The 288358-nt window shown below is 40.0% G+C and overlaps 4 protein-coding genes and 1 non-coding gene across 8 annotated transcripts; 2 read left to right on the plus strand and 3 right to left on the minus strand.

The window, feature by feature from the left end:
* Positions 1-7985: 7985 nt before the first annotated feature.
* On the minus strand, positions 7986-177057 carry Mob3b (MOB kinase activator 3B). Of its 2 annotated transcripts, none has more exons than XM_048360163.1 (4): positions 176823-177057; positions 116879-117493; positions 37294-37496; positions 7986-8746 (listed from the first exon to the last, which is right to left on the minus strand). In XM_048360163.1, the coding sequence occupies exons 2-4, from the start codon at positions 117294-117296 to the stop codon at positions 8717-8719; spliced, it is 651 nt and encodes a 216-aa protein (XP_048216120.1). In that variant the 5' UTR covers positions 117297-117493; positions 176823-177057; the 3' UTR covers positions 7986-8716. The 2 variants fall into 2 exon arrangements, with proteins under 2 accessions (XP_048216120.1, XP_048216194.1); XM_048360237.1 differs by having other exon boundaries at positions 176801-177057.
* Positions 25273-25405, minus strand: LOC125341446. Its single transcript, XR_007208982.1, has one exon. It is a non-coding gene; the product is annotated as a small nucleolar RNA SNORA66 (small nucleolar RNA).
* Positions 170041-173403, plus strand: Ifnk (interferon kappa). The gene is made up of 2 exons (XM_048360346.1): positions 170041-171625; positions 172740-173403. The coding sequence occupies exon 1, from the start codon at positions 171022-171024 to the stop codon at positions 171622-171624; it is 603 nt and encodes a 200-aa protein (XP_048216303.1). The 5' UTR covers positions 170041-171021; the 3' UTR covers position 171625; positions 172740-173403.
* An 18461-nt stretch (positions 177058-195518) lies between the features above and the next one.
* Positions 195519-196075, plus strand: LOC125362013 (S-phase kinase-associated protein 1-like). The gene has a single exon (XM_048360701.1). It carries the CDS (start codon positions 195557-195559, stop codon positions 196046-196048), a length of 492 nt encoding a protein of 163 aa, XP_048216658.1. The 5' UTR covers positions 195519-195556; the 3' UTR covers positions 196049-196075.
* Positions 196076-197039: 964 nt separating this feature from the next.
* On the minus strand, positions 197040-220362 carry C9orf72 (C9orf72-SMCR8 complex subunit). 3 transcript variants are annotated; one of them, XM_048360598.1, is made up of 11 exons: positions 220296-220362; positions 212883-213370; positions 211343-211402; positions 208129-208224; positions 207331-207395; positions 204595-204667; positions 203101-203217; positions 201272-201507; positions 200274-200331; positions 199056-199165; positions 197040-198933 (listed from the first exon to the last, which is right to left on the minus strand). In XM_048360598.1, the coding sequence occupies exons 2-11, from the start codon at positions 213324-213326 to the stop codon at positions 198747-198749; spliced, it is 1446 nt and encodes a 481-aa protein (XP_048216555.1). In that variant the 5' UTR covers positions 213327-213370; positions 220296-220362; the 3' UTR covers positions 197040-198746. The 3 variants fall into 3 exon arrangements, with proteins under 3 accessions (XP_048216555.1, XP_048216402.1, XP_048216475.1); XM_048360445.1 differs by lacking the exon at positions 220296-220362 and adding an exon at positions 220143-220288; XM_048360518.1 differs by lacking the exon at positions 220296-220362 and having other exon boundaries at positions 212883-214916.
* Positions 220363-288358: the final 67996 nt, after the last annotated feature.

Consider the following 288358-nt stretch of genomic DNA (forward strand, 5'->3'; position numbering starts at 1 on the left):
TGTTTAGACCCTTGGGATTACCCTTATGTGAAAGCCAGGAGTTGGGAGATAATGCAAGTGAAGAGCAGGAGAGAATACTGAATCAATCACGTCTCATGCTGCTGCAAACTCAAACACAGATTTGGTTGATGTAGCCCAGCCATGCTGACACTTGTCAGAAGACAGATGTGGCCAGGGGAAGGGAAACATCTGATGGAATCATTGGTGATACTGGTGGTAAATAGGAGATGGATCCAGCTAGGGAAAACAGCTTTACTACTTTTTGCCACAAATCTGCACAATGTATGGACTACAGCGAGCAGATCAGTGATTGACAAATGAGTGAATACATTTCACTTAGAACAGTAATAACGTAAGTGGCAAAGGCCAATTTAGCATTTTATAATACAAATCAAATTTTCTTTGTTTCATTCCTGTTTGCTTTCCTTCTTCCTACTTCTTTCTCCTTTCCCTCCTTCTTCTTCCTCTCTGTCTCCTCTTTCTCCTCTGCTCCATCTCTCAACTAAGTCTTCTTACAAGAGAGCTACTTATGTGTCAGTTCTGGAGTTTGAATTCAGCTTAGATGCTTGAGCCACAGCTCCACTTCATGCTTGTGTGTGTGTGTGTGTGTGTGTGTGTGTGTGTGTGTGTGTGTTTAATTGGAGATAAAAGTCTCATGGACTTTATTGCCTGTGATGGCTTCAAACCCCAATCATTTGATTTCAGCCTCTTGAATAGGGAGGATAACAGATGTAAGCCACTAGCACCTGGCCTTGACAAACTATTTTTTTTATTGTACAATATGATGAGTGCTCTTCATAAGTAATTGAATTGGTATAGTGCAGATGTGGTAGAATTTTTAGAAAAGAGTAAACAAAAACTAAATTTGCTTAAAATTGATTCTAACTTTCCTGTATCATTATCAGTACTCTTTCTAAAGTGTATGAGCAGACACTATGGGTTGAATTAGGCCTATACAAGTCATATTCTAAACTTCTAGGGCTAGGGTCTAAAAATGTGGTCATGTTTGAAGATGGAGTATTTATAGTTAAAATTAGTTAAAAGTAGAATGAGTCCTCCCTCACAGCCTTCAGAAAGAATCAATCCTGAAATACTTGAGCTAGGCTTCCATCCTCTTAAACTGTAAGGTATTAAATTTTGTTGCTAAGATAAACAGTTTGGCTACTTTGGTATAGTAGCCCTGGCAAATATTAAATATTAAAGAGAAACCTTTTGGGTTGTAGGGGAGATATTATAAAAACTGAAATTGAATGTGTTCTCTGTGAAAGGTATAATTTGGGGTTATATTTAGCCCTTCTGTGTTGGGAGCCAACAGTGAAGTTCATCCTGACTTCTGGCTATACTCTCAAGGGCGTGCAAGGTCATGGCTTAGGGAGCCAACAACAAAGTTCATCCTAACCTCTGGCTATGTTGTTATCTCAAGGACATGCAAGGACATGGTTTACTTGAAGGACAGTACTAATCCTGAGATGTTTTATTATGTCCACAAGAGTCTGTTTTATGTAAACCAACTGTATCTTGTTTTACTGCCTGTTGTTATTTACCAATTTCAGGGCCTTCCTGTTTTCTTAAACCTTAGTTAATCCTATGCTATTCCCTGGTTCCTAAACTGCATATAAGCTGGAAGTTAAGAATAAAACATGACTGCAGTCTTGAGTTACAATCTTAAGCTGCAGACCTCCTGAACCCCATCTTTTGTCTCTTGTCTTTTTTCTCTTGTCTTGCATTTTTCCTTTTCTTTAATCCTCGCCCCACTCATTCAGGATTCCCTTTTCGCTGCCGGCTGGCTCCGGCACTTCTGTTGTAGATAATCCATTATTTAATGTAGAGTTTACTACTCAGCATAGTAGAAACCTTTCTGTTATACGCACACATACATATATACATAACATATATATCAATATATCACTTCATTTCACATTTCATTTTCTGAGAGGTAGAACATATCATCAGTACCCTATTAAGTAGGTCAATACATAATAAGTAATAAAGTTCAAGTCAACATAACCAAATAAACTAAAACAATCAGCCATATCATTGTGATATGGTCAGGAAACTGAACTTTTCTTTAACAATGCTAGTGAATTGAAAGCTACCATATAATACAGGATTATTCATTTTCAAAGAACAAAAATCTTTGAGTAAAACACAAGAAACTCTTTGGAATGGAATGTAAGGGTTTCTCTCTCTTTGTGGACTGTCATAAATTCAGAGTGCTCTCTGGAGTCTCAAAAGATTTTTTTCTTTCCTTACTTTGAATATTGAGCCCTAGCTTATGACTAGAATATTGAAAAGTGGTACCAATATTTCTCCCATCCTATATATCTACTGTAATACTGAGGGGATCATGGGAGACGCTTCTGAATGGATTAAAGCCTACCATTCATCCACAATCAAACATATTCCAAGATGGCCCTCAATGACCCTCCCCTACTATAGGAAATTTGAGCAGAGAAAGGGGAGTGGTGAGTTCTGTTGAGCAAATGGACTCAGGAGAGGTCTCATAAGGTGACATCTGAGAAGACATGAAAGGAAGAAATTATACATATGGTATCTGAGGCCAGCAAGGAAGCTGGAAGGGCGAGAAAGGTAGGGGAAAGGGGTGAGGAGCTACTGCCCAGGCTTTTAGTCCAAGTGAAAGAAAAAAGAACATGGCGTAGTCTTGAGGGAAATTTCTCATCCACAGGCATGGTTGAGCAAGCCAGTTCCTTATTTTCCATCCAATGTGGCATTCTCCCACTAGACTTTATCCTGACAAAATCCTAAGCACCTTTAGCAATGTTTTGTCTTCATACAGTCAAGGTGCACCAAGTACATCTGTGATTTTATCTTCTGTTTGAGACAGACCAAAGTGTAGTAGTTAACCTTCTACTAGATACAAATCAGAATCTATAAATTTTGTAAAGGCTTCTGCCTCTCATGATTATCAGCCAGCTAGCAGGGTTTTTTTTTTTCCCTCTTCTCTATGTGTCAAACACATCCATCATTGAGACACAGGCACAATCAAAAGGGACAACTATCCCATTATAGCCCATTAAACAGGTTTAGATGGATAACTATTTTCCTGTATGCTCCATATGTTTCAGCAAATTGTTAGTGTTATCCTTTGCTGATTTGATAATATGTGAGGAGATGGATCTTTTCAATGGTATCATTTCCTCTGGGACATATACTCATCTAGCGTGCAGTGATACAGTTATGAATAAAATCAAATTTCAATCAGTTTGAATTTAACTTCCTCACTTAGTTTTTATTTGTTTATTTGTGTTGTATTTGTTGCCAGTCCTGGGGTGTGGACTCAGGGCCTGAGCACTGTCCCTGGCTTCTTTTTGCTCAAGGCTAGCACTCTACCTCTTGCTGAGCCACAGTGCCACTTCTGGCTTTTCTCTATGTATGTGGTGCTGAAGAATCGAACCCAGGGTTTCATGTATACAAGGCAAGCACTTTACCATTAGGCCATATTCCACTTAGTTTTTAATCTATTAAATATTAGGAAGTTTCGCTTGATTTTTGTCATCATGAAAAAGCAATTAGATGATGATTGTTACGTTGAAACTGAAGGGTTTTTGTGTTTTAAAGATAAAATTACAGTATTCTGTTAAAATCTACTTCACACTGAAAAAGAAGCAAAACCAGATTAAAATGGTAACTTTACCACTGCTTGTTTATGACATTTATTTACCATTTTGGTCCGTGTCATGAGTATGTTTACTTGGAAATGAAATTGAGTAGTCAGAATTTAGAATAATTAAAAGTGGAGAGCTTTACTAATCATCTTAATCTCTGTAAAGGAACAGGGTTATCCATTTTTCTTGTTGGGTAGAGGGGATCATGGTATCTGGTTTGAAGTTATTGATGTCTGAGTCTGCTTTCCATGTAGCACCATAATAAAAGGCTGGTTGCTAGAAAAATAATTAAGCATAGGGGCTGGGAATATGGCCTAGTGGCAAGATTGCTTGCCTTGTATACATGAAGCCCTGGGTTCGATTCCCCAGCACCACATATATAAAAAATGGCCAGAAGTGGTGCTGTGGCTCAAGTAGCAGAGTGCTAACATTGAGCAAAAAGAAGCCAGGGACAGTGCTCAGGCCCTGAGTTCAGTGCTCATGCCCTGAGTCCAAGGGCCAGGACTTCAAAAAAAAAAAAAAAGTATAGAAGAGATACACGATGTCTGTATGATAAATGGGAAATTTAGTATAATGGCAACTTGAAATAATTTCAAGAATTATAGGAGAGGCAAGACATGTAAATGAGTGACAATTCCAGTGGAAGTAGGCAAATGGTTCGTGAGAACTAGCTAGCCTCAGAGCTGGGAGGCAGTATAAAGTGGTGGGGACAGTGGTCAGATGAAGGGATTATGTACTGTCTCAGTGGTTCAAGCCACTGTCAGATAATTCCTGTTCTGTAAGAACAAAAGACTAGTATTGCCAAATGTGAATTTATAAGAAAAGCCAAAATTCCCCATTTTAATATGTCAAAATTATAAATTAGTATTATGAATTATTATCACTTTGTCTCCTGTACTGTGTCTTGAATTCAGGACCTTAGACTCTCACTTGGTTATCTTGCTTACAGCTGGCACTCTGCCATTAGGGCCATACCTCTGGCCTGACATTTTTGCTGGCATTTTATAATTAGATATAGACTCTCGTGGATTTTACTGTCTGAGCTTTGAACTGCCAACCTCCAGGTCTCAGCCTCCTGAGAAGCTAGGATTACAGGTGTAAGTCACAGTGCCTAGTCTCAAACTTCAAGGTTTAAAAATGACAAAATATTTTTAAAATGAACACTGTGCAAGTCCAACAAAACATGCCTGCAGGCCAAATTCAGCCTATAGTGTCACACTTCAGCATACATAGTAGATTATAAACACCTTTATTTCTATGGCATGCCAGAAGCCTCATTCCTCATTGCTTTCCAGCTAGAAATTGTTACCTCATTTTTTTTTTTACCAAATAAAATAGCTTTTGTCACAGTATTATTGCTATTGGCAACAGTGGCTTTTATTGGAATCATTTATAAGTATTATATAACAATTCTAAGTGTGCTATTAAAGTAGCCATACACAGAATGAATACACACACATATATGTATATATAATTTTCTGGTTTTTTTGGTCTTTTTCTCAAATAAGTTAGCTGATTTTATTCTCCTAAACAAATATGTAGGAATAAGCTTATAATACCATCTTGCAGTTCAGAAATCTGAATCGTGGAACAATTAAATTACCCAAAGTCGTACAAATAAGATAGCATCAAACCAGAGATTAAAGTTTATTTATTCTAATAGATAAGGTTTTCTATGATCTAGTTTTGTTGTCATTATATACTACTTTATCATCAAATTAACAATAAGCTGTACTATAACAAAAAAGTGTGTATAACATTCATCTGCTGTGAAGCCAGACTTTGTACTTGATACCTTTATGCAAAATTCTCTAATAGGATAAAGGAATTACTGCCCAAATAAAAATATGTATGTCATTTCAAATATTCATTTGAAATTTATAAAATTAATTTATAAAGAACTGCCAATTTTCCTAGGAGCACTGTAAGCCAAAGAATTTATTTGATAAAGAAATAAACCAAACATTAAAAAAAGACAAGACTATATGGTTATCTTTTATTTTTGACAAAGGAATTCCTAAGCTAACATAGAACAGATTTCATAAATATCCTTTAGTTTTACTCTTCCTTTTCTAAATGGTTATTAGTCTTTTTTTCTAAACAAAATAAACCTTCATTTAATCACAAGTGAACTAAAAATATAGTTATCATTTTACTCAGATGAATGGCAAAATGATATAGGAAATCTCTGAAATCAGAACACTAGTAAAACAGCTTGATTGATTAGAAACAAGACTTTTCCTTCTATATAATACAAATACATATCAGTGAAAATTAATATCTGTCCAGGGGAAAATAGTCTGGCATAAACCTTTTTTGTGTGCATATATATGGCATAAAACAGCCATTATTTCCAAAGCACAATTTGGCTAATTCTAGGAGATAATCACCTTTCTTGAAAGTTCACAAGGATCAGAGCAAGAAGGACAACAGCATTATTGGGGACACTTTTGTGTCCATTTCTTGAAGATGTACCGTATTTTTCTTACAGTAAGATACCCATAGGTGATAGAAAGGGGACCAAGTTTAAGGCCATAGAAAGAGATTGGCTTCCAACACAGGCAGAATGACAGACTAATATAAATTATAACAATGGGGTGGGGAGGGTGGAAAGGGGCAATAGGAGAGAGAAAACAGAGAGAAAGAGAGAGAAAGAGAAGGAGAGACACACAGAGACAGAGACAGACAGACAGAGAGAGAGAGAGAGAGAGAGAGAGAGAGAGAGAGAGAGAGAGAGACTGACTCTATTCAAGTCCCTTAATGACTCCCAGCTAAAAGGATAACTTACATGTATATAAATCAATAAAACTCCAATCAAATAAGCTAATGGGATAGTAAAGACAGGATGAAAGCAAAAGCAGGAAGGCAAGCCTGAATGGTTAGAGTTTTGTATGGGCAACTGAAAAGGAAAATTTCATACATACAACAGTGAGAAAACAATGTTAAAAATCAGTGACAAATATCTTCCAATCCCAGCTTTCCACCTGACTAATCAACATCATGGAAATGTGGGAACATATTCCGCTTTCTCATGAAATGGCCCTGTGGTTCCCATGGTAACTAGCTACAGAGATGCTCTCTGGGCAAAGAAAGGGTACTGCCACTCTCTCCCACCATTGTGTTGTTCTCCGATGAGCCATGTGTGTTGCACAGGTTGGGAACTGGGGCTTCTTGTTCCTCTGGATCTTTAATGGCAGCCAGAGATTTTTCTTGTTAATGTGATGCTGGGAAAAATCTTTTGCCTATTTCAGTCTCAAAATAGTCAAGGCAGAAACAAAACAAAACACATTTATTGTACACCAGATCCTGGCAAGATGGAGAGGTAGCAGTGTTTGGGTTCCACAAGATGGCTTCTAGGATGCAGGAAATGGGAGTCAGTCTGTGGTCGGTAACACAGAAGGCCACCAGGCCCACCATCAGTCCTTTCTTAGTTTGGACAAGGATTTCATGCTTTCTAAGCTTTTGTGGCATTCACAAATGGCTTTCACACATTCCATATAATCAAACAAAATCTGAGTTGTTTAGCTTAACTTTTAATTGTTATTCCATGAAAATGCACTAATACATTCTTATCTATTTCCCTCCACCAATGGATTCTTTATTAAATTCAAATATTCCAGGGAGTACTTTTACCCGCTAGTCACAGGCTGTCAGGACAACAGTATTGGAAATGAATCAGAAAAGGCAACATTTCATCAACTACAACCCAGTGAGGTTTGCGAAGGCAGGAAGTAGCACAGAATGTGTTATTCTGTCTACTGGAAGAGAAAACTTGGTAATGGAGAGAAGGGAATGAGCACCAGCTTCACTGTTACCTTGGAAACTGTGGCAGAAATGAATACTGTGTTGTAATACAACACAGCAGGGGAGGAAAGGAGGAAGGAGTAGGCCACATCAGCTGGTTTCAGAAGCTTATGGGATCAACCTGGGCTGGCTGGCTAATCTCCATGCACCAAATTACCAAGTGTCCTTTTGTTTTGTCATCAAAATGCTACAGTTATGTAGAGGCAGCCACGACTTTACTATCATAAAGAACGAACACTGCCCTCATCTGGCTCAGGGATTCTACTGGTAATTCTTGGTCACTTGTCTTTATATTTTTTTCTGGGATATAGGGAAGAATGAGTCAAGAATGAAAGTGGTGGGCTGGGGATATAGCCTAGTGGCAAGAGTGCCTGCCTGGGATACACGAGGCCCTAGGTTCGATTCCCCAGCACCACATATACAGAAAAACGGCCAGAAGCGGCGCTGTGGCTCAAGTGGCGGAGTGCTAGCCTTGAGCGGGAAGAAGCCAGGGACAGTGCTCAGGCCCTGAGTCCAAGGCCCACGACTGGCCAAAAAAAAAAAAAAAAAAAGAATGAAAGTGGTTTTGGAACAATATACATTCTTCTCAGGGCAAACTAAAAAGCTGCTCTCTTTTTGGCAGGTGACCAGTCTCTTCCCAAATGGTGCGAATGTGAGGACCTATTTGCGGCAGAGATGGTTTAGCTGCAGAGTGGTCCCTGGTGAAACTGCTTATGTGGGAACTGGTGGGGATCTTTCCAGTTGGGGTTTGGGGCTTCCACAGATCCAGGCCCTGCACAATGTGAAGAAAGAAAAACAAAGTGGACCCCTCAGCCCTGAAGAAGGTTTGGTGTAGAAAAACCTGCTGTGTGTTCAGAGTTCCAAAATTCACTTGGGATTTAGAAAACAAAGGGCAGAAAAGCCAGCTAACAAGTCATGAGCAGAAAGATACAAAGGAATGTCTCAGTCACAAAACCTGAATTCTGATAAAGCTTAGGTGGCAGGTCGCAGGCAGAACGGTCACGTGAGCAGAGGTGCAGAGGCCCTGCCCGGCTGAGGCTTTAGCAGGAGGGTCTGCAGCTGGCTCTTCTCCACATAGTCTGCCTGGCCCCCAGGTCTTGGCTAGCAGCACTCAGAGGGTTAAGAGCACATGGGGTGGGGGAGAAAGGTCTTCCAGGAATGTCCCTGTGTCTTCAGCTCATCTGCTCCCAGAAGTAGGCACGCCATTTCAGCCAGAGCCACCTCATGTCCCCTGAGGTCTCCTGGAGGAAACAGCTTCCTTTTCTTCCCAGGAATGACATGGAACATTAGTGACACATCCTGCTTGTCATCTCTTTCTGGAAAGCAAGGAGAGAAGGACAGTTAGGGGAAAATGCTGAGCAAAGGAGTGGCCTGATAAACAGTTGTTCTGCAAATATTCTCAGAAGTGTGTGTGTGTGTGTGTGTGTGTGTGTGTGTGTGTATCAGAGTCTGAGTGATGCCCCTTAGCTTTTTCTACTCAAGGCTAGTGCTCTGCCTTTTGAGCCACAGCTCCACTTCTGACTTTTTGGTGGTTAATTGGAAATAAAGTCTCACTTTTTCCCCCCACATAATTTCTTGTTGGGGCTGGCTTCTAACTGTGATCCTCAGATCTCATCCTACTGAGTATCTAGGATTACGGCATGAGCCATGTGTGCCTGGCTTCTGAATGTTCTTGTGCTTTGGTTTACTGTTGATGATTGAAATGGCAAAAATAAGGTGGGAGCACACAAGGTTGTTCATGAGAGAGGGAAGGAATATGTTCGTGAGAAATGTTTCAACATGAAGAAAAAAATTGTTCCTAGGATGTTCCTTAAATTTACTATGCGTGTGTGGGGGGCGGGGTGTGTGTGTGTGTGTGTGTGTGTGTGTGTGTGTGTGTGTGTGTGTAGAGACATGGTTGACATGCTGATCAGAAAACCTACAGGCTCCAAAGTTGTGCTCTAGCACTTCGTCACTAGGTGGCACCAATGAGCCATTTAAATAAACAACTAGTTCTTAAAGCTGCTTTTGGAATCAGACTTTCAGCAGGTATCCAACAGGGTAGATTCCTTCATTGTAGAGTCAGTGGCCTCAAATACTGGCATCTAGAGTGCTTTTTAATTTTTTTTCACATCTGGTTGACCATAGCTCTCTTTAGGAGGACTTTGCTAGAGTTATTTACTGAATGTTTTATGTATAGAGTAAAGCAAGCTCCTGTGTAAGTTCAAAAGGTGCTTTAAAAAGGGTTCCACTGAAATGATGAGCATTTCCTGAGATGTGTTCATAGATTACACTTGGCTTGTATATGACTAGGTATTTTCAGATTTTAAATTAGCATATATTCCTTGTACAGAAGTCATGAGCTTGTGAGATTTCCATACAGGATTAATACATAGTTTGATCATACACTCCTGCCCCATTTTAAAAACAAAAGCATTTGGGCTGGGGATATAGCCTAGTGGCAAGAGTGCCTGCCTCGGATACACGAGGCCCTAGGTTCGATTCCCCAGCACCACATATACAGAAAACGGCCAGAAGCGGCGCTGTGGCTCAAGTGGCAGAGTGCTAGCCTTGAGCAAAAAGAAGCCAGGGACAGTGCTCAGGCCCTGAGTCCAAGGCCCAGGACTGGCCAAAAAAAAACAAAAAAAAAAACAACGACAAAAAAAAAACAAAAGCACTTGGATTTTTAATAATGTGTTCCCAAGGATTTGGGAAGCAGAGATTTGGTTGTGTCAGTTTATATCTATCCTTAGCTTCTGGTTCTCTGCAGCCAGCAGCAAACTCCATTCTCAGAGCCTAGCAAATGGCTGGAAGTGGCTGGGTGCCAGTCTCTCTGCTCATGTGTTCAGTGGCTACTAGTCAGCCTAGCCAGGCAGGCTGGCATCTAGAAGTTTCTCCCAGACTTTCTCCTACCTGGTAAGTGCTTTGAGCTCCTCCATACATGAAAATCTTCACATCATTCAAGATTCAAACTTTCCTAGGAGGAGATATTACTTCCTTTCCATCACTTCTACTGCTGTTGGAATTTAGTTCCTTTTTTTTTTTGGCCAGTCCTGGGCCTTGGACTCAGGGCCTGAGCACTGTCCCTGGCTTCTTCCCGCTCAAGGCTAGCACTCTGCCACTTGAGCCACAGCGCCGCTTCTGGCCGTTTTCTGTATATGTGGTGCTGGGGAATCGAACCTAGGGCCTCATGTATCTGAGGCAGGCAATTTAGTTCCTTTTGACTCAGCCTGGGAAGGCCCTTAAAACCATTGCACATTTTTTTTTTTTTTTTTTTTTTTGCTAGTCCTGGGCCTTGGACTCAGGGCCTGAGCACTGTCCCTGGCTTCTTTTTGCTCAAGGCTAGCACGCTGCCACTTGAGCCACAGCACCACTTCTGGCCATTTTCTATATATGTGGTGCTGGGGAATTGAACCCAGGCCTTCATGTATTCAAGGTAAGCACTCTTGCCACTAGGCCATATCCCTAGCCCAAGAGATTTTTTTGTTTTTTTGTTTGTTTTTTGTTTTTTTGCCAGTCCTGGGGCTTGAACTCAGGGCCTGGGCATTGTCCCTGGCTTCTTTTTGCTCAAGGCTAGCACTCTGCCACTTGAGCCACAGCGCTACTTCTGGCTGTTTTCTATATATGTTGTGGTGCTGGGGAATTGAACCCAGTGCTTCATGTATACAAGGCAAGCACTCTTGCCACTAGGCCATATTCCCAGCCCCCTTGTTGCATATTATTAGGTATGAGGAAGGTTACTGTTTTCAAGTCATAAGAAGCTTGTGGTATATGTACCGTTTGAAGTAGTTACCTTGTGGGGAAAGATACAAACAAAATATAGGCCCAACATTGGTTTATCTCTGGGCAAGTGAAATTAGGTATGCTTTCTATTTGGGATGTTTTTTCCTTTGTAGTAATCTCTGAATGCTTAGATATCTTGGATTGTTTTTAAATATCATATGATCATTTTTCCAGATCAGAAAACAAGCTATAATATTTCAAAACAAAAACAAAAATGGAAGTAGCAAGACTCTAGGATCAAAATCATATTTATTTTTAGAAGTAAAGTTAAGGTGACTTTTGCTAGTTTCTTGTTTTTAAATTTACTTACTTCATTTATTTATTTTTCCCAGTACTAGGATTTGAGCTAAGGATTGTGTGGATACTTGATTTCCTTGTTTGGAGGTTACTTTACCATTTGAGCAATACCTCCAGCCTACCTTTTGTGTTAGTTAATTTTGGAAGTAGAGTCACAGACTTCTGCTCAACCAAGCTTCAAATAATAATTCTCTGCCTTTTGAATAGCTAAGGAGTATTGGCATGAGTCACTAGTACCTGGCTATTTTGGGGGGGCGGGAGAGGTCTTGCTATGCAGCCTGGGCTGGCCTCAAGCTTGTGGTCCTTCCTATCTCAGCCTCCTGAGTCCTGGAGTCACAAGTATCTGACCATCACATCTGGGAACTTTTGGCTTATTTCCATGTAGATGGTGAAGTGGAGATCAGCTTGTCCTGTACATCAGCTATTCAATTTCTGTCTGATCTAAACAGTTTTCCAATAGATGACATTATCCATTTGTTAACCATTGCAAGAAGCCTTGTGATATCCACTCACCAAACCTTGAATTCTGAGTCAGGTCTTATTCTTATTCTTTGGATTATCCATTTTATAATGGGAAGTTAGTAGTAGGTAGGAAATAAATGGTTCAGAGAAGTGCAATCGTTATTCTATGTCTTACAAGTAACAACCTCACCTTGCCAAGACTACAAAAAAAATAGCTCAAAATCTTGGTGTATGATATGACACCATCACACTTTTTAGTGACTTATTTTTACATGGAATATATAGAGAAAAATGTTGCTATTTAGTGTCAGTCATTCTAGCTTAAGATCCTGCACTGAAGATTTGAAAGAGGCAAATGGTATCAGGACTTCTCAGCCATGGGTGACAAGTCCCCTTTCACAGCACAATGCTCCATAGCTGAAGCTCCTTTTAGAGCTCTTTTTATAGTTTTCACATTAAATCCCAATGATGGCATATGAAGCCTGAGCCTGAGCTTGGTTCTACATTTCCACTACCTCAACCCTCTTCATCCTCCACACTTAACATTTGCTTTCACTGCTGCCTCTCTTCCCAAAATACCTTTCTCCCAGCTCCAACCCCTCAGCACCCTTGAATCAGTGATCATCTCCACTGGGACACTCCCTCCCTCAGTTTGCCTTCCTGCCTGTAGCATCTTTTAAACTGTTTTGTGATCGCTTCTTAGTTTCCTGGTTCCAGCACAAGACTGCTCTTGAAAACATGATCCATGTCTTATTTTTGTTTGGATCTTTGTGCATGAGGCCTGGAACACACTCAGACCTTAAAAATATGTATGAGACTAAAACCAATGAAGAACAATGATTAGCGATACAGGGTGAATAAGAAGACATACACACTGGGGACCTGTTAGGCTTAATTTTGTGCAATTCCTCACAACCCTCTGGGGGAAGTAGGCATTCTTTTTCTAATTTATAGAGGAGGAATCAGAGCCTCAGAGAACTAAAGTCAGTGGCCCAAGTTCATATAGCTAAGAAATATGTATTTGAACCCCTATGTGGTTGACTCAAAAACAAGTAAACAGTCTGGTGCTGGTGGCTCATGCCTGTTAGTAATCTTAGACACTTGAAGCTAAGAATGGTTGTAAACCAACCCTGGGTTGAAAAGTTCACTAGACTGCTGGATACAGTGGTACTTACCTGTCATTCCCAAAACAGGAAGATCACAGTCCACGTGCACACCTGTGCCTGGACAGGAAGTAGACTCTATCTCAAAAGTAGTCCGTGAATAAAAGGGCTAGAGGCATTTGACTACAAAACACCAAATTAACTATCCTGTCTTTATCTAGTTTGAAGGATTCAGAATTAATTCTCTGGGACACTATGCTGCCCTGTAATGATTGTAATGTATGGCTGTCGTCAACACTACTCTGTCTCTCTCATACCTTCAGATTTCCTTATAGCATTGGCTAGAAAGGGGATGCTAAAGGCCCACAAGAAGCCTAAAATTGGTCCCCACAGCATCATCTCCTCTCAGATGAAGTCCCAGAAACGTCACACGACCTTTGAGGATTTCAGGATCTGTCTTTTGTCCATAATAGCCTGGCTGGCAGCTGGCTTTGGTGTGTTTCTGTGTCTCTGCACATGTGTTTCTTCCATGTAGAATGAGCCTACCACTCTGGTTCATCCTTCCCTGCTGGCCCTTGGTGGCTTTGCAGCCTACAAGCCACCTAGATAGACTGTAGAAACAGAGGCTCCAAGAAAGGAAGCAGGACTCCAGTGTGGGGAAGGAGAAGGAGGTCCCAGCAGCAGATAGCTCTCCCTCAGAGAAGCAGCTCATGTCAGGGAGCCCCTGGACAAACTGGCTGCTGGCCAGGGGGACATCCCCATGAAAACAAAGAACGAGTGGGAGGGAACTGTTAAACACAAACAAGCAGAAGACAAAACATCAAAAATAAGTCTGTAGCCAGATCCTGGTGGGAGAGCTGGAACTGTTGGAGATGCAACCAGCAGGGGGGTTGGGCAGGCTGTGGCAGGACCACAGCTGTTGGGAGGAGAATGGCTCTTACTTCCTGAAGTTTCTCCTCTCACTTTCTAGAATCTAGTAGCTGAGTGTGCCAGAGGAAGTGACATGGGCTTTTCCCAAACGCCTTCTAGCAGCTAGGCCCTTGCTACCTCAGTTCCAGTGGGCAGGCAGGTAGCCCCACAGGCAAAGCCTTCTGGGGCAGCCCTCAGTTCATCCCACTGTGCAGAGAGAGGCATGTCCTCGCCTGCTCACAACGCTCTTCTGGACCACAGTGAGCTAGCTCCCAAGATCCTGTGATGGAGGGCTGCAGGTCTGGAGCTCTGGGACCTGCCACGTAACACCTGCTCCACCTGGCTCTTCCTTCTAGCCCACAGGATCTTGGAAGCAAGAAGCACCCCACGACTCTGGAGTGTCACATGGGCTGGCTTCATGCCTGGATGCTTCTGTTTGAGGAGGGTCAAAAGGACTAGTGAGTAACAGTGAGTAAACATTTGTATTTTATTTTTTACAATACTGAGGCTTGAACTTGGGTCCTAATGCTTGCTAGGTAGGTACTCTTACTGCTGAGTCATACTTCCAACCCCTTTTATCAGTTTTTTTGGGGGTTTTTTTGGTACAAATATTTTTGTAATGTAGTTGTATTCTCTTAACAAGAACTGTGAGATAAAAGAAATAACTCCATAGAAGATGGGCACTAGTCACCCTAAGTTATTTTTGGAACAGACTACATATGTACATATACATACATATGTATGAATTCGTTGATAAACAGATGAATGAATGAATGAAGAGTAGTTCCAAGACATCAAGAGACAGTGTGCAAGATGGAGAGGTGATAAAAGAATTATAATGGAGCCACAAAAGGGGCCTTGTGTTCCCCTTAGGGTGGTCTAGTGTTAGGCACACCTGGAAGTCAACTAGCTGGCCCCGCCTGCTTCTCAGTCTTGGGGCCACGTGTGGCTAAGATGGCGGCACCTAACAACAATGCACAGCTGTTACAAGTGTCTTTGGTTATAACCCGGAGGCAGTTCTGTGGGCTGTGATGCCCCGGCTCTTCCGCCCTTGATGGACAACTCATGCCTCCCCTTCCTGCCGATCTTAGACCTGATTGGCTCCTGTGACTTATATTAGTGGCACGTACTTCCCTAATAAATGAGATCTTGCACTGACTTGTCTCCCAGGCCGTCTGATTGTTCTCTGGTGAGGGAGGGCTGGGTATAGGCAGTCTGCCGACCCTTTCCTTGCTTGGCTCGTCCGGTTGGGGCGTGCCTTCCCAGTCTCTCCCGTGGGTCGGGGGAGACGAGGGGCTAAAGACCCCAACAGTCTAGCATTCCTATCACCCCTTACCCATCATGTGCTGTGTTGTATGCTCATGATTCTATCAGTCCCTAGAAGAGTTATGTTTGGCCTATGGTTCTTGCCTTATAGCTACAGAGAAGAAATGAAGGGTTAGCACCTTGGCCATAGTCATGTACATGGTTATCAGGGCAGCCAAGGTGGAAACTAACTAGCCTGATATGTAAGGCTAAATATGTCACCACTGTGATCAGTATGTGCTTTCTGTTGAGTCTCTAAGTTAGTGGCCATAGAACACCTGTGCTGGCCATGGGAGCAGGGAGGTAGGAGCAGCAGTGGGGGCTGAGCTGTTGGAGGTCCACAGCCAGGGTTATGTGACCCCTTGCTGGCATCCTACTCTGAATCTGTCAAGTAATATACACAGAGCAGCCAGACTCCAGAATATTAAATAGAGATTCTTTCAATTCTAAGTATAGATGAACACCAATCAGCACATGGACGTCAAACATGTCATCTCTGTTGTCTTTTTAAAAAATGTGGGTGGAAAATGAGCCAAAGAAAGTAAAAACAGAAACTCAGCCTTGGGCTGACCTCCCTAACTGGAAAGAAAAATATTTATTTGGTTAATTCTGTACCTAAACAGTAGCCCACATGACTGAGAGAGAGCAAGGTGTAGGTGCACATGCCCACATTCATGAAGGCTCCCAAGTCCATGTGTACATTTGTGCGGATAAACACTCCTTCTTCCCACACACCAAGAATAGTTATTCAGAGTGATACCAGAATCAAATGGCTTTTCTTTTGCCAACCCCTAAATCATTCCATGCAAACACACTCAGCCTCTTGGCTTATGCTGCATCATGGGAAGGCATGCTGCACATGGAACCAAGGGAGAGAGTAGATATGCATATCTAGCAGGTAGCCTCACAACACACCATAGGAACAAGACATGGAATGTAATGCTTCGTTGTTACTGTTTTCTCGCAATCCCACTCAAGACCTGCAGCATCCACTCTGCACTCCATCTCTTTCAGCATCCTGACCCTGCTTTGCAGATCTAGCCATGCTGTCTCCTCACCAGGACACTACAGAGGATTTCAGGTGAGGTCTGCTCAGAGAGATGTGACATACAGCCCAACACAAGGCCCAACATAGCTTGCACGTTTCAGGCTACCTCTGTAACTTGCAGCTGCTGCTCTTTCCCCTCCCCATACTGCTTGCCTAGCTCCTCCAAAGCTCCCTGGAGGTCTGCCTAGCTGACTCTCATGGGTCTAACTCCCTCCCCTCTACATTGTATATCACTCAGCACAGCTGGAGTGGTTCCTGGCAGCTTCTTATGCTCCTTGTTTTGGGATGAATGACCACATTCACACACTCCCTTTGATGTCTGAGACAGATTTCAATATGGCCAAGTGCCCACCTGGGGGGTTGTCTAGTTCCCTAAAGGTTGGATGTGGAAGGGCTGTGTAAGGGGCACTTACCCTGTTCTGTGCTGGCTTTGTGGTCAGCAGTGGGAAGGAATGGCACTGGCTCTGCTCTGCCAGGCCCCATGGTTTAGCTGAGTCTTAGAGCCGCTGAATGGGGTCAAATCACTGAAGAGTTTACTAAAGAAACACCTGTAAACACATGTTTATTGTAGCACTATTCACAAGAGCCAAGCTATGGAATCAGCCTTGATGAACACACAGATAAAAAAAAATGTGGTATATGTACACAATGGTGTTTTACTCAGCCATTAAGGAGACTAAAATTATGTCATTTGCTAGAAAATGAATGGAACTGGAGATCATGATGTTAAGTGAAAAAAGCCAGTCTCACAAACACTTATGAATGCATAAGATAATGCTAAGTGAAATGAACTCCATGTTATGGAAATGACTGTTATATCACTGTTGTAATTACTTTCAACATGCCATGTTAAAACTGTAGCTTCTATTGTTGATGATCCTCTTGTATTCCTGTGGTTGTACCCGCACTATCACTGTATCTTATCTGAGTACATTGGAAACTGTATATACTGGTATTAGAACTAGGAAAGTGAAAGGGAATATCAAAATCGAGAGACAAAGGATAAAAAGACAAACGACTAAAAAAGCAATACTTGCAAAACTGTTTGGTGTAAACCAACTGAACAACTCATGGGGGAGAGGGAAGAGGGGAAGGTGGAGGGGGGAATGAGGGAGGAGGTAACAAATAGTACAAGAAATGCACCCAAGGCCTAACGTATGAAACTGTAACCTCTCTGTGCATCACGTTGACAATAAATAAGAAAAAATAAAATAAAAACCAGAAAAAAACACACAAGTATGGCATGCTCTGTCCCTTGTGGAAGCCAGGGTAAGACAAAACAAAACAAAATGAACCAAGCTCATAATAGTAAAAGGGGAAGGGTACTAGACAGATGAGAGGGGGGAGGAAGGGCTGAATAAGAAAGAAATAGGAGGTAAATACAGTCATAGTAATAATATATATGAATGTCATGGTGAAACCCTTTTATGTAATTTGAATTATAGTAATAAAAGAATCTTAAGAAAATTTCCAGACTACCATTCTACCATTTAAGCTGAAAGAAAGAGGCACAGAGAGAGACAGAGAGATGGAGACAAAGAGAAACATTGAAGAAACTACTATGTCATTTCGAGAGTTTTCTGAACTTTCAGGGCATGGGTCCCAGAAGGCCGAATTTATCTCCCCTAGGAAAATGAAGAATTCCATAGAAGCCATTCGGCCCTTGCTAAATAAGACCTCTATTGTGTATCTGATGAAAACATATGGGGGATTTTCTTCCTCAGTGAGCTTGTCATGTAGGAAGTTTGTAGTTTCTTAACAGGCTTAATTTTGGGTGGGAACTAAGTGCTACTTTCATCAAATAAATAGGCTAGAAAAAACCTGAGTGATTTCATTTGAATAAAGATTGATCTCCAGACGCTTCTGGGACTTGCAGTGGGATTGTGTCCAGATAAGCCAGTCATAAACTGAAAATGCACTTAATGCCTAATCTACACAGGGTACTATGGAGTATCTCATTTTCCCTCCACTGTGATTACAGGGCTGTCTGCAAACTGAGGTTTGTGGCATTACTAGAGTAATTCAGGAGGCTGAGATCTAAGGATTTCGGCTCAAAGTCAGCCTGGGTAGGAAAGTCCCATGAGACTCATATCTCCAATTAACCACCAAAAAGCCAGAAGTAAGGCTGTGGCTCAAGTGTTGGAATGCTAGTCTTGTGCACAAAAGCTCAGTGACAGCACATAGGACCTATGTTCAAGCCCGAAGAACACCACTAAAACACAATAACTAAAACAACAACAAAAAAATAACCCTTTTCAAGATGAAGAGGGTTAGAGATAGATTATGGTGACAGATGCTTCACAATATGAGTATAATTAATGCCACTGAGTGGTACACTTCAACAAGTTCAGGCATTATTTTTGAAAGAAAAAAATTGCATAGTTATCAATTCTGATTAAAAAAAGACAACTTAAAAATCTTTGAAAACAGAGAAAAGTTTTATATATAATTCCACTAGCAAAAATAAATCTTCAGAGAATAAGTTTTCAAAGATTCAAAGCTTTATCAGGGTCAGAAAAAAGGGGGGTAATGATGCAAATTTATATGTATGTCTATGAGACTATATACTTATGCATGTGTATGTTTTTTCCATGAAAACATCTCTGTCACTTTAACTGTCACTGCAAATACCTGACAGAAATGATGTAGGGGAGGAATTATTCATTTTGCTCACAACTCAGCACCTGGCACTGGAGCAGAATATCATGGAGGTGGGAGCCTTTGGCACAGGGGGCTTCTCCCTCATGGTGAACAGGAAGGAGTGAGAAAAAGGGGCTAAGGCAAGACAAACCCCCCCAGGGCATGTCTCACTGACCTATTTCCTTCAGCTAGGTCGCACTTCCTAAAGTTTCTAGACCCTTCTAAAATAGCACCACCAGCTGAGAATCAAACATAGGACCCTGTGGATGACATTTCATATCCAAACTATCGCAACCAACACCCTGTCCAATGATTTCAGTTTCCTCTGTTATTTACTGATGGTCTTGGAATTTAAAAAGCCTACAAGAATTCTCCCATTTAGAATAATCTCTATTAATGCACAGTGCCCAGCGTGCTTACACCTGCAACAGTAACCAAACTAGATTAACTCTGAGAACATTCATATAACTCTAATGCATCATACCAGGGACCCCCCCCCCCAAAGGAGGAAAACAAAATCACCGCTGACCCAGCACACATTTCGTAAATGCACATGCACATTTCATAAATGCACAATGCATGCTGCTGGAACTGGCAGTTCAGAGAGGCTTTCAAGGAAAGACAAAACCACCACAGAAGCCTTAAGTTGTTTGGATATGGACAGGAGTGCCAACCTTAATGAACGTCTTCCTTTTCAATCACTGTTGTAAAACTAAAGCTACATGTGGACGTGGCCAAACATTTTACTCTACCCATGTCTGTGTGCCAGTTTTCCAGAGATTAATTAGATAAAATCCCTCAGCATGTGCTGTGAGTCTTTTGGGACTTTCCAAGGGTCCCTCAAACTCTTGAAGGCTCTTAGCCGATAGATGATAGACCCTAACAATAGCTGCTTATGGCCTGCGTTTGGCAGTGATAGGGTCAACACTCTAAACGCCAACTTGTGATGGCACTGGGCTTATGAAAGGCAGCAGATGACAGAGGACTAGCCATGCTCTGTGTCCCTTGGAGCCAACTGTAGACCAGCAGGGGTGATCCTGGACAAAACAGCATGGTGTGAAGGGGACACCAGCTCAATCAAATGGTCACTTCCCTGTCAGCTTCATCTAGGCCTTGTACTGAATCATTCCCTACAATACATACAGAGACATCTCATCTTCTTGGAAGTCCTGGATTTTCAGGATAAAGGAAAGCATGTATGGTTGGGTTGTAATGGGCATTTCATTAAGCCTGAATTCAAATGGACATTCTTAAGTGACTATGCACTTCTCCAGGAGTATGACGCTTGAGTTTTAAAAATAAAATAGTTGCTGCTAGATGCTGGTATCTCATGACACTCTTAGCTACTCAGGAGGGTGAGACCTGAGGACTGTGGTTCGAAGCCAGCCCAGGCAAGAAAGACCATGAGACTCTTATCTCCAAGTAAGTACCAAAAAAGCTGGAAGTGGAGATGTGGCTCTAGTGGTAGAGTTGCTAGCCTTGAGCAACAAACAAACAAACAAAAAAGGCTCAGGGACAGAGCCAGGCCCTGAGTTCAAGACCCAGAACTGGCATACCAAAAAATACTTCATACATAAGACTTCAGTAGTGTTACAGAGGCTCTGTCCTCATGGGTAAGATTTAGTGCCCTCTCTAAAGATGTTTCTGAGATTTGTTTCTGCCCATCTGCCACACAAGATGCAGGTCAAAATAACCCTCTTGGCATAAATCTAGCTCTCACTTGAAGCCAAACCTGTTGGGGCCTAGGTCTTGGATTTGTAAGCCCACAGAATGATGAATAGCAAAGATGTCTTTCTTTAGAAATGGCCAGGTATAAGATATTTGTCATAGTAGTTTGAACAGGCTGAGACAGGCTGCATTTGATTTTAAGAGTCAAAGTGTGTGAGTTTAACTCCTGGCTCCATAAAGCTGTGTGACACAGTACAAAGCACTTTACGCCCCCTTGCTGGATTTTCTTCCTCTCTAAAATGGACATAAAACAGATTTTTTTTTTCTGAGAGGATTGTATATAGATTAAGTGAGGTAATACATAAACACATTTCCTACAGTACTCTGCTCATAGCTTTTCACAACATTTTCCATTATTCTGCCCTTAGGCTGAATATTGTCTATGGAAAAACAAAGTTTTTTTTTAATTTTTATTTTACAGGCTCCCGCTCTTGTATGCTAACTTATGTTTTCAATAAAACATAGACATCTGTATCATAAATCAGTTTTTAAAAATAATTATATTGCTAGCAATAAAATATGAGGAAAGATAATGACAATCTATGTCATTGTAGGTTTTTCAGTGTGCCAGAAAGAGAGGGACTAGAAATCATCCCTAATCCAGTAGATTTAAAATTTAGCAGCAGAAACACTTTCTTCTACCATAACTCCATGCACTGGCTGTGTCCTCTCATTTTACAAGTAGAGGAATTAAGACCACTCATATGTCTGCGCAGAGAAGAGGACTCATTGAGAAGCAAGCCTGGTCTCCCAGCACCCAGCATATGTCTGAGCACAGGGCTGCAGGTCTGTGGGATGGTGGGGTCTAGCAAGGCCAGGTGCCAGGCCCAGTGGATGAAGTCTGGGAGGGATGAGCTTTTCGGGTAAGATGATGGTTGATCCAGCAGAGGGTGTTCTAGATAGGGTGCTGGGAGTAGGGCTGATTCCAGTGAAAAGGGTTGGGTGGAGGGAAATAAGTCTGAACCTTGAAATAAAAGAAGTAGAGCTAAATAACACCTTGAAAACAAACACACAAAAAGTGAAGGGGCCATCTTCAGGCTCTGGTATCTTGCTGAGCTCTACTATTAAAATTGGGAATGGCTAGCATCAATTTCAAAGTACGATGGCTAGATTGCATGCATCAGAATTACCTGGGAGCTTATTAAAAATGCAGGCTCAACACACACCTGTGGCTGGTGCATATAATCCTAGCTACTCAGGAGCCTGAGATCTGAGGATGGCAGATCAGCCCTAGTGAAAAAGTCTGTGAGATTTTTTTTGCCAGTACTGGGGCTTGAACTCTAGGCTAGCGCTCTACCACTTCAGCCACCGTGCCACTTCCAGTTTTCTGGTGGATAATTGGAGATAAGAGTCTCAGGGACTTTCCTGCCCAGGCTGCCTTTGAACCGTGATCCTCAGATCTCAGCCTCCTGAGTAGCTAGGATTAGATGTGTGAGCCACTGGTACCCGGCTAAAGACTATTATTATCCATTCATTTATCCACTTATTTATTTTGTTGATCATGGGGCTTGAACTCTGGTCGCTGTCCCTGAGTTCTTCAGCTCAAGTCTAGTGCTCTACCACTTTGAGCCACAGTGCCACTTCCTGCAGCACTTCTTATCTCCAATTAATAACTGAAAGCCTTAAAGTAGAGCTGTAGTTCAAGTGGTAGAGCACTAGCCTAGAGCAAACATATCTCAGGGGCAGTGTCCTGGTTCTGAGTTAAAGCCCCAGGACAGGCACTAAAAATAATTAATTAATTTGTTAATTATAATTAAAAATTTAAAATGCAGGTTCTTTTTTTTTTTTTTTTTTTTTTTTTTTTTTGGCCAGTCCTGGGCCTTGGACTCAGGGCCTGAGCACTGTCCCTGGCTTCCTTTTGCTCAAGGCTAGCACTCCGCCACTTGAGCCACAGCGCCGCTTCTGGCCGTTTTCTGTATATGTGGTGCTGGGGAACCAAACCTAGGGCCTCGTGTATCCGAGGCAGGCACTCTTGCCACTAGGCTATATCCCCAGCCCAAAATGCAGGTTCTTGAACCCAATATCACACCCATGAAATCAGAATGTGTCACAGTAAAGTCTATATACTATTTCCTCAACCTCCTAAGATGCTCTGGTGGAAGAAAAGCACCATTCTCAACCTCACTGGGTCTTATCCCCGATGCCCATGAGAGCCATCTGGAGAGCTTGAGTTTGCCTGGGCTGTACCCTGAGAGATTCTGACTTAACCAGTCTGGAGTAGGGTCTGAGAAGGGCTATGCTGTCGGAAATCTCCCTGGGTGGTTGCAGCAGAATAGTTCACAGCTACTAATAGCTGCTTGTCAGGGGGAGGGAGGATTCCAGCTATAAACACCGGGTTGGCACACCTGAAACTGCTGGGCTGCGTGAGGACTTCAGACACAGGCCTGGGAGGACCGGCTCTCATTCGGGGCATCCAATAGAGCTGCACAGAGCACTGAGAGATGATCAGTGTATACACACGCTGAAGAGCCCCATGCTGGCCTTTCTACCCAGTGTCTAGGAGCCTGCCCTTTATGGCTGCTGTTGTTGTCTGGAAAGTAGATGTGTGTGTAATATTTTGACTCTCAGTGACATAGAAAACCTTCCTGTCAGTGGCTGTCTTGTGTCTTGCTTTGTGCCATGAACTGTTTCTGTTATTATAACTAACAATGTAGGTATGTATTCTAATTGGCCCTTTGAGATAAGTCGCCACCCACGAGACAAGAAAGCCACAAGTTTTCAGCAAACACCTGTCACAATATTTGTTTTTATGAGCACCGAAATTGTTTTAAAATATGTTAGATGCACTTACCAAGCATGCTTTTACAATACATTTATTGAGGTATATTTTGTCATCAGTAAAATGTGTCAAATTAAATGTACAGTTTGCTGAGCTCTGTGTGTGTGTGTGTGTGTGTGTGTGTGTGTGTGTGTGTGTGTGTGTGTGTGGTCCTGGGGGGCTTGAACTCAGGGCTTGTGCTCTGTCCTTGAACTTTTTCTCTCAAGGCTGCCAGTCACTCAGGTCTCCACTTCTGGCTTTTTACGACCCATTACTTTTTCTCAGCTATTTTTACCTGTCTATCCATAAGCACAGATCTCCAGTGAATGAGCTGATTCACAGTCACTTATGTCAAAGGAAAGTATGAAAGGGATGCAGAACCCTACCAAAAGAAGTTTCTGGATAAGAAAACAGGTTACTGTTAACTGAAAGGGAAGTGAGAAATATAGGCCATTGGTGGCACTGGCTTCTTTCCATGAACTGGCAGAGGAGGAGACCACACTGAAACCTGGAGAATTCTCCCTGAGGTGGGGAATGTCTGGAACAATGAGCACTCTGAGGAAGAAGCAGTCTTGGGTTTCAGATATAAGAAACTGACTTACTAAAAGTGTAAAAGCTGTGATACTCATGGTAGTTTATATGTCCCCCAATTCTTTATCATTTCTCCCTTTAAGAGATAGAGTTTCAGTGTGAGATGGTCTCATTAGGTCAATTGTGATACATAGGGAGAGGATGGGAAATTATACTTTATTATTTCTAGTACTGGTCCATAAAAGATATGGCTGCTTCCATCTTGGCCACTATCTGGGACCAGGGGCCTCTGGAAGCAGTTAGAAGAGATAACATACAGCAGTCCCCAAGGAAGGGACAGTTCTGCCACAACTTGCAAATCAAACAGGACACAGGAGGACATGGAGGCCGAAGGACTTGTGTGTATAGAATTGATTGATCCATTTGAAGATCTGAGAAGTTTCTTTTGAATAGTCCACATACCCAGTTCTGCTGGCTCTTCATCTTAATCTACCAGATCTCCATCCAGATCTGTCTGGATTTACTTATTTATCCAGATTTCTCTTCTTGCATCTACTTCACTTATTTGTTGTTCATTTTTCAGTCACATTTAGATTGCCAATGCAATAGGAATCTACTAACATTAATATCTATTCATCAGCTAATATCAATCAGCACTAGGGCTGGTACCATGTAACAAGGTACTAGCTTTACTAGTGGAATGGGCTGTATGTGTGAGATTACTTCATAACACGGGGCCTAAGATAGCAAACACGACCACAGGAGACCCTAGATTTAAGGAACACCTGTCACTTTAGCCTCATGCTTTTATTATGGAGGGCCAGATGGATGATGAGAACATAGGATATTCTATTTCAATTAGGTAAAACCTTCCTTTATTCAAATCCCAAGTTAATACTCATTGACTTTTTTATTTTTTTTTTTTAAGAGCCAAAGAATCTTAGTCTTATCTGGCTGGGAAATGTCGACTAGTCTAGATGACATTCAACAGATCCAATTTGGCAGGGTGATATATGGGCATCAAGCCACATGAACTATTTCCATTTTCATAGAGATGCTCATAAAGATGAAATAAACCCTGCCATGACTGTTGTCTGTGGCAGTTTCTAACACCACAGAAGAGTTGTTTGTTTGTTTGTTTTTACATACAATAATGATCTGGTGCTCCAGAGATGAACAGAATTCCTGTTATTCTGAGCACTTCCCTGACATAAAGGTTCTGATGTAAGCATAGGAATTTTAATTTTTACTTTAAAAATTATCTTATTTATTTTTACTTTTTTTTTTTTTTTTTGCTTACTCTGTTCAAGGATGGGAGGAGCCACTTCAGTAGCTTCTGAAGCAAATACATTCGCATCACCACAATTACTCTAGCAAACCTGGTTCCCTTAGCTCCTGCTATATTGTGCAGAGCTAGTGATTGAGTTTACACTGGGATTTTATTTTATTTTATTTTTGGCCAGTTCTGGGGCTTGGACTCAGGGCCCGAGCACTGTCCCTGGCTTCTTTTTGCTCAAGGCTAGCACTCTGCCACCTGAGCCACAGCGCCACTTCTGGCCATTTTCTGTATATGTGGTGCTGGGGAATTGAACCCAGGGCCTCATTTATACGAGGCAAGCACTCTTGCCACTAGGCCATATCCCCAGCCCCTGGGATTTTATTTTTATCTATTCTTTATCTGTAACATAGGAAAGATATAGCTTAGCAGCCATATAAGGACCTTAGAGAACTATCTGGAAATTACTCCTTGAGGCAGCATGGGCACAATTGGCAACACATTTGGCAGCCACTGGTGGAAGGGGGTGGTGGTGGTAACAGTGCACTGTAGTAAGACTAAATGGTGTCTAATAGAAGTTTCCTGGGGCTGGGAATATGGCCTAGTGGCAAGAGTGCTTGCCTCATATACATGAAGCCCTAGGTTTGATTCCCCAGCACCACATATGTAGAAAATGGCCAGAAGTGGCGCTGTGGCTCAAGTGGCAGAGTGCTAGCCTTGAGCAAAAAGAAGCCAGGGACAGTGCTCAGGCCCTGAGTCCAAGGCCCAGGACTGGCAAAAAAAAAAAAAAAAAGAAGTTTCCTCATGAAGGAAGCTTTCAGTAGTTCTGGGAACCAGTGAAATAGCCACTAGTCACATGTGGCATTTAGATACTTGAAAAGTAGCTAGCAAGACTTAAAAATATGTATATGTATATATATATATATATTTAATTATTCATTGTCAAAATAATGTACAGAGGGGTTACAGTTACAAACACAAGGCAGTGAGTACATTTCTTATCAAACTTTTTACCTCCTCTTTCATTTTTCTCCCACCTTCCCCCCTCCCCAATTCCCTTCCCACCTCCCTTAAGATGTACAGTTGGTTTACCTGGATATAAAACAAAGTCTATTTTCTTTAAAGGTTGGTATCAGTGGCTCACATTTACAATCCTAGCTATTTGGGCTGAGGTCCAGAGGACTGCTGTTTGAGGCCAGCCCCAGCAGAAAAGTCTGAAACATCATCTCTAAATTAACTAGCAAAGCTGGGTGCCTGGGGCTCATGCCTGTAATCCTGGCTGCTCAGGAGGCTGAGATCTGAGGATCACAGTTTAAAGCCAGTTCAGGCAAGAAAGTCTGTGATACTCTTATCTCCAGCTAACCACCAAAAAGCCGAAAGTAGAGCTGTGCCTAGAGTGGTGGAATGCTAGCCCTGAGCAAAAAGATCAAAGACGGTACCCTGTTCAAGCCCAGGACTAGAAAACACACACACACACACACACACACACACACACACACACACACACACACACAGAGAGAGAGAGAGAGAGAGAGAGAGAGAGAGAGAGAGAGAGAGAGAGTAACATAACCAGCAAAATGCTAGATTGGAGGTGTGGCTCAAATGTTAGAGTACCAGGCTGGCAAGTAAGCAAGCCAGGAAAACAAACTGAGAAAGCATGAGGTCCAGAGTTAAAGCCTCAATCTCAGCCAAAAAAGGTAGAAGAAGAGAGATACAGAGAAAACAAATTCTGCTGTTTATTTTTAAGTTTAATTTTAATTAATTTAAGTCACAAGTAGCTAGTGGCTACTGTATTAAGCAGTATATTGAAGAGTATCATTCTTTAAAATCGTGAGTTTCACTCCTGTAATCCTAGCTACTCAGGCTGTTGAGATCTGAGGATCACACTTCTAAGCCAGTCTGGACAGAGAAGTCCATGAGACTCTTATCTCCAATAAACTACTGAGGAAAATTCAGAAGTGGCGCTGTGGCTCAACTGGTAGAGCTCTAGCCTTGTGCACAAAGAGGCTCAGGGACAGCACCCATGCCCTGACTTCAAGCCCCAAGATGGGAACAAATAAAGATAAAATTGTGAGTTTTTTAAAGAATGGCTATGCTAGGAGGCAGAAATGGGGAGTATTATAGTTCAAGGCCAGCTCAGGTAAAGTTAGTGAAATTCTCACTTCAACCAACAGACTGGGCATGGTGATACATGTATAATCCAAGCTTTGTGGGAGACATAGGTATGGGGGGTTGTGGTCTACAGCCCATACTGGAAAAAAATGCAAAACTCTTACCAAGAAATGACTAAAACAAGAAAGTGCTAAGAGCATGATTCAAGTGATAGAGCACTTGCTTAGCAAGCATGAAGGCCTGAGTTCAACCCCAGTACTGTCAAGAAAGAAAGGAGAAAGCAAGCATGCAAACACACAAGAAAGAGAGCAGGGCTGGGAATATAGCCTCATTGCAAGAGTGCTTGCCTCATATACATGAAGCCATGGGTTCAGTTCCCCAGCACCACATATATAGAAAACAGCCAGAAGTGGTGCTATGGCTCAAGTGGTAGAGTGCTAACCTTGAGCAAAAGGAAGCCAGGGACAGTGCTCAGACCCTGAGTCCAAGCCCTAGGACTGGCAAGAAAACAAAAAAAAGAAAGAGTAACAGAAGGCAGGCAGGAAGGAGGGAGGGAAGGAAGGAAGGAAGGAAGGAAGGAAGGAAGGAAGGAAGGAAGGAAGGAAGGAAGGAAGGAAGGAAGGAAGGAAGAACTTAAAAATCCAAAGAAGGTATTTGTAAAAAGAGAAGCATTATGTGTAATTGTATCAAGAATGTGATGGATGTTGTGGTACATACCTATAATCAGAGCACTAAAGAACTGAGGCAGAGACCCGAATAAACATAGACTCTATGTTTTCCCTCATTGGTAATAATTAATATACATCTAGGATAGTCCTAGCAGAAGATCACAATAGTTCAACACATAAGATGATGCTACATGAAATGAACTCCAAATTATGGAAAATAAGTGGTTTATTGTTGTTATTTTCAACGTACCAAGTAAGATTATTTGCTTTTGTCTTTCTTCCCCAGGGTTTTATCCTAGATGTCACTGTTATTGATTTTCATACCCTTGGTATTGTATATATGTTTATTGTAACTAGGGAAGGGAAGGGGACATCAAAACGGAGAGACAAAGGGTAAAAGATGAACCAATGCAACAGTAATACTTACAAAACTATATGCTGTAAACCAACTGTACAACTTATGGACAGGGGAGTGAGGAGCATGGGGAGGGGGGAAGGTGGGAGAAAAATGAGGGAGGGGGTAACAAGTTGGATAAGAAATGTCCTCACTGCCTTATGTATGAAACTGTAACCCCTCTGTACATCACTTTAGCAATAAATTAATTAATTAAAAAAAATTTTAGGGTCTGGGGATATAGCCTAGTGGCAAGAGTGCCTGCCTCGGATACACGAGGCCCTAGGTTCGATTCCCCAGTACCACATATACAGAAAACGGCCAGAAGCGGCGCTGTGGCTCAAGTGGCAGAGTGCTAGCCTTGAGCGGGAAGAAGCCAGGGACAGTGCTTAGGCCCTGAGTCCAAGGCCCAGGACTGGCCAAAAAAAAAAAAAAAAAAAAAAAAAATTTAAAGAGCTGAGGCAGGAGGATTGTGAGTTTAAGGTCAGCTTGGGCAACACAGAAAGACCCTGTTGTAGAACACAACAATGAAACAAGAACAAAAGAGAACCACTATTCACACTTCTGCTTTATTTTGAAGAGTATAGTGATTATCCAAGATTGCTTTGAATCCTGCTTTTATTACAAAGTGTTATATGCTCATAAGCTTCCAGCAGGCATCATTTTTAGGACCTAAAATAAATGATACCACATCTCATGCCTAACTCAAAAACAAAACAAAGCAATGAAATCCCTCCTTTCCACCGAAATAAGAGTTTAAAAACCAAACAAAATAACCAACCAAGCAAAACCTCCAAAAGTCAGAAGCCAATGGCATGCTATCTCACCCACCGGAAGCACAGGACCCTGGTCACTGCAGAGGTAACCAAACTGGACTGGCAAAAACATATGGCTGACTTTGCACGATACAATTTGTTGGAAATAATCACACCTTTCTCTGCTGTTTTTCAAATTGACACTTTAGGATATGTCTGCCAAAGTTCCTGAGATGCCCTATGATGACTCTCCCACTCATTTCAAGGTGTTTGGGTTTCCAGCTGATGATAGAGACAGAACAATAGGTCCACACACATGCGCACATACACCCCCCCCACATACACACTTCATTTGAATTGACAAAGTAAGTCCTTTGAATGAAAACTCCAACTACTTTCTGTGCCAGGTGATGCTGTCTGCTGCATTGGTAAGCTTTAGTCCATGAACACTTCTCCAACTACAGAGGAAAGGCCATCTTGGACACAAGGTGATGATGACATCAAAGATCAGGCTAGTAGCCAGGTGCTAGTGGTGTAAGCTTGCAATCCAAGATACGCTGGAGGCTGAGAGCTGAGGACTATGGTTCAAAGCCATCCAAGACAGGAAAGTCTGTGAGACTCTTATCTTCAATTACCACCAAAAAGCCAGAAGTAGAGCTGTGTCTAAAATGGTAGTGCATTAGCCTTGAGCATAAAAGTCTCAGGGACAGTGTCCATGCCCTGAGTTCATGGCCTAGTACAGGCACAAAAAAAAAAAATAAAGATTATGCTGGTCACTTAAGTTTGACCTCCTTCAGAGGTGGGCAAAGTGAGGCCCAGAGATATGGGAAGCCTCATCCAGGGTCAGATAAATAGTGGTACTGGCCACAGTAGTGGAAATACTATTGTCAAGGCCAAACTGCCAATCTGGCAGGCTGGAATTCTTTGTTTTTCCAATGATTGTGTCCAAATACTGGCCATTTGGCTAAAAGTCAAGAAACTCGCCTGACAAGCAGCAGCCTGGAGGCTTTTGTACAGATGATATGTCTAAAGAAAAGATCCTTTCAAAGGCATCACAATGGCTCTTCACTGACAGCTATTTCAAGACACAGCCTGGCTCATTTCAGAGGCTCTGCTTCCTTATGCAGGCTTTCCTAATCTCACCATGCCAGGCCAGCCTTGGCAACTGCACTCACCCTGCTTCTCGGAGGGAAGGGCAGTCCTGGCTGGGCCACCTCTTAGGGGAACACAGGTTAGCACAGCACATGCTAAGGCCTAGATGGGCTGTGCTGGGCCTTTATAACACAAGGTTTTCTATAAATCTTTGGTTCTCAAACGGTCTTCAAATTGTTTAACATAAAGTTCTCATTTTCAAAAGCTTACATATGTATGTGTATGTACATAGTTATTTATTTTATGTGGGGCTTGAACAAAGGACATGGGTACTGCCCTTTAATTTTTTTCACTCTAGGATGGCACTCAACCATTTGAGCCATAGCTCTACTTCTAGAGGTTAATTGGAGATAGGAGTTTCACAGATCCTGCTCAGGCTGGTTTTGAACCTTGATCTTCAGATCTCAGCTTCCTGAATAGCTAGCATTAGAGGTGTGAGCCACCAGCGAATGACCTGTCAATAACTTTATAAATGGCAACCATTGGCCAGGTGGCAAGTACACATTAGGTGTGAAGTGTGTGCTTGGTAATTAAAGAGATGGAGAGGAATCGCACTCCACCCCTGTTTTGCAGTAATAGTAACAAGTGTGAGGAGATGAAGTATGTTCGGTAAGGATCTTAACAGAATACATGGAACTATAGAATTCACATAATGCAGAGATGTGGGAAGACTGAAAGTCAGGATGAATAGGACGGGGCTTCCTCTCTGTGAAGCCTGCCCCAAGTGGAGTTTTACTTCCTCCCATCTCTCCGCTGGCTTTCTCTCTTCCTCTTCCCATGCAGCAACTGTGAGGATGTAGTTAGTTATAAGGCAAAAGCAAGAGAAAAAAAAAACACAAAACAAAACCTCAAGATCTTCAGACATGTCACAAACATAAGTAATAATACCCAAAGTGTTTGCCATGAATCAAGGTCTCCTTAAGAAGTTAACAAGTGGTATCCAAAGGAAAAAATAAAGGTTTGTAGCCCAAGGCAGGTGAACAGACTATACAAACTTTCCTTAGTGCCCTTCCTCTGCAGGCCTTTCCACTGTGGGTCCTCAAGGGTGGAGAGGACAGAGCATTTTGTAAACTGACTTGAAGAGGAAAGAAAGTTTCCTTCCACTAAACATGACTTGGGATGAGTGATTGAGGAATGCTCCTGGAAAACATGGATCCTGTGGTTCTTTGTTTTACTTTCCCCTTCACTGAGGTAATTCTGATACTGGAGGAGAAACAATGGTAAGCTCAAAATAGCCATTCTCAAGCCAGGTGCTGAGGTGCTGATGGCTCACACTTGTAATCCTAGCTACGCAGGAGGCTGAGACTGGAGAATCAAGTTTTGAAGCCAGCCCAGGCAGGAAAGTTTTGTGAGACTCCTTCTCCCAACCCAAATTATATTTTTATTATCTTTAAGTAGCTGTACCAAGAAGTTACCATTCAACAAATGAGTTTGTAAGTACAATGCATCTTCATGTATATCACCCCTTTCATCATTCTTCCCCATCCCTCCCAATCAACTAACAAAAAGCTGGAAGTGGAGGTGTGACTCAAGTAGTAGAATGATCGCCTTGAGTGAACAGGCCAAGGAAGAGCACAGGGCCCTAAGTTCAATGGCCCACATGCACACACAGACACAGACCCCCCTCCCCCACACACTAAGGGCAACTGTTATCTAGGGATTTTCTCCACAAAGTATGGTTTGGAGACCAGCAGCATTGGTATCATCTGGGAACAAAATAAATACTCTGGGATCTCATCCCATCAGATACTCATCTCAATACTTCTGATCCAAGTACCCAGGATAAAGCTCAAGTATGGACATTTGAAAATACTATCTCCAGAAGATTCTGATGAAGGTTGTGTGCAGACCTACTTTCAGGTCTGGCCCAAGCACCTGCTGGCAGACGGTAGAATACTCCTGTGATAGCTTTTGGTCTGACAGCAGCATCGCTATCAGGTGGGCAATGGCATATCATAACCTTTGCCATTAGAAATTAGGAAATGTGAGCTCTAGAGAGAACCTGGGAAGGCTGTGAACCAAGGTCACTTAGAGGTCAGCAGGTGCATAGGATGATCTATATACTCTATTCTAGTGTTTCCACCTTTCCAATTTCTCTCCTCTTCTGCCCCAACCAACTCTTCATCATTCCCAGCTACTGTATTGCTGACAGCTCTCTCTGAGCTTGCTTTTGTTTTTAGGGAAAGGCCAACAAAACGTGGCTGGCTACTTGTGCTTACTAATGATAATTCTGATCAACTCAATTATGTCAGCTGACTCCCAGGCATCCAAGGGCCAACAGCAGCCTGCTTATTCAATCAGAGTCTGGCCTATTTTCCAATTACCAGCATCATTCAGGCTTGTTTTCCCCAACTGTGAACTTTCTTGATTTCAGGTCATCGTCAGCTGCACATTTATATGAGAAATGAATGTCTCTGTGTCTGTCAGTGAACCAGCCTCCCCCTTCCTGCTGGAAAGCAAGGGAAATGGCATGTGTCTCTCTGGGTTCCCAGGTCACTGGCTGCAGAAGCTAAGTAGCAGGTCCCAGTGGGATCCACATAGCAAGCTCTGGGGAAGAACAGATAGAGGCCTTCACTGGGCTAACCAGGGTGACCCATTCCCAACTTCTGACAGGATAACCAACATCTCATTTTGCCCAAGATCAAGGGTTTTCCCAGGACATGTGTCTTCCAGTGCTAAAACTGGGAAGGGCAGTCACCCTATGGCTGACACACAGGTCACAAAGGTACTGGACATTTCTTAGGTGATCTGTCTGGAATCTAGATCTAAGAATGAGAGTCGTGGCACACCTTTCTCCCAGGTCTAAGGATTACAATGTATTCCTTCACTGCTTTGCCTTTTATTTTGCTTTCAATCTGAATTACAAATCAGGATGAGGCAGCATTCCCAATGAGCAAATGGATAAACAGGTCTGTAGGTATGTTCTGAGATAAAGGTGCCCCCAAGGAAAGAATGGCCGCCATGTAACTTCCAAGTGGAGTGCCATCTTCAAGGCATTCTTCCTAAATGCAGACCAAGTATTTCTTATGTAGTAGGCATACGTCCCATTTACTCTTACAACATCCATTTCAAGAGTGATATAAATGCAATTAACTATATTTGCTCCAGGTAAATCTAGGGAATTTTGAACATGAAGAAAAGGCCATTAGAGCTAGGGAGGGGAGAAGTAGAGTAATTGTACGTACTATATGCTTTACTTTTACCATGTAACATAACAGCTAACATTCCTTAAGCACTTTTCATGTGACTATCTCATTTAAGTTTTTGCAATTCTTTATGATAGATGATAGTTGTATCAATGAGGGAAATGAAGCCTTGAAAAGCCAAGGTTCTTGCTCAAAATTGCACATTAGTAAGGAGTTCATGGAACTCAAAGATTCTGAGTTTGTCTCCTGGGCTGTGTGTTGCTGAATCTCTTACCCTTGTGGATACTCAAATCATCCCATGTGCCAGAGGCTCCATTAACACCAGACAACAGCAAGTGAGAAGTGGCTGTTCAAAGAGGAAGGAAGGAGGAAAGTAGAAGGCTGGGAGTTCTTCACTGAAGAATCCTAAGGAGTAACTCCAGGAATTTCCCAAAGGTTGTGTGAGACTTCTGGGAACCAAGATGTTCTAAAAGAAGCTGACTAGACACATGCTGCCCTATTGGCCCCTAACTGCATCAGATTCTAAACAACACAAAGGCAAATGCCTGACTTCTTCATCATCCTCCAAGACTGTAGATGGGTGACATCCATTGCTGTCTATTTTCTAGACAGCACTGTAAGTTTTATAAGAACATGTTTTTCTTGTGGAAAATGTAGAATATCTGTTGACATGGTGGCGCATACCTTTATTCATACCTAGTTGTGAGGCAGAGATAAAAGGCTCACAGTTCAGGACTAACCAAGGCAAATGTTAGCAAGACACTATCGCAAAACCAAATTAGATAGGGTGCTGTACATCCATAAACCCAGTTGCTTGGGAAGCCAGAGTTAGGAGAATCTTGGACTGAGATAGTCTTAGGCAAAACACCCAAGATTCTACCTGAAAAACAAACTTCAGCCAAAAGGACTGAGAGTGTAGCTCAAGTGGCAGAAAACTTGCCAAACAAGTATATGACCCTGAGGTTCAAACATAAACCCCCAATAAATGCACAAGCAAACAAAACATCAATGAATACCAAAATTAAAAATAAAATGACAAATTTGTACAGAGTACTTGATAATATAATCATATAAAATGCACTGAATTAATAGGCTATATCTGATTGTAATAGGTATATCATAGCACTAGTGTTTCCAAGTCAAGCACTGTAGCATTATCACTGAAATTTCAGCAATAAATCACAAGTTCACCACTGTTAATGAATACAAGATCTCCTGAGTACCCAGTGCCTGATATCATGTCATTGTAATTCTCAGAAACATCCTCATTATCTATTCTTGTGCTTTATCGGTTTGGGCTTGTATAAAAGAAACATATAATTTTAGGTAATTAGATGTTTAAAAACTTACTAAAATTAATTTCCCTGTGCCTATAATTAATAATGACTAAATATAGGAAGAACACTGTTACAAGCAAGATTTAAAGAAATATAAGCTTCTGGGAGGAAAAAAGAATGGATACCTTTTACTCACTGCCATTGTTAATAAATCCCTGGTTAATCTAATCGTAGCTTTTCTTCAGCCCTCCCTCAAAAAGCTCTTATCTAGAATACTAGCTTGTTCAAGGCCTGTGTGTAACACTGAAACTTCAAGTCAGCTCCTGGCACTACCAGGTGCTAGAATACTAGGAACTCTTCTTCAGTTATGGAAAAGAACTGGGCATTTTTTGATGGTAAAGAAAGCCTTTCTCTACTTGTCAGTTACACTAAGCTTTATCCTACAATGGCCTTTATGCTTCTGTGCATAAGGGAGAGAATGGCATTCAACACTATGGGATGCTTTTGTTTGCTAGCTCAGAAGGGAGGAGTGCCTGGGAGAGTCTTGCTCTCCTGGACAGGCTGTTGGAGAAGGAATTTTCCTTCCTCCTGAGCAGGCTCACAGAAGTGACCTGAGCTCAGATCCATCAGAAGCAGATCATGCAGATGAGATGGGGCTTCCTCATATCTCGCATTTGCATGGCCATTTCCCATTTCTGCTGTCTCCAATCTTCTTGAGTTGTTTGTCCAACCTTTTCTTCTCCTGGTGGTTACTTACTCTCAACAGATTTTGTAAACAACAAGATAGCAGAACCACCACCAAAGTGTTTTGGTTTCCTTCCATGAGTTGTTCAAATAAGTTTCATGATAACTCAGTGCCTGCTCCCAAGAGCTTTCTAGAAAATTGTTGAGAAAGAAAATGGTGATGAACCAGCACTTTAGCCAATGATATGAGACACTTCAGCTATACGTCAAAAGTCTTGCTTTGTTCTAGAACAAATGAGTGATACAAAAAAAAAGATGGGGGAGAACGATGGAAGGGGTGACATGGATCAAGATGCAGTGCTCTTATATTTAATTGAAATCCCTCAATACAACTAAAGATAATATAAAATTTTTAAATGTTAAAAAAGACAAAAAATGTTTTGCCATGAATTTCCATAGATTGTGAATTAAGAAATTTAAAGGAAGGTAACATAATTTACTAGCATCTTCTTTGCCTAATATACGTCCTATACTGTATTGAATGCATATTGTTTTTGTAGTTTGATTCTTTACCAACAAGAGTTTTGTTAAGCCTGAAGGGTCTACCCCTCTCAGAGAGAGCCAGTACTTAGTACTTTAGGTTCTTCTGCCAATCACCCTCTGGCTAGGTGCCAGACAACTAGGAACAATTCAGCCCTTATTCCCCAGAAACTGCTATTCTTATCTAAATTAGCCAACCTTAAGCCCATTTACCCTGCCTCATCCACTCCTTCACAAGGAGACTCTGATAAAGTCTCTGGTCCATGTTTTCTCTGCCACTGGTGGTGTGGTATGAATGTGGCATAGCCCTTTCTTATGGTGTACCTGGGTATATCTAGCTATCATTTCAATGGCAGACATCTGACCTGTTAGCCTAAACAGAATTTACAATTTCAAACACATGGAAAACAAAAAGGGATACCAGGTAGCAAAAATCAATCACCCCCTAGCATTCTGGCCATTGTTGAAATGGACAAATGAAATTTAGTGTTTCTGGAATAAAAGCACCATATTCATACAAAACAATGTATTCTGTAGTATTCAAGGGACCCTAGAAATAGATGCCATGAAAGCATCTAGATCTTTGACTTATAAAGCATATACTGAAGTAGTTCATGAGCAAATAAGCGTAGAGTCTGGTCACTTACATGATAATACTAGAGCTTTATCGCAAATCTTCTGGCTTCTAGTTAGATGCTAAATATTCATTTACCTACTGAGGAACTGTTTCTGATCATTGATTAATAATATGAGAGGTAGGGGCTGGGGATATGGCCTAGTGGCAAGAGTGCTTGCCTTGTATACATGAGGCCCTGGGTTCGATTCCCCAGCACCACATATACAGAAAACGGCCAGAAGTGGCGCTGTGGCTCAAGTGGCAGAGTGCTAGCCTTGAGCAAGAAGAAGCCAGGGACAATGCTCAGGCCCTGAGTCCAAGGCCCAGGACTGGCCAATAATAATAATAATAATAATAATAATAATAATAATAATATGAGAGGTAACAGAGATCAAAGATATACATTTAGGAAATTCAATAAATAAAAGTGAATGAACAAATAACTCCAGAGCTGGAAATCAAAATTACTTCCTCCTGCCTAAACCAAAATATTCCCACTACCCATGAAACTTTTTGATAGCCATGGACATTTTGGCTTCGCTTGGCCCTCTGCTGACTGCTAAACCTTATTCACTTCTGTAATCTTTCAGCTAATAGCCATCAGCAGGCATCTTCCATTGGTCTGATGGTGGTGGACCATGATAAATGCCAAGCTCCTGGAGTGACTTTCGTACCTTTACCAAGGGCGGGTGGTACTTACCAAGGGCTCCAGCTCCTTGCGATCTATGAGGTTCATCTCTGTGACAAAGTAATAGAAGTGTTTGTAGCAGGTGTTCACATGAGCCTCTGCACCCATCACAATGACCCGGTCGAAGTGGTGGATATAGACATGGACAAAGACCCGGAAAAGGCGGCACAGGATCTTCTTGCAGATTTGAAGGAAGTTCTTTGGGAATGGAATGCCTAGAGAAGCACAGAGAAAGACATGAAATCATGATGGAAAAAGCTAAGTTTCCTTATGCTCTAAAATAAGAACAGTGGCAAAAGCAGGATATTGCTACGGGGGTGGGGGGGTGGTCTGGCATCCTGGCCACAGGAGTAAGAGAGAGTGGTCAGGTCTTGCAAATTGGAAAGTGCCTTCCCCCCTCCCGGTCCAAGGGGGAAGCTGCTACACTGCAGCCAACAGTGGCCACTGGAGGTCAGAGGGCAGGGGTTGTTCACGCTTCCGATTGTTCATGGTAATTCAGAAATCTGGAGTGCTGTGTAAACCAGTTGCATTTTTTAAGGTAAACAATTAAAAATAATGTTAAATGTTAGTTTTTAAAATAGCAAGGAGTCTTTCACTCCCATTTCTTATATGGGGAACAAGAAATGTACTTAAGATCACAATCTAGTTATTTACAAATTCTGATTCAAAACAATTCCTAAGGTACAATGTTTCCAGGGTAGGAAAATCCAACAATCTGTGACGGCCTTCATGTCTTCAGGATTGTGTGTCCATGACACAGAAAGGTGTGTGGTTGGAGTAGTTACACAGATTTCCTGTCTGACTCCTATACCCAGTTGGCCCAAACAACAAACAGCAGAATCATAAACCTTCTGTCTCCTTCGTCTGTGCTAGTGAAATGTGTGTTATTGATACTATCCTTGAGAGGTAACCTGTTGCAATTCCTAAGTTAAACTTGACATTATTTGAATTCCAACTCTGCTTCTCCCCGAGCTCTATGGCCAGGGACCAGCTATTTTAACCTCCGTTTTCTCTTCTGTGAAGGGAGACCAAAGGAAGGCCAGGATGGGAGGGTGTCCATGAGTGAGGGCCTCCTACAGTGCCCAGAACATAGCAGAAGCTCTCTGCAAGGGAAGATCAGAAGCATCTAGCTGTTGTAAAGACAGCTCCTTTGTCAAGAAAAGACAGGTGCAAAAGCATCTCCTTTTGCTCAGGTCAGGGCTGCCCTGGGTGGCTAGGAAAACAAGAGTTTTGCTGTCCTTGGATCCACAGGGACCTGGAACAGCTGCCTCTTGGGCAGGTTCAGAGATGGGGCAGGGCTGGCAGGGGGCTGTGACAGGATCTGCCTCCCCAGGGACCTCACACTGACACTAGCTTTTCTTAAAAACACAAAGTGGTAGCATAGCAAATGGACCCAAGGGGAGTCTCAGCCTTAGTCTGACAATTGACACTGTCCAGGCAACAGATGCTGGGAGTGAGGAGAGAGAGTAAGGTAAAGCCCAGGAAGAGGGGGAAAGTGACCACATGAGGGGCCCATGGGCGTTCTGAGAAGAAGCAGGGCCAAGGAAGCATCTCTGTGGGAGAAGCCCGGTAATTAGTCAGAAGGTTGAATGTGTTTGCCAATAAATGACAAGGAGGCTTGCCAACAGGCAGCAGGGCTGGGATATGTTGATCAAAGTCCAAAATATGGGTACAATTGGATGTGACTTGCCTTTATCCTTGGGTGAAAGACACCACTCAATTGTGCAACACAGTATGGCACTGGGATTTTATTCTTCAGCAGCATGGAAATATAAGCAAATGAAAGTGAGAAGGAAGGGTGGGAGGAAATGGCACATCAGAAGTCCCACTAAGATGCAATAAAAGGTTGGGTGCCGGTGGCTCATGCCTGTAATCTCAGCTTCTTGGGAGGCTGGGATCTGAGGACAGTAGATTGAAGACAGCCGACTTCAAGACTCTTCTCTCCAATTAACCACCCAAAAGCCAGAAGTGGAGCTGAGATGCAAGTGGTAGAGTGCCTTGTGCAAAAAAGCTAAGGGATAGTGCCTAGGCTCTGAGTTCAAGCCTCAGTGCCAGTGAATACTTACATGCACATGTGCATGCCTGTGGGCACACACACACACACACACACACACACACACACACACACACAGAGAGAGAGAGAGAGAGAACAATATGATAGCTAATATACCCTGCTGCCTAGATGGAGAAATGTGCTTTTCCTCCTCAGGCTTTAAGATCATACACAGGCCTGGAACTAATGGTAAAAGCTAATATTTACTGAGGAGGGACCATGTCAAACACTCTTATGTGGGTTGCTGCCTGAATTCTCGGAATGGCCTTTCAATTATTGTTTCCATTTTTTCAGATGCGTAAACAGACTTTGGAAAATGAAGTAGCCATCCGTGGCCCCTCAAGCTGTAGGCTAGAGGAGGAATTTGGTTCCAGTTAGCCTAACTAGTCTGGCTCCAAAGCCAGAAAGGAACACTCAATAGCTTGAAATCCCACAATGCAGCTCTAAGGCTCTGCACATCCTCTAGCTCTAAGGCCTTCTGTTCTGTAGGGCCTGAACTCTCTCTGGTGTGCTCACATTTCTGCTGGCTCTGGTCTGCTGGAAGTCCAGCAGCTGCTGGACATGGGAAGTTCCTCTTGTGCCATTCCATCTGCATGTCCATACACATGTTGCAGATGAAACAACGTCTAGGACATATGGGGGATGAGCAACACAATTGCTGGTACCTCTAGATGATCCCTAATCTGGCCCCAGCCCTGATTCTGCTTAGCTCTGAACCTCTTGTCTCAGTCTTCCATTCCTTTCTTGGTCTCTGCCTTGTCTGTGACCCTATGGTAGTTTGCCTCTTGCCTCTTCCCTTTGGATTATTGTTTTAGAATGGTTGACACAAGTTAGCTTTACAGTCTAGAAATCCAAGTTTAATATCCCAGTCCTTCTCTTTACTAGCAGTATAGATAAGTTACAGTAGCACTATTTTATTCTAAAGTGAATATGCATATTTACTTTGTTGTGTCCTTACAGTAATATCTGTACTGCGCCTGACCCTTCATAGGAATTTTGGAACTAAGCTCTATTTTTATTATTTTCCACCTGAACTCTTTGGATAAGCAGGGCTCCAGGCTCAGAATCTCTTGGTTCTGTCTGCAAAGTTGATTTGATTTCCACCATTCCCTCCCTTGTAATTCATTCTTCAAAAGTAAAAGCTGCAAATGACTCAAGTCCAGACATGCTCAGTGTGCCCCACCATTCTCACCCCAGGCCAACTCCGAAAGATAAGAAGCTGGGTATGCCAGTTAGCCAGGAACCCTGAGAGCTTCTCAGGCAAGCCGAAAATAGAATCCCAGGTCACTCAGGATAGGTTTGAGAATAGGAAAGCTGTAGACCTTTGGACAAGTCTTTAGATTATTAATGGCTCTGGTGCCAATTCTGTAGTCTGTATACTATTTTACCCTTTCCTCCCTTTCTATGGATACTAAGATTTGTCTGTGCATTTTAAATAAGCCAGCTTCGCACAATTCACAATAGCCAAAATATGGAAATAACCCAGATGTCCCACTACAGATGAATGGATCCAAAAAATGTGGTACCTTTTACACAGCGATTAGAAATGATCAAATAATGGCATTCACAGGAAAATGGTCAGATCGTGAACAAATAATGTTGAGGGAGACAAGCCTAGAACACAGAGAACAAAGGCACATGGTCTTCCTGATATGTGAATGTTGTGTGTGGGGTGGGGTGGGAGCAGATATCATGTCTGTAAAATAACAGATTTCTTCTCAAATGGTATTTCTACATGTTTTGGTCAGCAACTTTACATCATGTCTCTAAAACCAAACAATTACTAAATAAAATGCCTAGGATAGACCTATCAGAGGATCACAATAGCTCAACAGCTATGTACATATGATTATATAAGATGAGGTAGGGCTGGGATATGGCCTAGTGGCAAGAGTGCTTGCCCTGTATACATGAAGCCCTGGGTTCGATTCCCCAGCACCACATATACAGAAAACTGCCAGAAGTGGTGCTGTGGCAGAGTGGTAGCCTTGAGCAAAAAGAAGCCAGGGACAGTGCTCAGGCCCTGAGTCCAAGGCCCAGGACTGGCAAAAAAAAAAAAAAAAAAAAAAAAAAAAGATGAGGCTAAGCAAAATGAACCCCAAAAGATGGAAACAGGAGTATTTTATTGTTGTCGTTATTTTTAATGTACTACGTGAATTTCCTATGGCGTATCCCCTGTGGTCACTGTATATGATTTTGTTACACTGGGTATTGTATATATGTTTATCTGAACTAGGAAAGGGAAAGGAAAATGAGGGAAGGTATAACAAATATGCTGAGAACTATACTCACTACCTTATTATGTAACTGTACCCCCTCTGTACATCACTTTGACAACAAATTTTTTTAAAGGAATACAAAAATAAATAAATAAATAAGCCAGATTCAGAAGGTGGGAGATAAAATGGAGGGGTTGGTACCTCCAGGTATAGAGAACATGTACAACCTTCCATTTGAAGGATTCTTGATTTCTCATCCTGTGTAAATGACCTCATGGTTACAAGACAGAGTTAAGTCTAGACCCACTGACCCATTCCCTTTAGTGAATAAAAAGTAATTCATCTATAGCTTTTTTTCCTGGCTGGTACCAGGGGCATGAAATCAGGGCCTGGGTGCTGTCTCTAAACTTTTTGATAAGGCTGTTGCTCTACCACTTGAGCCCTACCTCCACTTTCAGCATTTTGGTGGACAGCTGGAGGTAAGTGTCTCACAGACTTTCCTGCCTGACTCGGATTTCATTCTCCTGAGTAGCTAGGTTTAGCCTTTCTCATCTTGATGGTGCTGCAGAGATGTTTCCAACCTCTATAAAATAGCCAAAGAAGCCAGGCATCCGTTGTTCATTCCTGTAATCCTAGTGACTCAGGAAGCTAGATCTGAAGATTGTAGTTTGAAGCTAGCTGGGACAGAAAAGTCCATGAGACTTTTATCTTCAATAAACTACATAAAAACCAAGTAAAGCTGTGTTCAAATGGTAGGATACTAGTCTTGAGTGAAAGAAGTTCAGGGACAGTGCCCAGGCCCTGATTTCAAGCTCCAGGACAGGCACAAAAAACAAACAAACAAACACACAAAGAAAAGGGAAACAAGAATGGTGGTGGATATAGATACATATATATATATATGTGTGTGTGTATATATACCACATATATATGTGTGTGTACACACACACACACACACACACACACACACACACACACACGCACACAGTGTCATTTACTCCCAGTGATGCCCTGAGCATGATATCATTATTTCAGTTTTAGGTAAACAAGGCTGGGTGGAATTGAAGCATTTGCTCCAGGCCACATAGCTAACAGGAGGCGGTAGGGATTTAGCTGTGAAGCTCAGGTTCATCTCCATCCTGTTAAGACAGGCTGCATTATGGAGGAACACATGACTTGAGACCAGCATGGCATGGCCTCATCATATGTTTGAAAGATAGTCTAGCAGTAAGAAGAATGAACAACTAGTTAGGTTATCTCAAAGAGATGCCCAGCTAGTGACAACAGTAGCCTGTTCATGGCTCGGTCTTGGTACAGGGAGGTCTATGTGGCCCACAGAATAGCATTCACACCAGAAGCTGAGCCAAACCCCACTCTTTGGCCCTAATGCCTTTCTTGAATATACAAGATGCTCTAGCCCTTTTCTGTCATGACTTTCCAATATATATTTTAACAATCATTAATCTAGATACTTGGCTGAAAAGAGAGGGTCATGCAAAAATGCTGCTTTCATGAAACTTTGTGATACAGCCAAGTATAAAAAGATCTGAGAACACCTGCGGGGAGGGGGGGATGTATTGGGGGGGGGGAATGTCTAGTTCACATTAGATTTCCCTTTCCCTATAGTACCTACAGAGTCTAAAACAGACTATTCACATTTCTAGATTTACTACTCAACAACAATGTAGCTATATACAAATGTCTTAGTCAGTCTAAACCTCAGCTTCCTCATCCAAAAACACACAGGGATATATCAATACTTGTAGCTTAAGATGTGGTTGGAGGATTAAATACATATGCACATATTAAGGGTTTGCATAATGTCTTGCAGAAAGTAATTACTGTACTGTGAACTGTGCTTTTTATTTATCCTATTGACCAAATGTGCTTTGTAATATCTTTTGGTATTCAATCCCTCTCGCATGCTTATTTTCAGGACAGGGGTGGCATGAATATATCACTTCTGAACTTGCAAGAACTTAAAAGTGATCAGGCTGCCTATTGCTGTAAATTCTGAAAAAAGGGATTGTTTTATGCTTTCATTCTATCTTTAAAAGTAGTTGATATAATCAAGGTGAGGAAGAAGTAATCAATCAAATCAGAATCAGAAAAGAGCAGAGATCTTATTTAGTTAAGTTATAAATCCATCATCTTCTACTTGGGGAAGGTTTAAAAAAAAAAGCCCACAGCAGTCATGATAGCTTTTTGCCAGACTCTTGAGAGAGTGCTGGCATGGAAGTCTGCATAGTACTTTTGGGAGAAAGGAGGAGAGCTCTGTAAATGAACATTTTGAACCCATCCATAGGGCAAAAAGAAAAACTGAAATTCCTTGAAAAAAAAAAACCATTAAAATATTCCCTACATTTCAATCTAGTTCTTTTCAAGTGGTGATAGTTAATTTTCAGTCTGTGTGAATTAGAAAGTTAATGCCAGACAATATTAACCAGCAGTCTTAAGCAAAATAGATTTCTGTCTTAAGGGCTTGTAGTTAAAGTTTGACTAGTCTTATAATAACACAGACAAACCTGTTATAATAATTCCAGGTAGTTAGGTAGGAACTGATGACAGAAAAACAATCTTTGACCCGAAGAGCTCTCAGAGATTAACAATCAATAATTGAATTTCAAAGCATGTCTACTCTCTATCATCCTACCCTATGCCTTATTACACCCTGTAACTGCAATTCAAGATGGGGAGATTTCAGTCCTCTAAGAAGTAGACCTGAAATGACAAAATATGTTCAGAGAAGTGTTCCACAAAAGGTGATGGACACATAACCCTGATCTGGATGCTCTAGGTCACATTGAATGGCCTTACCTGGGAAAGTGGGTCAGGACTGAAATAGAGTTAGACCTAGAACAAGACCGGGCTGAACTCAGATTCCAGAAGAGGAAGCAGCCAACATGCTTGGACACATGTCAGAATCCAAACCAATCACTCATTGAAGGTACCAGCAGGAATTTGCTCAACAATTAGACTAAAGTATGACTAGAGTTTGCTGAGTAATCAGGTCCAAGAGGAACCAGTCCAAGGAACTGAGGGGAGGAGGGAGGAGAAGGTGAATCTGAAGGCCCAGAGCCTCTGGAAGGCCTGGATGAAAAATCCCCACAGCGATGGCTGCTGCTGGGGGAAGTCTTGGTCCTCAGTCAGGCACCAGCATCTGACACAGCCCTGCTGAGTTTATGAATGTGTCTAACCACAACTTTCTGATCTCCAGGCCACATTCAGTGTGAGAGCTAAATGGAGCATAGAATATAATAACTTCTCTGGGGCTTCATGTGGATTTGCCTTTCATCTCTGTCTCAGTAAATCTCAAACAAAATTAAATAAAAATTCCAGTAATTTCTGAGCTTTCATCCATTTTTCTTTTTTCCTCAATTCCTCTTCTTCCCTCCCTCCCACTAAACCTACTATTTCCCCATCGGATATTTCCTTTTGGGACACCCCTGAAAGAAAAACAAGTTTTCTGCACAATTTGTGTTGTTCCTTTCATCCCCTTATGGAGGTCCCCAAAGGGAAAGATTGCCTCAAGAAGGCAGAAATGCTTTGATGACAAAGGACCCAAAGTTGGACAAAACCCAGGGAAAGGGGTTGTTGGTCATTTCTGTTTGAATTATTGCCTCTCTCTTCTTCTGAAGAGAAAGGCTGGCACTTGGAAATGAGCCTGACCTGTGATCAGGGCTGGAATTAACCTGGGTACTGGAGATATAGAGCACAAGAGCTTATCTCCATGGACTCCAGAGAACATCACCAAACACCCAAAGTTCTGCAAGCAGCAGGGAGATAGTCCAACTCTCACAGTCTTTCCTCATTCTTAGACCCCAGTTCTCTAGCATCCGCTCCAGCCTCTTTCTTAAGCACAGATAACATACGCTATCTGCGAGGTGATTGGTAGGAATCCCTGTTTCATGACTATGGCCCCTCTGGAGTGTGCCTTCCACAAAGACTGTTTTTGTGGTGCCCAGCCTGGAGTGTGGAGTTGGGGTGGGTATGAAATAAACACTGCTGATTGATGGGATGAGAGCAGAGATTCTCCATCATCTGCCTACTCTGCAATTGGAGATTGACTGGGGACTTACAGAGCTAATTTGTGAGGGAAGAGATCTGAATTTGAGTCTTCCTGATTCCAAAGCCTGGGTTCATTCCACTGTGCCAGGCAGCTTTTGCCCAGTACTCCTGGCCCCTTTTATCTCAGTCCAACCCAACTGGCAGAATTGGGGAAACAAAACTTGTCAAAAGATGAACGTGGGAATGAGTAGGGAAGTCTGATTTTATTGCCCAAACCATGCACCAGGGCTAAGGACTGGAAAAGTGCTTGGCACCAGCATAGGTCATAAATGAATTCAGATTCCAGTGGTGGTACTTCTCTGCTACTTGCCTTCAAACAACTTCTAAGAGGCTGAGTCTTTTTATTCAAGGACATACTAATAATAATGAATGACAAGGAATAGTCTCATGAACATTTAGCTGTTCATAGGACTGTGAAGTGCTGGCAGGCTCATGGGAGGTATCTAGTGAATGGTGGGGGATATTACTATTTGTAAAGATGGCTCTTCCTCATCAAAGCCATGAAGCTGGACAGGCACAAGAAATACGACAGGTGAAGTTACCATATCTCTAAAGGACAAACTCTTTCCCGGAAAGTAGATTTGGTAGATGATATGCGGGAACAGCATGAAAGCTGTCTAAGGATCTTGACCTGACACAAGATGAAACCTAACATCCTAGCCAATCCTTTAGGGACCCCTGAAAGCATGTCATCTACATTTCTCCTTGAAACTGTTATCCCTATCTGAGGACATTTGCCCTGTCCTTTTTGTCTGGGAGCCTTAGGAATGTCCATGTGAAAATCCCTCTACAAGTCATAAAAATCACTCATTCTCAATAGCTCATGAATAAAAACAACATCCCACACACGTGGGAAAAGAAAACAGACCTCCTCCGCTGGCAGCATGGCTGAGAACATACCATTTCCAGAATGCTTGCAAAACAAAACTCAACTGGATCTCAAGGAGGAGGAGGGGAGAAATGAACACACGTTTCTTTAAAATACACATCCCCTCTCTTAGTTTACTCCCTCGCTTCTTCACATACATCCATATTCCTCTGCCTCTTGCAAAGATACCATTGTATCTGTATTTATCTAAAGAAGCCTCCTGCTCTTGCTGATGCAAACTCAGGCTGAGTCCTTTCAGCAGATGTTTTGCGTTATCTCAACGTGTTCCGCAAGAAAGTGTCTGTTCATCCTGCCAAAGAAAACAATCCTGAGCAGCGGGACTTTGTTCCTCTGCCTAAAAGCAAAAGTCCCCAAACAAGCTGACAGCTGCAACTGGTTAGGAATAAACTGGCTACCACTCTATTCTCCACCTCCCACCATCTGCCCTTCCCCAGCCCCCTCGTGTTACCCTCCAGTCTATCATCGTGGTTGGACTAAATGAAAGGAAAAAAGACTAACATATGATGATTATATCTTCGAAACAGATTGTTAATTCTTTCAGACGTGCCATTTTCCAGACTTAGGATGTGCTGTTTCAGCCACCCAAAGAAGCAACTGTAAATACAGTGTGCCTGTTTGTCACACTTCCCTCCACTCCCCCTAGCTATTTCCCAGCTACTACAGACTGGTACTCAACTGCACCTATAGAATAAACCTTCACCCTCTAGTCTTATGGCATGGATGAGGAGGTGGATGAAGACTAAGAAAGCCCCAAGAAAACCAGAGAAGAATATTCACTTTCAGGTGATAATGAAAGCCATGCAACAACCTCCCAGTTTGATCCAGGTCACTATGGTGACACACACCTGTCAAATCTCAGCACTTAGGAATCAGAGGCAGGAAGATGGTGAGTTTGAGAATAGCCTGGGCTGCAGAGTAAAACCCTATCTCAATAAAATAACAGACAAGTCAATTATCTCAATGAACAAACCTCCTGAGTTCAATCAAACCTTCTTGAGTTTGCTGAAAAGCAACTAGGCCAAATGAGATCGAGTAAAGTGAGAACGAGGTGTTAATGAACTTAAAATGAGGCTGAATAACCAGTCATCTGATCATGAGTCCCAATTCAAATTTGAAAATGACCCACAGTCCTTGTCATGGATGTGATATTGTGAATATCCTCATAAGTAAAGTGATTCTTCATTCACCAGAAGGATCTTTCTCCCATTAAGTGGAGGACAATTACTATCAAGTCTTATCTGCATGGTTTCTAATCTGTCAACTTCTCTCAGGCCCCACTGCCTCTTCCCTAGCTCAAGCCACCACTTCTTACCTGGTCTCTGTAGCTCCCCCCCTTAAATGAGCTCGTTTCTTCTACTAGTGCATTTCTCTCATCTCCACCAGGTGGGCGGGGGAATCTTCCTGATGCAAATCTAACCAGGAAATTGGTCTTTCTGCAGAAAGTTCATTTGAGGTGAGGGCAAAGATATTTTAACACACATTGATTTCCCCAGCATCATAGCTGGATCCTTTCCATTTGAATGTAATGCTTCAGCCATTTGGAGCTTGATTGAGTATCAGAGTATTGACATATTACTGACAGCTGGAAACCTCTTCCTCAGTGTCCCCGCCCCCCACCCTTTCTTTCTGGCCAACTCCCATCTGTTTTGCAAACCTCAACTAAGTTATCACGTCCTACAGAATATCCTCCTTGCCCCTACTTCTTACCTCAGTCTAGTTATAGGGCTAGCCATATCATAACACCTGTTTCTCTCAGAATACGTAACATGTCATTTCACAGTATTCTTCCTTCTTGTTTCCCAGTAGACTAAATATTTTGTAACATCAGAAAATGCATCTGTTCGTGGTTATAGCCTTAGAATAATAGATACCAGACTATGATGGTTGTCCCTAAGGACTTGTCAGGTGAATGCAATGGATCCAAATGGTTATAATCTTCCTCAAATTCATGTGTTGAAACTGGAACCCTCAAGATGATGGGCTTTAGGGGGTGGGATCTCTGGGAGCTGATTAGGACATGAAAGTGGAAATCTCATGAAGGGTATAAGTGCTGTTATAAAAGAGGATGTTTTTCCTTTCCTCCATGTGATGCTACGGAAACTGCCATCCACCAGCCGAGCCAGGCAACAGGCTCTCACCAGACACCAAATCTGTCAGACTTATCTTGGACTTCCCAGCCTTCTGATCTATGGGAATAAACACTTGTTATTTAGAAGCTACTCAGTTGAGGTGTTTTTGTCAGAGCAGTCCCAGTGAATGAAGACAGAAGAAAAAAAAAAAAGAATGGACCACATTAGCCCATGGGGGTGATGTGGAGCACTGCCTTGCTTGGTCTCCCTTCCTTTTTCCAACTCCCAGTAGTAACCCTGGGCTCACAGTCTGAGAACCAGTGCCCCAATGAAAGATCCCATGTTGAACTTTGCTGTGTTGAAGGCAATGAAGCTGCAGTGGAAATCATTTCTCTCAATACCTCAGAGGGAAATACATCTTTCTATCTGGCTTTTCCACACTGAAGAAGCCATCTTCGCCCTCAAATTGCGCTGCATATTTATATTCAAGGGCCTAATTTCATCTAAATAGAAAGGTATCTACCTATTTTTTCAGTTTCTGAAGTTTTCAGTAAACGAATAATCCTGAGATTATGGAGGATAGGGGTCAAGGGGAAGAGACAGGAAAAATAATTGATATTATCTATTCATTTATTTTGAAATGCTGAGGATTGCACCCAGGGCCTCATGCATGCCGACCTAATATTCAATCACAGAAGAAACTCCTGCTCTTAATCTTCTCTAGAAAGGGGGTTGGGGCTACAGAAAGAATAATGATGGAAACCCAAGTTGAGGGATGCTTTGCAGAACCAGAAGGGAATAGAGACCAGGAAAAAGTGAATCTGAGGCAGGAACTATTAGAGCAATCACTCTAGAGAGAGGATGGGTTTTAAAGAGAAAAGGTTGCCAAAGGAGTTCAAGGCAGACTCAACATGCCAATATTCACTCATGTACAGGGTAAGAGGCAGACTGAGTGCATGGAGAAGACTATTTGCACTGGAGATGAAAGGGTTAAGGCAGGTACTCAGCAAGTAATGGCAAAGGATTTTACTTGAAAGTCAGCTCCAATGAAAGGCAAATTGGTAGGATAGGATGAAAGGAGAGATGCTGCTCTCAAGTCTGATCATTGGGTGAGAAATGGCCCAAATTCACTGATGGGGTTGTGTAATTCAAGCAAATGATTTACGTGAATATGTTTTGAAGCAGGGCTCACTTTCCAAAGCCTTCAGGGACTGCAAAGGATCATAAATGAATAAAGCAGGCTAGAAGTACTATGAAAGGGAGTGGGGTGGACTTTGACAACCTTTAAGAGTATTACACAAGACAGAAAGAGAGCTTCTCAGCTTTAGATTACTGTTAGGAGGAAAATGGAGCTAGGATCATCCAATCTTTCAAGAGACCCAGAAATTTAGATTCATAGGTAAAATCTTTTCATCCATGAGTGTTGCTTAGTCCAAAAAGTATTTTTAAAAGTTTCAAACATCCAGTGTTTTCATATATCTAACTCTTTCTGGAAGTTGACTACAAACTAATTGCTTAGTATAAAAACTTAAATAAATTTTTTTTGAAAAAAGAGCTGGTTATCTATCTACTTGCAATTCCAGACCTTGAAGGATAGGAAGGAGTATAAGGCTCAAGACTAGTTCAAGACCAGTCCAGGTTACAAAACAAGACCCTGTTTTGTTTTGTTTTTAAAGAAAGAAATTTAAAAAGAAAAATACTGTGTTAGCAATGAACGCAAGTAGCATCTAGATCTTTGTATCCAATATCATTTTTCAATAAGAAGAAACAGGGTTCCTGGTAAAATGGCTGATTTTATGGCTAGGGTTGGAAATATAAAAGATGACCTGGAATACCTTACAGTGCCAGAAAGGAAGGAAGGAAGGAAGGAAGGAAGGAAGGAAGGAAGGAAGGAAGGAAGGAAGGAAGGAAGGAAGGAAGGAGTGAGTTCCATGCTGATGCCTCTGCCTGTTTAAATCTCAGTCCAGTTACCTAGGTAACTGGCACAGCTGGAGGCACATTCCTCCCCCACCTCCGAGGTCACACCCTAAATCCATCTGGACACACCCTAATCCACCTGGACACACCTCCGATCCCCCTACCCAAGATAAGGCATCACCCAAGAGTGATTATAGATCCTGCCTCACATGCCTTGGATTTAGCAGCAGGCTAGCAGTAAGCAAAAAATAAAAGTTCATTCTTCTTTTTTTTTAAATTTAAAAATGATGATTTATTACTTGTATCTTCTTGTTTTGTGTATAGAGGAGGAAGTGGTCTAAGGTTATGGTCTAAGGTCTTGGTTTAAGACCTAGGCTCTCCTTGAACTCTCAAGCTGGCCTTCATTCAGATCCTTCTTATCTCAGCCTCTAGTACAGTAGGTTCAAAAACATGTAGTATTACAGGAGAGTGAGAACAAAAGAGGAGAGAGGAATGGAGAAAAAAGAAGGGAAATATTGGGTTCTTCTGATGGCATTAACATAATTATGTATTTAACTTATACTGCAGAGGTGATTTTGCTAGATGTTGTCAAATTGCTCTTTAAGTTTATACACTTACTTCATTATTATGACTGCTGTCAAAGTACCTGTTTTCAAACAAAAAGTTCTCTCTTCTGCCTCGAATACTGCGTCGAATTCTCCATCATCAGTTGTCTACTTGAAAATCTCTCACAGGAAGGAAGGGAGGGAGGGACGGAGGGAGGGAGGGAGGGAAGTGCTCAATAAAAATATAATGGTGACCATGCCAAAGGGACACAAGCCAACAGGAAAGACAGTGACAACGGCCAATGTTGGGACAATCTGAGTAACCAAATAGTTGGAATAGTGCTGGATTACAACCCATGGTATGAAATTCCTGTAAGTCCATATTGACATAAACAAATTGTTGAATGATAAATCAGGAGCTGACACATGGCTTCTGTAGCATCTTTCCCCTCAGGCAGAGGAGCCCAAGAATGTGGACTCCAACTGGAGTCCTTGGACTTGTTTCAACAGAGTCTAGTACAGAAATAAGGAATGACTTTGCACTCCAGAAACCTGCAGACCCAACTTTGAAACAGTGATCTTGAGTAACATCAGTAGGCTCGCAGCATGTACCTCTGACACCATGGGGTGAAAAATCATTTTAATACTGTGGTCTTTGTCCCCCAACCCCATCAGTACCATCTAACTATGAAAATAAAAAGCCAGACAAACTCACATGGAGAGAATTCTATACTTCAAAATTCTCAGGTTCATCAGAAACAAGGAAAGTCAGAAAACAGCCCAGCACAGAGGGCCTAAGGAATAAGGAAACACAACTACCTGGAACTGGTGTCTTGATAGAAACTATGTAGAAAGAGAAAGCGGCAGTAGGAAACCCAGAAAAATCAGAATACAGTATGGAGTTTAGTAATAACAATTTTCTTCTGTGATGTTATTAGTTGTGACAAAGGTATTCCCTAGTGGGGAATATATTAGAACTCTCTGTACTGTTTTTGTGAGTTTTCCCTAAGTCTAAAATATTCTATCTAAAGACTTTTTTAAATTTACAATATATTCCTATGTAGGTGGAAAATATTTGACAGTTCCAGTGGGTATGAGTTTGTACTCTCTGGAGTTCGCATTGGCAGTCTGATGTGTACAGCTAAAAAATCTCTGATCATGACCTGCTACATGATTTGACAAACCACTTTTTAAAAATAATACAGAATTTCAAGATGGTGGCAGCAGAGCATTAAAGCAAGCATGTGACCCTTCTGAATATAGGTCTGCATGAGGGTACAGGCAGCACAGCTGGGGAGGTAGCCCTGTTTCTGAACTATGAATACAATGGAATTGTCCACTCTGGATTCATTTTTACCAGCTAAAACCCCCATCATACACTCTACCTGTGCATGAGTTAATGTCCATTACAAATATGTACCTATTTGAAGGTTTTCCAGATACTGGTGATTTGGCAGCAAGCAAGATTCAACTGGGCAATAAATCAGAAGTTCATCTCTCACTAAGGTGAACTCCAGTGTTGAAAGCTGACCTAGGCCATGGTCCAGATATAGACACCCTCAAGGCTCATCCCTCACCATCTCTCCCTCTAACCTTCTTCCATCTTAGCTACAGAATGACATCCTACAAGAGAATTTTGAAGAAAGTAGCTTTTTAACAAAGACAATTAAATATGTAAAAGTTTTATGAGACTGTTTTATAACATTTGTATTTAAAAGTTTCAGTTACATTTTCTTCTAAGCATTTAATGGTAACCAATTTTAACATATACAAATACCGGTGACTCAGGGTGAGTTGTTTTCCCCATTCTGGGGATGAGAAAAATATGAAGCAACTGCTGGGAACAGTGGCTCACATCTGTAATCCTAGCTACTCAAGAAGCCGAGGTCTGAGGATCACAATTTGAAGGTAGCTCAGTAGAAAAGTCTGTGAGACTCTTATCTCCAATTAACCAACCGTAGCATCAATTTTCCAAATAAACCTCTACTTCTCAAACACCAAGGCAGTTCATTTAAAACAATTAAAAAATTAATTTCCTCATCAAGAAAGTACCTTTTGGGCTGGGGATATAGCCTAGTGGCAAGAGTGCCTGCCTCGGATACACGAGGCCCTAGGTTCGATTCCCCAGCACCACATATACAGAAAACGGCCAGAAGTGGCGCTGTGGCTCAAGTGGCAGAGTGCTAGCCTTGAGCGGGAAGAAGCCAGGGACAGTGCTCAGGCCCTGAGTCCAAGGCCCAGGACTGGCCAAAAAAAAAAAAAAAAAAAAAAAAAAAAAAAAAAAAAGAAAGTACCTTTTAAGAGATTTTAAAACTTATAATTGAAATTAATTACTGTTTGGCCCTGTGGCCAAAACATGTGGCCATTTTATGGTCTTTATGGACCAAGACTTTTGAGAAGAGTTTGACAGCTCAGGAAATTTGTCTTTTGGAATTTGGTGGTGGATTTGGTTGGGAAAGTGTGGGAGAGGAAGAAGGAACCTAAAGCACTTTTCCCTGGAGGGCTTGAGGTTCAAAAGCAGGGGTGAGATCTAGACAGCTGCAGGACATAGCCAGCCAACAGAGGTATCGTCTTTGGAGGACATGCATTCATAATGCTGCCAACATTAAAAAAAAAAAAAAAACAAGATCCATAATACAAAGGTCAAAAATTCTGGCTTCTACTAGGCACTGATGACTCACACCTGGAGGCTGAGATCTGAGGATCTTGGTTCAAAGCCAGCCTAGGCAGGAAAGCCCACAAGCTCCTTATCTCCAATAATTTACCATAAAAACAGAAGTAGAGTTGTGGCTCAAGTGGATAAGTGCTAGCCTTGAGCATAAAAGCTAAGGGTCGGGCTGGGAATATGGCCTAGTGGCAAGAGTGCTTGCCTCGTATATATATATGAAGCCCCAGGTTCGATTCCTCAGCACCACATATATAGAAAATGGCCAGAAGTGGCGCTGTGGCTCAAGAGGTAGAGTGCTAGCCTTGAGCAAAAAGAAGCCAGGGACAGTGCTCAGGCCCTGAGTCTAAGGCCCAGGACTGGCAAAAAAAAAAAAAGCGAAAAAAAAAAAAAAAAAAAAAAAAAGCTAAGGGTCTATGCCCTACCACAAATTCAAGCACTAGTACCAGAAAAAAAAAAAAAATTCTAGCTTACCTCAGAAGACCATTCCATAGGACAACACCTCTACAATGTCTGTTTCCAATACATGTGGATGATATTGTGCCCACCTGGGTGGTCCAATCGACTTCATGGCATTTATTCTGCCAGCCTAGACTTTATTCTTGCCATACCAGTGCTTTGTGTATGGAACACAAGTGCTTTATCACTAAGTTACAGATCCATCCCTAGTTCATCTTAGACTCATTAAAGAAAATTATGCCTATGGTTGCAAACTGACAGCAGAAAGTGGTGGGCATCTCAAGTATCTGTCTTGGGACTTGAAATGTTCTGCCTTCCAGGGAAAAGGGGCTCCATCACCATAGGGCCAGGCCAGGATGAGGCTTACTGGCCTGCTACCTGCTCCTTTTAGGCTGAGCCAGGAGTATCTGCTGTTGTGGAATCTCCAGTCAAAATACTTGTTTTGTAAGGGTGAGTGGCATCTATTGACTGTACTGGGAAACTATCACCCAGGTAATACTGTCTCTGAATGCTTCATACTTTCATATTCCTTCCTCCGCTGAGCACCCCTGAGCATCAAGGTTCCCGCTCACATGCTACATCTGATATAATGCACTTGCTTGTTTTCTGAAAGTAACCCCAAGGAGCATGGACAGACTTTGGGGTATAATGGGCTGGGTGTTTTGCAGATGGGCTGGGTTTTCTGCTTTTGTCTTTCCTTTATCATTTATCGGCCATTCTCACTTGACTCTCACCATGTCTGTTCACATTTGTGCAGTGCACATGAAAATGAGAAATCATCTTTGATATGGTGCATTTGATCTATGTTACATTAACTAATCACAGTGATACTTTAGTGATGTCCCACCCATGCACTGTTGGCCGACCTGTACTCACTGTAAGAAAGAACACCCTGAGAAGCCCCATGAAGTCCCATGAAGCCCTGTGGCTGGCCCCCACCAAGGGAACTACCTTGCAGAGCCAAAGCTCTCTGAGCCAGTACCATCTCCCTAGGTTCCTATAAAAGTTCTTACATTTCCTGGGCCCCAAAACATAATGCTATCCTTTGGGACCACAATTAGTAATTTTAAAATGCTTTCTAGTTGGCTGAAAAAAATCTCAAGCTTGTAAATCTATTGTATTTCAGGCAGGTATTGCAGAACATATACATATAAAAAAGTAGGTGGACTACTGAAATTCTAAACATAGAAGATTTAAAAGATTTTTTTTAAAAGGATGCCAAGTATAAATTCCATTCTCATCTATAATCCCATCAGTAAATAGCTACTTGTAGTATTTTGGTGTGTTACCTGTTTAATCTCTTTGAAGTGTGCATGTACAGTTAAAAAATAAGATTAGAATCACACTGCAGATTAATGTTTTATTGCCCTTTCTTCACTGAACATCCATTCTGTCATGAGACTTAGATATTTTTTGAACAATGAATTCTCATAAGCTCTCACAGTTTCAACTATTACCAAGACAAGAGAATATTTGGATGATACTTCTTGGACATATCCTTGGCAGTTAGTCTCCAATATTTTCCTTGATTAGATTGATAGGAGTGGGTTAAATCTGATAGTTTATGTTAAGAGATCATATACTTATACTCCTGGCTACTCAGGAGGCTGAGATCTGAGTATCACTGCTCAAAGCCAGCCTGGGCAGAAAACTGTGTGAGACTCTTGTCTCTTATTAGCCACTAAATAGCTGGAAGTGGAGGTATGACTCAATTGGCAAAGCATTAGCCTTGGGCAAAAGATCTCAGGGACAGAGCCCAAGCCTTGAGTTCAAGCCCCAGGACTGGCATTAAAAAAGAATGAGAATGGCAATATCCCACATTAGGACAGTTGGGCCTGAAATTCCCCTAGGAATTCATGTGAAGGTTGAGAAACACTAGCCTAGAATAATCATTTTTTTCTGAACTACAAAAGGGGTTACAATGTAACATGCCCATCTAAGTGTCCAGTACTTCCTGTTTAGAGTCATCCATTCCATCATTCTCCCCCATTCCCTTTGTTTGTTCTCTCCAGACTCATTTCACATTTCCTACTTCTTTGGCCACATATATGCATCAAGTATTACTGCTATAGTTACCCCTGTGTTTTTCATTCATTCACCTCCCTCCCACTATCCCCAACCCCATACAATCTTGTTTCAGCTTCTGGTTTTCTTTTTGTTAAACTGTCTCAGAACTATGATTTTTAAAAGGTGGTTCCTGGGCAAGCAGTGCTGGCCATAACTGAGGACTTGTCAGGACTGAGCCAAACACCTGGGCATTGGGGCTCAGCAACATACATTTTACAATGTCCTGCAGCAATCCTGATCCATGCTAAAGTTTAAAAATCATAGGGCTAGAAAGTTCCATTGTGCATATTCCTGGCTTAAGATTCCCTGCTTAATGAAACAAGAGGCTGATCGGTGATTCACTGAATCTATTTACTGTAGACTTGAGTTCAAGCCCCTTGTCTGCTACTTACAATCTGTGTGACTGAGCTTCTCTGAGACTCAGTTTCATCATGTAGGATATGAAGAGACATGGCATCTCATCTACCTCATTGTATTGTAAGAGTTAAATAGAAAATAAATTAATTGAAGGTTATTTCCGTCAGAGACAGAGCTTGATAAATATTTGCTATGACCACTGCCCATTAGGGGATCAGTGCCCATTACAGAATCATCAGAAGATCAGGTAGAAAGTCTCAGAGGTGGGGAAAGCCATCTGATCTGGCAGTCTGAGCATCCAAAACAGATGTTTGTTTCCTGACTCCTTTCTAGGCCTGTGCTTGTTTAGATTACACCTGCCCTAGACATGAACAGATGAGTCTCCCTCCCAGACCAGACAGTGAGTCATTCCATTAGGAGCTGTCTTCAAACTGTGGAAGTGCTTATAATACACGGCTATCGAATCAGGCATGGTCCACTGGACCTGGCTGGGGAGGGACTAAGGAAGAGCGAGGGGGACAAGCAACTGCCACTTAGACCAGCATTCTCAAATAGGACCCATGGGAAACAACTCAAAAACCTGTTAAAACACAGACAAGTGGGCATCACCACCACAGTTAAAGCTAGCCCAGGATGGGGTCTAAGGGTTTGCACTGCTAACCAATGCCAGGTGATGTTCACAGGACTGACCACACTTACGATGCTAAATTGAAAACACTGGCAGCATTTGTGAAACTGGAAGGCAACTGAGCTGTGGCTTACAGAAGTTCAAGAAGTGAAGACTTTCACATTTTCACCATAAGATTCAGATTCTCTTTTACCTGCTACTTAGTTTGTCCCATAATGAGACTGGTCAAATTACCAGACATGTGGATAGCAGTGCTTTCATCTGCACTACAGGTGGAGTGGAAGCAATGGGCAGATGCTCTACTGCTCTGCTGTCCCAGGTTGTGGGGAGAAACCAATCATTCTCACTCCAATCACCAGGCACTTCCCTCCCAAGAAGGGGACATACATCATTCACTTAGTATGTTAAGAGTTATTTAGTACTAAGGCCATTAGGTGGGTAAGACTTGTTATTCCATTTACAGATGTACAAGCTGATACTCTGAAAGGTGGAGCTACTTTTCTTAAGAATGTGCCAAGAAATAAAACATCTTCAGGTAAGAAATCAGACTTCAAAACTTTTGCACTTCTCTTTCAGACCAATACAATGGGTACAAGAGACCTTGCTTCAAAACTGAAAAGATCTGGCATTTCTGGTATGAAGACACCCTAGATCTGAACTAAGGATGGACTCTGAACCTATGCATAGGCCAAAGGAGACAAGTCTCTCTTTCCTGCTCACCTATCCTCCAACAAGCTCAGGCCTCAGCATCAGCACAAAGTGACCCTGAGGAAGAGTTCACACACACACACACACACACACACACACACACACACACACACACATCTAGTGTAGGAGAGATTAGAAGATTGCATGGTAGAGTTCAGATATCCAAAAGAGAGTTATTTAGAAGATAAAAGGGAGAAGAAAACACCAAGGCACCTGCCCAGAGTCACAGGTATAATAGAGGCTGAAGTGGACTTTAAGGCCATTTTGACTTCAAAACTTCTTTTTCTCCATTACTTTACTTTCTTATGGACAGAGGTAGGCCCATCTGTGCACACACACACGCACACACGCGCACACACACACACACACACACAGTTTTTAATTTGAACTTTTCAATATAGTCCAGAATGTACCAGGTTTGTTGGAATGGTATTCAGACAAGAGAAAATGAGGTTATACATTACAACTTCCCAGTTGAACTGCTTATAGGATAGATTCCTAGACCTTTCCTTTTGACTCATGGGATCTTGAATGCACCTCAGAATAATTAATTTTTTTTTTTTTTGGCCAGTCCTGGGCCTTGGACTCAGGGCCTGAGCACTGTCCCTGGCTTGTTCCCGCTCAAGGCTAGCACTCTGCCACTTGAGCCACAGTGCCGCTTCTGGCCGTTTTCTGTATATGTGGTACTGGGGAATCGAACCTAGGTCCTCGTGTATCCGAGGCAGGCACTCTTGCCACTAGGCTATATCCCCAGCCCTCAGAATAATTAATTTTTAAAGCGCCTTCACAGGTAGGTGCAGTGGCTCAATCCTGTAATTCTAGCTCCTTGGAAGGTAAAGACTGGAGATCAAGATTCAAGGCCACCCTTGGCATCACAACCAGTGGCTGAGTAAGGTGATATGTGTCTGTTATCTCAAGAGAAGCTCAATGGTTGGACACACAGGCACACCCCTGTCATCTCAGTGACTAAGGAAAACATTTAGTAAGAGAAAATTAGGAGGAACGTGATCTAGGCAGACTCAGGTATAACTCAAGACCCTATCCTGAATATAACAAATGCAAAAGGGGCTCACAGAATGAATCAAGTGGTAGAGTGCCTACCTACTAAGCACTAGGTCCTGAGTTCAAACTCCAACTAGCCTACAAAACTCCAAAATGCTAGGACTCTATAGTGCTCACATTTGTGATAAATAAAGTAATAGTTCCTCCTAGTTACTGAGTTTTGACTCTAGGCTAGTACCATCAAGTAACTCACTAAGCCATATATGAGTGTCTGCCCCAGCCAGGCAGGGGCAGACTACTATAGCCTAAATTTCACGAGAGGAAATGACAGAGGAAGGTCAAGTTTCCTGCCGAAGGTCATACCACAAGGTATTGGAGGAGCTAGGCTGTGAATGCAAGCCACCTGGCTACAGATCTTTTCTTCTAACCATAGGAGGAAAGAGCACCAAATAAGAACGGATCCAAAGTCATTAGGCTATGACACATTCTGAACACAAGCCAGCAGCAGTTAGGAAGCTCAACATTACCCAGGGCAGGAAGCAGCAATAGAAACACTGTTAAACCTTGAAATGACTCTAAGAACGGAAAGAGCTGCAAGCTCTCAAGGCAGAAAGTCTAGACATTTCTTTGGTCTAAATGTATATGTGTACTTCTATGTTAATCCAAGCTTTCCAGGATAGTCCCAAGTGCACCCAGGTGATTCCTACTGCCATTCCTTCTTTTAAAACAAAACGTGCTCTTTAAAAATAGTTTTACTGTATCTTGGGATATTCAAACAAAATGTCATTAAATGTATTGACACAGTGGGTAAAATATTAACTGCAGCGAAACTCCCCATGAGCTAATTCACCTGATTGCACTTAGGCTTTTCTGGGAAAAACTAGGTCAGGTTCTACACCTTCAAGTTGGGTCCAAATCATTACCCGCTCCAGGCATCACCAGGAAGGACACATTATTGCAAATAGGAATGTTCTAGGAGGACCAAGGACATAAAAAGAAGTATGGTTTGTATATTGTGAGGGCTAGAGCCAATGGGAACTTCTTAAGTACTCCATTTAACTACCTTGTCCTTGAATTTGATTTTGGGCAAAATGGTAGAAGAAGTTGGGGTGGACCATCTTCTGGTCCCTGCACAAGTGCATGTGTTTATGCTCTTTCTTCCCCCCCTCACTCCTTCGCTCCTTCCTTATGATTGGTAATAATAACACACAAAAAAAACCTAAGTTAAAGATGTCCCTCCCCTCCCCACAGAGCCTAAAGAAGTTCAGTTTAAAGTGAATGGGATGAGGCAGGGCCAATATTACCAATATAGCTTGGTCCGTGGCCAGCTGCCTCAGCCTCTGGCCCCACTGCTGGGAGTTCAGATCATAGGCTGTTAAGAGAGACCCATCACAAGGTGCAGAAAGAGCAAAGACAACAAAAAGAAAGAGACAGGCATCTTGCTTAGTAATTAGTAACAAGTCAATGTCACTTAATTTATACCACCTAGTTCTGGCACCAGGAAGGAAGCAGGAAAGCAAGGGAATGAGGAGGAAGGGAAGGGAAATTCTTAAGAGAATATTCGCCTAAAGGTGTGTTCTAGCTGAGTCTCCTCCATAGGGTTTAACATACTACCCTGAATTCTTTTTTTCCCCCCTGAATTCTTATACTCATGTTACACTTTTAAAGATAAAAGAGGACACAAATAAACAGTCATGTCAACCTAACAAAAATACACGGAGCTGGGTGCAATCCTACCTACTCAGAAGGTTGAGATGTGGGGATCAAGGCTCCAAGCCAGCCTGGGCAGGAAAATCTGTGAGATTCTAGTCTCCATCATCACAAAGCCAGAAGTAGAGAGGGAGGGAGGGAGGGAGGGAGGGAGGGAGGGAGGGAGGGAGGGAGGGAGGGAGGGAGGGAGGGAGGGAGGGAAGGAGGGAGAGAGAGAGACAGAATGGCAGTAAAATACAGAGAAGGAAGGATCCACCAGTGGTCTTCAAACTGGATTCTGCAGGATTATTGCAGGTACTAAAGGAATCTAAATGGGGAATGGGAGTGGTGAGGGGTCCTCTTCCTGCCCACCTGTCCTCTCACTCTCCTCCCCTTATGCAGCTCTATCTTAACCTGTCTCTGTGTTACCTTGCAGGAAGAGCTGCCAGGACTCTTAATTTATTGATGTCTGTAAAGCCTTTGGGAATTTTTTGGAGGTACTTTCTGCAAGACTGGCCCAGGAACAGGACTCTAATTAAGCATGCATTGGCAGCTGCCAATATCGATTGTCCAAACGGGTTCTGGCACAGGGAACACAGAGTTAATTGCTGGCTGAATGAGGCCTTTGGAATGAGCACAGGCCATGGCCAGGCCTGGCCCTTCCTCAAGCACCTACTTGCTCCCTTTGACAGTTTGTGGTGGCAGCTGCTGGGAGAAGCTCAGAGCACCTCATGTAAACATCTAGAAGAAGGCTGCCTCAGGGCTTCAAGCAGGGGCATGAAGAAAGTTCTGAACGTTTTCCCTTCTGACTTGTCTAGGGAGGTTTACAACTGGATGAGTGCTAGACATGTGGCTGCTCAGGCACCTGCAGGAAGAATATGGGCAACCCACTCTGCGGATGCCCTTCCTTGGGCTGTACTGCTCCCAGGAAAGAGGCAGCATGGAGAATATGCTATGTGCTCAATGATTCCAAGGTGGAGGAGTGGAAGTGCTAAGTTGCTTGGCTAATAATTGTAAGGTCCTGACTTTAAGTCTGAGTAACACCAATAATTGTAAGGCCCTGACTTTAAGTCCGAGTAACACCGTTTTTTAAAAGAAGACCTTAGCGGAAGAGTACAGAGGAACAGTGCCTATATGCCTCTGGTCCTATAAAATAATATTTATTGAAATAAACTCCAGGAAATATAAACAAGAGGGTTTTTTGTGTTTTTTTTCTTCTTTTTGTCTCCTTCATTTTTTCTGTCTTTGAGAGGAAAGGGAGGCACAGAAATGGAGGATAAAGGCTGAACAAATACAGCAGTGGTCCTCTAGACACTATGTTAAAAATGAACTATACAACCAGTGGATGGGGATAGGAAGGAAAGGGGAAGGGAAGGGGTGATACTGTCCAAAAAGGAATGTACTCATTACCTGACTTATATAACTCGAATCCCTCTTATATTACCTTTATATTAACAGTTTAACAACAACAAAAAAAAACAAAATTTTTTTTTTTAAAGAGGCCAAGGTTTGAGCCCTTATCCTAGTACCACTCCATATCACCTGTGACTTTGGACACAGATGACTTCTCTCTTGAAGCCTGTATATTTTCATTTTGTACATCAGCAGTCAGTGACTGTTCCTATCTCCTTTAGTTCAGAGGTTAAAGGATTCACATAGTGAATGGCAGGTACATTTTAGCTATTTTTAGTATTCTTCAGAATATCTTTGGCCCAGCTGAGAAGGACAATTCAACAACCTCAAAGGAAATATCCAATAGCAGCAATAACCCAGCTGATGGGATTGGTCTGGAAGTAACGCTTGTCAAACTGAAAAACTAAAGCAAGTTGAAAGGACTGCTGTGTGGATGGCAATTTTCTTTCTTCTCCGGAACAGCGTGGCGAATTTACTCTATTCCAGATGCTACATGCATAAATCCCAGAAATTTCTATCCTTAGAGAAAGTCACCAGATGGAAGCTCTTTTCAAAGGAATTTCAAAATCTATACACGGGGCACAAAAAGGTCATGTGCGACCCTGTACCAGTTGTCATCACATTCTTGATGGCCCCTTAAGGCTCAGTCAGCCTGAGCTCCATGGAAATGTTACTAGCCTCAGGAACTGCACTGCAGAACACATTTTGGGTGAAAGCATCTTAAGCTCACAACTCTTGTGTTGTGTCTCCCATCTAAGCACTCTCCTCCTCTGTCATCTTACTCCCAGAGAAGGGTCAGCAAGAAGTGTGAACACTGAACTCTACCAAACCAAAGGAACTCAGCACACCTGTCATTTCACAGCTGTCCGCAGCCACCCCGCAATGCAAATGTTTGTGTTGGCTTTTGTAAACAGTCTGGAAATAGCAGCCAAAGTGGTAGAGTTGCCTCTGAGTACAAAAAAAAAAAGTTACAACCCTGTGAAGGTGAAGCACTGTGACTCAAATAAAACATTGAGCCTAAATATGACTTGCTAACAAAAGCTGAAGTTGGATGCCTCCTTTAAGCAGTATGAAAGAGGAGAGATGAATTAGTAAATGAATGGCTATTTGCTTAAAATATTTATTATAGCTAGGAGTCACCATTTCTAAGAAAATCTATGAGAATTTGCTCTTGAAGTCTCTGTAATTTGAAAGTATGATTAAGGATTTAAGGTGATGAATCTTAGCAGGTAGACTAGTTTACCCCCATATGTTCCATATTCTCTCCTAGAAGATGCTGGGTATATGGTACAATGGAAATTGGTACAATGGGAAATATGGTACAATTAAGAGTCTAGATCTAGCCACAACTCTGATCTTTAAAGTATCTGTGTGATCTTAGGTAAGTCATGCCATCCCATCTTCCTCTTCTACAAACTGGGGATAAAAAATAATACTACCAAAGTCACTGTATTGTTGTGAGGATTCAGTCAACTAATATTTTTGAAATATTTAGATCTTATGGCATGGCACCTTCTGATATAAATGTCAGCAACTACAATGACTATTGCTGTCATCATGGCCCTTGTCAGATTCTCCTCATACAGTCTTCTCTCTAGGGTGCCCAAAGTCTGTGTCATCAACATAGATGGGAACTTTGTGAGATTAGGTGTCCTTACCAGACCATTGCAGAACCTTGTTAACCAGTGATCAGATTTGACATTTCAACACAATTGAAAGTAACCTTGAAAGACAGAGTGACTTTTCTGAAAGGCTGGGATAGAAGACAAGTACATTAAGTGGAGAATTGTGTCATGAATCAAGGGTGCACACCCCAAAGGGTTATTATGCTGAAGGGACATGCTTTTCAAGTGTGGGTGATTTTGTCCATCCAAAGAACATTTGTAAAATTTGGACACATTTTCTGATGGCATAATTGGGAAAGTTGGTGGTGGTAGGGCTCCTGGAAGGTTGAGGCCAGGATGCTTCTAAACAATGCACAAGATGACCCTCCCTCGCTTCCTGACAAAGAACTATCTACTCAAATCTCAACAGTGCCAAAATTTAGAAGCTTTGGGTGGAAAAACATCCTAGGTATACCAGGACTTTCTGCTTTAGTAGAAAATACTAACTCCCAGCTACCCAAGAGTGTATTCCCAAAGTTTCCTGAATGATTGCAAAGAATATGTGCATGGGATGTTATTCCTGGAGTACAGAAGTGATTTATTACAGAGCACTCCTGGGATCTGCAAATGGAAGATCTGGCTGAGAACCCAAATACCCACATACTTTTCATGATAGCACTGACCAGGGGACTACTGTCCTTCGTATTTTTTATTACATTCATGCATACATGCCACGCTCTGAGCCTTCAGAGATGGTTCCTCAACATGACCTGTATAAAACATGACTGATTTATTCTTTTCCTCTCCTTAACATACGCTTGGATCAGTCTTCCCATCTCAGAAAATGCTTTGATCATTTTTCCTGCTCCTCAAGCCAGAAAACTTGTCCCTTCTTTCCATCTACAAGGCAGATCCTAAAGCTGCCACTCACTAAGTTCATTTAGAATGCTTTCACTCTACTGCCTGCATCCTTTCTCTCTAAGGCCTGACCATTGGGAATAACTTCCTAAATCACCTCCTCACTTTTATTCTTGACAATGTCTAATTAATTCTTCATACAATGATCTGAATCATAATTTTAAAATTTATAGTTAAAGATTAGCATGCTTGGGCTGGGAATGTGGCTTAGTGGTAGACTGCTTGCCTAGCATGCATGAAGCCCTGGGTTCGATTCCTCAATATCACATACACAAAAAAAGCCATAAGTGGCGCTATGGCTCAAGTGGTAGAATGATAGCCTTGAGCAAAAGAAGCTTAGTGACATTGCTCATGCCCTGAGTTCAAGCCCCAGGACTGGCAAAAAAAAAAAAAAAAAAAAAAAAAAAAAAAAAGCACTTTTGACATCCTTTGATGGCTTCAAACCCCTGAGGGGGGGGAAAAAAGCCCTAAGTTAGGATGTGCATCACAAGGTCCTGGAACCAGCAGTGTCACCTGGAGCTTGTTAGAAATGCAAATCCAACTCAGACTGGCTGGGATAGAGAAGCTATGGGTAGGGCCACAATCTGTTTTAACAAGCCCCCCTGGGTGCTTCTGATACAAGCTAGAGTCAAAGAACCACTCCTTTATGTCCTCTGGCTTCTGCTTACCCATTCCTGTCCCACTCTTATTCTAGTCTTCTAATACTCTCCAGCAAAATGAGCTTCTTTCAAATTCCAAGAACATACCATGAAGTTGGTGGCCTATGCATCCTTGCACAGTCTGCTACTGCTTCTGAAACACATTTCCCATTTCTCTTCTCAACAACCCTGGACATGCCCCCTCTGACCACTTTTTCCACAGCCTTCACTTCTTCACCTTTGGTTCCCTGCAGCTAGAATAGGATCATTTTCTTCACATACTTACTATTGCTGTTCATATGCTATTGTTACCATCTAGCTTGGTATTCTCCTTTTCCTTCACTAGTCCATAGTCCATAGGAGTTAGTGGGTTATGTCTGTTTTGTTCATTTAATATGTGTGTGTGCATGTATGCAACACACAATGGATAGCAAAGTGCTTTGTACAGATGAAAGGATCAATAAATTAGAGATTAACACCCTTAAGGCAATCCAGCTGAGAACAGACAGAAAAAATGTCTAACATAGTGCTTTGACTCCCAACCATAAAGGAGACAGACATCACTAAGTGATCTCCACAGTCTTTCCTCCTGAAGCCTGGATATGGCTGGCCTTAAAATTGTTCATGATCCTCTACTCCAATAAAGAAAATAACAGTTAAAACTAATGGCTAAAGTTAGGAATATGTCAGATACTGCTAACCTTTACCATCTGTAGTTCCTTTACAGGCTACTGACAGAAAGGAAATCTGAGGCCAGGATAGTCTGATTATGGAACCTGAGCTAATACTTATCCCTGGATCCCTTCCTTATGGTGAGAAGACAATAGGGCATTGAGCCAACAGTGAGAGACAGAGAATGGAATACTTCATTCAGTTTAAGGTATAGGAAGGTGTTATAGTCTGAACTTTTATGTTCCCCCCCAGTCCCTATATTGAAATCTTAACCCCCAAGATGATGGGATTAGCAGGTGGAGGCTTTAAGAGGTGAACAGGTCATGAGGGTGGTGTGCTCATGAATGAAATTAGTGGCCCTTAGAAGAGATCTCAGAGAGCTCCCTCCCATTTCCAACTTGTAAGAATACAGGGTAGAATCTGGAAGAAGGGATTATGACAGAACCCAACCATAATGGCACCCTGATCTTGGCCCTCCAGTTTCCAGTCTGTGAGAAGCCAAGTTGTGTTATTTATAAACCAACTTATAAATTTATAAATTGATCTCTGGAATTTGTTGTAGCAGCCCAGATGGATTGTCAGGGAAAATCTTAGAGTTCTGATGTTTTAGTCAGGTAGTAAAGTAGGGAACTAAAGTATAAACCCTTTATTAGAATTTACTTTTCCTTAAAAAAGAAAAAAGTAGATTCTCCTTAGGAAGAAGCAAGCTTTGGTGAAATATACTAAGTTCATAGGATGACATTTATCCAAACAGATTTTATTCAGAAGTGATTCAGCTGTTGGTCTCTCACCTAAGCAAGTTTTTCTGTGATTTTTTAAAAAAAAATATTGGCTGTATATCTAATCTCAGTAAAGAACCTTCATATAAATAGATGGTGGGATGTGATGGGTAGGGCTGAAATAGTGTCTTGTCGGAAAGGTGGAGCTTTCAAGTTATATTCTGGACAAATTGCTAAAGGCTCCTAGGACAAGAATCCTTCCATATAATGAGTTATATTATTACCAATACATTGCTTATGGGAAAAACCTGATGGCAGGAAACTATTGAAAACCAAAGAAATAAGTTACTGAAGTGCTTTTGTGAATGTGTTTATACTAAATATCCTCTGTGGGATTAAAGAACAGAAATAATCTTCAATTGGGTTGCAATTAAGAGAAACTGCATGAAAGTGGAATTTATAACACAGCCCCCATCTGCATGGTAACCAATTGATGCCACATTCCTTTTCTCCCGGGCTCTGGATTTGGCCTATAGCTATCCTATGCTTAGTCAAGCATAAAAGTCATTTCAAATGTAGAGAATTTTTTTTTTAGATTAATTCTACTGAAATGGATTTGGGGGAGGAAGTGCTTAAAGCAAACCAGATGGTCTGTTCTACTATTTGAACCTGAAATGGATGCTGAAATCTCATGTTGTTCACAAAATTGGAGCTTGACTCCATGTCATGCCTCTCTAGGTCTCCACAGAAAGAGGAGATATCACCTCCTAGCAGATGTAATGCCTTTTTATGTGTGAGCTTGGGGAAGTCTTGTCCCCTTACAAGGAACATCAGAATCTCCATCCCTCAGAAGCTTGCTAAACATTAAAAATATGGGTCCCACCCAGTTAATCAGAGGATGACACTGCAAAGTCTGAGATTTGAATGTTTCTTTGAGAGTTCTTGTTTGGAATAATTTGCCGGGGGGGGGGGGGTGTGGAAACTGAACAAAAGAACAAGGAAATATCACATATGGAAGCAGGTCATTCTTAAATATTAAAAATTAATGAGAAATACAGGCTATTAACACAGGCTAGGACCGTGGGCTACTGGCAACCAGAGCTCAGGCAGGGGCACTGAAAACGTTTGCAGATAGAGAGGGTACTAGATTTCTGTTTCAAAATAGGGCCAAATTTTAAATTTTGAGCAAAGAGATCAACAAGTAAAAGTTGATTACTTTTACTCTATTAAAAATCCAATTTAAAAGACTTTCCAACACTGTCATCTCATTTTTTAAAAAGGCATTAAAAACCAAAAAGGAAAAGACTGGAAATATTAAATATCAGAATAAAGGACACACTTATGTGTGGTATATATGTAAGAATTATGATTGGTCCTGTTTTCCCCATTCTCATTTCATCACAGGAAATAGATTATTACCGGTATTTGGAAAGCTCTTGGATGGTGCAAGGGCCAGAGTTTTGTAAAGACAAAAGTTGGGTCTCAGCTCTGACCCTTGCTAGATGACTGAGGACCTTCTATGGATGGTTCTACTAGCACATAAAAGGGAGTCAAAACATTTCCTCCTTCTCTGCTTTCTCTCATAGGGATTTACTAAGAACATTGTTGAGTTTGAGATAGGAAGATGACAGAGAGAGAGAGAGAGAGAGAGAGAGCATTGATAGTTAAAAAAAAGAATGAAAACAAAAAAGGAAAAAAAGGCCGCTTATCTGGTTGTCTCCAACTTTTCTTATTTTGGAGTGTCTCACTAGATATCTTTCATACTAGAGTGTTTTTAAAGGTCTAAAATAGCAATTCTTTGTCTAGTTTTTTATTTTATTTTTTTAAACTTTTTTTTTTTTTCTGGCCAGTCCTGGTGCTTGGACTCAGGGCCTGAGCACTGTCCCTGGCTTCTTTTTGCTCAAGGCTAGCACTCTGCCACTTGAGCCACAGCGCCCCTTCTGGGCATTTTCTGTATATGTGGTGCCGGGGAATCGAACCTGGGGCTTCATGTATGAGAGGCAAGCTCTCTTGCCACTAGGCCATATCCCCAACCCGGGTCTCATTTTATTTTTGTCACAGTGCATGGGGTTGAAGTAAGTACTTGTTTCATGTGTTTAAATTTCTGTGTAGGTCCCTTTTGCTTTTCCTGCTCTGCCTCTTTATGTGTAGGTTACTTCTTCAAAGTAAATATAAGGCACATAATCACTTGTATAGGATGAAGAGCTGTGTGCATGAGGCTGGGAAGGGTGAGGAGAGGATTTCAGATGCACAATTCTAAGGAAACCTTTCATACCCTGTTTTATGGGGAAAACATCCCATTGTTAATTGTGTACCAAAGAGTTTTACAAAGTAGTAGACCTGGGTGGAAAAGAGGCACACAAAGTAAGTGTTACCATCCCCCAACTGAGGAGCTCATTATGGCCATATAAGGAATTGGGGTAAACACTTTTATAACTAATCATTTTTCTTTAGTGCTTATGTATCAAGTATGGTTCTAAGCACTTTACATTCATCACCACATCTTATCCCTCCTTTAACTTCAGTAGCATCATCTCTAGTATCCATGTGGGGAGATGCATTCTCAAGCTGTCACTTGCTCAAGACCACTCAGCCTGTCAGCCACACAAGGAGAACTGGAATCAAGGTCTGTAGAAATTCAGAGTCCATCTATGGTCTCCCTTGTAGGGAATAATTAGCACAGGTTTAGGCAAGTCACAGCAGAGGATCACAGGAGCCCAATAGCTATACCCTTACGAACACATAAGATAATACTAAGTGAAATGAACTTTATGTTATGGAAACAATTGTTGTTACTACTTTCAACGTGCCATATGTAATTGTAGCCTCTATTATTGACGATTTTCTTGTATCACCTTCCTGTGGTTGTACCTACACTTTCTCTGTATCTTATCTGAGTATATTGGAAACCGGGTATACTGGTATTAGAACTAGGAAATTGGAAGGGAATACCAAAATCGAGAGACACAGGGTAAAAAAAGACAAACAACTACAAAAGCAATATTTGCAAAAACTGTTTAGTGTAAATGAACTGAACAACTCATGGGGGGGGAGGGAAAAGGGGAGGGGAGAGGGGGGAATGAGGGACGAGGTAACAAACAGTACAAGAAATGTATCCAATACCTAATGTATGAAACTGTAACCTCTCTGTAATTCAGTTTGATAATTATATATATATAAATAAATAAAGTATTATGCAATTAGAAAAAAAGAGAACATATAGCATATACAATAGTCAGGTGCGCTGGAGTCCAAACCACAGTTTCCTGTGGCTATGTGACTTTAGACAATTAATTTAGCTTTATGTCCCAAGTTTCTCACCTGTAAAATGGGCATATTCTGTACAATGTTAATATCCTGTTAAAGTATTTATAGACTATAATTGTAAGCATCAAATGCTTATTAAATGTTCTGTATTACTGTGGAAAAAAAAAGAAATCCAGAGTCCAAATTCTATGCCACTTTGCTAAACCACCTTTCCAGAATAAAAATCTTTCTTAAAATTCTTACACTCTCAGTGATGGTTGGTTTCTTCCTCTTAAAATAAAGCAGGTGATGTGGGTACAGGTAGCTCCTGCTTGTAAACTTAGCTACTCAAAAGGCTGATATCTGAGAATCCAGGTTCAAAGCATGCCTGGACACACAAATCCAAGAGATTCTCATCTCCAAGAACCAGAAGAAGCTTGGAACTGGAATGGTAGAGTGATTTTTAAAAAACAACAATGCAAAATCCAACCAAAAAAGAGTGCAAAGCCTAGAGTTTGAGCCCTAGTATTAGTACACATGTATGTGCATACATACACACATACACACACATAGACACACACAATTCTGACACATATTTCACTTCTGTGAAGACAGGAAGCAAAAGATTTATGGAGAAACTTGCTCCTTTGTCCCTTTAGCAATGTCTATAGTTTGATTTCAGTTTTTTAGGTTCTTTCAGAATAAGTTGCTCAGTGGTATTTCATGAAGGAATGAAATCCTTCCCTCAAAAAGGCCTCACACATGTGATGTTGTTGAACTGGACAGTGAGAAGTAGCCAAGTATCCTGTCATCAAGCCTTCTTCAAGATAATTCTGGAGAGTGGTAATTCTAGAAGTGGTTCTCATCTGTCATGGTAAGCAGCTTTACTAAGACTCACTTTATTAGCTACCACCAAGAGCTAATAAAACATGTCAGGAAGTCTCTGTGGCTGTGAAAACATTTCCAAAGGTCACTGCCAACACTCAGTACTTCAATGACTTTTTAAAGAAAAAGAAAACAGAAGCAGAAGCCTAGAGTTCCAAAACACAGAACTTTTAAAAGAAAGGATCCCAAATGGGTCAGTGAAACTGACAGATCCACCCTACCACCAACCATTGAACAAATTGTGTCCAGAAGGATCTCAAAGAAAAGATCCAAAAGCCACAGCAGTGAAGATGGTGACAAAGAAGGAAAACAGGACATTTGCTATGATCTCACAGGAAGATGCAGGCATCTCATGATACGGGAGGATTGGTTCCAGGATCCTGCTAGGTACTCAAATCTACTGATGCTCAAATCTCTTATATAAAATGGCACAATATTTGCATGTAAGTTAAAGTCATCCTCCTGAATACTTTAAGTTGCTAATAATATCGAATGTCATGTAAATCATATGTAAGTAGTTTTATGCCATGTTGTTGAAGAAATACCAACATGGTCAGCACATGATCTATTCATGATCACAAAAGATACATCCATTAATAGGCCTAATACAACTTTAATCCATGGTTGCATGAATATGTGGAAATAGAAGGTTGATACTCTATTTCTCTCAGTTATTTTGGATTGGCCTGTGAAGCATTTAACTGTCATAAACTACTTAAACTTTAGCACCTACAAAGTTCTCAGGACCTGGGTGCTGTCCCTGAACTCTTTTGCTCTACCACTTTGAGCCACAGTGCCACTTCTGGGTTTTTGGTAGTTAATTAGAGATAAGAGGCTCACAGACTTTCTTGCCCCAGCTGGCTTCAAACCAGGACCCTCAGATCTGAGCTTCCTGAGTAGCTAGGATTATAGGCGTGAACCACTAGATCCTGGCTATAATCTCTTTTGATAAATTCAGTCAAGATTTTACTAGCATAATGGGTCTATGAAATTCAGTTACCCTCAATGAAGCTTGGTTATTTTTTTTTTTTTTAGCAAAATGTTATTGTTAGCATCCTAAGTGTCCCCAAATTTGGCTCTCAAAAGTTGATCAAGGTGGGCTGGGGATATGGCCTAGTGGCAAGAGTGCTTGCCCTGTATACATGAGGCCCTGGGTTCAATTCCCCAGCACCACATATATAGAAAATGGCCAGAAGTGGCGCTGTGACTCAAGTGGCAGAGTGCTAGCCTTGAGCAAAAAGAAGCCAGGGACAGTGCTCAGGCCCTGAGTTCATGTCCCAGGACTGGCCAAAAAAAAAAAGTTGATCAAGGTAATATGAGAGAAGTAGGTATTATAGACTTCACCTCATCTTACAGTAAGGGGAAAAGGGGAGAAGGGGAACTTTTAATGAATTGTAAGAGGAAAAAGTGACAGATAAAGGACAGATGAGAATAGCCTTCTCATACTTGACAAGGTGCTATTATCATCTTATTAAGCAACTTAGAAAAAGTGATATGCTGAGATGAATCCAAACACACTTTCTCTGTGAAGTAGAAATGGATAGTAATATCTACAAAATAGTCTCATAATAAAAATATTGCTCATAATAAAGGAATGGAGGAAGAAGGGAGTGAAATGTTCAGAAGAAAAATGTCTGGGAGTATTTCTTCTACTAAAAGATCTTCTATAATGGAATCACTCCAAGTCCAGAGACAGGCTGAAATGAGTCAGTATGCCAATGAATCTTATAGAAGTAGCAAAAATAATAAAGGCAACAGTGTTATATTAATTGGTTTTTTTTAATTCAAGATTTTTTTCTTCCATCCAACCACAGAAGAGTTAAGAGTTGATACATACATTATAAATCAATACTCAAATAAATGCAAACCAATATGGTCTCTACTGTGTAAAGAAATACAGTAGGAAGCAATGAAACAATAATGCCTTGGTGTTTTGAAAGGGTTCACTAATTTTGAGTGCTTACCTCCTCCTCCCTTTTCTCTGGAGAATGCATATCTATGGAAATTGACTGCATTGTTTTTCCTTACTAAAATACCCTTCTTCTGCAGTTGATGGAGCCTTCAGAAGAATCTCATGCTCCCTCTAAGAATTACTCTCCTGATTAGATCCTTTATAACTCATAATTCACATAGTTGTTTTTGTGCAAATAAGTGTTCCCCAAATACTTGAGAGTTCGAGTTCATGGGATAACTTTGCTCTTTTAGACCAAGTGAATCCTTTTCCACACCAAGTTCCCTTTAGACTAAGATTTCTTTTATTTATTTATTTTTATTTTTTTGCCAGTCCTGGGGCTTGGACTCCAGGGCCTGAGCACTGTCCCTGGCTTCTTTTTGCTCAAGGCTAGCACTCCGTCATTTTAGCCACAGCGCCACTTCTGGCCATTTTCTGTATATGCGGTGCTGGGGAATTGAACCCAGGGTGTCAAGTATACAAGGCAATCACTCTTGCTATATCCCCAGCCCCTAGACTAGGATTTCTTAATCTCACATAATCCCCCTCTAGACAGGGTATTTGTGTGAGAGGCTGTCCGGTACATTGTGGGTATTAGTGGAATCTATTCACTAGATACCAGGCTCTCCCAAAGGCAAAAAGTTGTCTTTATGCATTGCCAAATATCCCTTAGGGGGCAAAATCACTCCCAGTTAAGGACTTTTCATTAGGCCAGTTGCCTAATTGTTTATTAACCTTTTCTCTCTTTTGATAGATAACACAAAGATAAATTTTATGGCATGCCTCTCCCTATCCCCAAAGATTACCCTCTTTGTTAGCTGAGTAAAAAGGAAAGCTATTTAACCTTTAATCACAACAGAATCCATGGAGGAGCTTGGATGTTATCTTCACTTCCTTATTGAGAAACAGAAACCCACGTCACCCAGTGAACTAGAACGGTGCTTCCCACTCAATAGAAAACCTATCAGTTCCTCTACTTTGCCTTCTTCCAGGGAGGATTTCACTGCTCAGAGGAAGAACAAACCAACAGCAACCATCTCCAGAGTAATGTGAAGCAAGTTATCTCTTCGTTCCTATTCATAAAAAGGAAGACAGTACATCTTGCCTCAAAGGTGTTGCTCAGAACTGAAGAACATAGCAAGCAAAGAACATTCAGTAAGACTCCAGTACAGAAAAGTGGTACACAATGAATGTTAGCTGTGAAACTGGAGCATAGGGTGACCACATGATCTAATCAGGAAGTCAGGTCAAGAGGAAAAATAAGCCATGCATACCCATCCACCACATATTGGAAAAATGGGGCAACTCAGCTCATCAGAGGAAGGAAACACCTTGGGTCATGTGAATACTGATGGTGTGATAACTACTGAGGTTTTTCTACAGAATGACATGTAATTGAATATTATGATGTGTTTTCAAAGTCATGGGTGACAACTAAAAGAAGACACCTGGCTTGTGTAAATTACTCAAAAAAGTGTGTGATATTTCTTTCACTTTCACCTCACCACCTTTATCTTTGCCTTTTGTTAAAGTGGAACCATATCAACTTGTCGATGGTTAACTTTTTAAAATTGGGAAACATGGCAATTTTTTAGGGGGTTAATTTAAGTTTGGGGGTGAGAAATAGATGCATTTTAGTATTTGAAATATCAAGCCCTTCATTGGGGGTCAAACAGTTTCTCCTTAATTATGAGAGGAAAATTCTGAGGAAACAAAGGCCACATGAAATGTTATTATAATGTATAAAAATTATATTCTTCCCCATCTTTCTTTCATAAACTCAGGATGCAAATTTATAGAGCTTCTGAAAGACCCTTCAGCCAAAGAGTCAGGTGGTTGACCTCAATTGCCAGCGAGGCTCTGAGTTAATCATCAGAGGAAGGTATACATTATCTGTTAATAGGCTATTAAATAGAAGAGATGGCATATATACTTCATCCTGGACAGGAGAAGCAGCACACAAGAGCATTTGGAAATGCATATCAGGCCATTATGGATTTGAGGCTAGCCCCCAGCTGACTCCTGCTTGGCTTCCCTGGTAAGGAGTGGGAAATACTGGAGAGATGGGTTTAGAGCTCCAGGGACTTGGCTGGGAAATGAGTTACTGAACAGCTATTTTGAAGTATTGCATTCACCAACTGTGGCCTGGGGACCAACCATTCCATTAAGATAAATCTGGTCCACTATCTTGTATGCCTTTCTGAATGCTTCCACTAATCAGAAAGAGTGATTTAAAAACAATCTGTAGCCAGGAGCCAGTGGCTGATGTCCGTAATCCTAGCTACTCACGAGGCTCAGATCTGGGGATCCTAGTTCTAAGCCAACCCCAGGCAGGAAAGGCTATGACATTCTTACGGCTATGAGATTCTTATCTCCAATAAACCACCAGAAAACCGGGAGTGGTGATGTGGCTCAAGTGGTAGGGCACTAGCTTTGAGCTGAGGAGCTCAGGGACTGTACCTAGGCCCTGATTTCAAGCCCCACAACTGACAAAAAAAAAATCTGTTGAGTCAATCCCAAACCCCAGACATCTTCATACGGTTGTCAATGACCTCTACTATCTTCCTAAGTCAGGAGGGTTTTAAATCCAGTATGTTGCAAAATAAAATCACATCCTCCTTTATAGGGTCCACATTTGAAGCTGACTCATTTGTTTAACCTGCCTGCACATGTTAGATTATGAATATCCCAAGAACAGGTGTGAAGTGTGACATTACTCACATTTTGTCTATCTATACTTACCATGGAGACTAGCTTGGCAAAGGGACAGATAGTGGGCAAAAGGGATAGTCAGACACCTGAGTCTAGTGGTTCTTTTCATGCCACATGAAGGGGCAGTTTTTCTTTTCTGTTTTCTATTCCTTATTGTTACAATACATATTGCCTATGTGAGAACTTGTGGCAAGAAAGAGAAATCTACGCTAGCTATTTAATTCAGTGTGGGACTTTGGATGAAGCATGGAACCTATGGAACCTACAACAGGAAATGATAACATGATGACCCATCAGAGTGGGACAAGGCACTGAAGGGTGGGTGCTGGGATTCTGTGTTCCCCTCAGATCATGTAGTCTCACATCTTTGCCTCAATCCAACTGCAGCCCTTCTCTTCCCCTTTGTATTACATGAGACTCAAGTCTCTCCTCATGTGACGTTAGATAAGCTCCAAATAGCAAGTTTACCCTGGTCTCCATGACTTTTCAACTCAGCAGCTCACCTCTGGCTAATGATTGTCCTTTGGGATCAGTACTAAGGTCTTGAGAGAAGGCTCTCATCAATCCTGTTGAGTGATGGAGAAATCACTTGGTACAAACCAATCGGCTACTTGACTTGTCTCATGTTCTAACCATCCCTTATGTTAAGGATAGAGGTGGTGGCTGATTTCTCAACTAAGCAATGACAGATAAGATGACTCAATGGGGTCACAGATAGCACAGACACCTCCAATGATATATCAACCCCTACCCTTGAAACTTGACCTATACATTTGTTTTTAATATCACCCATCATCTCTGGCAGCTCTCTCAACCTTTCACTCTGCTAGTATCTGAGGACCAGACAGAGTACATCTAGATCTAAAAGGTAAATCATCTTCATACAATACAGAAAACAATTTAAAACAGCCAAAGAACTTCAAAACAAGGAAAAGAAAACACATAGGCATGCCAAAAGTCAGAAACAAATGGTGAATGAAACAATCTTCATGCTCTGGGCTATTTTGGTACATAAGTAAACACAACAATTCCTGGGAGCTAAATTTCACTGCACCTAATACTTCATACAGTAGACGGACATTAGGTTCTAGCCTGGGCTATGGGGTTAGAAATGTTATGGGGTTCGAGGGAGGGGATTTCCCCGTCCCTCCAAGAGTCCACCACTCAGAGACAGTCTCAAGCAAGAAGATGGGTTTGTTGGGGAAGCATAAAGCAAACTGACCGGCCAGGGATGCAACACAGACTTGAGAGCTGTACTGCGACAGTGAAAAGCCAGCTGACTGGCCAGGGACACAGCGCAGACTCAGGTGCTGACACTGTGACCCCAAGCAGTCCTCAAATTGGGGTTTATAAAGGTAAAAGTGTAGCACAGATGTAGGGGCTTGACGCAGAGGGTAGAGCATGCAATAAGTTCACAGATGTAGGAGGTGATGCAGGGGGTAGAGCAAATAACAAACAAGTTAAGCAAGCCATTCACAGAAGCAGAATTTTGGGGCCAGGTTGACCTAATCTACTGCCTCCAACATTTCCTACCAAGTTTCCCTAATCAAGATGGAGTCAGCTCTGCTCCCTACAATAGTCTGCTCTTCTCCAAGACTCTGGCCCATGATATACAGTTATGATAGTTCTGTTACAGAATGGAGCACAGAGTCTGGAGCCTCACAGTCTGAGTTTTGTCACTTGGTATTCTCCACAAAAGGAAACTCACCACACATTTCTGGGCTAATTTCTTCAGTTAGCTATCACATAGAAACAATGAAATCAACCCTACAGGGTCATTGTAAATGTTACTTGTGATGCATACAAAGTATCTATTTCTGTGCCTGACATCTGGGGAACTGTCAATCAATAGAAAATATTTAATCTATATTACATCAACCTTTTGATAACTAATGTGTTTTTCCTGTTGGAAGACTTATCACCTTTATTATAACTGTGTACCTGTGTGTTTTACCACCATAATATGCACTCTATGAGAGTGCACGCTGTCTTGCTTCTTACACAATGCCTAGCACAGAGCTGGCATGTAATAGGTATTCTGTTGGTATTTATTGAATGAATGTAATTAAGTATTAAGGATGACAGATGATGATGCTAAAGACACCTCTTCTGAGGACAATGACTGAATTATAATTCTTTTAAAATTTTTATTGTTATTATAAAGGTGATATACAGAGGTGCTACAGTTACACAAGTCAGATAAAGAGTAAGTACACTTCTTGTTGGACAATGTTATGCCTTCCCTTTCTCTCCCCACCCACAAGTTGTATAGTTCATTTTCAGCATAGTATCTAGTGAGTACCATTGCTGCATTTGTTCACCCTTTGTCCCTCCATTTCTGTGCCTCCCCCTACACTCCCAAAGACATATAACAAATAGAACAAAAAGAAAAGAAAAGAAAAACAGCAAAAATGAAAAAAAATCTCTCGTTTTTATATTCTGGAGTTCATTTTGATAGATATTATTTTGTATGATCAGAGGCACTTAGGCATTGTGCCTTTCTGAACTATAACTCTTTACCTTGACATATATTAAGGCACAATAACTATATTAAAGGAATGAGGAAGCAAAGGAATGAATATATTTCAAATGCATGTATTAATAATTCAAACAGACCATCAAGTCAACAAAAACTAGCTTTTGGTCACTGTCATGAAAAACAGAGGGCATGCCATTTTCATGTTTTCTGAAGGCTGTCTGGTATTATGTAAATACTATTAGTGCTCACTTAGCCCTATGGCCTGGAAAGTAAATGAGAGAGGCAGAGTGGCCAACCAGGAAAACAGGGTTGTTGTAGGCAGATCCAGAGACCAGCTGGTTTTAGTTTGCCTAGGGATAGCTAATAACTATAACTGTGTGTGTGTGTGTGTGTGTGTGTGTGTGTGTGTGTGTGTGTGTGTGATGACAGACAGACAGACAGATATACGGATCCACAATATCTGGCCCTGGTGGCTCTTAGGCCCTAGGCTTCTGGAAGTCCAGAAAATAAGAATTGTAATGCCAGATGTCAGTGGCTCATACCTATATTCTTAGTTACTTAGGAGGATGAGATCCAGAGATCAAGGTTTAAAGCCAGCCGGAGTAGGAAAATCCATGAGATTTTTATTTCCAGTTAACCAGGAAAAAGCTGAAAATGTAGATGTCAGTCATGTGGAAGAGTACAAGCCTTGAACCAGAAAAATCTAAGGGATAGGACCCAGGTCCTGAGTCCAAACCCCAATATTAGCACCCAAAAAAATTTACAGTGATCAAGGAAACTTAACTCACTGTATGCATTTTAACATTTCCAGTGATGGCCAGTTTCTGTCTCTGCATTTTAGAATGAAGTCAAATTTAGAGAAGGGGAATGTTCTCTGTTTTTGACAACACACAAACAATGTGTGAGAAGTAAAACACACATTTAGAAGAAAATCAGTCATTACATAATTTAAGCCCCAAGAATGACAAATATACACATCTAAGGGGAAGAGAAAAGGAAAGAATGGTTGTGGTCTACAAAGACAAACATGCTGAAGTTACATCCAAGTATTCCCAACATTGCTTAATGGTTGGCTCCATTCCTTGTGATCTCTGATAGGTCAACAATGATGGATTGAAGTACCCTGTATTTTACTGTCTGAGTTTAGAAAAAGCTCAGAGGAGAACACCAGAGAGCCATTCCTAGATGAAGCCCAGGTTGCTGCCACTTCTCATGGTTCTGGGGCTAGTTCTTTTCAACTCCAGATACTATTTACAGAACTCTTACCACAGGACTGTAATTATGGGTTTTGCTTGGTTATGAAAAGAGTCTGAGTCCACGATCAAAGGACGAGGAAATAACTCACTCAGAGGTGTGGAGTGACTCTTTCATACCCAGTGTTCTCTGGAGGCCTGGTGGTCTGTAGGAATTCCTCACTCTGAGGCATGTTGATCTTGAGGCCCAGACTCTGCCTTCCTCTGCCACTCCTTGAAGAAGTCAGGAGAGCAGGGGACATGGAGGATAAAAAAAAAAAAAAAAAAGTCCTAGACCATCAATGCCAGCTCTTCCACCCAGCATATTTCCTTTTGCCCTAGGAGAAGATAGCTTCTCTCATCTCTCCTCAGAACAGGAAACCAGAAGTGGCCAGATTCCATGAGGGAGGCTGTTATGGCCTTGGGAATGTGGGAGGGGCTTTGAGGCCTGTCTCTGTTAAGACAATGAGTTCTTCAGACCGTCTGTTGATCCTTCCTCTCAATTCTTCAGCCCCTCCCCCATTTTGAAGACCGATCTTTGAAACTTGAATGCTATCTTCTTTGACACTGGCACCTGGGACCCAACCCTTGTTGTGCCTTGTTCTCACCACTACATTCACCATGTAGTCACAGGCCTTTCCTTATCTAAAAGCTGTTTTTGGCCACAGGAACTCCAGGGCATCCTGCTGACCCTAACCAAGGACCCTAACATAGACTGAGAAAAAAACAAAACAAAACAAAACAAAAGCCCTGTGCAAAGAGTAGGATTTCCTGGCTGGGGATATGGCCTAGTGGCAAGAGAGCTTGCCTCGTATACATGAGGCCCTGGGTTCAATTCCCAAGCACCACATATACAGAAAACGGCCAGAAGTGGCGCTGTGGTTCAAGTGGCAGAGTGCTAGCCTTGAGCAAAAGGAAGCCAGGGACAGTGCTCAGGCCATGAGTCCAAGGCCCAGGACTAGCCAAAAAAAAAAAAAAAAAAAGAGTAGGATTTCCTAGCTTTCTACCCCATGAATGCTCAATAAATTAATACAACATAGGTGACTCCGTGCTGAAATAATTCATGCAGCACTCCTCAAGTGTCCTACCAGGCTTGGTCAAGTTATTGGAGCAGAAACTGAGGGTGAATGTATTAGTTATCCTCCTGCTCCTCAAAGAAATCTGCTTGACATACTCCAGCATTCAGTCCATGGACATACAGCAGATTGAACTAAGATTTGGTCCCAGACCTGAGTTCCTAAGAATCTACATTTCTACACCTAGATGGAAAATGCATTGTCTATCAACACCCGAGCAAAGGGGAAATCCACAGCTTTGCCTTCTTTTAGTCTACTTCCTTTTGGACCTGGGATATTTGCATTTCACTAACATTTGGTTGCAGGAAGCCAATTTTCCCACTGCATTGTTACGAATCTTGGAATACTATGGTAGCTGTATTAACAAGACCCATCATCAATCACTCGTCATGAATCCACAGTTTAGAAGGAAGTCCTATCTTAAGATGGAGAATGTTCTTTCTGGTTTTGACAACACATAAGGAAAGAACAATGCGTGAAAAGTAGAACACTACATTATTTAAACGCCCAGAATGGTAAATACACACATATATGGAAAAAGGAAAAAAAGAATGGCTGAGGTCTATAAAGACAAGCACACAGAAGTTCCATTCAATTATTTCCAACATTGCTTAATGTGTCCCATTCTTTGTGATCTCTGATGGATTAAGGACCTGCTGGCTGGGCCACTGAGAGACTGACTGAGAGTAGACCTGTTGGTTCTTCTCCTGCACCACCCCTAGCACCATTGCCTGGAACTACACTAGATCTGGGAAGCACTGGGCTTAAGGGATTTTGCAGCATTTCCCCTTCCTTTCTGCTACAAAATTCTCTGCTTAGCATGAAAACTACCTGGAGCCCTGAACACCACAGCAAGTATGCTACTTGTTTCTAGGAAGTCACCACTCTGCTGCAGACCAAGGCTCAGTAGCAACCTATAGAAGCCCGTGCTCTTAACCATAGCAAGTATTCCCACTGCCACTTACAAGTGCTCACACTGTGCCAGGCAGCATGCAAGGAATTCTCAGCATTGCCTATGTGATCTCACCCAACCCTAGCAGAAGGCACTCCTTTTTTCCCCATAAAACAGTGGAGAAAACTGAGGTTAGGGGTAAGTTTAGTCAGGTCTTATGGTTAGTAAGTGATGGAGTTCATCCATTCAACAGATGATAGTAACCTATTACTATGGTCAGTCTCTGTTCTAGGGTTTGGGGATATGTTAGTACAGCATAAAACTCTTTATGAGTTTTACTGACTTCCTCCAGAGGTCTAGACCCAAAGCTGCTTTATCTCAGAGGTGCAGTGCCACACCATCAATGGCATGGCACTGTTTAATTTCGAGATGATCATGACCACCCAGAAAGATTTGCTTTAAAATGTTTGACCATAACCACAATAAGATACTAGTTTGCTTCTATTAGGATGGCTTCAATCAAACAAAATGAAACAATGACAAGTACTGTGGGAAATCGGACCCCTCAGCATTGTTAGTATGAATATACAATGATGCAGCTGGTGTGGGAAACAGTTTGACAGTTGCTCAAGAAATCAAACACAGAATTATTATATGCTGCAGCAACTCCACTTCTAGATAGAACGCTCCCTCCCCCACAATACAAGCAGGGATTTGTACACCAATGGTTACAGCACATTATTCACAATAGCTAAAAGGTGGCAATAACCCATAGTTAAACAAAGTGTGGCACATACATACAATAAAATATAATTCAGTTTTTAAAAAGAAGGAAATTCTGATGCTTGATACAACACTGCAAGAACCTTAAAAACATTACAGCAAATGAAATAAACCAGAATCCCCCCCCAAAGGCAGATATTGTATGATTCTGTTTATATAAGTTATCAAGAACATGTAAGTTCATGAAATCAGAAAGCAGAATTGAGGTTACCAGGTATCAGGGGAAAGAGAAATAATGGATTATAGTGTAATGATAACAACTTCTAGTTTAGGGAGATAAGAATATTTATTATTTATTATATGAATAGTAAATTATAAACCATACATAAAACAATTATATCTACATATTTATAGTTAAATAAAATTATAAAAATAAATAAATTTTACAGACCTTTCTGCCTTAGACACTTAGCAAGGTGTAGATGTCAGCTTTCACTAGGCCTCAATTCATCCTGTATCCAATAGGATCCTTTATGCTTGAATGCAGTTAGAAGCACCAAGTGTAGTGAATACAGCTTGCCAAAGATGATGACATGGCACTATTGAAATGAACTCTACTCTCCCAGGTTAAATGAAGTTTTTGATGTGCTTATAAGATAACAGAACCTGGCTAGAAAATTACTTAGAAAATAGGACCTTTAAAAAAAAACAACGGAGTTTCTGGAAAGTCTTTTCAAAGCTCAGTTGCTTCCATGATGAATGTATGCTTTCTGTCTTTCTGAACATAAGCTGTCAACTCAAGGGTATAACTACAACTGTTCATTAGACTTGGTACAGGAGAGGTGGATGTCTCCTTAGTTTGCAGGCTGGGACTTTATCTTAAGTAGTAGTCACACAGATCACTGTCTTCCTTTAAAAAACAGAGTTGTTACGTTTCCTTTTCTGATTATGAAATTGATACTCATGATAAAAAATCTGGAAAATGTGGAAATAGAAAAAGGAAACAGAAATTTCCTCATAATCACATCAGCCAGCATTACTTCATGTTGTATACAGTCTTCATGTTTTGTATAGTGACTGTTAAAAATTGTATCACAGAGATGAGGGACTCAGTATTATGAACAAGAAGGCAGAGCTTGGTAGAAACATGATTTTGCTGTGAGTCTGTAAGGAAATAATCCTTTTGTTCCTATGTGCCTGTAACTATTATTACATGGATATTATGCTTATAATAGGGCTTGTTATGCTTATTATCTAAGGCATGTATTAGGGAGAGGGCCCTAAAACTAGCAGGAGTTTCCCTAACTGGTAAGTTCTTTCCTAATGGTTCTTCTTTTAAGGAAAAACCACACTATCCTCTTAGATTGAAACCTCTAGGAGAAGGAAGTCCTGGGGTTGAGGGAAGGGTACTACAGTAGGCTCTAGTTCTCTCTTGGTCCCATAGATGACTCAAATTTTCTAAGAAGAACATGTCATGGTGAATAAATGCCTTCCAGGTTTTTCCAGGAAAGTACTTGCATATTTGTACCAACACCTTGAGATTGTAGAATGGAGATCAGAAGCCAGAGTGGGGCTTTGGATGGGCAACAGAGCCTGAAGGAGCAGGACAGCTGACATTACAGCACATATGGCACCTAATTTTGGGCTTTTGAACCATCCGTGTGCATTTCTTAGTTGGCATCCCTTAGGATTTGGCGGAGCCTTTTGAAAATTTGGAGTACCAGGTGTACTAAATGAACCAACAGACGGGATCTTGCTTACATTCAAATGGCAAAGAAACAAATATATCAAAATTAAAAAGGGAAAAAGATGAACAGGAAAACACAAAGCTACCTAACCAAATATTAGCATCTCTATCCTATGTCTCCTGCTGCCTCCCTATGCTTTCGCTGGAGCAGGGTCCCTTAGTGCAGTCAGAAATAGAAAAAAGAGGTCATGGACATTCTCTTGACTTTGCTCATCCCTCTGAGCAATAGCTCAATGGTAAATCCTAGCACAATAGAGAAATGGGGGAGGGGGAGCAAAGGAAAAGAAAGAACTCTTGGGAATGTTATTGTCTTGGGTTGGACCCATACTCATTACTGGATAAGGGGTGTGTGTGTGTGTGTGTGTGTGTGTGTGTGTGTGTGTGTGATATAAATTGCTATTATCTATAATGCCTATGTGCCTCTTCATGTCTATATAAAGTAAAATATTTTTGTTTAGTTTTTGATGATTTGTCTTATTTACCTTATGTATGTTGTATTCACATGTATATCTTTGGGAGGGTGGGGGGAAGGGTATACACTGGAGGGAAAAGGATGAAAAGCACAGCAGTGGAGGTTACTGGTCACTGATGAAAGTGAACCACAGAATTCATAGGTAGAGACAGGAGGGAGGGACTGGGAGAGAATGAGGGAACAGATGACACTCTAGGAAAGGAAATGTACTCATGACCAGATTCATGTAATTGTAATCTCTCTTTACATCACCTCTATAAAAACAATAAATCCTAGCACAATAGAGAAATGGGGGAGGGGGAGCAAAGGAAAAGAAAGAACTCTTGGGAATGTTATTGTCTTGGGTTGGACCCATACTCATTACTGGATAAGGGGTGTGTGTGTGTGTGTGTGTGTGTGTGTGTGTGTGTGTGTGTGTGTGTGTGTGTGTGTCCTGAGGTTTGAACTCAGGGCCTGTGCATTGTCCCTGAGCTTTTGTGCTCAAGGCTAGTACTCTTATCACCTGAGCCACAGGTCTACTTCTGGCCTTTGGCTGTTTTTTAATTGGAGGTAAGAATCTCATAGACTTTCCTGCCCTGTCTGGCTTCAAACCATAGTCCTCAGATCTTAGCCTGCTTCTTCAAGTGTGAGCGACCTGCATCAGGCTAGATATGCATTAAAAGCTTACTCTTAGTAATATGAAAAGAATGAAATGGAAAGGGGCAAGAGTATATTTGGGAATCTCAAAATAAAAAAATGCTGTGGTGTTCCTTCTGAGAGAGGATTACAGCCCTAGCAATGAAGAGAAATGAAGAAATCCAGCACACACTTGGAAGTACAAGTAATAGAGTTTGAAGATGGATAGGAAGCAGGGCAGGGGAGAGGAGTGTCAAGAACTTTTCTAAATTTCTGGTCTGAGCAACTGAACAGATCTCATCAGAAGTATAGCTCAAAAGCGCCTTCAGAAGTAGCTTTGGCATAAGGCAGAGGAAGGCCTCTAATAAATCCAAGCCTTAGCAAGTTCCTCAGGCTATTTTGAAATAGTCTTCCAAGCAGCTTTCGTTTCTTTGAGGTGTTTCAATGGACAGAAGGCAAGTGCTAGAATCTGAGATGTATTTTAAAAACTGACATATGTGTTGGCTGCAGTTAAGCTTTCATTTAGCTTGAGAGCAACAAAATATCTCATAACATCTCCACACTATGGCTAGCTCTATCAATCTGGGCTTCTTTCTGATGGAGCAATCCATGTGATTTCCCTCACGGCTGCTTCCCAAGGGAAGGTCTTGCTTTTTAAAGCAAAGAATGTTTGGCTACCCTTGTCAGCAGATGGCAACTTCTACAAGTATAATGAAATGGCTTCAGAGGACCCAGGAGTACAATGTGAATAACCATGATCTCTGACAACAAGCAGAGAAAACTACACATCCATCAACCAGTGTTCAGAGCAGCAACATCGATCCAAGCACAAGGCCTCAGAAGATGCTAGCAGCTGTGAAGCCAGCATAGGGTCTGGAAGAGAGACCCATTCTTCTCAACACAAGATTATTACAGATGGTTGCTGCTGCTCAGAGCCTGTTCAGAAATGCTTGGCATCCATTCAATAGGGCTGCTCAATAAGAGGACCCTGAGGAATCCCCACATGAGGCAAGACCCACTGCATGTCTCAACAAAGCAAATAGGAGGATTAGGTTTTAAAGGGTCAGAGCCTTGAATGAAAAGCAGTTTCTCTCAGCTCCTGTTACTAAAGTTATACTGTACATAGATCCAGTGATAAAGAACTGGTTCTAGACAGTATAGTTTTCAACACTGCTGCCTTCGAACTTAAATCAAAAGTAAAATTAGTACGAGGTAAGGTGATCATGAGATTTGTTTTCTCACCAATAAATCAAAATGTATCTGGACTTGCAAGCAGCTGTTTGAAGGAATTGCCATTCAGATCTCCAAAATTCTTATCCAAAATAAGGACAAATCCTGTGAGAGAGTTTGGCCCAATTCTTCTCTAACTATGGTGTTAAGATTGTTTGGAATAAAGGAAACTTTAGAAAATGGTTTTATAAGTGCACAATTTAAAAAGACAGAAATGCCACTATTACTCTCAAACACAGGTTAACCATACAATTTTAGCATGCTTCCAGAGAAATTGTTAGAAGTTATGATTTAATCAATGTCCATTGTTTTCTGCTTTCAAAGTGGCTCCACAGTCATATTAATATTAGGAGATGTTGGGTGAACAGGATATAGGATTCTTTACACTATTCTTTATTCTTTACTGTTTTTATAAGTCTAAAGTTATTTTAAGTTCTACATAAAGAGAATTGTTCTGTAGTCCCTGAGTTTTTTCACCTATGGTTTTTCTTTCAGAAAGTATTATTTCCCATGGTTGAAAGAAATTAATCTGGTCAGTTTGGGATAGAGATCATTAAAAAAAAAAAAAAAGAAGTCCTTAAATTTTTTTTTAAAATCAGTGCAGTTTTACAGTAATTGCTCACAACATGCTACCAGGACACCACCGGCTAACTGTGTGAGAAAGATGTTCATCTTTCATTTCTAAACAGAAGAAGTCCTGGCTGAATCAAATGGATTTGGCTTTAGACCTAAAAACAACTGTATATTTGGGGAATAAGAAAAACACATGTGCAAGTGTCTACTTAACTGAAGAGCTGTCTTGTCGAGAAAACAATTTCACATCTAAACAACAAGATGTGTAGATTCTATCACTCATATAGGGGTTTTTTGTTTTTGTTTTTGTGGGCTGTGGGGCTTGAACCCAGGGCCTGGACACTGTCCTTGGGCTTTTCTGTTCAAGGCTAGGCTTCACCATTTTGATCCACAGCTCCATTTCCAATTTTGTGTTGATTAATTGGAGATATGAATCTCATGGACTTTCCTGCCTGAGATGGCTTTGAACCAGGATCCTCAGATCTCAGCTTCCTGAGTAGCTAGGATTACAGGTGTGAGCCACTAGCACCCAGCTTCATACAGATTTTCATATGGAGTTCTTCAGCTAATTCATACAGACAAAGGATTCTATTTGTTTATCACATATTATCACTCAAGGATTATCTGTAGGTACGTTTAAAAGGGGAAACATTTAAATTTTGTTGCAATATGAACCTTCAAATGGAACAACAAAGTTCTTTTCTAGTGATCTGATTAAAGTTGCTTTTCTCAGCTTCTGCCCTAGCTCTAGAAATCAATAAGCCCTCTTCCCTAGGATGTTATAAAAAACAAAACAAAACAAAACAAAAAACCCTCTAGGTTTCTCAGAGTCCCTAGGGAAGAAGGAAGATGCCAGTATTTTGGATTCTGACAGCAAAGAAAGCCAGGCACTCTGCCTATGTGATCTTACAGAATCCTATACCAACTCACTGAATGCAGGAAATGGAAAGGCGGACAATAGAGCTAACTAACCCAGAGCTTAACAATAATTATTGTATCTGTACCATGAGACCTCTACCACACAGAAGGGTGACCGTGCATTTCCCCCGCCCATCTCCCTTGGGAAGAGAAGTCACATTCAACTTCAGTGGGTCACTGAGGCACACAATCATTGAACAGCTTAAGTGAGAACAGCAAAATTAGGGGACTCTCTTTGCTCACCCAGTCAGTACTCCCCTCACAGCACACTGCTGTCTACTGTAAAACAAGATGCATTCTAAAACACTGAGGGACGATTTCATGTTCTACTCAAAAATCCACCACTGGCTTTCCATACAATATCAAAATAAAATCCAAAAACCTTTCCTGTGGCCTTTTATGACCTAACTCCCTCCAATGTTGTTTCCCTACTCCAGCACACAGGCTTCCTTGCTGTTCCTTGAACATCCCAAACACAGTGCGGCATTTACTCTTCCCTCTACATGCATGTGCTTTCCCAGGGGCCTTCTGGCTCCTCTCCCTTAAGGCATTCACGGGTGGCTCTGACATCATCTTCTTAGAGCTCCAATTTTGTTCTCACTGTATAAAACAACATGTATCGCTCTCTGCTTACTTCTCTTCATCACACGTATCCCCACATGATATTTATGTTTAATTATAGCCTGTCTCACTCCCAGGCCCCAACTCAGATATAAGTGCAATGAGAATGTATGTCACTATGTATTTTCTGTTGTGTTCCCAGAAACTTTCAAAACAATGCCCCATTTGTAAGGAAATGGAAGGACTTAGAAAAAAATCATACTAAGTGAAGCCAGACCCAAAGAAACATAGACTCTATGGTTTCCCTCATCAGGAACAATTAGTACACGTCTAGGATAATCTTAGCAGAGGATCACAGTAGCTCAATAGCTACATGTGAACACACAAAATGATGCTAATCAAAATGAACTCCAAATTATGGAAACAAGTGGTTGGTCATTGTTGTTATTTTCAACATACCATATGAAATTATACCTTTCTCCTTTGTCTTTCTTCTCTGTGGTTTTACCCCTGATATCACTGCAACTGATTTTGGTACCCTGGATATTGTATATACATGTATTGGAACCAGGGAAGGGAAGCAGAATATCAAAATGGAGAGACAAAGGATAAAAAGACAAACCAATGCAACAGCAATACTTACAAAACTATATGCTGAGTCATAGCAGCATCACAAGGCCTAATAGCTATACTCTTATGAACACATAAGATGATGCTAAGTGAAATGAACTCCGTGTTATGGAAACAATTGTTATATCACAGTTGTAACTACTTTCAACGTCCTATGTGTATCTGTAGCTTCTATTATTGATGATGTTCTTGTATCACCTTCCTGTGGTTGTACCTACACTATCTCTGTAATGTTATCTGAGTATATTATTGGAAACCGTGTATACTGGTATTTCAAGTAGGAAATTGAAAGGGAATACCAAATTTGAGAGACACAGGGTAAAAAAAGACAAACAACTACAAAAGCAATACTTGCAAAACTGTTTGGTGTAAGTGAACTGAACACCTGGGGGGGGGAGGGAAAAGGGGAGGAGGGAGGGGGTATGAGGGACAAGGTAACAAACAGTACAAGAAATGTATCCATTGCTTAACGTATGAAACTGTAACCTCTCTGTACATCTGTTTGATAATAAAAATTTGAAAAAAACCCAAAAAACTATATGCTGTAAACCAAATGCACAACTCACTGGAGGGAGTGGAGAGGAGGGAGGGGGGAAATGAGAGAGAGGGTAACAAGTTGGATAAGAAATGTACTCATTGCCTTACATATAAAACTGTAACCCCTCTGTATATTACTTAGACAATACAGAAATAAATAATTTTTTTTAAAAAGGTACCTGGAATTTAGTAGAGGCACCATCAATATCTACTGAATTGATGAATAACTTCATGAATAAGTGAATGAATCCTGTCTCTCTTCTGAGCAATACATTACAAATGACAAATGGTGCAGATCAAATATTCAATTCAGCTTGCAAATCTAAGGTTTATTCTGCTTTTTCTAAACAGTGACTGGCAGAGCAGTCTATACTTCAGCTAGCTTCCCCAAATTTTCTGAGCTGATTCATTTAGTCTTTCTCTATATTAAAATTGGGGAGAGGACACCTTCACAATGGACACCTTTGGTAAATACAAACTGTGACAGTCACCTACCACAGTGGCATTTTTCTAGTTGTGCTGATGTTATCTGACCTAGGTTAGAAGGAAGCACATTGTAGAAGGCAAAATTATTAATAGAATGTAAGCAAGGCGTCATGTTGAGTCAAGATAGCTGAAGATAGATTTTATCTTTCTGTTTTCATACTTTTGCAACGTGTAGTTTTGGCTCTTGCCATTAATTTCAGGGGAGTGCTGCACGTCTTAAGCTTTTTGTAGGACAATTCTTGTGAGATCAGATCTTGTGATGAATATTAACAGCTTATCTGGAAGAGATAATCCTAGGCCTGTTGAAACATGTATACTGCTAATTCTACTCTGCCTATAAATACTAGCCACAGAAGCAATTTATCAAGAAATAGTATATTGAGCTCTTAAAAATTATTAAATGCCCATGTAAAACACTTAGAAAATGAATCTTGAAAATCAGTTTCCTTTGTCCTGAATCAGACAGAAAAGAGATGTCTGTGGTGGCTTGATAAGGTCAGGAAAAAGTGTCAATTGTTATCTGAAAAGAAGTTAGAAAAATCCCAATAATAATAAATACAGAATTTGAAAACACTACAGAGCTGAGGTTTCTCTTGTAAATCATATGGAGAACAAGAGAGAACACTCCATAGGAGTGCTGCTCCAACGTGCTGCTCCATCTAACAAATTAATTATGAGTCAGGCCCTGGCCCTGCCTGACTTGGGTCACTCTTCTTTACACACTTCACTTTCTTCATTTATAAGTTAAGGATAAATCCTGTCCTGTTGACTTCACATCATATGATAATCAAGGGTAACAAATAAACTGCTAGGCATTCTAAGTCTTCTGGCTATTATTATAAATAACTCATAATCTCATCTGTTCGGTAAACACCTTTGACCCTCGCACTTATAAGGGCAACAATTCCTTTTCTTTTTAACTATGTAAGATTTCAGTTACTTCTTTTCCCAAGCAGCTACTGGTATGGCTGCTATTCTATTTTTTTTTTTTTTTTTTTTTTGGCCAGTGCTGGGCCTTGGACTCAGGGCCTGAGCACTGTCCCTGGCTTCTTCACGCTCAAGGCTAGCACTCTGCCACCTAAGCCACAGCGCCCCTTCTGGCCGTTTTCCATATATGTGGTGCTGGGGAATCGAACAGAGAGCTTCATGTGTAGGAGGCAAGCACTCTTGCCACTAGGCCATATTCCCAGCCCCTATGGCTGCTATTCTAAAACACCTTCCCCTTCACTTCTGCCTTGGTCTTTGGAAAATGCATGAAGTATTTAATATGCAGTCTTTAAAAAGAAGGAACAATAAAGTTGGACTTATGATGGTCTGACTTCTGCTAATCTATTTACAAAGCATAATCTTGGGTTGTAACTCTCATCATATGTCTAATAACCCTTTTAATACATCTTCACCATAATACTAGATATATGGGAATTATTTACCCTTTCAAACACCCAGTACCCTCACATTGAACACATAAAATACAAAAAAAAAAAAAAAGGAAGAAAAGAAAGAAATTAGTTGCTAAATGACTGGCTAAGATTGAGTCAAGCTCTACAGTCATCAGAGGAATCAAATATTTATCTAGAACTTAATTTAAGTCAAATGCTTCCTAAGTACTTCTATGTATATTAACTCACTTAACTCACTTAAGCCCTCACAATTATAGGAAGAAGATCCTAGGATGCTTTTGCTACAAGTGAAGAAATGACACAAAGAGGTTCTCAAAGTATTATAATTAGCATGTAGTAAAGCTAGGATGTGGTGCTAGGCAGGCTAGCTCCAGACTCTGTATTTGTAAGCACTGCACTGATGTGTTGTAAATGTCTGTGTACACTGGCTATATGTGTTCTTGTCTCATATCCTCAGCCCCTTGAAGTTGTCAGCCATATTAAGTCAGCTTCCTGGCATCCCCTAAGCTTAGATAAGAGGCTATTTTGTGAGAAACAATGGGCAAAGCACATTTAAAGATGTTTCTGAGATTTCTTAAAGATACTGAAGATAAGGTATTGAATAGAAAAATAATTCAACTGATTTCAGGGTTCATCCAGGACCCTGGATGACAGGTTCAGACTAAAGTGAGTTCTTAAGATCTTCTGGCCAGGGGAATGCCAAACTGAAGGAGGCACAGGCAAAGTCCTGAGTGGGTAGGTGTCAGTCCAAATCAATGGCTTCTTGCTGTTCTCCCCAGTTTACTTAATTTCTTATATGTTCTTATGTGAAGGAAATCTCAGAAGTCTAAGAAAAGATCAGCTCTGAGTGATATCTGCTGATGCCAATTCCAACAAAGGAACCACCACAGACATTTATGGCTGAATGCTTAGTCAACACACTACTCAGCCCCAGGGAAGCTCAGGAGAGGTTCTGAAGACCAACATAAAGAACTCTACCAAAAGTAAAGTCTAATGGGGAGCTTAATAGAAAAATACAATATTGCCACAAAGCACATTCCAAATTGGGAAGCTAACCTGTGAAACAGCATGTACATACTAAGTTCCTATCACTTACTATTAGTCTACCCACCAAGGTTAACTGATACATAGATAATAGTCACCACATTCATGTTCATACCATAAGAACATGCTAGGGTTTAGATCCATGTATGAAAGGCTTAGTCTTGGTGTTATTAGAAGATGGTGGAAATGTTAGCATGAGGGGCCAAGTAGGAGGTCTTTGGGTTATTGGAGGTGTGCCTCTGAGGAGGATTGTAGATCCTGGCCCCGTCTCTGTCTTCTTTGGCTTATGATGTCAGCAGTTTTGTTCTGTCATGAGTTCCTACCATGTAGTACTACCTTACCACAGGTCCAAAAGTAATAGGGCAAATTATTAGAGTGTAAAAATCTCTGCCACTGTGCCCCCATGTCAATGAGCTCAGATTTTTTTTTTTTTACAATAACACAAAAATTAAACTGAAAGTCTCAGGAGCAGGTTTTCGAAAGCCCTGTCTGCTCTCAGCCCCTTCCAAATGCAGCTGCGTTTCTGCTCTGAGATTTTGGAATATAAGCTTGCAACTTCTGAAATAAAAATGCCCTCACTCTTCTCAACTTCTTTGTTTGCTTAAACAAATTCAAGTTATTTATTATAGAAAAATCAGCCATCACAGTCAGTGAAAACAGATTTATTTCTAGAATTCAGCATTTTTAAGAATTTAGAATGCTATATGGTACTTATACTACCTAGTACCTAATACCCAGGAAGGCTCTGGGACAGCCCCGGGGGAGCAAGAGCATTTACAATCTTTGCAGAGAAACCTAAAAATGTCATGTTAAATTATAAAAAGATTATAATTAGCCTTATGTCAGGTAAATACACTTGTGCTTTTCAGACATTTTCTTGACTTCAGCATAGCTGAGAGTTGATTGTAGACCTGAATTCATAACCCAAATTCCAATAAACCCAGAAAGGGTTAGAGTAGCATAGAAGACTGGGTTTAGTGGGTTCATCAGAGAGCCTGTAACCCGTATGCCTCACTTCGTTTATCTTTTCCTCACACCCCTTCCCCAGAGGCTTTCCAAATGTAATTCATTTCAAGCTATACAGTTTATCATCTGTTCACAGAGAATCCAAAGGACCGGACTGGAAAAGTCATGGGTAGAGGAGTAATAAAGGCAGAGTGACTGGAAAAGGACTTATCCAATAGACATTAGATAGCATGCCCTAATTCACCCAGGTAGAGATGGGGAATGATCTGTTTCTCCAGTGGGAAAGGGTGGAGATGGGAAACCAAGATAGCAAAGCACTCATTGGGCTGAGCCTTCAAATACAGAGTCTCACTTGATCTTTTCAGTAAATCTTCGGTGCTACACTATCCTTGTTTCACCTACAAAGACATGGAAGCTCAAGCAAGGGGAAGCTGCCAGTAAATGGTAAGACTGGGATCTCAGCCAGAACTGTGTGTATGAGCCCACACTTGTCATCTGTTAAATTTGGTATAAAGTCACCAACCTTTGTTTATTTTTGTTTTTTTGCCAGTCCTGGGCCTTGGACTCAGGGCCTGAGCACTGTCCCTGGCTTCTTTTTGCTCAAGGCTACTAGCACTCTGCCACTTGAGCCACAGAGCCACTTCTGGCCATTTTCTCTATATGTGGTGCTGGGGAATCGAACCCAGGGCTTCATGTATATGAGGCAAGCGCTCTTGCCACTAGGCCATATTCCCAGCCAAGTCACCAACCTTGAATGTGATGCAAACTCAGTTTTCTAGGTTACAAGCACCACTTAGGAAAAAAAGGTCATATATCCCATTGTTTTGTTTTCATCTGTGGCTGGCAGAACCAAAGGCAAGTGTGTGTTTTAGGGGTCAAGGAGTGTTATCAGGGAGGAAAAGTTTTTGAAGCCTGAGATACCACATATACCTGCAGAGCTTGTGCGAATGGAGGTCCAGGCAGGTGATCAAACTGCTATGAAGCAAATCTTGTCTGAACTCACCTACTATCCCTGGGGAAGATCTATGAAGAGACCCTCAATGGCATTTTCTGTCACAGACAGGGTGTTTACACAGCAGATGCTGTTTCTTCAAAGGGTAGTCCAGGTTTGCCCAGTCTCTGAGTTCAGAACAAGACATGACAGTCTACTACTTCTTGGCTCAGAATCCACAGGAGAAAATGAAAGCCTCCAAGTTTCCCAAGACTCCGCTTGCCTGGATTGTACGTTTTCTGCAGCCTCCTGCTGCTTAGACCTGCAGCACTGGCTTTAATCAGATTAATCTCCCTTCCTCCAAGTATGCTTTAGGAGTTTTCATATTTGGTTATAAGCTGGGAGGGGCAGGAGAGAGGAGAAGGGGGGTAGTAGGGAATGGGATGGGCAAGACACTTGATTTTTCTTGCAGAATTGCTTGTGTAGGCAAGATGGAATTCGCGTGCACACGCTGGATTGCCCTAGGTGCCAGCTTTTGGCAGGGGACACCCAAGTTTGCTATGAGAAAAGACAATGTGGTCTTCTAAGACAGAACCTAGCATTTCAGGGCAGGAAGGGAAGAACCCTTCTCTCTCTCAAGCTTCATATGCCCCTCTATGCACTACTGCATTAGAGTTTAGAGCTCCCTGATATGATCCTACAGAGGCTCTAGTTCCATGTTTTCCTCTCACCCTGTCCAGCGCTAAGCCTCTTTGGTACAACCCACTGAGTTAATATTCAACAAAAGGAAAGATTTTAATACCTGACCTGACACCACAGTACAAGCAACCCCAAGGAGGATCTGATTACCTCCAAGGGAAAGGAAATGCCAGACACAAACCACCTCACTCACTAGATAATTCCCTGTGCCTAATGCCAAAAAGACATTCTTTCAGAGTGACCAATTTGAAAGGAGGTCTGCACAGACAAGAAAAATCTATTCATAGTCAGGTTAGTCTAGCCATCCCTTAATGTCAGTCCAGGTGGTCATGTCTTTTGGATAAGCAGATGTATCAAAGCCACGACTAAAATATCAAATTTTCTAATAAATCTGAACGATGAATTTAATGGATTGTTTTGAATCTTCTTCCCCTAACCCCTACGCTCCAATGAATAAATGGAATGTGTAGCACAATAGAGAATCTGTTCCTATTTTTTGCCTTGTCTTTTATATGGGTAGGAAATAACGTCTTTAGAATTCCAGTGTACCTATTTCCCAGCATGCTCCCAGGAACTTCACAAAGATTGCCCTAGCCACTCTTGCTTCTTTGGTTCACTCTTGGTTCTCTGCACCCTAGGTCAGGCTCTCCAGCAGACTTGTCAGCTAAGCACACGTGGCCCCATGTTGCATATTAAGTTGGTCTTTGTATCTATTGGTTAGACCTGAGATGAGTCCAAAATTTCTGGCTCTATCAAGTGGTACCCAGATGTTTTCATCCCCAGGTTGGTCCAATTTAGCATCTTGTGGATTTATGCTTAAACAGCACTTCTAACAGCAGCCACTGCTATCTGGACGTTTGGTCTGTGATTGTCATCATGGGCTATCCACGCATTCCTTCAGTATTGACACTGTTGACACCGAGTGGCTGCCCTGCAGCAGGCATTTCCAACAGGGACACAGTGGTGAAGAACACAATGTCTTTGTCATCAAGGAGCTCATAATTTAGTAGGTCAGGTTTTTTCCCACTTTAGTGTGATGTACATCATTGTGTTAAAATGCAGATTCCTTTCCAGTAATAGAAGTTGAGGTGGGGCCTGAGACTGCATGCTTTTAAGTTTTTCAGGAGATCCCAATGTAAAAATCATGTGTATAGTAGAAGGTAGGAAGAAAATGATGGACAGGTAGAAGGCAGAGAGTGATTTCTTAGGCATCCCTAACTTAGCCAGTGTTAATGCAGCTGAGAACCAAAGGATGAGCAAGAAAATATGATTTAGTCTGTTTGGATAAATGTGGAATGAACAAGGCATTCAATAAACACAGGAAAAATGTTGAGTTTCCATTCACTAAGTACCAAAATCTGAACAGAAGGAAATATTTCCAGATAACTTCTTGCTATGACTTATTGCCGGGGAAGACAGCTCATTAGAGCTGGTAGCTGCGGGGCACATCTAAAATTCTGGGAGCCTGGGCTCCCAGCTCTGCCAAGTGTTACCCTGCCCTCTGATTAGTTCAAATGTAGGGGACCATGTAGGTGGGGACAGTAGAAGTCAGTGCAGATAAACAACTGGGTGGGCTGCCTTGTAGTCTAACACTCAATCAAGTCCTGGGAGCTTTGCCAAACTCTAACAAATCATAAGGTCTGAGTAATGTCTGAGGTTGGATCTCCTACCACCTAGAAGAATGGGTAGAGTACTCTGGTATAAGTGAAAACAAGGAAAATAAACATGACATTCTGTTCACAATGAAGCTTTTGTGCTCGATTTATACACACTTCAGTAATTCCAGAGAGTTAAACCTGTAAGTGACATTCATAGTCTTAAAGAGACAATAATTTTTGTTCTGTCCTATGGACATCATGGCATACAGGGAAAGGCCCAGAATAAAAACTCAGGGCAAACCAGGTTTGGTGGAAGGCACCTGTAATCTCAGCAATCAGGAGTTTGACTCAGAAAGATGACAATTTGAGACCAGTCTGGGCTATATAGTGACACACACACACACACACACACACACACACACACACACACACACACACCCCAAGGAAGAAACAGGAGGTTGAGGCCAGCCTCAGGGTGGGGTGGGGTGAGATCCTATCTCAAAAACAAGTAGTCCAGACTTGGTGGTGCATGCTTATGGTCGCAGATACTGGGCTAGTGGAGCTAGGAGAACCTTTGTTCCAGGCCAGCCTAGACAAAGATAGCAAGAGACACTTCCTGGATGAAAAGAAAAAAACAAACAAACTGAAAGCCAAAGGACTGGGAACATACCTTGGAAAGTTCAATTAGAGAGGAAAAGTCAACAAGCCAGCCACTGCAGAACCCCACAGAGAAACTCCCATGTAGAAATGTGTGATCTTTGGAAATACCTCTATGGAGGGGGACCAAGAATGAATAATCATGTCTCACAGTAGACGTGAGCTGAAATCTGACCTCTGAAGTCATAGGAACTGATAAGAAGAGTAACAAAACTATCCTAAAAAACATTCTAATCATACTCAGAGCAATTAGGAATTAAAAAAAGATAAAAACATAAAACCTAAAAAATACAAAACATAAAGCCTCCTAAAACCATTCAACAAAGGTAATATTCTTGAAGACTACAATGCACTTCTTTGCTGAGGCTGGGCAGTTAGAAACTGGGGGAAAAAAGTCCATCAGCTGTGGCTGTTGCATGGATGGAAAGCTGAAGCCAAAGCCCATTGAATGGTGCTAGTAAGAAAATAATCCAGTTTCAAGGTTAGCATCAAGGTCATGAAACTGTTTTCCTATATTGACTTTTGAAGGTACCACTCAAAGCGCAAACATGTTTGCCAGGTAAAAGTACAGATGACATTTCTAGTGAGCACTGTGAAACCAGGTGTCAGGGAGGAATAAGGAGATGGTTGAAGGTTGGAGACTGAAGACAGTGCTCAGATGCAAAACCAAAAATGCTCTCTGGAGCTCCTGGTTCCAATAATGGAGGGTGCCAACTGTCTAATCACCCCCTGACCAATCTCTCTGGATTTAAGGAAAAAAGCAGGTACTTCCTTGAGCAGATGAGGGGAATGACACATTCATGTCTTCTGCCAGGCTCAGGTAACCCCTCTGTCCCCCTACCCTAGGAAACCATGGTGTCAAATGCTATGGAGCTATGGTTCTAAAACTGTGTCCCCCTAAGCTGCTCACTAGAGAGAGGCTGCTACTAAGGGAGGAGTAGAGTAGATTAGTAGAAGTCAGATTCCCATCCAATCTTTTTTTTTTTTTAATTAAAAAAACTCCACAATTTTCTTTTGTGAAAATGGAGTCCAATCTGGCAGTGAGGCTTTGGGACTGGAGTGGTTTTACTTAACTGAGGTTCAATGTCTTGTTTTGTGTTGTTTTTATTTGAGAATTGCCTATCATCCTAGCTATTTAGGAGGCTGAAATCTGAAGACAGGTTAGAAGCCAGTTGGGGTAGGAAAGTCCATGAGACTCATCTCCAATTAATGAGTAAAGAGCTAGAAGTGGAGCTGTGGTTCAGGTGTTAAAGTGCCAACTTTAAATGAAAAAGGCAAATAAGAGCATGAGGCCTTGAGTTCAAGTCCTAGTACTAACATGAGAAAAAAAATCTTCAAAATTACTAAAACTGTATGTCTGCATCATTGCATATTCTTTTTTATAAGTAAAAGCTACAGAAGCGTTGATGCTAAGGAAAAGGTAACTTATGTCTAGGTGGAATTCAAAGGAGATGGAAAATTCCTAACATAAGTCATTGTGAAACACAAGAGCTCCTTGGGCCACTTGCTTGTCAGGGATTTAGTGAGGTGGTTGTTAAGTCTTTTCTGTGAACAGTAGGCACAATTCTTGTTTCTCACTGCCCACCATAAAGTCAACCTTCTGAACTTCCCTCTCAGACCATTAAGCACAGGGGTTTCTGTTGCACAGATTGTTAAATGGTCACCCTGCCTGCAGGTACAAAAGAATTTCCCAGTCAAAGATTAGGTTTCACTTGAGACTCTTAAACCCCAAGAATTTGGCCACTGGTAATTTAGCCATTCATAAACAGGTTCCTCCACTTGTGACTTGTGACTAGGATTTTGTACAAGATTGGAAAGACTGCCTTCTGTGGGGGAAAAAAAAATATATCTTTTCTGAAAAAAAATTTTAAGTGCTTTTCCACCCCTGAAAGGTCATTCTCTATATTCTCCAAGGAGATCTTAAGTTACCCTACAATTTAAAAAGACACAAACAACCCTCACATATTGTATTCAAAGAATCAAAAGTTAAACCATGTTTTCCCCCTTACATAACTACAGATGTACCAGGCAGTTTTATTTAGTTGTAAGATAACACTTTAAATTTCCTTCCAAACATAGCTATGGCTTAATGGCAGAATTTGAAAAGAGAACCAAGAAAGAAAATGGATACAGGAAAGGAGACAGACAAATCTCCCTGGATATTCCTTTCTCAGTTTTTATAAGTCTGAGAGGAAAAGTGAGTGAGAGTCTAACACTATCAAGAGGACAGTCTTAGGTACCTTCTAGAAAGACAAGGCCTCGGTGGGAAGGGCACCTTGACCTTGAGTGGCAAGTGGAGCTATCACCAAGAGAATAGCAGTACCCACCAATAAATCTTTCTTGAACACCAAAGTACAATACATATGGCCTATAGTCACAATAAGCTTGTATCTCCCTCCCCCTCCCCCTACCTCCTTCCAGGTTCTTTCTGGTTCTCCTCTCTAGTCTGCTTTTAAAGTTGTAGGGTCTGGTGATTGAGGAGGTGTGAAGCTGGGAATGTCCTGATTCTGAAATACGAAACTATGGAGGCAGCCCCAGAGGAAAAAGAGAAAGAGCATTCCTTTCCAAATGACACCAAACAGACTTAACTAAATTTATTTGTTCAGAAAAGGTCAGTAAAGTCGTGCTTTTCCCATTAAAAACTGTATACAACAGATCAACACAAGGGATAAACACAACCCCATGGAACAAGGAATTCACGGCATGCTAGAAATTCCCCCAAACTCTCGAGCACATCAGGCTGATGTATCACAATAGAACAGATGACCTGACTTTGTGGGTATCATGGTATGTGGTGAAGTTCATGTCAAATATGTGTGTGTTTGTGTGTGTGTGTGTGTGTGTGTGTGTGTGTGTGTGAAATGAGGCTGGAACTCAAGGTCTAGAGCTCTCACTTGGCTTTTCTGCTCAGTATTGGCACTCTACCACTTGAGTCATGCCTCACTTGAGCCATGCCTCACTCCTGGCTCTTCACTCCTTATTTGGAGATGAGAATCTCTCCACTTTGTCTATGTTGGCTAGCTTCAAATATGGATCCTTGTATCTCAGCCTCCTGAGTAGCTAGGATTACAGACATGAGCCATTGGCACCTGCCAGCCAAAATGCACCTATAAGGCTGGGGAAAAAAACGAAGATTAGCATGGAATAAAAATGATAGTTCAACATCCACTACTCAGTATGCCTCAGCAAAGTAAAACTACTACTTCCAGAAAGATTAAGCAGGAACTGCCATAACAATGAGAAAAAATAATTAAAGGGAAGAAAGCAACCTATTATTAACATGGCCAAAGGAAAGCTTAGGGGATCCAAGATTTTACTTCCAATTTATTTCCTTAAAATCAACTTTGATCACCCAAACAGCTAAGAGTTTTCTTCCTTTACAATTCTGTAATACTGTTTTCTTTACTTTCCTCCCTCCCTTTCCCCACTTGTACTAGGCTTTATGTTTGCTAGGAAAGTACTCTATCACTTGAGCCACATTCCTAAGCCATTCCTGGCTTTTTTTGCAGTAGTGGGATTTGATCTCATGGTTCTGGGATTGCTAGGCAGTCCTTTTTACTTTTCAGATAGCATCTCATGCTTTTGCCTAGGCCACTCTTCAGGCCTCTATCCTCCTACCTCTGCCTCTGGAACAGCTGGATCCAAAGGTGTGTGCCACCATGTTTGGCTGTCTTTTTTTTTTCTTTACTTTTTTTTTTGTCAGTCGTGGGGCTTGAACTCTGGGCTTGAACTCTTGAGCTCTTCAGCTCAAGGCCAGTTCTCTACCACTGAAGCCACCGCACCACTTCCCGTTTTCTGGTGGTTAATTAGAGATAAGAGTCTCATGGACTTTCCTGCCCCAGCTGACCTTGAATTGAGTATCCTGAGTATCTGAATAGCCTGAATATCTAGGATTACAGGCATGAACCACCAGCGACCATCTCCTTTTACTTTTTTTAATGACCAGAATTTCTTTCTTGTATAGTAAAGGCAGTAATAAAGTCATAACAGGCATATTATAATTATACACTGAACTAATTTCCAAATTTAAAAGTTTTATGTAGTATTATCATATTGGTATAACTATTTGTATTAGTCTTTTTTCCAGTCTAAGGTAGAAAGCTCAAAATTAGGGAGAACACTCTTTGCTATTTTTTCCATGCTCAGTAAACCTTCCCTGTGCTTAAAACATGTAGCCAGCAATGAGCCTCTTGAGTTGAAATGAATCTCAACTAAGGTTTCGTGATACTTAAACCATGTCCTATCATCAAAACAGGTTCTGTTATTGACCATCCTGGCCCATAATGCAATGTTTGCATTTGAAAGTCTAAGCTTTTCCCACTGAAAAAGAGTTGGGAAAAATGCAGGCGTTTCAATCTCTAAATAGAAGTAGGATTCAAATCTCAATTTTGTATTAGCTGGTAACCAACCCTGGGGGAAGTTTTTTGCTCTCTTGATTTTGTAACCTTGTATGTAGGGAAAGAAAGAAAAAGGGGGGAAAAGCAGGATTCCAAGGATAAGGAAAGGTAAGAGGAGAATGGAAGCTGTTTTCCCTCCTTCCTTTGCGGACAACATAAAAACATTCACTAATTATACAGATTTCTTGATTTATATGTGAGAAAATTGATGATGCTGGAGAACAGTCACAATTGCTTTTCTCTTCTCTTAGGATTGCCTTTTCTTTAAGAAGAAAATCAACATTTCCTTTTAGATTTTTTTTTTAAATAGTGTTTTTTGTTTGTTTTCCTTTTGTGGAGATGTGGGTTGAACATAAGGCCTCGCACATGATCGGCCAGCCTTCTACTACTTGAACTGTGTGTGCCCCAGCTCCTTTGTTTGTATGTGATTTCATCATTTGCTTTTAGTATTTCTAAGTAGTTGTACAAAGGGGTTTCAATTCAATTCAACATGCCAGTTGATGAAAGAGGTTTTTTTTTTTTTAATATATCTAATTGTATGTTCTAATTTTCAACTGGATAACCCCAAGGTTTTCAGTCAGAAATTTATAGTACCTATCTCCTCTCTTCTCTGCCTCCAAATCCACTTGCCACTTTTGTTCATGGCCATGCTATGGAACACCTGAAACAATATAGTTTTCAACTGAAAGGCGGCCATGAATTAAACCACAAAGTGGCTTAAGCCACATCAGTGGGTATGGGAGTTCAAATTCATCATAGAAATCAGAGACAAAAAGTCTCTGAGATAAACCCATCTCATGCCTTCTACCTTAAAAAGAGTGGTATTGCTCTTCATCTCTATTCTCCACCCCTCCCCCCACCACGGTCAGTCTTGGGGCTTGAACTCAGGGCCCTGGGGGTGCTGTCCCTGAGTGTTTGCACTCAAGGCTGGCACTCTACCACGATGAGCCACAATGCTACTTCCAGTTTTCTGGTGGTGAGTTGCAGACAAGAATCTCACAGACTTAACTGTCCAGGCTGACTTTGAACCTCAATCCTCAGATCTCAGCCTTCTGAGTAGTTAAAATTACACACAGCTTCCATTTCTATTCTTTTTGGTTGGTTGTGAGGCTTGAACTCTGGGACTGGGCGCTGTCCCCAAGCTCTTCAGCTCAAGGCTAGTGCTCTATCACTTGAACCACAGTGCCACTTCCCCGTTTCTATTCTTCATAAAGCCAAGAATGCAAAATGAGCCTGCAACACACCACTTCTGCCTTTCCAGTTAATTAAGTCTAAAACTTAAGTCTAAAATTAAGTCTAAATTTCCTGGAAGTGGAACAACTGAAGGCGGTCACACTGTGAATTGTCGAGGCCTTTAGAATTCCTGTGATTTATAGATGAAAATTAAACATTTCTTTTTTTTTTAAATTAAATTTTACTGACAAGGTGATGTACAGAGAGGGTACAGTTACATAATAAGGTGGTAAGTACATTTCTTGTCATATTTGTTACACCCTCCCTCATGTTTCTTTCCCTTCTCTAGTTCAGGTAAGCATATATACAATATCCAGTGTACCAAAATCATATACAGGAACCATGTGGGTATGCCACAGGAAATGCACCTAGTACATTAAATGTAACAACAACAATAAAGTCCTCCTGTGTCCTTCTCTTGGAATTCGAAAATGAAGCATTTCTATACATGTTGGAGGCACATAAGATTCTTAATTTATGATTTCAGAATCGTGGACTATCGTGGCGAATCTGTTAAGTTAGCCAAGGCTAGTCTTTACGCAGCTTACAGAGGTCAAGCAGTCTTTTCCCTGTGAGTAAAGAAGTTCCTGGCTAATCCAAGGCTCTTTGGGTTGAAGAAAAGTTTAAACATTTGAAGCACCAGCAGCTAACATGAGAAATGCAACCCAGTGTGAAGAGGAAATGGCAGGAGAACTGAAAAGTCAAGGCTCAATGTATTAATTCATAGTCTCTGAAGAGATGATACAAAGGAGCTTCATGCCTTTTGCTCCTTCCTGTGACAGGTTGACAGTAGAAATGATAATAAGAGAAAATGTTTGGACTCTGTTAGGCAGTTACCAGGATACCTTTGAGAGACCAAATGCTGCCTTTTAGGTTTGCTTTTTTTGTCCCCCCCCTCCCCCACCCCAGACTGTTTGTTGTGCCTTTGGTAGGTTGACTGATCATGTGCCTTTCTTTCCTGTCCTTGTCATGTCTTAACCTGAAGGTGGGCAACATTGGACACTTTGCAATATGTGCTTCCCAATGCACATGTGCCATTGTTGTTTCCCGGCTTTCTCCCTGCTCTTTAACTCCTCAAATTTCCTTAAAAATCATTTCCCCTTTCATACTCCAGCATGAATGCACTGTCCCTCACAGCTCTATGCCTTTTCTCCTTCTTTGAATTCCCTCAGTGAGTTCAGCTACACTCACAACTTTGCATTTACATGAGTCATCCAAGACCTCTTATCTGAGCCTCAGACCCATTTCTAGTTGACTGCCTCAGAGGTCCCTCAAGCTCAATTTATCCACCTGCAAAAACTCTTCCTTCAGGATTCTCAGCCTCAGGAAACGGCTCTACTCAGTTGTTCAAGCTGGAAACTTAAGAGTTGTCCATCACTCCTGTGCTCAGCTTACCCATCAACCCTTGTATAACAAATGTGTCCTCCTAAATCTTTCTCATCTGCCTGATTTCTTTGCATTTGAGCTTAACCCCCCTCTCTGGACAACTGCAATGGAGTCCAAGCCAGTATTGCGGCTGAGAACTCGCCACCAACACAAAACTGGACTGTAGGAGACCAAAATACAACCCTCCTGTACATATGCCTCTTCAGCATACTGCTTATTTCAAGCTGGTTATTCTAAGACACCTCAGGCACAGGAGGAACTCTCTAAAGTCACTTTTTGTGAGAGAAATTTCCACCCATTAAGAGCACCCTCTTTGCAGGAGGAATGAGAAGATGATGAAACAGACAAGGCAAGGATGAAATCTTCATGATTCTGCTTTCCCTGCCATCTCCTCTTAGTCAAAGCTTCCCACATCCCTTCTGTCTTTGCTTCCACAAATAATAATATTTAAACTTGAAGTTAAACTTTTTCAGACTTACTGGAGATATTTTTCATTTCTCTAGGGTATCTCCCAAGTATGGCATGCATTATATAATAATAGATGTTATAAACTTTGGTGTGGTTTACTTTGGTTACTCTACTCTTTTTTTCATAGAGAATTCCTATTAAAAACTACATAAGGTATTTTCCCCTTATTGGTCTCTGCATCTCTCCTTGTCCATTCCTAGTGTGGCTATCTCAATCTGCTCAGCATTCAAGTCTTAACCACAGCACCAGTCAGAGGCTTCCTGTCACTATAGAATAAAGTTTGGGCTGGGAATATGGCTTAGTGGTAGAGTGCTTGCCTGGTATGCATGAAGCCCTGGGTTCGATTCCTCAGCACCACATAAACAGAAAAGACCAGAAGTGGCACTGTGGCTCAAAAGGTAGAGTGCCAGCCTTGAGCAAAAAAGAAGCTAGGGACAGTGCTCAGGCCCTGAGTCCAAGCCCCAGGACTGGCAAAAAAAAAAAAAAAGCAAACAAACAAAAAGGTTCAAATGTCTTCCTGGGAACCCAAAGCTTTCTTGCATAATCTCCAAGGCCTTGCTGCCTCTGTGATCTCCTCATATGTTATTTCTATCCTGCTTACTACATAGCATTCACAGTTGTCATTTGTTAATTTTTTAGGGCATTATATATATATATGTATATATATATATATATATATATATGAAAAGTAAGTTTAGGAAGAGTTAATTTGTTCCACAAAAAAAGTAGGTCTCAAACTAAACTCTACCTTGTCTCAGAATTAAATACAGATTTCTGAGACACCTCCATTAGTGTTCTTGTTTTTGTTTTTGTTTTGTTTTGTTTTGTTTTTTTGCCAGTCCTGGGCCTTGGACTCAGGGCCTGAGCACTGTCCCTGGCTTCTTTTTTGCTCAGGGCTAGCACTCTGCCACTTCAGCCACAGTGCCACTTCTGGCCATTTTCTATATATGTGGTGCTGAGGAATAGAGCCCAGGGCTTCATGTACATGAGGCAAGCACTCTACCACTAGGCCATATTCCCAGCCCTCCATTAGTGTTCTGATTCAGAAAATCTAAGGAGCATCTAAAAATTATTCTATGGATTCTCTACTACCTCTTTCTACTACTCCTTCAGATGTGACTTGTAAATGGAGCTTGTGTACTAGGAGGGAAAGAGGCAAATCCTTTCAAGATAATCATGAAGGCATTTTCACAAGTGCATTTCCACTTTAAATAGAGACATACAGAAAAAATTTTCACCTTGAAGAGGATTGCTTTATTCTTACTTAATACTTACCGTTCCCAGAAAGCAGGAAATTATTGATACAACTTTCATCCTATTTATTTTAGATTTTGTGTTTTTAAACAAAGGGGTTGTTATAATTTTATCGAAAAGGTACAAACTGAAGTGTGTAGCTTCATAGTTAACAAGTCTGGAGTCTAAGTCTAAATCAACCATTACTTGTGAATGTGACTTTGAGAGAGGAATCTTCTGAATAATAATAAATAATAATTAACCAGAAATGCTCTGAGGATTAAAGAAATATATAATCAAAGACCTACTAACTAGTTTGCACAGAGTATACAATATCTTAGTTAATATAATTATCACTGGAAAACAATCCATAAATTCATTTGGAACAGCAAAAGACCTAGAATAGCCAAAGCAATTCTAGGCAAAAAAAAAAAAAAAAAAAACAGTGTAGGAGGTATCATAATACCTTCAAGCTCTACTATAGGGCCATCATAACAAAAACAGCCTGGTATGGTATAAAAACAGACGGGAAGACCAATGGATCAGAATTGAAGATCCAGAAATAAAACCGCACTCTTACAGTCAGCTGATATTCGACAAAGGAGCTAAAGACATACAATGGAATAAACAGAGCCTCTTCAACTATGGGTGCTAGGAGAACTGGGCAGCCATATGCAGAAAACTCAAAGTAGAACCAAGCCTATCACCATGCACCAAGATCAACTCAAAATGGATCAAGGACCTCAATATCAGACCTGAATTCTTGAAACTACTGAAGGACAGAGTAGGAAAGACGCTAGAACTTATAGGCACAGGAAGGAACTTCCTGAATATAGTCCCTGGGGCACAACAAATAGAGGAGAGACTCGACAAATGGGACCACTACAAATTAAAAAGTTTCTACACAGCTAAGGACATAGCCACCAAAATAGATAGACAGCCAACCATATGGGAAAGGGTCTTTACCAGCACAGAACAGACAAAGGCCTAATATCTGTCATCTACAGAGAACTCAAAAAACTAAGCCCCTCCAAGCCCAGTAAACCAATTAGGAAATGGGCAAAGGAGCTAAAGAGAGACTTCACAAGAGAAGAGATAAAAATGGCAAAGAAACATATGAGGAAATGTTCAACATCCCTGGTAGTAAAGGAAATGCAAATAAAAACAACCCTGAGATATCACCTCACCCCAGTTAGAATGGCCTATACTCTGAACTCAGGCAACAACAAATGCTGGAGGGGGTGCGGGGAAAGAGGAACCCTTCTCCATTGTTGGTGGGAGTGCAAATTAGTACAACCACTTTGGAGAACAGTATGGAGGTTTCTCAAAAAGCTCAATATAGACCTACCCTATGACCCAGCCATACCACCCCTAGGCATCTATCCTGAACAGCAAACCCCAAGATATCAAAAAGACATTTGCACTTCCATGTTTATCGCTGCACAATTCACAGTAGCCAAAATATGGAATCAACCCAGATGCCCCTCCACAGATGAATGGATCCAAAAAATATGGTACCTATACACAATGGAATACTACATAGCGATTAGGAATGGTGAAATATTGTTATTCTCAGGGAAATGGTCAGAACTTGAACAAATAATGTTGAGCGAGACAAGCCTAGAACACAGAAAACAAAGGGGCATGATCTCCCTGATATATGACTGTTAAGATGGGGTGACGGAGAGACAGTAGAGACCAGGTCTGTGAAACCAAAAACTGCTTGTCAAATGGTATTTCCCCCAGGATTGGGTCAGCGACCCAACACTATGTAACTAAAACCAAACAACTACTCAACATATAAAGGTCAAAAATTGACCTCTCAGTGGAATACAATAGCTCAAAACCTATGTATGTACGTTCATATAAGACTACTGTCTAGGGGCTGGGGATATGGCCTAGTGACAAGAGTGCTTGCCTCGTATACATGAGGCCCTAGGTTTGATTCCCCAGCACCACATATACAGAAAATGGCCAGAAGTGGCGCTGTGGCTCAAGTGGCAGAGTGCTAGCCTTGAGCAAGAAGAAGCCAGGGACAGTGCTCAGGCCCTGAGTCCAAGCCCCAGGACTGGCCCAAAAAAAAAAAAAAAAAAAAAAAGACTACTGTCTACATATTGTCTAATGTCGACATTACATTTAAAGCCCTAGGCGAATTTTCTTTGGCATAGGCCACATGGCTGCTGTATATGTTCTTGGTACATTGTGTATTGTATATATGTCTACCTGACCTAGGGAAGGGAAAGAAAAACAGGGTGTATGATATCACAAGAAATGTACACACTGCCCTACTATGTAACTGTACCCTTTTGCACAACACCTTGTCAAAAAATTTTTGTTTAATTAATAAATAAATTACTATATATATAATTATCACTGTATTTTAAATTTTGAGATTGTTGTCTTATGTTAAAAAATATTCTACTACTTTCAGCTGGCATTCAAGTTTTGATTAACTGACACCCTAATGAATGTCGAACAGTTGACTTTTCTGAGGTAACTGTAACTATAACCTAACCATAAGTTTCCTGGGAAACAAAAGTAAAAAAATATTTTAGGCAAAATTCTCACTTATAACATAAATCAGTGGTGTTCCCTTTTTATATCACTATGAGAAGGGAATTAAGGTAAGATTTATTCAGCACTTACCTCTCTTACAGGAACATGCTAAGGGCTAATAATAATGCATTATGTAATTTAATTCTCACAATCTTGCAAAGAGCATATTCTTATTATTGTTACTACCACACTATTCAGATGAGGGACAGGCTCGGAGAGGTTCAGGGCTTGCCGAGGTTTCACAGCACATAAGGAAAGGTGATTTCTAACTAGAACTGAAGACAAGGCCTTCTTAACCTTTACACAATCTCTGGACAGCAGAAATAAAGCCAATAGCTATCCTATGTGCTTTGACAGGTACAATTTCATAGGGACCCAGTGCCTTTCATTGTCATATGTGCTCACATTTCTCTTTAGAGTGGGCTTTTTCTTCTCTACTTTGGGATCACCAAATATGAATGGCATACCTGAAGGCCAGCCACTACAGGTGGCTATTTCATATTACAACAGTCCCTCTGCTCCTGCAGCTATGATAGGATTCCTTGCCTGAGCCAGGCAATCAAGGCGGTGATGAAAGAAGCCATACACAAGAAATTCTTAGTGATCCCTGGATACTTTAATCCCTTTACACTATCACATGGTGCTGTCACATGAGGAATCAAGGTTCCATCACTTTAGCTGGACACAGAAGCCAGGTAGAAGCGGCTGTTGGCAATAGACTGCCAGAGGAAATGACACAGAAAATAAGCAAGATATTAAAACATCAAGTATGGGCTGGAACTTCTCCCATAGATCACCACTGCTTTCCACTGCTGCTCACTGGGATGGATGGTGAGCAACAGCACCATCTTTCACCTCATGAACTAAAGAATCTAGTTTGGCTCCCTAGGAGTATAGACTTTATAATTCCCAGAAGTGTGAAAAAAGGACAAGTTAGTCACATCACTAAGAGAAGTATGTACATAATAGAAGGATTCTTGCCAAGCTTTCTTTGCATATCAAACTCAAACTCTATCCAAGAAATGAAACCATGGAGCCAAGTGATTAAAGAAAAAAAAGCAACTAAGTAGTAGGGAACAGCATCAGTTCTTTAATATGAAGATGTGGCATTGTCTGTCAATGTACATCAGATGTCTATTTCATGCTGTCATTCGTAGGCAGGGTACAGCCTCAGGTTACAGCAGCAACAGTAGGGCCACACATGCTGTGGACACAGCATTTGCAATTTCATCTGAAGTTGCAAGGTGGCTATCTCTCAAGGCCAAGCACAGCCATTTCATACCACAAATGTTTACCTTTTTTGTTTTGTTTTGTTTTGTTTTGCCAGTCCTGGGCCTTGGACTCAGGGCCTGAGTGCTGTCCCTGTCTTCTTTTTGCTCAAGGCTAGCACTCCACCACTTGAGTCACAGCTCAACGGCTATTTTCTGTATATATGGTGCTGGGGAATTGAACCGAAGGCTTCATATATACAAGGCAAGCACTCTTGCCACTAGGCCATATTCCCAGCCCACAAATGTTTACCTTTTTGTCCACTGGTTCCAACTGCATGGGCAAATGCTTGACATAATTACAGATTTTTATTCTAGATTCTTCCATTTCTCATTTCAATTCACCTGTGGAGTTTATTCTTATCACAGTGAGACGGTGTGGTATGGAAGGAACTAGCATTTCAAGCATATCTGTTCTAGGTCCCAACACAGTGGCAGATGTTTCATACATATGTTATTTAATACTCTCAACAATCCGAAAGAGTAGGTACTATCATATGCATTTCACAGACAAGAAAACAGACACAGAGAGACTGACATTTGCCACTAAATGTTGATCAGAGGATTCAAACTCAAGTCTTACAGAGACTAACACATTGCTTCAACCACCCTACCCCATACTGGCTCATCTTTCCAGCAAGTCCATTTCACAAGACTTCCTTTACATGAAGGAAAAGGAGGATAGAACTATCTATTAGAATTCAAAAATAGCATGAGGTTTTAGCACAAGGTTAAAACACCAGAAAGACCCTGCCTGCAAGGGTATTTCAAGGTAACACATCCCTAGATCTACAAAGGTGTTTTTGGAAAGCAAAAAACTTGCTCATGTGAAGGTCTAAGTCAGGCTAATAATTTGCCTTTCTATCAAACTGACACTAACATGTAATCTGCGCACTGTTTAAAGAGGAAGCAGAAATAGTTCTCTAGGGTCAAGGCCTTGCTGATATGTCCTTTTAGACTTGAGGTTGAACTTGCCTCTTCATCTACCATCAGTCCCCACAATGCAGTCTTTGTTGATGTCTTGGTTACACCAGCCAACTACTAATGGGGTAAAAATAGCAGATACGTACCCATTCAATTATGGCCTTTATTTTAAGGTCTTTGCCCTCCACTGACTATCACATATCTCATTCCCCTTCCCAGCTGGCATTGAGAGGTAATAGCTTGTCACCTGAGATACAAGCCTATTAAAATTACATTGCACAGGTAATGGAGAACTCAGTGCAGGTCAGGACAGCAGGTAATTTGCTTTTAACTTCCAGGGCAGCCTCCAAGTCCTCTGTGGTCCCTGTATCCATGCCTTTCCTCTCTCCTGAGCATACTGGAGTCCCTTTTCAGACTGATCTCTTGGGATTTGTTGAGCAGAAGTGGTTATAGAATATTCTTCTTCTAAACTCAGCCATCAAGTCACTGTAGCATTGATTCATTATGGAGGGGTGGAGACTTGTAACCCTCCACGACAATCAGTTCTCTAGTGGTAGGTGGCACTTGCAGGGGAGTGGACTCTGATGTTGCTGTGTCCTCTCAACAGACAACTAAACAAACTCAAGAAGTACCGATAGAGAAGAGAAAGAAAAACAGGGCATAAGATATCACAAGAAATGTACACACTGCCCTACTATGTAACTGTACCCTTTTTGCACAACACCTTGTCAAAAAAAATTGTGTTCAATTAATAAATAAATTAAATTAAAAAAAAAAGAAATACCGAAATCTACAGGTGGCAAGTGTCGAAAAAAAAACCAGACAATTGAGATCCCCACTATTAAGGACTCTATATTTTGCATCAGATGCAGGACTGTGGCTATTTTCAAATCCTTCTCCATAAGTGGTAGTTCTTCCTAGGGCCTCTCTTAGACATGATTTAATGACTGATGTAACTGATAAAATTGCAAATCAAGGATAATGCTGAGTCTGGGTAAAAACCTCCTGCAGGTTGAAACTGTTGAGAGAATGGGCGTTAGGGCTGGACTACCTTGGGATGCAGCCCAACCATGTTCTATGCTCTATTTCTGTGATACTAAGCAAGTTAATATTTTTTTTGTCTTGGTTTTCCTATCCGTGAAATGGAATTCATGAAATCTGCCTTCTTTAGATGTTTGACAGGGTAGTTGACAGAGTGCACATAAAGTGTTAAATGGTAGGTGTTCATATCACCCTCCTAACTCCGGAAACCAAACAGCTCACCAGGCTCCAGAGGCAAATGCCTTAGAAACACTGGTCAATACACAAGGCAACTTAGAGAAAAGGAATACCATTGCCAGAAGGGAATAGTTTTCTACTCAAGGACAGTAACTCTGTCTGCTTTTCTCTCTCCATAACTAAGATAGGATCTGGTCCCAAGCAAGAATGAACCACTTACTGAATGGATGAATGAATGAATGAGTGGCAGTCACAGGAAGCTGTGGGACAGTGAAGGGTTTTCATGAAAAGAAATCATCTACATAACCCTAGATTGTAGCCTGGAGTAGCCACAATATCTAGACATCTTTCCCAGGCATTTTGGTGATTATTTTTTCCAAAAGAAGACAAAAGCTGGAGCTACAGGTATGGGTGAAATGGTAGAGCACCTGCCTTGCAAACTTAAGGCCTTGAATTCAAACCAATTTTGTAATACTGAAGAAATGTAAACAAATAAAAACCCCACAAAGTAACAGAAATAAAGGAAAACCCTCACACAGAACCAAAAGGAGCAAAAGCCAAAAATATATATATAGACATATATGTTTTAACCTAGAAAAATGTCCAATTTATGAAATATTCTCATCCAAAACATCCTCCTAAAACCATTCATAGATGACCTTTCAGTCACATGAAGGAATATGTGAAGTAATTATCATGGTATGAAAGATCGTTTAAAAGAGTACAGTTTTTTTGGCCAACCAAGTTCAGAGTCTTATCTCCTAAATTATATATTAGCTATACAACCCTGAGAAAGCGTCTGAGCTTATTTAAATGACAGCTGCCTTACTGGCATAATGAAATAGTAACATTTTTACTTCACTGAGCTGTTGTAAAAATAAAGAATAACAGTGGCAGGCACTGTGCATGGCATTTAACAGGCTCCAAAGATGTTAGGTTGCTTCTTTCCTTCCTTTATCCCATCTTTCCTACCCTGAGTCCCAGTTATTCTAAAACCTCACAAATAGGTGAGACCATGTGATTGTGTTTTGCATGGTCTTATTCTTCTTCTCCAAAGATTTTCAAAACATGACTCACAGGAGTTCTAAGTTTTCTCCTCTTTTTCTTTCCCCTGAGTATCAGCTCTACAATATTAAATCCTATTATACAACAGAAAGTAGGGGTGTTGGGAGCTAGAACATTAAAATTATTGTAATTAGAAAGGCAATAGAATTCTTTTTTTTAATCTAAATTTTTCTGTTTTTCTGTCTTTCCTGTTCTCTCTAAAGGTGGTTAAAGAGGTAGAACCAAGTAGGGCAACAGTGGCTCACCCCTGTAGTCCTAGCTACTCAAGAGGCTGAGATCTGAGGATTATGGTTCAAAGCCAGTACAGGTAGGAAACTCTGATACTCTTCTCTCCAATTAATCAGCAAAGTAGCAGAAATGGATGTATGGTTCAAGTTATAGAGTGCCAGCCTTGAGTGCTGTCCCAGCTAAGAGACAGAACCCAGGCCTTGAGTTCAAGCCCCAGCACTGGCACATACCACAAAAACTAGAACAACAACAAAAAACCAGAAGCAGCTCTGTGACTCAAGTTGTAGAGTGGTAGTCTTGAGCAAAAAAGCTAAGGGACATTACTCAGGCCCTGAGTTTAAGCTCCAGTACACACACACACACACACACACACACAAAGAGGAGCTGGTCCTTGGCTTCCACAGGGACATCTGTTGAGCTTCTAATAAAGCAAGCTGGGTGGGTCAGAGAGAGTGGAGAGGGTTATAGTTTACCAGGGTGCCACATCTGTTTGGTATTCTCCCATCTGAGAAAGCTCGACTTCTAGAATAGCAGTCTCCTGTTAAACTTCAATCTAGCAACAGATGAAAGACTTCCCTTTCCTCGGTGTTCCTATGGTAGAGATCAACAGCTGTTTATATCCTTGAATACCTAACTGAGGGTGAAGCCTTCACATCTGTCACTGGTTCTATCTCCTCGGATTGGGGGGGAGGAGGGGGGAGGTGAAGTTTAGGAACACAGAAATATGCCCAGGTTTCAAAGCTGTAATACTAAGCAGATCTCACCATTGCTCATCCTCCTAGGATCTGCTGGCTGCTTAGAATTCTTTTATTTTATCCCATCAGACATCTATGATAATGACTAGTGACAGCACAAAGATCAAAAGGAAGGAAAAGTAGGCTGGAATCAGCAGGAGGAAGTAGAGAAAATGCAGAGAGAAAGTGATTCCCCAAATAGGTCTTCCAAAGTCAGCATCAGGACAATCTAAGAAAAGACTACAGAGGTGAGCAGGTGAAGAGCTTCCTACAGGGAGGGTAGACGAGGATGATTTTTACTGTCCCCTAACATTTCACTTTGAGAAAAAGTTAGATGGCGTGAAGCCTGTGGAAAAGTCCATCCATCCATCCAAAAACTTATAAGACAACTAGACTGGACTTAACATTGGCATTTTAAGTGACATTCTGCACCTCTAAGGAGGGTGAAAGCTTTCACAGAAACTTCACTATAGAAGTGGGTGATTATAGATTGAGAGAACAGGGATAAAACCAAGGTGAGAAGCTGATGGTGAGGAAATGAAATGTATTTTGGGTGGTTACAGTATGTGAGTGATGGGTATTTATTTTTAAAAGCTCATAATGAGCTCAAACAACTTAGTCATAAAATAAACTCAATTAATAATGGGCAAAGGATTCAAACTGCATTTCTCAAAAGAAGACATGCAAATGACCAACAGTATAAGAACAGACAAGGAAAATGAAGTACTTATATCCACCATGGCCTAGACACAAAGTAGTACATACTGAATGGATAATCAGATAAAGAAAATGTGGCGAAGAAATATAATAAAATACTATTCAGCCTTTAAAAAGAAGGAAATAGTGTCATTTGCAACAGTGTGCATGAAGCTGGGACACGTTGCACTGAGATAAACCATGCATAGAACAAAAATTCTATATGATCTCATGTGGGATCTTAAAAAAATGAAATTTATAAAAGTAGAGTAGAATAGGAATTACCAGGCGCTGATGAGATGTTGGCCAAAAAGAGTTCCAAAGGTCAGCTAGGTAAAAGAGATAAAATCTAGAAATTACACAACATTGTGAGTATAGTTTCATTTTGCTTTGAAAGTGCAGATCTTAAGTCTCATCTCAGAATTCTAATTCAATTGTTAAAGGGATTTTCCTATTGAACAAAGGCTTAAGTAATTCTCCCTCTCTCCCTCTCTCTTTCTCAATTTCTCTCTCACACACACATACACAAACACACACAATTCTACATAGCATAACATTTCCCAAAAGCTACTAATGGTATTTCATTTTAAAGAGAAAAAGAAAAGGTACCAGAGTCAAGTTAGGAAGCACCCCATAGTAAAATATTCTCTTCTTAGAAATTCATAAAATGCAATCGGCATATTAAAAGTCCTGTGGTAAAGAAATCAACTTCACTCAGCATTTTCCAAGCTTATTTTTCCACAGAGGGAGGAGAATCCCTGAAAAGTCTCTCAGGATGTTAGTGTCCTACCAAGTACAGATTGGGCAGAACTGAAACAAATTCTAGCTTGTTCCCGAAACATGTCAAATAACTAAGGAAATGTCTAGTAAAAGAAAATAAAGCCATTTTCTCTGGAAGACAAGGAGGCATCCACTAATTTCCTCTGAGCAAAGTCTAAAGCTACCTATATGCCCTGTTTTCTAAGCAGAAAGTCCACAAAGTGCCTCACTCCTCAGTAACACAGAGTCTGGTCAGTCAGCTCTCTGTGAAATCACAGCTGCCAGAGTGCTGGAGCCCAGAGTTCAAAGCAGCCAGGGGCAGACACAGAGGAAAGACAGAGGGAATGTTTTCTTGCTCGCATTTATTTATCTTTATTGCTATCATATGTTCTGTGCAGGGCATTGGCAGTTGCTTGTAAGGCTTCTGGAAAAAGAAAAAAAAATTCTTCCAGCACCAAAATAGCTTTTGACAGCTAATGAAAGTGTAAAACAAAGACAAGGGTGGAAAGAATTCCCACTCTCTTGGAGGCACTTAACATATGCCCAGGAGAGTTTCTGAGACCAGCTCTCTTCCTTTGGGAGCCCTACCTCACACCACATTTCCTTCCTGTTAACAAGGGATGGGAAAGGGAAGGAGCAGAGCAAACGGGACATGCCAAGATAACACAAAGTTTTGTGTGCTAAATATTTCAAGATGTACTACACTGCACCTATCAATTTATATTCTTTTTTTGCTGTTATAAACTTAATTACTTCCATATGCCCCTTCTCAACTTACCATATGCCACCTGAGGACACACCCCTCTCCTCACCTAGAGGTGATTTCAACAGTTGTTTCACATACTCCCAGCTATGCATCCTAGAGCTTTCAAAGAATGATTTTCTATAGCAGTGTTTACTCAGTCATTCCATAAATGTTTCTAAGTACACACACAAAAAATCCAGGGCACTTTGCTAGGCACTGGGGATTCAACTGTGGAAGTAGGGGATTGCTTGTTCCTATCTGGCTTTGGGCATAAAGCAATGAATGCTAAACCGTGTCAGTGCATTGGAAAGCCAATGATTGGCAGCATAAAAAAGTGTAAGAGGTAGAAAAGGTCTGGTCCCTCCCCTTGTGGTTTGTGGCCTACAGCACAAAGCAAACCAAAGTATTTGCATTTCAAATGTTCCAGTAGGTTCAGCAGCTCTGCAAGCGTCAGAGTTAACCATGGAGCCTGGAATTAATAATGAGAGAGAAAGAGAGAGAGAGAGAGAGAGAGAGAGAGAGAGAGAGAGAGAGAGAGAGAGAATTTTCCAGGCCTTTCTTTTATTATACCAGAGTTTGAACCCCTATTTGTTTGTTCCCCATAACAATCCATGGATTTCCACACTTGAATTTCTTAAGTCTGAAAGAGAAATGCTACCAGTAAGTACATAACAATCAATACAACCTCAACTTACCAATTAACAAGTAAATAAGTGTGTATGTGTATACACACATATATGTATATATTTATATTTATATATAAGTTCCAAATCTTCCTAGTGATCCTGAAGAGATCTCTCTCCCTCTCCCCAGGCAGATAGATAGATACATAGATAGATACATAGATAGATAGATAGATGATACAGATCTATCTCCAGGATAACTGTGAGGATTCGGATCTTAGTCCTAAGAAAGCCAACAAGAGCTTGTCCCATTTCAATGTGAAGAAAGAAATTGCAGGTACATGACTGGCAGAACTTAGGGAAATGCTGACATAGATGTTTTACAGCATTTAAAGGGATTCTAGCCATTCGGGATCACCTCCAACAAACTTTCTGCACTTGGTTGTTGGGGGGGAGGGAAGGGAAGGGAATGAAGGGTATAGGTATGACTGAAAACAAAACTTACCCACACAGGTGGGGAAAATGTCCTCATTATTGATCTGGACCTCAATCCAATCCATAAGAAGATTCATGTACTGGGGGGCTGGCAGTGCAGTCGGCTTCTTATACTTGAGGTCATCCTGCCACCGATACTCATACTTGGGGCCCCCGGACATCACAGGGCAGGTCTGCTCCGTGCAGAACTCGCAGATGGTGCCGTAGATGAGGTTGATCCGATTGAAGAAGTCCACCACATGCACTGCCACCCAGTCGTTCTGGTCCTCCCCACTGGGCAACTGCACAGCCGCCTTCAAGTCCACCCCTGAGTTGAGGGATGCTTGAGCCCTTTTGTGCAGCTCAAACCTCTGTGTGCCAGGCTCGAATTTTCTCTTGGGCCGGAAGGTCTTGTCCTTGTTGAACACCTGTTTCAGGGCTATAGACATGGTCTCCTCCTTTTCTCCCTTCCTTTTGCAGGAAGCAAAAAGGCACTTGGAACTTTTCAATGAGAGATCACAGCTCAATAGAGTTTTCCACTGCCAGCCCTCGGGCCCCAGTCTTTCAGCCTGCAGCTTTTAACGTCTTTTAAACTGCCCCTTCCATCTTCCTCCTGAAAGATCTCCAAGGGAACCTCATGTTCCTCCTAAAGGCAGAAAAGAAAGGGGAACTGATGAATGCTTACTTTGCATTTAAGAAATGAAAGAGGTGTAGGCTAGATTCCCACCTTGCAATCCAGACTGTGCCATTCCTTTCCAGGTGAAAGCATATGAAGTTTAAATCATTGTCCTATGAACCTGCACAGTTGTGTGAGCCATGCAAATGCCTAAAGAAAAAAAGCCATCACGCTTGCTTTCTTTACAGCCACTATCAAATCTCTGCTGGCTTTGCTCTGGGTTTATAAGCTCTATGGGCCTTGCAAAATGCTAATGAAGAATGTTGGCCAATGATCCAATCCTATGCCACATATGGCTAGTGTTCCCCTTGAGTGGGTAAATGTAGCACACAGGGCCACTGTTCCGGTAGTCCCAGAGATGATGAAAGTAGGGGTGGCTGATGCAGAAGGGTGACTTAATGAGAATCAGAAACAGCTTTTGTTGGATGTGATCCGACAAACAGTTCTGTATGGACTGATCCTTTACTTTGTGCAGTAAAGTTGAGAAAGTTGGTTCATAGTGGGAGGAGAGGGGAGAAGGAGGGGAGAGGAAGGGAAGAGAGAGGAGAGAAAGGAAGGGAAAGGAGAGAAAGGAAGGGAAAGTAGGGAAGGGAAGGCACAGGAACAGAGGTGAGGAGAGGAAGGAAAGGGGTAGTGGTAGTGTCAGCAACAACTGTTGATATCCAGTGAAACATGATGAGAGCCCAAGTGGAAATAAGGGAAGGAAATCAAGAGAAAAAGAGACAGTAAAAGAAAAAAGCTTTTTGAAATTCTTCTTGAAGCTAAGCTATGCTAGCTACCTTTAGGATCCATTCATTTTTTTCCTGAATTATTCAAGTAATACTATTTTACTTCAGATAACTTGAATCAGTGAGTTCTATTCCTTTTCCAAGGATGTCTGTGATAGAATTTATTACATCTATAATATGCCACCCTTGATATCCTTAATATCACTCCCTAGGTAACATTTTGAAACAGAATTGTCCAATAGGGCTTTCTGTGACACTTCAAATGTTCTGAACATTTCTTGTGTAATATGTTACTCACTAGCCACATATATCTACTAAGTACTCAAGTGTGGTCAGTCTGATTAAAGAACTAGATTTTACATTCTATTACATTTTAGGTCATTTGGGCTTAACTAGCCAAGCATTCCTAGTGGCTACTATTGGACAGTGCCGCCTTGAAGGTTTAAATATTCTCTAATATATTCTTTGAACTTGACAGAAGTGTGATGAAGTTTGTAGACTTAAATGTATCCAATGCCTAACGTATGAAACTGTAACCTCTCTGTACATCAGTTTGATAATAAAAATTTGAAGAAAAAAATAAAATAAAATAGGTACAGTAGACTTACAGCAAGTATGACTTTTCCTAGATCTCTACGAATACAATGACTTGCCTAGTAAAATATGACAGCTATCGGGGGCACAGTTGTTGAAATCCAGTTTGTTGACTTCAAACAAATGCTTTCACTCTGTGGTCTTATATTCTAAAAAGTGATGCCTCCAAACTGTCTTTCCTGCTGGTTCATAAAGGCTTGTCCCCCACCTCCCACTCCCCCCTCAGGTAGACTGGGGTTAAAATTCTGATCCTTGTGCTTGCTAGGCAGGAACTTTACCACTGCAGCCACATCGCCAACGTTTTTGGCTTTAGCAATTTTTTCAGATAACGTCTCACATTTTTTGGCAGGGCTGGCATCAAACATGGATCCTCCATCTTTACTTCCCAAGTAGCTAGAATTACAGATATGTACTACTGTACATGTCGCATGAATATCCTTTTACCCAGAGCTTCATCTTTCTTGTCTTTATACACTTACCTTCCAAATTGTTTTGGTGACAATTCAAATGTTCTATATAGAGAGTGACTGTGTCCTATGACCTTGACACAGGAGATAACTGACCCACTGAGGTCAAACTCTAACCAAGTGAGCCAACAGCTATGGCCCAATTCAGACCAACCATTACAAGGTATGTTTAAAAGTACTTGGGCTGGGTGCCAGTGGCTCAGGCCTATAATCCTAGCTCTTCAAGAAGCTAAGATCTGAGGATCGCTGTTTGAAGCCAGCTTAGGCAGTAAAGTCCAAGAGACTCTTATCGCCCCTTAACCATCAAAAACCAGATGTGCCACTGTGGCTCAAAGTGGTAGAGCTCTAGCCTTGAGCAAAAGAACTCAGAGACAGTGTCCAGGCCTTGAGTTCAAAGCCCTATGGCTGACAGAAAAAAAAAGTACTTGGATCACTTTTTCTCTGTTTTATTCCCACCTAGGAGTTCAACCATTTTGTACTCAAATATGGCTTGATAGTACATTCAGTCTTGAGGCAATAAAAAATTCTTAAGGCAAAAAAAAAAAAATCCTGAGATGGCTTGTTTTCTTTCTAGATTCTTCTCTGTGCTCAGAACTGTTGGTCATGCTGCTGAGTGCCTCTTTCCATCTCCCTATAATTCTGCCTAGTCTGTTCCTCCTCTTAGCTCTACCCTCTTTCTAACAGGCTTTCACTGAAATGCTAACTTGGGGAGGTGGTTCTTTCTTTTCTTTCTTCCATGGCATGATCTTGTGACCCCATGGGACCCCAGTCCCCAGGAAAAAGTCTTGGTGAAAAGCATTCTCTGCCTGAGGCCCTCTGTGCAGTCACACTCCTGGGCACTATGGTGCACCACATGCAAGGATATCAACACACAGTCCTGCAAAGCTTAAAGGAACACAGGGAGACAGACAACTGTTCCAAAGAATACCTTCCCAAACATGTAGCCTGCATGGAAAAAGGCTTAAGAAAACTGAAGGCCCTGAAAAAGCATTTCCAAAATAAAAATTCAAGCTAGAGGTTGAGGAGATAGAGAAGGCATGACAAGGATTTCCTTTTAATAGACAATAGTCCCTCTAGGTCTCCAGTGCTTAACTACTATAGTAAAGCATTAAAACTCAGCAGCAGCTACCATATCTTCAGCAAAGAAAACATGCTCTTCTGTTATTCTACTAATGAGAGGCCTCCTCAATACCTATATTCAGAGCAGTGTCCTTTCACCACTTGCCTGACCTTTGGTGCCATTCATTCTGCTGCTTCACCATGGCTTGGAGTGTCCACATGCATGGAGACCATATCTTTGCCAGGTTCTTGTGGCTGTTATCAACCAGTCTGTCTTACTTCAGAGGAGTCAATTCACCTCAGAGGGTGAATAAGACAGAATAAGCCAAGCAACCCCTCCATCCTGCAGTGATTGATGCAAATATTTAAATACATGTTAAAGCTTGACTTGAACCTGGTCTCTTGAGCTAGATAGGCATTTGCTCAAAACCTTAACCAGCCTTAAGATCACTTTCTCACGCTGTCTAACAGGCTTCCCCAAGGGAAAGGGCATCTTTCTCAACCAAGTCTTGGAATTTGCAGCTCTTAGCCATCATTTATGAAAGTTTTCTATGCACTAGATCCAGTTATGGTCATGTTATATACAAAGAAATTGAGATGCAGTGGGATGAAATAATTTTTCAGAAACCACAAAGTTAGAACATAGTAGGGCTAAATTTTGAGCTCATATCTCCCTGCCACTGAAATGTATGTGATGTTTACTCACTCAGACTGCTTTAACATCCCACAATCATCTTTATATTTTCAATGCTCTTTCACACAAATATTTTAAGCTCTTCCCAACAAGGCTCTAATGAAAGCTAGAACAGGGGATATTATCAGCTCCATGTCAATCTTATCAGCTTCATTTTACAGATGAGTTAACAAGCTCTGATCTCTTAGCACTTAACTCAAACTGTAAGAATTTTGATATGGTTACACACCATGCCATCTCTTCTGGCGCAACTCAAAGTTCTCTTGAGAAGGAGATCATTGGATGGTGGGTCCTCATACTTAAAGTCAGGGTGACCAGGATGGATAAGAACAGATTCATCATTCTACCAAAAGAATGAACAAAGAGGCACACTTCTCTCTTGCTGAACATCAGGTGGTAAAGGGTCCTAGGATCACTTTAAATTAGGAAAAGGTAGCAGGAAATCCACCTGGCTTTACTGGCCAAGCCCTTTGATTATAAAGTATTCTATGAGCTAACTCAGTGGTTAGAGTCATGCTTATTTAACATTTACTAACATGCAGTTCTTGTTAAAATACAGGTTCTAGGGTAGCAGCCAAAAATCTGAATTCTCTCTCGCTCTCTCCCTCTCCCTCTCCCTTTCCTTCTTCCCTTATTCCCGTGTGTGTGTGTGTGTGTGTGTGTGTGAGAACTTGGGTGCTTTTAGGTAGCTTTGTTGCTGAAGTCTAGTACTCTACCACTTGAGCCACACATCTCGAGTTCTAGCTTTTTGCTCATTATTTGGAGGTAAAAGCGTCTTGGATTTGTCTGCTCAGGCTGGCTTTGAACCTCAATCCTCACATCTCGGCCCCAGGAGTAGTTAGGATTATAGGTGAGCCATTGATGCCTGGCAAAAGTCTGTATTTCTAACAAACTTCAGGTGATGCTGAATGTACTTGTACATAGACAACACTTTAAGTATAAAGAATAGATCTAACTAAAAGAGTGTGTTAGACATATAGATTCTGTGGCTTTGCCCCATACCTAGCAGATCCAGATCTGCACTTTCCCAAAGTAGGAAAAGTGTTTGCCATGAGAAGTTCTGGGCTGGAAAGATGCCTGGCTGGCTGAGTAAAGGAATGAATAAAATAAACTTCCACTTGTTATTTTGTCAACAGTTTGCTTCATAAACAGAGTCTTCAGTCCCTGGGGAAAAGAATGAGGACAGACTCATTGAGAGATGGACACTGCCCAGGTCTTTTGATCTGGATAGCCCAGCACCTACGAGACCCCAGACAGAGAGCAGGTGCTGCCATCCACTACAGCTAAATGCATAGAAATCTCTTGGGATGAATTAAATGTGGCATATGCAGTGACACAGGGGTTATTCTCTGTCCTTATCCAGCATCCAGAAAGAGAACAAGTAGGACTTTCGCCCCCCTGGTAGAAACTCTAAGCAAATTTAATGTGATGAATAGTACCCATTATTACAGTGTTGGTTTTCAGTTAGTATCTGAAGCTAATTGCTCATTTAATTTAAAAAAAATCTAATAAAGGCCTTTTATTTAGTAGATACAAGGTTAGGCACGGAGGACACAGTGATAATTAAAATTTGGCTCCTATCTATGAAAAGTTCCCAATTTGATGTCCAGTTTTGTAGTTAGTTTGAAGTTTTGTTTTTTAAGCTGTGATTCAGTGCACCAATTTGGATCCTGATGTGATGATGCCTTCAGCATGTCACTTTTCTTAGGAATGAAAAGGACAATCAGAGTGAGGTTTTTGAAAAGAAAAAAAAAGCAGAACTCCAAATAAATGGAAGAAAATTGACAGGATCCATGTGTTCTCCATATTTGCTGCTTCATAGATCGATTTTTAGCAAAAACATAAATGCACTATAAAAAATATGCAGAGAGAATTCAGCTGGGCCACAAGAAAATGTTGATGGGGTAACTAAGCAACGCTGGCAAGGCGAATTCTTATTTTTCTCTTCCTATTGATGTCTTCTGCCTCATTAGTTGCAAGCTCTTGAGTCTTTGCCAGGGAAAAGAAAGAAAAGAAACAACTCTCCCACTTACTCTGGAGAAATCCACTTCCTCTAGTCGTGATTACCTTTAAGGAGTCTTGGTGGGGCAGAAAAATGAGAAGGATGGAAAGTAGAGAGACCAAAGTTGATAATGGGGTGAGTAGAAGTTTAAAAACCCATGTGTGGCTAGAAGGACTTCTCCTGTAGGGCAATTCACCACAGGAAGGCCATAAAAGAAATGCCCTGGAACCCCCCCCCCCCCCATGAAAGAGCATGATGCTATCTTCATTACTGGAGCTCACAGCAGCTAGGGTGATAAGCATAAAGTCATCCCCACTGAATGTGTGCTTCAGTAATGAATAAATGGCAGTGAATGAATGCTTTGTATCAAACTGTCATCACAAATGTGAACCAAACTGGAAGATTAACTCTCATCTTTAGTTAGATTTGGGGATTCTATCCCAGCCTATAATCTCACTGCCAACTTTTGGAATCTAGGCTGTAGAATGCACTACAGCTACATGTCGGCCTCCCAAAAAGACAAGGCGTCTGTCCATTTCTCTTTCAAATGGACAGCTCCTTTCCTCCGTGCCAAGTTCTGAATTCTCATAACTGGAAAGCACAAGTCTGATTTGTGTGTGTGTGTGTGTGTGTGTGTGTGTGTGTGTGTGTGTGTACGCGTGATGCACATGCAAATTCTGGGGCTTAAACCTAGGGCTTGGGTGCTGTCCCTGAGCTTTTTAACTCATGGCTAGCATTCTACCATTTGAACCAAACTCCACCTCTGGTTTTTTTGATGGTGAATTAGAGACATAAGAGTGTCATGGACTTTCCTGCCTGGGCTGGCTTTGAACCTTGATTCTCAGATCTCAGCTAGGATTGCAGGGGTGTTCCATTGGCATTGGCCAAGGCTTCTTTCTTGTCATCCCGTTGTATTTCTCTCTTTATGGTTGGAATTTTCCTTCTATACTCCAAACATTGAATCAAAGTAGATTAGGTGTATATATTAGAAGTGTGTGCTACCTATGCTAATGAGTATAATGCACACCATCAGACCTCCGCAGACTCCTCCACAGGACATGCCTAAAGTTGCCCTGATTACCAGCCTTTATGCATGGTTTCACTTGTCTACCACCCCTAAATTGAAGACATTTTTACCTAGCAGTAGATGTGCTATTTTTTTCTCCAACTAATATACTTCTTCATCTTGGAGCTGTCATATCATTTGTTAAACTAGTTGGGAGAAGCATTGCTGTCTCCTTTGATTCTTTGAAGACATGCAGGACTTCAGCGTTTCCAATTGCCTAAGTTATTTCTGAACACAGATGAGGCCAGCAGGGACAGGGGTTGCTCCACAGAAGTTTGTCCTGTGGCCCTCACTCCCTAACCCAACACAACACCAAATAGCTCTTCTATGGCCATTTGCCTTGCATACTCAGTCTTTTATCTGCTTATTTATGTAGCCATCTGTAGACTTTCTAGGATTAAAGGCGTGAGTCAATATTCCTAAAATGAAAACATTTTAAGCAACATTGTGTGCTGCAGAAGCAACAGCAACCGTGGGTCAGTGCAGGGTTTTTTTATTTTGTCTGTTTGTTTTGTTTTGGCAAAGATTCATAATGATTCACCACATTTCTCAGGCTCAATAAAAGTTACCATTCAGGGGTCTGGGGATATGGCCTAGTGGCAAGAGTGCTTGCCTCTTATACATGAAGCCCTGGGTTCGATTCCTCAGCACCACATATATAGAAAATGGCCAGAAGTGGCACTGTGGCTCAAGTGACAGAGTACTAACCTTGAGCAAAAAGAAGCCAGGGACAGTCAGTGCTCAAGCCCTGAGTTCAAGCCCCACGACTGGCAAAAAAAAAAAAAAGTTACCATTCAGAAAAGGCCACTTAGTGGTAAGAAAGAATAAAAAGAGTGGAAGATAAGGCGGGGAGGATTTATTTGCTGTAGTTTAATTAGTTTAATACACCACCAACTCTCAATCGGCAGAAGAAAGACAGTCCTTTCAAAACATGTTTTCTTAAATAAAGTGAATAATAACACGCTTAAATAAAGGAATGCCAGTGTGGCCTAGCATGGGATTCCAGCAATGAGGAAGTTGAATAGGTTTGGTTCAACCTTGCAGAGCGTTGATCCTACCTTATCCCAGTTTTAAAAATGTGTACGGAAGGTAAAATTATTATAAAAACTCAATTGGCTATTGATTCTTTAAAAAAGATGTTGTACTGATCTGATTGATTTTTTAAGGTAAACAACTCCTCTAAGTCAGTATGAACTTGCTATATTATTTCCAGTTCTTTTAATACCTAGAAAACATTCACTTTTATAGTTTAAAGAAAAAGGCATATTTTTCTAACATAATACCTATGTCAGATGAGGTAGGAGGAGGGCAGAATGGGAAGGGAACTACAGTTAAAGCTAATGTAACTGCTGATACACAAATTCAAGGCAAGTCAAAACTGGAAGCATTATTACATTTTGAATTACTGGAGTATAGCTGCTGGCGTGATATCATGCCGGGCAAGATGAAAGTCATTGTCAATGACCATTTCTGTCTTTTGCTTTGACACAGGGTATGCCAACCATTTCTGGGAAAAGTCTGATTTTTTTAAAAGGAAAATTGTTTGAATTTAAGGAAGTTGGTCTCAATAATTGTCAACAGCCTTAGCCATTCAATGTGACTCTGAGACTTGGAGTCTGGAAATTTTTTACCCCAGCTCTGGAGAACTGATGTTTGACATCTGGAACCACTGCAAGAGATCTTTGAAGGGGGAATGGAGAAGCCAAAAACAGCTGGAAGACTGGAAATTGGAAAGTTCAGTTCTAATTTTCAAAGAGCACCATTTCAAGCTTGGGGGACAGACAATGTTTAAAACTGACAGTAATCACAGACAAAATTTAGAGGCAATCAGTCCAGTGGCTAAGAGCACTGCTTCTTTGGGACTGTTGCAAGAATGCAAGAAGGTACATGCAGAACATTTAGTGCATAGTTAATACTGCCAAAGTGGTTGTTTCCACCAGGATATGTATCATTGAATCACAGTAATGGTTAGGACCCCAAAAGCACTGAATAAATAGGTTGTCGTTATCTTGTCTTTATTATTTGAATCACAGCATGATGCAACTTTTTTTTAGTAGAAAGTCAGATTTGTGAGAAATTAAGCAGATACTCAGAATCTGTCCTAGGATGCTTAACATTCTATCCAACTTATTCAACAACGAATGACCGATGTCTATTGAGGACTTAATTTTTAATTCTCACAGCCCTATGCATAGGCATTTTTATCTTCACTTTACACTTGAGACAAGTGATCCACAGATGAAAACTCTGTTTCAGGTCATATAACCTGTAAGGAGCCAGGCTAGTTCCCAAGTTCTTATACTCCCTCTTTAGGCAGTTGTGAGGTTCAAAACTATTAAGAAGTTCTTGAGCACATCGAGGTGATGAGGTAGCACTCAGAATATGTTTTTCTTGAACCCTTGTGATCTTGGGTCATAAGAACTGAATACAAATCCTGACAATTCATTTAATTTGGACAAAACAATATAAGCCTCAGTTTTGTCTTTTTCAAACACAACAATGCTTATCTCTCAAGGTTATTCAGAAAACTAAATGATATGTTACCTGTGAAAGCACTTTGTACATGGCGAAAAGAATATGGTTCACATGATGACTGGTGTACAGAGAACTGCAAAATGATTTGAGTAATAGAAGATGATTCAATGCATGGACATTGTGTGTTTATGAGTAAAAGACAGGGAGGGGACAGGGTAGCAATGGCAGCCTGTACAGGAAAAAAGGGAAGAAATCAACTGCTTCCTTCTTGCTTAATTTGGATAGAGTTTTATGTCTCAGGAAAAAGCAAGATATTAATCTTGGTGATCTGATAATGAGTCAATATTCCCCAACATTTATAACTCACTTAATACTATTATTTGAGGAAGTTCTAGTAATTTTTGCTGTAATAAAATCTAGTGCATATGGCTGAGGCAGAGCTGACCATATCCTGGCTTTGGATATAATGGGACAAATTATATTCCTCAAATTCTACCAATAATCTCTCAAATATTTTTTTGAAGAAAGCATCAACCTTGGAAATGATTAGACAAAGAAGTTATAGAGCCCAGCTGCAATTTCTACCCTCATAACAGGAATAACTCTCTATAGGGATAACTGCATAGTTTCTCCTGTTATCAAAACACAAAGATGCTGGTAAATGATGATGGCTTCATCCCTAGAAATGCATCTCCCTGGAAGCTTTTCAAACTGTCTAGAGAAAACCAGGTAGGAAGCAGAGAAACATGAGATAAAACTGAGACAAATAATTGATGATAGTATCTGCTCTACCTTCTCGAGCATGTCCATGACAAATAAAACAAAAAAAGTTGAAATAAAATTCAATCAAGGGGCTGGGAATATGGCCTAGTGGCAAGAGTGTTTGCCTCCTACACATGAAGCTCTCGGTTCGATTCCCCAGCACCACATATATGGAAAACGGCCAGAAGGGGCGCTGTGGCTCAGGTGGCAGAGTGCTAGCCTTGAGTGGGAAGAAGCCAGGGATGGTGCTCAGGCCCTGAGTCCAAGGCCCAGGACTGGCAAAAAAAAAAAAAAAAAAAAAAAAAAAAATTCAATCAAAAATGTAAATGTAAGCCCTATGCCTACCTCCATGATTGAAAAAGGTCCAGCTGGTATATCCACAAAGATGTAGTCTTGAGGCTACACTCTGCCATTCATTAACTACCTTCTGAGGAAAAATGGTCAGACAAGGTGCTAATGCCAACATTAATGTAATTGGGGGGATAAGAGAAGGAATATAAGTATAGACAGGTAAATACCAAGTGTTAAATTTATCAGTCATATAGCTTCATGACCAACAAAGATCCCAACTACCCTCAAATCTGTTACTGATTTGTTCCCCACATGACCTGAGGCTCCTAAGCCTCAAAATACATAAACTCTTGTACTATGTTAGAGTGAAACACCCTCTCCCATTCCTCCCGCTCCTGATTTTAATGGGGAAAATTTTTCCTTTAGCTCACCCCTAGCCTTTCTCCATTCATCAAATGTAACTCTGGGGAAGAAGAGAAATTAATTCATTGAAATGATAAACTTGAGAAGTATAAAATGGACATGTTTAGCAGGCTCCACTTTACCTTTATGTCTCCTGAGGAGTACCTGCTCAAAGTGTGCCATTCCCTGATGCTCCACTTTCCTACTACTAAGAATAAAGATGGCCTGTACTGCTTTCTCCAGACTAAACGAGAAAAGGTGAGTCATTTGGAGTTTAGAGTCAACAAGCCTGTCAGCTAACACCTAAGTCTGTCTCCCAATTTGTTTGGTTTGCCAGTCCTGAGGCTTGGACTCAGGGCCTGGGCATTATCCCTGGCTTCTTTTTGCTCAAGGCTAGCATCTACCACTTGAGCTACAGTGCCACTTCTGGCTTTTTCTATATATGTGATACTGAGGACTTGAACCCAGGGCTTCATGTATACGATGCTAGCACTTTACCACTAGGCCATATTCCCAGCCCCCAATTTGACTTTTATAAGAAATGAAGTTGAAATCTTGGCCTTGGTGTCTCACACCTGTAATCCTAGCTACTCAAGAGACTGAGATATGAGGATCACAGTTCAAAGACAGCCTAGGGAGGAAAGTCTGTGAGACTCTTATCTCCAATTAATCACCAGAAAACCAGAAGTGGTACTGTGGCTCAAGTGGTAGAGTGCTAGCCTTGAGCTGAAGAGCCGAGGGACAGTGCCCAGGCAGAGTTCAAGTCCCATGACCAACAACAAAAAATGAAGCTAATAACTGGTTTCTGTTTTGTTTTGTATTGTTTTAAGACAATGTCTTGCTGTGTGTTCCTGCCTGACTTCAAAGTCAAAATCTTTTTGTCTCTGCCTCCCAAATGGCGTGATTACAGGCGTACACTACCAGTGTTATCTGTTGTTTATTATTTCAGTCAACTTCTTCCAAGCTATGTAGAGACAAGTGGTGGTATTTGACTTATGAGCAGCTGTCTTAAAGACCCAATATGAAGTTATACAGACTAGTCTGCCCAAGCAATTTACTGTGACATCAATCCAGTGAATACTCTGCTAAAAACATAACTGATTTATCTATGGAATGTCTTCAGCCATTCAGTCGAAAGGTACGTTGTTTGTTTTGCTGGTCCTGGGGCTTGAACTCAGGGCCTAGGCACTGTCCCTGAGCCTCTTTGTGCTCAAGGCTAGCACTCTTCTATTTGAGCCACAGTGTCAGTACTGGCTTTTTTGAGTAGTTTATTGGAGAGAAGAGTCTCATGAGGACTCTTCTGCCTGGGCTGGCTTTGAACCACAATCCTCAGATCTCTGCCTCTCCAGTAGCTATGATTATAGGTGTGAACCACTAGCACCCAGCTAGAAGGTTTATTTTGTTTTGTTTTGTTTTCAGATGAGAGAACTAGTCACAGGGCACACTGGCCCCTGAGAGTAAGATGATTAAGAACATCTATATCATCTGTGAATGACCACTGGGCCTGGCAATCCCATGCTAATGAGTGGAGCTACCATCCAAGACGATGCCAGAAGTATTCTCCACAGAGAATCTAAAAACTTTCCAATCATCCAGCTAAGGCTTCTTCATTGCCCAACTTTGAGTTCTTTCAGGAAATGTAAGAAGGAGGCAGCAGAGAAAGAAGAAGAAGGAAGAGATGACTGATCATCTCAGTCCTATGCCTTCTGCACTCTGCATACACCTCCATAGTATACCTTACCCCATGATATCACAGAGTCTGTGCTTTCTTGTCAGTGTGGGTGGGCTGGGACCACCTTCTAGACTTTATGATAGCACGATGACCTACTGCAGGACCTCTTACAACCTCTCACAAACAGGAAGAAGCTAAGTTGGGCATAAACTGATACTAACAGATAAGTTGTTTTCTACTGTGAGGCAAATACTTTGTTCCAGTAATCACGATGAGACAAAATCTACAAAGGAAACCTTTGCAGAAAACAGATACATCACACAAATATCAAGCGACTACTGGACATGCTGTTTCTCAGGCTAGTATAAACAGCTCACATATTTTCATCTTGCAGCATTTGGTGAAAAGTCAGCTTCTTTGGAAGTGTGCTTACTCTTAAAAGGATGTTTAAAAATATCTCAGCATTAGCTTTTTGGATAGACCTTTGTGTGGTACTGCAAATACCTCTACCTGTGTCCTTGGTTTAAAAATACGCTTAATATTTATACCTCCCAAGGACAAAAACTGACAGGGAAGAGAAGACACTAACTGCCTTGAAGAATCTTTTTTCTAGTATATGCGGAAAATGAAATATTCTCATGTTCTTTAGTGCAAAGTTGTTTCTATAACTCCATTGGTCTGTCTCTGCTGCATGCACCCCAGCTCCTTTTGTCCTCTCATAGTTTGTACCTCTAGACATATCAAGATCATTTTCCTCAGGCTCTGATCCTATCACTAGGGGCAGGGAGGAGGAAAATGGGGTCCACTAGCAAAACCCTTGCTAAGATTTTACGGCAGGAAGAACATCCCCAAGTCATTTAATTCAATTCAACTTCTGCACTTGCAGAAAGCAAACCCAAAACAACCAATACTCAGAATACCATTGAAGTCAATTTCTAAAGGCCCACAACTAGGACAAGTCTAGGGTGACTTGAATCTCTAAAGGCCCAGAATTAGGACAGGCCTAAGGCTGGAAACAAATCCCTAACCTCCATGCCAGGGTTCTTCCAGGATCAAGCTTGATACTTAACTATCCTTTAAACCTGAACCAACTTTGGTTCTTTCTAGGTAGGTGGGAGATAGGTAGATGTTTAATAACCCTGATAATTTGTATGTGGGGTGTGTGTGTGTGTGTGTGTGTGTGTGTGTGTGTGTGTGCGCGCGCGCGCGCCTATAGTGGGGCTAGAACCCAAGGTCTCACAATCTCCCTTTTTTGCTCAAGGTTGCCACTCTATTACTTGAACCACATCTCCACTTTTGGCTTTTTGCTAACTAATTAGCAGGAAGAATCTCTCAGAATTTTCCATCTGGACTGGCTTTGGACTACAATCCTCAGCTCTCAGTCTCCTGAGTACCTAGGATTACAGACACACAATCCTGGTGGATTTTAAGTCTTATTAAATCAACATAACTTTATCTGCCTTCCAAATACGTCTTATGCAGGACACCGATTACACAAAAGCAGATAAAAATTTTCTTCTGTAATTATAGGGGAGAGAGTCAACCATTTCTTCTCCCTCAGGCCCTGGGTACCCTGCCAGTTTAACTTTATGATTCAGACAACTCATCCAACCCCTAGTGTCTCTTGTGATGAGTGTATATGTTTCAGCTCCTGTTTTTTTCTTCTGCCTGCTGCCAGCTCTGCTTCCCAAGTTCCTAAGGCCTGGACAGTCACTGCCTCCTGCAAGTGATCTCTTCTGACCACATTGTCAGTTAGTAGCACTTGTCTTTTCTTTCTTCCAGAGCTTAGAATCAGGTGCCCCTTCCTTTGTATTACAGTAGTTCAAGCCATTTGCTCTTTTCATGCCTTAGCTCCAATGTCTGGCCCATGCATAATTAGGGCCTACATGCCCGCCTGTCAAAAGTCCCTGCAGGCTCAAACACAAGCTGTCACTTGAGTGGAGGTTCACCCAGCTTTCTCTTTTTCTCTGGATGCTTTCCCAATCTGGCTTTGTTTCTGCTCCATCTTTTCTGTGCTCATTTTGAACCCTTGTACTTCTGCAGATATTTATAGGTTTGATTCTGCTCTTCAGTTCTACATTCTTCCCCCAGCACTGCTTCCCATTTTTTCCTCTTTTCCTCTTGACCTCTGAGGACTTTGGCAGAAGGCATTGGATGCCGAATTAAACAAAATGAGCAAAATAAAACATACAATATCAACTCACTAGGAACCATCTGTCTACTGGCTGTTAAGTTCCCCCATGGGTTTCCTGGGACTTTCAGAAATGAAAGCGATGCCAGCATGGCCTTGGGCTGTAAACTTACTGTAGGCTCTTAGGGCCTAGCCTTTGCATGTGCTGACTGGTATATGCTAATGTTTCAGACATCTCTGAGCCAAGGAACCTGGTCTACTGTACCTAGGCATATCTAGGGTTCCCTAGGCCCAAACTCAAGAAGAATGGGTAGGATAGAAATACAGAAATACAGAAATTGGGGAAATAAACTTTCAGAGTAAGGACAAATCCTTGGCAATCAAGCATGATGGCTCACATCTGTCATTCCAGCTACGTGGGAGGTAACCATCAGGAGAGTCACAGTTTTAGGGCAGCCTGGACAAAAAATCAGTGAGATTCCCAAGCTCAACCAAGAAGCCAGGCATGATGGTACATGCCTGTCATCCCTGTTGTATAGAAGGTAGAGGTAGAAGGACCATGGGGAAAACCACAAGATTATCTACCTGAAAAAAAAAAAAAACACTTATTAAAAAAGGGCTGAGAAGTGTGGCTCAAAGGATAGAGGCCATGGGTCAACCTCAAGCAGCACCAATAAATAAATAAACAAGAAAAAGGGGGTAAGGGAGAAAGAGAAGAAGAGAGAGATGAAGAAAATGAGGGATGAAGGCAAGGAAGACAGATAGAAAAGAGGAAGGGAAGGAAGAGGGATTAGGAAGGAAGGAGAAAAGGAAAGAAGAGAAAGAGAGGGAGAAGGAGAAAAGAGGAATGGAGGAGAAAGAGGAGGAGGAAAAGAAAAAGAAAACCATCCATAGGGAATAAAGCCTAACTTGAGCCACATGTGGCTAGAGTGTGTCCTTCCACTGGCTGGTATGCAAGCTAAGCCACTCATAGAAAGACTGGTTCAACTAGCTGCCCCCTCTGCTCTGACTCTATAGGTCTCTGAACTTCACAGACTAGATGTCACATGGAAGTAAGTCTGACATTGGATAACCTCTGACTCCTGGGTCTCCCATTTTCACATCTGCCAAGTTCTTGACCTTATGACTTCACAATGCTAACCATTACTTTCCTCTTCTGTGAAACAGAGAAAATAAAATTATTTCTTATAGTGTTGTGAGAGTTCAGTGACATTAAGCAAATCAAGCATTTGCCACAGCACCAAATCCAAGGGAAGTATGGAACGATCAGCACTAGGTTTGACTCTCATCTTTTTTTTTTTTTTTTTGCGCCAGTCCTGGGCCTTGGACTCAGGGCCTGAGCACTGTCCCTGGCTTCTTCCTGCTCAAGGCTAGCACTCCGCCACTTGAGCCACAGCGCCGCTTCTGGCCGTTTTCCGTATATGTGGTGCTGGGGAATCGAACCTAGGGCCTCGTGTATCCGAGGCAGGCACTCTTTTTTTTTTTTTTTGGCCAGTCCTGGGCCTTGGACTCAGGGCCTGAGCACTGTCCCTGGCTTCTTCCCGCTCAAGGCTAGCACTCCGCCACTTGAGCCACAGCGCCGCTTCTGGCCGTTTTCCAAATATGTGGTGCTGGGGAATCGAACCTAGGGCCTCGTGTATCCGAGGCAGGCACTCTTGCCACTAGGCCATATCCCCAGCCCCGACTCTCATCTTAACATAATCCTTTCTTGAACTTTCTGGAATATGTGCATGTGCTTCCTTCAGGACAGAGAATTCCCTCAAGGCAGATTCCATGGATTTCTTTTTTCCCTTTCTCATAAAACACGCTCAAGGGATTATTACCTACAGTACTGGAGTGGAGATCAACAAGAGAGTAAGCGGAAAGGTGACCGGTGAGTCTGGTATACAGCAGAAGCTCAATAACCCACAGTGATTGTAAAGAGTGAGAACCACTTGACCCATCCAGGGGAGGAGGGGGACAGCTGAGCTTTCCCCTGACCACCTCTCATCCTGGCTCCTCCCTGCAGCCACCTAGCAGAAACAAGGGCCAGGGGAGTCACTGGGCAGAAGCAGGGGCCAGGGGCCACCTAAATAGAGACCACAAGAAAAGTGGTTACAAGGCTTGTGTCATTGGACCTTTCCACCTATTATGTCTGTGATTCAAGCTGTCCTAAACGCAGTGCCAGAGAAATGCATGCTGAGTCCAGGGTTGCTTTTTAACCCCAAACATCTTAATCCTGGTTTTCTTATGTAATGGACATGTGGACTTGCCAAAAAAAAAAAAAAAAAGTTAAAAATAGAAGGAACCAAACTCAGTGAGAAAAATTCGAGAGTTTCTAAAACCAACCTGCATGGAAACAGTTTGCTTGCAAAAGCATCCTGGGTAAGAATTCCTCCACTCAGTGTGGGGAGTTTTGTTTTCTGGTTTTACTCTTTGGGTGGCTTTATTTCCTTTCCCCATACTACTTTCTAATGATAAGCGAGGATGTCACCATTCTTCTCAAAAACAGTAAGAGCTACAGGAGTGGAGTAAGGAAGGAGAGAGTCCTCAAAAATTACCAAAGGCTTCAAGAATTTCTGCCAGGGGGATCGGCTGCTCAAGCAAAGCCATGGAAAAGAAGGCTGAGCCAAGGCTCTGTGGTGAGGATTTGCTTTCTATTCCATCCAAGCCGAAACCAGGAAGCCACGTCTACTGGCCTGGTGTTACTTTCTACAATTATCATGATGTCGTGAGGAACTTGCCACTATCAATGTACCTCTATTTGTTCTAAACACAGTTTCTATTTCCCAGAAAATAACACCTGCCAGGAAGAGACCAATATAGGTGTTTGTAAGAGTGCCTACTCTACTGTTCTCTTTAAACTGCACTTTATTCTTGAAAATAAGAATTAAGAAAAAAACTGTTTAGTTTTCAATTACTGCCAGATTTACTGAAATTACTTTTGGAAAAAATAAAGGTGTCATAGGATCTTACAAAAACTTTGACAACCATAAACACTTCTCCCACCAGCTTTAGTCAATAGTCTTAATAATAAAGCCTTGACACAAGTAAAACATGAAAAGTACAGATTCCCACAGATTCAAGTAAAGCTGTCAAATTCATAAAAAGAAGCGTCTACAAACTACTTTAGCATAACTCAAGCGAACATCTTTATATAACAGAGCAAGATGCAAACCATTTGCAAACATTTACATTTTAAATCACAGATAGCCATTCCCAGAAAGAGAGGTTTTAAGTGATTATACCATGAACTGGTTCTAATTTTCCTTAGCCCTGAGTAGCTTCTAGAAAAAAGGAAAAACTGGCAGACGAGGGCAGCATGGCCAAGAAGCCCTGATTTATGTCAACTCAGAAAAGCCACTACACTTGTATCCTCATTTCTGCAAGAAAATGCAATCCACCCAATTGAGCTTGCTGTCCTGAATAAAGTACATGTTTTTCTCATCTGGCAGAGTCATTTTGTGAAATGTGATCACAACCTGCCCAGGCGTCTGTGGGGGAGAGGGGAGGAGAGGGAGGGGGGGGTCACACTGGGACATGGAGGAGCCTTGTACCCTAGGCACCTGGCTTGAAGAAGGGCACAGATACGATGGAGGCATACTCCCAGCTTTCCAAGTGTCCCATAAGAATAAGCTTCCCAAATGGGGATCACCAGCAGAAATGAAGCTGCTACCTGGAGGGCTAGGTCCCTAAACTCATGCACATCTAAAAGGCCACATGACACTTGTGGGATATCTGTCAATGAAAGGACTTCATAGTGAAAAGTAGAGGACAAATGTGAGGGACATCCAACTCTTTCTCCTCATCCCAACTACAAACAGGGAGTGCCAGTGATGGAATGTATCAAGGCCTTCCCCCAACCTCTTCAGAGGGTATGCATTCTCTGGCTTCACACCTACCTACCTTGCTCATAGGTGGAAGGGCATTCCTTTGGGAGGCTGCCAAGATAGTCTAAGCTAATAGCAACTATATGGACTGAATGACAATGTCTGCCCAAATCAATCAATTAAAATGCTAACCTGCACTGTGGTGGTATTTGGAGATGGGGCCTTTGAGATGTGATTAGGTCAATAAGCACTACCTATATAAACAGGATAAGCTCTCTTATAAAAGAACCCTCAGCAAGCTCTCTTGTTCTCGAGGGTCCACCCTAGAACCCAGCTATGCTAGCACCCTGATCTTGGATTTCCATCCTCCTGAAATATAAGAAATATATTTCTATTGATCCTAAGGCACCCCATTTGTGGTAGTTTGTCAAAGCACGTTGTACTAGTATGACATATAGACACTTAAAACTTCTTTTCAATTTTAGAATATTCTAGATTTAGGTTGTGCTTAATTTTATAAAGCTATTTCAAACCGAGTGAGGAGACAAAGAATTTCATGAAAGAATTTACATTTCCTAGTCAGACACCAGTGGCTCATGCCTGTAATTGTAGCTGCTCAGAAGGCTGAGATCTGAGGATCATAGTTCAAAGCCATCCTGGGCAGGAAAGTGCCTATGGGATTCTTTTCTCCAATTAACTATCATAAAACCAGAAAGTGGTGCTGTGGCTAAAAGTGGTAGAGCACTACCCTTGACATAAAAGCTTAGACACAGCACCCAGGACCTGAGTTCAAATCCTATGACAAAAAAAGAAAAGAAAAGAAAAATTACATTTCCTCCAACTCTAGCTTGCTAAATAAGTGGGTCCTTTAGCTAGGTGTGGTGGTAGATGACTATAATCCCAGCAACTCTGATACAGAGACAGAAGGATTATGAGGTCAAGGTCAGCTTCAGCAAAGATAGGGAGAATCTATCTCAAAATACAAAACAGAAGGGTGAGAGGTATGGCAAAGTAGACGGGAGCTTGCTGAGCAGGTGTGAAGCCCTGAGTTCCATAATTAATACTAGAAGGGACAAATAATTTTTGACTAATGAGGAAATAAATATGCTTCATTATTTCATATCTACTAGAAGTTTCTACTCTCTGCGAATGTAGAAGACACGATTCACATGGCATTCCTCTACACATCATAGGCCCAAGCTGACCTCCCATTCTTAATATGAATTTTCCATCCTTTGCATCAAGCCTGGCTGAATAAATCTTACCCAAGCCAGCAAACAAGTGCAGACATTCATGTTCTTTAATGGCACAACCCAGGTGACCATAATCATATCTGTTTCCACGATAACAATTATGGCATATGCCTATTGGTTAGCATCTTCATTATCATAAGACACACAGCTATTTCCGGTGGGGGAGTTTTAGAGGAGTAAGAAAAAGGAAGCCAGGAAGTGAAGAGATATATTGGGTAGCTCTAAAAATATATGAGGTCTCTATGTCTATAGCGGTATGAAAAGAAGTCTACAAAAATAAAAAAGGTCAGTTACAAACAATTTGCAATACGTGTGTGTGTGTGTGTGTGCGCGTGCACGTGCCAGTACTGGGGCTTGAACTCAAGGCCTGGATGTTGTCTCTGCTTTTTCACTCAAGACTGGTGTTCTACCTCTTGAACCACAGCTCCACTTTTGGATTTTTTTTTGTTAAGTGGAGATAAGAGTCTCACAGACTTTCTTGCCCAGGCTGGTTTTGAACCATGATCCTTAGTTCCTAAGTAGTTAGGATTACAGGCATGAACAACTCACCAGTACCTGGCTCATGCAACTCCTAAACATGTAGATAGTTACATTTCCATTCCCATAAACTCTAGACAAGCGTTTCATCCCTCCCTATCTCAGAAAATAACTTATCTATTGCTCTATCATTTCATGGACTCTTCTTTACAATGAGCACCCAGTCCTTCTGTACATTAAACAGTTGGCCTTTAAACAGCCACCTAACCCCACACTTCTCACAAATTCTACAGCAACTACTCTCATGCAAGCTACTGTTCTCCCTCTTTACCCCTTTTTAACCAGTCCTCTGCTTCCAGCTCTGCTCCCTTACAATCTACTTCTAGATAGTAGCTAGAATGATACTTTAAAAATAGAGATGAAATCACATCACTGCCATCTCCAAACTCTATTTTTACAGTTATTACATTGGTTGCCAAAGCCATTTGTAGTCGAGATTGCTGGATACCTCATCTCTCATTCCTATAGAATGACTCCCTCACTTACCTATTTCATCTACCCAGCCTCCTTCATGTTTTATAGCACACAAAATCTACTACAGCTTGAGAACCATGTTAATTTTATTGGGATGCTATAACAAAGTACCCAAAAGCTGATGGCTTTAAAAATGTTGCACAGGCTGGGAATTTGGCCTAGTTGTAGAGTGCTTGCCTCATATCCATGAAGCTAGAAGTGGCACTGTGGTTCAAGTGGTAGATTGCTAGCCTTGAGCAAAAAGAAGCGAGGAACAGTGCTCAGGCCCTGAGTTCAAGCCCCAGAACTGGCAAAAAAAAAAAAGTTTCACTTAGGATCAGGTATGGTGGCACACTCTTATAATCCTAAGGACTTGGAAGGCAGAGATCAGGAAGATCACAGTTCAATGCAATGCAACACAGTCCAACAAGTATTACATCTCAACAAAGAAGCTTAGCATAAGGTAACAAGTTGGATAAGAAATGTACTCACTGTCTTACATATGAAACTATAAGCCCTCTGTACATCACTTTGACAATAATAATAATACAAAAAAGAAGCTTAGCATGATGGTATACACTTATAATCCCAGCTGTATGGGAAGTGTCAGTAGGAGTCTTGTGATCTGAGGCTGCTTTGAGACAAAAACAAGCATAAGACCTGATCTGGAAAATAACTAGGGCATAAAAAGGAAAGGAGAATGGTTCAGATGGTAGAGTGCTTTTCTAGAAACACAAAGCCCTGAGTTTAAACAAATGCAAACAAAACTAAAAGTCAACTGCAAAAGGAACTATAGAAAAATATTCAAATATATTAACTGCAAAATATATTGTTGAATGATCAGTAAGTCATTGAAGAAATATAGGAGAATTATAAAAATTCAAGAATTAGATGGAAATAAAAACACAATACCAGAACCTTTGAGGCACAGTAAAGGCAGTGCTAAGAACAAGATTTATAACTACATTGTCTACTTTAAAAAAAAAAATCAGACATTAGAAAAAAATGCAAAAGAACCCTTAACAAAGCACTCAAAAGGCTTAGAACAAGCCAAGAAAGAATAACCCAATCCAACCAAAACGCAGTAAATGGAAAAAAAAAAAAAAGATCATAGCAGAAATAAATAACATGGACACACACACAACCAATGAAACAAAGAATTGGAGAAAAGTCCTATATCAGATAAATACTTTCGGCAAAGTAGTGGGATGAAAAAATCAACATACAAAAAATCAGCTTTTCTATATGTCCATAAGAAATAAGAAACTATCCCATCCACAGTAGTCTCCCAAATTTACGATACCTAGGAATAAATGTAATCAAAGATACTGAACACCTCTCTCATGAAAACTATCAAACACTAAAGAAAGAAACTGAAGACAGTAAAAGATAGGAAGATTTCCGATGTTCATAGATTGATAAAAGTAATGTTATGAAAATGGTAATGCCACTGAAAGCAATTTATAGACTCAATGAAATCCCCATCAAAATCCTAATGACATTCTCCATTAAACAGAATAAACAATCAATCCTAAAATGTATATGAAAGCACAAAAGACCAATGCAAACACAATCTTGGAGATAGAGAGCAACAATGAAAATATTACAATAATTGATTTCAAATTATACTAAAGACCTACACTATTTAAAAACAACATGAGACACAGAAACAAACAGACCAATGAAATAAAAGACCCCCAAATAAATAAACAAAGCTACAGCTATCTGATTCTTGACTAAAGCCTCTTCAGCGGTACTAGAAAAGTTATTCTACAGGAAGAAAATTGTAACTAGATCTCTATCACTCACCCTATAAAAAATAAATCAATTAAAAACAGACAATGCAAGATCTGAAACTTTAAAACTACTATAGGTAAACATAGGGACTTCTAAAGCTAGGGATTAAAAGCAAGAATGGATCAATGAACTTGCACCAAACTGAAAAGGCTCTGTACAACAATTAGAACAATTATCAGAGTGAAGATTCAGCCCACAGGCTAGGAGAAAATCTTTGCCAGGTATTTATCTGACAAGTTAAACATCAAGAGAACTAATAACTCAGTCAATAAATCAGCAAATAAACTGCACAGATAATTCTCAAAAGAAGACGTACAAATGGACAATAAATACGTTAAAAAACATTCATCATCTTCTATCACCATGAAAGTGCAAATCAAGAAAGTGAGAGTCCACCTCAGTTCCGTGAAAATTACTATAATCAATAAAATGAAAACAATGAATCCTGGTAAGGATGTAGAGGAAAAAGAATCCTTATGCATTGTTGGTTGGAAACCAAACAAAATTAGAGGATCCTAACAATCTTAAATAGGATAAGTATATGATCCAGTTGTATCATACCTGGGTATGTGCCTAAAGGAATTAAAGTCAGAATACGATGGAGATATCCATATACCTGTGTTGATTACAGCAATATTCACAACAACTCACTATCACGTAGAGTCAGCCTAGGTGCCCGTGAATGGGAGAATGGATTCTAATATGTGACATTCTTTTATTAAGCCAAAAAAGAATGAAATTACCATATATCAAGAGAATGGATAGAACTGGAGATCATCCTGTTACGCAAAATAAGTAATATTCAGAAAGACATGACGTATTTTTCCTCCCTTATATGTGGAATCTTGATTTTAAAAATGAAAACAGGAGAGGGGCTTAGAATATGGCCTAGTGGTAAAGTGCTCGCCTCATATACATGAAGCCCTGAGTTCAATTCCTCAGCACACATATATAGAAAAAGCTGGAGGTGGCACTGTGGCTCAAGTGGTAGAGTGTTAGACTTGAGCAAAAAGAAGCCAGGGACAGTACCTTGAGTTCAAGCCTCAGGACTGGCAAAAAAGAAAACAAAACAAAAAAATGAAAATAGGAGAGAGAAGAGCAAAAGGAACAGCAGAAATGGAGACAAGAAAACAATATAAATATATAATAATAATCCAGGTAGATAATTATTGTTAGTAATATTATAAACACTCATATTGTTTAAAACTGTTTCTGAAAGAGGATTTAAATTATTGACAAGTTAAAATATTTAGAGGAATTTCAAAATAGCAGCAATAAAATAGAACTAAAAATATTCTGAGTTCTTTGTATTACTTGATAGAAGAATAGCAATTTAATGTGGATATTATAACTCAATGGAAATAATGACAGGGCGGGAGAGAGAAATAGAATCTATAACTTCCCAAGGAGTAGAGGGAAAGAAAAGGGAAAAAAATACTCCAAGATGGCATATATAGAAAAATGAAACCAGGATGAATATGACATCAACACATCCTCATTAAAACAAATTCTAAAAAATGTCCTTCAAGCAAAAGAAAATTGACAACAGATGAAGACATATGAGAAGCATTATAAAGAGTATGTACAAGAATATAGAAAGAGAGCCAGGCTCCAGCAGCTCACATCTATAATTCTAACTACTCAGGAGGCTGAGATGTGAGGATCACGGTTCAAAGACAGCCTGGGCAGGAAAGTACATGAGACTCTGTTCCAATTAACTACCAGAAAACTGGAAGTGGAATTGTGGCTCAAATGGTAAGCCTTGAGCAAAAGCAGCTCAGGGACAGTGCCCAGGCCCTGAGTTCAAGCCTCAGGACCTGCACCAAAAAAAAAAAAAAAAAAAAAAAAAAAGGGCAACCAACCCAAACAATCCATAAAGAGACAAAGAATAGAATAGAATTGTGGAACACACTGAAACTGAAAGCATAAAAGACTCCAGCAGATGTGAATTAGCATACACCAATATTTACAGTAAATATAAATCAACTCAAAGCTCCAGGTAAAAATGTTTTCAAACTGAAGTGCTTCAGACAGCAGAGCAGGTCACCTACAAGAGTCAGCAGTCAGGTACAGGGAAGCAATTGCTCAAAGGAAATGGGAACCCATGTCTACAGGTGGGACAGAGAGCAGGGAGGGTGTGGGTGGGAACACAAGTCTGAAAATGCAGCTGCCTTATGGGAATACAAGATCACTGTCCTTCATATATATCAACGGTCAGATGGAGCTAGAAATTCAGAGTGTTAGGGGAAGTCTGATTTTTAGATATCGGTCATATTTTTTAAAGAAAAAATGGGCGATAAAATGAAACATGAATAAAAATGGTAAATCAAATGAGGACACACAAAATAAAGAACAATCCTTGCAAACCCTTGAAACATGTATGGAAGTGACAGCTTCTACTGAAACACCACTGCATTCCCACCGTGTAATTTCCACCCTTGTTCAACCTTATCATTTTGTGGAAAAGACCTAACATTAAAGCCCAGGAAAAACATTGAATAACCCAAACACAAAACACATGGAGCTACAGTGGTCACTCTAAATGGTGCTTACACCAAGTCTCCTCTGGGATTTATGGGATTTCTGAATCTGTCTAGCTGTTCAGAAAAAAATCATGATGTTAAAATAATGTTCCATGCTTGAAAGAATTTGAGAGAAAGGGAAAGGTCAACAAATCAATGACATTCTTTATTGTTGTTGTTATTATTATTATTATCTTTAGTTATTCAAAAGGTTTCAATTCAACATGAATGGCATTCATCTCAGGTTATGTTATAAATCTGTTATTCAAGTCAATTCCTGGAATATGAGTTCTCCATGGTCTGTAAGATAAGGCCTGATGTGTTCAGCATGGCTTCTAAGGCTGTTAGGACCTGGCCCAGGGGCATCTCAGCCCTAGTTGTCCAAGCTCAGTCTCCTACCAGCATTCCTTGTCCCAAATCCTTCCCCTTAGACTTCAAACCAAACCCACTCCCAAGTGAAGAATTCTCTAGAACTGAGGTTCCTGAGGAAATACTCTTATATGGGAATGTACTACATGGTTTTAAGTCTAGTTATGCTCTGCAACAAGCATAATGAAACAAAGTCCTACTCTAATTCTAGAAAAAAAATGGCAAATAAATGATTGGCCTTATGGGGCTGCTCCTGACAAGAGCTACAGTCAGAGTAAGGACGAATCTCTTTCTCTTGGAGGTCTTGCTCCCAGGTCAGGCTTCCTGCTGGCCTGCCTTAAATACTGGACAATATAGCTATAGTGTCTCACGTTTTATCTTTCCTCAGGGTATACATAAAGATTTGATGGTTTGTCTCCAGAGTATAATGAGGAAATCAAAAATGTACAAATATCTAAGTGAATATCTACAAATATCCAATACTTCCTTCATTGTCGTTATCATACAAAAATATTTTTATTATATGTACAAACTTGGTGGGTGAAGTGTTTTTCCTTTTATTAACTCTGGAGTTATAACTCCTAACAAATCTGAGCCAATCAAAATTGAATGTGTTACTTACAGTTAAATGATTTCAAAAACCCAATTATTAACATGTTTTTTATTGTTTGCAGCAAAAATTACATTTACCATGGTGTGTGAGTGCACGTTGACATGATTGGTATGTGTGTGGCAGAAGAAAATGGAGCTCCGGTCTCAGAAAGTCTCCAAGATCTGGCGCCCTGTACTGTTAGAAGGTCCAGTGGCTGCTGGAAGACTGTGAAGTAATGCAGGGGAAATGAAAGAGGGCTGGTCTCTGTGGAAGGGGTCCTTCAGGTACTACTCCACATCCCTCATGAATCGTTAATGAAACCACAAGCCCACTGGTTTCTGAAAGGACTTGTGGGTCCAGGCTGGATTTCTAGTAGAATTGAGGACCCACAACACTAGGAGCAGTGAACGAAAAACAGAAGGCCAGAGCAAGGAGAAGGAGTTTAGGAGTTCACTAAATGGAGCTTCAGGTTCAACTCAAGCTCTAGCTGAGTCTTTGAAATGCCCAAGGGAAGAAATGATGTCTGAATTTCATAACACAAGGGTCACCAAGATGGCATCAGAGCCAAGGATAGATTGAAAACACAGTAACCAGGAGGCTTTCATAATGGCTCCCAATCAGAAGTTCACATTGGGAAGAAAACATTCAAGGGTAGAAAAATTCTTGCTATAGAAAATTGAACAAGTTCTTGTCTACCATATCCTTCTAGTTGGTTGGTAAGCCACAGGAACTAAGCATTTCTCCCTGTTCAAAACTCATGAGTGGGAAGTAGTAGTAAGACCACATAAAAGTGTAATATTTTAAGTTTACTTTTAAATTAAAGCAGAAAGACCTTGAAATATGTTTGCTGTCAGTCTTCCTGGAGTCACCCTAATCTATTCATCATATTGAAGGGCCACCATGAAGCTCCCCTAGGTAGTGGACACACATGATAATTCCCTTCTGTTGATCCAGACTACGTTCCTGGTGCATCTCAGATCAGCTTACCTTTCATGCTCTGCACCTGCCCTGTGGGCTTGATGCCAGCGCAAATCCACAACTATGCCCCACAAAACCATTCCTTTCTCTTTGTCTTTCATAAACATACATATGTACATATCATATAAATACTATATGTATGATTGTATATATATGGAGTACAGCTTCTTAATATATCTTTATATTATAAGTAAAGCTCTCTTTTCTCTATGAGGGAGAAAGAGTAGGCAGGTTTTTAGCAAGTTTGAGTTATGTTGGTATTTACTGGTTGTAAGTCTGTGAGCCAAGCATTATCTTTTCTAGGCATCAAACAATTAAATGTATCAAGACTCTGTGTGTGTGTGTGTGTGTGTGTGTGTGTGTGTGTGTACATGTGTGCCAGTACTAGGGCTTACACTCAGGGCCTGGGCACTCTCCTTGAATGTTGTTGCTCAAGGCTAGCACTCTAACACTTAAGCCACAGCTCCACTTGCAGCTTTTTGGTGGTTAATTGTAAATAAGAGTCTCATGAACTTTCATGCCTGGGCTTCAAACCACAATCCTCAGATCTTACCCTCCTAAGTAGCTAAGATTACAGGTGTAAGCCACCCATGCTCAGCTGAGTTAAGACTTTTTAAAGGGAAACCTGGAACAAGAAAACCTTATAGAGCTAAAAAACAGAAAATAAAACTGATTATTACAGACCTTAACTCAAATTTGATACTACATTCACAGAAACATGTAAGCAACCAATAGAAATAACACATGAACAAAAGCAGAACTGAAGCAAGCATAATTGAAGCTAGTTGAATGACATCCAAGTGTCAGAGTTTTGTGTTTGATTAAAACTTTTGCCTCACACTCAGCATTCTGACTGCCACCTAACTTTTCAGCTTTATATTAATTCTGGTCTTCTAGAAGGAGAAAGCACTAAGGGTGCTGTGAGTGAGGTAAGTTTCACATTAACCCACTGCACAGAAATTAGGACATGGGTTTGTGTCAACTGGAAGGAGACTCAAGGCAGCGTAAGAGTTCTTGGTGCTGGAAGGTCATTCTCCACGTTCCAAGTATCCTGACAGGCTATCTTTCCTGGGATATTTGCAGAACAAACAGCCTTGGAATCTAAAGGTAGTATTTCTGCAGATCAGAGAGCACATTTATTCCCTAATCAGCATAGTAAAGGGAGAAATGTGTTTACATTCCAGGGTAATAGAGATAATGCCACTGACTCTAAAGGGGAGGAGGGGCAGGTCCCCTTATGAAATTAGGATTTTCCTAAGTGCAGTGTTGTTCAGCTATGAAGCAGAGCCCCATATGTGCAGAACCCACTTGAGCCCATTTGACCCCCATGGAACTTGAGTAGCTATGAAGGGTTAATGTGTTATATGGGAAATAAGATTGCAAGATACAGAGAAGCCGCATTTGAGAGGTTGAATCAGGAATCTTTATTAGAAAGCTAGTGACTGTGGGTGGACATATGTCCCCCAAAAGCTTGCAGCCTCCAATACACTCAACACTGGTAGGAAACTGAGCCATGAGGGTAGCAGAGTAAAGAGAGAGCAGAAAAACAACCTCAATTAACCAGATCAACTCTAGTAAAGATTTGAAGAGGGGTGCCATGGTGACCTGAGGAAAGTCAGGAGACACAGGCATGGCAAAAATGATGGCTGAGGTGGTGGGGCCTAAATAGGGTCATGGCCAGGAACAGAGTCACAGGGAGCTGCAGAGTTCAGTCTCAGGAATTTATGGTACATGTTTGGCAGGTCCAGAAACCTATTGCCCAAGTCTCCGCCCCTGTCTCTAGGAATTAAGGTGTGCCTACCACCTGGGATGGGGTGGGGCTTCACCTCTAAGAGTTTTTGGAAAGTCCCTATTATCTACCTAAGTGCCAAGATGGCTCCAGTTAGACCCAGTATCCATATTTCAGATATAATCATGATGCTCATAAACTGAATCACTGCATTTGGGCTCACTGTTCTCTTATAAACAATCTAGTAGCTTCCCACTCTTACCTAATATGTAAGATTGCTTGATCACCCTCAGAAGCAAGACTGTAGATCTTCCCTTTAGTGTCTGCCATTAAAATAACTTGATTATTGTCAACAGATTCTTCAAATGCATAACCCTGGTGAGCTATCTCTGTCTACTGATGCTACCAAAATACCATGGTGTCTGCCTCTCCCATAATTTGGGCTTAGCTTATGCCCTCTGAGACAAGGTCTAACTGGTACCATCTTGGCAACATGGTGGATGATAGGGAATTGGGTCTATTTGGCACCATCTTGGCTTCTTGGTAGAGGAAGGTGAAGTCCTGCCTCCAGGTGATGGGTGTACCTGAATTCATAGAAGCAGGGGTGGGGACTTGGACAATAGGTCACTGGACCTGCCAGACTTATACCATGAACTCCAGAGACACTTTGATGTCTCGAGCTCCCTGTGATCCTGCCCCCAACCATGACCCTACTTAGACCCTGAGCAACTCAGCCACCATTTTGTGTCCTGCCTCCCATCTCCTGACTCTGCACAGGACACCATGGCATCCCTCTTCAACTCTCCATTAGGGTTGATATGGTTTGTTGAGATTGTTTTTCTGTTCTCTCTTTACTACCCTCATGGCTCAGTTTCCTACCAGTGTTAAGTGTATTTGAGGCTGCAAGATTTTGGGAGAAATGTGTCCACTCACAGTCACCATCTTTCTAATAAAGACCTCTCAAAACATAGCTTCTCTGTATCTTGTGACGTCATTCCCATAAAACATCTTATAGTTGTTTTTCAAAACTGATAATCCTCTAAGTCAGACTTTGGAGAGAAATGCACCGACTTGTCTTCAGTGAACACCTTCCAGCAGGTCAGTGCATAGGTCTGCCAGCAAGGAGAATGGCTCCCTCAAGTCAGGTGACCAGGATGATTATGTATCTGCTGTCTCAGTTCCTGAAGCTGGAAAGTCTGCACCCCAGTTTCCTCTTACACTGTGCCCATGGGAGGCAGAAGAAGATGAACACTCAACAAAATAGAGGATTTTCCTGCACTTAACTGTAATCATGTGGCAGCTGGTATGGTAGTAGCAAGGATGGAGTCCTTCAGACCACATCATATAAATAAATGCAGCAATCAGCCTGGCAGATGTCATGAAACACTACTGTAAGCATTTTTTTTTTTACAGAGGTCCAAACTGATGTCACATCTCTGATGTGTCCAAACACCCATGAAGGAGCTCTGACTTCATCACACAGAGCATCCTTGCCTGTCCTGCATCATGGTAAACACACAGAAGGACCAGGCTGTGTCCCCCTCCATGGAGAGGAGTGGTATAGGGGTGAAACCATTTTCCAAGGCAAGGCCTCAGAACTGTTCCTACTGTTCTGGAAGCACTGACAACTAGCACAGCCAAAGAAGCGGAGGTGTGATGTTACAAATGATGACACCTGGTGGGAATTTTAGATAATTATGCTTCCCACTAGGGTACTGGAAATTTTGGAGGTTGCCTGGAGATTTTCTTTCTGGCCATTTTTAGGCTCATGCTGGTATGCATCCTTTTGCCTTAGCACAGCCTTTTGTCAACTTCATCCCTTTCCTTTCACTTTTTTTTAGCCCTTCCTCCTCTTTCACTTGCAGTTTTCCTCCCTTGTTGTTGTCGTTTAAGCTTTCCCAGCTAGCTATACATAGAACTCCAGCAGAAATAAAGAAAAAAAAAAAAGAAGCCTTTTGTGTGTAGCATTCCCTAAGCTCCCAGGCAGTTCTGAAAGCAGCAGGTGCCTATGCAAAAGTTTCTGTAAGATCTTACACCCAGATCCAGCAGCTACTAATCCCAGGCTCTCCCGGTCAAAAACACTAAAACGGGTTTCAGTCAAAAAAAACAAGGCTGGTGGAGGTTCACTCCCTCATCTTGAACTGTAGCTATACTTGGCATATTAAATCCAAAACCATGTTAGACTTGTTTCTCTCACCATAAGAAGAAAGACTGTATTGCTGGTAAAGAACACAGCACCAAATGGAGGTGGAGAGGTGTGGGTTTCGCTAATCACAGGATAAAGAGCAAACTGAGCTTGTGGGCTGTGGTGGAAGTGGGGGGGGGCGCGAGGTGAGGAGGCTTGCAGGGAGCTGAAGCTGTATAGAGAAGCACACAATTCTATAGTTGAGAATATAATTTTTTAAGTATCTTTTTTTGATCAACAAGGTAACAATGTTCAACATTCTAAGAGTTATGTCCTTCTATACAAGAATATACAAACTGGATTCTTTCTGTAAGAAATGAGAGGTGAGCAACCAATATGGGCTCAAGGCTTTATTATGGGACAGACCTACCGGGCTGCTCCAAACAGGAATGAGGGTAGCAGCAGTGGACAGGTGTGGGCAGAATTGAAACAAAAATTTAGGAGGCAGTCACATGGGTTACATTATGTGGACTGTGGGAATTGTGGACAGAGTCAGTTCTGAGAAGAAGGGGTTATGTGGGCTACAGGAATTGGGGGGAGCGTCACATTCTGAGAAGGAGTGTAAGGAGACCATTGCAACTGGGGCAGGAGTAAGTGTGATTTTTTTTTTCTTCAAATGTCCTTATAATTTCACACTTGTTACAAGGATCATAGTGTACTAGGGTTTGAATTCAAACCTGGGCATTGTCCCTTACCGTTTCTGCTCAAGGCTAGTGCTCTATCACTTCAGTCATGGCTCCATTTCCAGCTTTTTACTGGCTGACTGGAGATTTCTGCCTGGGTTGTCTTGGAACCATGATCCTCAGATCTCAGCCTCCTGAATAGCTTAGATTACAATTGCAATCCACCACTGTCAGACTTCACATGTTTCTTTTAAGCAAAAACCGAATGGAAAGAAACTTGAAAAGAAAAATAGATGCATAGATAAAGATCTTTCCACCTGACTTTTAAAATTCAATTCAACAAGCATCCCCTGATTAAAGTATACTCCATAAGGAAAGAAATAGACCCAGGCCAGGTGCTTAACAGGTATTCAACACAAATGACCCTCAAAATAGAATGATCTGAAATTTTTCTAGAAAAATAATTCATCTATTATTAGCATCATGAATTTGCATATCAATCGACTCAACCATTTACCAAAACTACATCTGGGAAGCAGCAACTGCCAGAACTTGGGCTAGCACATTGAGAGCAATTATTAATTGTACCAGAGCAGCAGATAATTAACTCCAGTTTTAAAACTGTTTGGGTGTAGCAAACTAAATTTCTATTGTGAAACTGACAGCTGAGAAGGAAGGAAGTATAAAGCACTGTGTAGGGACTGTGTTTCTTATGTTTGAGGGTCTGTGTCGGTACTGCAGGGGACAGCAAAGCTTTGGAATAAATTAGTCCTGGCTTTCCATCTTGGCTCAACTATTGCTTGGCCATAACACATCTCTAGTCTCTGTGATCTTCTGTTTCTAATGTGCAAAATGAGGACAAGTGTTCCAGTCTCGTAGGTTACAGATCAAAAATGTATGATTACATATTCAAGTCACTTACTAGCCATGTCTGACAGGTGATGGGTACACCATAGAGGAAGTTGTTATTACTAAATTCTGACAGTCCTTCCTGCTCAAGTCTCCCTCTCTGCTCACTCTTCTACAAAGATACATTTTTGTATCATTTCTCATATGAGGAGTTTGAGTTAGGTGGCACAATTTGGATCCTGGAGATGTTGTTAAATGTGCGTGATGATTCCACAAATCCAAATGAAGCCTGGGATCCCACATTTCTGGCCAACTGCATTGCACGCAGTGATGCTGCCACTGGGTACATTCTGAGAGGCAGGGTTCTAGGCCAAAAGGGTGATCAACTTTTAAATATTAATGATGAGCCCAGCACTGATGGCTCCCGCCTAATCCTAGCCATTCAGGAGGCAGAGAGATCTGAGGATCAAAGTTCAAAGGCAGCCCTGGCAGGAAAGTCTGTGAGGTCCTCATCTATCCAATTATCCACCAAAAAGCCAGAAGTAGACTGTGGCTCCCGTGGTAGAGCACTAGTATTCAGCAAAACAACTAAGAGATGGCACCCAAATCCTGAGTTCAAGCCCCAATATCAGTTCAAGGAAAGAAAGAAAGAAAGAAAGAAAGAAAGAAAGAAAGAAGAAGAAAGAAAGAAAGAAAGAAAGAAAGAAAGAAAGAAAGAAAGAGAGAGAAAGAAAGAGAGAGAAAGAGAGAGAAAGAGAGAGAGAGAGAAAGAGAAAGAGAAAGAGAGAGAGAAAGAGAGAAAGAAAGAAAGAAAGAAAGAAAGAGAGAGAGAAAGAGAGAGAGAAAGAGAGAAAGAGAGAGAGAAAGAGAGAAAGAGAGAGAGAAAGAGAGAGAGAAAGAGAGAGAAAGAGAGAGAGAGAGAAAGAGAGAAAGAGAGAGAGAAAGAAAGAAAGAAAGAAAGAAAGAAAGAAAGAAAGAAAGAAAGAAAGAAAGAAAAAGAGAAAGAAAAAGAGAAAGAGAAAGAAAGAAAGAAAGTAGTTAGGGTAATCAGGAAAGACTGTGAGGCAGTGATAATCACTTCAACCATGTGCCTGAACATACTGGGCACATCTCTTCACAGCATCCATTACAGAGTAGTCAGGTCTCCTGCAATGGGCTGTGAGCAACTCCAGTGTCTAGAGCCCAGCAGTATAACTCCAAGGGGCCACTGACTCAACTTACTCACTCAATTTAAGATACAAAGCAATAAACGAATGGAGGGATGGATCCAAGAAAAATTCAGGGAATTTATTGTTCAGCACATCAAAGTATAAATGAGGTTAAGCTTTCTCTCTGTCTCTCTGTCTCCTATCTCTGTCTCTGTCTCTCTGTCTCTGTCTCTCTGTCTCTCTCTCTCTCTTTCTCTCTCTCTCTGTCTCATTATTTGGGAGTTTGAACTCAGAGCGTTCTAGGCAGGTGCCCTAACAATTGAATCATGTCCCCAAAGACTTTTTGCTTTATTTTTCACAGAGTCTTGCTGCTTTTGTCCAGTGGAGCCTGGGCCATCACAATCCTCCTACTTATGCTTTCTACATACCTGGAACGACAGGCATTTGTGCTACCATGCTCAGCTTTTTATTGGTGGGGATGGGGGTCTTGTGAACTTTTGCCCCAGGCTAGACTTGAACTGTGATCTCTTCCTCCTGGGTAGCACGAACCACAGATCAAACTTTATATTTCTTAGTTATAACGCAAGTGTCACGTATCACTGAAGCTGATGAATGAGTTAACTTGCTGCCAGGACTAGCCAGTCTGTTTTTCATTGTTTCTGTTTTGTCTCATTCTCTTATGCCTCACTCTCCAAATAATTAACGGATTAAGTCAGCTTCACCTTAAAAGAATAAGAGGAAATATTTAAAAATATGACATGTCATTTGACCCCTTTATCAGTAAGGAACCAGGAACATCAAGGATCAGAATGCCCAGGGACCTGAGGAAAACATCAAAACCACATAGAGACTGGATCACTGCAAGAATTAGTGATGTCATAGAGTTTATGTTTCTTTGGGTCTGGGTCACTTCACTTAGTATGATTTTTTTCCAAGTCCTTCCATTTCCCTATGAATGGGGCAGTGTCATTCCTTCTGATAGAGGCATAGAATTCCATTGTGTATATGTACCACATTTTCTTGATCCACTTATCAGCTGAGGGGCATTTGGGTTGGTTCCATGTTTTAGCAATGACAAATTGTGCTGCAATGAACATAAGTTGTGTCTTCCTGTGGTTTTACTCCTGCTATTCCTGTACCTGATCTTAGTACCCTGGATAATGTTTAGATGTGTATTGGAACAGGGCAAGGAACAGGAATACCAAAAATGGGAGACATAGGATAAAAAGACAAACCATTGAAAAACCAATACTTACAAAACCAACTGGTATAAACTAACCCTACAACTCATGGGGAGGAGCGAACTGGGGAGGGGAGAGATGTGGGCGGGGGGGAATGAGGGAGGATGTAACAAGTTGGATAAGTAATGTACTTGCCTTACATGTGAAACTGTAACTCCTCTGTACTTCACTTTGACAATAAAGAAGAAGAAGAAGAAGAAGAAGAAGAAGAAGAAGAAGAAGAAGAAGAAGAAGAAGAAGAAGAAGAAGTAGAAGAAGAAGAAGAAGAAGAAAAAAGAATTAGTGATGTCAGGTGCCAGCTGGCTAGGGTCAAAATTAGGTTGCCTAAAAGCCTCACTTAGACTTCTGTGCCTATGACCCTTGAGAAGATGGAATTTGGGGTAAAGGCCCTCTATCTTCCAACTTGTCAGCCTGTGCCACTGTGTCCTCTCCCTCGTCACTCTGTCAACTTGGTTATTGGCTTCATCTGTCAGGAGTAGAGCGAGGCCACTCACTATTACATTACTACTTGATAAAGAACCATCAGAAAAGAATAGTTCTGGGCTTTCATGTTAAAAATATAAAGTTTCAATGATTCTCTTTCATGTAACATAAAAAAGACCTAGAACTTTCTTCTCCAGGAGAGTCTTGACCCCTCAGGAATCTATAAAACTACATTTCCAAGCAGTGCAATGAGACAATATCTTTTACAAAACAATATTTTATAATAGCATAGGTTCTCTTATAAGGTTTGGAACAGGTTCATCTTCCTAGGCTATTCCAATGTATATGTTTTTTAAGTAATTTATGATCACTAAAGAACCATATCTAATGTCATATCTAATGAAATGTAGCAAGTTTTTCAACTGAGTTGGCTCCTCAGCCTCAACTTGTACAATTATCTCATTTCACTTTTATGTGTTTTTTCTTTTTCTTTTATCTTTAAGTAGTTGTACAAAGTTGTCATTTAACAAAGCAGTTTACAAATACAATATATCTTGATCTACGTCACCCTTTCAACATTCTCACCGATCCCTCCCTGACCCACTCTTTCTTTCACTCTTAATTTTCTAGGATGTACATTGGATTAAATTTGCCAAGTAAACCATGCTAGTAAAATTTGGTTTTCTTACTAGAGTTGGAAAGCATTAAGTTTAGAAAGGCCACTGAAAATGTTTTCTTAGACAACGCTAGGAAGCATATGTCCAACTTTAATCTTTTTTTTTTTTTTTTTTTTTTGCCAGTGCTGGGCCTTGGACTCAGGGCCTGAGCACTGTCCCTGGCTTCTTCCCGCTCAAGGCTAGCACTCTGCCACTTGAGCCACAGCGCGGCTTCTGGCCGTTTTCTGTATATGTGGTGCTGGGGAATCGAACCTAGGGCCTCGTGTATCCGAGGCAGGCACTCTTGCCGCTAGGCTATATCCCCAGCCCCCAACTTTAATCTTTTGACACATGATTTTTCTAATAAGAGCATCAATCAGTCTGTTCATGGGCCTGTTTTCCAGTGGCTCTTCTGTTTGTGAACTGGGACATTGAGCACAAGGGCAGTGCTGTATCAATTTCTCAATCTTCAAGTATGTTTAAAAGTTTAATTCTATAGCTCCAATGCTCAAAACAATGGATATCATTCACTATGACTCACCTTCTCAATAGGATGTCAATAACTATAATGCATCCCATTTGTAAAAAGGAAACTGTAATTAAGTGTGTTTTAAAAATTAGCTAACTTAAACAGCCACCCCAGGCAGTTAGACATATTACTCTGAGAGTAAAGGAATCCATCCATTGTGAACTCTTCAGGCTTCTAGAGAACTTAAAACTCTTTTCTTAATTAATGCCTTCAGCATCCCTGTGGCCTCATTATGCTGTTGTTATTAAGCATTTTATTTTCTTGGTCCCAAGGGCTCTTGAAGCAAATACATGTTCCCCAGCAGACATTTATATTTTCTTGCAGAAGAGTAAGTTTTCCATACATGAAGTAAAACAAACAAATGAAAACTAAAATGATGGCTAAAAATGACTCCCACTTTTCCTAAACATTTCAAGAAATGGCAAAACTCCATTTTCCTCTTCCTATATAGAGTCCAAGAAACTCCAGCAAGGAATTAGTTTTCAACTTGGGGTAAACTCTGCTTTGAGAAACTTTTAGAGAGACAACCTGGGAAAAACTGCCTGCTCCAAGGTCTTTGTGTTTTTTGTTTGTTTTTTTTTTTGGCCAGTCCTGGGCCTTGAACTCAGGGCCTGAGCATTGTTCCTGGCTTCTTTTTGCTCAAGGCTAGCACTCTGCCACTTGAGCCACAGCGCTACTTCTGGCCGTTTTCTGTATATGTGGTGCTGGGGAATCGAACTCTTGCCACTAGGCCATATCCCCAGCCCCTGCTCCAAGATCTTATAGAGTGCCATGAGAGATTCAATTCCTACAACCTTAGTGGAGATCACTTTATAGCTCAACCACCTGTTGGGGATTATTATGGCCTGGGAAAGGCTGCCCTTCCACCAGCCTTGGGACAATGGAAGTCCCTCCCACCTTCTGGCCTCCACCCCTTGGGAGGTGAACACGTGCGTGCCACCATGATGGGGTTGTCCTGCCCACAAAGGGAAGTTTCGTGATGTCACTTGATGAACGTGACCCCTAGCCTATGACTGGCCCTTTGGCCAGCCCCCTTTCTTTCCCGCCATTACTTCTATATAAGTGCCCTTCCATATTAAAGTCTTTGAGACGCTTCCCACCACCGCAGCGTGTCCCTGATGCCTTCCTTTTCGCCTCCGCCCTTGGTAACATGTGGGGGGACTGGGGGGGAGGGGAGGCCTCAGCAACCCTTCCTCAACTTAGCGCTTGCCCATGTGAGCACGCCTCTGGCCTTCCGCTGGCGGAGGGCCAGGCTGAGTGCTCTTTCATAGAGTTTGTGGTTACCATTCTCCCCGTGGGGGAGAAAGGGGGTGTCCAAACCCCAACACCACCCTTTGACTGACAAGTCACTTGGAGAATTGTTCCTAAAGAAAAGTCATGGACTTTTCATGAAGCATGAGTATAAACATTATATATGTCTTTATCACAACTCTATCCTTCAAATTTATAAAAGCTAACTTTCTAATTGTCATGGATTATCTAAATATTGAAATTCTATGAGACACTTTAACAACTTTTATATAATATGTATGGAAGCCTTTATGATGAATATAAATTATGTAAAATCACAAAAGAAGTAGATACTGAAATGTTGTGTGAAGAATTCTCTCAGTTCCTTAAAAATCATGTTTACATATTTAATTGAAACTCTAGTTAAAAATAATTACCCCAAGCTAGGGTGATTTTAAATTTCCTCTTTATATTTGCCTTAATATTTGTGGGCTTGCATTTTCTATACTAAGTAAATATTAGTTCATAATTAGAATAGAAAATCTTCTCCATTCTTGTTCTTTAAAAATTTTTATTGCTTATCATCAAGATAATGTACAGAGGATTACAGTTACATAATTTGGTAAAGCCCACATTTCTTTTTGGACAATGCCACCCATTCCTTCACTCACTCCATTTTTTCCCTTTCCATTTTTCTTTAATCAGCATAAAACTTGTCTTCATACATATGGAACAAGTTAATCACTACATAAGTAGGAAATTTAATGGAAATAAGTATGACAGGTGAGTGTATAGTTAACTTACCCTGTAGATTTTGCTTTAGCTTCCTGTGTTTAATTAAATTTCTCCTAATTGATTCTCACCAATGCTCTCCAATTTCTACTAGCTGATCCTTGTTCTGAAGCACTGTAAGGATTCTTAGCACATCAACATGAAACTCCCAGACAGACAAGAAAAGATGTGCAGAGGAAGCTGACTTGATGCAAGACAGTGATAGAAATCATGAATATGAATGCATGGAGTTTCTGGACAGCAGATAATGGGAGGGGGAAATGCTATTCAGATGACAGCTGCCAGCTCCCCTCCTTCTTTTCCCTCCCCCTGACTGTCATTCTTCTGCACCTACCCCCTTCTCAAGGCCTTGATTCCCAGCCCACAAGAACTCTGGGGTGCATGTTGCCTTCAGGGTGTTCTCCCACACCAAAAGCACAGAAGTTAAAAAGCTGCTGTGTTGAAAGCTTGTGCCTCATAGAATAACAACAGTGTTAAATGTGCTTAAAAAGACGTTGCTACTTTTCATATCAATCACAGCATTCACCAAGCTACTCCTCAATCTAGTAGGAGGTACAAGGGTGATCATTGTTTAATTGGCTAGGGGAATCTTATGAGCTGTGCTGGGCCTTTAATTAGAGGAGTTGTTAGAGTAATCGTGTGATGGATGGATGTGTGTATTAGGGAGGGGTGGGCTGGTTCTGTCATGGATTTGGTAATCAGCGAATGCACAGTTGGACAAACTTAAAAGAAGGTAAGAATTCACTAAAAGGAAGTTCAAGGTAGCAGTACTTTCAGTTTTTATTCATGACCCTAATCTCTTTTAATACATGTACAACTTCACAAAACTTAAATTGTTTTCAACTTCAGAATTTTCTTATCTAGACCAACAGAGAAAATCCTGAGTGGTGAGATCTTGGTCTCCTATTCAAAATGCATTTAGCTGTCAGTAGTTAAGAGACAAATAGTGCTAGGCGCAGCCACACTGAAAGGAGTCAGAGTCTGCAGATGCTCTGTGGGGATAAAGGGCCAACATGGCTAGATCTCCAGACTTTTTTCAAGAGTACCTAGATATCTATAATTGAATGTGGAATCTGTGTTATAGGCTAGCAATTAAAAAGAAGGGGGGAAAAAAACCATTGTTTTCCATGAGCAAACAACATCTCTGAAGGTCACACTGGAACTGCTGGCTACAAGAGTTGTAAACCTCTCATTTAGGAAGAGCCGAAGATTTTAGGAATGCATCACATTTATATGCCTATGCATATGTTACCATCCAATAAACAAGAAAAAGGAATCATGAATTTAAAAAATAAATTGACTAGCCAATTTGTCCTCATTAAAGTTCCTCAAATCATTTGGGGTCTGTTGTCCTCCTTTCACTGAAATACAAGTAAAGTACTAAGGTTTTTTCCATTGAAATATTTTAACAAAGTCCTTAAAGGGTAAATGCATTTATTTGTGTGCTTTAGAACCAGCCACAGCTTATTTATCACTTTGATGTGTGAAATGACTAAGGAACAAAGAAAAATGGTCTGTAACCCAGTACTGTTTCCTTATGATTCATGAATCAAATAAAAACCTTCTCTAAAAGATGACCAAGAAAGCAAGCCTATTAACTATTTAGACTCATGAAGCAAAGGCATTGTGTCAACAAATTACTTTCATGACAATCTCAACTGAGATTCTCACTTAACACTCTTGTGAAGGACCTATGTTCACGTCAAACATTTTTTATCTGTCTTTGATAAGTGGAATAGTAATCACTTAAGATGAGTAACTTACTTAAGATGACTAATTCACATATTCACCAGGGATGTCCCACTGAATGAGCACTCCTATTTTCTAGGACTGAAACTACAGTACTTACTCATTTGTTTTCCACTCCTGCTATTTCTCAGTGGATTGGCATCATTCTATGCCACTATCCCACCAACTGAAGGACAAGTCAAAGCAAGAAATAAATGGGTTTTTTTTGTTTTAATTTCTTGTACCAGTACATTTTAACAGTGAAGGTTCTCAACTTTTGTCTTGGTAATCTGTAAAAGCACAGTTGGACAAGCTTACCAAGAGGGTAAGAAAAACTTTGTCCTAAAAGAAAGTTCAAGGTAGCACTATACTTAGTTTTTGTTCATGAACCCCAATTCATATTTGAATCCAAATATGACATCATGCCTAAATTGTTTGTTTTGAACTTCAGTTTTCTTATGAAGGCCAACGGAGAAAAGCTGATGAAGTCTGAGATCAGAGAATGTATTTATCTATCAGGTAGCCAAAAGAGCCAAATGATGCTGAACATAGGCACAGCTGTAAGAGGATAGCAGTTTCACTATCATTACCAGCTCACCCCTCATTTCTAGATATTGTTTGCAACTTAAGAACCATCCTGTATATAAATTAAATAGAATTATAATTTTGCCATTCAATTTTATGTTGAAATACCATAAAACAGGCTTATGGAGACCTTGACCCTCAAGTCTCAACCCCTACATAGCTAGGACTGTAGGCACGAGCCACCGACACCCAGCTTCTTTTCTCCCTTGAGAGGATTCCCAAATTCCTTGACTCCTGGCTCTGCATTGCTCTGATCTCTACCATCACATCTCCTCTGCCTTTCCACCGCCAGGCAGGTCAGGATGCTAAAGACAGAGAGCTGGAGTAGCAGCTGCCTCACCCAGAGTAAAGAAGAGCAACCTAAGGGCTGCATTAGTCTCAGCCTTGATTTTCATTTATAGTACCTTGTTCACTAGGGTGGAGCTAGAGGCCTTGTTGCCTTGTCTAATGGAGTCCTTGCAGGTTATTTGGGCCTGGCATTGATGCAGATGGAGAAAGTGACAAGAAGTAGACATAAAAGGTTGCTAGCTTATCAATTGTAGTCATCTTTTCCTCCATTGTTTCCTTTTCCCTTCTAGTTCTTAGATATCTCTCCTCTCCCATCACATTCCCCTCCAGATTTGTCATGTCCAGCTCATTATTCATGGAGAATGAGATCCTGGTTCACATGTCACTGAACTGGGAAACCATAGGTCAGCCCCTCTCATGCTCTTTAGTGACTGATCAATGCTCCCACTGAGGACTTTAAAACCCTCCTGCTCTCAGAAAAGGGCCAGCCAATGTCTGGGGGTGGTTGCTAAGAATTCAGCAGGGAGAGGAAAGGAATAATAGAGAGCTTTGTCACAAAAGGCTGACAGCTTGTCATAGAATTGCTGATCTTAATGGCTTAGGCTAAATCAGAAAGACAGAGACAGAGACAAAAACAGAGAGATAGAGAATGAGAGAAAGATTAGTGCCTATTTCCTTGGGATACTCCCTTTAGAAAGACTTAAGATGCTGATGTCTATGAGAATTTCATTTTGGCATCCTGGCAGGTGGAAGGCCTTGAAGGTGACATGCCAAAAGGCATTTTGTATAATGGACAGCCATTCTATATTTTTGGATACATTTTCCTTTTTTTAACAGTAAGCTGGTATCCAAAAGTCCTGAGATTTTCACAGAACATCGAGATAATTTGCCAAAATAACAAATCTAATCGATGTGTCCCAAATTGGACACGAAGACAAATTTAAAGCTAAGACATTATAGACTAGATTCTACTGTAGATAAACCATCAAGGTGCCAAAAGTTTTAGAAAAATATTTAAAAATTCATTTCCAACACAGAAACTTTACTTCATTTATCTAATTTTTCTGTGACACAAGAAAGGTTGCTATAGATTGGCAAAAGCATCTTGAACCCATCCCATTTGAGCCAGGTGTCAGAACACGGAGACATTTTGGAGAATTAGGCATTTCTGAGGTTTGTTTTAAATATCAAATCAGAGAACTGGTGCTGTAGAGTACAGGCCTTAACTCTATTTAATAAACAATAGATTAAAATAATTTCCTTAACAAATTGAGATCATTTTCTTAACTTCTGATGCATAATTTTTAATTAGATTATATTGTGTGTTTATATTTCATTATAAATTGACTACAGATAGATTATCTGGTTTAAATATATCTTGTAATACATTTTATTTACATATTAAAATGTATAGAAAATGTACTTGTTCTATGTACACAGAGCTACAGCATTGAGATACTCAGAAATTTAAGCCTAAAGCCAAACCCACGAAACTGAAGACCTAAGACCAATTCAGTAAATTATTTATATAACTGTCTCAAGGATAAGGAACCTAATCTCATTTAAGGGTATCCAGTTAAAGACCTAATGCCAAATGAGATGACTTATTGGTTATCAAAACACTGTCCTTCTAGAACTGGAGGCATGGCTCAAATGGTGGAGCTCCGGCAATGAGCCAAAGAACTGAACAAGAGTGTGAAGTTCTGAGTTTAAGACCCAGGCCTAGCATGAAACAAAACAAAACAATACTAATTTGGTAAAAAGAACTTATAACCAAATGGATAAGCAATGACTTTCACAGAAACCGCTTTTGATAATCACAGATATTAGCCTGGACTTAGTAATTTACTAAAGCATGCCCCAAATCAGTCAATCTTTTCATTTTTACATTGCTTCTCTTTTCTTCTACCTTTGCCTAGGTGTTACAATTTTTAGTCTCCATCTTGCCTCCTAGCTTGCATTTCTGCCCCTTCTCCAAAATGTTCCCACTGCAATGTTGCATCATATCATTCTCCTGTTTTAAAAAGCCTTTATGTATAGTTTTTGTTAGTCTTGGAATGAAAGTGGAACTACATTATGGTCAACTAAGCACTACTCAACCCCAGCCATCCTAGTGTCAGCTACTCTTATTTCCTTTGCTCCAATTTTCCTAGTCCCTTTGTGTTTAAATATCCTAAATATGGGCTGGGAATGTGGGTTAACTGTAGAGTGCTTGCCTAGCATGCATGAAACCCTGGGTTTGATTCCTCAGCACCACATAACCAGAAAAAGCCAGAAGTGGTGCTGTGGCTCAAGTGGTAGAGTGCTAGCCTTAAGCAAAGGTAGCCAGGAACAGAACTTAAGCCCTAAGTTCAAGCTCCAGAACTGGCAAAAAAATAAAAATTATATATATCCTAAGCATCTTTTGTCAGTGAAAGATGGGGCCAAGGAGAGGAGAACAGATGAATGGAGAGAAAAAGAACAGGAAAATAGAGTAGTAACATTTAATGTACATATGTGAAAACAGAAATGGAGGGGATAGGTGGGGTGGGGAGAGATGGAGGGAGGAGAATGATGGAAAGAGTGACATTGATCAAGATGCATTGTACTCGTGAACTGGCAGGTTAAATTGAAACTCCTTCGCATAATTATTTAAGGATAATTTTTTTAAAAAAAGGAAAATGGATTAAGTATGTAAATGAATTAAGCAAAGTATCTGAAGCTCTTTCCCATCAAGGACTTTGGATTTAGGGTCCTCTTTGCTCATAATGCCCTTTTTCCAGATTTCCACATGGCTGACTTTGCTTCAGGGTTTATTTACCTATCATCTCACTCAGTTACCCGCTTTCTCTGTTTCTTTCCTTCATACCACTTCTAAAACACTGTAATTTTATTTTTACTGTCTACAATTCTGAACATTCTATGAAGACAGGAGCCTTGTAGCATTCTCTTGCATCAGACATCAAATCCTTAGAGATGGATGAACTGATGTGAATGGATAACAGATTCATATCTTCATAAATGTCTATGTAGTACACACTTTCAGCACTGTTGGCCTAAGGACTGTTCATAAGAAACTATAATACCACCTTTGGCAAGGAGGGTTACTGCCTTGTTCTGGTGGGGCTGTTTGTAAGACATTCCAAACTTCTGGCTCCCTTAACTGCATCTCCCCTAGGCATAAAAAAAAAGCTTTGGCTCTGAGGCTCCTCCCATGCTGAAAAGTTTTGTCTTAAGGAAAATCATTCAAGTTCAAGAGAGTTGATAGTCCCAAGAGGTGTGCCAATATTTAATTAGTTATAATATTTGGAGACTATGAGGCTATCCTGGCTTTCAATTTTTATGACATATATATAATTTATGAAGAGGGTTCTTCAGGAGAAAAAAAAATCACATTAATGTAGGATCAAATCCCAGGTTTCCTGGTTAGACTGCTGCCTCCAGGACTATTCCATGCAGGAAAGTATACTCCACATCTAGAGTACAACTATGTGGAAATCGAGTATGTATAAACTTTTGGTGGATGCCTTATTTCCAGTTCTGATGAAATGGAAGATTCTAGTGCCTACAAATTGCTTTCCCAAAAGGTCTGTAACTGTAATAAGAAATACAGGCTAGATCTGGGCAAAGGCTCTGGAAATGTCCGGGCAATCTCTCCACACTGACTATCCCTGAGAAGGCCACGTGTGACCACACTTTTCCCCACTTTGGATGATGGGGAAGAATGCTTTCCCATTCCGCTGAACTGCTTTCTGTGGCTTCACACCAGAAAAACCTCGGCACCCTGCAGAGTGCCTGCCAAGAAATTGCAACTCACAGGAAACATCTCCTACCCAAAGGCAAGTACCAAACATCAGCCTTCAGCATGCAGTTACTGCTCTAGGAAGATACAGGGTCCTTTGCAGGCATCTCTCAGAAATGCCGTGTGTGTGTGTGTGTGTGTGTGTGTGTGTGTGTGTGTGTGTGTTATGGCTTATTTGCAGACACAAAAAAGTTATATTGTTACCTCATGACTCACATGTACATGGATTCCAAATCAAAGGCAATATGAAGGGGAGAATGTCCTTTGCACTTCTAACCTACAGTCTAACAAAATAAATACCAGGAAGCTAGTACTTGAGCGGGGGAGAGGGGGAGTCAGGGGAAGGAGAGGACAATGGAAGGGGAGTAGATGAATGAAGAGATAAAAGGGTGGAAGAATGTAGTTATAATATTCAATGTGTATATATAAAAAGGGAGCTAGGAAAATTGGGGTGGGATGGGCAGAGATGGCAGAGAATGATGAAGAGGGTGACATTGATCAAGATGCAGTGTACTCACAGGCATGTTCAATTGAAATCTGTACAACTGCTTAACAATGACACAGTTGTAATTATTTTTTTAAAATTCCTCAAAAGAAATAGATAAACTGAATTATAAAGCTCAAGAAAGAAAATAAAGGTTTGTACTGAAATGGGAAAGTACTTTGTGAAGTTTGAGCCTGTTGGTAAGAACTCCGTAGAAGATTAATAGACTCAATTCTATAAAAATTAATCTTTATAGTGATGATTAGCAAAGTTCAAATGCAAATAACAAAGCACAAAAAGTGTTCATAATGCTTTGGAGAGATTTGCTCAATGACATAAGCACTCTTCAGAGTAATCTTTTTTTGAAGGCCTTCAAGGAGCCATTTCTCCCAGAACTCAGTAGTAGTAAGAAAAGGGGGAAAGGGGCACTTCCATTAAGGACTTAAGCCTTGTTGGTACTTTGTTTTTTGGACTCTATGACATTTTAATAGATCACCTTTTTTCTTTCCTTGTACAAAGCCTGGGAACACATGTACAATTCTCTGAAGTAATGGCACTGGCACTGTATTCTTACATTCTAATTATATTTCTGACTTTACCTTGCTATGCACCCTCAATTCTTTATTCTCTTGTATATATTTCGTTTAACTGCTTCAAATCTTTTTTTTGCCAGTCCTGGGCCTTGGACTCAGGGCCTGAGCACTGTCCCTGGCTTCTTCCCGCTCAAGGCTAGCACTCTGCCACTTGAGCCACAGCGCCGCTTCTGGCCGTTTTTTTTCTGTATATGTGGTGCTGGGGAATCGAACCTAGAGCCTCGTGTATCCGAGGCAGGCACTCTTGCCACTAGGCTATAACCCCAGCCCCTGCTTCAAATCTTTTTCAGAATGAAATAGCCTACTAAATGCATAGATACATATAGTGCATTTTACCCAACCTTTTACAACCCTAGTCCTGTAAAATGACAATGTGAAATGGAGCTGTGCCTAAAGTGGTAGAGCACTAGCCTTGAGCAAAAAAGCTCAGGGACAGCACCCACTTCCTGAGTTCAAGCCCTAGGACACACACACACACACACACACACACACACACACACACAATGTAGAATCAGAATCCAGGTTTGGTGGTACAAGCCTGTAAGCTAGCACTCAGAAGGCTGAGGCAAGAGTATTATGAGTTCCAGGCCAGTCTGAGCTACAATGTGAGGCCTTTTCTCAAAAACAAAACAACAAACAAAAACAAATGTGACCTCATTCAGACTTGGATTTAAATTCCCCTTCGGTGATTTTTTTTTTTAATCTCTGAAATCTTAGATAAATTGCTTAATATTTCCAAGGTTTCATCCACGGTTTTGTGACTAGGAGAGTTCAAGAAAACATAAGTAAAGTGTGGCACTTAGGAATTGCTAAATAAATATTATCTCAATTTATTATCCTAAACTATTGTTGTGAGTATAGTAACTATGCAGATTAGACTTAGAGCCAATGTCTAGGTTGATCATGTTACAAGATAGATGAGACCTAACAATAATACTAGCTGCTCATACAGTACATTTTTCTCCAACAAGGTCCAATGGCCAAGCACTTCCAGATTAGCCCAATGTCTGCCTTGAAGCCATTTTTTTCCCACCTGCTAGAGATGCTGCAAGACCCTGTCTATTTAAGGCTCTCTATACCATATCACTTGTCATAAATCCAGTGGCGTCTTCCCAAAAGATGCATGTAAGTCCTAATACCTAGTACCTGTAATGTGACCTTTTTTTGAGAAAAGGTCATTGCAAATGCAATGGAATTAAAAGAAAGTCACACTAGACCACACACATTGTCCTGGACTGGGCACTACAGTCTGAGAATAGTATCTATTCTTATGAGAAACGCAGGCAAAGGGGCGTTTAAAGATAAACGGAGGGGGCTGGAAACGTGGCTTACTGGTAGAGTGCTTGCCTAGCATGCTTAAAGCCCTGGGTTTGATTCCTTAGCACCACATAAACAGAAAAAGTCAGAAATGGCGCTGTGGCTCAAGTGGTAGAGTGCTAGTCTTGAGCAAAAAGAAGCCAGGGACAATGCTCAGGCCCTGAGTTCAAGGCCCAGGACTGGCAAAAAAAAAAACACAAAAACAAAATACATGGAGACTTTCCTGTCACTATGGCAGTGGAGAAGATATACCTAGAAAACCAAAAACCAAGGCTTTACCAGCAATCACAGAAGATGGAAAAGAATCTTGCCTTGATGGCTTGGAGGAAGTATGCCCCTGGTGACAATCTGGTGAGAGACTACCCGATTCCAGAACAACTGAAGAAAACATTTTTGTTTTGTCTCGGGCCACACGGGATATGGCAGTTTGCTACAACCCTAGAAAACTAAGGTGTCACCCAGATCCTATGTACTCAAGTGGTAGAAGTGAAGCAATCAAGCCATCTTTCAATCCAGGTGACACAAGCCAAGGACCTTAGCAATGAATAATGTGTGTTTCCTGGGGAGCACTTCCTAGAATAGCTCCTTTCAGGAGTTTGGATCCCAGGTTTCTAGTAGCTCCTCTGTAAGTAAACGATAGGTGCTGATCAACAATGAAAAACAGAGCTTCACTAGAAATGTCTGCATTCTACTGTTGTACTGAGATTTCTACAGTCAGGTGGGCAAAGTGGCAAAGACCCTCCCAATTCTCCCCCAGGTTTATGAACGTTCCTCTTCAGTTTCTCTCCTGCATGCCCTTCACACACAGAAGATTCTTACAATTCTGACATTGGCCTACTTCGTTTCATCGTCTATGCTGTTTCTAAATAAACCCACTAATTCTTATGATCACCATGGCTTCTGCCGAGGCTTCCAAATCACTCCCATCCAAGTCCAGAGCCACACAACCAAATCCAGATACCTCCATTTGGCTTTCCCATACCCATTCAAGGCTCTTTGTCTATATAAAGAGCTCACCAGCTTCTCCTACAGCCTGTCTCTCCCTCCTCTCTATGTAATCTCGATGGCACAACCAGACACACAACTAGAAAGCTGAGCATCCCTCTGGTTTTCCTTTCCTCTTTCAGATCTTCTCCCCACTCCAAATCAAAGGCCAAGATCTTTACCTACTAAGTGATCCCTTCTTTCTCAACTCTGTCAGCACTGCTCTAATGCAAACTCTCATCATTCTTACCTTCAAGATTCAGGTTTTACTAATGGTACATATTTATTTGTTTAACTATATATTCCGCCATGGTAAATTACTTTTATTGGGGCTCATTTTCTACCAGTTCAAACTATTCCTCTGTAGGAAGTTACTTTGTGAATAGTCTTCAGCTGGAACATATATATTAGTGCCAGAATAAAATGACAGCTCCCAGAAGCATCTAATACAAAGAGTTGGCAAGATAGGGGAATGCTATTAGAAACCCTTAGTAATTTTACCTACATAGATTAATAACCAGTTTTGAGAACCATAAGAGGGGGCTGGGAATATGGCTTAGCAGTAGAGTGCTTGCCTAGCATACATGAAGCCCTGGGTTCGATTCCTCAGCACCACATAAACAGAAAAAGCCAGAAGTGGTGCTCGGGCTCCAGTGGTAGAGTGTTAGCCTTGAGCAAAAAGAAGCCAGGGTCAGTGGTCAGACCCTGAGTTCAAGCCCCACGACTGGAAAAAAAATAAAAATAAAAATAAAATCATAAGATATTATTGGGCATTTGTTTGCGTAGTAAGCCAAAGGTTTTACTGAAAGAGAAATAGAGACATGGCACACAACAATGACATTGTCCAATGGATTTGTGTGTGTGTTCACACATGCCACTAACTAATTTTTGATGCAACAAATATTTAGTGTCTTTATGTAAGAACACGCATAGATATAAAACAGAGTAAATCACCAGTCTTATACCTGTAATCCTAGCTACTCAGGAGGCTAAGATCTGAGGATGGAGATTCAAAGCCAGCCAGGGCATGAAAGTCTGTGAGACTCTTATCTCCAATTAACTATTAAATGCCATAAGTAGAGCTGTGGCTCAAATGGTAAAGAGCTAGACCTGAGCAAAAAACCTCAGGGACAGCACTCAGGCCCTGAGTTCAAACCCCAGAACCAGTACCACTGGTCAAAGGATACAAAGCTGTGTGATACCATTGGAGTAGAGGTACAAAAGTGCTTATGACTTTAATAGTCTCATGGAATTTCAAAGAAGCAGCAGCAGAAATAGTAGTGAACATTAAATGAAGATGTGAATTATCCTGTGTCATTCTGTGATCTCCTCAATCACTCTCCAGCACTTGACTTTGTCCATTGCTCATCTTCCTAAACAATTACAACTATCCCTGTCCCTGAGACATGGCTTCATTATTTTCATTCAATCACTCAACAAATAAATAACTGAGCACCTGCTTTGTGTCAGGTTTTGTGCTAGGTATCAAAATGTACCATCAGCCAGGTTTGATAAACCACTTGTCTAGGCCTAATATTCATGATGGGCTTATCATGTAGACTGCAACACACACACACACACACACACACACACACACACACACACACACACACACACCATTAGCTCCAATTGATGTCATACATATATTAACAGAGATACACATAGGATTAATCTCAAAGCAAATAAACATTTTTATCATCCTGTTCTGTTATTTTAAAAACAGATATAAAAGTTCTTCTATCTCCATCCATGGAGCAATCCAGGTCTTGTCATCTCTGTGGGTTCTACTGGGCATTAAGGGGGGAGCCATAAACAAACTGTCTGCTGCCCCTCCCAGCATGGAACTTCATGGTGAGTGAGAAAAAACACATAACCCAGCACACATAGCAAAGTAGTACTGACAGCGGCTGCCAGGAAGAAGGAAAGCCTCTGTCTTCCCTAAAGCGGTCATATTTTCATAATTTGGATGCATCCATGTAATACTGAGTCATTATGAACCTATATATTAGGTACAACATTAAGAAACATACAACCAAGAAAGGGACTAGAAAACCAGGTTACCCCCAAAGGGCAGGCTGTATGAGTGAGTGAGTTGGCAGGCTAACAGGGTAGATCTAGCGAAATGAACTGTACACAACTTTGCAGTGACAATTATTTATATGACCTGTGGTAAGTGCTTCAGATTTGGACACCAATTTCTTATCCCTAGGCTCTCTCTGGGGCCCAATCACCTTCTGACCCCACAAATGGAATGACTAGTGCTCACGTACTGAGTAACTGGAATGATCAACAAGTTACTCTCACTCTGGCTTGAAACTTACCACTTTGTGGGAAGTAATAAATCTTAACAGCAAATGCCATGTGCCCTGAGCTAAATCAAAGCTATCTTGTCTAGACTGAACTGTCTCATTTCTCCATTTTGTCAAATTACACCTGGCCCTTTATGGTTACCCTTAAAATCCACATGAACTTCACAGGGTTCCATGGACAGAAAGATAGGCCCTGCCAATCAGCTTTCCCTTGGAGCAGAACTGGACCACATACAAATTACCCCAGGGCCATCTAGGAAGTAAAGCCAGATAGCACAAAAACAACATTAGCATTCCAAAGCATATCTTGAAAATGAAAGACTGGCCAGTTGTGACAGAAACATCTAGGGGCAAAAATGTTTCCTTCACTGGCATTCTTTTCAACTTTCTGATTTTGAGATATATTCAGGTAGCAAGACTGACTAATGACCTGAATTACGTGTGAGCGTGTGTGTGTATATGTGTGTGTGTGCACGTCTGCATGTGTATCCTCTTTGCACTGTTGTTAGGGATATGTGCACAAGTACAAAGAAATAAAAACAATTGTAGCTCTTCAAGAGATGAAAAGGTAGCAGAGGAAAGGCTTCTTCAAGAGTGTCTGCCATTTTGAATTCTGCTCAGAGAAATAAATGGAAGTTTGCTTGGTAAACAGAGTTGCCACATTAAATAGGCTCCCAGGTAAATTTGAATTTCTGATCAATAATGAATTATTTTATAATCCAAAGATGTCTCAGATATTGGATGGCTATCTGATTTGCTAAATCATGCAGTCTTAATGGTGAGAAAGGGGCAGACATACAAATCAGCCATACCTTCTTTTTTGTCATGAATATTGTATATATCAACTTCAGTGAACATGTGCAGTACATGGGAAATGAGATCCATGTCACAGGGAAGCCTTAAGATTATTCCTCTCCTACTTAAAACACTGCAGACATAGCTACTTCCTCAACTGCAACACCTTCAACATAACCCCCATGGCAACTTACTCCTCTTTCTACAAGACCTCAGTTTTGATTAAATGCTTTAATAAATTAGAATATAATACTGGAATGGCAGCAAAGAGGAAAACTGAACTAAAAGAGATAAAGCAATAAAACTGTGCTTGCTGGAAAAATACAGAGAGATTCAAGAAGGTTGACAATAGCCAAATTAGTTGCCATCTCCATCGAATAAGGAACAGGCAACTGTACAACCCCTCAGCTTGATTAACACTGCTGAACTGTCTCAAACGAGCAGAAAGTACAATAATCACCACCAGCATGTTGGGTGGAGAGGTTTTAAATTGGGAGCTCCACACTTACAATTATTCATTTCAAAAACCTATAATTAAGGCATCACAAAGGCCCCAAAGAACAACCAGTTCTAAGTGAGCCTGCTGAAGAAGTTTCAGGTTGAAGTCATATGAGATACATAAGAAATGTACCCTTAGAGGCAGTTGATTTGTATTTATACATACTGTGCACAAGTGTGCATATGAAGGTATGTGTGTGCTAATGGAAAGCTCCAAGAATACACTGAACCCCCATATACCTATGTTGTCCATATCAGCTGAGTAGGAACTGAGCTACAGACAAGTTGACATTTGCTTTAGTTATGGTCCTCTCTGAACATGGTTAAGTTTAAAAAGGTATGTTGATCCCATTTTAGATATATACTAATTTTCTAGTTCCATGTGCCTGCTCTTAAAAGGAGTTTTGCCTTTTAAAACAATCACTTGTTGACCAAAGGCAAGAAATGCTAAAACCTAGGCAAATAAAAATATGAGAATAAAAATCATTCACTGACATTTTTCTGTACATATCTATTATCTGTCCATTATCTATATTTGTACATATCTATGTTTAACATATACTTATAGACACTATATACTCCTAAAAAAAAGTTGTTTTTAAGCTCTAAAGTTTCAATCCACATAAGATTTTTAGTGTTTGAGCAGTGTTCCACTGAGAGATTACTTAACCAAGCAAGTACTTATTGCTGAACGTTTGTGTTGTTCTCCATTGTTTTTTCTGTAATAAACTTCCTTACAGCTATGTCTTTTTAGGAAAACATAATTTGTTCTAAGGATAAACTTCAAGAGAGAGAAATGGTCAAAGATGATGCATGTCTTTAAAGGCCTTCATCAACATCACAATTTTGCCCTTTAAGAAAGTTGTGCCCAGGGGCTGGGAATATGACCTAGTCATAAAGTGCTCGCCTCATGTACATGAAGCCCTGGGTTCGATTCCTCAGCACAACATATATAGAAAAAAAATCCAGAAGTGGCGCTGTGGCTCAAGTAGTAGAGTGCTAGCCTTGAGCAAAAAGAAGCCAGGGACGTGCTCAGGCCCTGAGTTCAAGCCCCAGGACTGACCAAAAAAAAAAGGTGGACCCATTTATAAGCTTAATGTGTCCGGATTCAGGGGAAAACAAAAGCAAAAACCTAAACTATATTATGCTCTGATGACCTAGCCATCAATAATCACAACTGTGTGGTCAATATCCACAGGTAGCTTCATGAAAGAAAGTATTTGGCTATATGATCAAGTACAAAAATGTATTTTCCTGTTGGGTGCCAATGACTCACATTTGTAACTCTAGGTACTCAGGAAGATGAGGTCAGAAGATCCAGTTCAAAGTCAGCCTGAGGAAACAAATCCTAGAGACTTTTATACCTAACCAGCAAAAGTCAGAAGCAGAGGTGTGGCTCAAATGGTAGAGAGCACCAGCCTTGAGCAGAAAAAACTAAGAGAGATCTTGAGGCCCTGAGTTCAAACATTCCCCCTTTCCCTGTATTGGCCTAAAAAAGTATTTTCCTGACTTTAGTTGGTATCTTTTTCTTTTTTTTTCTTTTTTTGTTTTCTGTTCTTTTCTTTTCCTTTTGTCTTTTGTTCCCCTGACTCGAACTTGCTATCTGATGCTTTATACTCATTGGCTGGTGCCTTACCACCTGAGCCATGCCTCCAGCCCCTCCTTTCCTTTTCTCTTTTCTTTTCTTTTTCTTTCACTTTTACAGTGCTGGGCAGGGAACTCAGAGCCTTATCTATGGTAGGCAAGCACTATCACTGAACTACATTCCTTTTCCTTCTGTATCAGTTTTGTCATGATGAGTCTTGAACACTGAAAGTGTCATCTAAGCATATAAGGTAAAGGAATAATAATAGTCTCTTCACTTAGACAAAAAAAAAATCTCCAAAGACAGGGTAGTCACCCACAGTTTAAGAATGCCGTTGAGGAAAAGGAAAAAGGCTACAGTCCTAATAGTTGTAAAATGACTAGTGAACTAACTCCTCCCACTAAAGACCTTCAGGTATATAAAATGACATGCAAGAAGACCTAAAACATCATTGTCGACCTTAGATGTTGTGGAATTTTTAGCTCAGAAAAAAATGAGCATAAAGGCTGACATAACTCCAAAGTATTTGTGGCTTGTATTCCTTGTGGGTCTGTTCATTAGCCCCATTCTATCTCAATGTGTTCTCTTGAGTAGAATGCACCTGGAGAATCTGAAACTTATGATTATTAGCGACTCACTCCTGATAGCATGTCTAAGAGAAATCCGTGCTTTTGACTTGCCCACAGGAAATGGATCAGATGCTCACCCTACAAAAAGTGACATCAAGGAAGCTTTGTATGAAATAACCACACAGGTCTTGAGTATCTTCAGTCAATACAATTCCAACTCCACTTGGGAAAAGAAACACCTGACAGAAATCAAAATGAGACTTTCAGAGCAAATAATGTACCTAGAACAATGTATACGGGAAGAGAAGGAAAAAAACAACCACATGAAAGAAATGGAAGAGGACAAGATGGAACACTCAGGAGAGAAGGTGCTCCAACCGGTTACCCTGGAATGGAGAAGTTATTTCAACAGAATCCAAAAGTATCTGAAAGATAAGAAATACAGTTCTTGTGCCTGGAGGATTGTCCAAGTGGAAATCAGAAGATGTTTCTCCTTTTTTCTCACCAAACTGCTCTTGAAGAAATAAGGTACAGTTTTAAAATTAACATCATATTTCTCTCTAAAATCTCCTTTTTCCACCTCCTTCACCTCCTTTTTAAAGTGATTTGTGTCCTTTTAGAAGCAGTCTTGTCCTCTGCTTGGAATGTTGGAAATTTATGTAACGCTAGCTGTCTGGAAAACTTTCCATTGGAACACGAGACACTTTACCTCTCTAAAAAAAGATAAGCTAATCATTTTCTAGGGGATTTAAGGGATTTTGTTAGAAAATCTTGAAGATCACTTTAGAAGAGTAAGATTTCCTCTCCATTTCTACTCTTCTTCCTTTTCTTTGATCATTTTGTATTGGCCTTGCTCTACCACCTTTGAAAGTCACCATGACAATGGCTAAAAAATATGGAACAGAGACTGTTGTGAAATGTAACATTTCAATGACTAGCCTCTCTGAGTATGGAGGTTGCTTATTCTGTAAAAATTCAGTACCTTAAAAACTTGCACAAGCTCTACAGAGTCAAAATCCTTCCTTTTCCCCACTCCTTCCCAAAGAAAAACAGTTGCCCATTTGCTTATCAGTTTGGTTTGTTATGAAATGATGCAGTTTGAAAAATGGTATGGGTTTGCTTTAAGAGTGAAAATCTACAGTGAAATTTGAATGGATGGTTCAATTAGCTGACTATTAAGCTCCAATTTAGCCCTTGGGAACCTATAAATTTAGTGCAGAGCTCTCATCTTGCCTGATACATATCATTTGCTTCCTGCACCTGAAGTTATAAAAAAGTATTGAGAATATGGCCCAGTAGTAAAGCAGTTTTGTAGCATGTATTATTGAAACAAAAAAAAAAAAGGGAAGGTATGGAAATTGCTGGTATTGTCATTATCAGTTTTTCATTGACCCTTTGTGCACTTAAAAATAAATTCCTGGAGTCACATTATTTACATTGGGGTTTCCCAACTAAAAGACCACTTTTTTTGTTGTTCAGTTAAGTATATGAGGAATTCTAACATATTAATACCATTGATTTTTTAAATTTATCTCTATCCAGCTTACCTAAATTATTTACTCAACTCTTCTTATATGGACCTTTGTTTTAACTCACCACCTAGCTAAATTAATTCTCTTCTCTCTCTATTCTCTCTATTCAGAATCATCTGTTTTCAAGACTGTGGCTACCCAAATTTTGAAAAGAGGGCAAAATGTACCTGATTCAGCCCTTGGAAACTCTCCTGTAAAGACTATTACTGATATACTGTTGAATTGTTCAGATTTAAGATTGTTTTGAGTTCAGAACTCAAAGGGATATAGCCAAAAAAAAGCAAGCCCTAGGATAAAAGTAAGGCAATCTTCAGTCAAGAAGGTTAGAAGAATTGTTTAAAATAATAAGTTATGGATCACAGAATATGCGTTATTAGCAGATGATCAAATAATAAAATAACCCAGTGTGACCTATCCAGCATAAACAAAAATAGAGTTGTTTCAAATTGTTTCACAACCAGATGGTAGGGCCTACAAGCCATAAAGTAAAGGAGTACAGGTATACACGCTACTAAGCAGAAAGTATACACTCATTATTTAATGCCTTTGCTTGATATCCCTAATAACCATCCTGGAATGATGGCAGTTACTTTAGCAATTTATGGGTTACAATCCCACCAAATGTCTGTTATATTCAAAGGAAGAGAATTTCTGAAGAGGAGATGGGGATGTATGTAGTTCAGTGACAGAGTGCTTGCCTAATATGTGTTAAGACCCTGAGTTCAGTCCTACCACCACAAGGTGGAAAAAAAAAAAACCAAGAAGAAAAAGTAGGAGACAGATGAATAGAAGGAAAAGAAGAAGAATTGGCCAAGAAGATGAACACTTTCCAGTCAATACAGACTGTCTGACTATGAGAGGACAGGGCCAGAAGTGAGAACAATTCTTTTATAAAGAACACATGGAATCAAGAGAAGAAAGAAGAGACCTGTTGAAAAAATAAGGACTAATATCATCAAAGAAGAAACGCCATCAGACAATATGAAAATGGCTATTTGGGGCTGGGAATACGGCCTAGTGGCTAGAGTGCTTGCCTCATATACATGAAAATGGTTATTTTTGCTTCTGATTAAAGAAAGGCAAAATAAGACAAACAATAAAATATTTTTCCATTGACATGGCAGAGAACAGAGCAAATACACTGTCCTATGCTGTCCTGTTTTTATCATTTTTGGCAAATGATAAACCAGCATATGTTTATCACAGACCATATGACAATCTTCAGTATCCTAAAAAGTGCATCCATCTTATCAAATATTCAGTAATCTATCCCAAAGAAATAATTGAGAATATTGCTTATTGGAGCTTTGTTTATATTATCCTCCTAAAAATCCTAGATACTCAGAAGGCCAAAATCAGAAGATCACAGTTTAGAGCCAGCCAGGCAGGAAAGCCCATAAGATCCTTTTCTGCAATTAACCACCAAAAAAATCCAGAAGTGGGGCTGCAGCTCATGTGTTAGAGCACCAGCCTTGAGCAAAAAAGCTAAGGGATAGAGTCCAGGCCCAGAGTTCAAGCCCATTACTAGCACAAATAACAAAACAAAACAATAAACCCTCACCTCGCTGTATTTTCTACATTTTAACCTGTAAATTAAAATAGAATATTTTAACTGTAAAACTGAAAAAAAACTGCACAAGCTTATCTTCTGCTAATAACTGAAAAGAGTTTGGTGAGACAAGCAAAATTTAATGATGACTTTGGTACTGTCCTTTCATTGTTTTGTTGCTGCTAAATTTCCAAGAATCTTTCCCTGGGGATCATTTTCATAATGAAATATTTATAAAGTAGCTCCTCCTTCAAAGATTTAGATTTTTTTTGATCCCATAGAGAGCATCCAGAAGTCTCTGGAGAAAGTTGTCTGTGTGTCCACATTCCTAACTTAGCAATCTTCCTTCTAAGTTCTCTTATGTTAGTAGAGGGCAACCACATCTGTGCAGAACCCAAGTTTCCACTTCACACGTTGGAATAGGGCTGGGGCACCGCACATACTTAGTGTGGAGGAGGAGTTGGGTTCCATCCCTAGTACTAGGGGAAAAGTTTCCAAGTGGGCACCGGTCACAGGGCCTTGGAGGTGTGGCTCCAGTGATACAGAGTAGAATACTACACACCCTTTTATGCTGAGTTCAATCCCTAGTGGGGAGGGGGTATTGTCTCTACATAAGCCACCTCCCTCCCAGGAACTGGTGAGGTATGGAAAATCGGAGGACAAAAAGAGTGTCATTGACTACCCTTGATTGTTCGGTGTCCCACAGAAAACACTGGCAACACCAGGTCTACCGAGAGGCTACAAGGTCTAGGTTTTAACAGATGCCCAGATTCCCCGCATAAGCAGGCACATGCTCCTCCTGAAACCACGCGCGGGGCAGGGGGGCGGTTGTCTAGTCTGGGAGGCTATTTTACATTGGCCTAATTCCTCAATAAATAATCCACACGTCACTAAAAATCACACCACGAATAAGCACCGAATTTGCCCCCGGGGAAACGGAGCCACCTGAAATCTTAACAGGCGCCATTTCCATCTCCAGGGAAAGTCGGGGCTGGGGGCTAGCCACCTGTTCTCCAGAAGGCTTAAACACGACTCGGGCCGTGTCCGTACTACATGCGCCAGGTCTACTTTTCCTACCAGGCTAGGAGGTGGGGACGGGGCGGGGGGGAGGGGGAGGAGGAGGAATTTAAACTTTGAGCAGTCGGTGAAGTCCGATCCCCAGGCAGATTCTGCGGTGAGCCATTGCACCACTACTCCCAGGCACTCCAGCAACTTCCCGGGTTACCTGCATCTCCATTCACTTCATGGGGAATCGTCTACCTTCCGGCCTAGGGGAAATGTGCAGAGCCCACAACCTCGGCTTTCTGCCTAATAGAGGAGAGCTGAGAGAACGCGCTCCCATGAGCCTGCGACCCTGGCCCAGCCAGATCGAGGACACCTTGGATTTTCAGGCAGCTTTCACTCGCTCGAAAGCGACAGCAACCTTCACGCTTCCGCGCCTTTCCCAGTGCAAGAGGGACAAGATCCGAGAAATGCGCCCGGGGCCGCGAGGAAGCAACGAGTTTTCTCTCTAACCACAGGGCGGGGTGGGGCGGACTCTCAGGGGTTCAGCTTCCCTCCCTTCCTAGCAGGGGATCCCAGACCCGGGCTGGCCCAGTGCTGTGGAAGGCAAGGGGGGGGGGCGGGAAAAAGGACCTCCCTCCCCCCCCGGCCCCCACCTGATGTTGGAAAAGCAAACAATGGGAGAAACGCGCAGAAACAAAAGACCATAAACCGCAGTTCCGCGCGCGCGGTGCGGGCGGAGAACATCTACGGGGAGGAGGAGGGGGAGGGAGGAGGAAGGGAAGGGATATCAAGTGGTTTAGGGTCTCCAAGCCCCGGGGGTGGGATGGGGGATGACTCCCTCCCTCAGCATTTTGCCACCCACGCCTCAGAGGAGTCCGACGGTGTTGAAGAGAAGAATGAAATAAAAGTTGGAGTTTGCACCTTCTCCTAGTGCAGGGAACCCGAGGGGCTGGGGGGATTCCAGGTGTCTTGACAGTTGGCCCCAAAGTCCAGCGACATTTGGGCAAGTTGTTGTTGTTTTTTTTTTTCTTCTTCTGGGAGGAGAAAGGGGTGCTACCGGGCTGAGTGGGTCCCAGGCAGCCCCCAGCCAAGTCTCCACACTCGAAAGTCCTGGACGCCCAAACGATCACACACACACACACACACACACACACACACACACACACACACACACACACACACACACACACTCTCCTGCCGGGACGCACTTTGTAAAAGTTTGTCTTCCCGCCACCGCAGCCCAGCGCGCAACTCTACCGGCGTCCAACTGCGACTCCAGATGGGGATTCGGAGTCAGATCTGCACCCTGCAAAGGAGGACTTTCATTGCTGTCGCTTTTTAAAAGAAAAAAAAAATCAAGGCCACAAAACTGGATCCCCGTTCCCGCCCCAAGAAGTGCGCACCCCAAGAAGCCAGCCGGGTGCCGAAGCGCAGACATGAAGTCTAAACTCGACTTCCAAACCTCAAAAGCTTGGCGTGGGGAACGGGGACCCCGTGCAGGGAGCGGAGGTCTCCCACCTCTCGCTTCTCCGGCAAAGCACCCGCCCCAGATGCGCCCCGCACTACAGCCCGCCTGCGCAATCTGGAGTGAGGATCTACGGAGTCCCGCCGCCTCACCTCGATAGCCTCAGGTTCTTACGGTGGACTACGTCAGTCTAAGGGCCCTGCTGGCTCCCTTGGCCCGATCATCTGCGGCAGGAGCGAGGAAAAAAACGGGCTGAGGAGCCCCAGATGATGGGATGACGCCTGCCGATCTACGCGAGGGGCTTTCTGGCCAGGGCGCGCCGCTCCTGCAGCTCCAAAGCAACCTCCACAGGCACCCGGCAGCGCGGCGCGGCCCGGCCCGGCCCGCCAGCGCTCCAGGGCTGCTCCCGGGCGCCGGGAAGGGGGGCCCCTGGCGGCCGGCCGAGGAAACGCAGCTACATGGAGGGAGGGGCAGGGCGGGGGAGGGAGGGATCCAGTTCAATGTTCTGCGGGATCCTCTTCCTTCCTGAAAGGTCTCTACATTGGCCGAAAAGACACTGCCTCTGTGGCCACAGCAGCAAGAAAGAGGTTGGATTCGAAGGGCGTTGTTCTGGTCCCACTAAAGCCACTTCCAAGTCACCCAGAGAAGGGCAAATGGGCTGCCTGATAACAGAACATTAAATAATCGGAAAACAAACAGATTGACTAGTTAATAAACTGGGATTCATGGAACTTCAACTTTGAGGCATAATCCACAACCCTCTACTTTGTACTTGCATGATTTGGATCTACTTAATGATTTTTCAGGCCTCAATTATATTCTTAGGTAAACTGGAGGGACCAGTATCCACCCCGCACAGTAGCTGTTTAGGGGTAAGCAAACTAATGACAGGAAATACTCCATGGTGAAAGTCTTCACATATAAGATTCATTGTCTTCCTGAGAGGAAGAACTGGAGCTTCTATTTCTTTTTATTCCTCTTAATATCATAATATAAACCGAGGAAATATTGTCTACATGTTTTCTGTTGCACTTTAAATAGAACAAGGAGAAACTATCAAGCATTTATCAAGGAGGAATTGGGCTATATACTCAAATATCCAGGGCCTGATGCTCTCACTTGGCTTTCTTGCTGATGGCTGGTACTCTTCCATTTGAGCTAAGCCTCCAGTCTGGCAGTTTGCTAGCTCATTGGCGATGGAGTTTCATAGACACTTCTGTCTTGGCAGAACTATAGCTGGCTTTAAACTATGATCCTCTAGGTCTCAGCATCCTGAGTAGCTGGAATTATAGGAGTGAGCCACTAGCACTGGGCTAAATTTTATATACATATACCTCCCTTCTATGTCTCATTTCTCACTAGCTGTCCCTTTGCAAATGCCTCTCTGTCCAGTATTCCCTTTATGACTATAAGAAATACCAAGGAAACAACTACCACAGGCCATTACTACTTGTGCCTTTTGCCTGAATAGTCTCTCTAATTGTTTAACTACTTTCTTAATTTCTTCAGCCAAGTGCTCACATTCACCAAAGCTCTCCCCTTTCAATTCTACTTAAAAGCACAATCATCTTTTCAGTCTGAGAAGATCCTCATTCCAGTGTCTTTGCTCCAATTTTTTTGTACATAGAATATGTTGTCATTTGATACACTATATATTTTACTTAACTTAAAAAAGTCATAAATTCTGTGGCTTCAAACAATATAAATTTATTGTCTATACTTCCAGAATGGATAGCAACACAGTTATCATTGGTATAAAACCAAGGCCTCATCAGGGCTGCACTCCTATAGGAGAGAATCCATTTTCTTGTTTTTAATCAGCTTCTTAGAGGCCCCTGCATTCCTTGACCTGTAGTACCCTTTCTCTCTCTTTTTTAAAGTAAAAAACAAAAGGTAGATTCCTCTTATTGCATCACTGTGATCTCTCTGCCTTCTTCCACTGATTACATCCAGCCAGCCCAGGTTTAGCTCTGCCTAGGTCAGCTCATTAGTAAACAATTCTATCTCAATCTAATTCCTCTTCACCTAGGAATGTAAAGTATTCACAGGTTATAGACATATGTTACATCATCGTTGGTCTCATTCATTGCTCTATCCCTAGATTAGATCAATGTGTACATTGTTGATACGGAGGACTGTATTGTATTCCCTTAAATTTTTATGTGGTGAAACTCTAACTGCCTTGCGATGGCGTTTGGAGATGAAGCTTTTAGGGGAGAGAGTAATTAGAGCTGGCTGAGGTCATGAGGATTGGTAAAAACCTCTTTGTGGAAGTAGTAGCAGCAGTGGAAGAAGACGAAGATAAAAAGAGAGAGGGACAAGAGGGAGAAAGAAAGGAAAACAAGATAGAAGAAAAGGATATAAGGGGGGAAAGGAAAGAGTAAAAACTGGGACAAGAGAGTGCTTTGTCCACACATCTAGAAGACAGCTATCTGCAAACCAGGAAGAGAGTGCTTACTATGAACCACTTTGTTGCCTTATGCCTATAATCCTACCAAATTAGAAGGAATGAAGGTAGTTCTAAGAAAACAGCCTGAGCAGAAAGGTCTGTAAGACTCCATCTCTGAAATAATCAGCAAAAGTAGGGCTAGAGGTGTGGTTTCAAGTGACAGAATGCCAGCTATGCAAACATGAGCCCCTGAGTTCAAACCTTAGTACTATCAAAAACAAAACAAATGAAAAAGCAAACAAACAAACAAAAAGAAAACTGTTGTTTAGGTCATATAGTCTATGGTATTTTCTTATCTTAGCCTGTGCAGACTAATATAATACTCAATAAATAGTTATTTAATTATTCAATGGAGAGAGCTCACTGTAGACATTGCAACAAGTGTCTAAAACATAAGTTGTGCTGTTTTTTTTTAGAGAGAATCTCATTTAATTTTCACAAGATCCCTGTGTGGTAGGAACAGGTAAGTACAGAAAGTGCACAGGCCAGAAAGCGGAAGTAGTTTTCCCAAAGTCTTGCATCCAGCTTTGAACTTGGTCATGTGACTTGTCACAGCTATAACCCGAATATTCCCCTGCCACTATTATGTGGTAATAGGGAATCTTGGGTCTTGCCCTCAAGATGTTTGAAATCTGGTAAAATGTCAGGAAAACTACAAAGAGCAATATTACAAAGAAGACTATGGGACACCATAAATTTCTATGGGACATAGATACAGGAAATGTTAAATCTGATCTGCAACAATTGGGGAGAGTTTAGTAAAAGGTTCAGTATTTGCAATGACCTCCAAAATGGTAGTCAGACTTGGAATTTAAGTACAAAGGTCACTTAGGACAGAGTGAACCACAGGAGAAAAAAAAATACTGAAAATTGCGGAGGCAGGGTGGGGGGGGGATTTGTTCTGGAAACCAAAATTAATTTAGGTCCTTTGAGGACTGGATGTGTAGTTAGATGATAAGAGCTGGGATCCCAAATAGTAGGCTGAAGATCAAAGGAAATTTAATTACTTTTGTTAGCAATTATTAATGGAGAAAAATTACCTGAAGCAACTGCCAAAGTAATGTCTAAAGCTGTAACTCCAAAGACAACAAGTAAAAAAACAAACTTGGTGGGTAAAATATTTTAGAAGAATGAGAGCTCTGTCATTATAAAAGGGCAATTAGAGCCTGTAATTCTGGGTCCAGAGCACAATCTCATTCATCTAAGATTCCTAAGGCTTTCAAAGAGCAGAAATGGGCCTCATAGCAATTGGCCTATTCCTGACCTATGGGCAAGCACAGTTTTTGCCATTTCTTTTCATTAAGGAATTAACAGGCTGGCATAGCTAAGTAGCCTAGTAAGATTGGGGCATTGCTTCTAGGTCTAATGGCTGAAAGCACACTGTATGTTTTGATACATAACTGGAAAGGGCCACAAGTATATCACATTGCCAGTTTACATGCTGCTTCAGAGAATCCTCTCCTGGAATAACTCTGAGGAATTTGGATGGAGCCCTTCTAAGTTTTAATTGCAGGGAAAGCGAAGGAGCAATTCTGCTGACCTGGAATTGTCAAGAAACATGGTGATGACATGGTGATTAAGGGGATGACCTTCAGAGTCAGAGGCCCATAGGAGCTGAGTTTACCTTCTTTGAATTATAGGGATCTTATCTTATAAAATGGGGTAATAATAAAGGTCATGGCATGGATGAAATCAAGGAGTGCATGCAAGGAAAGCCACCTGTTGTCCTTTTTGGCATGGTTCTCGCCACACACACACACACACACACACACACACACACACACACACAGCCCCTCCTCCATGATGGTAAGAGGACTTAGCACAGGCTACAGTTCTGCAGAATCAGAAGCTTTGCCGTCTCTTGGAATATCATCTTCTCGGATGGGGAACACAATTTCCAAGCAGTTTATTATTGAATGAATGACATGCACATTTCTCATCTAAGTCATTGCAAATATATTTTCTTCAACATTTTCAGTTTTACATTTCATACATTTCCTATAAGAGAAAATCTATACTGGTCTTCAATGGGTTGTGAACGAAATTCCAAAAAGATTCTGTTACCAAACCACTTCCTTACAGCCTCTCCCCTGAGAGGGTACCAAAAGAGCAAAAGAATACGGAAAGACATCACCATGGCAACATGACAGCAGTAAGATGGCAGTGGAATAAAAGTGGAGAAGAATGTTTGCCTAATCGCCAATGAGCACAGGCCCATAGACCCACATTCTGAAGGCCCATAGACCCACATTCTGACTGCCTAGGGCTGCCGTGCTATGAGTTTCATTGCCACTCAGCAGTAAGAGACTAATCTTCCATTTTCCTGAATCTTATTTTCTAATGTCATTGTGCTAAGAAATGTGCTAATTACAATTATTACAGGTGGTCTACTAATAAATGCAGGTATCTCAGAGTCCTTCCTTTCATCCCAATCAAGGAGAATTCAGCCATCAAAATGAGTACTTAAGGGGCTGGAAATGTGGCCTAGCAGTAGAGTACTTGTCTAGCATACATGAAGCCCTGGGTTTGATTCCTCAGCACCACATATAGAGAAAAAGCCATAAGTGGCCCTCTGGCTCAAGTGGTAGAGTGCTAGCCTTGAGCAAAAAGCAGCCAAGGACAGTGTTAAGGCTTTGAGTTTAAGTCCAGGACTGGCAAAAAAAAAAAAAAAAAAAGAAAAGAAAAGAAAAATAGTATCTACAGATCTTCAATAGTGAGGCGTACTTTGTGATTTGGTTTGCAAGACTGTGTGTGACTGATGGTAGGAATCAAGAGATTGTCCCAATATTTTATGGAAGCAACCATGATTCCAGAATTTATGTTCTGAATATAAATAAAATGGATAAATCTGCATGCCTCCTCCTAAACACTGAAGTGAAGGCAATTCAGAAGGAGGCCAAATAGCAATTTCCTATCATGACAAGATTTATACATTACCTTAATGCATGTTTTCTGCCAGCTTAATTCTTACCATTTCATACAATGACACTGGATGTCTGCAGTAATTTCCTCTGGCCTCTGAATTATTTCAATCACTTTTACAGAAGTGGAACAGAGGAATATAAAGGTCAGGGTTGGTTCTATGCCTCTATTAGAAAGAACAACACTGCCCCATTTGTAAGGAAATGGAAGGACTTGGAAAAAATCATACTAGGTGAAGTGAGCCAGACCCAAAGAAACATGGACACTATGGTTTCACTCATGGGGAATAATTAGTACATGTTTAGGTTAGACATAGCAGAAGATCACAATAGCCCAATAGCTATACTGTATGAACATATAAGGTGATGCTAACTGAAATGAACTCTACATTATGGAAACAAGTGGTATATCATGGTTGTAATTATTTTCAACATGCCATGTGAAACAGTACCCTTTTTTACTTTTTTTTTTCCTCTCATATTCCCTTCTGTGGTTTTACTCCTGCTTTACTGTATCTGATCTTAGTACCCCGGATACTCTATATACATGTATTAGAACTAGGGAAGAGAAAGGGAATACCAAAATCGAGAGACAAAGGATAAAAAGACAAACCATTCCAAAAGCAATACTTACAAAACCATTTGGTATAAATAACTGTACAACTCATGATGGGGGGAAAGGGAGAGGGGAGGCAGGGAAAAAATGAGGGAGGAGGTAACAAGTTGGATAAAACATGTACTCACTGCCTTACATATGAAACTGTAACCCTTCTGTACTTTACTTTGACAATAAAGAAAAAAAAAAGAAAGATCAGGGTTGGAAGCTGGAACCAACACTGACACTGTTTACAACTGGTTAGTGACCACTGTACAAGATAGTACAGCATGGAATCATAAGGGGTAATTATCTACCTTCCGTTATTTAGATATAGAGTGGATGTTCTTCGAGTATTTAAAAAAATTAACAGTATTGTAGAGACTGGTGCTCTTTGCTCCTTCTCTTAGGATCCCTTTTTATTGTTCATAGCAACTTAGTGCTCCCACTTGACTATTTTCCTACTAGACTCTGGTTTTTCTTTAAAGAATGTGAATCTACTGTGTGTCTTTTCTCAAGGCATCAGCCTGAAGTTTTTGGTCTGGTTTAACATAATCCACTGTTGGTACCGCCCTCCCCCCCCCACACCCTGTCTGCCTCAGTTGTTGAATAAAGGGGAGGAGTTTATTCACCACGTCACATGTTGGCTTAGATAAAAGCCAAGGACAGTTAGTTGCCAGGAGAACCAGACTCTAAATTAGTTGCATCTAAAGATATTTTAGCTTGGGCCCCCTAAATTCAATTCTGGAGGGAGACTTTCATGCCATTCACAAATGGAACAATGAGATTATTTGTGTGCTCAATGGCTTGGGAAGTTGTGCTCTCAAAGCAATTAATACAGAAAAGATGGAGAAGTTAAACTGCCATAAATGTTTCTAAGTTGAAATAGTCTCCATTTGCCTTTAAACAGGAAAACAGGGGAAGGGGAAGGTCTCTGTAGACTTTCTCCATTTAATAGACATAGCCTTACTGCTTTTACTGCTTACTGTTATGGATGAGCACTACCTTCATCAATACTGTCATTAACCCCTAGCCACCTGGCAGGACAAGCAAAGATTAGAAGCCCTTTTATCTCTTTAATCCACCTTGAACATGGATGAGAAAGAAACAAAGAGAGTAAAGTTTTCCACTGTCAGACTAAAAGGAAGTACTGACTTCTGCCCTCTTAGCCTAAAGACAAATATATAAAAAATAAAATGTCCCTTTTACATTATAATTATGGCAAGCAAAAAAAGTGAGAGTATCCCCGCCACCCCCCCCCCCCCAGCATTACTTTCCCAGGGCTGTAAGCTTAGCTACACCAAGACCTGAGGTCTGAGGATTACAATTCAAAGCTAGCCTAGAGAAGGAAAGTCCTGGAGACTCTTATCTTCAACGAACCACCAAAAACTGGGAAGTGGAGCTGTGGAAGTGGAGCTGTGGCTAAAGTAGAAGAGCACTAGCCTTGTGCAAAAAAAGTTCAGCTAAGGCCCTGAATTCAAGTCCCAGGACACACACACACACACACACACACACACACACACACACACACGAATATAATTTGTTTCAACCTACCTAGGCTCTAGCTCTTCTACAGCCTCCAGCTCTTCTACCTACTCCAGCTCCTAGTTTCTCAAGATTCCAATTAGATTTGATGCCCTGTTCAATATTAATTTCCTCTTAAGAATCTACTTCACCATTTGGAATTTCCCTTGTGTTGAATAATTACTGAATTTCAAAATGGCTTCTGGCCAGCATCAACTGTGATACTATTTCATGTCCAGTAATATGAAAGAGATTTGTCTTGAGTACTTAACAGCCTAAGTAATACTTTTTTGAGGGAGAGAAAAAGGTTTCAGAGAAGATATTTGGGGAAAAAATTCAGTTAATACTTTTTCTCAAATTTTTCTGCCTTTTAAACAAAGTCTTTATAGAGAAGAATCAATAACTTCCCTCCAGATGGAAGTGTGGTTCCAAGTGGAAGAGCACCTGCCTAGCAAGCTCAATGCTTTGAGTTCAAACCCTAATACTGCCAGAAAAAGAAAATTTACTTCCATTTTTCCTCTTTATTTCTTCTCCCCTTCCCCCCCTCCCCCCCCCCCTCCGCTTCCTATCTTTGATATCTTGCTCCAAGGAGAACTTGACAGCTAGGTAATTCATCAAGATTTCTGTAATGGGGTCAGAGGGAGGAGATTCCCCATCCCTCCAAGAGTCCACCACTCAGAGACAGTGTCAAGTAAGATGGGTTTATTGGGAAAGCAAAAGGCAAACTGAGCAGCCTGGTCATGGCCCAGACTCAGGAGCTGAAACTAAGACTGTAAAAAGCAGGCTGGCCGGCCAGGGCTGCAGACCAGACTTGGGAGCTGGAACCCGCACCCCTGGCCATGTTCGGGGTCGGGTTATAAAGACAAACACCACATGATCAGGCCTGCCATACTTACAGAGCATGCCAGGTCACATGCAGATGGCCAATGGAGTTACAGTCTTCCTCATAGTATCTGGAAGTGGCACTGTGGCTCAAGAGGTAGAGTGCTAGCCTTGAGCAAAAGAAGCTCAGGGACTGAGATTGGGAAGAAGGAAGGGAGGGAGGGAAGGAGGGAGGGAGGAAGGGAGGGAGGGAGGGAGGGAGGGAGGGAGGGAGGGAGGAAAGAGTTGTCCACTATCTCAAATCCCCAAGAAGAAAGAAGCCCAGCCACCTGTTGGGGTCTTGCAGCTTACTAATGGCATGGGACCTAGATTTTCTGGCACAGGATCCAGGTATTTTTCTTGGATCTGGAGTGTTTTTTTTACTGTTGGTGTTGGCAAATGATCAGGGCAATCTCCTCTTTCTTCCTCCTCTACTCTCCCACTCCAAATTCACTTGCCCCTCTTACACCCACCACCATATCCCAGATTGTAGCTCACTGACTCTTCTTAGTTGATGACAGAAATCTGCCATGATCTTTCTTTTTAAAAAAATCTTTTCCTCTTAAAAAATTTGTTTACCAGCCATTCTCTTTTATCATACCTGCAATTTCCCCATTCCTTCATTATTGGAAGATCACACCTACATTCATTCCCTTTACCTTTTTACTTTTACCTCACAAGTAGTTTCACAGGTATTTGTTGAGCCTGTCCTTTATCAGCAAAACTTCTCAGCTGACCTGTGAATTCTTAAGCAATCCAAATTAATGGTTGTGGTTTTTCATCACTAAATATCATTGTTTCCTGGCTCACAAGCAGATGCTCAATAAGTGTTTGTGAGACTAGAAGGACCTGGAAGATAACTTAGTACTCATTGAGGTTTGATTAAATATACTTTCGTACAGTCCAACAATAGACACTATGCAGCTTTTAAACATAAGTAAAAATTCAGGGAATAGCCAGGTACTGGTAGCTCATGCCTGTCACACTAGCTACTCAAGAGGCTGAAATCTGAGAATTGTGTCTCAAAGCCAGCTGAAATCTGAGAATTGTAGGTCAAAGCCAGTGTGAGTATGAAAGTCCCTGAGACTCTTGTCTCCATTTAACCACCAAAAGGCAGGAAATGGAGTTGTGACTCAAGCAGTAGAGGGTTAGCCTTGAGCACAAAAGCTCAGGGACAGTGTCCAGGCCCTGAGTTCAAGCCCCAGGAGTGACATTAAAAAAAAAAATCAGAGGGGCTGGGGATATAGCCTAGTGGCAAGAGTGCCTGCCTCAGATACACGAGGCCCTAGGTTCGATTCCCCAGCACCACATATACAGAAAACAGCCAGAAGCGGCGCTGTGGCTCAAGTGGCAGAGTGCTAGCCTTGAGCGGGAAGAAGAAGCCAGGGACAGTGCTCAGGCCCTGAGTTCAAGGCCCAGGACTGGCCAAAAAAAAACAAAAAAAAAATCAGAGAGCAGACTTGTATCTGCACATTTTTCTTCATGTACATTATACATCAGTAAAGAAAGCATGCAACAAAGCAGAATTTTCAGCTCAGTTTTTCATAGTTCAAGAATCTGCACAGTATGGATTCACATAGAAGATTTGGAAGTACCTATGACATGTTGACAGAGGTTTTCCAGGGAAGACCCTAACAGCATGTTTATATTTGTATATATATGCATATATATGTATATATAATCAATATATACTATATATTACATATATTATGTAATCAATTATGTTATATTATTAGTATTATATTATATATGACATATGTTATTGTATATAATCTATATAATATATTATATATGTTTGTATGGTTTTTCTTCTATACTTCTATACTGAGAAACTCAATTTTATTTTTGTATAGTAATACAAGAAAAAAAGGCATGTGAAATATTTTTATTGAATCCAAGACACCTGGAGTGAGCTACCCTGATGAGACATTTCTTATTTTTCTGGGAGGCCTTTGGAGGGCTCCTAGGGAGAGGGTGACATAGCCAGGCTTTGTGTAACACCACATGAATGTGCTGAGTCCTTCCATTGTTCCCACACAGCATTGTGTTTTGAAGCTCAGCATGAGGGCATATTCAGCCCCTGGATGGAAATATGTGCTGGCACTGGCAGAAGCTAGCAATGGGATCCTGCCTCCCCAATATGGTTGACTATGGGAATCAGGGGATGACTCCCATCAACCAAAAGCACTTAGTAGTGGCCTACCTCCCACAACTGCTTCTGTTCATCTGTGTTTTTCCACATCACTCAGCCTCTCCTCTCATGTTGCCTTAGTGGAGCATGTGGGCCAGCAGGCCAGCTACTCACTCACTTTTTTAGTACAAGCATCCCACTCTAGGTATTACAGTTCCAACAGAATACAGTACCTTCCAGGCACAATTAGGGTTCAAGAAGCACCAGCTGGAGGTGAGAATTTATACTTAGACCCTGAGATCATTAAATAAGAATGAAATAAATTTGAAGCATTCTATGTCTACATCTAAGCCACACCCTGTTCATTACTCCCAAATATGGACAAACCTAGCTATAAGACTGGGATAAGAATATAAGAGAAGTCGCTAGGGGACACCCAAAGGGAAAGCATTGATGACATTAAAAGTGGAGTTCTTGTGCCCAGTTGTGCCTAAAGAAAGGGTCAACCCTGGGAATTCCAGTTATAAGAGTCAGCAGTTTCAGTTGTCCTTAAATTAGATTTGGGTTTTTGTCATGTGACCACAGCAAGAGTTTTATAATAGTTAATGATCTACAGGGGAAATTTATGAATCACTAAGTGAAGACTTGTTGCTAGATAAAAGGCAGAGGACTGAGCATCTACCATAGCCTAGGTAATTGTGCTCTGTATTTTCATATACTTACCTCAGGTGGTGGGCATTATCACTCACATTTCAGAGACTAAGAAGCTTGCTCAAGGTCTGTCCTCACTTCTTTGGTGCCATCCACCATGACTTTGTGTCTCTTTGCATTCATCAACCTTGTAAGACCTTGTATGGGAGGCACTGTTGGTGCTCTGGGTACAGCTCTCAACACATTTCTGATTTCAATGCATTTATAAAGTCACTGTTTACCCCAATTTCAAGTGCATATAAGATGCTATTTCACTGACTGCTACAAGATAGTTTGTACAACTTCAGGAGCTTGTTCAGCTCAGGAGCAAAGTCTGTGCTGTAGTGAAGGAGGCTAAAGACAACCACAAGGAAACAAGAGGCAATGGATAAATGCTTTACAGGGGCATTCTTTACTTTTCCTAGAAACCTACTATATAGTAAGTCTTTGTTTTCCAGTGTGCCTCATCTCTTGCCCCAGCTTCCTGGAATCACTCTCCAAATAATTTGCACTCTCATGCTAGTTTCAGGTCCATCTGGGGAAATTTGAACCAAGATCCTTGAGTTCCTGGTAGACTGGAAATGAAAAACATTATGTATACCAACTAGTAAACCACTAGTCTACTGTAGCGTGGAGGTGGAGTAGGAGAACCACAGTCCCAAGTCAGTCTGGGAGGTGGGAGATGAACAAACTAAAAGTCAAAGGGCTGGGGCCATGGCTCAAGTGCTTGCCTAGCAAACATGAGGCACCAACTTCAACCCTAGTACTGCAAAAACAAAAACAACGCAAAAACTGCAATGGTTAATGTCTTGCTTGGGCAATACACATAGCATGGAGTGAACATTGGACTCCTCTCCAGTAGCTCCCACATGGATGGAGGCTGAAGAATAGCTCCTCTCTAAATGTTAAAGGTCACTGTGACAGTGAGAAGGAAGCACAGGTCATACTCTCTTCCTGGCTCTTTAACCTTCCACCTTAAAGCGATATGTGCAATTTGTATCTCACACGATCGTGCCTATATTTCATTGCTGGGAAAGTACAATTCAACTTCCAGGTTAAAGAGAAAGGAAGAAGAACAGAGTACTTATGAAAAATGTCTATCACACATGGACCATCATCATATTCTTATGCACTGTGGGTATTTTCACTTTAGCAGGTTATTAGCAGGTTTATTTGTGTCAGTAACTCCTTAGGCATAGATACTTGTCTTTTTTGGTGATTAGAGACTTAAGAATCTGGAGAAAAGCCACCATTAGCCACAGATGACTCCCACCTGTAGTACTAGCTACTTAGGAGGCTGAGCACTGAGAATTAAGGTTCAAAGCCAGTCGGAGGCAGGGAGAGGGGGGAATTCATGAGCCTCCAATTGACCACCACTCAATCTTCAATTGACCACCAAAGAACTAGAAGTAGAGATGTGGCAAAGCATGTTACTAGTGGTAGAATACTAGTTTTGAGCAAATAAGCTCAGGGATAGTGCCTAGTCCCTGAGTTCAAATCTCAGGATTGGTACACACATACACAAAAGAAATGTGAAGAAATTATGGACCTACCAACCAGAAAAGTGTGTTCACATACAATTTCAGTGGTTATCAATGGGATAATATACAAGATTTGGTAAGACTCAGGGTGGGTGGGGGAGGGGAAGATCCATAAGTTCCTTTGCTTTAGAATTAGGGGAAACTCAGTAACTGAGATTAACAATATGTGCACAATATTAATTCCCTCACTTGTTGCATGGCAGTCATTTTGCTGGAAGCTGGCCATTCTAAAGGCAAGGACCCCACCCTGCTTTATGCAGTTCTCAGACTAATGGGCCATACAAACACATAACAATGAGACAAAACAATGAGTTAAGTCCTGTGTTGGAAGTATAAGCATAGAAAATAAGAAGAGTTTTGAGTAGAGGGCAATCAATTCAATATGTATTAAAATTATGTGCCAGGCAATCAGATAAAATTTGTACAGACTAGGTAGGTCCCTGGATCATGGAGTTTACAGAATAGAACAGGGGAGGGGCCTGGAAGAACAAGACTAGAATCCCAACTGACTAGTAAAGTTCATCCAGATGAAGGGAGAGCCCTAGTAAGAACTATATTCCTAATATGATAGGCCCAGTATCAATATGAGCTGGAGAAGACTATAGTAGTTCATCAGAAAAAGAGGCAAAGAGGTCTGCTGGGATCAGATCCCAAAACCCTAGTGCTTCATCATGGATTATGGGCTGCAGAACTTTATCTTGTGTCAAAGATTGTCTTTGTTTTGTTTTTGGTTGTACTGGGATCTGAACTCAGAGCCCAACAGTTGCCAAGTAGGCACTCTGTCACTTGAAAAATACCTTCAGCCCAATCCTTTGTTTTGTTTTTGTTGCCAGTCCTGGGGCATGGACTCAGGGCCTGAGCACTGTCCCTGGCTTCTTTTTGCTCAAGGCTAGCACTCTACCTCTTGAACCACAGCGCCACTTCCAGCTTTTTTCTATATATGTGGTACTGAGGAATCGAACCCAGGGCTTCATGTATACGAGGGGAGTACTTTACCACTAGGCCATATTCCCAGCCCCAGCCCAATCCTTGTGTGTGTGTGTGTGTGTGTGTGTGTGTGTGTGTGAGAGAGAGAGAGAGAGAGAGAGAGAGAGAGAGAGAGAGAGAGAGAGAGAGAGAAAGAGATTGTGCTAGTACTAATGCTAGTGCCAGGGTGATGTCCCTTAGCTTTTTCGCTCAAGGCTGGTGCTCTACCATTTGAAAGCACAGCTCCACTTCTGGTGTCTTGTTAATTGGAGATAAGTCTTACAGAATTCCCTGTACCAGTTGGCTTCAAACTGCAATCATCAGATCTTTACCTCCTGAGTAGCTAGGATTACAGGTGTCAGCCACTGATACCTGGGACATTGAAGGTTTTCAAAGCAAGTGACTGAAGAGATCAAAGTTTTATATTAGAAAAATTACTTTACCTCCTGGGGTGAGGGAAATATAATGGGCAAGAGGATGAGGGGTGGTGATTGAAGAAATCCTGATGACAAGAAGAAAGGAGGTTGCTGACGTTCAGGATGAGAAATGACATTTTAGGAGCTTAGTAGATATGGAGTAAAGTAAAACAGGAGGCCACCTATAGCCAATCTCTCTTTGCCTAAGGGAATGCTTCTGTCCAATGACAGAGTGATGGTTTCAGCGTATAAAATAATCCTGCTTGCCAGGTACTGGTGGTCATACTGGATGCTCCCCCTAGATGCTCTCAAGAGACTGAGATCTGAAGATCATAATTCAAAGACAGCCCAGGCAGGAAAGCCTGTGAGATTCATTACAATTAACTACCAAACCCAGAAGTGGAGGTGGCTCAGGCAGACAAAAGATCAGAGTTCAGGCCCTGAGTTTAAGTCCCACCACTGTTGCGCAAATGTGCTGGCACGCATGCCCCCCCCCCCCCCACACACACACATAAATCCTGCTTACTAGGCACGTATTACCTACAGTAGAGTTACTGTGGCTTACTAGTCAGATATGCAAACTGTGCTTTTAATGTAACAATACTGACAATAATACTTACACAACAACTTTATTATATGTTTTGTCTGTCAGTCACCCTTCCAAGCACTCTATGTATGGAGCCAAGCAATCTTCAAGCAACCCTATGAAGTCAGACTATTCTTATTTTGAGTAGATGATAAAACAGAAACAGCACGGAGCACTTAAATACCATGTTTAAGATTATGCAGGTGGGGAATGGAAAAAATAAGGACTTAAGCCTCAGACATCTCACTTCAGGACCCCTGCTCTCATCAATTCTACTGACCTTCCAAGAATGGCAAATAGCAATATAGTCCTTCTTAGGATTCAGTATGGATGTTAACGACTGTTTCCCATGTGCTCTGAACGTTGTGAAAAAGCACCATCAAAAGGTTTCCACATCACTGCTGACAGTGGCAGAGGAGGAGAGGTACATGAAGCAAAATGCTGGGCATGTTTTTGCAGACTCAGGCTCCAAAGATTAGAAAAGCAGAAAAAAAAACCCCACAAAACCAATGTGTTTTTAAACAATGAATGTTGTTTTCCTTCAGCCTTAAGGGAATTCTGAAGCTTGACAAACCCCATTCAGCTTTCAAAGCATTCCACATTCCCCACCCACAAGCACATGCCAGAAGGTGCCAGTCCAGCCAAGTCTGAGTTCAGGAACAATTTTCTTAATACTGGATCGGATTTCTTGACTGTCCACACTCCACAGATGAATACTGGCTATGGCCCTACTTGGGCTGATGAAAAGTACTTAGCCAGTTATCAACTAATTAGTGGAAAAAGAACGTCTCAGCAAGATACACACACAAATGCAGAAATAGAAAATGATGACATTACTACTTCAAAAACATAAAAATCATTGCCCAAAGTTCTTTGACATTTTAAAGGTAGGTTTTCATATGCTCAATTCCAAGGAAAGACTTTCTGAAAAAATTTCTCTGATGACAGAAAAAGTAACTTCCTCCATTTACAGAAAAATTTTCTTTGGTAGAGGAAAAAGGAAATGTTTATAATATTCATTGTTTATTCAACTCATTTTTATTGGAACCATGATTGTTCTCAGTGTCATGCTAGGCACTGAAATTCAGACATGGAAACTCTCAGATAACTCTTGTTATAAATCTAGCACAGTTGAGGAGATGGACAAGTAAAAGAACAGAGTAATAAATGTGACAAAAGAAATATATAGACTTAAGGTCAAAGGGAATGAATGGAAACTATGTTGCTGGAGTTAATTCTGCAGGCAGAAGTGACTTTTTTTTAAATTAGTGTGTATTAATGGTACCAAAGCGTTTCACTGTGGTATTTCATCAGATTTTAGGAAGATCCTGCCATTGTCAACATGAAGATTAGGAATTGTGCCACCACAGGTAGCTTGTTCTTTGAGATAGGGTCTTGCTTGCTAACTTTATTTTGCCTGGGCTGGCCTGGAATTTTGATTCTTTCTGCCTCCCAATTGTTGGGATTACTGGTATGAGCCACTATTTCTGGCTTTAGAAATTATCTAATTTTTAAAAAGTGCTCTTTAATTTCCTAGTTTTTGAGGTTTCCCTAGGTATCTACCATTGGTTTATAATTGAATTTCACTGTAGTAAATATACCTCGTATAGCCTGAATACTTTAAAATATAGTGAGAGTTGTCTCATGGCCCAGAGTAGGGTATTTGTTGGTACATGTTCCATGTACTCTTGAGAAGAATGTGTAACTGCTCTGACCTTGTGTACTTACTGCCCTGTTCTTTGTCACTTATAACTTCAAGCTGATTGATAGTCTTTACTGATTGCGTACTTTCCTCATTACACATTCAGAAAGGAATACTAAAATCTCTAACTAATATTTTCAACACTTGTGGATTTGTTCTTGAAATACAGTTCTATTAATTTTGTGTGTGCATGCCAGTCCTGGGGCTTGAACTCAGGGTTTGGCTGGTGCTCTACCACTTGAGCCACAGCTCCTCTTCTGGCTTTTTTTTTTTTTTTTGGTAGTTAACTGTAGATTAGAGTCTCATGGATTTTTGAGCTGGCTTTGAACTGTGATTCATAGATCTCAATCTCCTGAGTAGTTAGCCTTACAGGCATGAGCCACCAGTTACTATTTTATAATAACTTTTGAAAGTTATTAAGTAAATACTTAGGATTGCTATGTCTTCTTCTTCTTCTTCTTCTTCTTTTTTTTTTTTTTTTTTTGCCAATCCTGGGCCTTGAACTCAGGGCCTGAGCATTGTCCCTGGCTTCTTTTTGCTCAAGGCTAGCACTCTACCACTTGAGCCACAGTGCCACTTCTGGCTTTTTCTATATATATGGTGCTGAGGAATCAAACCCAGGGCTTCATGTATATGAGGCAAGCACTCTACCACTAGGCCATATTCCCAGCCCTTGCTATGTCTTCTTGCTCAACTGGCCCTTTTATTATTATGAAATAATCTTCTTTATCTCAGATAATAATTTCCACTCTGAAATTGAATGGTCTAAAACCAATGCTGCTAGCCTAGCTCTGTTTGCTAAGTGTCAGTATGATATGTTTTCCCATTTTTATTTATTACTTTTTTTTCTGGCCCTGGGGCATAAACTCAGGGCCTGGGCACTGTTCCTGAGCTTTTGTGCTCTACCATTTAAGCCACAGCTCTATTTCCAATATTTTTGTAGTTTAGTGGAGATAACAGTCTCATGGACTTTACTGCCCAGCCTGGCTTTGAATTGTGATCCTCAGATTGCAGCCTCCTGAGTCACTAGGATTACAGGCACGAGCTACTGGCACCTGGCTTGTTCTCCCATCTTACTTTGCCCAGTCACACTGTACTGTTAAGGTGTGCTTCTGATAACAGCAGATAGTTAGGTCTTCCTTCTTGTTAAATCTGACAATCTGACTTAAATTATTTGCATTTATGATATGTAACATGTAGATGCCACATATTTATGAGAATTTACAGTCTCAATTGACTTTTGTGTGTGTGTTGGTATTGGGGGCTTGTATTCAGCCCTGGGTGCTATCCCTTCGCTTTTCCCAAGTAAAGCTGGTGCTATGCCATCTGTGCCACAGCTCTATTTCTGGGATTTTGACAGTTAATTGGAGATAAAGCATTTCAGATGTTTCTGCCAGGGATAGATTCAAATAGCAATCCTCAGATCTCAGGATTACAGGTGTAAGCCACCAGTGCCTGGCAAAGTTTTGCTATCTTGAGAAACACTTTTCTTTTTTTGAGGCATTAGAGACTGATTTCAAGGATCATGAATGTTAAGCAAGAACTCTACCTTTGAGGCATATCCCCAAACTCTTCTGTGAATTTTTTGTTGCTGCAATGAATTACTTTCAAGAACTCTTACAACACAACTGTCATATTTATAAACATTTTTTTTTTTTGTGGAATGAAAATGTCAATCCTATTTCGTTCTTATAGTAGGCACGTGCCTACTTGAGTCATGTTCCAAGCCTTTTTTAGGTAAGGTCTTGTGTGTTTTTTTTTTTTTTAATTGTTGCTTTCCTTTCCCTTTCCTCTTTCCCTTTCCCTTTTCCCTTTCCCCTTCCTTCCTTCCTTCCTTCCTTCCTTCCTTCCTTCCTTCCTTCCTTCCTTCCTTCCTTCCTTCCTTCCTTCCTTCCTTCCTTCCTTCCTTCCTTCCTTCCTTCCTTCCTTCCTTCCTTCCTTCCTTCCTTCCTTCCTTCCTTCCTTCCTTCCTCAGCCTGTATTCCTCCTACCTAAGGCTTCCCATGTTTTTGAGATTATGAATGCATGCTACTATGGCTGGCTCAATCCTATTTATTGCTTTCCAGATTAATGTATTTAAATTCCTTACACTTTCACTTTAGAACATACTTCGGATACTTGGAATAAATTTCAGTGTTTAGGTTATATTACTATATAACAGGAATAAAAAAATTATCTAGTTAGGAATTGTAGTGCATGACTCTAATCCCAGCACTCAGGAAGCTGAGGGAGAATCATGAGTTCAAGGTCAGCCTAGACCACAGTGAGACCTTGTCTCAAAAATCCAAGGATTGTGAATGTAGTTCAGTGGTAGAGCACTTGCTTAGCATGTGCCAGGCCCTGGGCTTGATCCCCAAGGGGTGCAAAAAAGGAATTTATCTAAGTCTGCTATCTGAAAAATCAAACTACATTCTTGGAAGTTAAGAAGAAAACATTCTTTAGTGGTCTTGTCTTTGTCTTTCTCTTCTCCTTGCTCCCCAGCTCCCGGCATACTCCTGGTCCTCCGTCTTTTCGAGACCAAACACCATGCCTTCAATTAAGTTACAGAGTTCTGATGGAGAAATTTTTGAAGTTGATGTAGAAATTGCCAAACAATCTGTGACCATCAAGACCATGTTGGAAGATTTGGGAATGGATGATGAAGGAGATGATGACCCAGTTCCTCTACCAAATGTTCATGCAGCAATATTAAAAAAGGTCATTCAGTGGTGCACCCACCACAAGGACGATCCTCCTCCTCCTGAGGATGAGGAGAACAAAGAAAAGTGTACAGATGATATTCCTGTTTGGGACCAAGAATTCCTGAAAGTTGACCAAGGAACACTTTTCAAACTTATTCTGGGTGCAAACTACTTAGATATCAAAGGTTTGCTTGATGTCACATGCAAGACTGTTGCCAATATGATTAAGGGAAAAACTCCTGAGGAGATTCGCAAAACTTTCAACATCAAGAATGACTTTACTGAAGAGGAGGAAGCCCAGGTATGCAAAGAGAACCAGTGGTGTGAAGAGAAGTGAAATGTGCCTGACACAGTAACACTATAAGAATTGTTCCAAATACTAGTTGCATTACTTTGTTTATAATTGTTAATAATAGACAAACAGTAGACAAATGCAACAGCACATCAATTGCAGTAGCGTAATATTGTCCTCATTGCATGTGTAGTTTGAATACACATCCCAAACTTACGACTGAGTTTCTTCTAGTCTGAGCAAAAGCTTCTCTTTTCTTTACTCAAAATAAAACAAACAATTGGGTTCTCTGTGGAAAGTGGCATTTTAGGATTTCTCTCTTTCTGTAGAGCAATTTCTGCCTAGTTTATTGACCAGTTTTTAGTTAAGCTTTTAGAAGTTGGCATTGTAAATAAGTTGCAACAAAGTTTCTGATAGAATTAACAAAATATGTCTCTATTCACAAATTGGAAACTGGAAAAAGGCTACTTGAAGTTAATGTTCTTAGTGGGGTTTTTAGGTTGACTCTAGCCAGGACAACTGGTATGTATGAAGCAGGGCTCTTAGTTGGACCCAAGGACTCTCTTTCCTGTTAATTTTTAATCTTCTCAACTTTGAATATGTTGCTAGAGACTCAGTTACTAACCAAGTTCATGTGGGTTTTTTTTTGGCGGGGGAGGGAGAAATGTATTGAGACAACTGGTTGGCTTTTTGATTAAAAACAATTCATGTGGCATGTCATCTTTTTATGATTAGGATTTCCTTGTGCAGAAAACAGTTCACATTAGTCGCATGTAAAACCTTTTGCCATTAAGTAAGGTGGTTAAATGCAAAAATCCTTCGTAAGTTTAAGATTCTGTAAATAAAAAGTTGCAGAGTAAAAAAAAAAAGAAAACATTAAAAAAATATGATTCCAGCATCATATAGGAAGTTTAAATAACTTTTTCAACAAAATTAAATTAAAAATAGTTTAGATTCATTAGATCCCAACATAATTAGCAACTCAACAGAAGCTTGTCTTCAAATATGACAGGAATATTTTTCCTTAACAAGTAACTGTAAAACACAAATTTCAAAGGTATTTTATTTAAAATTCTCCATCTAGGAGAAAAAATATTAACAATATTTATACATGCTTTAATAACTTATTTCACTGTACAACTTACATTCTATACAATAATCCAGTCAGAGAAAATAATCAGTCAGCACTTAAATATGAATCTATTGTGTAAAAAGCATTAGATGGTATCTATATTGAATGTGGTATCTAAAGGTGCTATCTATACATTTTTTATGACTGACCTGCATGTAGTCATCATCTTGTTCAGGATGTGTCTCAACATTAAGATGTCTGTATTTTTCTGACTCATGATATGAAAGCTATTTGATCTTAAAGAATAGGACATATCTTTTTATTTTGCTTTTTAATTTGGGGAGGACAAAAGAGCTCTATCATTTCATCACTCTCTTGTATCATTTCCCTTTTTGTTACTTTCATAATTTTAAATAAAACATATTTATTGTGTTTGTATATATTCCTACACCAAACATTGCTGTAGCATAGAAATATGTCAGTTATTTTATAGACAGCAAAATGGTCCAACACATTAAAGAAACAAAATAAATAGACTAAAATGGTTCTGCCAAAATAGCACCTAGAAAATAGCACTCCAGTAAGTTTCTACTGCTCTTCTTATGTGATGCAGGCAACATGGAAATGACTTAAAAACTATAGACAGAAAAATGAGAGGAAGAAGACAAGAAATTTGAAAAAATATCTTAGTAGCTACTATATTGTCTAATGCATTTTATAATCTCAGAGTTATAAAGACTGCCAAATTGAGTACATGGTGGACTATGCAAGAGAACAAGATGGAAATGACTGATCAGTGGAATCTGAACTTCTTCCAAGAAATTATATTTTCCAAGGGGGGGAAAAAGGCACAGGAGGTGCACATTTCAGTTTGGCTCAAAAAATAATGAAAATGAATTTCAACTTTAGTTGTAGATAACAGCTAGTAAACAAACCCTATTTTCCTGTATCTTTTTGGATAGAGCTCAACTATACAGGATAATGACAACAACAATAATAAACACAAATAACAGACAACAAGAATAATAAATACAAACCACACAGACTGTGGTTCATCCTGGTCAGGGATTACACGCATCTGTTTAACATTTCTACACAGCCTCAGTCTTAATGGCTAAGTCAATAAAGTAGGGTCTAATAATTCTAATTAAGAATTTTCTTGATCATTGTCTTCTTCCTAAAACTTAACATGCATTCACTCTAACTTCCTTTCTGCAGAACGAAAAATTTAAATGCTCTTATTTTCCACTGATTGAAAAAGTATCACAGTAACACTATACACCACAGAACACCAGCAAATGGAAAGTCAACTAGTATTAGATCTGTAAAGCTAATTCAGGTTTCATTCTCATATATGTAAACCATGGATAATATATTTTAAAAAACAGTAGTTGTGGTCAAGTGTATATTCTATTGTTATAATTTTAACAGATAGTAATACTGTGTATTATAATTGTAAACATAAGTCCCCAAGAGAATACATCCAGGAAAAGAGACATTCAATGTGATGATGGACCTGACATCCCTTACAGATCCTATCAAACAGACTGTAGTGTATGTAACTGACTGTAGTTGCTGAGGAATGACCAGGGGAAACCAGGTTCCATACTCCACCAAGCTACTTTACCAGCAATCATGATTGTGATGAAAGACATTTAGCAAATCACACACTTAAAAAGTCATTAGAACATCTCGTTCTTGTACACTGGTGTAGAAAGGTCTTCCGAAGATAAAACAGTGTAGGCCTGGTTTAATTTTCTCAGCTAGTGCCATTATTATGTTAAGATCGCCCTCTGCTGTTAAATCAAGGTCTATCTTCAGGTTGCGAAGAGACTTAAAAGGCTTTTTCCCTTTCTGCCTACAAATAATAAACAAAAGAAAAAAGCAAACCAAACGTTATGATATAGGAAATGTTCAAAGGGATTGAAACAAAAACACAAAATGCACAAAGTTGTTGTTCTGGTTAGAAGTTTTACTCACGTATCATCTTCAATATATTTTATTAGTGTCAAGGCTTTTCTGTGAAGGACGAGCAGAAATTGTGCAAGGAAAGTACTCCTGAGAGATAAACCAGGCTTCAAATGAAAGACCTGCAGGACGAGGAACCATTTCAACATGCAGCTTTCTTGCATGCTACTTAAATAGCACATGTCCCTGATGGAACTTACAGTAGCAGAGAGCAACCCAAGAGCCAAGGCCACTGATGCCCCGGAAAGCACTATGGTGGCAGCAATGGGTCTGCAAACTTTGAAGTTTTCTATTTTATCTTTACAAATGGATGCAAAGCTTTCATTCTACACAAAAATATGCCAATGCGTACCTTATATATTAGATACTCCATGCTGTGTGGTTATGAAAGGGTAGAGAGTGGGAAGAATTTTATTTCAGCTCAAGAAATTCTGAATTGCAAGACTGAATTATCCTCCAACTAGGCAGACTATGTCACAGACCAAAATTTCTAGTTAATGTAAAGGACAGTGCCTGAGGCTAGTGCTCTATTACTTGAGCCACAGCTCCACTTCCAGCATTTTCTTTTTTTTTTTTTTGGCCAGTCCTGGGCCTAGGACTCAGGGCCTGAGCACTGTCCCTGGCTTTTTCCCGCTCAAGGCTAGCACTCTGCCACTTGAGCCACAGCGCCGCTTCTGGCCGTTTTTTCTGTATATGTGGTGCTGGGGAATCGAACCTAGGGCCTCGTGTATCCGAGGCAGGCACTCTTGCCACTAGGCTATATTCCCAGCCCCACTTCCAGCATTTTCGTGGTTAACTAGAGGCTAGTGTCTCATAGACTTCCCTGCCCCAGCTGACTTTGAACTGTGATCTTCAGATTCCAATCTCCTGAGTAGCTAAGATTAAAAATGAGATCTACTGGTAGTTGGACTAAATTTCAAAATAATTTTCATTCAATTAAGACAAATGATCCTCTGCCTCTCTTTAAAATAATAACCACTGAGTTATAAGGTAGTGTTTGAAATTTAAAAGAAAATGTTGGTTATATGAAATGGGAACTGTTGAGTTTTGTTTTTTTACTGGTAATGTACTGATTACTCATCATTGAGACTTTAGATAGGCCACAGGCATTTTCTAAAGATAAGGACCTAATCCCATATTTTTTGTCTATATATTACAGGCCCTATAGGACTTGTTTTAAAAGAAACCATATTATCTGTTTACTCTAACAACATCTGATTTCATGCTTACCTGATCTAAGAAGGCTTTCACTAAAGTGTCTCTGTGCAGAACATCTTGGAAAATATTCCTATGAAGAAAAGACAAAGGCCCAAATGTTGAAATGATTATATAAGTTTGTTTTTACAACCTGCCACAATTGTCAGTAAATTGAATTCTTATAAACAAATGTATAAGAATTCAGATGTGTATATTTTGAGAAAACTGAGGATATAAATTATTAGTAGACTATATACTTAGCATGCCTGAGGTGCTTAGTCCGATGCGCAACACCAATATATTGTGTAACATTTTATAGACAATTGATAAATTTAACTCTCAAACCTGCCATCTTGAGACAAAACTAAGACTCATCAAAACAAAATACCAGCCACAAAAATAAATACACTAATACTACTGCCCAAACCCCATACAAACTGATTGACCACTATTAACTACAGCACTTAGTGGTGATCAGTAGCTCAAAAAATATTTTTAAACAAATAGTTGAATACTTAGTTTAAGGGCTAGTCTTAGGCTTTTAAAGGAAACTATGATTATATTAAAAAACAAACATTTAAGAAAAAAGGGTGATTAAATATATCTTCATTATGATAGTACTTTTTTTTCCTTTTAAATATATTTGCTTTTACCCATAAAAGGTTTTATTTATTTGTTTTTTTGTCAGTTGTGGGGCTTGAACTCAGGGCCTGGTTGCTGTCCCTGAGCATCTTTGTGTTCAAGGCTAGCACTCTGCCACTTGAGCCACAGTGCCACTACCAGCTTTTGGTGGTTAATTGGAGATATGAGTCTCACGAGGACTTTTCTGCCCTGGCTGGCTTTGAACTGCAATCCTCAGATCTCAGCCTCCTGAGTAGTGAGGATTACAGGCATGAGCCACAGGCTAATGTAATTGTTATTATTAAGTAGTTGTACAAATGGGTTACAATTGCTTAGGTCAGATTATGAGTACAATGGTGCTTGGTCAAGACTTCCTTCTTGGTGATATGAAACGGCAGGGCATTACATACAAGTCAGGAGTGAAGCTATCGTCTGTGTAGATGATGGTGTCCTGGGCCACGTCTTCTTCTGAAGTGGCTCTCCAGAATGCTGTCAGCTCTGATCTCATGTATCTACGCTGATTAAAGATATGTTCGTGACAGGGTGGCATCTGCCTGACGGTATTGACATCCACGTCGATGTGCGTGGTGGGATAGGGGGCATACATGACTTGTCGGAAGGGGAGAACAAAGCTGCCAGTGGAATCCTGTCAAAATGAGAGGAAAACATATTGTCCAATGAGATAAGCCATTTTTTTTAAGTTAATGAAACTGGCTCTAGCCAGGCACAAGGCCAGATGTTTGTAAACTCAGGTGGCAGGAGGACTGTGAGCTCAAGGCCAACCTGGGCAAAATACTGAGATGCTATTTCATTAACGAAATAGAAGCCAAAAGGCCTCAGAGGTGGCTCAATTGGGAGTCCCTGGGTTGAATCCCAAAAGAAAGACAAAATAACAACTACAACAAAAAATAGCTTTGACTTTATTCTAAGAATTTATCATGATCTCATGCCAACCTTACTGACAACAGTGTTATGACAGCATTGGTCTTAACATTGAAACACCAGAAATAACTTAAGCTTCTAAAAAGAGGAGTGATTATATAAGTAAAATAAATTTTTAACTGCTTAGTGGCTAAAAGCAAGGTCACTAAGGTCTGTTGATATTGAAAAAGGCTTATAATATATTGTGTAAATTTCAAGGTAGGATATTCAGAATATATTCCACTTGGGAGAAATTTCTATTTGAAAGATATTATGTAACTCAAGGATACACACACTCTCTCTTTTTCTCTCTCACACACCTGATACCACGGCTTATACTTAGGCCCTTGCAGTTTTGTTTAGCTTTTTCATTCATGGCTGGTGCTCTGCCACTTGAGCCATTCTTCCAAGTCCTGCATTTTGCTCGTTAACTGGAGGTGAAAACTAGAGGTCTTCTGTGCTACAGTTATCCTCAGATTACAGCCTCCTAGTAGTTAGAATTACAGGTATAATGCCTGGCTCAGTTTTTGTTTTTTAATTCTGAGCTAGGTGGTGGTGGCTCACACCTATTAATCTCCAATTAACCAGTAAAAGGCTGGAAGTGGAGATGTGGTTTCAAATGTAAAGCACCAGGCTTGAATAAAAAAGGATAAAGGACTGTGCCCAAGTCCTGAGGAATTCAAGCCCCAGCACACACACACACACACACACACACACACACACACACACACACCTTAGGGTTAGACAATAGTTACAAAGAACCATCTTGAAAACAAAGGATATGTAATGGTGTTTCACTCATGGCACCATGTATAAATTCAAAGACATATATACTTTGCTCAGAACTATGTTAAAGGAAGTCAGTTTCTGGGCATATAAACATGAGCTGAAGTAAATGATTATACTTATAAAGTATTTTTACAGAAATCCTCAAAAATTATTTTTGCAGCTGGGCATCAGTGGCTCATGCTTATAATCCTAGCCACTCAGGAGGTTGAGATCTGAGGATTGCAGTCCAAAGCCTGCCCAAGTAGGAAATTCCGTAAGATGCTCTAATCATCTACTCAAAAAAAGCCGGAAGTGGTGCTGTAGGCTTGAATACAAAGAGGCTTAGGGATAGTTCCCAGGCCTGATTTCAAGCCAGTGGACTGGCAAACACACACACACACACACACACACACACACACACACACACACACACACCCAAATACATGAACATAAATATATAACACAATAAATATATACATTATATATGTGTACGTATATACATACATATATATTGCAACTTGGTTTTACTGGTGATAAATGGAGAGTATACCTTTAGCAGGCCTTGTACAAAGAGCCCTGACTCATATTTAAATGATGATTCTGCTTCACATAATCTGGAGCATTTCCTCTCGGCTGGTGTCAGAAAAAGGCATAATGTTCTCACTATCTATAAAAGAAAAGGGTTTTAGCATTAAAGTATGAAAGAAAAAGACTACTAGTTTGCATATGAAAGAGATTCAGAAATTTTTGTTACTGTCAAATATACTGCGAGTAATAACCATGTCTTAGTTATGTGAACAGTTCATGGGATATAATTCTTATTGCTTAAAAAAGAGATTCCTGTGGTCAAGGAAGTTTAGGAAATACTTCAAAACTAATAACACGGTACTGCAAAACCTGATATCTGAATACATACTGTGACTCCTCTGGTGAATGACATAATATACAGCGTTTCTCAGACTTATTTAACCATGGAACAAGCCCCTTACTTTAGTGGGGAGTGTAAGTGAATACAATAATTGTACGTATACTCAGTAACAACTATTTTTCACACAAGCACACAACTTTGAAGAAAATCAAATGTAATTAAATTAGGTAGCATTACTACTACTTTTGCAATTTTTTTTCTACATGTAAATCTTATGTTAATGAATATCAAGGAGGCGTGATATTTATATCTTCCTTGCAAACGAACATTTGATCAAAGCTGATTTTAAGTAGCAAGCCATTGGTGAGTTTAAAAATCTCTGATTCTAATAGGATTTGTCCTAAAGTTCTATTAATACCCTAAAGTTTTGCAGGTAAAGTCACATTTCTGGCATATATAATAATAAATAAAAACTATTCTCTAGAGGTAATGTGATGACAGAAGTACAGAAATCTGTCATAGATGGTTGTATGAGAAATATAATTTTGACAAACTATATTTCCTGTGAGTACACAGAGTATCTTAAAAATAAATAATGAATATTATGGCAAAGCAGATAATCATGTACAACATATGCCCATGTAAAAAAAATTTTAAATGAGGCCTGGGTAAATGGATATAGACATGTGCACTTTATCTGTGGATTTCTTCTAAATAATGGAAGAAAAGTACAAAATCCTTTAGTTACTGTGGAATGCTTGGAAACAACTGTTTATGAATCCTTTACTAGGCACATGGGGCTCTGAATAATATTGACAAAGGGTGAACTCTACCCACCACTCAGCAGCAACAGTTTCTTCAAAGGGTTAGATGTAGGGTAAAAATCAAAAGAATTAAATCAAGATAATGATTAAATAACATGTTTTAGGCTAGTTTCAAAAGTTTATGACTATCTTTATGTTTATTAAAATAAATGCTTTAGAATTTACTTGACATACATTTAAAATACCTAATATACAAATTTTCTCAAAATTATTTATGTACCACTAAGCCTGGTATTTTCAGTTATCAAAATGTAATGAATGCCTGAATTATTATTTAACAGCTTATTTCACACTCATGACAAGTTGGTAGCAATAAAAGTTAGATCCCATTTGGGATTCTAACATGAATTACCTTATTTACTTTCTCTGCACTGCTACCTACTACAATGGAGCAGCCACAGGTCTGTAGGTGTGAGCTGATGGCACTGTAGGTTAAAGAAAACAGATGGAAAACACTAGCTATAAAACCACTTTGCAAACAAAGAGTTAAGTGAGCCTCACATGATTCCGAATCGCTTTACATGCTATACATTACAACCGGAAGTGTAATGCTATCATTTATTTGTATAAAACTACATTTCCTTGGGGCTTTTCACAGAGATTTACTCAGTTAGTAAAGTGTCATCATTTTATAGCTGAAGAATCTGATATAGAGAGAGGCCAAGTACTGAAAGTCAAGTGGGATGAAAGATAATGTTTAATTGCCGACGCTAGTAAACTCAAGACTAAAGTGCTCTGACTTAAGCCACTGAGACCAAAATAGGTTGAACACTTATTCCTCTGACATAACATAATGAGCCTCAAGGGAACAAATGCAGACATAAAAGTAAACACCTATTGTTTCACTTCTCATTTTAAACAAAAGTTTGTGACAATCTGCAACTGTGAAGAAGCACTAACATAGAATGCAAGAATACACATATATTGACTGGAGGTGTGGTTTGAGTGGTAGAGCACCAGCCTGAGCAGAAAAAGCCTAGTATAAGTTCAGGTGTTTGTATTTAACCTCTGACAACAGGACAAAAACAAAAACAAGAACAGATTGTCTATAACACTTAGCATTAGGGACTGACACATAATTCAATAAGTAGCTATTATTGTTATCATTTACTTAAGAAGCAATAGAAAACTTTAGCTATTGACCACTAATTTTATCTGTGCCAGATACTACTATTCTAAAGTGCTTTTTTTGTGATTTACTACATTCAGTGCTCCAATAACTTTATAAAGTAGGTGCTATTATTATTTCTTATTTTACATTTTTATTTCTGTGATGCTAGGGAATAAACTCAGGGTCTCTTGCTTGCCAGTTAAACACTCTACCACTTGGGCTTCCCAAGTAGTAAGTAGGTGTTATTAGCATTCTCATTTTACAGATGTGGAAATGAAGGCACTGAATCTACAGGCAGCCAGTTCGGGTTATGCTTCACATTCTTCCATACCAAACCCCATGGTGATGTGAAAAAAATATCAGTACAGATATTAACAATTTCCATTTCCAGGCCTAAAGACAGTGAGAAGAGCAGATGCCTTAAGGCCCTAGTTTCCATCCACAGAGCACAGGAAAAAAACAGACAAGCCAGGCACCAGTGGCTCACACCTGTAATTCTAGCTACCAGGGAGGCTGAGATCTGGGGAATCCCAGTTTGAAGCTAGCCAAGACAGGAAAGTCCAAGATACTCTTATCTTCAATAAACTACTTGGAAAAAGCTGGAAGTGGCACTATGATAGAGTACTTGAGACAAAGAAGCTCAGGGATAACGCCCAGGCCTAGAGTTCAAGCCCCAGGACAAGCAAAAAAAAAAAAAAAAAAAAAGAGAAGAGAGAGAAAAAAGAAAGAAAAAAACCCAGACAACAGTTTTACTAGAAAGCTCAGGATTTTTTTTTTTTTTTTTTTTTTTTTTGGTTTGTTTTGCCAGTCCTGCGGCCTGAACTAAGGGCCTGAGCGCTGTCCCTGGCTTCTTTTTGCTCAAGGATAGCACTCTACCACTTGAACCACAGCACCACTTCCAGTTTTTTCTATATATGTGGTATATGTTAGGCAAGCACTTTACCATTCGGCCATATTCCCAGCCCAAGTTCAGGATTTTATGTACACTTATTTAAGTTTAAGCTCATTTATGGCCCAACTTAATTTGAAAGGTTTCTTCTTTTATCTTTAATGAGAAATAAAGGAAAAAAATCCCAACAAAACAGAAGACCAAGATTAAAGGAAAAAAAAAAACAGCTAAAGGACCAAGATTTCTTGTGGAGCACTATGGAGACTTAGCTTCTTTAAATTATAAAAGAACACATTAGCTAGGTTCTGGTGGCTCATGCCTGCATTCTTTGCTACTCAGGAGGCTGAGATCTGAGGATCACTGTTCAAAGCCAACGCGGGCAAGGCAGGAAAGTTCATGAGACTCTTACCTCCAATTATTCATCAGAAAATGGGAACTGGAACTAGGCTTGAAATGGTAGAGTGCTAGCTTTAAGCAAAAGAGCTCAAGGATGGGCTGGGAATGTGTCTTAGCAGTAGAGTGCTTGCCTTACATGCATAAGCCCTGGGTTTGATTCCTCAGCACCACATAAACAGAAAAAGAGAGAAGTGGCACTGTGGCTCAAGTGGTAGAGTGCTAGCCTTAAGCAAAAAGAAGTCAGGGACAGTGCTCAGGCCCTGAGTCCATGCTCCAGGACTGGCAAAAAAAAAAAAAAAAAGTTCAGGGGCTGGGAATATGGCCTAGTGGCAAGAGTGTTTGCTTTGTATACATGAAGCCCTGGGTTCGATTCCCCAGCACCACATATATAGAAAATGCTAGAAGTGGCCCAGTCCAAGGCCCAGGACTGGCCAAAAAAATAAGAAATTAATAAAATATGCATTTAAAAAAAAGTTCAAGGACAGCACCCAGATCCTGAGTTCAAGCCCCAGCACCAACAAAAGAAAAAGAAAGTGATATTATGTATATCACACACGGAGTGGAAGAAACAACAGTTCAAATATGCACTGCTATCCCTAGAATAAGTATTCTATTATTTTCTTCTAAATTTGCGTGAGTACAGATTGGTATCTTTTTTATCCAGCATTTACAAAAACAAAGAAAATTCTTACTTGAGAAGAAAGCCTTCATGACAACTGTCACCAATATCATCATCATTGAGTATGGTGTCAGCTATCTAAAAGTTCACCAAAGGGGAAACATTAGTCTGGCAATGACACAATATTGAGAGAACACTTCTAACATCTTTCTATGAAATCTAGATTCAATATAATACACTGCCCTCATTTCTGAGCATCATGAAAACCCATAAAACAATTGGTGTGCACTGCTATAACCTTTCAGAAGAACAAACTGAAAAGCTGGTCAAACAGGTTAAGTAACAATTTTTACAACTTCCCCTTCTGAACTGTCTGAATCCACACAGACCTTAAAGACAAAGTCAGTGGTAAGAAGTTTCCTAACATGTACAAACATGCATAATGTATGATTTAAAATGTCCTCAAAAGTTATTAAGAAAAACAAAATGAGTGAACATAAGTAAATTTTTTTATGGAAGGTACTAATTTGAAATGTTTTGTTTCAAAAAGCATTGCATTAAATGACAACAGTTATTATAAGGAATGGAACTTTCCCACTTTTAGGAAACACAAAAATGGTGAGATAAGCTATCAGGATCAGAAGACTTGTTTGCAGCTCAGTGGTAGAGCAGTTGCCTCGTATGATAGGAGGCAGGGAGACTGTTAGGTCAGAAAATTCAGGGTTTTATGCATGCTTACTTCTTTGTGTCTAATACTTAATATACACGGTATTATGAGAAAATGTCTACTACTGAAATTAGAATATTGCTAACTGAATCACAGTAGAATAACTCAAGTGAACTGATGAAACGTTTACCCCATAGGACTCACATTTATTTCCTCAGGAACACTGTGTGATTTCATAGATGAAAGTAGTTCCATTACAGGAATGACCTCCCCGGTAAGCATGGGAATAATACTCTGACCCTGCACAAAGAAGTAAAACAGTGACAAAAATCACTTAACAGGGATAAGCTGAGCAAAGAAAAATGAAAAAGAACAAGGACAACATGGATGGAAATCCTTGGTAACTTGTTAAAAAATAGCCCCAAACAAGTCTACTACTTAAAATATTTCTAAAGGATTTTCATGAGATTTAAATTTCTTTTCAGTTTCAGCTGTACTTCTAGCCACTCAGGAGGCTGAGATCTGTGGATCTCAGTTCAAAGCCAGCCTGAGGAGGACTGACCGTGAGACGTATATCTCCAATTAACCAGCAATAAAAGCTGGAAGTTGCGCTGGGGATATAGCCTAGTGGCAAGAGTGCCTGCCTCGGATACACGAGGCCCTAGGTTCGATTCCCCAGCACCACATATACAGAAAACGGCCAGAAGCAGCGCTGTGGCTCAAGTGGCAGAGTGCTAGCCTTGAGTGGGAAGAAGCCAGGGACAGTGCTCAGGCCCTGAGTCCAAGGCCCAGGACTGGCCAAAAAAAAAAAAAAAAAAAAAAGCTGGAAGTGGAGCTGAGGCCCAAGCACAATGTTGAGCAAAAAGTGCTCAGGGATTGCACCAAAGTCTACTGGCATATACACAAAAAATATCGGAATAAAATAAACTCATTTTTGTTACCTCATGAATGTTTCCTTTAGACAACAAAGAATCACTGATTTATCATTTGCTACTACATTCAACAATAGAGTCATGCCAAATTTAGAAAAGTATCTCCTCTGACACTATTATAAAACTTTTCTGTTAGTGGTCATTATTATATTTCCTGTTTAAAAATGAGGAATGTCACGCATAAAGAGACTCTGAAATCCTCAGTGTTTCAATCAACATGCAACCTCCGCATTCAAAATATACAATCTACCCAAATGTAAATCAAAATTATCATACATATCTTAAGCATTGAAAAAACAGAAGTGTTTCCTTCAGGGAGCTTTCAAAACAGTACTAGTTATTATAAACTCTATCACTGTTTATTATATATTTAAAAGCAGTTTTAAGTCAGCACTTGTGGAATCAAGTTGATAGCACAGATATGTCAGAAGTCTGGTTGACACCTTATTCATTCACTATCACCATCAATGTGCGAACAACTTCAGTATGTAACTCCTAGAGATGTAGGTGAAACTGCCAAATATCAGCTTTTAGCTAAACATATTTAAATTCAGTTAATTAGTTCAGTAACTTTTTCCCCATCAACATACTGTGAAATAGGTTTATTCACATCCTTACATGTGTCTTTACATTGGAACCTCTGTCATCTCTACAGCCATATACGTGTGTGTGTGTGTGTGTGTTCTTTGTAAAAAACCCCTTACATGGAAGCTACTTAAGAATTTAAAACTGATGCTACCTTTAGAAATTCCATTCTACACCATAAATCTCTATATTAAATAGTTTTAACTCTGAAAAAGATCCATCATACAGTAACCTCCAGAATTAATCAAACTCGTTTCTTTTGCTCTTTAATTTTCGAAGTTTTTACAATTACAATTAACATATGCAATCCAGTGAGAAAAATGACTGAATTTGTGTTTCTTTGCTAAGGGATTTTATCAGATGACAGCTATAAGTACCTTAAACTAGCACTGACTGAAGTTATTTCAGATTAATGTATCACTCCCAAAGCAGTATTTATTATTCCAACTAAAGCTGTTGGAAGTGCAAAATGTAAGGCATGTAAGGACTCAATTATAAGGCAATGCCTCCTTTCAGAAAGGATAATTTTGGGAATCTCTCTCCAGCTAGGTTTAGGCACGTATGGTATATTTTGCCATGGGATCTCAGACAGTTATTGCTGGAAGCAAGTGAACAGCCTCACTGATGCTCAAGAACAAAAACTCTTACCAGCTGAGCACCAAACAGGAGGGACAGGAAACCCCTCAGCTTTCTTTTCCTCTTTGTGTTTTTCTAAACTTGAAGCTTTCAGAAGGTCAATATTTCCCAATTAAGGTCTCCAGCTTTTCCCAAACATACTTTACTCCTGACATAGGAGGATACACTTTAAAGCTCCTTGAAAAACAGGCAGAAATTCAACCTAGCAAGTACAGGGTTTTGGTTAAAAAAGCAAAATCTATCTAGAAGAATTTTACCTGGTCACATACTTCCTTGTCTTAAAATAATTCTACTTAATAATTCCATAAATACCTGTTAAAATGTTGGTAAAAGAGGCCCCATTCCTAGGGGCTGACTAATTAGCAAGTGAAGACTGGGTTTCTCTCTGTGTAGGGAACCTATTTCTTAAAGTCTCAGACCTTTCCCTAGAATTACCTCACCTGGCCTGGAAAACAATTTACAGAATTACAAGCATAATAATTTGTAAAGATTATTTTTTAGGACTTTATATGTCTAGTTCCTTGTTGATGTCCTCATATTTTCAAGGTTTTTTTTTTTTTTTTTTATTCAGGGTTTGTTTTTTGATGATGCTAAGGAGAATGAAAGAAAAAAAAAAGACAATCACACATGTTTTGAGGATTAAAGTTTAGCCGGGTGCTGGTGACAGTGGCTTGTAATCCTAGTTGCTCAGGAGGTTGAGATCTGAGTATCTTGTTTCTAAGCCATGCAGGGTAGGAAAGTCCATGAGACTTTTATCTCTAAAAGGTAAGCTGCAAGAGTTTTCAAGATATAACACTAAAGAAATACTACTCTTACAGCTATGTTTCCACCCCCAGACAAAACGCCTTAGGAGTATACACTCATTCTCTTCCTGTTATAAACTCCTTCTGTAGAAATAGTTTCTCAATCCATATCTTAAAAATGCAGAAACAATTTTCATTTTTATTATGAATATGTGATCCCAAACTTCTGTGCAAACAGAAAAAAGAAGCAAAATATTAATTTGTTAAATGCAATAATCATCAGGGTTAATCAATAAAGAACCCCTCTGTAAATCACCTTTACAAGAAAGTAAAATTTAAAAAATAAAATAAAGAAATTTTCATCTAGTTTATTCTTTATACATCCACAAGGATGGTATCATTTTCAGGCTGTCAATAAATGTCTTCAAGGTTTTTAATAAGGGTAATTATCAGCCTTAAAGAGATATATGCTATGGGAAGAATGGTAATTTATAATTTAACAGTATGCAATCTGCACTTTACCTGATCTTCCATTCTCTCTGTGCCTTCTAAGACAATCTTCTGGACATTTTCTTGCCTTTCCTAAGCAAACAACAAAAAACCTTACTTTAAACCTTACTTCAAAATTTCTTGATACGAATCCATTTTTCAATGTAGATATGTTCTTGTGTAACTTAACTCACAAGAAAAATACTTTCTACTTCAGAAGAAAATAGCAGGAGACAGTAAACAAATCCAACAAATCAACACTTTCATAGACAAAATAAAATAAAAACTGTCTTTATTCTGCAGTGAAAAAAAACTAATTTAGCTGAACGTAATATAATATCTGCAGTTTCAGAAAGGAAAATGACAAACTTTTTAAATTAAACAAGGTCCAGCTGAATCTAAGAATGTGGAACTTGCTTATTCTAAATGAATTTCATAAACAGCTAAAAAATAAGGAGGCAAACCTGAAAATACAGTAACATCTTAATCCATTAAAGGGAACTATTTGAAACCAGGAGTCTTATAAAATTAGTAATGTCTTAATGGATTTTTGGGTTGATATTAAGCCAGAAAGTTATAAGAATTGAATTTGTTCTTTAGACATGCCAAAAGTATAAATATCATTACATTAAACTACATGATTTAGAAGAAAACAATAATTATCTCTAACTTGTTTTATGAAATTAAAAGTAATATCTCCTAGAAATCATTCGGTACAATCTCAGTTTTCAAATTTGGGAACTTAGTGACATTAAAGGGAGCAAGGAATACTTGGCTCACAGTTTAAGGAACAACTATTTTGAATTATAATACATACACGGCAAGTGAGACAGGGCCATGCAAATGGGGGAAAATTAAAAGGTTTTAGAATCAAATATTCCAAGACAAATCCATATTCTGAGTTTACTTTTTCGAAGCAATAGCTTTTAGTTTATACCATAAGAGATGCCGTGTGCTACCTTCCTTTTTTGAAGGGCAGAGAAAGGAGATTTATTTCATGGCAGCCAAGGGAAGAGAACACTTCCATACACCTTCATCTATCTTTGGAGGTACCGACATTAATTAGTCTTAGGTTAATAGGGAGTCATATGGGTGGGATGAGAAGCTATGAATGGTTAAATCCCAAGTCGCAGGTTCAGAAGTGGTCAAATGTGGTATCAGGTGGTCTAACGGTCCCTTATCTCAGGACTGCTTAGATGGTGTCTAGTTACAATAATGGTCATTGGTCACTGTCAGATGGTCACACCCTTCCTGCTTTCCAATATGTCTGCAAAGTGACTGCAGGAGAGAATGGCTTATTTACTGTGAAGATTACAGACACCCAACCAGATCTATCCGTTTCTAACAGGGTCTCAAAATCAACAGTGATTGTTGCTAGATGAATATAATTGATTGTGTGTGTGTATATATGTATATACACACATATACATGTATATATATAAAACACAATATGTATATATATAATATGATTGATGCTAAATGAGTGTAATTCTAAAAATTAGATATAAATGTATTAGAAACTAAACTTTCAATGACCAGGTCAGCATGCTTAATAAGCTTAAACACCACTCACCTTGTGCATCCATATTCTTCCTTTCCGAATAATATGTGTTAATCTATCAACACACACTCTGTGAAGTGGGAGGTAGAAACTAAGTTCTGTCTGTGGAAGTATAATTGACAGTCCATATGTACTCCGATCTCCATTCCAGTTTCCATCAAAGATTAATGAAACAATAATTACTCCTTTTTCAGACAAGACAAAAAACTTGACATCTATAGCCCCACTTTCTGCACTGCGAAGAATTTCTCCATTCAGGGTGTGGTTGGCAAGAAAAGTGATTTCTCCGTCACTGAGAAGTACCTGTTCTGTTTTTGGAGCCCAAATATGCCTTACTCTAGGACCAAGAATATTGTCCCAGTAAGCAAAGGTGGCTGCCAATAAAGGTGATTCACCACTTAAAGCAATCTCTGTCTTTGCAACAGCTGGAGATGGGGGCGGGCAGAGAGTCGACATCACGGCATCCCAGCTCTCACATCATCCACATGCTCCAGTGATATCTAAACAAGAACATGAAAACAACAACAAAAAAAACCCACCATGATAAGGTCCAGCAATTTTAAAGACATACATCCAAACCTTGAATAATTTAGAAAAACGTTACATACATATATTCTTAGAATAGAACCTTCATTGTTCCCAAACATCTAATGATGTGCAATTCTAGTGTTGCTGGTATTTGGTACCTAAATCATTGTAACTAGAATAGGCAAAATAGGAAGGGGAAGACTCAAGAGATTGTGACACTTGTACATGGACCTATGCTTCCCCCCTCAAAAGATATGTTCAAAGGTTGACCTTCTGTAGGTGTGACTATGATATATTTAGAAATATGTGCAATCAAAACTTGGAGCCATACTAGATGAAGATTAAAACAAATCTTAATCCAGTGGCTGGTGTGCTTAAAAGGAGAGGGGGGTGAAGGAGAGAGGGAGGGCAGGATCTGGAGACATGTAGGCACAAAGGGAAGACAATCACGTGAATGAAGCCAAAGGGTAGGAATGAGGCAACCAGAAGTGGAGAAATGAGAAGATTCCTGGCAACCCTAACCACCAGAAGTAGAAGAGGCACAGAAGGAGGTTCCATGAAAGCCTTCAGATTATGCTTCTGCCAGCCTCACCTTACTCTTGGATTTGTGGCTTCCAGACTGAGAAAAAAAAAATAATAAACTGCTGTTGTCTTAAGCCATCTAGTTTATGATGACCTAGAAAGGTAATGCTAGAGCTGATGGCAGAAATCACTTAAACCTGCTGAAAGGAGTTAAATAAAGCACCAAAACTCGAACTCAAGACTAAAGCCATATCAAAAAATGACCAAAGTTCTCTTGCCTCTAGTGGTAATGTTTTCTGCTATTGCAAAACAATTATACATGGACTTTCTCTCAGAAAAGATCACATATGAAATAATAAAAATGATGTTCAGGTAAAAAAAATCAATCAAACAAACAAACCCAGTCTTACTGCCTCAATGAACTCTGAGTATGAAGGTACTAACATAATGGTGTTAAGATGACACTGAAATATGAAGAGAAAGACTAACAGTTACTGTATCAGTCAAGAAAACAGGATAGCATATTATCATTGTGAAGAGAGTTTTGTATACCAAGTGGCTAGAATTTTTTAAAAGGCTTCAGTTTAGAACATATAGGGAACAGAAACAATGGATGAACTCTGTCTATATCTTACAGTCTACCTTGAAAATGGACACAATGAGGAGGAAACAAGTTGACAGATAAGTTAGAAGCAAGGGCTCAACTTGTACCTCGTAGTATACCAATGATACCATACATATCACTCTGAAAAGACAAGTGTATGTAATATTAAACTGTTGTAAATAGTATAAAAAAACATACAGACTGAAAATAAAAATCTTACAATAATTTAAGTAAGTTTGAAATTGTGGAATCTATGTAGTAATGAAGGGCAGCTAACTAGTAAACTATGCTATACCTATCTTTGCCTATATGATTGCTTTGGGAGCTACCATTTGATTTATAACAAAATATGTAACAATATAAAATATATTACTTTAAAATATTATCTACACCTTGTCAAGTGACTCCAGAGTCTAATAAAAAGCAATGACATCTATTTTTGGAATCTAGTTTAACTAGTCAGTACATGCAAAAATAGTTTAACACAAAATGTAGTTTTTAAAGGTGTATTTTTTTTTTTTTGGGGGCCAGTCCTGGGGCTAGGACTCAGGGCCTGAGCACTGTCCCTGGCTTCTTTTTGCTCAAGGCTAGCACTCTGCCACTTGAGCCACAGCGCCACTTCTGGCCATTTTCTGTATATGTGTTGCTAGGGAATTGAACCCAGGGCCTCATGTATATGAGGCAAGCACTCTTGCCACTAGGCCATATCCCCAGCCCTTAAATGTGTATTTTTAACTTCAGAAATTTATTTAGGTATTATTTGCTTCTTATTCTACGTCAATTTAATAGTCTCAAGAGACCACAATGGATATAAATTGGATAGCTTGTTTAAAACATCCATGGTTCTGGATTGAACCAACCAACTGATAGTGACGAGATACAGTAATGATGTATCTGTCATCATTTACACTACCAATCAGGAGTACAAGGTTATAAATTAAGTAAATATACAAACAGGAAATTATAAATATCTTGCTTTTATTTCCTTTTTGGATAAGAAGTGTACAGTCATAAAGACAACATTACAATTCAAATATGCTACCACTACGTTGAAAATAAATGTTTCCTAAAACAAAATAGAGCCCTAGAGCAAAATTTTATTGAATTATGGGAAAACTGTTTTACCTGATTGCAAAAATTAAGCTATTATAGACCACTAATTACATTTGGTTTCATTCCTAGTATAATAAGAAGCACAAGACTACAGATTATGTTGGACTGTTTAGGTCTAAATGCCACCAAAAGAAATACAGTTGCTGCTCTTAGCCTTGGGGGCACACACGGATTCCCCGCATCCTGAAGCGGCAGACAGGATTTAACAATGGATGCTACTTTTCCTTTAAAAAACAGCTATGGTAAACTATAACTTACAAATTAGGCACGTGAGAGATTAACAATTTTAACAAATAACAAATACAACTCTAACAAGGTATGTCAATGTGATCTCTCACAATCTTAATAAACTTTTTCTTTCTGTGATGATGGGAGATGACACAAGGTCTACATGATGAGATGAAGTGAGACAAATGACACATGCACTGTGACTTTGCTTCAGGCTATCGGTGACCTTCTGCTACATCATGCAGGAGCTTTTGCTCTCAGTGATACTGGCTCACTGAGCTGTGAGGATGTTGCTGATTATATGCCTGGAGCAGATGAGGTTGATGGCTGAGAAGACTTAACGCTTCAAAGTTTTTTGGCCATAATCTTTTAGAAGAACACTGTAACTGGAAGTGGTCTTTATCTTTTTACCTCTACACATTGTTGCTACAGAGATTATAATCCTTCAATGACTTTAGTGCTGTGCTTTGAGCATATATTCTATAACCTTTTCCTTTAATGTTGGAGCACGTCAAATTTTGGCAGTGCCTATGTTGCTGATGGTGTCTTGGTTTCCTGTTCCTCTTTCTCTGTAGATTACTGAACAATTTCTTCCAATTCCTCATTTGTTCAACTTCCCATGTTTTTATACTTAGTCATCAAGCATGTTAGCAAATCCTTCTGCATCAAATAGTTTCTGTAGCTTCTCTAGTAAGTTTCTCATATTTCCAACAAAACATTCCTAAGTCAGTAGATCTTAGGAACCTGAGTATAGATTTTTTTTTCTTTATCTTTTGCTGGTAGTGAGCTTGAACTCACCATATGGGCACTGTCCCTGAGGTTGTTTTTTTTTTTTCCCCCTCAAGGCTAGCACTCTATCACTTGAACTACTCTTCCACTTCCAACTTTTTTGGTTAATTAAAGACAAGAGTCTTTAATGGACTTGCCAGCCCAGGCTGGCTTTGAGCCTCAAAACTCAGCCTCCTGAGTATCTGGGATAATGGGTGTGAGACACTGGTGCCCAACTTCTTTCATTCCTTTTCTTATGGGGAGGTCTTTCATCTTTTTACTTTTAAGAAGCCCTTCTCTTTGGTGTATCCAAATTGCTACCATGTAATACAACGATAGTGAACCTGACTATTGCAGTGACTACTAAGAACCAGCAGGCAGGTTGTCTAGTGTGGATACAGTAGATACATGTATCCTGGACAAACAGGTGAATCGTGCCCTGGGTGGGACAAAGCAAAAAGGTACAAAAGTCATCACACTACTCAGAATGGTATGCAAATTTAAAAAAATGTATAAATTGCTTATTCCTGCAATTTTATATTTAATGTTTCTGTAGTTGAAGGCAAGTTACTGAAAGCTTGGGTGTGTGTGTGGGAACTACAACCTACGAGATGAAATGTCACATATACATATGATTAGGAAAATTGAAAAAAAAATTTTATTAATACTTGGAGTTGCTATCTCTAGTAAGGAACACTCAAATTCAGAAACAGCAGAAAGTAAAACTGTGAAGATTGGGGGTGGGGAGATGATAGTATGATGGCCCTAAAACCAGTTAAAAAAACAAGAGACTTTTACATATGTATCTTATGTATATATTGTATACATATGTACATATATTAGCTACTCAAGAAGGTATTCAAACATTAGTCATAAAGTGAAGCCAGATTCAAATTCAGTGAAATGATGGCTTGCCACTCCTGCCAACAAAGCACAGGTCTCATGAGGGTATACTCAATATATTTCTTAGAAATAATCCAACATGTATGAGGGACAAGGTAACAAACAGTACAAGAAATGTATCCAATGCCTAACGTATGAAACTGTAACCTCTCTGTACATCAGTTTTATAATTAAAAACTTAAAAAAAAGAAATAATCCAACATATGAGACATATAATTACATTAATTAGAATCTGTTAAAACTGTTAGCAAATTGATATGTTTGAACTGCCCTTTATTTAAACATTTCCTGATTAGTATTTGGAAAGTGGACTGGCCTGCTGCTGGTATAACTCAGCATTCTACTACCTTCACTTCTAGTAACAATGTTTTTGGGGCTGGCTCTAAATCAGCTCACCTTCTAGAACAAGAGCTATTCAGGACCACTGTAAGGAGCATGAACTACCCGTAAATCAGACTCTTTGTAATACTTAAAAAAATTTCAAAATTAGGAAAGATCCACAAATGATGTTACATTCCCAACAGGGCCATTTCTCAAAGACCCAAATTTTCACCACTCCTCCCTTGGAAGTTACTCAGTTCTGTTCAAAGGTGGAATTGAAAGGAGAATTTATTGTTACTTCCTTTTTCTTTTTCTAAAATTGTTTCTCTGAAAGCAAATACTGGACTGCCAACATAGCCAAATAAAGAGGCTATTTTTTCTTTATCAACTTCTTAAGTTTTATATATATAACTATTTCCTGGAGCAGGCAAATGTTGGAACAGTGTGCAATCTAAAATGCAGTCTATAATTTCTCTCACTTTTGTTTCATATATGAAAAAAGCACAGTCATCTAGAGGCAGTTTGTAGCTGATGAGGGGTTTTCCTGAGTGGCAGGGTTTGCTGGAGGTGCCAGTTATCAGTGCCTGTGGAACACCCCCATCATATTGTATCCTCCCTTTTCCAGTTTTACTTTCTTGTGTTTCTGGGACCTATGGTCAACCTTCATGCAAAAACATGCAATGAAAATATCCAGCAGAAAATAATTCATAAATTTCCAATAGCATATTATTCGGAGTAGTGCGAAGTCTGAGGTTGACTGCTCCACGGATATGAATCCTCCTTTTATCCAGAGTACTAACACTATATATATGCAACCTGCCCTTTCATCACCTGGAGTTCTCTCCAAGGTCAGATCCCATTGCCCAGGTATAAAAGTGCTTGTGTTCAAGTGACTCTTATTTTTACTTAACAAAGGTTGAAAAAATATAGAAGATAACGTTGAGAGGTCATAGTCACAGACTTTTTATTACCACCTTTTGTTGTACTTGTTCTGTTACCAGTTACTATCCTTAATCTCTTTCTCCTCTCTTCTCTACCCCACTTTGTCTTTCTATTTTAGTGCCAATGCTGTGGCTTGACCTCATGGCCAGAACAGTCACCCTGAGCATTTTTGCTGGAGGCTACTAGCTCCTTAAGTCACAGCTCCACTTATGGCTTTTTTGGTGGATAACTGGTGATGAGAGTCTCATTGATGTTTCTGCCCTGGCTGGCTTCTGTGATCCTTAGATTTCAGCTTCCTGAGTAGCTAGGATTACAGGCATGAGCCACTGGTGCCCGGCTGTTGTTAATCTCTTACTGTGCTTAATTTATAAACAATCACAGATCTGTATGTAAAGGAAAAACATGGAATATATAGAGTGCCATAGTATGTAGAGGTATTAACAGGTGTTATTTTTCATCTGAGGGGGAGACAACATATTTCAATTGTTCTCATTCTATATTATAGTATCTCATATAGTTTGAGATGCTCTTAAGTTATACATTTTCCAAAGCTGACTTTAGGTCCTATTATTATTTCCTGTCCTATACTGGAGACTTTTCCAGACAGACAGAGAATCTTTACTTTGCATCCCTGTTGGTGAATGGGAACAAGGTGAATAAGAATTTACTCACCTGCCATAACCAGACAGCTGCTCTGTTAGATCCTAACAATCTTGGAAAGGGCCATTTTTCCTTGGCAAATGTATGCATTCCCTCCTTTTTTTCTTTCTTTCTTTTTTTGTTTTCCTGAATACAAGTCTTGGTGTAATTCACCATGTCCGGAGAACGTGTGAACACAGAAGTAATCAGTGCACTTCTGCAACTGATTACCATCAACCCAATGATGTAGAAGTCACAATGGTCACTTCCCTTAATCAGTGTGTGCAACCTCAGGGCTGTGGAGCAACCAGCTTCAGTCCCACAGGCTGAAAGGACTCTCACCCAGCACTGGGGCACACACGTTACCAGATGTCAGCACTCCTGACAAAGTTCTACTGAAATTCTGTAGGCGTGCAGGTCCACAATCCCACCCCACCTGCCGCGTCCCCTCGCGGGTGGGGATCCCCCGCCCCGCACGCGGGCCAGCAGAGCCGCACTCCCCATCGCCAGCCCCAGCCAGGCCCCTCGGCGCCCCAGGCTCCGTTCTCCTCAGCCCGGGGGAAGTGGGCAGCGCTCTCTACGGCTTCCCAAAGGATCCTCAGAGGGTAAGGGCCCGGCATGCGGCCGGAAAGCAGATGAGAGGCCCGGTCCCCATCCCGGTGCGAGCCACCGCAGTCGGGAAGCCCGGGCCCGGATACACTCACCTCCACCAGTCACTGGGGCTGGAAAGCCCCATGGGCGGTCCGGGAGGAGAGAGAAAAAGAGTGAGCCAGGCTCCGAGGAGAAGCCCCGCTGTCACCCCTGCACCGGCTCAGCAGGCTGACCCCCACAGCCGCCCGCCCGGCTCCACGACTCACCCACGCCGTCAGCGCCGCCGCCGCTGGAGGCTCCGCCACCACAGCCGCGGGCACTGGGACCGCAACCGCAGCCCACCCAGGCCACGCCCATCTCCACGCCCCAGGCCACGCCCCTTCGCGCTTCCCAGGATCATCTGGGGCGCCTGAGCCCGCGTTTGTTTACTTCTCGTTTATCCTTTTCAGTTTTTTTTTCCTTGTTCACCTTTAGTTAATATTGTGAAAGCAAATGGAAGGGGAAACAAGGCGGGGGAAGCAAAAATAGAATAGTACGCACTTTCTAGACCGACACCTTCTGCTCTGCTCCCCTAGAGAGAAAGAACCGGGCAGTACGGGCCACTGACGCACCAATCGCCATTTTTCTCATGGGCGGAACACGTCCCTGCGTGACGCACCTTCACGTCCTTACGGGACAACATAGGTTGGGTGTTGGCGCTGTCAATCAGTGGGGTGGCCTGTGGGAGGGGGCGGGGCGGTGGGCGGTTCTCATTGTCCCAGACCTGCTTGCCGGTACTGAACGTGCTGAGGGCCTCAAAAGCAGTTAGTTAGCAGTTGGAGCCAGCAGTTGTTCTTAGTTAAGAGCAGTTGTGAATAGTTTTACTTTTGATTGGCAGGCAGCGCAGTGACTTTGTTTTCTTGGCGACACACAGCTGCAGTGCTAACCTCACTGGAAGCACTAGAATATAAATCCCTATGTCGCCACCCAATTTTATTGTAGATGTCATCTTTGATGATTGCACAATATGCCAATTGTTTTTAGCTCTTGAAAAAGGCATCATTACGTTTGATATGTTTTATTTTTGGTTTTGGTCTCTGTGTATCTTTGTTTTTCACCACATATTAGTAGCACTTGACATTTTAAACATTTAAAATCAGGTAGTAAGCCAGGTTGCCGGTGGCCCCCACCTGTGATTCTAGGGACTGACAGCAGGGTAGAAGTTTGAAGCTGGTGTGGGGAGGGGGGCTGGGGGTCGTGGGAAGAGGAAAGTATGTGAGACTCTTTCTCCAATTAATCACCAAACAGTTGGAAGTGGAGATGTGGCTCAAGTGAAGTGTTAGCCTTGCAAAAAACAAACCAAGTGACAGAGCCCGGACCCTGAGTTCAAGCCCCAGAACTGGCACAAGACAAAAAAATTGTATAGTAATGAATAGACAAATACTTCGTCTAAGTCTGCACCCTCTTCAGGAATAGTCTCTTTAACACTTTTATTTGTATTAACCAAATAGTTATTACTTACCAAGTTCTTATCCTGTGTTTTGTACTATGTCCTCAGCCTACATAAGAAATTTTACTTTATGCATGAAACCAAAGAAACTTCAAATATGTAAATAGTAGTCTCTGGGAGCTGAGCGTGAGGGTGGGGTGGGGTGGGGGGGTAGGGTGAGGTGGGGGGGTGGTCAAAGGGTACAAATTTGAGGTTATATAAGATGAGTGTAATGTATAACTGGAGGACTGTAATTAATATTGTATTTTATTATTGAAATTTGCTAAGATAAAATTTTCTATACTATAATACACATAAAGATAATTTGCTTGACTGTAGTTATCACTACAAATTATATATGAAAATGTCATATAGAATGTAGATTTTGTCATCTTTGTCTGGAGATAGTGGGCTCAGAGAAAAATTTATTTATGCAAGGCCACCTACTTTAATTGATTTGGGCAGATTTGATAAAATTCCACTGGGGGTGGCAAGGACATCTTTTGGAACCAGGCGGATAATACACACACTTGGTAGTTAATACAGCCTCATGTAGGGTAAGATTGGAACTTATATAAAGTGCCCAGGGAAGGAAAATAGCTCCTAAGACAGTTTTCCTACTTCAAAATTTTACCTAGAGACAAAATAATTTCCATTGTCTACAACAGGTTTCTGGCTTTGTGCAATATCAACACCAGAAAAACTATGTTTTGTTACAGAAATGGTACAGCAGAACCTAAAATTATGTGTGATCACAAGAAACATAAGTTGTAGTATGAAACCAATATTTTGCATGACATTTTGTGACCAATGAATGTGAATTCTCCCCATCCTTTGGACTTCTAATAGAAGACTATTTAGTTATTAGTATAGTAATACAATGACTCATGACTTCCACTAGATTGGAGAAAATAAATGAAAACTCAGTAGGCAAACAGTAATGTGCAGTTACAATGTAGTTTGGTGGCTGGTAATGGCTGTATTTCCTGAAGGTGTAAAAGAGGATGATGAATATTCGATCATGCATCCCTTCCTCAGGGAACCTAAGAGAAAATGATACTGTGTTTAGTAATGTTAGCCTACTCAAAGATTGTCCTGGCAGGTCTTCAAAGTATCCAAACTGTCCCTTCAAACTATCCAAGCAAAGCACCCTCAGTAACTAGACCATTTAAGTGAAAATAACTTTTGCAAAAGAGCAATAGAAAGGGTAATTCTGATCATATGTATGCATGCATGAAAATACCTGGAGAAACCCTTTTATATAATTACTTTTGGAATTTAAAGATAAAGCTTTTTTTTTCTATAGGAATATCTCTTCAAGCAAGGAACATAATTTCCCATTGTGAATCACAATAAGACCCTTTAAGACCTTCTGTAGTACCTTGTTCTAGTAGCCTCGTACCTGTAATCCTATCTGATTAAGAGGCTGAGATCTGAGGATTTCAGTTTCAAGCCATCCCAGGCAGGTAAGTCTGTGAGACTCTTATCTCCAGTTAACCACCAGAAAACAGGAAGTGTTTCTATGGCTCAAAGTGGTAGAGTGCTAGCCTTGAGGGGAAAAGCTCAGGGACAGTGCTAAGTCCATGAGTTCAAGCCCCCAAATCCTCTGTAGGTTTTTAACTATTCACATATAACTGATGCTCAGTCATATAAAAAGGCTTTCCAACCAGGGAAACACTAAACCACGTTAGGACCTTGGTCTCTGGAATCAGAACTAGTGATTAGTCAATATGCGTTTGATTAATTACATCACTTCTGTGTGCCTCAGTTTCCTCAGCTACGAAATGGCATGGATAATAACATATCATGGGGCTTGTTTTAAGGCTGGTTATCCAATCAAACAAACTAGAAATTTACATCAATACATTCAAGCTGTGATGTCTCTAAGCTTAATGTGAGCAACTACTTGGCTAATAGAAACAGTAACAAATGACATAGAAGCCGGTTAAATTATGTACATATTTACAATTCTAAGAAATACTATATAAGAACCAGACAATCTTCCTGCTGTGTCACAAATGCAAGTTGCCAGAAAGCTTTTTCTCCATCTTCTCTATTAATGTTTTTCAGAAATATAATATGTGCTGCTTCAGAGCTAGAGCTGCCTACTCACTTATTAGCTTCCATTTACCAAGATTACAGCAAATTAGATTTAACTGTGACTGGCATGTGAATGATCTCCTGTCGGACATGCCTGAGGAATGTTGCTATATAAACCATAGTGCATTTAATTTCTTCTAAGCAATGACTTTTAAGGTGGTTTTCTTAATCACTGCAGACTTATCAATATGCAACTTGTGGCACATGACCTTTTGGTTAGAATATGTATGAACCAACATCCAACTGAGGTACATCTAAGTAGAATTTTGGTTCCTGAATCTATAAAAACTATTTCTGTGAGCCAGTGCAGTGGAATGATTTAGAAAGCTCTAGTGGGTCTCTGTCTAGAGCTAGCAATTTATTGTTCCAACAGTGCACAATGTCAGTAGCACTCCTGCAAGAGAATGTAAGAGAATGTCATTAGGATCCAATATGTATGTACTTTCAGCCCCTCCTGGAGTCATGATTCTGAAAACAATAATCCAATATGTTTCTCAATGACAGGAAACCCATCCCCTGTCAGTTATTAGTCCCTGTTCCTTCCATGCTGGTGCTCTTCACCTTATAAGCCACAGTTGTGGGTGATGTAAGAACCCAGAGAGAGTGTTAGGGGTGGGGAGAAGCAGACTCCCTAACTCACTGCACATCACAAAATACACAGCATGAAAAGAAATGAGACCAAGACTGGAGAGGCAAACAGTGCTTATTCTTCCTGAAATGTGGAAGTTAGATCTAAAAGGCACTGGAATCTGTCAAATTACACAGAATTCTAGATGCTCACATACAGTAAGACCGAAAGAGGGAAGCCTTAGGAGAGAATCACAAAGGTACAATACCCAGGTGCCTCCTTATATGTATATAAACTAAGTGTATATATACATATGAAACGAACTCCAAAGATATGGAAACGAAGAACTTTTTTTCTTAATTTTTTAAATGACTCTATTCTTTACCTTGAATATGGTGTATTCACGTCTGCATCTGAGGGAGGGCACAGAGTCAGAGGAAAAAGGGTGAAAAAGTGCAGCAGGGGAATGCACTGGCTGCACTGGATATTGGTGAAAGTGAACTATGCAACTCGGGTGGATATGGGAGAGAGGGAATGGGAGAGAACGAGGGAACAGAAGACACCATGTGAAAGGATATGTACTTATTAACTGATGTAATGTAAAAGTAACTTTGCTATATATCACCTCTAAAACAACAATAAAGTAAATTGGAAAAAAAAAGAAATGAGAAATAGGAAAATAAGCTTCTCAAATCTTAGAAAGGACCACTAGCTTACAAAGGAGAGAACTTGAACTTGCATAATTTCTTTTGTGGAAGAGAGAATTTGTAGGTGTACAATAATATGCTGGCATGGATTCTATGGGATTGGGATGCTGTGCCCAGTGCGTGCTGATGATGTTGGTACTTCCCTATTACCCTGTATTATGGATGGTCTGTGCAGGAACATGGCTCTCTCAAGAGCAGGACTCTCACCAGGTGCTGATGGTTCACATCTGTAATTCCTAGCTGCTACTCAGAAGGCTAAGATTTGAGGATTGCAGTTCAAAGCCAGGTGGAGCAGCTGGAAAAGGACTGTGAGACTCTTGTCTCCAATTAACCACCAAAAAGAGAAAAAGCAAAAAGCTGGAATTAGAGTTGTGTCTCAAGTCACAGAGTGCTTGTTTGAGCTGAGAAAAAAAGCTCAGGAAGAGTGCTGAGGTGATCAGTTCAAGCCCCAGGGTTGATGCGCACAAGCACATACACACACAGGAACACAGGCACACAGGCACATGCATGCACATGCAAACATACACACACACACACACACACACACACACACACACACAGAGCAGTGACTCTCTTTCCAGCAACATCTTTCCCCAATTCATCTCAGAAAGACTTTATAATCTTGTCTGACAACTTCCAGCTCTACTTTCAACTCCACACTAATCTTTGCATTTATATTTGTACTTTATTGTCCCCACTGATATGGTGCTTTGTCAGTAGGTTCTTTATGGCCGTCAACTTTGTCACACAGTACTTGAGATTCCAGTTTGTTTGCTGACGATTTCATCCATTGCCTCTTGCTTTTTCACTACATATCAGATGATTCATAAATGCCAAGTGGCTGAAACTCATCTCTCAACTACTCAGAAGTGTTATCATAAAGCCAGGCTTACGAAAGAAGTTTGTTTCTCTAGAAAAATAGCTTTTACTGTTTAAGAGAGAGAGGGTCCCTCTGTCTCTTGGGGCTCACCCAAACTGATGTAAAGTGGATGAGAAGTGGGTGAGAGTTGATATCACCTTTGTGATCAGCGTAGTCTCTCCTCTAACTCCCTTCATCCTGCTATTGCTTTTTTAAAAAAATTATTTATTTGTGATGTAAAGAGGGGTTATAGTTTCATACGTAAGGCAGTAAGTACATTTCTTACCAAACTTGTTACCTCCTTCCTCATTTTTCTCCCATCTACCCCCTTCCCTAGGTCCCTCCATCCCCCCAGTTGTACAGTTGGTTTACAGCATATTGTCTTGTAAGTATTGCTGTTGCATTGGTTTGCCTTTTACACTTTGTCTTTCCATTTTGATGTTCCCCTTCCCTTCCTTAGTTCTGATAAACATATATACAATTCCCAGGGTACCAAAATCAGTTACAGTGACACCAGGTGTAAAACCATGGGGAAGAAAAAACAAAAGAAAAAAGCATAATTTCACATGTTACATTGAAAATAACATCAACAATAATAAAGCACTTATTTCCATCACTTGGAGTTCAATTCGCATAGCATCATCTTTGTGTTCATATGTACATATAGCTATTCAGCTATTGTGATCTTCTGCTAGGACTATCCGAGACATATACTAATTATTACAAATGAGAGAAAACATAGAGTATGTTTCTTTGGGTCTGGTTCTCTCCACTTAGTATGATTTTTTCCCCCAAGTCTTTCCATTTTCTTATGAATGGGGTAATGTTGTTCTTTCTGATAGAAGCATAGAATTCCATTGTGTATATGTACCATATTTTCTTGATCCATTCATCTACTGAGGGGCATCTGGGTTGGTTCCATATTTTAGTAATGGCAAATTGTGCTGCGGTAAACATAGTTGTGCTGGTAGCTTTACTGTGGTCTTGCTTGTAATCCTTTGGGTAAATGTCCAAAAGCAGGGTTGCTGGTCATAGGGGAGCTCTATATTTAGCCTTTTGAGGAACCTTTATACTGCTTTCCAGAGTGATTGAATAAGTTTACTCTCCCACCAACAGTGTAGTAGGGTTTCCTTTTGGCCACATCCATGCTAGCATCTGCTGTTATTAGTTTTCTTGATAATGGCCATTCTTACTGGGGTGAGGTGGAATCTCAATATTGTTTTGATTTTCATTTCTTTTATGGCCTGTGATGTTGAGCACTTCTTCATGTCCCTCTTGGCCATGCTCATTTCCTCTTCAGAGAAATCTCTCTTTAAGTCTTTAGCCCATTTATTAAGAGGGAAGTTGTTTCTTTGAGGATTTGTTTTGGGAGAACTTAATTTATTGAGTTCTAAGTATATTTTAGATATGAGGCCCTTGCCTGTTGTATGGCCAGTGAAGATCTTCTCCCAGTCTGTGGGTTTTCTATTTATCTTGCAAGCTATGTCCTTTGCCATGCAGAAGCTCTGCAGTTTGATGCAATTCTATTTGTCCAACCTTTCTTTGATTTGTTGTGTTTCTGGGCCTTTATTAAGAAAGTTTTGACCTGTGCCAAGGAGCCCAAGTATTTCTCCTATTCCTTCTTGCAATGTTTTCAGAATATCTGCTTCTGATCCATTTAGAATCGATTTTGGTGCATGGTGATATATTAGGGTTTAGTTTTAATTTATTATAGGTGTTGAACCAGTTTTGCTAGCCCCATTTGTTGAAGAGACTTTCTTCCATCCTATTTTTTTTAGCTCCTTTATCAAAGATGAAGTAGGCCTAGTTCTGCGGGTTCATTTCTGGATCTTCAGTTCTCTTCCATTGGTCCTCGGGCCTTTTCTTGTGCCAGTACCAAGCTGTTTATATTACTATAGCTTTCTAATAGAGTTTAAAGTTTGGTATTACTAGTCCTCCATCACTGTTCTTCCTGCTTCAGATTGTTTTTGCTATTAGGGGTCTCTTATTGTTCCATATGCATTTTTGGATTGCTTCCTCTATGTATGTATCCTGTATCCCAGCTACTCATAAATGGGTAAATGGGAGAATATTGACTCAGGTCAGCCTTAGGTATAAAGTGAGGCATTATGTCAAAAAAAATAACCATTGCAAAAAAAGGTTTCAAGGCAAGGATCAAGTAACAGCAGGCCTGCCTACCAAGTATAAGATCCTGCATGTTCTATACGCCATACTGCTAGAAAAGTAAAATTGAAAAGAAATTAACAAAAACAACACAGCTAATATCTCTGGGCCATTTTAAGATCATTTGGTGTTAAAAACAATGTGTTTCTTGTGAGTTCTTAAAAAAATTGTATTGGCAAATATAGCCTTTCTCTTCTATATGTATGTACATTTCCACAAGCAAGCTGTATAATATTCTTGTTGGAGTTGCATTAAATTCATAGATAAATTTTTATCTTTCCATTTATGTTCATGGTATGGCACTACTTTCAACTGCTCCTATCATTATTAATTAAATTTTATAATAATTTTCTCTACAATAGCACCTCGCATCATCTTTATAGATTTTCCCACGTTTTACTTTAATGTTCTTCCTGAAAATCATTTTTTTCTAAAAATGTTATTTTCTAATTGCTGCTGAAATGCAGAACATATAAAATATATTCATTTTATATTTGGCAACCTTGTTAAATATTCTTATTGGCCATCAGTCAGAGAAACAGCAAACCAAACAATCTCTGAGCTAAAAAGCTAATAATGATTTCAATTTCATGTTCTTTGAATTCCAAGAATTGCCCATTTTGCAAGGTCCAGGTCCTCCCCAGAACTCTGCTCTTCATTCCAGTGGGTTTCAATACATCTCTCTTGCTGACTTTTTCTTTTGTTCGTGCAGACTCTTGTATATTGCCTGCTCTGTGATTGCTCACCTAGTTAACTGGGAGCCCCTTGCTCCTTAGTTTTGTGTAGGGAAAGCTAAGCCATGGACATACACTGTCTTCATGAAGCCTTCCTGTACTTTTCTAATTGGAATTGATGCCTCATTCCATTATGCACTTTTAACCTCCACTAGTAATACAAAAATCCAGCTCTTTGTAATTACAGTTTACACTTTTAGGATATATAGTGGTAATCAAATGGTGATAGATGTAAGAGATGTGATTAGAGATGATCAGAGTGATATCATATAAAGTTGAAAGGCATGAGCTTTGAATTCAGACCAACCTTGACTTAAATTTTGTCTCAGCCGCTTAGTAGTATTGAGTGAGCCACTTAATGTCCATTCGCCTTTGTTTCTTCCTCTTAAAAATAATTGCTTTAGAGATTAAAAAAGATGACTATGCAAAGTATTTTGATACCTGCCCCACAATAATTTTTCTGTACCATATGCAACATGGTCAGTTGAATAACTGTATTTACCACACCCAGTTTAAAGATGAAAATAATAACATGACAAGGAAATAAAAGAAAGAACTTGATCAACATTGCACATGCATTTGTGGGGATATCTACAACACCCTTGTAGATCAGCACATGTGAGCTTTTTTTTTTTTTTTTTTATCAACGTAAGGCATGTAGAAGTCTGGATTGTTAGACAGAGAGCTTCCTGGGGCAGGGGCCTTCTTTCAGTCATTTGTATCTGCCTTTTGCCTTTAAGTCTAGTGATTGGCTAATGTTAGATTCTCAATAAATGTTGAATGCAATTGAATTTAAGAAGGTTCTTATCATAAATGGTAATAAATTAGTGAAATAAATTAGTGTATAGGTCACACTTTGGAAAATGCTTCTAAGCTCTAAAAGAGCACGTACTTAAGGTGATGTTAGGAAAGAAAAGTTTGGTTAGAACCTCATTGTATTTTTAGGTGACAAAACAACAGACCACTAAATCATTAAGGTTTCTAGACACAGCAGATAGTTCCTGCACTGCTAAGCAAAATGAATAAGAAATTCAGACTCATGGTTTTAGCCTGCAGTTTTATGCAAGGCATTTATTATTGGTTAACAAATCTAGTTATGAAAGATTATAACATTTTGCTTCTATAGAAGTAATGGAATTTGACAAGTTGTTAGTTCTTCATTAGACAAAGGAGTGAGTCATGGGTAATTAAGTTCAATTACCTAGGATGGAGCTGGCACTGGTGGTTCATACCTGTAATCCTAGCTATTCAGGAGGCTGATATCTGAGGATCTCGGTTCAAAGCCAGCCTGGGCAGGAAAGTGAGACTTTTATCTCCAATTAACCACCAGAAAACCAGAAGTGGTATTATGGCTGAAGTGATACAGTACTAGCCTTGAGCAAAAGAGCACAAAGACAGTGCCCTGGTCCTGAGTTCAAGCCCCACGACTGACAAAAAATAAATAAAAACCAAAAACAAATAAAAAACCTAGGATGGGATAGAATCTTCTGTTACTGTTTATCATCTCAAAATACATAAAGAGATATTCATTTTTGAAAAATACTTTTATTATCTTTTAAGTAGTTGTACAAAGGAGTTGCCATCTTACAAAGCAGTATGTGAACACATCTTGATCAGTGTCGACTCTTTCTGGCCATTTTCTGTATATGTGGTGCTGGGGAATTGAACCCAGGGCCTCATGTATACGAGGCAAGCACTCTTGCCACTAGGCCATATCCCCAGCCCTAGTGTCAACTTTTTCAACATTCTCATCCATCCCTACCAACTCACCCTTTCCCTCACTTTTCTTAATTTTGTAGCATACACATTGAATTCTTAATTGTATTCTTCCCTTCTCTTTATTCATCTGACCCTCTTCCCATGATGATTCCCCTTACCTGTAAGTATCAGTTTCCTGGTGTTTCTTTTGTTGAACTTTGACCTTGCATTTCTAACATACTACACCATTTGAGTTCACCTTTGAATCTACCATATTTCGGTGAATACATTTGTATGTAAGTGCATAGAGATATGTATTTTAAAGCTCTTACCTGTAAAATTATAGAATGTCTCCTTTGTTACATTTATGATGATGCAAAATTTTACATGCTTTGTAGACATAGGTACATACATACATGACTTAATACAGAGCAACAAAGTAGATGGACAGATGGGGTAAGTCATTATTTTCAAATAATATTATTAGCTCTTTCAGAATTTGTTTCCTTACTCAGAAATGATTCTTTGTTTGCTTGTAGTGGATGTTAAGGGATATAAAAAATGGCATAGTGTTCAGATCTTGCTCATCACATCTTAAGACTTTCAGATACCTCTACCAAATAGTACTTTAATTAAAAAAATGAAAGCCAAGCATCATGGCTTGAATCTCTAATGCTAGCTACGCAGGAAGCTGAGAAGAGATGGACCACAGTTCAAGGCCAGCCTGCACTGAAAAATTTGCAAGAATCTTTCTTGGAAATAACAAAAGCAAAAGACAGGGCTGGAGGTATTGTTTAAGTGGTAGAGTGTCAGCCTAGGAAGTATGAGACCCCAAGTACCACCCAAGGCAGGGGATGACTGGACTAAAGGGAGAAAAGAATGAAGGTACAAGGTAGAAAATGACATAGCATTTAATGGTAAAAGACTTTCCCCACGAATTGACTGTATATTACAAGTCTAGAGATGTGTACTTTTTCTGAGCAACTAGGAGAAAAGAAAAGAAAAGAAAAAAACCCCTACATGGTCCATTTGATGAATAGTAAGTCCCTAGCAGGGTTCTCATTTTGCTCTAGCAAGAGCCAATTATCTCCCACATTTGTTGAGGTTTTACAAACTGCTTGCATATTCAAATAGGATTCAAAGGGAAAAAAATGTATCCGAATGAAAATTAAAAGAAAAAGGAACAAAGTACAGTTGCAGCCCAGATAAATTTAAAAACACCTAAATAATGTGAACAAAAAAAGCCCCATAAAAAGTGAGTTTTAAATTCAACCCTGGTGCAGGGTAGCTAGCAACTGACCAGCTCTGTTGGCCAAGTGCTTGTTAAAATTAATTATGACACAGCAGCTTTCTCTCTCTAAGTAGAACTCCTAGAAAATATGCTTGGAGTGGTAAAATGCAAATTGGCTTATGAGGTAATTTTGTATTCTTGGGACAGATTTCCCCCCCATTTCCCATTACTTCATGTTGGAAAAGGTTCATTATTATTTATAAAGCAGAACAAGCCCCAAAGCTGATCCATTTCCAGCCTCATTGTCACTTTTCTGCATTCCAAACATCACTAAAGTCCCAAATGAGTGGCTAATTCTTTCCTTATAGAGCCATAAAATTTGCTTGGGGGTATCACTAACTTAGGCAGCAGTACTTTCTTCCAAATAATTCTTATTCTCTCTGACAAGCATTCAACCACCTTATTTTGATGTGGCAAAAACCCTGGTAGAAGAGAAGAAATGAGCTTGTTTTGTTTCTTTGAGCACTCTGGTTCTATACTGATGGGTGTCTGAAATACTTTGGAGTATGGGCTAAGAAGGCATTTATTAGTCTATTAACTGTTTTAGGTAGTTATTCTAGTGCTTTAAGAGTGCAAAAGTAAAAAAAGATGCACTCTTGAAAATGTTCTTTTCCTAATGCATTTGGTAATTAATTATGGAATAATTAAATAGTACATTTAATATGGAACAATGTCGTTTTTTTGCAACATCCAAACATTGTTGCCTAATTAATAATTTTAAATTTAAAATTGATAAAGTTTTGTTTAAAACCAAACAACACCATTTTCCCCTTCCCTCTCCTGCCACTCCATATCCAGATTACGGAAATGCAAGGCAGGTGATTTTTACAGAGTGACTGTTAACTCAGGCAAGATGAATGCATCTCTTCTTCAGGGTTTTGAGGCTGCTGTAGAGCCAGTGTGTTGAAGACAGAAGGTTTCCCATCTCCACCTAAGAACCTCTGACATTCAAAGATGCATCCACATAGCAGTGGGGGAAAGTTCCTGTCAAGGGAATGTTCCAGGATGGGCTATTCGTGCTAAAGAGGCCATTCAGGTCTTCTGTCTTGATAATTGTGAATAAAAAGCTCTTTGAAATTTATGTTTTCTATTTTCATTGCTACTTGTTTCCTTCAACCCGAAAGCATTTACAAAGTGAGACAACCCTTTTGTTAGTGTACAATAGGAACAGAAAATTACAATTCTTCTGGTTTTGGCCAATCCTTATCTAGAGCAGATATCTATGACAGCTGGCAAAGGGAGACTGTTCTGAGAAGATATCAAATTTTAAACTGGAATGGAATTAAATAAAGAGTATTTTTTAATTACAATTGTAAGTTTTGATCTAATCCTTATTCATGTGTACTGCTTTTAAGAAAGAAGAAAAATCTATTAGGAGAATCTAATTTTGATAATTGAGTCAAAATTATAAGAAGTGTTTAGCTTACCTCTTATCCCATCTCTTGCCTTTGGAAAATGGATACACTCAAGGCAATTGTAGTTGTAGCCGAAATTTTTTTAAAATTTATTTTATTTTTTTTTTCAAATTTTTATTATCAAACTGATGTACAGAGAGGTTACAGTTTCATACGTTAGGCATTGGATATATTTCTTGTACTGTTTGTTACCTTGTCCCTCATACCCCCTCCTTCCTCCCCCTTTCCCTCCCCCCCCCGTGTTCAGTTCACTTAAACCAAACAGTTTTGCAAGTATTGCTTTTGTAGTTGTTTGTCTTTTTTTACCCTGTGTCTCTCAAATTTGGTATTCCCTTTCAATTTCCTACTTCCAATACCAGTATACACGGTGTAGCAGAAATTTTTTAAATTAAAAAAATTACATTCATGCAATATCCAAGATATATTTATAGTTTTACTTTTCTGGAATTTTTTTCTGGATTGGTTCTGTCATTTGGGCTTCATTCTTTTCTGATTCAGAACATTTTTTTTCTTTCAGTATTTATTTGGCTACTATTAGACTCCTTTCAAAATTTGGAAACAAATTAATATCTATTCTAAGATGTTTGGACCCATATTAATCCTATGATGATCTCTTTAATGGTAAACTTTAGAGGTTAAGAAAGTCCAAATATATAATCATACCCTTACTGTCCATGAGTAAAGAAGATGGTACAATCTCTGCCATCTATGTTCCTCCGGGAAGATAAACTGCCACATGCTAGCTAGAGGACAAAAATAGATACCAGACCTGACCAAATTATGAATCATTTTCAATCATGAGATAATAGCTTCTCATTGAGCAGTACTAATAAACATATGGTTTGGAGGGTAGGATAGGATATTACCATGCCCTGTGTGGCTCCAAACAGCAGAAACTCATTCATTCACAGTTTTGGAGGCCAGTAGCCCCAAAGGAAGGTGATTCCATGGATGTAGTCACTCTGGGTCCTCTAAGAAGGCCTTTTTCCTTGGCTGTTTGTTTCTGTCATGGGTGACCTTCCTGGATTTCCATAGCTTGTGGCTGGATTATTCTAAGCCCACATTGCCTTCTCCTCCTCTGTCCACTATAGGGACACTTGTCATTGAATTTAGGACCTGCTTGGGTAATCTTGAATAAACTTATCTCAAGATAGTTAAGGTTATTGAATATATAATGACTTATTTTTCCAAATCAAGTTCACATTCCCAGATTCCAAAGGTGGATATTATTCCAGATGTGGCCATTACTTAACCCACCGTGGGATTATAGAGCCTTCTCATGGAATACCTGGTCTCTTACACGTTGACACCAATCCACTCCTTCATGCCTTATGCCAATTTTTAACAGTCATTGCCCAAAGTCAATGTTGGAGCAAGTAAATTTGGCAGAGTTCAAGCACACTTAGCTAGCTGCCTGCCATTCACAAATGTTTTTAGTGCCCCCAGCTTGATTGCCTCCTCTCCAGCCTTCTTATCATCTTTCTTCAGGTTCTTCCCTCTTTGCAGAATTCTCTGTCCAGTGCCATGCATGAGTATTGGGTAATGTTTGTTTGGGTTTTTTGTTTGTTTGTTTGTTTTATCTTATTTTGTGCTTGTTCTGGGACTTGAACTCAGGGCCTGGGCACTGTCTCTGAGCTTCTTTGGCTCAAGGTTAGCACTGTACCACTTGAGCCACAGCACCACTTCTGGTCTTTTCTGAGTAGTTTAATTGGAGTAGATAAGAGTCTCACAGAATTTTCTTCCAGGGCTCGCTTCAAATCACCATCCTCAGATCTCAGCCTCCTGAGTAGTTAGGCATGAGCCACCAGTACCAAGCTCAGAATAATATTTTGACCTCCTAGTCCTTAGTAACTTTTTCTGAAACAGAGAAATCCAGTACTTATACTCAAAAACTTAATAAGGGAAACTATTTGCAGTTATAGGTGTTGATATAATTTACATTCCCCTCTCCCCCAACTTCTTGGGTTAAATACTTAGTTCCAGGGTAGCACTATTGGAAGATCTTGGAACTTTTGAAAGGTAGGGCCTTATGAGAGGTCTTTAGACCATTGAAAGTGAATCATTGGAAGGACAGCAAGGCCTTTCCCCTTTCTTTCATTTCTTCCTGGTCATACAATAAGCAGTCTTGCTCTGCCACACAGTTCCACTACCTTGGTACAGCCCAAAGCAGTGGGTCAATGAATCATGGACTGGAAAATTAACATAGGTGTGTTCTAAACAGGGCAATTCCAAGTGATAGAAAACAAACATAGGTGTTTTTCAAACAGGGTAATTCTAGGAACAATTATGTTTCTTAAGACAGCAATTCTATAATTTATAGAAACCACATCAATAGAAGCATCATTGCAACAAAGATGAATTTTATCATATTCATGCATAGTATTATTCTTTGGGAATGATCAGAAATCATCATTAATTATATAGAGATGCTTTCCTATTTTGGTAATGCTAGAGAACAGATAATGACTTAGAGAACATAAAAAATTAATGTTCTCAAGGTCAGTATTTGCCAGCTACTCAATGTAATATTAAAACCACCAGTATAGTTTATCTGAAGTGAGAATGAATTGTTTTTTTGTCAACAAATATCCCAGAAGGTCCTAGATCTATTGCATTTTTAAGTGTGTGTGTGTGTGTGTGTGTGTGTGTGTGTGTGTGTGTGTGTGTACACACACATGCTGGTCCTGGGGCTTCAACTCTGTGCCTGGGTACTGTCTCTGAGCTTCTTTTGCTCAAGGCTAGGACTCTACCACTAGAGCCACAGTGCTACTTCTGGCTTTTTCTGAGTGGTTTATTGGAAATAAGAGTCTCATGGCTTTTTCTATCCTGGGTGCTTTTGAACTGTGATTATCAGATCTCAGATTCCTGAGTAGCTGGGATTTACAGGTGTGAGATACCAGTGCCCAGATAAACTTTTTATTTTTTATTTTTAAAGCACAGAATATAGCACATGGAAAGAAAGATGAACATTTCACAGGTGCAAAGCTCAGTGAATTATCACAAAGTAAACATATCAAGAAAAATAACATCATTTGCTTCCCTGTCTTCAGAAGAGATCCTAGATCCTTTTCTTTTTCACTATCCTGGCTTTTCTCACCAAGAATAGTCACTATCTTGACAGCTAAGAAGATTAGATTTGCCTGCTTTGGAATTTTATGTTGCATATATTTTAAAGCCTTTTAAATCAAAGACTCTAGAAACCATTCCTTTTGTGATATCCATCTCCGAAGCTGAGTAATGGTTTCTTTGTAGGTAATCCTCTGTTGGGAAGATTAACGGCTTGTTCTGTAGGTCATTATCATAAAAACTTATTTGTAATTTACATGAAAAGTCAACATGAAGGGTAACCTTAACATGAAGGGTAACCTTATGACCTTGTGATCTAACACACACAAATGGAATTATTAAAAATAAAGACAAAGGAGCACTGGAAGCTTTAATTTGTGGATTATCTCTTGATAGTGTGCCTTTCATCTTTGGGACACAGCACCATCCTCTTTATTCTTAAATTGAATCTTTCTTCCTACTTGCTTGATCTCTTGTTGTACTGCATTCTTCCCACAAAATATACTACTAGTAGTTAAGAGAGAATTGGTGTTGGTAGTGTTTCTTCTAACAAAGAAAGAAAAAGAGAGTGAGCCAGACCCAAAGAAACATGGACTCTATGGTCTCCCTCATAGGGAATAATTAGCACAGGTTTAGGCTAGTCACAGCAGAGGATCACAAGAGCCCAATAGCTATACCCTTATGAACACATAAGATGATGCTAAGTGAAATGAACTCCATGTTATGGAAACGACTGTTATATCACTGTTGTAATTACTTTCAACATGCCATATGAAACCGGAGCTTCTATTGTTGATGATCCTCTTGTATCCCCTTCCTGTGGTTGTACCTGCACTATCTCTGTATCTTATTTGAGTACATTGGAAACCATGTATACTGGTATTAGAACTAGGAAACTGAAAGGGAATACCAAAATTGAGAGACACAGGGTAAAAAGACAAACGACTACAAAAGCAATACTTGCAAAAACTGTTTGGTGTAAATCAACTGAACAATTCATGGGGGGAAAGGGAAAAGGGGAGGAGGCAGGGGGGAACGAGGGAGGAGGTAACAAACAGTACAAGAAATGTATCCAATGCCTAACGTATAAAAATGTATCCTCTCTGTACATCAGTTTGACAATAAAAATTAAAAAAAAAAGAAAGAAAAAGAAGAAACAAAAATCTCAGGAAATTACTCTGAAAATGTAATTCATGTCCATCAGCTGTTTTGGAAAGTAGGAAGAAGTTACCCTTTTTTCAGGTTATGGGGTGTGCGTAGTATTTATACATCATGCTACTCCAGTAGTTGTATGAGTACTCACTTGCCCTTAAATATTTCTCCTGTTGACTATCTTTCCCACCTACCATGTTAATAATCCCATTTTTTGGAATTAGTCCTTTAAGTACTATTGATACAAGAAGTCTTGGAAAGACAGCTGGCCGCTGAGTTTCTCCTCAGCTTTCTCTTGGTTCCTTTTTGTGGCTTAATACTATATATTAACTAATTGTCACTATTAAAAGCACAGGTTCTGACCAGAATGGAATGAAGTATAGGAAAGATACCTACGAATTTCTCAACTGTGATTTCAGTTTACTGAGAATAGAAAACACCTTAAAGGTCTAGGAGTGCTTAATTAACACAGAAGAAGTTTCCCCAGAGTGCAGAGAGGAAGTGCAGAAGCCCAAAAGGGGGGGTGGGGTAGGTAAGCCCTTCCCTGCCATCTCCCCCACACCTGTGTGTTTTAAATTTGAATGCTACCTTTTTTTTTTCATGAACTTTAAGAAGAGATTGGTTAATACTACTTATTTCTAATCATTTGATCTAGGAGTAAATTGGTAATGCAATACCACTTGCCATATCCTTGTAAATACCTAAACTATTATCTTTTTCTTAATTTTTAAGGTTATCTTAGTTTTAGAAATATTTAAAGGGGGTGGGAATATAGCCTAGTGGCAAGAGTGCTTGCCTCCTACACATGAAGCTCTTGGTTCGATTCCCCAGCACCACATATATGGAAAACGGCCAGAAGGGGCGCTGTGGCTCAGGTGGCAGAGTGCTGGCCTTGAGGGGGAAGAGGCTAAGGACAGTGCTCAGGCCCTGAGTCCAAGGCCCAGGACTGGCAAAAAAAAAAAAAAAAAAAAAAAAAAATTAAAGGGAAATTTAAATCACTCCTATAATAGAAACCCATGCTCATCTCTCAGAAATTAAGAGAGAAATGTGAAGTAAATACATATTTTAAAAATGATCTCCGACTTTGGAAAATGGTTTGGAAGAATGAATTTCAGGTTTGGACCCACAAGACCAGACTCACCATCTCTGCTTTTCAAAGTTCTTTGGTTTTTGGATAGCCTACTATAAAACAATTATTGAAAGAATTAAGGGTAGCACTTCAAATTCTGGCATTTGTCCTTCTTTCTTTGCATGTGACATTGAATCAGACTAAAAAGGAAATTGGTATTTCTTGTATCTGTAGGCCTAAGTCCCTGTGGCACATGGGGGCTCATCTAAAGTAGCAAATGAGTGGGTCCTGATAACAACATTAGGATATGTTAATGTTGTCTGCTGTAAGCCTGGAAGGAAAGAAGATGGTGGTGAACAATTGACATTGCTTAACTCTCACTTTCTCCTCACCAGGCCTCTTACCCTCTCAGAGCCTGCAGTTTACTCTCTTTCTTTATAAAAGAGCCTACTCTCCCAAGGCCCCCTTGGGAAAATCATACTTTTGAAGTATTTTTGCATCCTGAAACATTTTCCCAACATGAAGTTATCTCAGGTTCCTCTCTGTTTGTCATTATTTGCACCATCTCCTTTGGTCCAAGTAATTCTGTAGAGAGAAAAGCCAAAGAGGTGCCTATGTCATCAGAATTATTGTTCTGTCCTGTCCTTGTTCTATTATGTGTCACAGAGCATTAGCAGGTACACACTCAAGGAGGCTGCAGTAAAGAGACAATGTGTGAGGCCATTGTGCTAGCTGGTGTGGAAGTCTCCATAGCAGCTTGCCGAATGATAATTTCCTAGGTTCTGCAAATCATTCTGGCAAAGGAAAATGCTATGTAGAAAAATCATGATAAATAAAAGACTATTTATGACTTTTTTTTCTTTTTTCCTAGTTCATACTCTGGAATAAACCAGTAAATAAATTACTAACACACAGCAAAATTATTCTTCTGAGGTTTAATGGTTTGTCTTAGTAGGGAAGGAATACTGTGGTATCTGGAAACTTGACAAAGAATACTTTGGGGAACTTTACTTTTAAATGACATTTTGATGCCCACAGATTGTAAAAGCTGACATCCACATATCTAGTATTTGTCCATTACTGTTTTATACAATAGGTTAAGTGTTGCTTCAGGGAATTTAGAATTGTTCACGTCTAAGGAGGGAATGGGATACTTTTTTTTTTTTTTATTATTACTTCTCTTTAGAATTTGCATTGCTCCTGTCATCCACAAACTGCTCCTTGGTAATTTTTATTACTAAAAAACCCATAACCTGATTGGCTCTTTTAAAAATAGAGGGTATACTGAAGTCAGTCAGGAAGCAGATATTGTGCTGATGACATCAATTAAAATGAATTGTGGCCAAAGGAAAGATGCTTTGTGAAGCATTTCAATGTGACAAGGATGAGTTTAGAAATAATCACTGATTTTATGACCACATTTCATAAACTTGCTCACTCAGATATTTGTGACAATCATATTCTGGACCGATATAAAGGGTGAGATAGAGGAAACTGACTGGCAAGTAAATAGTATTTATTGAAGAACACTTCAGCATTTCAAAGGGGTTTCAAGAAAAGGCAGCTTTTAAAATTGGCGACCTTTTTTTCTGTCCTTATTCCCTCCCCCTTAGATATCACAGAAATTCTGGACAATAGCATTTGAAAATGATCAAAAGCTCCTAGACTTTTGTGAGAAGCTGAGTTTAGGATGTGTGTAAGATTGTGCTATTCTTTTGTATCATTGTTGAGCTGAAGAGTTCTTGTGATACTATTTAGGAATCTGAGTTTAGTGATTAGAGTCTTCTAACATGATGAAATGTTTAAATAACTTCTTTCTTGACTTTTCTTCCTTAATTGCATCTTTCATCAAGATAGTCCTTTATTCAAACCTTTAAAATATATACACATATGTAATATATACACATATGTAATATTAAAATTATCTTTAACTGCACAAAGGGGTTTCAATTCAACATGTCAGCTTATGAGTACAATGCCTCCTGATTATTGTCACCTCTTTCTTCATTCCCCAAATCCTTCCCATCCTCTCAAGTTATCTAGATCCATTTTAACATACATTGAGTATTATGACTGGTTTTGCCCACCATTTCTCTCTCCATTCATCTGTCATCTCTTCTCTTGACCTCCCCTCAGCTCCTGACACCATGTTTCAACTTCCTTGAATTCATTTCGTTAAACTCTAATTGTTTGAAGGAGTTACACCATTACAATCCTCCCCTGCTTATACTTTAGTCATTGTTATTGTATATACGCATATGACCCTGTATATGTTTTTAATATATGTTTATAATTTAGATCTAACTTCCACATGTATAAAAATGTACTCTTTGTCTCCCTGAGCCTGACTTACTTCACTTAACACAATTTGTTTCCAAGTCCACCTATTTCCCTGAAAAATCACAGAGTATTATTTTTTTTTTCTGATAGATGTACTCAAACCTTTTCAAGGGCTGTCTTTCTGGTTGTGGAGAGACCAAAAAACTACTCTTTGTTTTTAGCTGCTCCATTTCTTTGCACTCCCTCCTCAACTGCTCTCTGTAATCACCTTCACTGCCTCTGTAGCCTCTTTATCTTCTCCTCTGACTTGCATTTCATCAGTCTATTTCTCATATTTGGCTTTTCTCCCTTTGCTTCTTCAAATCAGAAAGAACTGTTGTAAATCCATTTCTTCTAGATTAGTCCATTCTCCTCTAGACATCTCTTCTTCTGAAATATAGTTTTTAAAGCCATGCACTTGGATAGAAATAAAATGTCAATCCCATATGTAGTTTTACATTTTCCTGAAATACATGAAATGACAGTAGTTTATTTAATCTAATATATCCAAAACATTACCCCTTTTAGATGTATTCAACTAAAACTCATTGATAAGTATTTTCATTTTTTCTAAGAGTTACATATCTGGTTCATGTTTTATACCTATAACACATTCTACATTTGGTGAGGCCCCATTTCAAGGGTAGTGGTTATTGCTCTGTGACAACAATGTATGTTTTGAATTTGTACCATGTCTGTAGCTTTAAACATATGCTTTCTTGTTTCCTATCTTTTTGCTCAGACTAGAATACAAATAACATGGAGGCTAAGCTTTCTATTCCCTCTGCTTTCACAGTTCATTCCTGTGTGTGCCGGAAGCTGTTAGTCATTGTCTATTGATGGATTTGTAATATTTATCTTATCTGTGGTCTCTTCAATAGCAGCACACTTACTCCCACCACAGGGTTTCCCTCTTCCTCCATATACTTGTATTATGATTCACCTCTGCTTTGTTAGATTTGAGCCTTTGTGAGGCTTTTGGTAGGATTATGAGAAATAAATGTGTATTATTTGCAGTTCTATTGCACTAGAGAGCAGTATTTTCACAGAATACTCAGTATCCAGAAAACTAAGGCAAAATAGGGATTTATAGCTGAAATCAATAGAATAATTACCTTCATTGTTCTTCTTTTTCTTCTTCTTCTTTTTTTTTTTCCCCTTGGTAACATAGACATGGTCAAAAGCACACAATAATCTCTTGGCTGCAGGACCCAATCATGAAGCAGAGGCTCTCCAATTTGATTAAAATAGCAAAGACACAGTTTTACAAGCTAAACCAATCTCTGGGTAAGAATAGCTTATAAAATAGCTGGCAGAGAGGGAAAGAATTCTTAGTATTTGTGAAGGGACAGATGAAAGAATTTGAAATAGAGGGCAAGATGAAAAGGTCACTAAACTCTGTCTGAGGTGCTAAAATGATAGGAAGCTGGAAGACCCACCAATATTACCTATTCCAAAATTTTATGAACAAAATGATAATGTGTGCTGTTTCTAGCTCTTTCATCAACTTAGTCAAGATATAAGTCAACAAACAGAATTCTAGGATTATAATTCTAGGTCTGTGCCAGTAATTAACAAATTAAAATCCATGATTTTTTTTTTTTTTTGTCAGTTGTAGAGCTTGAACTCAGGGCCTGGGTTCTGTCCCTGAGCTCTTTTGTTTGTTTGTTTTTGTTTTGGCCAGTCCTGGGGCTTGGACTCAGGACCTGAGCACTGTCCCTGGCTTCCTTTTGCTCAAGGGTAGCACTTGACCACTTGAGCCACAGCGCCACCTCTGGATGTTTTCTATATATGTGATACTGAGGAATAGAACCTAGGCGAGGCAAGATATTCCCAGCCTCCCTGAGCTCTTTTGCTCAAGCCTAGCACCACTTTGAGCGACAGCTTTACTGCCAGTTTTTGAGTGGTTATTGGAGATAAGGGTCTTACAGGGACTTATTTGCCCTTGTCGTTGAACTGCAATCCGCAGATCTCAGCCTCCTGACCATAACTTTAAAAAAACTTTTTTTTTTTTGGCCAGTCTTGGGGCTTGAACTTGGGCCTGGGCCCTGTCCCTGAGCCTCTTTGTATTCAAGTCTAGCACTGTACCACTTGAGCCACAGCTCAACTTTGGTTTTTTTTGAGTAGTTTATTGGAGATAAGAGTCCCACTGACTTTACTGCCTGGGTTGGCTTTGAACTGTGATCCTCAAATCTCAGCTTCCTGAGTAGCTGGGATTACAGGTATGAGCCACCAGTGCCTAGCCTGACCATGATTTTTTTTTTCTTAAACACAGAAATTGCCATTTTAAGTTATAAACATTATCTTCATGAGGCTAATGTTTAACAGGTCTTATCATCTCTATTACGAACTTATCAAATTGTACTTACAAAGTACATCTATTAACTTAATTTTAAAATTTTGTTTCTGTTTCTTATTGGTAGTATCCCCCATTAATCATCATTGTTGTCGCCATCATCATCATCATTATCATCATCATCAGACTCTGTGAATTCACTTTTCTGGTCTGGTGGTAGGTGTTTAACTTTGAGGAGATGGAGCATACCATCAAGTCTTATCCAATAATAAGGAACCTAAAGTTCAGTGTGATTTAAGCAGTCATTCATCACATTAAATAAATAAGATCTGTGCTCATTGACTTTCCATATCACTATGAGAAATGATTGAGATAAGTAACTGAAAAGGAGCAAAGACGTACTTTGATCCTAGTTTCATAGGCATTAGCCCACAATTTCTTGGTCCTCTAGCTTTGAGTTTGTGACAACACAGTCCATTATGCCAAGAACATGGGGTAGAGGAAGCCTGTTTGCCTCACGGCAACCGGAGGGAGGGAAAGAAAGAGAAAGCAGGGGGGTGAGGGCCCCTATGTCTTCTGTTTAGGGCACACTTTGAATGACTCAGCATCCTTCCACTAATCCCTACCTCCTGAAATTTCTTCCACCTTCCATGATCACCATAAGTTTGTCAACAAGCATTTAACCCATGGGCCTTTAGGAGACAATTCAGATCCAAACTATCTCTGGATCCGTAAAAGTTAGATGAAGGTAAATGCCTCAGACACAAACACAATACATTCAGGTGTTACATAAAGGCTTTTAAGTTATCAACATGTTACATTTATGGTGGTGGCACCATGAGATTCTAATGAGGCTGAAAATTTTCTATTGACCAGAGATATGATAGCCTTTGTAATGTAATACAATAGACTAACATGTCTGTAATGATGCTGGTGAAGACAAACTTCTTGTTTTGCCAGTAGTATAAAAGTGTAACAATGCAGTCACTTACAGTATATAACATCTACTCATGAACAAATGACTATGTTCTGGTTTATGTATTTACTTTCATATACTTTTTTTTCAGGTAATTATCTTTATTTAAACTAAGAATGTGCTTCTACTCATGCATACAGTAAGTAGTAAATAGTTTACAGAACTTCTGGCAACCCAAACCTAGACCTAGACTAGCTTTCAAAAAATAAAGATTATAGGAGTTCGAATCTTTCCTATAAAAATAGTTGCTTGGTGTAAACACTGCCATTTTAAGGGTAGCAACCATCTTACAAGAAGCCATATCCTTTTCTTCCCTAACACGTTCTTACTTTGGTCAGGTGTTCTGGTCTTGACTGATTGCTTGGATAAACTTTTTTTTTTTTTTCAAATTTTTATTATCAAACTGATGTACAGAGAGGTTACAGTTTCATACGTTAGGCATTGGATACATTTCTTGTACTGTTTGTTACCTTGTCCCTCATACCCCCTCCCCCTCCCCCTTACCCTTTCCCCCCCTGAGGTGTTCAGTTCACTTACACCAAACAGTTTCATATACTTTTTGTCATTACTCTAACCTGTGCCCTTTTCTACTTACTAAAAAGTACTTTCAGATAGTATGCTATTCTACAATGGCAGCAGTCTTAAGCACCTTGCATTTGTGTCTCTTGATCAAATCATTTTCTTTTGTGCTTGATTTAATCTTGAATTATGTTGTTCCTCATGGCTCCAAAAGCAACAGTTCCATTTAGGTTAAATGTTTATTTGATGAGGAGATAGTCAAATGATACATTTCAAGGAATGAAGTCCTGTTGCTAAACAGTGCATGGTTGTGCAAATACTTAATTAAGGCAAGAAGGTAGCCACTTATTTGTAATTTTTGCATGATTTCACTGAGGATACACTTCCAGTAAATAACAGAAAAAATGTTATGTGAAATTGTTCCTTAAACTATTTTTCAAACTAGCAGCACCTTTTAAATAACCCAAATGTTCAATATGAGGGGGGTGGTTAAATAACTGATGAAGCACTGACATGATAGATAAATATCTAATTGTCAGAAATGATAATTCTTGACTTTTCCAGCAACTTGAAGTCTGTGATACAATATTCAATTACAATACAAATACATGGAGTTTTCTACTAGCAAAAGATTCTCTAGAAAAAGAATAAACCAAAGGAAGCAGGCAGAGGACAATGAGATAAAATCTGTCTTTTCAGTGAAGCTTGAAATATGGACAAATGAAAGGCAAGAATGGCAGGAGAAGCTGAAATGCAATCCATTCATCAGCTTTAGTATACTTGCATAGTTGTAGATCTCATTGGGGAAATAAAAAAAGATGCTTTTAAAATGTTGCCTCTATAGGTCCTGTCTATACAAGGTCACAATTTCATTGAAAGAGCTTTTTGTAAACTTGGGAGCATTTCAATTATTAATATATTCAGATGATATTTGAAATTCCTCAACAAGGTACAATTTATCTTTTAAAATAACAGCTCTTTCTAGAATGCACATGTTGCAGTTCACTTACCAGACATTTGAATTTAAACAATTTTCTTAGGACTGTTACTTACCCTTGAATTTGGTTTTGTTAAAATAGTCTGAATATGTCTTCTCTAGTAGCAAAGCAGGGGATAAGCATACACCAAGGGCTCATTATTTTACTGCTAAGAACATTGCAAAAATAATATTTATTAAGCTCTTGGGAATATGTGTTAAGAACCAAACACGTTATTCAAAAGATGTCATGGTTTAGGAAGAAGCATACCTTGACTTTGAAAGTAGACTGGCAAGGTTGTAGCACAGAATCAAAAAGGCCAAAGGGGCTGAAGAAATCTTATTTTCCATTATTTGCTCTCATGTAGAACTTCAGCTAACCCATCCTAGAAAAATGAGACCTCTGTTTTAATGACATTCAAGGAGGCATACTGTAATCATATTGAGGAATGACTTTGTGAGTGGACAATAAATATGTCTGCATATCAGTGTTATTGCATTTGAAAAAAAACACATTGCTGAGCTTTAGAAAAAAGCCCTCTAGGATTAAAAATGCTGTGTGCAGCTCTAGCTCTAGGGTGGCAGTTTGTTTCTCAGGATTTCCATAGTGTGTGTGCTGAGAAGCAAAACAGACTTGTACTATAAACTGTATATACATGTATATGTTTATGTTAATAAAAATAAGAAACTGCAACCACTTCTAGATAGAACTCCACAATGAGCCATAGTTTTATTATCAAATAATATGTGTGGCATCTTCAGCCCAACTGTATCTTCTTAGAAGACATAGTGATTTCATTCATTGATTATTTAGAAATACTTATTTAGCCTCTTTTATGTGCATAGCATCAGTTTATATCTATCAAGCAAATAGGAACACACAAACAGGGTCTTGCTCACAATAAAATTGGGAAGGGTGGAAGGAGATATGAAGAACACATACATAGGAGACAGACTGAAAGATGAAACGTAAATACTATTAGGAACCTAGGTTCTTTTGGTAAACATATTAGTTTCTTTAAAAAAAATGTTCATTCAGTGATTATGAGCCAGTCACTGTTTTGTTAATGAATAAACAGTGGTGAAGATAGACAAAATCAAATTTTAGTCTGATGAGGAGGAAGCATGAATCAACCACCAAACACAGCCAAAATAATATTATAAGTGCAGAGGAGGAAAATGCTCTACCTTTCCAGAGCTACCATAACAAAATACTATAAACTGGGTGGCTTAGAATAACAGAAATGTGTTCTCTTATGATTCAGGAGGCCAGAAGTGAGAGATGACATTGTTGGCCCTGAGTATCTGGTACATTCTCTGGTTTGTGGCAGCATTGCTTTCGGTCTCTGCCTCCAGGATCATGAGGCATTCTCCTTGCATGTCTGTCTCCACATCTGAATTTCTCTCTTATAAGGGTACCATTCATATTGGTACCCTCATGGTAATTCAGCATGACCTCATTGTACCTCAATTCCTTCTTCAGAGATGACACCTCCAAATAAGGCACCTCCACATAAGTTCATCTTCACATAACTTGGGATTCACATTTGAATTTGTCTTTTTGAAGAACACAATTTCAATACACTGCCAAAATGAATAGTATCATGTGGGGACAGTGGTGGGGAATGTTAGACCCACAGAACACATATAAAGTCCAGAAAATTTAATTGGTGCATGACAGGACAGATATTTATGCTTTGCATAGGTTTCTTGAGGTTCATTTGCCTGTACTGATACTTTGGTATAGCCCCAAATGATGTTAAAATATCCAAGTGGCCCTTGGTATAAAAAATCCCTGCCACCCACCCAAAGGAAGGTTAGCAATAGAAGCCCCCATTTCCACCCCAAGAAAAGCAATATGCCAAGTAATTACATTTGTCATTGGCAGCTAAAAAAGAAAAAATCAGACTGGGACCATCTAGTGGTCTCACCTGACCACAAGTTGTAAAGTTTTGTGGCATCCCCAGGACCTCCCAGTAGAGGCCCTAGACCATACTCCTCCAGCCTCCTGCTGAGGATTTGCATAAGAGAGATTTAAAAAGCCCTTTTGGAGGACCAGGAAGTTTTTGCTCTCCTTTCTTTGCAAGGCAGCAAAATCTCTTGTGGAATGGAGCAGCCTGATTCTTCTCTTTAGGAATAAATTTAAGTGGATGCAAGAAGTATGGATTTGGTATCGAATAGTGAAGTGGGCCTCACTGTTTCCTAAAACATCTCAGGAATGTTCATGTGATTCTGTGATAACGTCACTTACTGTTGCCATAGGAGCAGAACCTGATCAATTTTTTCTCTGAAGGATGTCTTTAATGAAATCAATGATAATTTAGATTTAGAATGTATAATTGTAGCTGGATAATGATACATTAAGAAGCTTTTATAAATATCAATTATAATTTAGAATTATATATCATGTATAATTGTAACTGGAAAATGATACATTAAGAAACTTTTTTGAGTTATCGTTTTATTATCTTTAAATAATTAAAGGGGTTACCATTCAACACATCAATTAAGAAGTATAATGCATCTGTTAAGCCACTAGCATTTTGCTGAAAATTATTATTTAGGCTGTTCTATTGTAGAGAAAAGTGGGGGAAATCCCTGAAGGTTCACCTTTGTTATCACAGTACTTTGAGCATTAAAAATTATTCTTTGTTTGGTATTCTGACTGATTATACAAGTAAGTCTGAAAAATATTCAATAAGTCTCATTGTTCTAGTATATTATGCCATCCACTATTGACCTCTTTCCATGAACAATAAGGCTTGAAAGTCTGTGTAATTATCCACATGTCTCATTTCACTCCATTATCTATAGCATCTCCTTCTTCTTATAGAACCACTTCAGACTCCTGGACACTGATTTATAGATGTGTTATAATGAAATTGTATTTAAAAACAATGATCAAAGCTAGGAATGTTACACTTGATCGCTCAACCTCTCAGAATACCTGAGGCTATTCCCTTTCAGGATGCTTCATTAGTGCGCATTTATTATTCCCAATTACATTGCTCTCAGCATTTATGAATCAGTTTTTGGTCCAAGTAATTTAACAGCACAAGTTCTACCTTGCAAAGGAATTTGGGAATACCTGCTCTGTAAAATAAACTCTGTGTTACCCATATTTATGAATGATTGTTTAAGTGATAAGTAAAATCAGAGATAATACACAGAAATTTAACTCGGTGTGATGCAATTCCCAGCTCAGCCTTCGTCATAGGGACTGAACCCAGGGCTTGGCAAATGCTAATAGTCCACTCTACCACTAGGTTGCCTCCAGCCCCAGAAATTTAATTCTGAATTATTTGTTTCTTTTTTTCCCACCAGTGGCATAGATTTATTTTTTCAGTTCTTAGCAACAATTTATTATAGTATAATGGGGTTAAACTAGGGAAAAATAGAAATGTTTCCTGCCCTCCATGCAGGAAATGAGAGTTAAAGACTTAGGCAATGGGGTTTAAATTGCCCAGTGCATTCTCGGTATGAATTGGTACCACCTAGACATGCTGCCAGTCCAGTTGTGCTGGTTATTTTTGAAATAATATCTCAAATCCAGGTAGGCACCTGGACCACAATCCATCTGTTTTAGGTTTCCTGTGGCAGCTAGTATGGCAGAAGTGTTCTACCATTCCCCATTTTTTCCACAGAGAAAGATCACAAACTTTTATGCCCTATCTGACTTGGAACGTTGATCTTCCCATTCTCAGTCTCCCATAAAGCTAGTATGAGAGGTTGGCATACACCAAGATTCATGAGAGGCTGAGATTTTCAATCTTCCTGTATGTCAAAAATGCTATTTAATGATCTATTCATGCTTATTGGGACACATTTTTTTGTCCTATTTCCTTTGTAATGTTTCATCATCATCATCATCTTCATCTGGAGGTATTGAGTTTTTTCTCTACTGAAAAGCAGGAGATTGGTTTCAAGTTGTAGGTGGATCTTAGTTCATTTAGTATACATAAACGGGCCATAGGGGAAAAGTTTCAGCAACTTTCTTTAAACCTATATTCCAGTTCCTCCCCATCCAGTCTTGGCCATAAACAGACAAATGAGCAAGTTTTCTTTCTAGCACATTTGATTTCCTCTGGCCATCTTCTAATGGAAGGTGAAAAGCCAAATTGTGGATGGCTGAAGGGAAAAGTGGAAACAGCAGCAAAAGGCCCTATTAATAGAAATAGCAATATGTGAAAGGGCTTCAGGATGCTGAGAACACAGATACTATGCAGCAGTTTATTGCTGTTATTATTCTCTAGAAGGTGCAAATTCAAAAGCGGCAGGATGCCACTGTCTGTCTCTGCTTATCTCTTGGTCTCTGCAGTTCTGCTCTGTGCATAGCCTAAGTCTACTGGACTTCTGTACATCACCTGCCCTACCTGAGTTCTAAGGTCAGAGGCATGTAGTGGCTGCCTCATTCTCTGGTATCTGAATTACAGCACCCTCCAAAGTTGTTATTTTGTTCCCTGTATAACGGATAAGTGGGGCTCTCTGTGACTCAATGCTATTCAAAGTGTGGCTCAAGGACCAGCAGGATCAGCATGTTCTGGGATCTTGATAGGAATGTGGAATTTTATTTTTTTATTTTTATTTTTTATTTTTTGGCCAGTCCTGGGGACTGGTCTCAGGGTCTGAGCACTGTCCCTGGCTTCTTTTTGCTGAAGGCTAGCTAGCACTCTGCCACTTGAGCCACAGCGCCACTTCTGGCCATTTTCTATATATGTGGTGCTGAGGAATTGAACCCAGGGCTTCATGTATACGAGGTGAGCACTCTTGCCACTAAGCCATATCCCCAGCCCCAGGAATGTGGAATTTTAAACTCATCTCAGGTACACTGATTCAGAGTCTGCATTTTGATAGGATTTTCAGGTGATGTTCAAGCACCGTAGCATGCGACTTGAACCTACTTCCTACTTTCCTTCTTTCTACTCACAATGTCCCTAGGGTACCTGTTCCCTTAATGGTCCATCCACATGGCTTGTTTGTTCTTGTTATTACTGCCTATTCCTACATTGGCTGTGACTATATTAGATTTAACTCTTTGTACACTTTGTCATCAAATCTCAGATGGTCCCAAGCTGGTGTTTCTTCTGGCTTGCCCTTAGTTTAAACTCTATCTGTTGTCATTTGGATGTATAACTGAAAGCCCCATGTGACCAAGGATTGGTTCAGCTTTTGGAAGGTGGTGAAACCTTTAGGAGGTAGAATCCAGCAGAAAGCAGTTAGATCAGTTAGCAGCAGTTAGTCTTCCCTTGAGGGGGAAACTGGGACCTCAGTTGCTTCCTGTCTCTCTGCTTTTTGGCTGTAGTCAGGGAGCAGACCTTCTCTGTCACATGCTTTCATCATGATGTTGTGTGCTGCCACAAGCCTAAACAACAGGGCCAACTGATCATGGACTAAAAACGCTGAAACTGAACCCAAATAATCATTGAATGTTAGTTATCACTTATCACAGGTATTTGTTAAAGCAGCAGAAAGCTAACTGAGACAACATCCGATTGGACTCACTTGCAATATCTGTAGTTCTGTTTCTACCAAGTGCCTGCTGAATCATTTCATGGGTACCTCATGTCTATCAACCAATGCATTGATATCTTTAATTTACTAATCTGAAGGATTCCACTGAAACAATCATTTGAAATTTCCCAAACATGAATTGCCACCTAAAAGAATTTTAAGGAAGCTTTTAGTTTATTTTGTGTGTTTCTTAGGGAGATTCTAAGAATGCAAATGATACTCTCATGTAGAACTTGGTTCAAAGATATTGAAGTTACAGGCATGATTAAGATGTACACAATAAATTAGTAAGGCAACATCAAAATAAGAATAAAATATCTGAGAATAAAAAATAAGAATAAAATAACTACGATAAAATATGGCATCAACAAAGATAAAAGGTAATTACTCAGGACACAGATCTGAGGATTGCATGCCAAGACACTTTTTTTTAAATTAACCAGAAAAAAGACAGAAGTGGAGGTGTGGTGTAAGCCATAGGGTGTCAGTCTTGAGTTTAGAAAAGCCATGCAAGAGCATGTGGCCCTGAGCTGAAGGACCTGTATGAGGACACACACACACACACACACACACACACACACACACACACACACACAGAGAAATTAAAATCACGTGGATGATGCCAAGGTCAGTCAGTAGCTTGAGCAATGCCTAGGGCTATGTGGACAATGGCTCCAATAGTCCTAAATGCCTGGAGGGCTGAGCACAGTGAAAGTGATTCTGGGGGAAATAGCTACCTAGGCAGCCCTATGTGAGCAGGGAATACTAGCACTCTCTTTTTTTTTTATTGTAAACAAGTTTTAATATTATAGGCATTTGTAAATAATTATATATGCATAGCTTATAAGAAAAGAGACAAACATGTATCAAGCTACATGTGTGAAAACTCATAGTAACATTTTTCTACATAGTCAAAATAGAAAATAACCATCAACTTTAGAATGGATAAATGAACACATTAATATAAAAGAGAATATAAAACAATAATTAAACTGACAAATATATACAATTACTGATATAACTCAAATACATATGCCAGAATAGCTAAATTGAAAAAAAAAAACAAAGCAATTAGAGAAATACATAGCACTCTGATTTCAAAGAAACGTTTCTACCTTTTACTCCTGAGCCTGCCATGGTTGGGGTCTTGCTATTCCTGAGATGTCTTCAAGGCATTTTTTTTTTTTTGCTAGTCCTGGGGCTTGAATTCAAGGCCTGAGGACTGTCCCTGGCTTCTTTTTGCTCAAGGCTAGCACTCTACCACTTGAGGCACAGCACCACTTCTGGCTTTTTCTGTGTATGTGGTGCTGAGGAATTGAACTCAGGGCTTCATGCATGCTAGGCAAGTACTCTACCACTCTTCCACATTCCCAGCCCCAAGGTATTTTTTTTCTACTGCCTCAAGGCAACTCATTTGGCTTCTTTTTAAATTGTTCTAATCTCTTCAACAACCATATTTACTCTGAATTTAAACAGGCTCTGTTTCTGGCCATACTTCAAGTTTTTCAGATCCTCTTGCTCTTCCTTTTCTTCCGTATTCTCACTGGAAATCTGGCTGAAAGCTTTGGGAAATACCAAGGCCACAGGCTGAAGGCTCTACTGCCTTGACCTTTCCTAGTTCAACTTTTCATTTTTTGATGTTTGATAAGTCTTACTAATTTTTCACAATAAAAGTGCTTGCATATCTCATGTTCTATGTCCCTTTAATTGCCAACACTTCAAGCATATTGCATCTAAGCCTACACATGTACAAATTTAAGGCTTATTTGAAATGCTCAATGCTGCAAAAACATACTTAAACAACCACGTTTCATTTTTAGAAATGGATTTAATTCAGAAATACTTCCCAAGTACAAAATGAAACATAAAGGAAAGCAAGAAAATAGATGCATGGTACTCCTGGGAAGCTAAACTTCATTATGCAAGAATCTATTGCATTCATGTTATCTCAGAAGAAGGATCTGACAAGTTAATTAATTTGTCTTTTCTCTCACCTAAGTGCTTCTGCCACTCAAACACTCCCCACTACCTAAAGCGGCATCTGTCTTTGATTTCAGCAGCAGCTGCACAACCCACAAAGCAAGGACTATAATCACTTCACAGAATTCAGATGCATTACCTTTTGTTTTACAGGCACAGGGCAAGAGTTGTGGGCAGCACTTCTTTGCCCTGGACAATGTAAGTTCTGAAAGCAGCTGCTAACCATTAGGAATCATGTGATTCTTATACTGCATCTAGGATCCCCAGGGACAGTGTTACATTTAATACATTTATTTATTGAGTCCCTTCTATGTCAGGCTTACTAAAGAACAAGGAATGGATGAGTGACACTTCTTGCTTGAGTTCCAGGGCATTTCTGAAATATCTAACACAGTATCCAATCTTCCAGGTTATGAAGAGCTGTTATTGGCTATTTTTTTTTGTACCCAAAGAATGTACCCAACAAACATAACTCCTCAGGGTTGAGTTATATTACGAACGGTCCCCATTTAATTACCTTAGTGTCAGAAGTGGCAGCTTAGGAAAGGGAGAGAGGAAGCATTTAAGTAAATCTATTCTTTTGTATCTGTGAGACAGACTCACTTTACTGACTTATTATTATTATTATATTACTCAGGCTTATTACATGTATTACTTTCTTTGTTGGTCCCAAATTCTTATAGTTGAATTTTTCTCCTTTTTTATTTCTTTTTCCTTCCTTCCTTCCTTCCTTCCTTCCTTCCTTCCTTCCTTCCTTCCTTCCTTCCTTCCTCCCTCCTTCCCTCCCTCCCTCCCTCCCTCCTTTCTCCCTCTTTCTTTCTCTCTCCCTTCTTTCCTTCCTTCATTCCTTCCTTCCTCCCTTCCTTTCTTGCTTTCTCTCTCCTTCCTTCCTTCCTTCCTTCCTTCCTTCCTTCCTTCCTTCCTTCCTTCCTTCCTTCCTTCCTTCCTTCCTTTCTTTCCTCCTTTTCTCCTTTCCTCCCTTCCTCCCTTCCTCCCTTCCTCCTTCCCTTCCTTCCTTCCTGTCTTTCTCTTTCTGCTGGTACCTTGGCTTGAATTCAGGGCCTTGTGCTCTAGCATGGCTTCCCTGCCCCCACCCCCCTCCCGTTGGTATTTCTACCATTTGAGCCATGACTCCAATCTGGCATTTTTGGTTGTTAATTGGAAATGGAGTCTTGTGGATTTTTCTTCCCCACTATCTTCAGATATCAGCCTTCCTCAGCACCAGTATTTCAGGAGTGCCTGTGCCTCGCATGCTCATCACTATTTTTTATTTTTATTTTGTAAGCCTGGATTCTTCTAATGCTTCACTAAGGGGTATTTACCACCCAAGGGACATGTAGCAGTTCTGGTGATCACAAGTAGAGGGCCCTGCTGGCATCTAGTAAAAAGAGACCAGGGCTGCTGTAAAACATTTTACAGTGTGAATATAGATTTACCCAAATGATTGTCTGGCCCTAATGTTAGTGAGGCTTTAAGTCCTCCAACCTCCTGTTTTCAAAACCTTCGTATTGTCAAAAAAGAAAGGCTGATTGTGCCCACTCTTCCTCTGCCGGGGCTCTGATGCCTCAAATTAAATGTTGTTTTAATCAAGTTTTTTTATTCTGTATTAATTTTTGCAACTTTTTATAAAGTAATGTGACACTTTTTCTTTTTGAAAAGCCAGTTATGTTATAATATCCTTTGAATGGTACAAATGTGTTGATAATGTAAAGAAAACAAATGGTGCAAGGGAAATAAGATGCAACTTATCCCATGACTGATAAGATGTGTATTCTATGGCCTAGATTTGCTTCTTGATATTATAATGCTAAAAACTCTTGAAGACATGTTGAAGAAAGAATGGTAATTATAAGAGATATAAAAAATCTTATTATAGCTCCGGGCTTCAAGAAGGGAGGGATAATAAAAACAATACTCTGACATTAAATTTGGAGGAAGTTCTGTGTTTGTGAGATGATAAGATACATTTTTTTTTTTTGCTAGAAAACAATGAAGCTCTTTAAGGAAATTAGTAATTGGGGATCTTTTAAGCACCCAGAAGTGCAAGACTGTGATACTTGATGTGATAAATCCTGCAAAGCTCTCTGTGGAGTATAAAGCCAATTTCTCCTAGAAACATTGCAGCTGAATAAGGTAGTTTTTACCATGTAGCCCAGAGGGGGGAAACATGCTTGAAATTTAAGGAGTATCTTTTGTTGAGAACTGCAAAAGAAAAGTAGAAATTTTTAAGATAAAAAAAGAGCATGTTTTTGCTGTCAGCCATGTTATGCATCTGTTCATTGGTTGTAGCCAAGTTTCAAGGGTAAAAAAAATAGAAGGGAACAAGTTCACCACCGGTTTGGATGACCAGGGGCAAATTTAAGATTGCATGTTAGTAACTGAGTCTCAAAATTGTTGCATGGTCACTTTTTCTTCCCCAAATTTTCTCACTTGCACAAAATGTACTTACAAATACTTGCAAATAAGGATATTTACAAATAAGAATCTTCCTCTTCCTTTTAAAAATAAAGCACAACAACAGAACCAGCACAACTTTGGGGTGCTAGTTCCAGGATGCATCTGGCAGTTTGTTAAGGATCTAGTGTTATGCCAGATTTCCAGTCCCCAAAGACCACCAAGGAGCTGATACCGATGAAAATGCACGAGAGTCTTTATTGCAGGCTCAAGCCTGGACTCCCAACCATCACCAACACAGCGGATCTGGATTGAGAGCCCCGACCCTCAGATAGGCAGGGTATTTATTGTGATTACAACAGAGGCAGGGTATTTCCAACTTGGCAGATACTTGATTGATGGCATTTAGCAAGCAAGTCTTGTCCTATTTCCATTGGCTATCCTTTCAGTTACCTATTTTGGCTTTGATATCGGGAACTGGCCTCGATATCAGGAATTGACAACAGGTGGTCAGGTAGCACTGATGCAGGGGGTTAGTGCAGGGGGTAGAGCAAGTCACAAATGGGTTAAGCAAGCCGTTTACAGAAGCAGAATATTGCGGTCAGGCTGACCTAGTACCAACTTTATTTGAACAATTGCGACCATGTTTTCTCATTACCACTAAGCAAGCTTGAGTGGGCTAAAACAATCCAGTACTCAATCATAAGTAAACCAACCCAACAGTTACCATGGCATTTCTACTACTATTATGGTTATTTCTATAGTCTATGACTATGATCATTTTTTACTGTCTGTTACCATGGTTGCTACCCAGGTATAGAGGTGAACAAGTGCTCCCTACATTTTTAAATGTCAAACTACAAGAAACTAGTCTCATGGGTGAGGGTGCAGCCCTCTATCATGGAGTTGGCACCAGGGTTTAGAAGCTGTTATAATCTTAACACTAAAACTTATATTTAGTTTATCCAGTTTTCAGGTCATTCCTAACACTAGCTTTGGCATCTTGAGAATGAGGTTGCCAGATCAGCCACAGCTGAGGAAATGAAACTGGTTGGTTAGACTTCAAGTTCTCACATGGTGGTGGCTCAGACCAGCAGCTGCAGCCTCACCTGGGAAAGCCCAAATTCAGATCAGTAGAATTGGGACCCCATCGATTTATTAAGCACTTCTTATGGTTCTGGTGACACTCATTCAAGTTTAAGGACTATTTAGTTAGACTAAGCTACTATTGGCAAAGACTGATTAACTTTCATTTCTCTTCTGAACATGAATACCTTCTGTGTCTTTTAAAGTCTATGGCAATGGCTAAATTCTGAAAACATAACTTTCCTAGTGATTAAAAAGTCCTTTACACTGGGCACTGGTGACTCATGCTTGTAATTCGATCTAAGTGGGGGGCAGAGATCTGAGGATCAGGATTCGAAGCCAGCCTAGGCAGGAGACTTTTATCTGTGAGAGTTTTATCTCCAGTTAAACACCAGAAAATGGGAAGTGGAGTCGAGGCTCAAAGTGGTAGAGCTCTACCTTTGAGCAAAAAAAGCTGAGGCCCTAAGTTCAAGCCCCAGGACCAACCAAAAATCAAAGAAGTCCCTTAACACAATTTTATGTTCTCAGACATTGATTATATGCTGTTGGACACCAGAATTTCTTTTTTTGTTTTTGTTGTTGTTGCATGTTTTAAATTTTTTTTCTTATTTCTTGTCAAAGTGATGTACAGAGAGGTTACAGTTTCATATGTTAGGCCTTGGGCACATTTCTTGTTCTATTTGTTACCTCCTCCCTCATTCCCCCACTCCCCTCCCCTTTTCACTCTCCCCTCATGAGTTTTTCAGTTGGTTTACACCAAATGGTTTTGCAAGTATTGCTTTTGGAGTCGTTTGTCATTTTATCCTTTGTCTCTCGATCTTAATAGTCCCTTTCACTTCCCTAGTTCTAATACCAGTATATACAGTATCTAGTGTACTCAGATGAGATACAGTGATAGTGCGGGTATACCAAAGGAAGGGGATACAAGAGGATCACCAACAATAGAAGTTACAATTTCACATGGCATGTTGAAAGTAATTACAACAGTGATATAACAGGCATTTCCATAACATGGAGTTCATTTCACTTAGCATCATCTTATGTGTTCATAAGGGCATAGCTATTAGGCTCTTGTGATTCTCTTCTGTGACTAGCCTAAACCTGTGCTAATTATTACCTATGAGGGAGACAATAGAGTCCATGTTTCTTTGGGTCTGGCTCACTTCACTTAGTATAATTTTTTCCAAGTATTTCCGTTTCCTTATGAATGTGGCAATGTCATTCTTTCTGATAGAGGCATAAAATTCCATTGTGTATATGTACCACATTTTCCTGATCCATTAGTCTACTGAGGGGCATCTGGGTTGGTTCCATATTTTAGCTATGGCAAATTGTGCTACAATGAACATTGTTGTGCTGGTGGCTTTAGTGTGTTCTTATTTGTGGCCTTTTGGGTAGATGCCCAAAAGTGGGGCTGCTGGGTCATAGAGGAGTTCTATGTTTAGCCTTCTGAGAAATCTCCATACTGCTTGCCAGAGTGGCTGAACCAGTTTACATTCCTACCAACAATGAAGTAGGGTTCCCTTTTGGCCACATCCCCTCCAACCTTTGTTATTGTTAGTTTTCTTGATAAAGGACATTCTTACTGGGGTGAGGTGGAATCTCAATGTTGTTTTGATTTGCATTTCTTTTATGGCCAGTGATGTAGAGCACTTTTTCATATGTCTCTTGGCCATTCTCATTTCCTCATCAGAGAAGTCTCTTTTTAAGTTTTTAGCCCACCTTTTGAGAGGGCTATTGGTTCTTTGCAGTTTTGTTTTGGAGGAATGTAATTTTTTTTACTTCTGCATATATTTTAGATATGAGGCCTTTGTCCGTTGTATGGCTGGTAAAGATCTTTTCCCAATCTGTGGGCTTTCTTTTTATTTTGAGAGCTATGTCCTTTTCCCTGCAGAAGCTCTGCAGTTTGATGCAGTCCCATTTGTCCATCCTTTCTTTGATTTGTAGCATTTCTGGGTCTTTATTAAGGAAGTTCCATCCTGTGCCAAGGAGCCCAAGTGTTTCTCCTACTCCTTCTTTTAGTATTTTCAGGGTATCTGTTTTAATTTCAAGATCTTTGATCCATTTGGAATTGATTTTTGTGCAGAGTGATATATACGGATCTAGTTTTAGTTTGTTGTAGGTGTTGAACCAGTTTTGCCAGCACCATTTGTTAAAGAGGCTATCTTTCTTCCAGATATTTTTTTTTTTTTAGCTCCTTTATCAAAGATTAAGTAGGCATAGTTCTGTGGGTTCATTTCTGGGTCTTCAATTCTGTTCCATTGGTCTTCAGGCCTGTTCCGGTGCCAATACCAAGCTGTTTTTATTACTATAGGTTTATAATACAGCTTGAAGTTTTGTATTGCTAGTCCTCCATCACTGGTCTTTCTGCTTAGAATTGTTTTTGCTATTCGTGGTCTTTTATTGTTCCATATGAATTTCTGGATTACTTCCTCTATTTCATTAAAAAATGGTGTCAGGATATTAACGGGTATTGAATTGAATTTGTAGATAGCCTTTGGCAATATTGCCATTTTGACTATATTAATCCTCCCAATCCAGGAGCACGGGAGGTTTTTCCATTTCCTTAGTTCTGCCTTAATTATGTTTTTCATGTTTTTAAAGTTCTCATCATAGAGGTCTTTCACTTCTTTGGTTAAGGTTATTCCTAGGTATTTTATGTTTTTTGAGGCTATTGCAAAAGGAGTTGCTTTCCTGATTTCGGCCTCAGCCTTTATGTCATTAGCATATAGAAAGGCCATTGATTTTTGAGGGTTTATTTTATATCCTGCTACTTTGCCAAAGATTTGGATCAGCTCTAGTAGCTTGGGAGTAGACTCAATGGGGTTCTTTAGGTATAGGATCATGTCATCTGCGAAGAGAGAAAGTTTAACTTCATCTTTTCCTATTTGGATCCCCTTTATATTTTCTTCTTGCATAATTGCTCTGGCTAGGAATTCTAGTACTATGTTGAAGAGGAGAGGAGAGAGCGGACATCCCTGTCTTGCTCTTGATTTTATAGGGAATAGCTTTAGCTTTCACCATTTAGAACTATGCTTGCTGTTGGTTTGGCATAGATTGCCTTTATCATATTCAGGAGTGTTCCCTGGAATCCCAATTTTTCCAGGGATTTTATCATAAATGGGTGCTGGATTTTATCCAACGTCTTTTCTGCATCTAGAGATATAACCATGTGACTCTTTACCTTGCTCCAGTTGAAGTGGTGGATTACATTAATTGACTTGCGTATATTGAACCAACTTTGCATCTCTGGGATGAATCCAGTTTGGTCATGGTGTATGATTTTTTTGATGACCTGTTGAAGTCAATTGGCCAGAATTTTGTTGAGAATTTTTGCATCAATGTTCATCAGGGAAATCAGTCTATAGTTCTCTTTCTGTGATGAGTCCCTGACTGGTTTTGGGATGAGGGTTATACTGGCTTCATAGAATGTGTTTGGTGGTGAACTTTCTCTTGCAAATTCATTGAAGAGTTTGAGAAATATTGGTGTGACTTCTGTTTTGAAGGCCTTGTAGAATTCTGCTGTGAATCTGTCTGGACCTGGGCTTTTCTTGGATGGGAGATCACTTATTGCCATTTCTATTTCAATGCTGGCTATGGGTCTGTTTAGAAGGCTTAAATCTTCATGGTTGAGTTTTGGGATATCAATTTTTTTCACGGAAATCATCCATTTCTTCCAGGTTCTCAAATTTTTTGGAGTAAAAGTTTGCCAAATAGTCCCTTCTTGTGTTTTGAATTTTGGTTGTTTCTGTGGTGATATTACCTGTTTCATCTCTGATCTTGTTTATTTGGGTGTGCTGTCTTTGTTTTTTGGTCAGGTTTGCTAGGGGTCTATCTTGTTAATTTTTTCAAAGAACCAACTCTTCATTTTGTTGATTCTTTCGATTTTTTTGTCTCTAATTGATTTAATTCTGATTTGATTTTAATTATTTACTTCTGTCTATTGACTTGGGGGTTGGCTTGTTGTTCTCTTTCTAGGAGCTTAAGGTGCTTCCTTAAGTTGTTGAGTTGCTGTTTCTCCAGTTTGTATGTTGCAATTACTCAGAAACCATTTGTTCCCCTTCTCGTATCCCTTAGATACTTTTCTGATGTTCATTAATGGAGAGATGAGATGCTACTGTCTCTGAAAAATATACGAGTAAATTAAAGGAAGAAATTGATAACCATTCTCTGCACAAATTGCACTTTTAAGTTTAGCATATCAAATGTGGTATTTCTTTGTTTTGGAGACAGGGTCTTACCATGGAGCCCAGGCTAGTATCCCAACTCTCCAGCCTTCTGTCTCATGATCCTCACTGGGATTACTGCTGGGATTACAGACATGAGTGATCATACCCAGCTTCAAATATGGTAGCTCTAAGAGCAAAGAAAATTACAGACACATTTTTTATCTTCTTGAACAATCATACGTTAATAGTAACTTACAAATTAAAGTTGCAAATATATTTTTCTGATTATATTTCCCTACTAAGGAAATAATTAAGAACTTCTGTCCTCAGCATCATTTCACCACTATGGAGCAGTTACGCTCTTCGTTAGGGAGTATCCATGGAAACCTGCACACATTTACAGGGTCAATCTCTTGGGTACTATTAGTTTAGGGCCTGCATCTTTTTGAGTAACACAGAATTTAACCAAGTGTTAATAATATGATTTGGTGACATTCTACTTGCTGAGAAAGAGCCTCAGTGATAAATAAGAATCTTCACATTTTTACCTGTCTTGAAAGATCCAGTCTGTACCAGAATTTTTCTGAGATTATCATTTTCAGACTTAGGTCTAGAAGAATTATTTCATGATTATGTTTTAAAATCCAGAATAGGTTCCTATTTCCACACTCTTGACTTAATGACCGAGGGTGGAATCTAAAAGAAAAACAAGCATCTTCAAAGAACACCTAAGCATTCTTCCCAGTTTGTTATGGGACCACACACTGAGAAAAAGAGATTGTTTTTCCCTTGATTCTGTGTCTATTTACCTAGGTGTTGGTGTAAGAGCACTGGTTGCCAGTGTAGATCTATGTTTTACCCCACCATGATTCAGGCATTGCTCAGGTAGCAGTGGGGAGTGGGAAGGGGGTTAGGAGGATCCTGTGATGAATGGTACCTTTTGGGGACTAGAGTTCATGGTTTTGAAACACCACAGGAGATAGCATCTCACTTTGTAAGACAAGGTGTCAGAGATGAGAAAGAAAGCTGCTACCACTGTGCTCTGCCTCTGTAAGGGTGGAAACCCGCACAGTGTCCTGGGACATCATCTTTTGCACAAAGAGTGCTCTTCTCAGGAAGGCTAATGACAGTGATGATGTTTTCCCCAGCAGACTCTGAAAAGGTGTGATGGACAATGGGGACTGCATCTGGAGGAGGAAGGGGGTTTTGGGCTCTGCGTGTGGCACATTTGAGAGACTCCTTCGGAGACTGTAAACTGGGACCATGTGAGAGGAAGGCTGAGTTCTAATTATACAAGCCAGGAGATATTTGGGCCTTGTATTTCATGTTCACAAGGCCAGTGTATTTTGGAAGGTCTTCATTCTGGAGAAGCAATAGGCAGTTCCACAGCCTTGGAAAGGTTTTGATTGTGCAGTGCTAGGTATTGAACTCAGAGCATTGTGCATGCTGGGTAAATGCTCAACCATTGAGCTACATCTCCAGGCCCCAAGCCTTTGAATTTAAAAGAAAATAGCCTATTTGATAGATGTTGTGTTTTCCTAGTGCCTCTTTCATTGGGGCCAGCCACCTTGGGACATTTTTGTCTTAGTAGACTCACTAGTGTACACATGAGTGGCAGGAGTTGGTCTGTATGGTTGAAGAGCTGTAGATAACACTGATTACCTTCAGGTGATTATTATAGTAATTTTTAAGAAAGGGGAATGAGGGAGGAGGTAACAAACAGTACAAGAAATGTACCCAAGGCCTAACATATGAAACTGTAACCTCTCTGTACATCACTGCCATTGTTTTTGTGGTGTTGCTGCTATTTATGGAAGCTGGAAACTTGCTTAGTTTAGATGGGGTAATGGGGGAACGTTCTCTGTAATAAAGTACAGAATGAGAGGTGGAGAACAAGAAATAGTAAGTGTCAACATAGACAAGTACCAGTAGTTATTCTGAAATAAGGAAGCTAAACAGAGAACAGTGCAGACCATGTTTATCTTCTTTCTATGCTGAACCTTGCCTTTCTACTGAGTTTATAGGCTGATAATACTGATTGAAATCTCTTTTGAACACTAATGTGTGAACATTGAGTACAGAATCAACTTTGAAAGCATTGTTAAGGACTTTTCTTCTTAAGAATATAGACATGTCTCACTACCTGGGGTTTCTTTAGTAACTCTAAAGAGTGTAAACTCCAAGGATTTAATACTATCTCATGAAAATAAAACAGACATAGGATTTTTCTTTCTTTGTTTTCCGATAGTATATTTTGTTGAATATTAGTTTAGCCTTTCCTTATGATCAAGCCTAGAACTGTTCCTCTCTTCAATAAAACACATGCATTTCTTCTAAATTCAGATATATAGTAGTTGAGCCATGCTGTATATAGCATGGTGTTTTCATTAGAGTTTGTTTGCTTAGAGAGAACAATTATTAAAATCAATTCAAGCACAATGAAGCAAATGAAGAAGATACAGGGATATGTCACTAAACCAAGGAAACATGATTCTTGGAAGTTAGGCCAGAAGATGAAAAGCCATTGGGAACTTCCAAGGCCATTATTTTCTTTGACTCTGCCATTCCCGGAAGCTCTCTATGGGCCTTTCTGTCACATTCAGTCTTTACTTCTCCTTCAGTGTCCTTCTACTCTGCCATCCACTGAATGTCTCCTTCATCTTCCTCTTGACCAGTAAGTAGGTTTGTAGCCTATGTGTCTTCATCTCCTGATCTATCTTTACATCAATGCTTGCCTCAACTCCACATGGCCCTTCAGCCTTTCCTGACACAAATGATGGTTATAAAATTTCAAGAAAAATTCTCAAGAGAGAGAATTCATTTGGTAACAGATAGGGTAATAGATGGACAGGTATTAAGAAAAGCTGTCCATCTTTTGGTAATACTTGTGGCCAGTCTCTCAAGATCACAGTTTCTCTAATCTAGCCCCCCAACCCTTTCACTTCATGTAGGGACCATGAATAGGGGAGTCTAAGGGAAAGTGGGACAATGTGAAGAAATGAATGCCACACCACTGTGAATGGACTTCCACTGATTGTTCAGAAAATTTGTCCCATTGGACTGTTATCTTTTAATATTTCCCTGATTATTGAAAGATGGACAGATAAGCATAGAGACAGATGGGCAATATCAACACAGATAAATTTCAACTTTTCAGTCATTTTAGACAAAAATATCTTTTCCTCAAGTTTAATTACAATTGCCTAGATAGTCAATGACATGCTAACTGATTGGATTTAAATCAACTGTTTTTTAAGGCTTCTTGGATAAAACATAGAGAGTCACTTTAAGGGACTGTGACTCTAGATCTGCAGTAGGATTAAATATATCTATGTCTGCAGTTTTGCCATCATCTTAGCTGACATTTTAAGATCTAAGTCATGGACCTGAAGCCTTGTTTTTGACTAGTTTAATTTGTCAGAATACTTGGATTTAACGAAAACCAGCTATCAACTTTGACTTGCTTTGTCTTTAACTCATCAGGGTGTAAATGGGCTTCCAGGTAATTTTTAATCTATATGTAAATTAACTACTGCTATAATAGTTGTAGTATGAATTTGAGGCTGTGCAGAAAAAAAATTGGATGCAAGCAATATTTTGAAAATAATGTCAAGAAGAAAGAGGCTATACAAGTGATACATGACTTCCGATGAATTTGAATATAGATTATATTAAGACACTTTCAATGAAATTATTGCCATTGAACATTTTCTGAGACTGATAATGTATGAAGTAATATGTGGCACAGAGAACAAAAATAATATTTCATTGCAGTTATAAGCTAAAGGGCAAATAATTTTCCATTAGAGAGCTGCTGTTTGACGAATTTTATATAAAAGTTGAGAGTATCTTTACTGAATTTGTTTTCTATTATGTTAGTAATTTAAGAGTAATTAAAAGTATGTTTAAATAAAATATATTTTACAGCTACTAAAAATCAATAAACATATTATCCTATATTTAAATCTGAACTGTGACATGTTAAAATGTCATGAAAACCCAAATTATTCATATTTTAAAAATTAGAATGAGCTATATTAATATATGACCTCGTAAATTTCTCAATTATTTTACTTTTTTTCTCTTGGTGCCATTTCTAGAAGGGCTTGAACTCAGGACTAGGGCACTATCCCTTAACATTTTTCCTGAAGGCTGGTGTTCTACCACTTGAGCCACTGTTCCACCTCCAGCTTTTTGGAAGTTAATTGGAGATAAGAGTCTTTCTGAAATGTCTTCCTGGGCTGGCTTTGAACTGTGATACCTAGATATAAGCCTCATGAATAGTTAGGATTACAGGCATGAGTCATTGACACTCAGCTATTTCACTTCCAGGGAACAATGTAGTGAACACAACAATTTGAAAAATATTCATAAAAATTATATGTATTCATACTTCATTTTGAAGTTCAATGAATATTAAATCTCTGACTACAGTTGTCTATCACAAGGCACAAAATAGAAAACATAGAAGACAAAGCATGAGTTATTTTAGCTACCATTTTCCTTTTTCTGGTGGAAAATTCCCTTTTCCAATGTGGAAAATTTCCTTTTCCCATGTAGAAAATTACCTTGGGGATGGTGGCTATACACACACACAAAGTAGTAGATTCTAATTGAACCTAGGTCACACAATCTCATCTTTTTTTTCATTACAACTAAATTTAACACAGTGTGCTGTAAGTTCATTTCCAGAGGGAAATCAATAATTGGTTAATCATTTGAATTGTCATTAAGATTGATCCAAAATACAAATCGCCATCCTTAAGATCAATGTTAAGTGCCCTTAGGAATCAAGAGCTTCTATATTTGTAAAATTACTCTCTCCATAGCCTAGAGATATTAAACACCCTCATCCTTTAAATATCAACTCAAAGAACTTTAAAAAGTCTGCTTTTATTTGTGTTTGTATGACCCCCTGGAATTCAAGTGCTTCACTGGATGGTTCTCACTATGAGGTGCCTCTTGTAAAATTGCATTCTTGCTGGGAAATGATTTTATTCCATAAGAAAATGAATGAGCAGAGACCAGTGAGCTGTGTCTGCGGATAGACTATAATTTGCAGACTGTGATGTCAAAGCAAATTTAAGATTTGTGACATTGGCTGGTGATTGCACTGTAGAACAGTTCTGTGGCGGCGACGAATCATGTCATGTACAATCTTATTCTACCACATTGTGCATGCATAAGTTTAGTTTTTGCATGCACATACACAGTCATGTAGTCACAACTACCTATATTAAAGACTCCATAATACCTGATACAAAATAAAACAATGTTAGCTCTTATTGGAAATAAACCTACTCCTAAGAATTTTTTAATGGTAATGTTATTTTCTTTCTTTTTTTATGGTATTAGTTTTATTGTCAAGGTGAAGTACAGAGGAGTTACAGTTACATAAGTTAGATAGTGAGTACATTTCTTGTCAAAATTGTTACCCCCTCACTCATTTTTCTCCCACCTTCCCTCCTCCTCCCCCCCTAGTTGTACAGTTAGTTACATCATATTGGTTCACCTTTTACTCTTAGTCTCACCATTTTAATGTTCCCCTTCCGTTTCCTGATTCAGACAGACATATACAAAGTACCCAGGTTACCAGAACCAAATACAGTGACAACAGTGGATAAATCATAGGGAAGATAGATGGAAGAAAAAAGAAATAATATCACATAGTACATTGAAAATAACAACATCAATGATAAAGCATTTGTTTCCATATTTTGGAGTTCATTTCTCTTAGTGTCATCTTTTGTCATCATATATACATAGCTATTGAGGTATTGTGATCATCTGCTAGAACTAGCCTACACATACACTAATTATTACCAATACTTATGCATGCACAATTAGGGTTTATGTTTCTTTGGGTCTAGCTCACTTCTCTTAGAATGATTTTTTTCCCAAGTCTTTCCATTTTCTTACAAATGGAGCAATGTTATTCTTTCTGATAGAAGCATAGAATTCCATTGTGTATATGTACTACAATTTCTTGATCCATTCATCTACTGAAGGGCATCTGGGTTGGTTCCATATTTTAGCTATGGTAAATAATGTTGCTATGAACATTGTTGTGTTGGTAGCATTTAGTATGTACTTGTTTGTGATCCTTTGGGTAAATGCCCAGAAGTGGAATTGCTGGGTCATAAGGGAACTCTATGTTTAGCCTTTTGAGGAACTTCCACACTGCTTTCCAGAGTGGTTGAACAAGTTGATACTTCCACCAACAGTGTAGTAGGGTTCCCTTTTGGCCACATCCATGCCAGTAACTGTTGTTATTATTTTTCTTGATGATGGCCATTCTTAATGGAGTGAGCACTGGTATGTTGAGCACTTCTTCATGTGTCTCTTAGCCATCCTCATTTCCTCTTCAGAGAAGTCTTTCTTTAAGTCTTTAGCCCACTTATTAATGAGACAGTTGTTTCTTTGCAGATTTGTTTAGGGAACTTAATTTTTTATATTTTAGATATGAGGTCCTTGTCTATTGTATGGCTTCTCCCAGTCTGTGGGCTTTCTATTTATCTTGCAAGCTATGTCCTTTGCCATGCAGAAAGAAGCTCTGCAGTTTGATGCAAACCCATTTGTCCAATCATTCTATTTGCTTAATTATTTTTTTCTCAATTAATGAATTCTTAGTTTTCTGTCAACTTGTACCTTAAAGCACTCTGTGTCTGTCAGGGCTGAAAAGAGTTTTATCTAATCCAACCTTATTTTGTTATCATTTGAACAGATTGGCACTTTTGTATGTGGTTTTCCTCACATTGCTAGCTTTTGGAAAATTGTCTTGTGGTTTTGACAGATCGTCTGTATAGCAGGGTCTCTGATATACAATGCTGCTTATGTTATGCAGAATGTCAGCCTCTATGAGCTTTACCTATTGGTGGTATCTTGTTATATCATTTTATTTGGTAAAAGAAATTTTGTAGATGTAGTTAAGGATCAGAACTTAAGGAAGGGAGGTTATCCTGGACTATTTTCATGGGCCTAAACTAATTACACAAGCCCTGAAAGTAGAGAATTTTTCTGGGAACAGTGGTGTAGTAAGAGATGGGGAGGAAGTCAGATAAATGAAAAACGTGAGTGGGGCTCTGTTGTCATTGCTGGAGGAAGCCAAAAGGATAGGATGACAAAGAATAAAGGCAGTTGCTAGGAGCAAAATCTTAACAGTTTACAGCAGCAAGGAAGTGGGGTTCTTAGCTCTGTAATCCCAAGGAACTGCATTTGTTCCTCAACCCAAATGTGTCAGAAGTGAGCTTTTCCAAAGTCCCTTGCCCTGACAAGACCTTGGTTTTAGCAAGTGAGATCCTAGGCAGAGCACTTGGTCCAGCTGTAAGATAATACATTTGAATGTGTGTGTGTGTGTGTGTGTGTGTGTGTGTGTGTGCATGTGTGCGCGCACTGGTCCTGGGTCTTGAACTGAGGACCTAGGTGCTGTCCCTGAGCATTTGTGCTCTACCACTTGAGGTACAGCTTCACTTCTGGATTTTTGCTGGTACATTGGACATAAGAATTTCTTCCCCTGTTGACTTTGCGCCACAATTCTTAAATCTCAAACACCCGAGTAGCTAGAATTACAGGTGTGAGCCACTGATGCCTGACTATATTTGAATATTTTTAAGTTACTAAAGCTGTGGGTATTTGTTGCAGCAGCAGCAGATATGTCATGCAGTATGCTTCCCTGAACAATCTCTAGATGTGGCTATAGGATTTCTGTTGGTCAGAATTCATCTACTTCCCTGATTTTATTTCTGTCTATTTAAATTTAATTCTTCTAACTCTTGGCTTCCTGGATCTTCTAATAGCTTATTATAGTATCCATTTATGTCCTATAATTTGCATGATACAGATATAATTTCTGTATCATCTTATGGTAGTCTATAACTTCTATAACATACATGAAATAAGGCTGCAAAGGTGGGAATCATGGCTTGGGAAATTACTTATCTGATCCAAGTAATTTATATCTCTGGAAAAGTGACTGAATTTTTATTGAAATCTGTTTAAAAAATATGGTAACTGTCTCCTTTCCTCTTTCATGTTCTCTGCCGACAGCCTCTTTTCCCCTAAGGAGTTATTTTTTCGTAGTCTGCAATTTAGATCTGGGAAACTGGAATTTATCATATAAACTGTAATGGTCAGGCTACTTCAAGGTTGCCATTAAAAAACTTCAACACTACTTACTCAATAGAGAATTGCCTCTCCTTGGTCCACTTTAGCTCACAGAGCAAATTAACACATTTGTTTACTCTGAAATTTCCTTCTGGAGTTAGATGGGAAGAACATGAGTTTACAGCTGAGTTAACTGCGGCTATGAGGGCCCTTTCCATTAATTGCAGGCTATTGAAAGAAGCATGCTATGTCCATTATGTTTGTTTTCTTTGCCAATTTGTGAAAACACCCAGTGGTTTAATAATTGTGCCTTTGCATTCTAAAATAAACATACAGGACAGCCAATTAAAGACACACACATATAAATCAAAATTGTTTTTACATTTGTGCTTGCAATAAAGAAAAAAAATAAACATCTAGACACTTGTAAAAAGCTTTAACCAAATACTTATTGTTGGGCAGTTCACTGGAGTTAGGAACCCACAATCTCCCACATCTTTGGAGTCACAGAACTATGTTTGAACCCCAAATGCATCTCTAAGAGGCCGTGTGCTATTGACTGAGTTACTTAGCTTCTCTAACCTTCTGCTTTCTCATCTTTATCTTGTGGTAATACCATATATCTCAAATCTTTAAGAGTACCTAAATTCTCATCCATCTATGAGGATGCTTTCATTGAGAAAATTCATTGTCTGAAATCCTTCTTTGAAAGTAGTTCTCTGCATGTGGTACCTTCCATGTTAAACTTTAAGCCAATCAAAGTCTCAGATCATTTCTCCAGCCAACATGGTTAAATGTTTCCTGGTTAAATGTCTCAAAAGAAGAATAATAATGACACAATGAAATGGGCAATATAAGAGGACACATGTGGGAAAGACTGAGCTAGAGTCTATTAAAGCTATCTTCATATAAGATCCTGGAATTATTTGTGTATAAATGTTACTGATATTGATCCCCTAAAGCCAACTATTTGGAAATCTTTAAATATAATTAAAAATTTACAGGCACTATGTATTATGTGTTAATAGCTGATCTTTCAAGTTCATTTGCACACTCGGATATAAAGTTACTTTTTTCCAGCATCTGAGAACAGACATTGAACTTACCTGTGTGTATTTATGATATTGGAGGGATATGTCAAGAGAGGTCTCCACATAAAAAGAATTGTTATTTTGAGTTTTATGAGGAGAGAGAGAGCGAGAGAGTGAGAGAGCTCACTCTTCTTAAGTAGAGAAGTAGCATTTTCCCTTTGTAACTGCAGGAAAATGTAGTTGTTAAAAGCTAGGTTTTTTTTTTCTCCTTAGATCAGTCTTGCCAACAGCAATGTGAAAATTTGTTCTTCACCTCAGTAGAGGACATTATGCTGATCATTTCTGGTAAGAAAGAGTTGCATTGTTTTCTAAATAATAGTTTGTCAGAAAAGAGCATACTATAGTCTCTTTAAAAACAATTTTAAATAGGAATAATCTCATGTGAGTTTTTCTTAGCCAGCAGGGGAGTTATATTAAACTGTCTGCAACAAATAAAAAAATCCTCTTTTATGTAAGGTAAAAAACAAAAAAAAGCTTTCTCAAAAGTATTGGACTCTGAGTTAAAAGTCATAAAATGAAGAATTTGCCCTGAGTCCTCTATACCCTTCACCCAAACTCTCAGAGTCCCAAGTCCTGTACTTCCTCTCTCCTCCTCCTCTTCACTATATCTCAATGGAACCTCAGCAACCAGAGTACACCCAGCCTCTCACTTGAGACCTGTCTTGTCTCTTACCTAGACCTTGAATTTGTATGTCCTCATTGGACTCCCAGTGTCACACCACATATCACCCCTGAATTGTTCATGTACTTCACGGGAGACAAGTTCAATCATGGTGTTCTCTTGCCTTAAAATTGGGGATGTGGCTTTCACTGAAGTCTAGGCTTCTGACTTCCTGGGGGGGGGGGTTGGGGGGGTGGGGGGGTGGGGAGCTCATGATTTTGACGTTTGGCCATTTCTACTTTTCCAACCCTATCTTCCAGTCCCTAACCTGTAGCCCATGCTAGAAACAACTCCCTATTCAAGGATCCACCAGTCTGCTTTTTTTTTTTTTAGCTTTGCTCAATATGACTTATCTTTCTCTTCCTTATTTTTTCCACAAATATTAATTTTCTAGATTAAACTCAGTGCTAAAACTTTGATCCTGACCAACCAATCGCTTGCAGAACTAACTTTCCTTTCTAAGGGTCTTCTATATTCCAGAGAGACTTTTGGACTTAGTGTTTGTCCAATTTTATTGCCTTTGTTCATATGATCATTTTTTTTCCAACTCCAGACACAATCTAATTGAGGTTAAGGCTGCATCTTATCTTGCAAATAGTCATGTGTCTGGCAGTTAACATGCACCTATTTGTGGAATGGAAGTGAGAAGGGAAGGACTTGGGACAGAGCTATATGCTTGCCAGGTGTAAGAAACATTGATAAATCACATAACCTCTTAGAGGTTGTTTACTCACCTGTGAAATAACAAGGACATTGCTAATTCTTCCCATTTCCCTAGACCAAACTTGTGCCTACACAGGCACCGGTCTTGGATGTGGTCTGTTCTCTGCTTTTCTCTGTGGTCCTATTTCAGGCTGCCATCTCCCTCCTCTTCATTCTCCATTGGGTTTTGCCTTCTGATAGTTTCTAGACTATGTCAAGCTGTTCTCATTCCCCAGTCTGTCTCCCTTGAATTTGCCTTGCTGACCCCTCTGAATGGAAGGTGCCACCCCAAACGTTCCAGGGCTGACGGTTTCTCATCACATGCCTCAGTCTCATAGAGGCTCTGGCTGGCTCCTCCCTAACATAGGGCTGCTCACATTATGCCTGATTCATTTCTACAATTTATAGCATTCTTGGGGCTTTTTATTTGTAGCTCCCATCTTTATTGTTGTTGTTACTGTTGTCTTGTACACTGGTTTCTCCAATATCAACAATTTTGTTTTCCACAAAAATATTAAATGGAAAGTTCCAGAAACAAAAAAATCCATAAGGTTTGAAATAACTGTCATTACAGTAGAGTTTTTGTAACTTTGACTTTATTGTTCATTATTACTGTGATTTTGTTACTCTGTCTAATTTACAAACTTTGCCATAGATATGTATGGATAAGGAAAAGCATAACATACTTAGAAGTCATCCCTATTTCCAGAATTAGGATGCTCTTAGAACTTATTCTCACAGGAAAATACTACTGTATTTATTTTATTATTATTGGGATATATCCCCTGCTGATGTCAATGCTAAGGACAAAGATCACATTGGTTGTGTTACTGATATCCATTCTGGAAAGGTGGCATTCAGATTAGTCACACTCATAGTTCATTCTTTGGACCTGATGTGCTATTAGAATGTAAGAATCAGGTTGGAGGCGTGGCTCAGTTGGTAGAGCATTTACCAGTGAATGAAAGTGACAGGTATGGAGTTTGAATCCTGATCTCAGACCAAGAAAGAAAGAAAGATAGATAGAAAGAAAGAAAGAAAGAAAGAAAGAGAAGGAAGAAAGAAAGAAAACAAAGTATGTAAGAATCAACATAAGGGTAAATGGATACTTGTACATAGTTTGAATTAAAAGTCAAGAAAACTTCCTAGGATGTGAAGAAAGAGACCTGTTCTAGACCTGATAGCTGTGCTCAAGCTCAGGTTTTTGGACAAACACACTAGAAAAGTAACAGTGCACTTACAGAAAAGGTGCCTGAGGTAGGGCAATTCCCATCTGTGGGTGACAGGTGCACACACATGTACATGTACACATGCATGGAAATTCATACTTGGCTCAGGGAAATGTCTCATTTTTTCAAATCAGATTCCTCGTGTATTTAAATAAAAAGAAAAGTGTTCTTGAGATTTTATCTTTGTTTGAAACATCTTGAAACATTTTTTTGAGGGGAGGTTTGTGAATGGGTGCATGCAATTACAGTCTTTTGTAATTCTTTATTGCAATCGTCTTCAAAGAAAGCTTTACTAAATTTTCAAGATGTAAAGTTGTTTTACTTTACAATCACATCTTAGAGACTATGTTGAAAATGAACTATACAACTTATAAGTGGGGAAGGGAGGGAAAATCTGGATAAGAATGAGGGAAGGGGTGACATTGTAGAAAAAGGAAAAGAAAATGTACTTAACCCTGTAACTCCTCTGTACATCACCTTTATAATAACAGTAACAAAAATTTTTAAAAATAGTCACACATTATATGTTGATACCAAATTATATTTTCTATGTAATGCATCATTATTAAGAAAATCACCTTTGGCTCTGAATAATATTTGGTGGTCTCAAATAAAACAATCCAAACTTCTGACATGAAAAATTGAAAATGTTAACGATATGTCCCAGAAATGATGTCAATTCCACGGAGGATTCCCTTTGCCCTAGAGTACTCTCCAGTCTCCAACACAAAATTTTAAGGAATTTAAGTGAAAAGCAACTACTTGTCAGAAGCTTATCTCTTGCTCAAGGAGAAACCATTCATTTGATGTTTAATCTGTGATGTTTATCTTCTTTTATCTTCAAGTCAGACATCCAATACAAAGGGCATCTCAAAGGGGCAGCACTTTCTTGTAAATCCTTGACTGTATTTCCATGAGATGATTAAGGAGGCTGTAGCTTATTTTAGGTCTTGTTTTGGTTTACTTTCACACTTGGAGAAATAGGAGTCCTCAAATACAAAAGACATTGTCTCTTACAGGCAAGTCAGTGCTAGAACAGAGACAGACCTGGCTGTGCTGATTTCACCATGGACACAACACTCTACATGATTAATGAGACTGTGATTCCCAGACTTCCTCCCCGCTTCTGCTCCAGATTCCTTCAGGACTCAGTGACAAGGCAATGGGAAGAGGTTGTGCTGTGGTGGGACACACACTAGGTTCGAATGGGAAGACCTAGTTGGTATCTGGAATGTTATTCAGGTGAGGCAATGCCTTTGCCCGCAATTGCCTATGATCTGGCACTTAGCCAGCATTCAAATGCTCATCCTGAATCTGAGATTTTAGAAGTTAAAATGATAAAAGTCGAAGCCTGTTGAATTTTAAACACACCTTTTAATAATGGGATAAAAATGCAGACTAGAAGGGGGGGGGGTCAGTCTTTTAATAACCTGCTGTAGTGAATATTTGAATTCTTAATAAAAAATGTAAAATAAAAAAGATGAAAGACTCTATCCTGTAATTATGCTGCCAGGTTATGAGAGACAAACTGGTAATTTTAGAGCGTTTCTACAACTGCACTTTAAAGCACAGGTTGCAATAAGATGGGGTAGTGATCCTTTTGGTTTCCTATGGTAGGGTTTATTTTCTCAAAGACGAAGTGCTCAATTCATTACAAAAAGTTTTGTGTAGGTTAATCCTCTCTGCATTTCAATATACTTTATTTAGATCTATCTATATTCCTCCACAGCATGATATGTGTAGAGGGGTTGTGTGCGCGCGTGCACACACACACACACACATACACAGGGCCATACACACATTCTGCAAGTTCTTATTACATACAAATTAAAGCTAAGTCAGCAAAATTAATTACCTTTTGCCTTATAATTTGGATTTTAAAGCAAAAAAATGACAAAACTCTGTTCTATCTCTCTCCTTTTGAGAAAACCTGGGAGGAATATATTAGCATTCTCAAACATACTGGCCTCACACACTCCCTTTTCTTGCAGGTAAATTCTGTAGCCTTGCCAAGGGTTTTGTAATATCTGCATGTCAAACACAGATTACTAGCCCTCTGGGCTGGATTCACACTGGACTCTTGGCTTTTCACAGAACCTTACATAGCCTTGTTGCTAGCTTGATGTCAGAGCAAATAATGCCAGCAGCCTTACTAAGGCTTTTGCACTGAAAGCTGTGGAAATTCAACCACAATAAACATGCTGAGAATCAAATCCAGCCCTGCTATAATTATTAGGTCAGAGGCAGGTAAGTGCAATTATTTCTGTACTGAACAAGGACAGGTAGGGAGTAGCTGGCTCGGCCAGGAGGTCACAAGGTGGGCTGGGGATGCTCAATCTATAAGCCACGTGCTAACACCCACGTGTTACCTCCTGTATGCTTTACCTCTCTGTGTTATTTTTTTTCTCTTTGTTTTTAAAAGCATTATTAAATTGGTTACTGTTTTATTTTTCCTTTTACAGACTGTTTTTCCTTACAGACAAGGACAGTAAATTAAGCATATCTAAGGATTTAATGCTCAAAATCACCTTGGATAATTCGCTTAAGGGTTTTAAGCATGCTTTTTCCCTCCATCTCTCAGTCTTAATGCTATTTCTCTTTGGAGGGTACACCTGTCAATAATTGATGGTGCTTTCTTGGGTAAATGAGCTGTTTCTTGGGACATTATAAATCATATTTGGAATCAAGTTTATTTTCAAGCTGCTTTTAAAGTGTGGATGCTGTGCTACCTGAGTAGAAAATGTGAAATGTCTGAGGGAGCAGTACAAGCTCTCAAATGCTAACAGCATGAGCTGGACTTCAGAAAAACAAATGGAATTTATACCCTCTGAGGAAACAAGATCCCGTTTGGTTTGTCAGAAAAGCACATAGTTTTGGCAGAAGTCTTTCAGAAAGGAAACTATGCGAGTACCTACTATGTGTTGAGCACTGTCATGATGTACTTGGGGAATCTGAATCACAGCTGACTCACCTGGCAGGTAACTCCTTTGTGAATGAAGAAATGGAAGCTCAGGGACATAGTGAGCAAATGAGAAACTTCACATTAAGCTCCACTAAAAGATGAAGTCCTTTGTATGATGACAGTGCCAAAAAGTCTGACATCCTCTATAGCTTAATCTTCTTCCTTTACTGGGTGGGGCTCTAGTGTTCTTGTAGTTAGTGTTGAGACTGAGGCTGATGGTGCTTATTGCCAAATCTCTTCCTGATCTCTCAGTTGTACTTCAGTCAATATGGCTCTACTTCTGTCTTTTTCATATAAAGGCCTCCAGCATGGAATTTTGATAATAAGACTGCTGCTAAAAGAAGTTTGAAAAACACAGAGGTGTGGGAATAATCTACAGGAAGACACTAATATGTAAAAAAAAAGTTTGAGGAGAGGGAGCGTTGATATTTTCTTCTGTCTCTGATTCAAAATACACAGCCAAAGAATATTCTAGAATGTTCCTACCTTATTACTGGGGAGTAGCAGGGGAGCTGGACTGAGTCTCAGCATCCTAGTTTTTCATTTTGCGCAGACATTAGCCTGCTGTAGGTGATTCTTTCTCCTTTCTCAGCTTCCACATCTGTGGGCTGAATCTCAGATATTTGCTGGGTTGATCAGAGAAGGACAAAGATCAGACATTCATTTGGAAAAGGAAGACCACTGCTAAACTACGATGTACTGCTACTGCTGCATTAAAAGTTTTTTTTAACAAAGTTGGAAGATGATCAGTAATTGATCTGAACATTACAGTTAAGATTTCAAAGGCAAAGTACTAAAGAGTTTAGGCTATTTTAACGCAGGACAGATTGAAATGTAAAAGGCATAAAACTATTTTTAAAAGCTCATTCAGAACAATTACTTTAGACATAATGGTTTATTAAGTTCATAATATCCACCCTTGAGTTTTAGTTATGCATAATCTTGGCTGCTGCTCATATTAAAACTTTCCAATGAAAGGGTGAGTTTAAATCACTTTACATCTTTCTTTTCCTGCTCTCCTAATTGTCGGAGCAAATATATGCTAGATTTGAAAAGATGAAATAGCTGACATGAGACCCAAATTACTATCTGACTCATGTTGATTGTGGTATGGAGATGTTTTCTGAATGTCTAACTGCTGTTCTTCTTTCCCCTCCTGTAATATCTACTTTTCTTCCCTCCCTTTCCTGAAACATGGTTAAAGTGAACACATGGATAGAACAGTGTCTTTTCCAGAGGGTCTCAGTCCAGCATCTTTTCACTTTGCTCTGTGATATGATTGTGTCAGCGTTCTGCTTTCCCCTGAGATCACAGCAAACATTGTGGACTGTAGACCCCAGAGGACTGACAGACCACCAGAAAGGTTTCATGGTACATGGTTAGCTACCTGTAGGTTCAGTGAGTTCACCTCTACATTTTGACTCCTTGGTTTCTAGAATTAGTGTCATTTCAACCCATTTGAAACCTATCGGTGTTCTTGGGTCTTGTGCAAACAAGATGGGCCTCTGATGAAATCCTGAAGATTTCTGGATTTCTTTCTCTCATGGACTCTTATTCTAGTGATGTGATTGCTAGTTTTTGACCTGACAGACCTTAAATCTGGAAATACTCATCTTCATTATTCCCTTTCTTCCCTTTTTGACTTCATGATTTTCTTCTCTTTCTTACTCAACTTCCTCTTGCCCCTTCCTTTTGAGAAATTAGGATCAATTAGTTATGGAAAACCTGGGAAAGTTTAAAAGGGGCAGGTTGAAAAAAAGTTGATAACCATTAGGGTAATATTTTAATCATCTCCTACCTCTCTTTGTTGAGTCCTCTTCAGACTTTCAAGAATATTTTCATTTGATTTTCACTTGCTTTTGACCTGTGAGAAGAAACAGTTTTTAAGTAGTATCAAAGGGATCAAACTTTCCTTACAGTGTTGCACTTGATAGTGCTTGTTAAAATGATACAACCAGATCTATTTCTTTTAAAGTCTTTGCTTTTGTAGGCACTTTGTCTCTGTCATTACAGGACAATATCTTCCACAAACACTTCGGGGTTCAGCAAAGGCCAGAAGGGCAGAACACTTAAGTTGAAGGGTTTGTTTACTTGGAATTAAAATAAGAATTAAATTCCAAAGAAAGACTGAAATAAAAATCGTAGGAGGTAATTTCTTCAGGCTACTCTTTTTTTTTTTTTTTCTAGCCAGTTATCTACTCATGTCCATTTTCCCTTCTGGGCTATTATTCTTTCTTGAATCCACCTAGTAGGCCTTACTCAGTCCAGCTCAGCAGGTATGTGTCCTAAGGTCTCCATTATCTGCTATTGGTCTTTAGAGGAACACAAAGCCCTCAGTCAGATTGCCTGAATTCAGATTGTCCTGGCTCAAATTTTGGTGCGACCACTTAATTTCTGAATAAGTACAGATAAGTGACTGAACTCTCTAAACTCATAAAATAAAAAAGGAAAAAACAATCCAAAACTTTAAAATGGGAGAAATGAAACTGTGTTCTAGGGTTGTTGAAGAGAAAGAGGCAGTAATTAGCTCTAATTATGATGACAATACTTTGCATTTATTGCCATATACATGCTATGGCCAGAACCCAATAGTCATAGCACATAGTTAATCAGAGCACTAGATGAAAGGAAAATGTTTTTACTGTGGTTAGACAAATCTGATTGATATTTATCTGGGTGAATTTATATAATTCTTTCTTGAAGCTCACTTAATCCTCCTCAAAATTTGGCAAGGTAGATAAAAAATAGCCCCATGACAAAGATGATGTGATTGAGGCTTAGAAGGGTTAGCTAAGCTGTCTGAATATTTATGCCTAGATATGTTTGCTGCTAAAATCTTGGCTTACCTACTACATCATGATATTAGATCTACCACTAGGTGGTTTGTCATTTCTGTGACTGCCTGGCACTTGCATACTTGACTTCAAGTATTCCTTTTGTAACTATTTGGGTTCTTAATTAAAAATTCTGGCTGTTCAGTTACTCTTCTGTATATTCAGAGATCCAATCCCCTTCGTTCCTTTGCCTATGAGGCTATAGATCTATAAGCTCATGCTTCAGATTTATTTTATCTAAGAAACATCTATAGTTAGAGGTATACTTTACGTAATGTCATGGTAATCCCTGTTCTATGCACTCCTACTTTTGCATTTTAAAGTAATGTAACATTTTACAGCACTTACTCATTTAATGTTAAAATAATAATAATAATAGTAATTATCATATGTTTGCTTGGTACAAACATTAGTTAATTTAATCCCATAAGGACTCCATTAATTATAGGTATCTACAATGCTTACATAATTGTGAGGTGAGACACTTGAATTTAGAGGTTAACTGATGTGCTTCAAGCTACAGTTATGATGGAGTAAAGATTCTAATGGTCTCATCCAGAAATTCAATGTCTTGTCCATTACTTTTTTTTTTTTTTTAATAATGCTGGTTCTAGGGCTTGAACTCAGGGTCTGGGCACTATCACTTAGCTTTTTCACTCAAAGCTGGTGCTCTACTTCTTGCTTTTCCATAGTTAATTGGTGATAACTTTCCTGTCTAGGTTGGCTTTGAACCACAATCCTGAGATCTCAGCCTCCTGAGTAACTAGCATTGTAAGCCAGAGCTATAATCTAGTGGCTTTGTCTACTACTTTTGCCATCCACTTTAATCTTGTTTTCTCAAATACAATGTAGATTGTCCCTAGAGTTAACTAGGTACTACCAAGGCACTCAGTGAAGAACATTTCTACTTTTTTTTTTGCCAGTCCTGGGCCTTGGACTCAGGGCCTGGGCACTGTCCCTGGCTTCTTTTTGCTCAAGGGTAGCACTCTGCCACTTGAGTCACAATGCCACTTCCGGCCATTTTCTGTATATGTGGTGCTGGGGAATCGAACCCAGGGCTTCATGTATACGAGGCAAGCGCTCTTGCCACTAGGCTATATCCCCAGCCCCAGTGAAGAACATTTCACAAATAACTTCATGCTATGTTTTCTTTTTTGTTGTTATTGTTTTCTTTATCCCCCCAATTCTGGGTTCGAATTCTGTGCCTGGGTGCTGTCTCTGAGCTTCTTTTGTTCAAGACTAGTGTTCTACCACTTGGGCCATAGCACCGCTTCCAGCTTTTTCTGACTAGTTTATTGGAGATAAGGGTCTCATGGACTTTTCTGCCTAGGCTGGCTTCGAATTGCAATCCTCAGATCTCAGCCTCCTGAATAGCTAGGATTATAGGCCTGAGCCACTAGTGCCCAGTGCCATTAATTGGTCTTTTTTGAGGACCTGTATTGTTGGTGGCATTGAAGGTGATGCAAAGGCATGTTCTATTTCTTCCTTAGCTTTCTTCACACAAGCATACAAAATCACTCAATCCATGGAAAATAGTTATAAAATCAGGGACGAGGAAGTATCGATTTCTAATAAAACACAGAGAACAATTCAATGGCTATGTGCACAATATCTTGAATTGATGCTATTAAGGGCTCTACTACTCCATTTTTGGCAGTCAGTTAGATTGATCCCACTTACCTTAACTACTATTGAGAGGAACTTTTGCCCTTTATTCTATGTCTGAAAAAAATATATGCAACTATCTTTGTTGAAAAGATGATGCTGTGTTTGAAAGAAGAGACCATTAGCGGGCTGGGGATATGGCCTAGTGACAAGAGTGCTCACCTCATATACATGAAGCCCTGGGTTCAATTCCCCAGCACCAAATATACAGAAAATGGCCAGAAGTGGCGCTGTGGCTCAAGTGGCAGAGTGCTAGCCTTGAGCAAAAAGAAGCCAGGGACAGTGCTCAGACCCTGAGACCAAGCCCCAGGACTGGCCAAAAAAAGGAAAAAAAAAAAAAAAGACTATTAGCCACGATGATGAAGAGATAGGGAAAGTGCAACATAATCTTATTCTCTGTATGCAAAATCAGTGTTATCATCTCAGTACTTTGGTTATGCCATCTTAGACACTTCTTTAAATATGTTTCACATATGTTACACATTAATCTTCACAAAATGTGATAAAGTTGGAATGATTATTTTCAGATTCTCATAATCTATGATACCACATCTATGATATCTGTGATCATTTATGATCTAGCAACCTGATTATCATATGACAACAAATGATAATTAGGTAGTTATTAGGTTATACTTATCTATTTTAAAGAGCCTCTTAGAGAGTAAACAATGTATCAAAGTTAATACAATGGTGAACAATCAGTTTATCTGACTGATACTAGAGAACAAATATCAATCATTTTTCTGTATGATAGTCCCTTCTTATTCTTGAGGGATATGTTCTGAGAGTTCCAGGGAATATTTAAAAGTAACTCTATAACTAAACATTCACCAGACAGTGTAGCTATAGGTTTTGCAGTTGGAGGTACATCAGCAAAAGTAGAATTTCTCTATCCTTCTTTACAGTTCATGCTGAGAAGATTCATACTATGGCTCTTAACAGACACAGGATCCAGTTTCTTTTTAACCTTAAAAAAAATTAAAGCCAAGTGCTGGTGGCTCATGCCTGTAATCGTAGCTACTCAGGAGGCTGAGATCTGAGGATCATGGTTCAAAGCCAGCCCAGGCAGGAAAGTCCATGAGACCCTTATCTCCAATTAACCACCAGAATCACATGCAATTTTAAATGGATACATTTTTATTGCTGGAAGTTTTCATGAATATTTTCAGACTACATTGGGCTTGTGGCAACTGAGTCTTCTGTAAGGTAGAACCATAGGCACTGCCAGGCACAGTGGCACTTGACTATAAACCTGTAATCCCAGCCACTCAGAGGCAGTGATTAGAAGAATTGTGGTTCTAGGTCAGTCCCCAGAAGAAAGTTAAGATCTGATCTGAAACTCTAGCAAAAAAGAGGTGGGGGCATGGCTCAGAGTTCAAATCCTGGTATTACCAAAATTTCTGGAAAAGCAAAACAAAACAAAACCTTCTAAACTCCCTCAGATCTGAGGGGAACTGCTGGGTTGTCTCTGATAGACTAAAGATGACCGGTGATTTTTCTTTACAGGTTATTTATTTATTTATTTTGCCAGTCCTGGGGCTTGGACTCAGGGCCTGAGCACTGTCCCTGGCTTCTTTTTGTTCAAGGCTAGCACTCTGCCACTTGAGCCACAGCGCCACTTCTGGCCATTTTCTGTATATGTGGTGCTGGGGAATTGAACCCAGGGCCTCATGTGTAATGAGGCAAGCACTCTTGCCACTAGGCCATATCCCCAGCCCACTACAGGTTATTTTTTAAAATAATTATTTTATTAATATATGCTAATTGTACAAAGTGAGAGGATTCACTGTGATATTTCCACCCGTACATGTAATATACTTGGATCATATTCACCTCTTCCATTACTCTTTCTTATTCTGCTTTCCCCAATCTCCTTTATTTACTTCCTTAATGTGTGTGTGTGTGTGTGTGTGTGTGTGTGTGTGTGTGTAAACTGGGACCTGAATTCAGGATCTGGATGCTGTCCCTGAGATTTTTGCTCAAGGCTCATACTTATTCATCTATTCCTCATTGGGAAGTAGAATGGCTGCACCTACTGTTATGATCAGTGCCACCAGCTATCAGCACAAACATTTCTAAGTTACTCTTATACTTCACATCTTTTAATGGTTCTATTGAGTTTACAGTATCATGTTGAGATTCTTCTGTTCCTCTGCATGGGGCAAACTCAAGTTTCATTTCTAAGGGGATTATGTAGGCTGTACCTAGTAACATTAAGATTTAAGAAGAATGACACTGCCTCATTCATAAGGAAATGGAACGACTTGGAAAAAAATCGTACTAAGTGAAGTGACCCAGACCCAAAGAAACATAAACCCTATGGTGTCCCTCATAGGGAATAGCAAGTACATGATGAGGCTAGTCATGGTAGAATATCAAAATACCGCAATAGCTACACCCATATGACCACATAAGATGATGCCAAGTGATATGAACACCACGTTATGGAAACAAGAATTATATCACTGTTGTAATTATTTTCAACATCCCATGTGAAACTGTACCTTTTTTTTTCTTTTTCTTGTCTGTTTGTTCGATTGTTTTGTTTAGTTTTGTTTCTCTTATTTTCCCTTCCTGTGGTTGTACCCCCCGCTACCATTGTATCTCATCTGAGTACCCTGGATACTGTTTATACGGGTATTAGAACTAGGGAAGGGAAAAGGAATATCAAAATCAAGAGACAAAGGATAAAAAGACAAACCATTCCAAAAGCAATATTTACAAAACCATTTGGTGTAAACCAACTGCACAACTCTTGGGAGGAGAGGGAAAGCACGGGTGGGGGGTGTAATGAGGGAGAGGGTAACAAGTTAAACAAGAAATGTACTCACTGCCTTAAGTATGAATCTGTAACCCCTCTGTACTACACTTTGACAATAAATAAAAAAAGTTAAAAAAAAATTAAGAAGATTTTGATTTCTAATTTCTAAAGAAAAAGACATTATCAACAAGATTATCTGCAGGATTCCTTGACTAAGTATACTCTGGGCTTTTGCCTTCTAGCATGGCTGGCCACCTGACCAAGAGCTCCTCTTTATGCATTTGATAATAACTCCAGAGTTACATCTCTCAAACTCATTCCCCCAGGCTCTGGTTTATCCTCTAGGTGATATTTTATGATATAATTTTACCCATTTTACCTGTGTTTCTTGCCTACTAACGCATCCTGGTTTTCTCAGTGCCATGCATAATCCAGTATTCAATGGATGCTTAATATTTATTGACTGTTTAATATTAATATTTAGTGACTTTTTTTACCCTTCAGTGACACAGAAATGTCAGCTTCTAATTTATAAGACAGTTTCCCCCCATTTGGCTTAAATTTCCTTTCATTTTGGCTCAAATCTGGCTCCTGGAGTCATCCTGAATAATTCTCTTTTGAGTGCAATATAACCTCTTAACTAACTACTTTTCTTTTTTCTAAGCTAAAAATCTGTAGTTATGTCACCTGGGTCTCTGATCTAGTTTCCAAAAGTCCATGAATTTTCCTGAGGTTCTGTCTCACATGATGACATATGACCTCAGAGTTCTTTTGTACATTACCAATCCATAGTATTTTTTTTGTCTTCTTGTAAATCTTTTGAGCATTACCTATTTACCATGAAACCCCCAATGCTTTCTGAAAAGCCATGGTCCTGTCTGGCATCGGTCACAGAAATGAGATCTACCTCAATTTCTTTTTTCCTTGTCTTTAGGTTATTTCAAAGGCTCTGTTACAAAGTGTAAGATATTTTTCAAATATTTCCAGGGGGCTTATACAGGGGGCATTTTGCAACCCTAAGAATGACTTTAAGATTTATATTTCCAGTTTCTGAAGAAAAAGCTACCATAACAGCTTTTGATTTTTTTACAAGCTATAAACTGATTTTAAATGTTTTCTTGCATGTCTACTAACAATGTACATTTTTGCATTAGTTTTAATCTTTTAGGTCTACTACTTATACTTTGACATTCCTGATTCCCCTCTTGATTAACAAGTGGTATTTGATTCAATATAATTTTAACTTTTTTGGTACTCATTTCCCAAAATGATCATTTCCCACCCAAGGCTCCATCAACTGATTAATGCTTGTTTTCCCATTGAACCCTGCCCCACCTTTTGTGATAGCATTTTGAATCCTTTTTCCTCTGGGGCTCTGTGTAAATCATGTCATGGTTTTCTCATTACTTAGAAAATATGCAAGTGTTTCCCTTTAAGTTTTAATAACTGTCAGTGTGGAGGCCCACTTCACAAGCAAGGAAGTGCTGAATGGTGCTATAGCAACCACCAATTTGCTTCTCTGTTTCTATGTTGGATGACACTTGGCACTTTGGCCTTTATGCTGGAGAATTAAAGGAAAGATGTTTTAAATGTTACTGTTTCTATGTCTATTTTTCAAAAGTTTTCATTATGTAATGGCAAGTAAAGAAAAAGATGTGGTTTGAGTCTCAGTTGGATCATGAACTAGTTCTGTGACTGCATGCATTTTGCTTTGCTTCTGCAACCTTCAGTATCTCCACATTAACAAACAAATAGCCTACCAGGCTGGGAATGGGGCTTGGGGTCAGGAATAATGGAGGTGAACTATGTGAAATGCATTATAAATGCTTTGTAAGTGGAAGAGACCCAGTGTTCAGGGAAATGGATATAGAATGATAACTCTGGTCACTTTCAATTATTCTGAACATTTCTTTAGTTTTTATAACTGGAGGTTTTTTAATTCCTCCAAAATCTCAGGGCCCTGTCTTCCCTTGTCTTTTCTCAGTCTCATTCCTGAGTACTCAGGAGTGAAATTTTATGATTTATTCAACATTTTCTAGAGCCCTGGTAAATCAGTGCTTCAGTCTTTTCCAAGCCCTCTTTATTTTTAATTTTTAAAATTTTGTTGTAAAGGTGATATACAGAAGGGTTATACCATAGCTTATATGTCAGGTAATGAGTACATTTCCTTTTGAATTCCTTTTGTTAGCCTCTCCTTCATCCTCTCCAGTTTTTTTTTAACCTCCTGACTTCCCTCTCCCTGAAGTTGTATAGTTAATTTTCAACATAGGGTCTTGTGAATATTACTGCTGAGTTTTTTCACCGTCTGTCCCATCTTTTCTATGCTTCCTCTTTCCTTCCTCAAATCAGATGAACTTATATACAAGACAAAGGGTTCAGAAATAAAAAAAAACAGCGATAAAGGGAATAAACCAAGGAAAAAAGGAAAGAAAAAAAAAAGAATTGCAAACAGTATAGTAAAAAAAACTTACTGCTTCCATTTCTTGACGTCCATTTCAGCAAACATCATTTTATATGATCACATGAACATAGCTGTTGAGCCCTTGTGATCCTCTCCTAAGACTATCCTCCTCTGTTCTCTCTGTGTAAACGTTTAGAGTGCTGTTTTAATTAATCATGTCCAAGTGTAATTCTTTGTCTTTTACTATTCATTGGATTTACTTGTAGATTTATAGGCATAGTCCACTTATTACAAATGAGGAAAACAATGAAGCCTATGTTTCTTTGGTTCTACTTACTTTGTTTAGTATAATTTTTTTCCAAGTCTTTCCATTTCCTTACAAATGGTACAATTTCATTCTTTATGATGGAAGCATAATTCCCTTGTGTATATATGCCACATGTTCTCTATCCATTACCCCACTTAGGAGAATCTGGGTTGATCCCATATCTTAGGTACGGTAAACAATGCTACAACAAAGATAGTTGTGCTGATGGCTTCAGTGTGGCCTGGTTTGTGGTCATTTGGATAAATGACCTGGGCCCTGTTGATGGACAGAATTGTATATGGTCAATAAATAGCATCACGTGTCCTAATTCGTCACCTCTCTTAATCTCAACTTGATTCTAGGTTTTGTCATATGACTTTCTTTGGCCTATGAGATATTAACAGATGTGATAGAATCAGAAACTTGAAAATGGTTTTGTGAATGAGCTCTCTCTCTCATTCTCATGCCTTTGTCAATATATCCTGTGACAACTCCCAAACTAGACCTTGGCACCAGAAGACTAAGGAAGAAGTCCTTGTCATTCTAGATGAGACAAGCAACCAGCTGACCCTAGACATGTAAGCAACTGCGACAAAGATTAGCAGAGCCATCTAGCGGATGACCAGCTGGTCTTGAGATTTTGGAGCTGTTTATTTCATAATAAAATTGAAGCAACAGAAAATGGACACAACAAGTGACATGACTATCTGAGTCCCCAGATTTAACAACTCTAGTTTCTTAGGTACAGGTCTTGACAAGTAGCAGGATGGAAAACACTGGTATCATAATTAAGGAGATGAGAGCAATAACTACTATGCTTCAAAATATATTTTAAAATACAGAGTCTTCAATATTAAAAGCCTCTTCAGGTGGGTAACTAATCTCTTGAAACACTTTCAGTGGTTAAGAGAGTCATGATACTGGTTTTCTGAGTGCTGCATACCAGTGCTATGTGATTCAAAAAGGTAGCACTTTAGAAAGCTTTTTGTTAGCCTATAATTCCAACTACTCAGGAGGAAGAGGCATGACAATTACTAGTTCAAGGCCACTCTAGGCAAAAAGGTACTGATAAAGGCTGTCAGGAAAAAAAAATCCGCATTTAGGTTCATATCAGTCAATAGTTCTCAGCCTTGGCTTTACCACAGAAACTGTGTAAGGGCCTTAGAAACTATACTGACACATGGGACCCACCTTGGCCCAAGTATATTTAAACCCATAGGGGTGTAGCCTGAGTATTGTTCTTTTGTTAATCTTGAAGTGTAGATAGAACTAAGAACCTCTGGCTTATTCTAGCATTTTAAATATTGAAACTCAGATTCTAACAGGATAAAGCAATTAGCAGAGGTGCTAAGTCAATGCTCTAAGCATCTTATCACAACAGGTAATCATCAGTAGGAGATTAAAAGGAAGAACTCTCATCAGTCATTAGGTAAGAGGACTGGGATATATAACTCAGCATGTTATACTGGAATGTGAAAAATGAATGAATACTCATCATAGCACTGGCACAAAAAAATCTCATATTATCTCCAATCTTAAAAATGAGAAGGGGGGATAAACAAAGAAACTCTGTTGGGACCTAGGCATTGAGACTTCCGCAGGCTTTCATATCTGAAACAGTTTGATCAGCAGTGGGATATCTGCATATTAGTAGAAATATGGTTAGAGAGCAAGCCTTGTATTTCAGGCACACACTTTAGTGCCAGGGGACACACGGAGGCCAATTCTAGCCAAGAGGAATTTACACTCTTATCTGGGAAGATGAGACATATATCAGAAATGACCTTAAAGTAATGTGACTGAATCCACAATAAATTTAAATACATTTAAAACTTAACTCATAATTTTGAAAGTCATACTTTATAGTTTAAAATGTTCCACAACAAATCATAGCAAGGTGTTATAAATACCAAATAATATCCTCAGATCATATCATATAATTGTGAGGGGGGGGGGAGTTGCTTAGCTATTTAATATACTATGATCTCCTGCTGTTTCCCCCTTATCTGGACTTTCATTGAATACCAAATCAGTTTCACCTTTTTAACATTGCTAAATTCATCCTCTTCTCTTTATCTTCAGTGTCCTCAGTTTAGGCGCTTGCCATTCTCTTCTGGGTGGTAGAACTCCTTTTATAGCCTGTGTCTAGCTTTTTGAATTTTAGTCGCTCAGGCTAGTAACAAACAAAAAACAACGACTCACAAGATGGTGGCCCATCACCTATGTGGAAAGGTTTAAGGTCTGAAAATATAGCATGCAGATTCTCTAACTCCAGAGGATTTTCAGAGCTACCTAATGACTTGCTGGAAATGAAGACTCTCTGAGAGCCTAGCTCAAACCCATTTAATCATAACTTGCAGTTTCACAAGGTCCCAAGATGATTTGTGTGTATGGTTGAGTTTTAGAAGCACTTGTGTGTCAAAGGACTCTTAGGATCTGGCTTCAGCCCATTTCTTTTTCTCTTCTTGGTATTGTGGGTGCCTGAAATATCAAACATACTTTAGAGGTACCGTCTGTCTCTCTGTCTCTTCTTCTAGCAAATGCCAGCTTGTTCTTTAGAGACCTCTCTTGGGAGTAATTTATTTTTATGAAGTTTTCCCTGTCAATTCCTAAGGAGTAAATCCTGACCTTCTCTGATGACTTTCGTTGTATGTGGAGAGCTCCAGTGCTAAAATTGCTTGTTTACCTGTTGCTCAAATCCCCCCATCAGACTCCAAGTGCTTGAAAGGGTGGGTATATTTTTCTCATTCAAGTTTTAACCAGGTTTAGCCCTGCTTAGTTTCAGAGATCATGTTCAGGGCTGGATAGCGGTAGACAGAGGGTGTATTTCTCATCTCAGTATTTCTGGTTTTGTTTACCATGGTTGGTCACTGGACACTCAATTACTACTCAGCATTTGACTCCTCCCCTCTAAGGTGCATGTAAATTCTGCTTCCACTTCTGGGATGGTCATGTCGAATGGAGATTTTAAACTATACTCGTTAATTTTTTCATTAAAAACCAGCAAGTATTCATAGTTTTCCTATATAATAGCTTTCTTTATGACCACAGTGATTTTAGTTCGTAGTCTTCTGAATTGGGTTTTCTTGGTTGT

This window comes from Perognathus longimembris, chromosome 1, assembly GCF_023159225.1.
Source record: "Perognathus longimembris pacificus isolate PPM17 chromosome 1, ASM2315922v1, whole genome shotgun sequence".
Lineage (NCBI taxonomy): Eukaryota > Metazoa > Chordata > Mammalia > Rodentia > Heteromyidae > Perognathus > Perognathus longimembris.

Excerpts from the sequence above, each read along its gene's own strand:
- Mob3b (XM_048360163.1), bottom strand. The coding sequence starts at position 117,296 with ATGTCTATAGCCCTGAAACAGGTGTTCAACAAGGACAAGACCTTCCGG. Across the intron at positions 37,497-116,878 it reads CATTTTCCCCACCTGTGTGG|GCATTCCATTCCCAAAGAAC; the intron begins GTAAGTTTTGTT and ends GTGCTTCTCTAG. Across the intron at positions 8,747-37,293 it reads GCAAGGAGCTGGAGCCCTTG|AAAGAGATGACAAGCAGGAT; the intron begins GTAAGTACCACC and ends CTTGCTTTCCAG.
- Ifnk (XM_048360346.1), top strand. The coding sequence starts at position 171,022 with ATGAGCATAAAGGCTGACATAACTCCAAAGTATTTGTGGCTTGTATTC.
- LOC125362013 (XM_048360701.1), top strand. The coding sequence starts at position 195,557 with ATGCCTTCAATTAAGTTACAGAGTTCTGATGGAGAAATTTTTGAAGTT.
- C9orf72 (XM_048360598.1), bottom strand. The coding sequence starts at position 213,326 with ATGTCGACTCTCTGCCCGCCCCCATCTCCAGCTGTTGCAAAGACAGAG. Across the intron at positions 211,403-212,882 it reads GAAGAATATGGATGCACAAG|GAAAGGCAAGAAAATGTCCA; the intron begins GTGAGTGGTGTT and ends TTGTTTGCTTAG. Across the intron at positions 203,218-204,594 it reads GTGCAGAGAAAGTAAATAAG|ATAGTGAGAACATTATGCCT; the intron begins GTAATTCATGTT and ends TTTCTTTTATAG.